The sequence below is a fragment of the Balaenoptera ricei genome, chromosome 13 (assembly GCF_028023285.1).
Source record: "Balaenoptera ricei isolate mBalRic1 chromosome 13, mBalRic1.hap2, whole genome shotgun sequence".
In the NCBI taxonomy this organism is placed as follows: Eukaryota; Metazoa; Chordata; class Mammalia; order Artiodactyla; family Balaenopteridae; genus Balaenoptera; species Balaenoptera ricei.
Genome location: NC_082651.1, coordinates 29,602,983 through 29,888,921, shown reverse-complemented (window position 1 = coordinate 29,888,921; position 285,939 = coordinate 29,602,983). Strand labels below are relative to the sequence as shown.

Below are 285,939 nucleotides of genomic sequence, written 5' to 3'. Positions count from 1 at the left end.
GGAATAGGGTGCCCACGCGAGGTCCTCGGTGTCTTGAAACCTTACTAACCTTAAAAGGAACACAGACCTAAAGCTAATGCTTCAAGGACTCTGCTCCAAGCTTCCACTTCGGCAGGCTATTCAAGGCTTTACCTTGAGGAAAGGACTCACGTCAAGTTTCCTTTTAGCTCTAGAGCATCTCAGGAGGAGCTCCTTCCCAGGCTATGAAAGCACCCTGTTGATGTAGAGAACACTCGTGCCCTTCCCAGAGCCCTGCCTACAGTGACTAGAGACCCGTCCTAAAACTGTTATTTAGGTAGTTTCAAGGCAGCATGAATTGAGCATTCAAAATGGGAAGGCAAGGCCTGTGCCATCAGGTCCCTGTTTCCAGCGAACACGCAGCCTACCTCTTGTGATTTCTACGAAGTAAATATACACTCTAGCTACACACTGGTCCCTTCCCTGAATAACGTTACGTTGGCACGGAGTTCTCCGTGTAGCCAACTGCCTCTCCCAAGGAACGCTCTAGGTACGCTATCGGGGCTTAGCTTCTTCTAACACCCTGCAGTGTAAGAGGAAAATCTGTGCTTTGGTTACAGCAAGAACGCAAGCCTACTTCCTCCTCTAAGTATGGGGTCTTAAGGTATGACTCTGTAGAAGGAATGCGAAGCAGTTTTGGTTTCTCAGTGCCGTTCAGCCTGGGGCAATGAGGCAGATTTGCATGACATGTAGGATGTAAGAGAAAAGATTTCCTGGAGCTCTTGGAGTGCTGAAGAAACCTAGGTCTCCCAAGGAAGAGTGCAGTGTGTTGCCCTACACTCAGCATACACAGAGTGACTGGGAAAGGTTTCCGGGCATGGATGTTTCCTAGCAGCCTAGTGGAGCCTGCCGATACTAGGTGTTCTTGCAGGGAATAGGGTGCTCACGCGAGGTCCTCGGTGTTCTGAAAGCTTACCAACCTTAAAAGAAAACAGACCTAAAGCTAATGCTTCAAGGACTCTGCTCCATGCTTCCGCTTCGGCAGGCTATTCAAGGCTTTACCCTGAGGTAAGGACTCACGTCAAGTTTCCTTTTAGCTCTAGAGCGTCTCAGGAGGAGCTACCACCCAGGCTATGAAAGCACCCTGTTGATGTAGAGAACACTCGTTCCATTCCCAGAGCCCTGCCTACAGTGACTAGAGACCCTTCCTAAAACTGTTTTTTAGGTAGTTTCAAGGCAGCATGAATGGAGCATTCAAAATGGGAAAGCAAGGCCTGTGCCATCAGGTCCCCGTTTCCAGCGAACACGCAGCCTACCTCCTTGTGATTTCTCCAAGTAAATATACACTCTAGCTACACACTGGTCCCTTCCCTGAATAACGTTTTCTTGGCACGGAGTTCTCCGTGTAGCCAACTGCCTCTCCCAAGGAACGCTCTAGGTACGCTATCGGGGCTTAGCTTCTTCTAAAACCCTGCAGTGTAAGAGGAAGAACTGTGCTGTGGTTAAGGCAGGAACGCAAGCCGGCTTTCTCCTGTAAGTATGGGGTCTTAAGGTATGACTCTGTACGAGGAATGCAAAGCAGTTTTGGTTTCTCAGTGCCGCTCAGCCTAGGGCTATGAGGCAGATTTGCAAGACATGTAGGACGTGAGAGAACAGATTTCCTGGAGCTCTTGGAGTGCTGAAGAAACTAGGTCTCCCAAGGAAGAGTGCAGTGTGTTGCCCTACACTCAGCATACACAGAGTGACTGGGAAAGGTTTCCGGGCCTGGATGTTTCCTAGCAGCCTAGTGGAGCCTGCCGATACTAGGTGTTCTTGCAGGGAATAGGGTGCCCACGCGAGGTCCTCGGTGTCTTGAAACCTTACTAACCTTAAAAGGAACACAGACCTAAAGCTAATGCTTCAAGGACTCTGCTCCAAGCTTCCACTTCGGCAGGCTATTCAAGGCTTTACCTTGAGGAAAGGACTCACGTCAAGTTTCCTTTTAGCCCTAGAGCATCTCAGGAGGAGCTCCTTCCCAGGCTATGAAAGCACCCTGTTGATGTAGAGAACACTCGTGCCCTTCCCAGAGCCCTGCCTACAGTGACTAGAGACCCGTCCTAAAACTGTTATTTAGGTAGTTTCAAGGCAGCATGAATTGAGCATTCAAAATGGGAAGGCAAGGCCTGTGCCATCAGGTCCCTGTTTCCAGCGAACACGCAGCCTACCTCTTGTGATTTCTACGAAGTAAATATACACTCTAGCTACACACTGGTCCCTTCCCTGAATAACGTTACGTTGGCACGGAGTTCTCCGTGTAGCCAACTGCCTCTCCCAAGGAACGCTCTAGGTACGCTATCGGGGCTTAGCTTCTTCTAACACCCTGCAGTGTAAGAGGAAAATCTGTGCTTTGGTTACAGCAAGAACGCAAGCCTACTTCCTCCTCTAAGTATGGGGTCTTAAGGTATGACTCTGTAGAAGGAATGCGAAGCAGTTTTGGTTTCTCAGTGCCGTTCAGCCTGGGGCAATGAGGCAGATTTGCATGACATGTAGGATGTAAGAGAAAAGATTTCCTGGAGCTCTTGGAGTGCTGAAGAAACCTAGGTCTCCCAAGGAAGAGTGCAGTGTGTTGCCCTACACTCAGCATACACAGAGTGACTGGGAAAGGTTTCCGGGCATGGATGTTTCCTAGCAGCCTAGTGGAGCCTGCCGATACTAGGTGTTCTTGCAGGGAATAGGGTGCTCACGCGAGGTCCTCGGTGTTCTGAAAGCTTACCAACCTTAAAAGAAAACAGACCTAAAGCTAATGCTTCAAGGACTCTGCTCCATGCTTCCGCTTCGGCAGGCTATTCAAGGCTTTACCCTGAGGTAAGGACTCACGTCAAGTTTCCTTTTAGCTCTAGAGCGTCTCAGGAGGAGCTACCACCCAGGCTATGAAAGCACCCTGTTGATGTAGAGAACACTCGTTCCATTCCCAGAGCCCTGCCTACAGTGACTAGAGACCCTTCCTAAAACTGTTTTTTAGGTAGTTTCAAGGCAGCATGAATGGAGCATTCAAAATGGGAAAGCAAGGCCTGTGCCATCAGGTCCCCGTTTCCAGCGAACACGCAGCCTACCTCCTTGTGATTTCTCCAAGTAAATATACACTCTAGCTACACACTGGTCCCTTCCCTGAATAACGTTTTCTTGGCACGGAGTTCTCCGTGTAGCCAACTGCCTCTCCCAAGGAACGCTCTAGGTACGCTATCGGGGCTTAGCTTCTTCTAAAACCCTGCAGTGTAAGAGGAAGAACTGTGCTGTGGTTAAGGCAGGAACGCAAGCCGGCTTTCTCCTGTAAGTATGGGGTCTTAAGGTATGACTCTGTACGAGGAATGCAAAGCAGTTTTGGTTTCTCAGTGCCGCTCAGCCTAGGGCTATGAGGCAGATTTGCAAGACATGTAGGACGTGAGAGAACAGATTTCCTGGAGCTCTTGGAGTGCTGAAGAAACTAGGTCTCCCAAGGAAGAGTGCAGTGTGTTGCCCTACACTCAGCATACACAGAGTGACTGGGAAAGGTTTCCGGGCCTGGATGTTTCCTAGCAGCCTAGTGGAGCCTGCCGATACTAGGTGTTCTTGCAGGGAATAGGGTGCCCACGCGAGGTCCTCGGTGTCTTGAAACCTTACTAACCTTAAAAGGAACACAGACCTAAAGCTAATGCTTCAAGGACTCTGCTCCAAGCTTCCACTTCGGCAGGCTATTCAAGGCTTTACCTTGAGTAAAGGACTCACGTCAAGTTTCCTTTTAGCTCTAGAGCATCTCAGGAGGAGCTCCTTCCCAGGCTATGAAAGCACCCTGTTGATGTAGAGAACACTCGTGCCCTTCCCAGAGCCCTGCCTACAGTGACTAGAGACCCGTCCTAAAACTGTTATTTAGGTAGTTTCAAGGCAGCATGAATTGAGCATTCAAAATGGGAAGGCAAGGCCTGTGCCATCAGGTCCCTGTTTCCAGCGAACACGCAGCCTACCTCTTGTGATTTCTACGAAGTAAATATACACTCTAGCTACACACTGGTCCCTTCCCTGAATAACGTTACGTTGGCACGGAGTTCTCCGTGTAGCCAACTGCCTCTCCCAAGGAACGCTCTAGGTACGCTATCGGGGCTTAGCTTCTTCTAACACCCTGCAGTGTAAGAGGAAAATCTGTGCTTTGGTTACAGCAAGAACGCAAGCCTACTTCCTCCTCTAAGTATGGGGTCTTAAGGTATGACTCTGTAGAAGGAATGCGAAGCAGTTTTGGTTTCTCAGTGCCGTTCAGCCTGGGGCAATGAGGCAGATTTGCATGACATGTAGGATGTAAGAGAAAAGATTTCCTGGAGCTCTTGGAGTGCTGAAGAAACCTAGGTCTCCCAAGGAAGAGTGCAGTGTGTTGCCCTACACTCAGCATACACAGAGTGACTGGGAAAGGTTTCCGGGCATGGATGTTTCCTAGCAGCCTAGTGGAGCCTGCCGATACTAGGTGTTCTTGCAGGGAATAGGGTGCTCACGCGAGGTCCTCGGTGTTCTGAAAGCTTACCAACCTTAAAAGAAAACAGACCTAAAGCTAATGCTTCAAGGACTCTGCTCCATGCTTCCGCTTCGGCAGGCTATTCAAGGCTTTACCCTGAGGTAAGGACTCACGTCAAGTTTCCTTTTAGCTCTAGAGCGTCTCAGGAGGAGCTACCACCCAGGCTATGAAAGCACCCTGTTGATGTAGAGAACACTCGTTCCATTCCCAGAGCCCTGCCTACAGTGACTAGAGACCCTTCCTAAAACTGTTTTTTAGGTAGTTTCAAGGCAGCATGAATGGAGCATTCAAAATGGGAAAGCAAGGCCTGTGCCATCAGGTCCCCGTTTCCAGCGAACACGCAGCCTACCTCCTTGTGATTTCTCCAAGTAAATATACACTCTAGCTACACACTGGTCCCTTCCCTGAATAACGTTTTCTTGGCACGGAGTTCTCCGTGTAGCCAACTGCCTCTCCCAAGGAACGCTCTAGGTACGCTATCGGGGCTTAGCTTCTTCTAAAACCCTGCAGTGTAAGAGGAAGAACTGTGCTGTGGTTAAGGCAGGAACGCAAGCCGGCTTTCTCCTGTAAGTATGGGGTCTTAAGGTATGACTCTGTACGAGGAATGCAAAGCAGTTTTGGTTTCTCAGTGCCGCTCAGCCTAGGGCTATGAGGCAGATTTGCAAGACATGTAGGACGTGAGAGAACAGATTTCCTGGAGCTCTTGGAGTGCTGAAGAAACTAGGTCTCCCAAGGAAGAGTGCAGTGTGTTGCCCTACACTCAGCATACACAGAGTGACTGGGAAAGGTTTCCGGGCCTGGATGTTTCCTAGCAGCCTAGTGGAGCCTGCCGATACTAGGTGTTCTTGCAGGGAATAGGGTGCCCACGCGAGGTCCTCGGTGTCTTGAAACCTTACTAACCTTAAAAGGAACACAGACCTAAAGCTAATGCTTCAAGGACTCTGCTCCAAGCTTCCACTTCGGCAGGCTATTCAAGGCTTTACCTTGAGGAAAGGACTCACGTCAAGTTTCCTTTTAGCCCTAGAGCATCTCAGGAGGAGCTCCTTCCCAGGCTATGAAAGCACCCTGTTGATTTAGAGAACACTCGTGCCCTTCCCAGAGCCCTGCCTACAGTGACTAGAGACCCGTCCTAAAACTGTTATTTAGGTAGTTTCAAGGCAGCATGAATTGAGCATTCAAAATGGGAAGGCAAGGCCTGTGCCATCAGGTCCCTGTTTCCAGCGAACACGCAGCCTACCTCTTGTGATTTCTACGAAGTAAATATACACTCTAGCTACACACTGGTCCCTTCCCTGAATAACGTTACGTTGGCACGGAGTTCTCCGTGTAGCCAACTGCCTCTCCCAAGGAACGCTCTAGGTACGCTATCGGGGCTTAGCTTCTTCTAACACCCTGCAGTGTAAGAGGAAAATCTGTGCTTTGGTTACAGCAAGAACGCAAGCCTACTTCCTCCTCTAAGTATGGGGTCTTAAGGTATGACTCTGTAGAAGGAATGCGAAGCAGTTTTGGTTTCTCAGTGCCGTTCAGCCTGGGGCAATGAGGCAGATTTGCATGACATGTAGGATGTAAGAGAAAAGATTTCCTGGAGCTCTTGGAGTGCTGAAGAAACCTAGGTCTCCCAAGGAAGAGTGCAGTGTGTTGCCCTACACTCAGCATACACAGAGTGACTGGGAAAGGTTTCCGGGCATGGATGTTTCCTAGCAGCCTAGTGGAGCCTGCCGATACTAGGTGTTCTTGCAGGGAATAGGGTGCTCACGCGAGGTCCTCGGTGTTCTGAAAGCTTACCAACCTTAAAAGAAAACAGACCTAAAGCTAATGCTTCAAGGACTCTGCTCCATGCTTCCGCTTCGGCAGGCTATTCAAGGCTTTACCCTGAGGTAAGGACTCACGTCAAGTTTCCTTTTAGCTCTAGAGCGTCTCAGGAGGAGCTACCACCCAGGCTATGAAAGCACCCTGTTGATGTAGAGAACACTCGTTCCATTCCCAGAGCCCTGCCTACAGTGACTAGAGACCCTTCCTAAAACTGTTTTTTAGGTAGTTTCAAGGCAGCATGAATGGAGCATTCAAAATGGGAAAGCAAGGCCTGTGCCATCAGGTCCCCGTTTCCAGCGAACACGCAGCCTACCTCCTTGTGATTTCTCCAAGTAAATATACACTCTAGCTACACACTGGTCCCTTCCCTGAATAACGTTTTCTTGGCACGGAGTTCTCCGTGTAGCCAACTGCCTCTCCCAAGGAACGCTCTAGGTACGCTATCGGGGCTTAGCTTCTTCTAAAACCCTGCAGTGTAAGAGGAAGAACTGTGCTGTGGTTAAGGCAGGAACGCAAGCCGGCTTTCTCCTGTAAGTATGGGGTCTTAAGGTATGACTCTGTACGAGGAATGCAAAGCAGTTTTGGTTTCTCAGTGCCGCTCAGCCTAGGGCTATGAGGCAGATTTGCAAGACATGTAGGACGTGAGAGAACAGATTTCCTGGAGCTCTTGGAGTGCTGAAGAAACTAGGTCTCCCAAGGAAGAGTGCAGTGTGTTGCCCTACACTCAGCATACACAGAGTGACTGGGAAAGGTTTCCGGGCCTGGATGTTTCCTAGCAGCCTAGTGGAGCCTGCCGATACTAGGTGTTCTTGCAGGGAATAGGGTGCCCACGCGAGGTCCTCGGTGTCTTGAAACCTTACTAACCTTAAAAGGAACACAGACCTAAAGCTAATGCTTCAAGGACTCTGCTCCAAGCTTCCACTTCGGCAGGCTATTCAAGGCTTTACCTTGAGGAAAGGACTCACGTCAAGTTTCCTTTTAGCCCTAGAGCATCTCAGGAGGAGCTCCTTCCCAGGCTATGAAAGCACCCTGTTGATGTAGAGAACACTCGTGCCCTTCCCAGAGCCCTGCCTACAGTGACTAGAGACCCGTCCTAAAACTGTTATTTAGGTAGTTTCAAGGCAGCATGAATTGAGCATTCAAAATGGGAAGGCAAGGCCTGTGCCATCAGGTCCCTGTTTCCAGCGAACACGCAGCCTACCTCTTGTGATTTCTACGAAGTAAATATACACTCTAGCTACACACTGGTCCCTTCCCTGAATAACGTTACGTTGGCACGGAGTTCTCCGTGTAGCCAACTGCCTCTCCCAAGGAACGCTCTAGGTACGCTATCGGGGCTTAGCTTCTTCTAACACCCTGCAGTGTAAGAGGAAAATCTGTGCTTTGGTTACAGCAAGAACGCAAGCCTACTTCCTCCTCTAAGTATGGGGTCTTAAGGTATGACTCTGTAGAAGGAATGCGAAGCAGTTTTGGTTTCTCAGTGCCGTTCAGCCTGGGGCAATGAGGCAGATTTGCATGACATGTAGGATGTAAGAGAAAAGATTTCCTGGAGCTCTTGGAGTGCTGAAGAAACCTAGGTCTCCCAAGGAAGAGTGCAGTGTGTTGCCCTACACTCAGCATACACAGAGTGACTGGGAAAGGTTTCCGGGCATGGATGTTTCCTAGCAGCCTAGTGGAGCCTGCCGATACTAGGTGTTCTTGCAGGGAATAGGGTGCTCACGCGAGGTCCTCGGTGTTCTGAAAGCTTACCAACCTTAAAAGAAAACAGACCTAAAGCTAATGCTTCAAGGACTCTGCTCCATGCTTCCGCTTCGGCAGGCTATTCAAGGCTTTACCCTGAGGTAAGGACTCACGTCAAGTTTCCTTTTAGCTCTAGAGCGTCTCAGGAGGAGCTACCACCCAGGCTATGAAAGCACCCTGTTGATGTAGAGAACACTCGTTCCATTCCCAGAGCCCTGCCTACAGTGACTAGAGACCCTTCCTAAAACTGTTTTTTAGGTAGTTTCAAGGCAGCATGAATGGAGCATTCAAAATGGGAAAGCAAGGCCTGTGCCATCAGGTCCCCGTTTCCAGCGAACACGCAGCCTACCTCCTTGTGATTTCTCCAAGTAAATATACACTCTAGCTACACACTGGTCCCTTCCCTGAATAACGTTTTCTTGGCACGGAGTTCTCCGTGTAGCCAACTGCCTCTCCCAAGGAACGCTCTAGGTACGCTATCGGGGCTTAGCTTCTTCTAAAACCCTGCAGTGTAAGAGGAAGAACTGTGCTTTGGTTTCAGCAGGAATGCAAGCCGACTTTCTCCTGTAAGTATGGGGCCTTAAGGTATCACTCTGTAGAAGGAATGCGAAGCAGTTGTGGTTTCTCAGTGCCGCTCAGCCTAGGGCTATGAGGCAGATTTGCAAGACATGTAGGACGTGAGAGAACAGATTTCCTGGAGCTCTTGGAGTGCTGAAGAAACCTAGGTCTCCCAAGGAAGAGTGCAGTGTGTTGCCGTACACTCAGCATACACAGAGTGACTGGGAAAGGTTTCCGGGCCTGGATGTTTCCTAGCAGCCTAGTGGAGCCTGCCGATACTAGGTGTTCTTGCAGGGAATAGGGTGCCCACGCGAGGTCCTCGGTGTCTTGAAACCTTACTAACCTTAAAAGGAACACAGACCTAAAGCTAATGCTTCAAGGACTCTGCTCCAAGCTTCCACTTCGGCAGGCTATTCAAGGCTTTACCTTGAGGAAAGGACTCACGTCAAGTTTCCTTTTAGCTCTAGAGCATCTCAGGAGGAGCTCCTTCCCAGGCTATGAAAGCACCCTGTTGATGTAGAGAACACTCGTGCCCTTCCCAGAGCCCTGCCTACAGTGACTAGAGACCCGTCCTAAAACTGTTATTTAGGTAGTTTCAAGGCAGCATGAATTGAGCATTCAAAATGGGAAGGCAAGGCCTGTGCCATCAGGTCCCTGTTTCCAGCGAACACGCAGCCTACCTCTTGTGATTTCTACGAAGTAAATATACACTCTAGCTACACACTGGTCCCTTCCCTGAATAACGTTACGTTGGCACGGAGTTCTCCGTGTAGCCAACTGCCTCTCCCAAGGAACGCTCTAGGTACGCTATCGGGGCTTAGCTTCTTCTAACACCCTGCAGTGTAAGAGGAAAATCTGTGCTTTGGTTACAGCAAGAACGCAAGCCTACTTCCTCCTCTAAGTATGGGGTCTTAAGGTATGACTCTGTAGAAGGAATGCGAAGCAGTTTTGGTTTCTCAGTGCCGTTCAGCCTGGGGCAATGAGGCAGATTTGCATGACATGTAGGATGTAAGAGAAAAGATTTCCTGGAGCTCTTGGAGTGCTGAAGAAACCTAGGTCTCCCAAGGAAGAGTGCAGTGTGTTGCCCTACACTCAGCATACACAGAGTGACTGGGAAAGGTTTCCGGGCATGGATGTTTCCTAGCAGCCTAGTGGAGCCTGCCGATACTAGGTGTTCTTGCAGGGAATAGGGTGCTCACGCGAGGTCCTCGGTGTTCTGAAAGCTTACCAACCTTAAAAGAAAACAGACCTAAAGCTAATGCTTCAAGGACTCTGCTCCATGCTTCCGCTTCGGCAGGCTATTCAAGGCTTTACCCTGAGGTAAGGACTCACGTCAAGTTTCCTTTTAGCTCTAGAGCGTCTCAGGAGGAGCTACCACCCAGGCTATGAAAGCACCCTGTTGATGTAGAGAACACTCGTTCCATTCCCAGAGCCCTGCCTACAGTGACTAGAGACCCTTCCTAAAACTGTTTTTTAGGTAGTTTCAAGGCAGCATGAATGGAGCATTCAAAATGGGAAAGCAAGGCCTGTGCCATCAGGTCCCCGTTTCCAGCGAACACGCAGCCTACCTCCTTGTGATTTCTCCAAGTAAATATACACTCTAGCTACACACTGGTCCCTTCCCTGAATAACGTTTTCTTGGCACGGAGTTCTCCGTGTAGCCAACTGCCTCTCCCAAGGAACGCTCTAGGTACGCTATCGGGGCTTAGCTTCTTCTAAAACCCTGCAGTGTAAGAGGAAGAACTGTGCTGTGGTTAAGGCAGGAACGCAAGCCGGCTTTCTCCTGTAAGTATGGGGTCTTAAGGTATGACTCTGTACGAGGAATGCAAAGCAGTTTTGGTTTCTCAGTGCCGCTCAGCCTAGGGCTATGAGGCAGATTTGCAAGACATGTAGGACGTGAGAGAACAGATTTCCTGGAGCTCTTGGAGTGCTGAAGAAACTAGGTCTCCCAAGGAAGAGTGCAGTGTGTTGCCCTACACTCAGCATACACAGAGTGACTGGGAAAGGTTTCCGGGCCTGGATGTTTCCTAGCAGCCTAGTGGAGCCTGCCGATACTAGGTGTTCTTGCAGGGAATAGGGTGCCCACGCGAGGTCCTCGGTGTCTTGAAACCTTACTAACCTTAAAAGGAACACAGACCTAAAGCTAATGCTTCAAGGACTCTGCTCCAAGCTTCCACTTCGGCAGGCTATTCAAGGCTTTACCTTGAGGAAAGGACTCACGTCAAGTTTCCTTTTAGCCCTAGAGCATCTCAGGAGGAGCTCCTTCCCAGGCTATGAAAGCACCCTGTTGATGTAGAGAACACTCGTGCCCTTCCCAGAGCCCTGCCTACAGTGACTAGAGACCCGTCCTAAAACTGTTATTTAGGTAGTTTCAAGGCAGCATGAATTGAGCATTCAAAATGGGAAGGCAAGGCCTGTGCCATCAGGTCCCTGTTTCCAGCGAACACGCAGCCTACCTCTTGTGATTTCTACGAAGTAAATATACACTCTAGCTACACACTGGTCCCTTCCCTGAATAACGTTACGTTGGCACGGAGTTCTCCGTGTAGCCAACTGCCTCTCCCAAGGAACGCTCTAGGTACGCTATCGGGGCTTAGCTTCTTCTAACACCCTGCAGTGTAAGAGGAAAATCTGTGCTTTGGTTACAGCAAGAACGCAAGCCTACTTCCTCCTCTAAGTATGGGGTCTTAAGGTATGACTCTGTAGAAGGAATGCGAAGCAGTTTTGGTTTCTCAGTGCCGTTCAGCCTGGGGCAATGAGGCAGATTTGCATGACATGTAGGATGTAAGAGAAAAGATTTCCTGGAGCTCTTGGAGTGCTGAAGAAACCTAGGTCTCCCAAGGAAGAGTGCAGTGTGTTGCCCTACACTCAGCATACACAGAGTGACTGGGAAAGGTTTCCGGGCATGGATGTTTCCTAGCAGCCTAGTGGAGCCTGCCGATACTAGGTGTTCTTGCAGGGAATAGGGTGCTCACGCGAGGTCCTCGGTGTTCTGAAAGCTTACCAACCTTAAAAGAAAACAGACCTAAAGCTAATGCTTCAAGGACTCTGCTCCATGCTTCCGCTTCGGCAGGCTATTCAAGGCTTTACCCTGAGGTAAGGACTCACGTCAAGTTTCCTTTTAGCTCTAGAGCGTCTCAGGAGGAGCTACCACCCAGGCTATGAAAGCACCCTGTTGATGTAGAGAACACTCGTTCCATTCCCAGAGCCCTGCCTACAGTGACTAGAGACCCTTCCTAAAACTGTTTTTTAGGTAGTTTCAAGGCAGCATGAATGGAGCATTCAAAATGGGAAAGCAAGGCCTGTGCCATCAGGTCCCCGTTTCCAGCGAACACGCAGCCTACCTCCTTGTGATTTCTCCAAGTAAATATACACTCTAGCTACACACTGGTCCCTTCCCTGAATAACGTTTTCTTGGCACGGAGTTCTCCGTGTAGCCAACTGCCTCTCCCAAGGAACGCTCTAGGTACGCTATCGGGGCTTAGCTTCTTCTAAAACCCTGCAGTGTAAGAGGAAGAACTGTGCTTTGGTTTCAGCAGGAATGCAAGCCGACTTTCTCCTGTAAGTATGGGGCCTTAAGGTATCACTCTGTAGAAGGAATGCGAAGCAGTTGTGGTTTCTCAGTGCCGCTCAGCCTAGGGCTATGAGGCAGATTTGCAAGACATGTAGGACGTGAGAGAACAGATTTCCTGGAGCTCTTGGAGTGCTGAAGAAACCTAGGTCTCCCAAGGAAGAGTGCAGTGTGTTGCCGTACACTCAGCATACACAGAGTGACTGGGAAAGGTTTCCGGGCCTGGATGTTTCCTAGCAGCCTAGTGGAGCCTGCCGATACTAGGTGTTCTTGCAGGGAATAGGGTGCCCACGCGAGGTCCTCGGTGTCTTGAAACCTTACTAACCTTAAAAGGAACACAGACCTAAAGCTAATGCTTCAAGGACTCTGCTCCAAGCTTCCACTTCGGCAGGCTATTCAAGGCTTTACCTTGAGGAAAGGACTCACGTCAAGTTTCCTTTTAGCTCTAGAGCATCTCAGGAGGAGCTCCTTCCCAGGCTATGAAAGCACCCTGTTGATGTAGAGAACACTCGTGCCCTTCCCAGAGCCCTGCCTACAGTGACTAGAGACCCGTCCTAAAACTGTTATTTAGGTAGTTTCAAGGCAGCATGAATTGAGCATTCAAAATGGGAAGGCAAGGCCTGTGCCATCAGGTCCCTGTTTCCAGCGAACACGCAGCCTACCTCTTGTGATTTCTACGAAGTAAATATACACTCTAGCTACACACTGGTCCCTTCCCTGAATAACGTTACGTTGGCACGGAGTTCTCCGTGTAGCCAACTGCCTCTCCCAAGGAACGCTCTAGGTACGCTATCGGGGCTTAGCTTCTTCTAACACCCTGCAGTGTAAGAGGAAAATCTGTGCTTTGGTTACAGCAAGAACGCAAGCCTACTTCCTCCTCTAAGTATGGGGTCTTAAGGTATGACTCTGTAGAAGGAATGCGAAGCAGTTTTGGTTTCTCAGTGCCGTTCAGCCTGGGGCAATGAGGCAGATTTGCATGACATGTAGGATGTAAGAGAAAAGATTTCCTGGAGCTCTTGGAGTGCTGAAGAAACCTAGGTCTCCCAAGGAAGAGTGCAGTGTGTTGCCCTACACTCAGCATACACAGAGTGACTGGGAAAGGTTTCCGGGCATGGATGTTTCCTAGCAGCCTAGTGGAGCCTGCCGATACTAGGTGTTCTTGCAGGGAATAGGGTGCTCACGCGAGGTCCTCGGTGTTCTGAAAGCTTACCAACCTTAAAAGAAAACAGACCTAAAGCTAATGCTTCAAGGACTCTGCTCCATGCTTCCGCTTCGGCAGGCTATTCAAGGCTTTACCCTGAGGTAAGGACTCACGTCAAGTTTCCTTTTAGCTCTAGAGCGTCTCAGGAGGAGCTACCACCCAGGCTATGAAAGCACCCTGTTGATGTAGAGAACACTCGTTCCATTCCCAGAGCCCTGCCTACAGTGACTAGAGACCCTTCCTAAAACTGTTTTTTAGGTAGTTTCAAGGCAGCATGAATGGAGCATTCAAAATGGGAAAGCAAGGCCTGTGCCATCAGGTCCCCGTTTCCAGCGAACACGCAGCCTACCTCCTTGTGATTTCTCCAAGTAAATATACACTCTAGCTACACACTGGTCCCTTCCCTGAATAACGTTTTCTTGGCACGGAGTTCTCCGTGTAGCCAACTGCCTCTCCCAAGGAACGCTCTAGGTACGCTATCGGGGCTTAGCTTCTTCTAAAACCCTGCAGTGTAAGAGGAAGAACTGTGCTTTGGTTTCAGCAGGAATGCAAGCCGACTTTCTCCTGTAAGTATGGGGCCTTAAGGTATCACTCTGTAGAAGGAATGCGAAGCAGTTGTGGTTTCTCAGTGCCGCTCAGCCTAGGGCTATGAGGCAGATTTGCAAGACATGTAGGACGTGAGAGAACAGATTTCCTGGAGCTCTTGGAGTGCTGAAGAAACCTAGGTCTCCCAAGGAAGAGTGCAGTGTGTTGCCGTACACTCAGCATACACAGAGTGACTGGGAAAGGTTTCCGGGCCTGGATGTTTCCTAGCAGCCTAGTGGAGCCTGCCGATACTAGGTGTTCTTGCAGGGAATAGGGTGCCCACGCGAGGTCCTCGGTGTCTTGAAACCTTACTAACCTTAAAAGGAACACAGACCTAAAGCTAATGCTTCAAGGACTCTGCTCCAAGCTTCCACTTCGGCAGGCTATTCAAGGCTTTACCTTGAGGAAAGGACTCACGTCAAGTTTCCTTTTAGCTCTAGAGCATCTCAGGAGGAGCTCCCTCCCAGGCTATGAAAGCACCCTGTTGATGTAGAGAACACTCGTGCCCTTCCCAGAGCCCTGCCTACAGTGACTAGAGACCCGTCCTAAAACTGTTATTTAGGTAGTTTCAAGGCAGCATGAATTGAGCATTCAAAATGGGAAGGCAAGGCCTGTGCCATCAGGTCCCTGTTTCCAGCGAACACGCAGCCTACCTCTTGTGATTTCTACGAAGTAAATATACACTCTAGCTACACACTGGTCCCTTCCCTGAATAACGTTACGTTGGCACGGAGTTCTCCGTGTAGCCAACTGCCTCTCCCAAGGAACGCTCTAGGTACGCTATCGGGGCTTAGCTTCTTCTAACACCCTGCAGTGTAAGAGGAAAATCTGTGCTTTGGTTACAGCAAGAACGCAAGCCTACTTCCTCCTCTAAGTATGGGGTCTTAAGGTATGACTCTGTAGAAGGAATGCGAAGCAGTTTTGGTTTCTCAGTGCCGTTCAGCCTGGGGCAATGAGGCAGATTTGCATGACATGTAGGATGTAAGAGAAAAGATTTCCTGGAGCTCTTGGAGTGCTGAAGAAACCTAGGTCTCCCAAGGAAGAGTGCAGTGTGTTGCCCTACACTCAGCATACACAGAGTGACTGGGAAAGGTTTCCGGGCATGGATGTTTCCTAGCAGCCTAGTGGAGCCTGCCGATACTAGGTGTTCTTGCAGGGAATAGGGTGCTCACGCGAGGTCCTCGGTGTTCTGAAAGCTTACCAACCTTAAAAGAAAACAGACCTAAAGCTAATGCTTCAAGGACTCTGCTCCATGCTTCCGCTTCGGCAGGCTATTCAAGGCTTTACCCTGAGGTAAGGACTCACGTCAAGTTTCCTTTTAGCTCTAGAGCGTCTCAGGAGGAGCTACCACCCAGGCTATGAAAGCACCCTGTTGATGTAGAGAACACTCGTTCCATTCCCAGAGCCCTGCCTACAGTGACTAGAGACCCTTCCTAAAACTGTTTTTTAGGTAGTTTCAAGGCAGCATGAATGGAGCATTCAAAATGGGAAAGCAAGGCCTGTGCCATCAGGTCCCCGTTTCCAGCGAACACGCAGCCTACCTCCTTGTGATTTCTCCAAGTAAATATACACTCTAGCTACACACTGGTCCCTTCCCTGAATAACGTTTTCTTGGCACGGAGTTCTCCGTGTAGCCAACTGCCTCTCCCAAGGAACGCTCTAGGTACGCTATCGGGGCTTAGCTTCTTCTAAAACCCTGCAGTGTAAGAGGAAGAACTGTGCTGTGGTTAAGGCAGGAACGCAAGCCGGCTTTCTCCTGTAAGTATGGGGTCTTAAGGTATGACTCTGTACGAGGAATGCAAAGCAGTTTTGGTTTCTCAGTGCCGCTCAGCCTAGGGCTATGAGGCAGATTTGCAAGACATGTAGGACGTGAGAGAACAGATTTCCTGGAGCTCTTGGAGTGCTGAAGAAACTAGGTCTCCCAAGGAAGAGTGCAGTGTGTTGCCCTACACTCAGCATACACAGAGTGACTGGGAAAGGTTTCCGGGCCTGGATGTTTCCTAGCAGCCTAGTGGAGCCTGCCGATACTAGGTGTTCTTGCAGGGAATAGGGTGCCCACGCGAGGTCCTCGGTGTCTTGAAACCTTACTAACCTTAAAAGGAACACAGACCTAAAGCTAATGCTTCAAGGACTCTGCTCCAAGCTTCCACTTCGGCAGGCTATTCAAGGCTTTACCTTGAGGAAAGGACTCACGTCAAGTTTCCTTTTAGCTCTAGAGCATCTCAGGAGGAGCTCCTTCCCAGGCTATGAAAGCACCCTGTTGATGTAGAGAACACTCGTGCCCTTCCCAGAGCCCTGCCTACAGTGACTAGAGACCCGTCCTAAAACTGTTATTTAGGTAGTTTCAAGGCAGCATGAATTGAGCATTCAAAATGGGAAGGCAAGGCCTGTGCCATCAGGTCCCTGTTTCCAGCGAACACGCAGCCTACCTCTTGTGATTTCTACGAAGTAAATATACACTCTAGCTACACACTGGTCCCTTCCCTGAATAACGTTACGTTGGCACGGAGTTCTCCGTGTAGCCAACTGCCTCTCCCAAGGAACGCTCTAGGTACGCTATCGGGGCTTAGCTTCTTCTAACACCCTGCAGTGTAAGAGGAAAATCTGTGCTTTGGTTACAGCAAGAACGCAAGCCTACTTCCTCCTCTAAGTATGGGGTCTTAAGGTATGACTCTGTAGAAGGAATGCGAAGCAGTTTTGGTTTCTCAGTGCCGTTCAGCCTGGGGCAATGAGGCAGATTTGCATGACATGTAGGATGTAAGAGAAAAGATTTCCTGGAGCTCTTGGAGTGCTGAAGAAACCTAGGTCTCCCAAGGAAGAGTGCAGTGTGTTGCCCTACACTCAGCATACACAGAGTGACTGGGAAAGGTTTCCGGGCATGGATGTTTCCTAGCAGCCTAGTGGAGCCTGCCGATACTAGGTGTTCTTGCAGGGAATAGGGTGCTCACGCGAGGTCCTCGGTGTTCTGAAAGCTTACCAACCTTAAAAGAAAACAGACCTAAAGCTAATGCTTCAAGGACTCTGCTCCATGCTTCCGCTTCGGCAGGCTATTCAAGGCTTTACCCTGAGGTAAGGACTCACGTCAAGTTTCCTTTTAGCTCTAGAGCGTCTCAGGAGGAGCTACCACCCAGGCTATGAAAGCACCCTGTTGATGTAGAGAACACTCGTTCCATTCCCAGAGCCCTGCCTACAGTGACTAGAGACCCTTCCTAAAACTGTTTTTTAGGTAGTTTCAAGGCAGCATGAATGGAGCATTCAAAATGGGAAAGCAAGGCCTGTGCCATCAGGTCCCCGTTTCCAGCGAACACGCAGCCTACCTCCTTGTGATTTCTCCAAGTAAATATACACTCTAGCTACACACTGGTCCCTTCCCTGAATAACGTTTTCTTGGCACGGAGTTCTCCGTGTAGCCAACTGCCTCTCCCAAGGAACGCTCTAGGTACGCTATCGGGGCTTAGCTTCTTCTAAAACCCTGCAGTGTAAGAGGAAGAACTGTGCTGTGGTTAAGGCAGGAACGCAAGCCGGCTTTCTCCTGTAAGTATGGGGTCTTAAGGTATGACTCTGTACGAGGAATGCAAAGCAGTTTTGGTTTCTCAGTGCCGCTCAGCCTAGGGCTATGAGGCAGATTTGCAAGACATGTAGGACGTGAGAGAACAGATTTCCTGGAGCTCTTGGAGTGCTGAAGAAACTAGGTCTCCCAAGGAAGAGTGCAGTGTGTTGCCCTACACTCAGCATACACAGAGTGACTGGGAAAGGTTTCCGGGCCTGGATGTTTCCTAGCAGCCTAGTGGAGCCTGCCGATACTAGGTGTTCTTGCAGGGAATAGGGTGCCCACGCGAGGTCCTCGGTGTCTTGAAACCTTACTAACCTTAAAAGGAACACAGACCTAAAGCTAATGCTTCAAGGACTCTGCTCCAAGCTTCCACTTCGGCAGGCTATTCAAGGCTTTACCTTGAGGAAAGGACTCACGTCAAGTTTCCTTTTAGCCCTAGAGCATCTCAGGAGGAGCTCCTTCCCAGGCTATGAAAGCACCCTGTTGATGTAGAGAACACTCGTGCCCTTCCCAGAGCCCTGCCTACAGTGACTAGAGACCCGTCCTAAAACTGTTATTTAGGTAGTTTCAAGGCAGCATGAATTGAGCATTCAAAATGGGAAGGCAAGGCCTGTGCCATCAGGTCCCTGTTTCCAGCGAACACGCAGCCTACCTCTTGTGATTTCTACGAAGTAAATATACACTCTAGCTACACACTGGTCCCTTCCCTGAATAACGTTACGTTGGCACGGAGTTCTCCGTGTAGCCAACTGCCTCTCCCAAGGAACGCTCTAGGTACGCTATCGGGGCTTAGCTTCTTCTAACACCCTGCAGTGTAAGAGGAAAATCTGTGCTTTGGTTACAGCAAGAACGCAAGCCTACTTCCTCCTCTAAGTATGGGGTCTTAAGGTATGACTCTGTAGAAGGAATGCGAAGCAGTTTTGGTTTCTCAGTGCCGTTCAGCCTGGGGCAATGAGGCAGATTTGCATGACATGTAGGATGTAAGAGAAAAGATTTCCTGGAGCTCTTGGAGTGCTGAAGAAACCTAGGTCTCCCAAGGAAGAGTGCAGTGTGTTGCCCTACACTCAGCATACACAGAGTGACTGGGAAAGGTTTCCGGGCATGGATGTTTCCTAGCAGCCTAGTGGAGCCTGCCGATACTAGGTGTTCTTGCAGGGAATAGGGTGCTCACGCGAGGTCCTCGGTGTTCTGAAAGCTTACCAACCTTAAAAGAAAACAGACCTAAAGCTAATGCTTCAAGGACTCTGCTCCATGCTTCCGCTTCGGCAGGCTATTCAAGGCTTTACCCTGAGGTAAGGACTCACGTCAAGTTTCCTTTTAGCTCTAGAGCGTCTCAGGAGGAGCTACCACCCAGGCTATGAAAGCACCCTGTTGATGTAGAGAACACTCGTTCCATTCCCAGAGCCCTGCCTACAGTGACTAGAGACCCTTCCTAAAACTGTTTTTTAGGTAGTTTCAAGGCAGCATGAATGGAGCATTCAAAATGGGAAAGCAAGGCCTGTGCCATCAGGTCCCCGTTTCCAGCGAACACGCAGCCTACCTCCTTGTGATTTCTCCAAGTAAATATACACTCTAGCTACACACTGGTCCCTTCCCTGAATAACGTTTTCTTGGCACGGAGTTCTCCGTGTAGCCAACTGCCTCTCCCAAGGAACGCTCTAGGTACGCTATCGGGGCTTAGCTTCTTCTAAAACCCTGCAGTGTAAGAGGAAGAACTGTGCTGTGGTTAAGGCAGGAACGCAAGCCGGCTTTCTCCTGTAAGTATGGGGTCTTAAGGTATGACTCTGTACGAGGAATGCAAAGCAGTTTTGGTTTCTCAGTGCCGCTCAGCCTAGGGCTATGAGGCAGATTTGCAAGACATGTAGGACGTGAGAGAACAGATTTCCTGGAGCTCTTGGAGTGCTGAAGAAACTAGGTCTCCCAAGGAAGAGTGCAGTGTGTTGCCCTACACTCAGCATACACAGAGTGACTGGGAAAGGTTTCCGGGCCTGGATGTTTCCTAGCAGCCTAGTGGAGCCTGCCGATACTAGGTGTTCTTGCAGGGAATAGGGTGCCCACGCGAGGTCCTCGGTGTCTTGAAACCTTACTAACCTTAAAAGGAACACAGACCTAAAGCTAATGCTTCAAGGACTCTGCTCCAAGCTTCCACTTCGGCAGGCTATTCAAGGCTTTACCTTGAGGAAAGGACTCACGTCAAGTTTCCTTTTAGCTCTAGAGCATCTCAGGAGGAGCTCCTTCCCAGGCTATGAAAGCACCCTGTTGATGTAGAGAACACTCGTGCCCTTCCCAGAGCCCTGCCTACAGTGACTAGAGACCCGTCCTAAAACTGTTATTTAGGTAGTTTCAAGGCAGCATGAATTGAGCATTCAAAATGGGAAGGCAAGGCCTGTGCCATCAGGTCCCTGTTTCCAGCGAACACGCAGCCTACCTCTTGTGATTTCTACGAAGTAAATATACACTCTAGCTACACACTGGTCCCTTCCCTGAATAACGTTACGTTGGCACGGAGTTCTCCGTGTAGCCAACTGCCTCTCCCAAGGAACGCTCTAGGTACGCTATCGGGGCTTAGCTTCTTCTAACACCCTGCAGTGTAAGAGGAAAATCTGTGCTTTGGTTACAGCAAGAACGCAAGCCTACTTCCTCCTCTAAGTATGGGGTCTTAAGGTATGACTCTGTAGAAGGAATGCGAAGCAGTTTTGGTTTCTCAGTGCCGTTCAGCCTGGGGCAATGAGGCAGATTTGCATGACATGTAGGATGTAAGAGAAAAGATTTCCTGGAGCTCTTGGAGTGCTGAAGAAACCTAGGTCTCCCAAGGAAGAGTGCAGTGTGTTGCCCTACACTCAGCATACACAGAGTGACTGGGAAAGGTTTCCGGGCATGGATGTTTCCTAGCAGCCTAGTGGAGCCTGCCGATACTAGGTGTTCTTGCAGGGAATAGGGTGCTCACGCGAGGTCCTCGGTGTTCTGAAAGCTTACCAACCTTAAAAGAAAACAGACCTAAAGCTAATGCTTCAAGGACTCTGCTCCATGCTTCCGCTTCGGCAGGCTATTCAAGGCTTTACCCTGAGGTAAGGACTCACGTCAAGTTTCCTTTTAGCTCTAGAGCGTCTCAGGAGGAGCTACCACCCAGGCTATGAAAGCACCCTGTTGATGTAGAGAACACTCGTTCCATTCCCAGAGCCCTGCCTACAGTGACTAGAGACCCTTCCTAAAACTGTTTTTTAGGTAGTTTCAAGGCAGCATGAATGGAGCATTCAAAATGGGAAAGCAAGGCCTGTGCCATCAGGTCCCCGTTTCCAGCGAACACGCAGCCTACCTCCTTGTGATTTCTCCAAGTAAATATACACTCTAGCTACACACTGGTCCCTTCCCTGAATAACGTTTTCTTGGCACGGAGTTCTCCGTGTAGCCAACTGCCTCTCCCAAGGAACGCTCTAGGTACGCTATCGGGGCTTAGCTTCTTCTAAAACCCTGCAGTGTAAGAGGAAGAACTGTGCTGTGGTTAAGGCAGGAACGCAAGCCGGCTTTCTCCTGTAAGTATGGGGTCTTAAGGTATGACTCTGTACGAGGAATGCAAAGCAGTTTTGGTTTCTCAGTGCCGCTCAGCCTAGGGCTATGAGGCAGATTTGCAAGACATGTAGGACGTGAGAGAACAGATTTCCTGGAGCTCTTGGAGTGCTGAAGAAACTAGGTCTCCCAAGGAAGAGTGCAGTGTGTTGCCCTACACTCAGCATACACAGAGTGACTGGGAAAGGTTTCCGGGCCTGGATGTTTCCTAGCAGCCTAGTGGAGCCTGCCGATACTAGGTGTTCTTGCAGGGAATAGGGTGCCCACGCGAGGTCCTCGGTGTCTTGAAACCTTACTAACCTTAAAAGGAACACAGACCTAAAGCTAATGCTTCAAGGACTCTGCTCCAAGCTTCCACTTCGGCAGGCTATTCAAGGCTTTACCTTGAGGAAAGGACTCACGTCAAGTTTCCTTTTAGCCCTAGAGCATCTCAGGAGGAGCTCCTTCCCAGGCTATGAAAGCACCCTGTTGATGTAGAGAACACTCGTGCCCTTCCCAGAGCCCTGCCTACAGTGACTAGAGATCCGTCCTAAAACTGTTATTTAGGTAGTTTCAACGCAGCATGAATTGAGCATTCAAAATGGGAAGGCAAGGCCTGTGCCATCAGGTCCCTGTTTCCAGCGAACACGCAGCCTACCTCTTGTGATTTCTACGAAGTAAATATACACTCTAGCTACACACTGGTCCCTTCCCTGAATAACGTTACGTTGGCACGGAGTTCTCCGTGTAGCCAACTGCCTCTCCCAAGGAACGCTCTAGGTACGCTATCGGGGCTTAGCTTCTTCTAAAACCCTGCAGTGTAAGAGGAAGAACTGTGCTTTGGTTACAGCAAGAACGCAAGCCGACTTTCTCCTGTAAGTATGGGGCCTTAAGGTATCACTCTGTAGAAGGAATGCGAAGCAGTTGTGGTTTCTCAGTGCCGCTCAGCCTAGGGCTATGAGGCAGATTTGCAAGACATGTAGGACGTAAGAGAACAGATTTCCTGGAGCTCTTGGAGTGCTGAAGAAACCTAGGTCTCCCAAGGAAGAGTGCAGTGTGTTGCCCTACACTCAGCATACACAGAGTGACTGGGAAAGGTTTCCGGGCATGGATGTTTCCTAGCAGCCTAGTGGAGCCTGCCGATACTAGGTGTTCTTGCAGGGAATAGGGTGCTCACGCGAGGTCCTCGGTGTTCTGAAAGCTTACCAACCTTAAAAGAAAACAGACCTAAAGCTAATGCTTCAAGGACTCTGCTCCATGCTTCCGCTTCGGCAGGCTATTCAAGGCTTTACCCTGAGGTAAGGACTCACGTCAAGTTTCCTTTTAGCTCTAGAGCGTCTCAGGAGGAGCTACCACCCAGGCTATGAAAGCACCCTGTTGATGTAGAGAACACTCGTTCCATTCCCAGAGCCCTGCCTACAGTGACTAGAGACCCTTCCTAAAACTGTTTTTTAGGTAGTTTCAAGGCAGCATGAATGGAGCATTCAAAATGGGAAAGCAAGGCCTGTGCCATCAGGTCCCCGTTTCCAGCGAACACGCAGCCTACCTCCTTGTGATTTCTCCAAGTAAATATACACTCTAGCTACACACTGGTCCCTTCCCTGAATAACGTTTTCTTGGCACGGAGTTCTCCGTGTAGCCAACTGCCTCTCCCAAGGAACGCTCTAGGTACGCTATCGGGGCTTAGCTTCTTCTAAAACCCTGCAGTGTAAGAGGAAGAACTGTGCTTTGGTTTCAGCAGGAACGCAAGCCGACTTTCTCCTGTAAGTATGGGGCCTTAAGGTATCACTCTGTAGAAGGAATGCGAAGCAGTTGTGGTTTCTCAGTGCCGCTCAGCCTAGGGCTATGAGGCAGATTTGCAAGACATGTAGGACGTGAGAGAACAGATTTCCTGGAGCTCTTGGAGTGCTGAAGAAACTAGGTCTCCCAAGGAAGAGTGCAGTGTGTTGCCCTACACTCAGCATACACAGAGTGACTGGGAAAGGTTTCCGGGCATGGATGTTTCCTAGCAGCCTAGTGGAGCCTGCCGATACTAGGTGTTCTTGCAGGGAATAGGGTGCCCACGCGAGGTCCTCGGTGTCTTGAAACCTTACTAACCTTAAAAGGAACACAGACCTAAAGCTAATGCTTCAAGGACTCTGCTCCAAGCTTCCACTTCGGCAGGCTATTCAAGGCTTTACCTTGAGGAAAGGACTCACGTCAAGTTTCCTTTTAGCTCTAGAGCATCTCAGGAGGAGCTCCTTCCCAGGCTATGAAAGCACCCTGTTGATGTAGAGAACACTCGTGCCCTTCCCAGAGCCCTGCCTACAGTGACTAGAGATCCGTCCTAAAACTGTTATTTAGGTAGTTTCAACGCAGCATGAATTGAGCATTCAAAATGGGAAGGCAAGGCCTGTGCCATCAAGTCCCTGTTTCCAGCGAACACGCAGCCTACCTCTTGTGATTTCTACGAAGTAAATATACACTCTAGCTACACACTGGTCCCTTCCCTGAATAACGTTACGTTGGCACGGAGTTCTCCGTGTAGCCAACTGCCTCTCCCAAGGAACGCTCTAGGTACGCTATCGGGGCTTAGCTTCTTCTAAAACCCTGCAGTGTAAGAGGAAGAACTGTGCTTTGGTTACAGCAGGAACGCAAGGCGACTTTCTCCTGTAAGTATGGGGCCTTAAGGTATCACTCTGTAGAAGGAATGCGAAGCAGTTGTGGTTTCTCAGTGCCGCTCAGCCTAGGGCTATGAGGCAGATTTGCAAGACATGTAGGACGTAAGAGAACAGATTTCCTGGAGCTCTTGGAGTGCTGAAGAAACTAGGTCTCCCAAGGAAGAGTGCAGTGTGTTGCCCTACACTCAGCATACACAGAGTGACTGGGAAAGGTTTCCGGGCATGGATGTTTCCTAGCAGCCTAGTGGAGCCTGCCGATACTAGGTGTTCTTGCAGGGAATAGGGTGCCCACGCGAGGTCCTCGGTGTCTTGAAACCTTACTAACCTTAAAAGGAACACAGACCTAAAGCTAATGCTTCAAGGACTCTGCTCCAAGCTTCCACTTCGGCAGGCTATTCAAGGCTTTACCTTGAGGAAAGGACTCACGTCAAGTTTCCTTTTAGCTCTAGAGCATCTCAGGAGGAGCTCCTTCCCAGGCTATGAAAGCACCCTGTTGATGTAGAGAACACTCGTGCCCTTCCCAGAGCCCTGCCTACAGTGACTAGAGACCCGTCCTAAAACTGTTATTTAGGTAGTTTCAAGGCAGCATGAATTGAGCATTCAAAATGGGAAGGCAAGGCCTGTGCCATCAGGTCCCTGTTTCCAGCGAACACGCAGCCTACCTCTTGTGATTTCTACGAAGTAAATATACACTCTAGCTACACACTGGTCCCTTCCCTGAATAACGTTACGTTGGCACGGAGTTCTCCGTGTAGCCAACTGCCTCTCCCAAGGAACGCTCTAGGTACGCTATCGGGGCTTAGCTTCTTCTAACACCCTGCAGTGTAAGAGGAAAATCTGTGCTTTGGTTACAGCAAGAACGCAAGCCTACTTCCTCCTCTAAGTATGGGGTCTTAAGGTATGACTCTGTAGAAGGAATGCGAAGCAGTTTTGGTTTCTCAGTGCCGTTCAGCCTGGGGCAATGAGGCAGATTTGCATGACATGTAGGATGTAAGAGAAAAGATTTCCTGGAGCTCTTGGAGTGCTGAAGAAACCTAGGTCTCCCAAGGAAGAGTGCAGTGTGTTGCCCTACACTCAGCATACACAGAGTGACTGGGAAAGGTTTCCGGGCATGGATGTTTCCTAGCAGCCTAGTGGAGCCTGCCGATACTAGGTGTTCTTGCAGGGAATAGGGTGCTCACGCGAGGTCCTCGGTGTTCTGAAAGCTTACCAACCTTAAAAGAAAACAGACCTAAAGCTAATGCTTCAAGGACTCTGCTCCATGCTTCCGCTTCGGCAGGCTATTCAAGGCTTTACCCTGAGGTAAGGACTCACGTCAAGTTTCCTTTTAGCTCTAGAGCGTCTCAGGAGGAGCTACCACCCAGGCTATGAAAGCACCCTGTTGATGTAGAGAACACTCGTTCCATTCCCAGAGCCCTGCCTACAGTGACTAGAGACCCTTCCTAAAACTGTTTTTTAGGTAGTTTCAAGGCAGCATGAATGGAGCATTCAAAATGGGAAAGCAAGGCCTGTGCCATCAGGTCCCCGTTTCCAGCGAACACGCAGCCTACCTCCTTGTGATTTCTCCAAGTAAATATACACTCTAGCTACACACTGGTCCCTTCCCTGAATAACGTTTTCTTGGCACGGAGTTCTCCGTGTAGCCAACTGCCTTTCCCAAGGAACGCTCTAGGTATGCTATCGGGGCTTAGCTTCTTCTAAAACCCTGCAGTGTAAGAGGAAGAACTGTGCTGTGGTTAAGGCAGGAACGCAAGCCGGCTTTCTCCTGTAAGTATGGGGTCTTAAGGTATGACTCTGTACGAGGAATGCAAAGCAGTTTTGGTTTCTCAGTGCCGCTCAGCCTAGGGCTATGAGGCAGATTTGCAAGACATGTAGGACGTGAGAGAACAGATTTCCTGGAGCTCTTGGAGTGCTGAAGAAACTAGGTCTCCCAAGGAAGAGTGCAGTGTGTTGCCCTACACTCAGCATACACAGAGTGACTGGGAAAGGTTTCCGGGCCTGGATGTTTCCTAGCAGCCTAGTGGAGCCTGCCGATACTAGGTGTTCTTGCAGGGAATAGGGTGCCCACGCGAGGTCCTCGGTGTCTTGAAACCTTACTAACCTTAAAAGGAACACAGACCTAAAGCTAATGCTTCAAGGACTCTGCTCCAAGCTTCCACTTCGGCAGGCTATTCAAGGCTTTACCTTGAGGAAAGGACTCACGTCAAGTTTCCTTTTAGCCCTAGAGCATCTCAGGAGGAGCTCCTTCCCAGGCTATGAAAGCACCCTGTTGATGTAGAGAACACTCGTGCCCTTCCCAGAGCCCTGCCTACAGTGACTAGAGATCCGTCCTAAAACTGTTATTTAGGTAGTTTCAACGCAGCATGAATTGAGCATTCAAAATGGGAAGGCAAGGCCTGTGCCATCAGGTCCCTGTTTCCAGCGAACACGCAGCCTACCTCTTGTGATTTCTACGAAGTAAATATACACTCTAGCTACACACTGGTCCCTTCCCTGAATAACGTTACGTTGGCACGGAGTTCTCCGTGTAGCCAACTGCCTCTCCCAAGGAACGCTCTAGGTACGCTATCGGGGCTTAGCTTCTTCTAAAACCCTGCAGTGTAAGAGGAAGAACTGTGCTTTGGTTACAGCAGGAACGCAAGCCGACTTTCTCCTGTAAGTATGGGGCCTTAAGGTATCACTCTGTAGAAGGAATGCGAAGCAGTTGTGGTTTCTCAGTGCCGCTCAGCCTAGGGCTATGAGGCAGATTTGCAAGACATGTAGGACGTAAGAGAACAGATTTCCTGGAGCTCTTGGAGTGCTGAAGAAACTAGGTCTCCCAAGGAAGAGTGCAGTGTGTTGCCCTACACTCAGCATACACAGAGTGACTGGGAAAGGTTTCCGGGCATGGATGTTTCCTAGCAGCCTAGTGGAGCCTGCCGATACTAGGTGTTCTTGCAGGGAATAGGGTGCCCACGCGAGGTCCTCGGTGTCTTGAAACCTTACTAACCTTAAAAGGAACACAGACCTAAAGCTAATGCTTCAAGGACTCTGCTCCAAGCTTCCACTTCGGCAGGCTATTCAAGGCTTTACCTTGAGGAAAGGACTCACGTCAAGTTTCCTTTTAGCTCTAGAGCATCTCAGGAGGAGCTCCTTCCCAGGCTATGAAAGCACCCTGTTGATGTAGAGAACACTCGTGCCCTTCCCAGAGCCCTGCCTACAGTGACTAGAGACCCGTCCTAAAACTGTTATTTAGGTAGTTTCAAGGCAGCATGAATTGAGCATTCAAAATGGGAAGGCAAGGCCTGTGCCATCAGGTCCCTGTTTCCAGCGAACACGCAGCCTACCTCTTGTGATTTCTACGAAGTAAATATACACTCTAGCTACACACTGGTCCCTTCCCTGAATAACGTTACGTTGGCACGGAGTTCTCCGTGTAGCCAACTGCCTCTCCCAAGGAACGCTCTAGGTACGCTATCGGGGCTTAGCTTCTTCTAACACCCTGCAGTGTAAGAGGAAAATCTGTGCTTTGGTTACAGCAAGAACGCAAGCCTACTTCCTCCTCTAAGTATGGGGTCTTAAGGTATGACTCTGTAGAAGGAATGCGAAGCAGTTGTGGTTTCTCAGTGCCGTTCAGCCTGGGGCAATGAGGCAGATTTGCATGACATGTAGGATGTAAGAGAAAAGATTTCCTGGAGCTCTTGGAGTGCTGAAGAAACCTAGGTCTCCCAAGGAAGAGTGCAGTGTGTTGCCCTACACTCAGCATACACAGAGTGACTGGGAAAGGTTTCCGGGCATGGATGTTTCCTAGCAGCCTAGTGGAGCCTGCCGATACTAGGTGTTCTTGCAGGGAATAGGGTGCTCACGCGAGGTCCTCGGTGTTCTGAAAGCTTACCAACCTTAAAAGAAAACAGACCTAAAGCTAATGCTTCAAGGACTCTGCTCCATGCTTCCGCTTCGGCAGGCTATTCAAGGCTTTACCCTGAGGTAAGGACTCACGTCAAGTTTCCTTTTAGCTCTAGAGCGTCTCAGGAGGAGCTACCACCCAGGCTATGAAAGCACCCTGTTGATGTAGAGAACACTCGTTCCATTCCCAGAGCCCTGCCTACAGTGACTAGAGACCCTTCCTAAAACTGTTTTTTAGGTAGTTTCAAGGCAGCATGAATGGAGCATTCAAAATGGGAAAGCAAGGCCTGTGCCATCAGGTCCCCGTTTCCAGCGAACACGCAGCCTACCTCCTTGTGATTTCTCCAAGTAAATATACACTCTAGCTACACACTGGTCCCTTCCCTGAATAACGTTTTCTTGGCACGGAGTTCTCCGTGTAGCCAACTGCCTTTCCCAAGGAACGCTCTAGGTATGCTATCGGGGCTTAGCTTCTTCTAAAACCCTGCAGTGTAAGAGGAAGAACTGTGCTGTGGTTAAGGCAGGAACGCAAGCCGGCTTTCTCCTGTAAGTATGGGGTCTTAAGGTATGACTCTGTACGAGGAATGCAAAGCAGTTTTGGTTTCTCAGTGCCGCTCAGCCTAGGGCTATGAGGCAGATTTGCAAGACATGTAGGACGTGAGAGAACAGATTTCCTGGAGCTCTTGGAGTGCTGAAGAAACTAGGTCTCCCAAGGAAGAGTGCAGTGTGTTGCCCTACACTCAGCATACACAGAGTGACTGGGAAAGGTTTCCGGGCCTGGATGTTTCCTAACAGCCTAGTGGAGCCTGCCGATACTAGGTGTTCTTGCAGGGAATAGGGTGCCCACGCGAGTTCCTCGGTGTCTTGAAACCTTACTAACCTTAAAAGGAACACAGACCTAAAGCTAATGCTTCAAGGACTCTGCTCCAAGCTTCCACTTCGGCAGGCTATTCAAGGCTTTACCTTGAGGAAAGGACTCACGTCAAGTTTCCTTTTAGCCCTAGAGCATCTCAGGAGGAGCTCCTTCCCAGGCTATGAAAGCACCCTGTTGATGTAGAGAACACTCGTGCCCTTCCCAGAGCCCTGCCTACAGTGACTAGAGATCCGTCCTAAAACTGTTATTTAGGTAGTTTCAACGCAGCATGAATTGAGCATTCAAAATGGGAAGGCAAGGCCTGTGCCATCAGGTCCCTGTTTCCAGCGAACACGCAGCCTACCTCTTGTGATTTCTACGAAGTAAATATACACTCTAGCTACACACTGGTCCCTTCCCTGAATAACGTTACGTTGGCACGGAGTTCTCCGTGTAGCCAACTGCCTCTCCCAAGGAACGCTCTAGGTACGCTATCGGGGCTTAGCTTCTTCTAAAACCCTGCAGTGTAAGAGGAAGAACTGTGCTTTGGTTACAGCAGGAACGCAAGCCGACTTTCTCCTGTAAGTATGGGGCCTTAAGGTATCACTCTGTAGAAGGAATGCGAAGCAGTTGTGGTTTCTCAGTGCCGCTCAGCCTAGGGCTATGAGGCAGATTTGCAAGACATGTAGGACGTAAGAGAACAGATTTCCTGGAGCTCTTGGAGTGCTGAAGAAACCTAGGTCTCCCAAGGAAGAGTGCAGTGTGTTGCCCTACACTCAGCATACACAGAGTGACTGGGAAAGGTTTCCGGGCATGGATGTTTCCTAGCAGCCTAGTGGAGCCTGCCGATACTAGGTGTTCTTGCAGGGAATAGGGTGCTCACGCGAGGTCCTCGGTGTTCTGAAAGCTTACCAACCTTAAAAGAAAACAGACCTAAAGCTAATGCTTCAAGGACTCTGCTCCATGCTTCCGCTTCGGCAGGCTATTCAAGGCTTTACCCTGAGGTAAGGACTCACGTCAAGTTTCCTTTTAGCTCTAGAGCGTCTCAGGAGGAGCTACCACCCAGGCTATGAAAGCACCCTGTTGATGTAGAGAACACTCGTTCCATTCCCAGAGCCCTGCCTACAGTGACTAGAGACCCTTCCTAAAACTGTTTTTTAGGTAGTTTCAAGGCAGCATGAATGGAGCATTCAAAATGGGAAAGCAAGGCCTGTGCCATCAGGTCCCCGTTTCCAGCGAACACGCAGCCTACCTCCTTGTGATTTCTCCAAGTAAATATACACTCTAGCTACACACTGGTCCCTTCCCTGAATAACGTTTTCTTGGCACGGAGTTCTCCGTGTAGCCAACTGCCTCTCCCAAGGAACGCTCTAGGTACGCTATCGGGGCTTAGCTTCTTCTAAAACCCTGCAGTGTAAGAGGAAGAACTGTGCTTTGGTTTCAGCAGGAACGCAAGCCGACTTTCTCCTGTAAGTATGGGGCCTTAAGGTATCACTCTGTAGAAGGAATGCGAAGCAGTTGTGGTTTCTCAGTGCCGCTCAGCCTAGGGCTATGAGGCAGATTTGCAAGACATGTAGGACGTGAGAGAACAGATTTCCTGGAGCTCTTGGAGTGCTGAAGAAACCTAGGTCTCCCAAGGAAGAGTGCAGTGTGTTGCCCTACACTCAGCATACACAGAGTGACTGGGAAAGGTTTCCGGGCCTGGATGTTTCCTAGCAGCCTAGTGGAGCCTGCCGATACTAGGTGTTCTTGCAGGGAATAGGGTGCCCACGCGAGGTCCTCGGTGTCTTGAAACCTTACTAACCTTAAAAGGAACACAGACCTAAAGCTAATGCTTCAAGGACTCTGCTCCAAGCTTCCACTTCGGCAGGCTATTCAAGGCTTTACCTTGAGGAAAGGACTCACGTCAAGTTTCCTTTTAGCTCTAGAGCATCTCAGGAGGAGCTCCTTCCCAGGCTATGAAAGCACCCTGTTGATGTAGAGAACACTCGTGCCCTTCCCAGAGCCCTGCCTACAGTGACTAGAGACCCGTCCTAAAACTGTTATTTAGGTAGTTTCAAGGCAGCATGAATTGAGCATTCAAAATGGGAAGGCAAGGCCTGTGCCATCAGGTCCCTGTTTCCAGCGAACACGCAGCCTACCTCTTGTGATTTCTACGAAGTAAATATACACTCTAGCTACACACTGGTCCCTTCCCTGAATAACGTTACGTTGGCACGGAGTTCTCCGTGTAGCCAACTGCCTCTCCCAAGGAACGCTCTAGGTACGCTATCGGGGCTTAGCTTCTTCTAACACCCTGCAGTGTAAGAGGAAAATCTGTGCTTTGGTTACAGCAAGAACGCAAGCCTACTTCCTCCTCTAAGTATGGGGTCTTAAGGTATGACTCTGTAGAAGGAATGCGAAGCAGTTTTGGTTTCTCAGTGCCGTTCAGCCTGGGGCAATGAGGCAGATTTGCATGACATGTAGGATGTAAGAGAAAAGATTTCCTGGAGCTCTTGGAGTGCTGAAGAAACCTAGGTCTCCCAAGGAAGAGTGCAGTGTGTTGCCCTACACTCAGCATACACAGAGTGACTGGGAAAGGTTTCCGGGCATGGATGTTTCCTAGCAGCCTAGTGGAGCCTGCCGATACTAGGTGTTCTTGCAGGGAATAGGGTGCTCACGCGAGGTCCTCGGTGTTCTGAAAGCTTACCAACCTTAAAAGAAAACAGACCTAAAGCTAATGCTTCAAGGACTCTGCTCCATGCTTCCGCTTCGGCAGGCTATTCAAGGCTTTACCCTGAGGTAAGGACTCACGTCAAGTTTCCTTTTAGCTCTAGAGCGTCTCAGGAGGAGCTACCACCCAGGCTATGAAAGCACCCTGTTGATGTAGAGAACACTCGTTCCATTCCCAGAGCCCTGCCTACAGTGACTAGAGACCCTTCCTAAAACTGTTTTTTAGGTAGTTTCAAGGCAGCATGAATGGAGCATTCAAAATGGGAAAGCAAGGCCTGTGCCATCAGGTCCCCGTTTCCAGCGAACACGCAGCCTACCTCCTTGTGATTTCTCCAAGTAAATATACACTCTAGCTACACACTGGTCCCTTCCCTGAATAACGTTTTCTTGGCACGGAGTTCTCCGTGTAGCCAACTGCCTCTCCCAAGGAACGCTCTAGGTACGCTATCGGGGCTTAGCTTCTTCTAAAACCCTGCAGTGTAAGAGGAAGAACTGTGCTGTGGTTAAGGCAGGAACGCAAGCCGGCTTTCTCCTGTAAGTATGGGGTCTTAAGGTATGACTCTGTACGAGGAATGCAAAGCAGTTTTGGTTTCTCAGTGCCGCTCAGCCTAGGGCTATGAGGCAGATTTGCAAGACATGTAGGACGTGAGAGAACAGATTTCCTGGAGCTCTTGGAGTGCTGAAGAAACTAGGTCTCCCAAGGAAGAGTGCAGTGTGTTGCCCTACACTCAGCATACACAGAGTGACTGGGAAAGGTTTCCGGGCCTGGATGTTTCCTAGCAGCCTAGTGGAGCCTGCCGATACTAGGTGTTCTTGCAGGGAATAGGGTGCCCACGCGAGGTCCTCGGTGTCTTGAAACCTTACTAACCTTAAAAGGAACACAGACCTAAAGCTAATGCTTCAAGGACTCTGCTCCAAGCTTCCACTTCGGCAGGCTATTCAAGGCTTTACCTTGAGGAAAGGACTCACGTCAAGTTTCCTTTTAGCCCTAGAGCATCTCAGGAGGAGCTCCTTCCCAGGCTATGAAAGCACCCTGTTGATGTAGAGAACACTCGTGCCCTTCCCAGAGCCCTGCCTACAGTGACTAGAGATCCGTCCTAAAACTGTTATTTAGGTAGTTTCAACGCAGCATGAATTGAGCATTCAAAATGGGAAGGCAAGGCCTGTGCCATCAGGTCCCTGTTTCCAGCGAACACGCAGCCTACCTCTTGTGATTTCTACGAAGTAAATATACACTCTAGCTACACACTGGTCCCTTCCCTGAATAACGTTACGTTGGCACGGAGTTCTCCGTGTAGCCAACTGCCTCTCCCAAGGAACGCTCTAGGTACGCTATCGGGGCTTAGCTTCTTCTAACACCCTGCAGTGTAAGAGGAAAATCTGTGCTTTGGTTACAGCAAGAACGCAAGCCTACTTCCTCCTCTAAGTATGGGGTCTTAAGGTATGACTCTGTAGAAGGAATGCGAAGCAGTTTTGGTTTCTCAGTGCCGTTCAGCCTGGGGCAATGAGGCAGATTTGCATGACATGTAGGATGTAAGAGAAAAGATTTCCTGGAGCTCTTGGAGTGCTGAAGAAACCTAGGTCTCCCAAGGAAGAGTGCAGTGTGTTGCCCTACACTCAGCATACACAGAGTGACTGGGAAAGGTTTCCGGGCATGGATGTTTCCTAGCAGCCTAGTGGAGCCTGCCGATACTAGGTGTTCTTGCAGGGAATAGGGTGCTCACGCGAGGTCCTCGGTGTTCTGAAAGCTTACCAACCTTAAAAGAAAACAGACCTAAAGCTAATGCTTCAAGGACTCTGCTCCATGCTTCCGCTTCGGCAGGCTATTCAAGGCTTTACCCTGAGGTAAGGACTCACGTCAAGTTTCCTTTTAGCTCTAGAGCGTCTCAGGAGGAGCTACCACCCAGGCTATGAAAGCACCCTGTTGATGTAGAGAACACTCGTTCCATTCCCAGAGCCCTGCCTACAGTGACTAGAGACCCTTCCTAAAACTGTTTTTTAGGTAGTTTCAAGGCAGCATGAATGGAGCATTCAAAATGGGAAAGCAAGGCCTGTGCCATCAGGTCCCCGTTTCCAGCGAACACGCAGCCTACCTCCTTGTGATTTCTCCAAGTAAATATACACTCTAGCTACACACTGGTCCCTTCCCTGAATAACGTTTTCTTGGCACGGAGTTCTCCGTGTAGCCAACTGCCTCTCCCAAGGAACGCTCTAGGTACGCTATCGGGGCTTAGCTTCTTCTAAAACCCTGCAGTGTAAGAGGAAGAACTGTGCTTTGGTTTCAGCAGGAACGCAAGCCGACTTTCTCCTGTAAGTATGGGGCCTTAAGGTATCACTCTGTAGAAGGAATGCGAAGCAGTTGTGGTTTCTCAGTGCCGCTCAGCCTAGGGCTATGAGGCAGATTTGCAAGACATGTAGGACGTGAGAGAACAGATTTCCTGGAGCTCTTGGAGTGCTGAAGAAACTAGGTCTCCCAAGGAAGAGTGCAGTGTGTTGCCCTACACTCAGCATACACAGAGTGACTGGGAAAGGTTTCCGGGCCTGGATGTTTCCTAGCAGCCTAGTGGAGCCTGCCGATACTAGGTGTTCTTGCAGGGAATAGGGTGCCCACGCGAGGTCCTCGGTGTCTTGAAACCTTACTAACCTTAAAAGGAACACAGACCTAAAGCTAATGCTTCAAGGACTCTGCTCCAAGCTTCCACTTCGGCAGGCTATTCAAGGCTTTACCTTGAGGAAAGGACTCACGTCAAGTTTCCTTTTAGCTCTAGAGCATCTCAGGAGGAGCTCCTTCCCAGGCTATGAAAGCACCCTGTTGATGTAGAGAACACTCGTGCCCTTCCCAGAGCCCTGCCTACAGTGACTAGAGACCCGTCCTAAAACTGTTATTTAGGTAGTTTCAAGGCAGCATGAATTGAGCATTCAAAATGGGAAGGCAAGGCCTGTGCCATCAGGTCCCTGTTTCCAGCGAACACGCAGCCTACCTCTTGTGATTTCTACGAAGTAAATATACACTCTAGCTACACACTGGTCCCTTCCCTGAATAACGTTACGTTGGCACGGAGTTCTCCGTGTAGCCAACTGCCTCTCCCAAGGAACGCTCTAGGTACGCTATCGGGGCTTAGCTTCTTCTAACACCCTGCAGTGTAAGAGGAAAATCTGTGCTTTGGTTACAGCAAGAACGCAAGCCTACTTCCTCCTCTAAGTATGGGGTCTTAAGGTATGACTCTGTAGAAGGAATGCGAAGCAGTTTTGGTTTCTCAGTGCCGTTCAGCCTGGGGCAATGAGGCAGATTTGCATGACATGTAGGATGTAAGAGAAAAGATTTCCTGGAGCTCTTGGAGTGCTGAAGAAACCTAGGTCTCCCAAGGAAGAGTGCAGTGTGTTGCCCTACACTCAGCATACACAGAGTGACTGGGAAAGGTTTCCGGGCATGGATGTTTCCTAGCAGCCTAGTGGAGCCTGCCGATACTAGGTGTTCTTGCAGGGAATAGGGTGCTCACGCGAGGTCCTCGGTGTTCTGAAAGCTTACCAACCTTAAAAGAAAACAGACCTAAAGCTAATGCTTCAAGGACTCTGCTCCATGCTTCCGCTTCGGCAGGCTATTCAAGGCTTTACCCTGAGGTAAGGACTCACGTCAAGTTTCCTTTTAGCTCTAGAGCGTCTCAGGAGGAGCTACCACCCAGGCTATGAAAGCACCCTGTTGATGTAGAGAACACTCGTTCCATTCCCAGAGCCCTGCCTACAGTGACTAGAGACCCTTCCTAAAACTGTTTTTTAGGTAGTTTCAAGGCAGCATGAATGGAGCATTCAAAATGGGAAAGCAAGGCCTGTGCCATCAGGTCCCCGTTTCCAGCGAACACGCAGCCTACCTCCTTGTGATTTCTCCAAGTAAATATACACTCTAGCTACACACTGGTCCCTTCCCTGAATAACGTTTTCTTGGCACGGAGTTCTCCGTGTAGCCAACTGCCTCTCCCAAGGAACGCTCTAGGTACGCTATCGGGGCTTAGCTTCTTCTAAAACCCTGCAGTGTAAGAGGAAGAACTGTGCTGTGGTTAAGGCAGGAACGCAAGCCGGCTTTCTCCTGTAAGTATGGGGTCTTAAGGTATGACTCTGTACGAGGAATGCAAAGCAGTTTTGGTTTCTCAGTGCCGCTCAGCCTAGGGCTATGAGGCAGATTTGCAAGACATGTAGGACGTGAGAGAACAGATTTCCTGGAGCTCTTGGAGTGCTGAAGAAACTAGGTCTCCCAAGGAAGAGTGCAGTGTGTTGCCCTACACTCAGCATACACAGAGTGACTGGGAAAGGTTTCCGGGCATGGATGTTTCCTAGCAGCCTAGTGGAGCCTGCCGATACTAGGTGTTCTTGCAGGGAATAGGGTGTCCACGCGAGGTCCTCGGTGTCTTGAAACCTTACTAACCTTAAAAGGAACACAGACCTAAAGCTAATGCTTCAAGGACTCTGCTCCAAGCTTCCACTTCGGCAGGCTATTCAAGGCTTTACCTTGAGGAAAGGACTCACGTCAAGTTTCCTTTTAGCCCTAGAGCATCTCAGGAGGAGCTCCTTCCCAGGCTATGAAAGCACCCTGTTGATGTAGAGAACACTCGTGCCCTTCCCAGAGCCCTGCCTACAGTGACTAGAGACCCGTCCTAAAACTGTTATTTAGGTAGTTTCAAGGCAGCATGAATTGAGCATTCAAAATGGGAAGGCAAGGCCTGTGCCATCAGGTCCCTGTTTCCAGCGAACACGCAGCCTACCTCTTGTGATTTCTACGAAGTAAATATACACTCTAGCTACACACTGGTCCCTTCCCTGAATAACGTTACGTTGGCACGGAGTTCTCCGTGTAGCCAACTGCCTCTCCCAAGGAACGCTCTAGGTACGCTATCGGGGCTTAGCTTCTTCTAACACCCTGCAGTGTAAGAGGAAAATCTGTGCTTTGGTTACAGCAAGAACGCAAGCCTACTTCCTCCTCTAAGTATGGGGTCTTAAGGTATGACTCTGTAGAAGGAATGCGAAGCAGTTTTGGTTTCTCAGTGCCGTTCAGCCTGGGGCAATGAGGCAGATTTGCATGACATGTAGGATGTAAGAGAAAAGATTTCCTGGAGCTCTTGGAGTGCTGAAGAAACCTAGGTCTCCCAAGGAAGAGTGCAGTGTGTTGCCCTACACTCAGCATACACAGAGTGACTGGGAAAGGTTTCCGGGCATGGATGTTTCCTAGCAGCCTAGTGGAGCCTGCCGATACTAGGTGTTCTTGCAGGGAATAGGGTGCTCACGCGAGGTCCTCGGTGTTCTGAAAGCTTACCAACCTTAAAAGAAAACAGACCTAAAGCTAATGCTTCAAGGACTCTGCTCCATGCTTCCGCTTCGGCAGGCTATTCAAGGCTTTACCCTGAGGTAAGGACTCACGTCAAGTTTCCTTTTAGCTCTAGAGCGTCTCAGGAGGAGCTACCACCCAGGCTATGAAAGCACCCTGTTGATGTAGAGAACACTCGTTCCATTCCCAGAGCCCTGCCTACAGTGACTAGAGACCCTTCCTAAAACTGTTTTTTAGGTAGTTTCAAGGCAGCATGAATGGAGCATTCAAAATGGGAAAGCAAGGCCTGTGCCATCAGGTCCCCGTTTCCAGCGAACACGCAGCCTACCTCCTTGTGATTTCTCCAAGTAAATATACACTCTAGCTACACACTGGTCCCTTCCCTGAATAACGTTTTCTTGGCACGGAGTTCTCCGTGTAGCCAACTGCCTTTCCCAAGGAACGCTCTAGGTATGCTATCGGGGCTTAGCTTCTTCTAAAACCCTGCAGTGTAAGAGGAAGAACTGTGCTGTGGTTAAGGCAGGAACGCAAGCCGGCTTTCTCCTGTAAGTATGGGGTCTTAAGGTATGACTCTGTACGAGGAATGCAAAGCAGTTTTGGTTTCTCAGTGACGCTCAGCCTAGGGCTATGAGGCAGATTTGCAAGACATGTAGGACGTGAGAGAACAGATTTCCTGGAGCTCTTGGAGTGCTGAAGAAACTAGGTCTCCCAAGGAAGAGTGCAGTGTGTTGCCCTACACTCAGCATACACAGAGTGACTGGGAAAGGTTTCCGGGCCTGGATGTTTCCTAGCAGCCTAGTGGAGCCTGCCGATACTAGGTGTTCTTGCAGGGAATAGGGTGCCCACGCGAGGTCCTCGGTGTCTTGAAACCTTACTAACCTTAAAAGGAACACAGACCTAAAGCTAATGCTTCAAGGACTCTGCTCCAAGCTTCCACTTCGGCAGGCTATTCAAGGCTTTACCTTGAGGAAAGGACTCACGTCAAGTTTCCTTTTAGCCCTAGAGCATCTCAGGAGGAGCTCCTTCCCAGGCTATGAAAGCACCCTGTTGATGTAGAGAACACTCGTGCCCTTCCCAGAGCCCTGCCTACAGTGACTAGAGATCCGTCCTAAAACTGTTATTTAGGTAGTTTCAACGCAGCATGAATTGAGCATTCAAAATGGGAAGGCAAGGCCTGTGCCATCAGGTCCCTGTTTCCAGCGAACACGCAGCCTACCTCTTGTGATTTCTACGAAGTAAATATACACTCTAGCTACACACTGGTCCCTTCCCTGAATAACGTTACGTTGGCACGGAGTTCTCCGTGTAGCCAACTGCCTCTCCCAAGGAACGCTCTAGGTACGCTATCGGGGCTTAGCTTCTTCTAAAACCCTGCAGTGTAAGAGGAAGAACTGTGCTTTGGTTACAGCAGGAACGCAAGCCGACTTTCTCCTGTAAGTATGGGGCCTTAAGGTATCACTCTGTAGAAGGAATGCGAAGCAGTTGTGGTTTCTCAGTGCCGCTCAGCCTAGGGCTATGAGGCAGATTTGCAAGACATGTAGGACGTAAGAGAACAGATTTCCTGGAGCTCTTGGAGTGCTGAAGAAACCTAGGTCTCCCAAGGAAGAGTGCAGTGTGTTGCCCTACACTCAGCATACACAGAGTGACTGGGAAAGGTTTCCGGGCATGGATGTTTCCTAGCAGCCTAGTGGAGCCTGCCGATACTAGGTGTTCTTGCAGGGAATAGGGTGCTCACGCGAGGTCCTCGGTGTTCTGAAAGCTTACCAACCTTAAAAGAAAACAGACCTAAAGCTAATGCTTCAAGGACTCTGCTCCATGCTTCCGCTTCGGCAGGCTATTCAAGGCTTTACCCTGAGGTAAGGACTCACGTCAAGTTTCCTTTTAGCTCTAGAGCGTCTCAGGAGGAGCTACCACCCAGGCTATGAAAGCACCCTGTTGATGTAGAGAACACTCGTTCCATTCCCAGAGCCCTGCCTACAGTGACTAGAGACCCTTCCTAAAACTGTTTTTTAGGTAGTTTCAAGGCAGCATGAATGGAGCATTCAAAATGGGAAAGCAAGGCCTGTGCCATCAGGTCCCCGTTTCCAGCGAACACGCAGCCTACCTCCTTGTGATTTCTCCAAGTAAATATACACTCTAGCTACACACTGGTCCCTTCCCTGAATAACGTTTTCTTGGCACGGAGTTCTCCGTGTAGCCAACTGCCTCTCCCAAGGAACGCTCTAGGTACGCTATCGGGGCTTAGCTTCTTCTAAAACCCTGCAGTGTAAGAGGAAGAACTGTGCTTTGGTTTCAGCAGGAACGCAAGCCGACTTTCTCCTGTAAGTATGGGGCCTTAAGGTATCACTCTGTAGAAGGAATGCGAAGCAGTTGTGGTTTCTCAGTGCCGCTCAGCCTAGGGCTATGAGGCAGATTTGCAAGACATGTAGGACGTGAGAGAACAGATTTCCTGGAGCTCTTGGAGTGCTGAAGAAACCTAGGTCTCCCAAGGAAGAGTGCAGTGTGTTGCCCTACACTCAGCATACACAGAGTGACTGGGAAAGGTTTCCGGGCCTGGATGTTTCCTAGCAGCCTAGTGGAGCCTGCCGATACTAGGTGTTCTTGCAGGGAATAGGGTGCTCACGCGAGGTCCTCGGTGTCTTGAAACCTTACTAACCTTAAAAGGAACACAGACCTAAAGCTAATGCTTCAAGGACTCTGCTCCAAGCTTCCACTTCGGCAGGCTATTCAAGGCTTTACCTTGAGGAAAGGACTCACGTCAAGTTTCCTTTTAGCTCTAGAGCATCTCAGGAGGAGCTCCTTCCCAGGCTATGAAAGCACCCTGTTGATGTAGAGAACACTCGTGCCCTTCCCAGAGCCCTGCCTACAGTGACTAGAGACCCGTCCTAAAACTGTTATTTAGGTAGTTTCAAGGCAGCATGAATTGAGCATTCAAAATGGGAAGGCAAGGCCTGTGCCATCAGGTCCCTGTTTCCAGCGAACACGCAGCCTACCTCTTGTGATTTCTACGAAGTAAATATACACTCTAGCTACACACTGGTCCCTTCCCTGAATAACGTTACGTTGGCACGGAGTTCTCCGTGTAGCCAACTGCCTCTCCCAAGGAACGCTCTAGGTACGCTATCGGGGCTTAGCTTCTTCTAACACCCTGCAGTGTAAGAGGAAAATCTGTGCTTTGGTTACAGCAAGAACGCAAGCCTACTTCCTCCTCTAAGTATGGGGTCTTAAGGTATGACTCTGTAGAAGGAATGCGAAGCAGTTTTGGTTTCTCAGTGCCGTTCAGCCTGGGGCAATGAGGCAGATTTGCATGACATGTAGGATGTAAGAGAAAAGATTTCCTGGAGCTCTTGGAGTGCTGAAGAAACCTAGGTCTCCCAAGGAAGAGTGCAGTGTGTTGCCCTACACTCAGCATACACAGAGTGACTGGGAAAGGTTTCCGGGCATGGATGTTTCCTAGCAGCCTAGTGGAGCCTGCCGATACTAGGTGTTCTTGCAGGGAATAGGGTGCTCACGCGAGGTCCTCGGTGTTCTGAAAGCTTACCAACCTTAAAAGAAAACAGACCTAAAGCTAATGCTTCAAGGACTCTGCTCCATGCTTCCGCTTCGGCAGGCTATTCAAGGCTTTACCTTGAGGAAAGGACTCACGTCAAGTTTCCTTTTAGCTCTAGAGCATCTCAGGAGGAGCTACCACCCAGGCTATGAAAGCACCCTGTTGATGTAGAGAACACTCGTTCCATTCCCAGAGCCCTGCCTACAGTGACTAGAGACCCTTCCTAAAACTGTTTTTTAGGTAGTTTCAAGGCAGCATGAATGGAGCATTCAAAATGGGAAAGCAAGGCCTGTGCCATCAGGTCCCCGTTTCCAGCGAACACGCAGCCTACCTCCTTGTGATTTCTCCAAGTAAATATACACTCTAGCTACACACTGGTCCCTTCCCTGAATAACGTTTTCTTGGCACGGAGTTCTCCGTGTAGCCAACTGCCTTTCCCAAGGAACGCTCTAGGTATGCTATCGGGGCTTAGCTTCTTCTAAAACCCTGCAGTGTAAGAGGAAGAACTGTGCTGTGGTTAAGGCAGGAACGCAAGCCGGCTTTCTCCTGTAAGTATGGGGTCTTAAGGTATGACTCTGTACGAGGAATGCAAAGCAGTTTTGGTTTCTCAGTGCCGCTCAGCCTAGGGCTATGAGGCAGATTTGCAAGACATGTAGGACGTGAGAGAACAGATTTCCTGGAGCTCTTGGAGTGCTGAAGAAACTAGGTCTCCCAAGGAAGAGTGCAGTGTGTTGCCCTACACTCAGCATACACAGAGTGACTGGGAAAGGTTTCCGGGCATGGATGTTTCCTAGCAGCCTAGTGGAGCCTGCCGATACTAGGTGTTCTTGCAGGGAATAGGGTGCCCACGCGAGGTCCTCGGTGTCTTGAAACCTTACTAACCTTAAAAGGAACACAGACCTAAAGCTAATGCTTCAAGGACTCTGCTCCAAGCTTCCACTTCGGCAGGCTATTCAAGGCTTTACCTTGAGGAAAGGACTCACGTCAAGTTTCCTTTTAGCCCTAGAGCATCTTAGGAGGAGCTCCTTCCCAGGCTATGAAAGCACCCTGTTGATGTAGAGAACACTCGTGCCCTTCCCAGAGCCCTGCCTACAGTGACTAGAGACCCGTCCTAAAACTGTTATTTAGGTAGTTTCAACGCAGCATGAATTGAGCATTCAAAATGGGAAGGCAAGGCCTGTGCCATCAGGTCCCTGTTTCCAGCGAACACGCAGTCTACCTCTTGTGATTTCTACGAAGTAAATATACACTCTAGCTACACACTGGTCCCTTCCCTGAATAACGTTACGTTGGCACGGAGTTCTCCGTGTAGCCAACTGCCTCTCCCAAGGAACGCTCTAGGTACGCTATCGGGGCTTAGCTTCTTCTAACACCCTGCAGTGTAAGAGGAAAATCTGTGCTTTGGTTACAGCAAGAACGCAAGCCTACTTCCTCCTCTAAGTATGGGGTCTTAAGGTATGACTCTGTAGAAGGAATGCGAAGCAGTTTTGGTTTCTCAGTGCCGTTCAGCCTGGGGCAATGAGGCAGATTTGCATGACATGTAGGATGTAAGAGAAAAGATTTCCTGGAGCTCTTGGAGTGCTGAAGAAACCTAGGTCTCCCAAGGAAGAGTGCAGTGTGTTGCCCTACACTCAGCATACACAGAGTGACTGGGAAAGGTTTCCGGGCATGGATGTTTCCTAGCAGCCTAGTGGAGCCTGCCGATACTAGGTGTTCTTGCAGGGAATAGGGTGCTCACGCGAGGTCCTCGGTGTTCTGAAAGCTTACCAACCTTAAAAGAAAACAGACCTAAAGCTAATGCTTCAAGGACTCTGCTCCATGCTTCCGCTTCGGCAGGCTATTCAAGGCTTTACCCTGAGGTAAGGACTCACGTCAAGTTTCCTTTTAGCTCTAGAGCGTCTCAGGAGGAGCTACCACCCAGGCTATGAAAGCACCCTGTTGATGTAGAGAACACTCGTTCCATTCCCAGAGCCCTGCCTACAGTGACTAGAGACCCTTCCTAAAACTGTTTTTTAGGTAGTTTCAAGGCAGCATGAATGGAGCATTCAAAATGGGAAAGCAAGGCCTGTGCCATCAGGTCCCCGTTTCCAGCGAACACGCAGCCTACCTCCTTGTGATTTCTCCAAGTAAATATACACTCTAGCTACACACTGGTCCCTTCCCTGAATAACGTTTTCTTGGCACGGAGTTCTCCGTGTAGCCAACTGCCTCTCCCAAGGAACGCTCTAGGTACGCTATCGGGGCTTAGCTTCTTCTAAAACCCTGCAGTGTAAGAGGAAGAACTGTGCTGTGGTTAAGGCAGGAACGCAAGCCGGCTTTCTCCTGTAAGTATGGGGTCTTAAGGTATGACTCTGTACGAGGAATGCAAAGCAGTTTTGGTTTCTCAGTGCCGCTCAGCCTAGGGCTATGAGGCACATTTGCAAGACATGTAGGACGTGAGAGAACAGATTTCCTGGAGCTCTTGGAGTGCTGAAGAAACCTAGGTCTCCCAAGGAAGAGTGCAGTGTGTTGCCCTACACTCAGCATACACAGAGTGACTGGGAAAGGTTTCCGGGCCTGGATGTTTCCTAGCAGCCTAGTGGAGCCTGCCGATACTAGGTGTTCTTGCAGGGAATAGGGTGCCCACGCGAGGTCCTCGGTGTCTTGAAACCTTACTAACCTTAAAAGGAACACAGACCTAAAGCTAATGCTTCAAGGACTCTGCTCCAAGCTTCCACTTCGGCAGGCTATTCAAGGCTTTACCTTGAGGAAAGGACTCACGTCAAGTTTCCTTTTAGCTCTAGAGCATCTCAGGAGGAGCTCCTTCCCAGGCTATGAAAGCACCCTGTTGATGTAGAGAACACTCGTGCCCTTCCCAGAGCCCTGCCTACAGTGACTAGAGACCCGTCCTAAAACTGTTATTTAGGTAGTTTCAAGGCAGCATGAATTGAGCATTCAAAATGGGAAGGCAAGGCCTGTGCCATCAGGTCCCTGTTTCCAGCGAACACGCAGCCTACCTCTTGTGATTTCTACGAAGTAAATATACACTCTAGCTACACACTGGTCCCTTCCCTGAATAACGTTACGTTGGCACGGAGTTCTCCGTGTAGCCAACTGCCTCTCCCAAGGAACGCTCTAGGTACGCTATCGGGGCTTAGCTTCTTCTAACACCCTGCAGTGTAAGAGGAAAATCTGTGCTTTGGTTACAGCAAGAACGCAAGCCTACTTCCTCCTCTAAGTATGGGGTCTTAAGGTATGACTCTGTAGAAGGAATGCGAAGCAGTTTTGGTTTCTCAGTGCCGTTCAGCCTGGGGCAATGAGGCAGATTTGCATGACATGTAGGATGTAAGAGAAAAGATTTCCTGGAGCTCTTGGAGTGCTGAAGAAACCTAGGTCTCCCAAGGAAGAGTGCAGTGTGTTGCCCTACACTCAGCATACACAGAGTGACTGGGAAAGGTTTCCGGGCATGGATGTTTCCTAGCAGCCTAGTGGAGCCTGCCGATACTAGGTGTTCTTGCAGGGAATAGGGTGCCCACGCGAGGTCCTCGGTGTCTTGAAACCTTACTAACCTTAAAAGGAACACAGACCTAAAGCTAATGCTTCAAGGACTCTGCTCCAAGCTTCCACTTCGGCAGGCTATTCAAGGCTTTACCTTGAGGAAAGGACTCACGTCAAGTTTCCTTTTAGCCCTAGAGCATCTTAGGAGGAGCTCCTTCCCAGGCTATGAAAGCACCCTGTTGATGTAGAGAACACTCGTGCCCTTCCCAGAGCCCTGCCTACAGTGACTAGAGATCCGTCCTAAAACTGTTATTTAGGTAGTTTCAACGCAGCATGAATTGAGCATTCAAAATGGGAAGGCAAGGCCTGTGCCATCAGGTCCCTGTTTCCAGCGAACACGCAGTCTACCTCTTGTGATTTCTACGAAGTAAATATACACTCTAGCTACACACTGGTCCCTTCCCTGAATAACGTTACGTTGGCACGGAGTTCTCCGTGTAGCCAACTGCCTCTCCCAAGGAACGCTCTAGGTACGCTATCGGGGCTTAGCTTCTTCTAAAACCCTGCAGTGTAAGAGGAAGAACTGTGCTTTGGTTACAGCAGGAACGCAAGCCGACTTTCTCCTGTAAGTATGGGGCCTTAAGGTATCACTCTGTAGAAGGAATGCGAAGCAGTTGTGGTTTCTCAGTGCCGCTCAGCCTAGGGCTATGAGGCAGATTTGCAAGACATGTAGGACGTAAGAGAACAGATTTCCTGGAGCTCTTGGAGTGCTGAAGAAACCTAGGTCTCCCAAGGAAGAGTGCAGTGTGTTGCCCTACACTCAGCATACACAGAGTGACTGGGAAAGGTTTCCGGGCATGGATGTTTCCTAGCAGCCTAGTGGAGCCTGCCGATACTAGGTGTTCTTGCAGGGAATAGGGTGCTCACGCGAGGTCCTCGGTGTTCTGAAAGCTTACCAACCTTAAAAGAAAACAGACCTAAAGCTAATGCTTCAAGGACTCTGCTCCATGCTTCCGCTTCGGCAGGCTATTCAAGGCTTTACCCTGAGGTAAGGACTCACGTCAAGTTTCCTTTTAGCTCTAGAGCGTCTCAGGAGGAGCTACCACCCAGGCTATGAAAGCACCCTGTTGATGTAGAGAACACTCGTTCCATTCCCAGAGCCCTGCCTACAGTGACTAGAGACCCTTCCTAAAACTGTTTTTTAGGTAGTTTCAAGGCAGCATGAATGGAGCATTCAAAATGGGAAAGCAAGGCCTGTGCCATCAGGTCCCCGTTTCCAGCGAACACGCAGCCTACCTCCTTGTGATTTCTCCAAGTAAATATACACTCTAGCTACACACTGGTCCCTTCCCTGAATAACGTTTTCTTGGCACGGAGTTCTCCGTGTAGCCAACTGCCTCTCCCAAGGAACGCTCTAGGTACGCTATCGGGGCTTAGCTTCTTCTAAAACCCTGCAGTGTAAGAGGAAGAACTGTGCTGTGGTTAAGGCAGGAACGCAAGCCGGCTTTCTCCTGTAAGTATGGGGTCTTAAGGTATGACTCTGTACGAGGAATGCAAAGCAGTTTTGGTTTCTCAGTGCCGCTCAGCCTAGGGCTATTAGGCAGATTTGCAAGACATGTAGGACGTGAGAGAACAGATTTCCTGGAGCTCTTGGAGTGCTGAAGAAACCTAGGTCTCCCAAGGAAGAGTGCAGTGTGTTGCCCTACACTCAGCATACACAGAGTGACTGGGAAAGGTTTCCGGGCCTGGATGTTTCCTAGCAGCCTAGTGGAGCCTGCCGATACTAGGTGTTCTTGCAGGGAATAGGGTGCCCACGCGAGGTCCTCGGTGTCTTGAAACCTTACTAACCTTAAAAGGAACACAGACCTAAAGCTAATGCTTCAAGGACTCTGCTCCAAGCTTCCACTTCGGCAGGCTATTCAAGGCTTTACCTTGAGGAAAGGACTCACGTCAAGTTTCCTTTTAGCTCTAGAGCATCTCAGGAGGAGCTCCTTCCCAGGCTATGAAAGCACCCTGTTGATGTAGAGAACACTCGTGCCCTTCCCAGAGCCCTGCCTACAGTGACTAGAGACCCGTCCTAAAACTGTTATTTAGGTAGTTTCAACGCAGCATGAATTGAGCATTCAAAATGGGAAGGCAAGGCCTGTGCCATCAGGTCCCTGTTTCCAGCGAACACGCAGCCTACCTCTTGTGATTTCTACGAAGTAAATATACACTCTAGCTACACACTGGTCCCTTCCCTGAATAACGTTACGTTGGCACGGAGTTCTCCGTGTAGCCAACTGCCTCTCCCAAGGAACGCTCTAGGTACGCTATCGGGGCTTAGCTTCTTCTAACACCCTGCAGTGTAAGAGGAAAATCTGTGCTTTGGTTACAGCAAGAACGCAAGCCTACTTCCTCCTCTAAGTATGGGGTCTTAAGGTATGACTCTGTAGAAGGAATGCGAAGCAGTTTTGGTTTCTCAGTGCCGTTCAGCCTGGGGCAATGAGGCAGATTTGCATGACATGTAGGATGTAAGAGAAAAGATTTCCTGGAGCTCTTGGAGTGCTGAAGAAACCTAGGTCTCCCAAGGAAGAGTGCAGTGTGTTGCCCTACACTCAGCATACACAGAGTGACTGGGAAAGGTTTCCGGGCATGGATGTTTCCTAGCAGCCTAGTGGAGCCTGCCGATACTAGGTGTTCTTGCAGGGAATAGGGTGCCCACGCGAGGTCCTCGGTGTCTTGAAACCTTACTAACCTTAAAAGGAACACAGACCTAAAGCTAATGCTTCAAGGACTCTGCTCCAAGCTTCCACTTCGGCAGGCTATTCAAGGCTTTACCTTGAGGAAAGGACTCACGTCAAGTTTCCTTTTAGCCCTAGAGCATCTTAGGAGGAGCTCCTTCCCAGGCTATGAAAGCACCCTGTTGATGTAGAGAACACTCGTGCCCTTCCCAGAGCCCTGCCTACAGTGACTAGAGATCCGTCCTAAAACTGTTATTTAGGTAGTTTCAACGCAGCATGAATTGAGCATTCAAAATGGGAAGGCAAGGCCTGTGCCATCAGGTCCCTGTTTCCAGCGAACACGCAGTCTACCTCTTGTGATTTCTACGAAGTAAATATACACTCTAGCTACACACTGGTCCCTTCCCTGAATAACGTTACGTTGGCACGGAGTTCTCCGTGTAGCCAACTGCCTCTCCCAAGGAACGCTCTAGGTACGCTATCGGGGCTTAGCTTCTTCTAAAACCCTGCAGTGTAAGAGGAAGAACTGTGCTTTGGTTACAGCAGGAACGCAAGCCGACTTTCTCCTGTAAGTATGGGGCCTTAAGGTATCACTCTGTAGAAGGAATGCGAAGCAGTTGTGGTTTCTCAGTGCCGCTCAGCCTAGGGCTATGAGGCAGATTTGCAAGACATGTAGGACGTAAGAGAACAGATTTCCTGGAGCTCTTGGAGTGCTGAAGAAACCTAGGTCTCCCAAGGAAGAGTGCAGTGTGTTGCCCTACACTCAGCATACACAGAGTGACTGGGAAAGGTTTCCGGGCATGGATGTTTCCTAGCAGCCTAGTGGAGCCTGCCGATACTAGGTGTTCTTGCAGGGAATAGGGTGCTCACGCGAGGTCCTCGGTGTTCTGAAAGCTTACCAACCTTAAAAGAAAACAGACCTAAAGCTAATGCTTCAAGGACTCTGCTCCATGCTTCCGCTTCGGCAGGCTATTCAAGGCTTTACCCTGAGGTAAGGACTCACGTCAAGTTTCCTTTTAGCTCTAGAGCGTCTCAGGAGGAGCTACCACCCAGGCTATGAAAGCACCCTGTTGATGTAGAGAACACTCGTTCCATTCCCAGAGCCCTGCCTACAGTGACTAGAGACCCTTCCTAAAACTGTTTTTTAGGTAGTTTCAAGGCAGCATGAATGGAGCATTCAAAATGGGAAAGCAAGGCCTGTGCCATCAGGTCCCCGTTTCCAGCGAACACGCAGCCTACCTCCTTGTGATTTCTCCAAGTAAATATACACTCTAGCTACACACTGGTCCCTTCCCTGAATAACGTTTTCTTGGCACGGAGTTCTCCGTGTAGCCAACTGCCTCTCCCAAGGAACGCTCTAGGTACGCTATCGGGGCTTAGCTTCTTCTAAAACCCTGCAGTGTAAGAGGAAGAACTGTGCTGTGGTTAAGGCAGGAACGCAAGCCGGCTTTCTCCTGTAAGTATGGGGTCTTAAGGTATGACTCTGTACGAGGAATGCAAAGCAGTTTTGGTTTCTCAGTGCCGCTCAGCCTAGGGCTATGAGGCAGATTTGCAAGACATGTAGGACGTGAGAGAACAGATTTCCTGGAGCTCTTGGAGTGCTGAAGAAACCTAGGTCTCCCAAGGAAGAGTGCAGTGTGTTGCCCTACACTCAGCATACACAGAGTGACTGGGAAAGGTTTCCGGGCCTGGATGTTTCCTAGCAGCCTAGTGGAGCCTGCCGATACTAGGTGTTCTTGCAGGGAATAGGGTGCCCACGCGAGGTCCTCGGTGTCTTGAAACCTTACTAACCTTAAAAGGAACACAGACCTAAAGCTAATGCTTCAAGGACTCTGCTCCAAGCTTCCACTTCGGCAGGCTATTCAAGGCTTTACCTTGAGGAAAGGACTCACGTCAAGTTTCCTTTTAGCTCTAGAGCATCTCAGGAGGAGCTCCTTCCCAGGCTATGAAAGCACCCTGTTGATGTAGAGAACACTCGTGCCCTTCCCAGAGCCCTGCCTACAGTGACTAGAGACCCGTCCTAAAACTGTTATTTAGGTAGTTTCAACGCAGCATGAATTGAGCATTCAAAATGGGAAGGCAAGGCCTGTGCCATCAGGTCCCTGTTTCCAGCGAACACGCAGCCTACCTCTTGTGATTTCTACGAAGTAAATATACACTCTAGCTACACACTGGTCCCTTCCCTGAATAACGTTACGTTGGCACGGAGTTCTCCGTGTAGCCAACTGCCTCTCCCAAGGAACGCTCTAGGTACGCTATCGGGGCTTAGCTTCTTCTAACACCCTGCAGTGTAAGAGGAAAATCTGTGCTTTGGTTACAGCAAGAACGCAAGCCTACTTCCTCCTCTAAGTATGGGGTCTTAAGGTATGACTCTGTAGAAGGAATGCGAAGCAGTTTTGGTTTCTCAGTGCCGTTCAGCCTGGGGCAATGAGGCAGATTTGCATGACATGTAGGATGTAAGAGAAAAGATTTCCTGGAGCTCTTGGAGTGCTGAAGAAACCTAGGTCTCCCAAGGAAGAGTGCAGTGTGTTGCCCTACACTCAGCATACACAGAGTGACTGGGAAAGGTTTCCGGGCATGGATGTTTCCTAGCAGCCTAGTGGAGCCTGCCGATACTAGGTGTTCTTGCAGGGAATAGGGTGCTCACGCGAGGTCCTCGGTGTTCTGAAAGCTTACCAACCTTAAAAGAAAACAGACCTAAAGCTAATGCTTCAAGGACTCTGCTCCATGCTTCCGCTTCGGCAGGCTATTCAAGGCTTTACCCTGAGGTAAGGACTCACGTCAAGTTTCCTTTTAGCTCTAGAGCGTCTCAGGAGGAGCTACCACCCAGGCTATGAAAGCACCCTGTTGATGTAGAGAACACTCGTTCCATTCCCAGAGCCCTGCCTACAGTGACTAGAGACCCTTCCTAAAACTGTTTTTTAGGTAGTTTCAAGGCAGCATGAATGGAGCATTCAAAATGGGAAAGCAAGGCCTGTGCCATCAGGTCCCCGTTTCCAGCGAACACGCAGCCTACCTCCTTGTGATTTCTCCAAGTAAATATACACTCTAGCTACACACTGGTCCCTTCCCTGAATAACGTTTTCTTGGCACGGAGTTCTCCGTGTAGCCAACTGCCTCTCCCAAGGAACGCTCTAGGTACGCTATCGGGGCTTAGCTTCTTCTAAAACCCTGCAGTGTAAGAGGAAGAACTGTGCTGTGGTTAAGGCAGGAACGCAAGCCGGCTTTCTCCTGTAAGTATGGGGTCTTAAGGTATGACTCTGTACGAGGAATGCAAAGCAGTTTTGGTTTCTCAGTGCCGCTCAGCCTAGGGCTATGAGGCACATTTGCAAGACATGTAGGACGTGAGAGAACAGATTTCCTGGAGCTCTTGGAGTGCTGAAGAAACCTAGGTCTCCCAAGGAAGAGTGCAGTGTGTTGCCCTACACTCAGCATACACAGAGTGACTGGGAAAGGTTTCCGGGCCTGGATGTTTCCTAGCAGCCTAGTGGAGCCTGCCGATACTAGGTGTTCTTGCAGGGAATAGGGTGCCCACGCGAGGTCCTCGGTGTCTTGAAACCTTACTAACCTTAAAAGGAACACAGACCTAAAGCTAATGCTTCAAGGACTCTGCTCCAAGCTTCCACTTCGGCAGGCTATTCAAGGCTTTACCTTGAGGAAAGGACTCACGTCAAGTTTCCTTTTAGCTCTAGAGCATCTCAGGAGGAGCTCCTTCCCAGGCTATGAAAGCACCCTGTTGATGTAGAGAACACTCGTGCCCTTCCCAGAGCCCTGCCTACAGTGACTAGAGACCCGTCCTAAAACTGTTATTTAGGTAGTTTCAAGGCAGCATGAATTGAGCATTCAAAATGGGAAGGCAAGGCCTGTGCCATCAGGTCCCTGTTTCCAGCGAACACGCAGCCTACCTCTTGTGATTTCTACGAAGTAAATATACACTCTAGCTACACACTGGTCCCTTCCCTGAATAACGTTACGTTGGCACGGAGTTCTCCGTGTAGCCAACTGCCTCTCCCAAGGAACGCTCTAGGTACGCTATCGGGGCTTAGCTTCTTCTAACACCCTGCAGTGTAAGAGGAAAATCTGTGCTTTGGTTACAGCAAGAACGCAAGCCTACTTCCTCCTCTAAGTATGGGGTCTTAAGGTATGACTCTGTAGAAGGAATGCGAAGCAGTTTTGGTTTCTCAGTGCCGTTCAGCCTGGGGCAATGAGGCAGATTTGCATGACATGTAGGATGTAAGAGAAAAGATTTCCTGGAGCTCTTGGAGTGCTGAAGAAACCTAGGTCTCCCAAGGAAGAGTGCAGTGTGTTGCCCTACACTCAGCATACACAGAGTGACTGGGAAAGGTTTCCGGGCATGGATGTTTCCTAGCAGCCTAGTGGAGCCTGCCGATACTAGGTGTTCTTGCAGGGAATAGGGTGCTCACGCGAGGTCCTCGGTGTTCTGAAAGCTTACCAACCTTAAAAGAAAACAGACCTAAAGCTAATGCTTCAAGGACTCTGCTCCATGCTTCCGCTTCGGCAGGCTATTCAAGGCTTTACCCTGAGGTAAGGACTCACGTCAAGTTTCCTTTTAGCTCTAGAGCGTCTCAGGAGGAGCTACCACCCAGGCTATGAAAGCACCCTGTTGATGTAGAGAACACTCGTTCCATTCCCAGAGCCCTGCCTACAGTGACTAGAGACCCTTCCTAAAACTGTTTTTTAGGTAGTTTCAAGGCAGCATGAATGGAGCATTCAAAATGGGAAAGCAAGGCCTGTGCCATCAGGTCCCCGTTTCCAGCGAACACGCAGCCTACCTCCTTGTGATTTCTCCAAGTAAATATACACTCTAGCTACACACTGGTCCCTTCCCTGAATAACGTTTTCTTGGCACGGAGTTCTCCGTGTAGCCAACTGCCTCTCCCAAGGAACGCTCTAGGTACGCTATCGGGGCTTAGCTTCTTCTAAAACCCTGCAGTGTAAGAGGAAGAACTGTGCTGTGGTTAAGGCAGGAACGCAAGCCGGCTTTCTCCTGTAAGTATGGGGTCTTAAGGTATGACTCTGTACGAGGAATGCAAAGCAGTTTTGGTTTCTCAGTGCCGCTCAGCCTAGGGCTATGAGGCAGATTTGCAAGACATGTAGGACGTGAGAGAACAGATTTCCTGGAGCTCTTGGAGTGCTGAAGAAACTAGGTCTCCCAAGGAAGAGTGCAGTGTGTTGCCCTACACTCAGCATACACAGAGTGACTGGGAAAGGTTTCCGGGCCTGGATGTTTCCTAGCAGCCTAGTGGAGCCTGCCGATACTAGGTGTTCTTGCAGGGAATAGGGTGTCCACGCGAGGTCCTCGGTGTCTTGAAACCTTACTAACCTTAAAAGGAACACAGACCTAAAGCTAATGCTTCAAGGACTCTGCTCCAAGCTTCCACTTCGGCAGGCTATTCAAGGCTTTACCTTGAGGAAAGGACTCACGTCAAGTTTCCTTTTAGCCCTAGAGCATCTCAGGAGGAGCTCCTTCCCAGGCTATGAAAGCACCCTGTTGATGTAGAGAACACTCGTGCCCTTCCCAGAGCCCTGCCTACAGTGACTAGAGACCCGTCCTAAAACTGTTATTTAGGTAGTTTCAAGGCAGCATGAATTGAGCATTCAAAATGGGAAGGCAAGGCCTGTGCCATCAGGTCCCTGTTTCCAGCGAACACGCAGCCTACCTCTTGTGATTTCTACGAAGTAAATATACACTCTAGCTACACACTGGTCCCTTCCCTGAATAACGTTACGTTGGCACGGAGTTCTCCGTGTAGCCAACTGCCTCTCCCAAGGAACGCTCTAGGTACGCTATCGGGGCTTAGCTTCTTCTAACACCCTGCAGTGTAAGAGGAAAATCTGTGCTTTGGTTACAGCAAGAACGCAAGCCTACTTCCTCCTCTAAGTATGGGGTCTTAAGGTATGACTCTGTAGAAGGAATGCGAAGCAGTTTTGGTTTCTCAGTGCCGTTCAGCCTGGGGCAATGAGGCAGATTTGCATGACATGTAGGATGTAAGAGAAAAGATTTCCTGGAGCTCTTGGAGTGCTGAAGAAACCTAGGTCTCCCAAGGAAGAGTGCAGTGTGTTGCCCTACACTCAGCATACACAGAGTGACTGGGAAAGGTTTCCGGGCATGGATGTTTCCTAGCAGCCTAGTGGAGCCTGCCGATACTAGGTGTTCTTGCAGGGAATAGGGTGCTCACGCGAGGTCCTCGGTGTTCTGAAAGCTTACCAACCTTAAAAGAAAACAGACCTAAAGCTAATGCTTCAAGGACTCTGCTCCATGCTTCCGCTTCGGCAGGCTATTCAAGGCTTTACCCTGAGGTAAGGACTCACGTCAAGTTTCCTTTTAGCTCTAGAGCGTCTCAGGAGGAGCTACCACCCAGGCTATGAAAGCACCCTGTTGATGTAGAGAACACTCGTTCCATTCCCAGAGCCCTGCCTACAGTGACTAGAGACCCTTCCTAAAACTGTTTTTTAGGTAGTTTCAAGGCAGCATGAATGGAGCATTCAAAATGGGAAAGCAAGGCCTGTGCCATCAGGTCCCCGTTTCCAGCGAACACGCAGCCTACCTCCTTGTGATTTCTCCAAGTAAATATACACTCTAGCTACACACTGGTCCCTTCCCTGAATAACGTTTTCTTGGCACGGAGTTCTCCGTGTAGCCAACTGCCTCTCCCAAGGAACGCTCTAGGTACGCTATCGGGGCTTAGCTTCTTCTAAAACCCTGCAGTGTAAGAGGAAGAACTGTGCTGTGGTTAAGGCAGGAACGCAAGCCGGCTTTCTCCTGTAAGTATGGGGTCTTAAGGTATGACTCTGTACGAGGAATGCAAAGCAGTTTTGGTTTCTCAGTGCCGCTCAGCCTAGGGCTATGAGGCACATTTGCAAGACATGTAGGACGTGAGAGAACAGATTTCCTGGAGCTCTTGGAGTGCTGAAGAAACCTAGGTCTCCCAAGGAAGAGTGCAGTGTGTTGCCCTACACTCAGCATACACAGAGTGACTGGGAAAGGTTTCCGGGCCTGGATGTTTCCTAGCAGCCTAGTGGAGCCTGCCGATACTAGGTGTTCTTGCAGGGAATAGGGTGCCCACGCGAGGTCCTCGGTGTCTTGAAACCTTACTAACCTTAAAAGGAACACAGACCTAAAGCTAATGCTTCAAGGACTCTGCTCCAAGCTTCCACTTCGGCAGGCTATTCAAGGCTTTACCTTGAGGAAAGGACTCACGTCAAGTTTCCTTTTAGCTCTAGAGCATCTCAGGAGGAGCTCCTTCCCAGGCTATGAAAGCACCCTGTTGATGTAGAGAACACTCGTGCCCTTCCCAGAGCCCTGCCTACAGTGACTAGAGACCCGTCCTAAAACTGTTATTTAGGTAGTTTCAAGGCAGCATGAATTGAGCATTCAAAATGGGAAGGCAAGGCCTGTGCCATCAGGTCCCTGTTTCCAGCGAACACGCAGCCTACCTCTTGTGATTTCTACGAAGTAAATATACACTCTAGCTACACACTGGTCCCTTCCCTGAATAACGTTACGTTGGCACGGAGTTCTCCGTGTAGCCAACTGCCTCTCCCAAGGAACGCTCTAGGTACGCTATCGGGGCTTAGCTTCTTCTAACACCCTGCAGTGTAAGAGGAAAATCTGTGCTTTGGTTACAGCAAGAACGCAAGCCTACTTCCTCCTCTAAGTATGGGGTCTTAAGGTATGACTCTGTAGAAGGAATGCGAAGCAGTTTTGGTTTCTCAGTGCCGTTCAGCCTGGGGCAATGAGGCAGATTTGCATGACATGTAGGATGTAAGAGAAAAGATTTCCTGGAGCTCTTGGAGTGCTGAAGAAACCTAGGTCTCCCAAGGAAGAGTGCAGTGTGTTGCCCTACACTCAGCATACACAGAGTGACTGGGAAAGGTTTCCGGGCATGGATGTTTCCTAGCAGCCTAGTGGAGCCTGCCGATACTAGGTGTTCTTGCAGGGAATAGGGTGCCCACGCGAGGTCCTCGGTGTCTTGAAACCTTACTAACCTTAAAAGGAACACAGACCTAAAGCTAATGCTTCAAGGACTCTGCTCCAAGCTTCCACTTCGGCAGGCTATTCAAGGCTTTACCTTGAGGAAAGGACTCACGTCAAGTTTCCTTTTAGCCCTAGAGCATCTTAGGAGGAGCTCCTTCCCAGGCTATGAAAGCACCCTGTTGATGTAGAGAACACTCGTGCCCTTCCCAGAGCCCTGCCTACAGTGACTAGAGATCCGTCCTAAAACTGTTATTTAGGTAGTTTCAACGCAGCATGAATTGAGCATTCAAAATGGGAAGGCAAGGCCTGTGCCATCAGGTCCCTGTTTCCAGCGAACACGCAGTCTACCTCTTGTGATTTCTACGAAGTAAATATACACTCTAGCTACACACTGGTCCCTTCCCTGAATAACGTTACGTTGGCACGGAGTTCTCCGTGTAGCCAACTGCCTCTCCCAAGGAACGCTCTAGGTACGCTATCGGGGCTTAGCTTCTTCTAAAACCCTGCAGTGTAAGAGGAAGAACTGTGCTTTGGTTACAGCAGGAACGCAAGCCGACTTTCTCCTGTAAGTATGGGGCCTTAAGGTATCACTCTGTAGAAGGAATGCGAAGCAGTTGTGGTTTCTCAGTGCCGCTCAGCCTAGGGCTATGAGGCAGATTTGCAAGACATGTAGGACGTAAGAGAACAGATTTCCTGGAGCTCTTGGAGTGCTGAAGAAACCTAGGTCTCCCAAGGAAGAGTGCAGTGTGTTGCCCTACACTCAGCATACACAGAGTGACTGGGAAAGGTTTCCGGGCATGGATGTTTCCTAGCAGCCTAGTGGAGCCTGCCGATACTAGGTGTTCTTGCAGGGAATAGGGTGCTCACGCGAGGTCCTCGGTGTTCTGAAAGCTTACCAACCTTAAAAGAAAACAGACCTAAAGCTAATGCTTCAAGGACTCTGCTCCATGCTTCCGCTTCGGCAGGCTATTCAAGGCTTTACCCTGAGGTAAGGACTCACGTCAAGTTTCCTTTTAGCTCTAGAGCGTCTCAGGAGGAGCTACCACCCAGGCTATGAAAGCACCCTGTTGATGTAGAGAACACTCGTTCCATTCCCAGAGCCCTGCCTACAGTGACTAGAGACCCTTCCTAAAACTGTTTTTTAGGTAGTTTCAAGGCAGCATGAATGGAGCATTCAAAATGGGAAAGCAAGGCCTGTGCCATCAGGTCCCCGTTTCCAGCGAACACGCAGCCTACCTCCTTGTGATTTCTCCAAGTAAATATACACTCTAGCTACACACTGGTCCCTTCCCTGAATAACGTTTTCTTGGCACGGAGTTCTCCGTGTAGCCAACTGCCTCTCCCAAGGAACGCTCTAGGTACGCTATCGGGGCTTAGCTTCTTCTAAAACCCTGCAGTGTAAGAGGAAGAACTGTGCTGTGGTTAAGGCAGGAACGCAAGCCGGCTTTCTCCTGTAAGTATGGGGTCTTAAGGTATGACTCTGTACGAGGAATGCAAAGCAGTTTTGGTTTCTCAGTGCCGCTCAGCCTAGGGCTATTAGGCAGATTTGCAAGACATGTAGGACGTGAGAGAACAGATTTCCTGGAGCTCTTGGAGTGCTGAAGAAACCTAGGTCTCCCAAGGAAGAGTGCAGTGTGTTGCCCTACACTCAGCATACACAGAGTGACTGGGAAAGGTTTCCGGGCCTGGATGTTTCCTAGCAGCCTAGTGGAGCCTGCCGATACTAGGTGTTCTTGCAGGGAATAGGGTGCCCACGCGAGGTCCTCGGTGTCTTGAAACCTTACTAACCTTAAAAGGAACACAGACCTAAAGCTAATGCTTCAAGGACTCTGCTCCAAGCTTCCACTTCGGCAGGCTATTCAAGGCTTTACCTTGAGGAAAGGACTCACGTCAAGTTTCCTTTTAGCTCTAGAGCATCTCAGGAGGAGCTCCTTCCCAGGCTATGAAAGCACCCTGTTGATGTAGAGAACACTCGTGCCCTTCCCAGAGCCCTGCCTACAGTGACTAGAGACCCGTCCTAAAACTGTTATTTAGGTAGTTTCAACGCAGCATGAATTGAGCATTCAAAATGGGAAGGCAAGGCCTGTGCCATCAGGTCCCTGTTTCCAGCGAACACGCAGCCTACCTCTTGTGATTTCTACGAAGTAAATATACACTCTAGCTACACACTGGTCCCTTCCCTGAATAACGTTACGTTGGCACGGAGTTCTCCGTGTAGCCAACTGCCTCTCCCAAGGAACGCTCTAGGTACGCTATCGGGGCTTAGCTTCTTCTAACACCCTGCAGTGTAAGAGGAAAATCTGTGCTTTGGTTACAGCAAGAACGCAAGCCTACTTCCTCCTCTAAGTATGGGGTCTTAAGGTATGACTCTGTAGAAGGAATGCGAAGCAGTTTTGGTTTCTCAGTGCCGTTCAGCCTGGGGCAATGAGGCAGATTTGCATGACATGTAGGATGTAAGAGAAAAGATTTCCTGGAGCTCTTGGAGTGCTGAAGAAACCTAGGTCTCCCAAGGAAGAGTGCAGTGTGTTGCCCTACACTCAGCATACACAGAGTGACTGGGAAAGGTTTCCGGGCATGGATGTTTCCTAGCAGCCTAGTGGAGCCTGCCGATACTAGGTGTTCTTGCAGGGAATAGGGTGCCCACGCGAGGTCCTCGGTGTCTTGAAACCTTACTAACCTTAAAAGGAACACAGACCTAAAGCTAATGCTTCAAGGACTCTGCTCCAAGCTTCCACTTCGGCAGGCTATTCAAGGCTTTACCTTGAGGAAAGGACTCACGTCAAGTTTCCTTTTAGCCCTAGAGCATCTTAGGAGGAGCTCCTTCCCAGGCTATGAAAGCACCCTGTTGATGTAGAGAACACTCGTGCCCTTCCCAGAGCCCTGCCTACAGTGACTAGAGATCCGTCCTAAAACTGTTATTTAGGTAGTTTCAACGCAGCATGAATTGAGCATTCAAAATGGGAAGGCAAGGCCTGTGCCATCAGGTCCCTGTTTCCAGCGAACACGCAGTCTACCTCTTGTGATTTCTACGAAGTAAATATACACTCTAGCTACACACTGGTCCCTTCCCTGAATAACGTTACGTTGGCACGGAGTTCTCCGTGTAGCCAACTGCCTCTCCCAAGGAACGCTCTAGGTACGCTATCGGGGCTTAGCTTCTTCTAAAACCCTGCAGTGTAAGAGGAAGAACTGTGCTTTGGTTACAGCAGGAACGCAAGCCGACTTTCTCCTGTAAGTATGGGGCCTTAAGGTATCACTCTGTAGAAGGAATGCGAAGCAGTTGTGGTTTCTCAGTGCCGCTCAGCCTAGGGCTATGAGGCAGATTTGCAAGACATGTAGGACGTAAGAGAACAGATTTCCTGGAGCTCTTGGAGTGCTGAAGAAACCTAGGTCTCCCAAGGAAGAGTGCAGTGTGTTGCCCTACACTCAGCATACACAGAGTGACTGGGAAAGGTTTCCGGGCATGGATGTTTCCTAGCAGCCTAGTGGAGCCTGCCGATACTAGGTGTTCTTGCAGGGAATAGGGTGCTCACGCGAGGTCCTCGGTGTTCTGAAAGCTTACCAACCTTAAAAGAAAACAGACCTAAAGCTAATGCTTCAAGGACTCTGCTCCATGCTTCCGCTTCGGCAGGCTATTCAAGGCTTTACCCTGAGGTAAGGACTCACGTCAAGTTTCCTTTTAGCTCTAGAGCGTCTCAGGAGGAGCTACCACCCAGGCTATGAAAGCACCCTGTTGATGTAGAGAACACTCGTTCCATTCCCAGAGCCCTGCCTACAGTGACTAGAGACCCTTCCTAAAACTGTTTTTTAGGTAGTTTCAAGGCAGCATGAATGGAGCATTCAAAATGGGAAAGCAAGGCCTGTGCCATCAGGTCCCCGTTTCCAGCGAACACGCAGCCTACCTCCTTGTGATTTCTCCAAGTAAATATACACTCTAGCTACACACTGGTCCCTTCCCTGAATAACGTTTTCTTGGCACGGAGTTCTCCGTGTAGCCAACTGCCTCTCCCAAGGAACGCTCTAGGTACGCTATCGGGGCTTAGCTTCTTCTAAAACCCTGCAGTGTAAGAGGAAGAACTGTGCTGTGGTTAAGGCAGGAACGCAAGCCGGCTTTCTCCTGTAAGTATGGGGTCTTAAGGTATGACTCTGTACGAGGAATGCAAAGCAGTTTTGGTTTCTCAGTGCCGCTCAGCCTAGGGCTATGAGGCACATTTGCAAGACATGTAGGACGTGAGAGAACAGATTTCCTGGAGCTCTTGGAGTGCTGAAGAAACCTAGGTCTCCCAAGGAAGAGTGCAGTGTGTTGCCCTACACTCAGCATACACAGAGTGACTGGGAAAGGTTTCCGGGCCTGGATGTTTCCTAGCAGCCTAGTGGAGCCTGCCGATACTAGGTGTTCTTGCAGGGAATAGGGTGCCCACGCGAGGTCCTCGGTGTCTTGAAACCTTACTAACCTTAAAAGGAACACAGACCTAAAGCTAATGCTTCAAGGACTCTGCTCCAAGCTTCCACTTCGGCAGGCTATTCAAGGCTTTACCTTGAGGAAAGGACTCACGTCAAGTTTCCTTTTAGCTCTAGAGCATCTCAGGAGGAGCTCCTTCCCAGGCTATGAAAGCACCCTGTTGATGTAGAGAACACTCGTGCCCTTCCCAGAGCCCTGCCTACAGTGACTAGAGACCCGTCCTAAAACTGTTATTTAGGTAGTTTCAACGCAGCATGAATTGAGCATTCAAAATGGGAAGGCAAGGCCTGTGCCATCAGGTCCCTGTTTCCAGCGAACACGCAGCCTACCTCTTGTGATTTCTACGAAGTAAATATACACTCTAGCTACACACTGGTCCCTTCCCTGAATAACGTTACGTTGGCACGGAGTTCTCCGTGTAGCCAACTGCCTCTCCCAAGGAACGCTCTAGGTACGCTATCGGGGCTTAGCTTCTTCTAACACCCTGCAGTGTAAGAGGAAAATCTGTGCTTTGGTTACAGCAAGAACGCAAGCCTACTTCCTCCTCTAAGTATGGGGTCTTAAGGTATGACTCTGTAGAAGGAATGCGAAGCAGTTTTGGTTTCTCAGTGCCGTTCAGCCTGGGGCAATGAGGCAGATTTGCATGACATGTAGGATGTAAGAGAAAAGATTTCCTGGAGCTCTTGGAGTGCTGAAGAAACCTAGGTCTCCCAAGGAAGAGTGCAGTGTGTTGCCCTACACTCAGCATACACAGAGTGACTGGGAAAGGTTTCCGGGCATGGATGTTTCCTAGCAGCCTAGTGGAGCCTGCCGATACTAGGTGTTCTTGCAGGGAATAGGGTGCTCACGCGAGGTCCTCGGTGTTCTGAAAGCTTACCAACCTTAAAAGAAAACAGACCTAAAGCTAATGCTTCAAGGACTCTGCTCCATGCTTCCGCTTCGGCAGGCTATTCAAGGCTTTACCCTGAGGTAAGGACTCACGTCAAGTTTCCTTTTAGCTCTAGAGCGTCTCAGGAGGAGCTACCACCCAGGCTATGAAAGCACCCTGTTGATGTAGAGAACACTCGTTCCATTCCCAGAGCCCTGCCTACAGTGACTAGAGACCCTTCCTAAAACTGTTTTTTAGGTAGTTTCAAGGCAGCATGAATGGAGCATTCAAAATGGGAAAGCAAGGCCTGTGCCATCAGGTCCCCGTTTCCAGCGAACACGCAGCCTACCTCCTTGTGATTTCTCCAAGTAAATATACACTCTAGCTACACACTGGTCCCTTCCCTGAATAACGTTTTCTTGGCACGGAGTTCTCCGTGTAGCCAACTGCCTCTCCCAAGGAACGCTCTAGGTACGCTATCGGGGCTTAGCTTCTTCTAAAACCCTGCAGTGTAAGAGGAAGAACTGTGCTGTGGTTAAGGCAGGAACGCAAGCCGGCTTTCTCCTGTAAGTATGGGGTCTTAAGGTATGACTCTGTACGAGGAATGCAAAGCAGTTTTGGTTTCTCAGTGCCGCTCAGCCTAGGGCTATGAGGCACATTTGCAAGACATGTAGGACGTGAGAGAACAGATTTCCTGGAGCTCTTGGAGTGCTGAAGAAACCTAGGTCTCCCAAGGAAGAGTGCAGTGTGTTGCCCTACACTCAGCATACACAGAGTGACTGGGAAAGGTTTCCGGGCCTGGATGTTTCCTAGCAGCCTAGTGGAGCCTGCCGATACTAGGTGTTCTTGCAGGGAATAGGGTGCCCACGCGAGGTCCTCGGTGTCTTGAAACCTTACTAACCTTAAAAGGAACACAGACCTAAAGCTAATGCTTCAAGGACTCTGCTCCAAGCTTCCACTTCGGCAGGCTATTCAAGGCTTTACCTTGAGGAAAGGACTCACGTCAAGTTTCCTTTTAGCTCTAGAGCATCTCAGGAGGAGCTCCTTCCCAGGCTATGAAAGCACCCTGTTGATGTAGAGAACACTCGTGCCCTTCCCAGAGCCCTGCCTACAGTGACTAGAGACCCGTCCTAAAACTGTTATTTAGGTAGTTTCAAGGCAGCATGAATTGAGCATTCAAAATGGGAAGGCAAGGCCTGTGCCATCAGGTCCCTGTTTCCAGCGAACACGCAGCCTACCTCTTGTGATTTCTACGAAGTAAATATACACTCTAGCTACACACTGGTCCCTTCCCTGAATAACGTTACGTTGGCACGGAGTTCTCCGTGTAGCCAACTGCCTCTCCCAAGGAACGCTCTAGGTACGCTATCGGGGCTTAGCTTCTTCTAACACCCTGCAGTGTAAGAGGAAAATCTGTGCTTTGGTTACAGCAAGAACGCAAGCCTACTTCCTCCTCTAAGTATGGGGTCTTAAGGTATGACTCTGTAGAAGGAATGCGAAGCAGTTTTGGTTTCTCAGTGCCGTTCAGCCTGGGGCAATGAGGCAGATTTGCATGACATGTAGGATGTAAGAGAAAAGATTTCCTGGAGCTCTTGGAGTGCTGAAGAAACCTAGGTCTCCCAAGGAAGAGTGCAGTGTGTTGCCCTACACTCAGCATACACAGAGTGACTGGGAAAGGTTTCCGGGCATGGATGTTTCCTAGCAGCCTAGTGGAGCCTGCCGATACTAGGTGTTCTTGCAGGGAATAGGGTGCTCACGCGAGGTCCTCGGTGTTCTGAAAGCTTACCAACCTTAAAAGAAAACAGACCTAAAGCTAATGCTTCAAGGACTCTGCTCCATGCTTCCGCTTCGGCAGGCTATTCAAGGCTTTACCCTGAGGTAAGGACTCACGTCAAGTTTCCTTTTAGCTCTAGAGCGTCTCAGGAGGAGCTACCACCCAGGCTATGAAAGCACCCTGTTGATGTAGAGAACACTCGTTCCATTCCCAGAGCCCTGCCTACAGTGACTAGAGACCCTTCCTAAAACTGTTTTTTAGGTAGTTTCAAGGCAGCATGAATGGAGCATTCAAAATGGGAAAGCAAGGCCTGTGCCATCAGGTCCCCGTTTCCAGCGAACACGCAGCCTACCTCCTTGTGATTTCTCCAAGTAAATATACACTCTAGCTACACACTGGTCCCTTCCCTGAATAACGTTTTCTTGGCACGGAGTTCTCCGTGTAGCCAACTGCCTCTCCCAAGGAACGCTCTAGGTACGCTATCGGGGCTTAGCTTCTTCTAAAACCCTGCAGTGTAAGAGGAAGAACTGTGCTGTGGTTAAGGCAGGAACGCAAGCCGGCTTTCTCCTGTAAGTATGGGGTCTTAAGGTATGACTCTGTACGAGGAATGCAAAGCAGTTTTGGTTTCTCAGTGCCGCTCAGCCTAGGGCTATGAGGCAGATTTGCAAGACATGTAGGACGTGAGAGAACAGATTTCCTGGAGCTCTTGGAGTGCTGAAGAAACTAGGTCTCCCAAGGAAGAGTGCAGTGTGTTGCCCTACACTCAGCATACACAGAGTGACTGGGAAAGGTTTCCGGGCCTGGATGTTTCCTAGCAGCCTAGTGGAGCCTGCCGATACTAGGTGTTCTTGCAGGGAATAGGGTGTCCACGCGAGGTCCTCGGTGTCTTGAAACCTTACTAACCTTAAAAGGAACACAGACCTAAAGCTAATGCTTCAAGGACTCTGCTCCAAGCTTCCACTTCGGCAGGCTATTCAAGGCTTTACCTTGAGGAAAGGACTCACGTCAAGTTTCCTTTTAGCCCTAGAGCATCTCAGGAGGAGCTCCTTCCCAGGCTATGAAAGCACCCTGTTGATGTAGAGAACACTCGTGCCCTTCCCAGAGCCCTGCCTACAGTGACTAGAGACCCGTCCTAAAACTGTTATTTAGGTAGTTTCAAGGCAGCATGAATTGAGCATTCAAAATGGGAAGGCAAGGCCTGTGCCATCAGGTCCCTGTTTCCAGCGAACACGCAGCCTACCTCTTGTGATTTCTACGAAGTAAATATACACTCTAGCTACACACTGGTCCCTTCCCTGAATAACGTTACGTTGGCACGGAGTTCTCCGTGTAGCCAACTGCCTCTCCCAAGGAACGCTCTAGGTACGCTATCGGGGCTTAGCTTCTTCTAACACCCTGCAGTGTAAGAGGAAAATCTGTGCTTTGGTTACAGCAAGAACGCAAGCCTACTTCCTCCTCTAAGTATGGGGTCTTAAGGTATGACTCTGTAGAAGGAATGCGAAGCAGTTTTGGTTTCTCAGTGCCGTTCAGCCTGGGGCAATGAGGCAGATTTGCATGACATGTAGGATGTAAGAGAAAAGATTTCCTGGAGCTCTTGGAGTGCTGAAGAAACCTAGGTCTCCCAAGGAAGAGTGCAGTGTGTTGCCCTACACTCAGCATACACAGAGTGACTGGGAAAGGTTTCCGGGCATGGATGTTTCCTAGCAGCCTAGTGGAGCCTGCCGATACTAGGTGTTCTTGCAGGGAATAGGGTGCTCACGCGAGGTCCTCGGTGTTCTGAAAGCTTACCAACCTTAAAAGAAAACAGACCTAAAGCTAATGCTTCAAGGACTCTGCTCCATGCTTCCGCTTCGGCAGGCTATTCAAGGCTTTACCCTGAGGTAAGGACTCACGTCAAGTTTCCTTTTAGCTCTAGAGCGTCTCAGGAGGAGCTACCACCCAGGCTATGAAAGCACCCTGTTGATGTAGAGAACACTCGTTCCATTCCCAGAGCCCTGCCTACAGTGACTAGAGACCCTTCCTAAAACTGTTTTTTAGGTAGTTTCAAGGCAGCATGAATGGAGCATTCAAAATGGGAAAGCAAGGCCTGTGCCATCAGGTCCCCGTTTCCAGCGAACACGCAGCCTACCTCCTTGTGATTTCTCCAAGTAAATATACACTCTAGCTACACACTGGTCCCTTCCCTGAATAACGTTTTCTTGGCACGGAGTTCTCCGTGTAGCCAACTGCCTCTCCCAAGGAACGCTCTAGGTACGCTATCGGGGCTTAGCTTCTTCTAAAACCCTGCAGTGTAAGAGGAAGAACTGTGCTGTGGTTAAGGCAGGAACGCAAGCCGGCTTTCTCCTGTAAGTATGGGGTCTTAAGGTATGACTCTGTACGAGGAATGCAAAGCAGTTTTGGTTTCTCAGTGCCGCTCAGCCTAGGGCTATGAGGCACATTTGCAAGACATGTAGGACGTGAGAGAACAGATTTCCTGGAGCTCTTGGAGTGCTGAAGAAACCTAGGTCTCCCAAGGAAGAGTGCAGTGTGTTGCCCTACACTCAGCATACACAGAGTGACTGGGAAAGGTTTCCGGGCCTGGATGTTTCCTAGCAGCCTAGTGGAGCCTGCCGATACTAGGTGTTCTTGCAGGGAATAGGGTGCCCACGCGAGGTCCTCGGTGTCTTGAAACCTTACTAACCTTAAAAGGAACACAGACCTAAAGCTAATGCTTCAAGGACTCTGCTCCAAGCTTCCACTTCGGCAGGCTATTCAAGGCTTTACCTTGAGGAAAGGACTCACGTCAAGTTTCCTTTTAGCTCTAGAGCATCTCAGGAGGAGCTCCTTCCCAGGCTATGAAAGCACCCTGTTGATGTAGAGAACACTCGTGCCCTTCCCAGAGCCCTGCCTACAGTGACTAGAGACCCGTCCTAAAACTGTTATTTAGGTAGTTTCAACGCAGCATGAATTGAGCATTCAAAATGGGAAGGCAAGGCCTGTGCCATCAGGTCCCTGTTTCCAGCGAACACGCAGCCTACCTCTTGTGATTTCTACGAAGTAAATATACACTCTAGCTACACACTGGTCCCTTCCCTGAATAACGTTACGTTGGCACGGAGTTCTCCGTGTAGCCAACTGCCTCTCCCAAGGAACGCTCTAGGTACGCTATCGGGGCTTAGCTTCTTCTAACACCCTGCAGTGTAAGAGGAAAATCTGTGCTTTGGTTACAGCAAGAACGCAAGCCTACTTCCTCCTCTAAGTATGGGGTCTTAAGGTATGACTCTGTAGAAGGAATGCGAAGCAGTTTTGGTTTCTCAGTGCCGTTCAGCCTGGGGCAATGAGGCAGATTTGCATGACATGTAGGATGTAAGAGAAAAGATTTCCTGGAGCTCTTGGAGTGCTGAAGAAACCTAGGTCTCCCAAGGAAGAGTGCAGTGTGTTGCCCTACACTCAGCATACACAGAGTGACTGGGAAAGGTTTCCGGGCATGGATGTTTCCTAGCAGCCTAGTGGAGCCTGCCGATACTAGGTGTTCTTGCAGGGAATAGGGTGCTCACGCGAGGTCCTCGGTGTTCTGAAAGCTTACCAACCTTAAAAGAAAACAGACCTAAAGCTAATGCTTCAAGGACTCTGCTCCATGCTTCCGCTTCGGCAGGCTATTCAAGGCTTTACCCTGAGGTAAGGACTCACGTCAAGTTTCCTTTTAGCTCTAGAGCGTCTCAGGAGGAGCTACCACCCAGGCTATGAAAGCACCCTGTTGATGTAGAGAACACTCGTTCCATTCCCAGAGCCCTGCCTACAGTGACTAGAGACCCTTCCTAAAACTGTTTTTTAGGTAGTTTCAAGGCAGCATGAATGGAGCATTCAAAATGGGAAAGCAAGGCCTGTGCCATCAGGTCCCCGTTTCCAGCGAACACGCAGCCTACCTCCTTGTGATTTCTCCAAGTAAATATACACTCTAGCTACACACTGGTCCCTTCCCTGAATAACGTTTTCTTGGCACGGAGTTCTCCGTGTAGCCAACTGCCTCTCCCAAGGAACGCTCTAGGTACGCTATCGGGGCTTAGCTTCTTCTAAAACCCTGCAGTGTAAGAGGAAGAACTGTGCTGTGGTTAAGGCAGGAACGCAAGCCGGCTTTCTCCTGTAAGTATGGGGTCTTAAGGTATGACTCTGTACGAGGAATGCAAAGCAGTTTTGGTTTCTCAGTGCCGCTCAGCCTAGGGCTATGAGGCAGATTTGCAAGACATGTAGGACGTGAGAGAACAGATTTCCTGGAGCTCTTGGAGTGCTGAAGAAACTAGGTCTCCCAAGGAAGAGTGCAGTGTGTTGCCCTACACTCAGCATACACAGAGTGACTGGGAAAGGTTTCCGGGCCTGGATGTTTCCTAGCAGCCTAGTGGAGCCTGCCGATACTAGGTGTTCTTGCAGGGAATAGGGTGCCCACGCGAGGTCCTCGGTGTCTTGAAACCTTACTAACCTTAAAAGGAACACAGACCTAAAGCTAATGCTTCAAGGACTCTGCTCCAAGCTTCCACTTCGGCAGGCTATTCAAGGCTTTACCTTGAGGAAAGGACTCACGTCAAGTTTCCTTTTAGCCCTAGAGCATCTCAGGAGGAGCTCCTTCCCAGGCTATGAAAGCACCCTGTTGATGTAGAGAACACTCGTGCCCTTCCCAGAGCCCTGCCTACAGTGACTAGAGATCCGTCCTAAAACTGTTATTTAGGTAGTTTCAACGCAGCATGAATTGAGCATTCAAAATGGGAAGGCAAGGCCTGTGCCATCAGGTCCCTGTTTCCAGCGAACACGCAGCCTACCTCTTGTGATTTCTACGAAGTAAATATACACTCTAGCTACACACTGGTCCCTTCCCTGAATAACGTTACGTTGGCACGGAGTTCTCCGTGTAGCCAACTGCCTCTCCCAAGGAACGCTCTAGGTACGCTATCGGGGCTTAGCTTCTTCTAACACCCTGCAGTGTAAGAGGAAAATCTGTGCTTTGGTTACAGCAAGAACGCAAGCCTACTTCCTCCTCTAAGTATGGGGTCTTAAGGTATGACTCTGTAGAAGGAATGCGAAGCAGTTTTGGTTTCTCAGTGCCGTTCAGCCTGGGGCAATGAGGCAGATTTGCATGACATGTAGGATGTAAGAGAAAAGATTTCCTGGAGCTCTTGGAGTGCTGAAGAAACCTAGGTCTCCCAAGGAAGAGTGCAGTGTGTTGCCCTACACTCAGCATACACAGAGTGACTGGGAAAGGTTTCCGGGCATGGATGTTTCCTAGCAGCCTAGTGGAGCCTGCCGATACTAGGTGTTCTTGCAGGGAATAGGGTGCTCACGCGAGGTCCTCGGTGTTCTGAAAGCTTACCAACCTTAAAAGAAAACAGACCTAAAGCTAATGCTTCAAGGACTCTGCTCCATGCTTCCGCTTCGGCAGGCTATTCAAGGCTTTACCCTGAGGTAAGGACTCACGTCAAGTTTCCTTTTAGCTCTAGAGCGTCTCAGGAGGAGCTACCACCCAGGCTATGAAAGCACCCTGTTGATGTAGAGAACACTCGTTCCATTCCCAGAGCCCTGCCTACAGTGACTAGAGACCCTTCCTAAAACTGTTTTTTAGGTAGTTTCAAGGCAGCATGAATGGAGCATTCAAAATGGGAAAGCAAGGCCTGTGCCATCAGGTCCCCGTTTCCAGCGAACACGCAGCCTACCTCCTTGTGATTTCTCCAAGTAAATATACACTCTAGCTACACACTGGTCCCTTCCCTGAATAACGTTTTCTTGGCACGGAGTTCTCCGTGTAGCCAACTGCCTCTCCCAAGGAACGCTCTAGGTACGCTATCGGGGCTTAGCTTCTTCTAAAACCCTGCAGTGTAAGAGGAAGAACTGTGCTTTGGTTTCAGCAGGAACGCAAGCCGACTTTCTCCTGTAAGTATGGGGCCTTAAGGTATCACTCTGTAGAAGGAATGCGAAGCAGTTGTGGTTTCTCAGTGCCGCTCAGCCTAGGGCTATGAGGCAGATTTGCAAGACATGTAGGACGTGAGAGAACAGATTTCCTGGAGCTCTTGGAGTGCTGAAGAAACTAGGTCTCCCAAGGAAGAGTGCAGTGTGTTGCCCTACACTCAGCATACACAGAGTGACTGGGAAAGGTTTCCGGGCCTGGATGTTTCCTAGCAGCCTAGTGGAGCCTGCCGATACTAGGTGTTCTTGCAGGGAATAGGGTGCCCACGCGAGGTCCTCGGTGTCTTGAAACCTTACTAACCTTAAAAGGAACACAGACCTAAAGCTAATGCTTCAAGGACTCTGCTCCAAGCTTCCACTTCGGCAGGCTATTCAAGGCTTTACCTTGAGGAAAGGACTCACGTCAAGTTTCCTTTTAGCTCTAGAGCATCTCAGGAGGAGCTCCTTCCCAGGCTATGAAAGCACCCTGTTGATGTAGAGAACACTCGTGCCCTTCCCAGAGCCCTGCCTACAGTGACTAGAGACCCGTCCTAAAACTGTTATTTAGGTAGTTTCAAGGCAGCATGAATTGAGCATTCAAAATGGGAAGGCAAGGCCTGTGCCATCAGGTCCCTGTTTCCAGCGAACACGCAGCCTACCTCTTGTGATTTCTACGAAGTAAATATACACTCTAGCTACACACTGGTCCCTTCCCTGAATAACGTTACGTTGGCACGGAGTTCTCCGTGTAGCCAACTGCCTCTCCCAAGGAACGCTCTAGGTACGCTATCGGGGCTTAGCTTCTTCTAACACCCTGCAGTGTAAGAGGAAAATCTGTGCTTTGGTTACAGCAAGAACGCAAGCCTACTTCCTCCTCTAAGTATGGGGTCTTAAGGTATGACTCTGTAGAAGGAATGCGAAGCAGTTTTGGTTTCTCAGTGCCGTTCAGCCTGGGGCAATGAGGCAGATTTGCATGACATGTAGGATGTAAGAGAAAAGATTTCCTGGAGCTCTTGGAGTGCTGAAGAAACCTAGGTCTCCCAAGGAAGAGTGCAGTGTGTTGCCCTACACTCAGCATACACAGAGTGACTGGGAAAGGTTTCCGGGCATGGATGTTTCCTAGCAGCCTAGTGGAGCCTGCCGATACTAGGTGTTCTTGCAGGGAATAGGGTGCTCACGCGAGGTCCTCGGTGTTCTGAAAGCTTACCAACCTTAAAAGAAAACAGACCTAAAGCTAATGCTTCAAGGACTCTGCTCCATGCTTCCGCTTCGGCAGGCTATTCAAGGCTTTACCCTGAGGTAAGGACTCACGTCAAGTTTCCTTTTAGCTCTAGAGCGTCTCAGGAGGAGCTACCACCCAGGCTATGAAAGCACCCTGTTGATGTAGAGAACACTCGTTCCATTCCCAGAGCCCTGCCTACAGTGACTAGAGACCCTTCCTAAAACTGTTTTTTAGGTAGTTTCAAGGCAGCATGAATGGAGCATTCAAAATGGGAAAGCAAGGCCTGTGCCATCAGGTCCCCGTTTCCAGCGAACACGCAGCCTACCTCCTTGTGATTTCTCCAAGTAAATATACACTCTAGCTACACACTGGTCCCTTCCCTGAATAACGTTTTCTTGGCACGGAGTTCTCCGTGTAGCCAACTGCCTCTCCCAAGGAACGCTCTAGGTACGCTATCGGGGCTTAGCTTCTTCTAAAACCCTGCAGTGTAAGAGGAAGAACTGTGCTGTGGTTAAGGCAGGAACGCAAGCCGGCTTTCTCCTGTAAGTATGGGGTCTTAAGGTATGACTCTGTACGAGGAATGCAAAGCAGTTTTGGTTTCTCAGTGCCGCTCAGCCTAGGGCTATGAGGCAGATTTGCAAGACATGTAGGACGTGAGAGAACAGATTTCCTGGAGCTCTTGGAGTGCTGAAGAAACTAGGTCTCCCAAGGAAGAGTGCAGTGTGTTGCCCTACACTCAGCATACACAGAGTGACTGGGAAAGGTTTCCGGGCCTGGATGTTTCCTAGCAGCCTAGTGGAGCCTGCCGATACTAGGTGTTCTTGCAGGGAATAGGGTGCCCACGCGAGGTCCTCGGTGTCTTGAAACCTTACTAACCTTAAAAGGAACACAGACCTAAAGCTAATGCTTCAAGGACTCTGCTCCAAGCTTCCACTTCGGCAGGCTATTCAAGGCTTTACCTTGAGGAAAGGACTCACGTCAAGTTTCCTTTTAGCCCTAGAGCATCTCAGGAGGAGCTCCTTCCCAGGCTATGAAAGCACCCTGTTGATGTAGAGAACACTCGTGCCCTTCCCAGAGCCCTGCCTACAGTGACTAGAGATCCGTCCTAAAACTGTTATTTAGGTAGTTTCAACGCAGCATGAATTGAGCATTCAAAATGGGAAGGCAAGGCCTGTGCCATCAGGTCCCTGTTTCCAGCGAACACGCAGCCTACCTCTTGTGATTTCTACGAAGTAAATATACACTCTAGCTACACACTGGTCCCTTCCCTGAATAACGTTACGTTGGCACGGAGTTCTCCGTGTAGCCAACTGCCTCTCCCAAGGAACGCTCTAGGTACGCTATCGGGGCTTAGCTTCTTCTAACACCCTGCAGTGTAAGAGGAAAATCTGTGCTTTGGTTACAGCAAGAACGCAAGCCTACTTCCTCCTCTAAGTATGGGGTCTTAAGGTATGACTCTGTAGAAGGAATGCGAAGCAGTTTTGGTTTCTCAGTGCCGTTCAGCCTGGGGCAATGAGGCAGATTTGCATGACATGTAGGATGTAAGAGAAAAGATTTCCTGGAGCTCTTGGAGTGCTGAAGAAACCTAGGTCTCCCAAGGAAGAGTGCAGTGTGTTGCCCTACACTCAGCATACACAGAGTGACTGGGAAAGGTTTCCGGGCATGGATGTTTCCTAGCAGCCTAGTGGAGCCTGCCGATACTAGGTGTTCTTGCAGGGAATAGGGTGCTCACGCGAGGTCCTCGGTGTTCTGAAAGCTTACCAACCTTAAAAGAAAACAGACCTAAAGCTAATGCTTCAAGGACTCTGCTCCATGCTTCCGCTTCGGCAGGCTATTCAAGGCTTTACCCTGAGGTAAGGACTCACGTCAAGTTTCCTTTTAGCTCTAGAGCGTCTCAGGAGGAGCTACCACCCAGGCTATGAAAGCACCCTGTTGATGTAGAGAACACTCGTTCCATTCCCAGAGCCCTGCCTACAGTGACTAGAGACCCTTCCTAAAACTGTTTTTTAGGTAGTTTCAAGGCAGCATGAATGGAGCATTCAAAATGGGAAAGCAAGGCCTGTGCCATCAGGTCCCCGTTTCCAGCGAACACGCAGCCTACCTCCTTGTGATTTCTCCAAGTAAATATACACTCTAGCTACACACTGGTCCCTTCCCTGAATAACGTTTTCTTGGCACGGAGTTCTCCGTGTAGCCAACTGCCTCTCCCAAGGAACGCTCTAGGTACGCTATCGGGGCTTAGCTTCTTCTAAAACCCTGCAGTGTAAGAGGAAGAACTGTGCTTTGGTTTCAGCAGGAACGCAAGCCGACTTTCTCCTGTAAGTATGGGGCCTTAAGGTATCACTCTGTAGAAGGAATGCGAAGCAGTTGTGGTTTCTCAGTGCCGCTCAGCCTAGGGCTATGAGGCAGATTTGCAAGACATGTAGGACGTGAGAGAACAGATTTCCTGGAGCTCTTGGAGTGCTGAAGAAACTAGGTCTCCCAAGGAAGAGTGCAGTGTGTTGCCCTACACTCAGCATACACAGAGTGACTGGGAAAGGTTTCCGGGCCTGGATGTTTCCTAGCAGCCTAGTGGAGCCTGCCGATACTAGGTGTTCTTGCAGGGAATAGGGTGCCCACGCGAGGTCCTCGGTGTCTTGAAACCTTACTAACCTTAAAAGGAACACAGACCTAAAGCTAATGCTTCAAGGACTCTGCTCCAAGCTTCCACTTCGGCAGGCTATTCAAGGCTTTACCTTGAGGAAAGGACTCACGTCAAGTTTCCTTTTAGCTCTAGAGCATCTCAGGAGGAGCTCCTTCCCAGGCTATGAAAGCACCCTGTTGATGTAGAGAACACTCGTGCCCTTCCCAGAGCCCTGCCTACAGTGACTAGAGACCCGTCCTAAAACTGTTATTTAGGTAGTTTCAAGGCAGCATGAATTGAGCATTCAAAATGGGAAGGCAAGGCCTGTGCCATCAGGTCCCTGTTTCCAGCGAACACGCAGCCTACCTCTTGTGATTTCTACGAAGTAAATATACACTCTAGCTACACACTGGTCCCTTCCCTGAATAACGTTACGTTGGCACGGAGTTCTCCGTGTAGCCAACTGCCTCTCCCAAGGAACGCTCTAGGTACGCTATCGGGGCTTAGCTTCTTCTAACACCCTGCAGTGTAAGAGGAAAATCTGTGCTTTGGTTACAGCAAGAACGCAAGCCTACTTCCTCCTCTAAGTATGGGGTCTTAAGGTATGACTCTGTAGAAGGAATGCGAAGCAGTTTTGGTTTCTCAGTGCCGTTCAGCCTGGGGCAATGAGGCAGATTTGCATGACATGTAGGATGTAAGAGAAAAGATTTCCTGGAGCTCTTGGAGTGCTGAAGAAACCTAGGTCTCCCAAGGAAGAGTGCAGTGTGTTGCCCTACACTCAGCATACACAGAGTGACTGGGAAAGGTTTCCGGGCATGGATGTTTCCTAGCAGCCTAGTGGAGCCTGCCGATACTAGGTGTTCTTGCAGGGAATAGGGTGCTCACGCGAGGTCCTCGGTGTTCTGAAAGCTTACCAACCTTAAAAGAAAACAGACCTAAAGCTAATGCTTCAAGGACTCTGCTCCATGCTTCCGCTTCGGCAGGCTATTCAAGGCTTTACCCTGAGGTAAGGACTCACGTCAAGTTTCCTTTTAGCTCTAGAGCGTCTCAGGAGGAGCTACCACCCAGGCTATGAAAGCACCCTGTTGATGTAGAGAACACTCGTTCCATTCCCAGAGCCCTGCCTACAGTGACTAGAGACCCTTCCTAAAACTGTTTTTTAGGTAGTTTCAAGGCAGCATGAATGGAGCATTCAAAATGGGAAAGCAAGGCCTGTGCCATCAGGTCCCCGTTTCCAGCGAACACGCAGCCTACCTCCTTGTGATTTCTCCAAGTAAATATACACTCTAGCTACACACTGGTCCCTTCCCTGAATAACGTTTTCTTGGCACGGAGTTCTCCGTGTAGCCAACTGCCTCTCCCAAGGAACGCTCTAGGTACGCTATCGGGGCTTAGCTTCTTCTAAAACCCTGCAGTGTAAGAGGAAGAACTGTGCTGTGGTTAAGGCAGGAACGCAAGCCGGCTTTCTCCTGTAAGTATGGGGTCTTAAGGTATGACTCTGTACGAGGAATGCAAAGCAGTTTTGGTTTCTCAGTGCCGCTCAGCCTAGGGCTATGAGGCAGATTTGCAAGACATGTAGGACGTGAGAGAACAGATTTCCTGGAGCTCTTGGAGTGCTGAAGAAACTAGGTCTCCCAAGGAAGAGTGCAGTGTGTTGCCCTACACTCAGCATACACAGAGTGACTGGGAAAGGTTTCCGGGCATGGATGTTTCCTAGCAGCCTAGTGGAGCCTGCCGATACTAGGTGTTCTTGCAGGGAATAGGGTGTCCACGCGAGGTCCTCGGTGTCTTGAAACCTTACTAACCTTAAAAGGAACACAGACCTAAAGCTAATGCTTCAAGGACTCTGCTCCAAGCTTCCACTTCGGCAGGCTATTCAAGGCTTTACCTTGAGGAAAGGACTCACGTCAAGTTTCCTTTTAGCCCTAGAGCATCTCAGGAGGAGCTCCTTCCCAGGCTATGAAAGCACCCTGTTGATGTAGAGAACACTCGTGCCCTTCCCAGAGCCCTGCCTACAGTGACTAGAGACCCGTCCTAAAACTGTTATTTAGGTAGTTTCAAGGCAGCATGAATTGAGCATTCAAAATGGGAAGGCAAGGCCTGTGCCATCAGGTCCCTGTTTCCAGCGAACACGCAGCCTACCTCTTGTGATTTCTACGAAGTAAATATACACTCTAGCTACACACTGGTCCCTTCCCTGAATAACGTTACGTTGGCACGGAGTTCTCCGTGTAGCCAACTGCCTCTCCCAAGGAACGCTCTAGGTACGCTATCGGGGCTTAGCTTCTTCTAACACCCTGCAGTGTAAGAGGAAAATCTGTGCTTTGGTTACAGCAAGAACGCAAGCCTACTTCCTCCTCTAAGTATGGGGTCTTAAGGTATGACTCTGTAGAAGGAATGCGAAGCAGTTTTGGTTTCTCAGTGCCGTTCAGCCTGGGGCAATGAGGCAGATTTGCATGACATGTAGGATGTAAGAGAAAAGATTTCCTGGAGCTCTTGGAGTGCTGAAGAAACCTAGGTCTCCCAAGGAAGAGTGCAGTGTGTTGCCCTACACTCAGCATACACAGAGTGACTGGGAAAGGTTTCCGGGCATGGATGTTTCCTAGCAGCCTAGTGGAGCCTGCCGATACTAGGTGTTCTTGCAGGGAATAGGGTGCTCACGCGAGGTCCTCGGTGTTCTGAAAGCTTACCAACCTTAAAAGAAAACAGACCTAAAGCTAATGCTTCAAGGACTCTGCTCCATGCTTCCGCTTCGGCAGGCTATTCAAGGCTTTACCCTGAGGTAAGGACTCACGTCAAGTTTCCTTTTAGCTCTAGAGCGTCTCAGGAGGAGCTACCACCCAGGCTATGAAAGCACCCTGTTGATGTAGAGAACACTCGTTCCATTCCCAGAGCCCTGCCTACAGTGACTAGAGACCCTTCCTAAAACTGTTTTTTAGGTAGTTTCAAGGCAGCATGAATGGAGCATTCAAAATGGGAAAGCAAGGCCTGTGCCATCAGGTCCCCGTTTCCAGCGAACACGCAGCCTACCTCCTTGTGATTTCTCCAAGTAAATATACACTCTAGCTACACACTGGTCCCTTCCCTGAATAACGTTTTCTTGGCACGGAGTTCTCCGTGTAGCCAACTGCCTTTCCCAAGGAACGCTCTAGGTATGCTATCGGGGCTTAGCTTCTTCTAAAACCCTGCAGTGTAAGAGGAAGAACTGTGCTGTGGTTAAGGCAGGAACGCAAGCCGGCTTTCTCCTGTAAGTACGGGGTCTTAAGGTATGACTCTGTACGAGGAATGCAAAGCAGTTTTGGTTTCTCAGTGCCGCTCAGCCTAGGGCTATGAGGCAGATTTGCAAGACATGTAGGACGTGAGAGAACAGATTTCCTGGAGCTCTTGGAGTGCTGAAGAAACTAGGTCTCCCAAGGAAGAGTGCAGTGTGTTGCCCTACACTCAGCATACACAGAGTGACTGGGAAAGGTTTCCGGGCCTGGATGTTTCCTAGCAGCCTAGTGGAGCCTGCCGATACTAGGTGTTCTTGCAGGGAATAGGGTGCCCACGCGAGGTCCTCGGTGTCTTGAAACCTTACTAACCTTAAAAGGAACACAGACCTAAAGCTAATGCTTCAAGGACTCTGCTCCAAGCTTCCACTTCGGCAGGCTATTCAAGGCTTTACCTTGAGGAAAGGACTCACGTCAAGTTTCCTTTTAGCCCTAGAGCATCTCAGGAGGAGCTCCTTCCCAGGCTATGAAAGCACCCTGTTGATGTAGAGAACACTCGTGCCCTTCCCAGAGCCCTGCCTACAGTGACTAGAGATCCGTCCTAAAACTGTTATTTAGGTAGTTTCAAGGCAGCATGAATTGAGCATTCAAAATGGGAAGGCAAGGCCTGTGCCATCAGGTCCCTGTTTCCAGCGAACACGCAGCCTACCTCTTGTGATTTCTACGAAGTAAATATACACTCTAGCTACACACTGGTCCCTTCCCTGAATAACGTTACGTTGGCACGGAGTTCTCCGTGTAGCCAACTGCCTCTCCCAAGGAACGCTCTAGGTACGCTATCGGGGCTTAGCTTCTTCTAAAACCCTGCAGTGTAAGAGGAAGAACTGTGCTTTGGTTACAGCAGGAACGCAAGCCGACTTTCTCCTGTAAGTATGGGGCCTTAAGGTATCACTCTGTAGAAGGAATGCGAAGCAGTTGTGGTTTCTCAGTGCCGCTCAGCCTAGGGCTATGAGGCAGATTTGCAAGACATGTAGGACGTAAGAGAACAGATTTCCTGGAGCTCTTGGAGTGCTGAAGAAACTAGGTCTCCCAAGGAAGAGTGCAGTGTGTTGCCCTACACTCAGCATACACAGAGTGACTGGGAAAGGTTTCCGGGCATGGATGTTTCCTAGCAGCCTAGTGGAGCCTGCCGATACTAGGTGTTCTTGCAGGGAATAGGGTGCCCACGCGAGGTCCTCGGTGTCTTGAAACCTTACTAACCTTAAAAGGAACACAGACCTAAAGCTAATGCTTCAAGGACTCTGCTCCAAGCTTCCACTTCGGCAGGCTATTCAAGGCTTTACCTTGAGGAAAGGACTCACGTCAAGTTTCCTTTTAGCTCTAGAGCATCTCAGGAGGAGCTCCTTCCCAGGCTATGAAAGCACCCTGTTGATGTAGAGAACACTCGTGCCCTTCCCAGAGCCCTGCCTACAGTGACTAGAGACCCGTCCTAAAACTGTTATTTAGGTAGTTTCAAGGCAGCATGAATTGAGCATTCAAAATGGGAAGGCAAGGCCTGTGCCATCAGGTCCCTGTTTCCAGCGAACACGCAGCCTACCTCTTGTGATTTCTACGAAGTAAATATACACTCTAGCTACACACTGGTCCCTTCCCTGAATAACGTTACGTTGGCACGGAGTTCTCCGTGTAGCCAACTGCCTCTCCCAAGGAACGCTCTAGGTACGCTATCGGGGCTTAGCTTCTTCTAACACCCTGCAGTGTAAGAGGAAAATCTGTGCTTTGGTTACAGCAAGAACGCAAGCCTACTTCCTCCTCTAAGTATGGGGTCTTAAGGTATGACTCTGTAGAAGGAATGCGAAGCAGTTTTGGTTTCTCAGTGCCGTTCAGCCTGGGGCAATGAGGCAGATTTGCATGACATGTAGGATGTAAGAGAAAAGATTTCCTGGAGCTCTTGGAGTGCTGAAGAAACCTAGGTCTCCCAAGGAAGAGTGCAGTGTGTTGCCCTACACTCAGCATACACAGAGTGACTGGGAAAGGTTTCCGGGCATGGATGTTTCCTAGCAGCCTAGTGGAGCCTGCCGATACTAGGTGTTCTTGCAGGGAATAGGGTGCTCACGCGAGGTCCTCGGTGTTCTGAAAGCTTACCAACCTTAAAAGAAAACAGACCTAAAGCTAATGCTTCAAGGACTCTGCTCCATGCTTCCGCTTCGGCAGGCTATTCAAGGCTTTACCCTGAGGTAAGGACTCACGTCAAGTTTCCTTTTAGCTCTAGAGCGTCTCAGGAGGAGCTACCACCCAGGCTATGAAAGCACCCTGTTGATGTAGAGAACACTCGTTCCATTCCCAGAGCCCTGCCTACAGTGACTAGAGACCCTTCCTAAAACTGTTTTTTAGGTAGTTTCAAGGCAGCATGAATGGAGCATTCAAAATGGGAAAGCAAGGCCTGTGCCATCAGGTCCCCGTTTCCAGCGAACACGCAGCCTACCTCCTTGTGATTTCTCCAAGTAAATATACACTCTAGCTACACACTGGTCCCTTCCCTGAATAACGTTTTCTTGGCACGGAGTTCTCCGTGTAGCCAACTGCCTCTCCCAAGGAACGCTCTAGGTACGCTATCGGGGCTTAGCTTCTTCTAAAACCCTGCAGTGTAAGAGGAAGAACTGTGCTTTGGTTTCAGCAGGAACGCAAGCCGACTTTCTCCTGTAAGTATGGGGCCTTAAGGTATCACTCTGTAGAAGGAATGCGAAGCAGTTGTGGTTTCTCAGTGCCGCTCAGCCTAGGGCTATGAGGCAGATTTGCAAGACATGTAGGACGTGAGAGAACAGATTTCCTGGAGCTCTTGGAGTGCTGAAGAAACTAGGTCTCCCAAGGAAGAGTGCAGTGTGTTGCCCTACACTCAGCATACACAGAGTGACTGGGAAAGGTTTCCGGGCCTGGATGTTTCCTAGCAGCCTAGTGGAGCCTGCCGATACTAGGTGTTCTTGCAGGGAATAGGGTGCCCACGCGAGGTCCTCGGTGTCTTGAAACCTTACTAACCTTAAAAGGAACACAGACCTAAAGCTAATGCTTCAAGGACTCTGCTCCAAGCTTCCACTTCGGCAGGCTATTCAAGGCTTTACCTTGAGGAAAGGACTCACGTCAAGTTTCCTTTTAGCTCTAGAGCATCTCAGGAGGAGCTCCTTCCCAGGCTATGAAAGCACCCTGTTGATGTAGAGAACACTCGTGCCCTTCCCAGAGCCCTGCCTACAGTGACTAGAGACCCGTCCTAAAACTGTTATTTAGGTAGTTTCAAGGCAGCATGAATTGAGCATTCAAAATGGGAAGGCAAGGCCTGTGCCATCAGGTCCCTGTTTCCAGCGAACACGCAGCCTACCTCTTGTGATTTCTACGAAGTAAATATACACTCTAGCTACACACTGGTCCCTTCCCTGAATAACGTTACGTTGGCACGGAGTTCTCCGTGTAGCCAACTGCCTCTCCCAAGGAACGCTCTAGGTACGCTATCGGGGCTTAGCTTCTTCTAACACCCTGCAGTGTAAGAGGAAAATCTGTGCTTTGGTTACAGCAAGAACGCAAGCCTACTTCCTCCTCTAAGTATGGGGTCTTAAGGTATGACTCTGTAGAAGGAATGCGAAGCAGTTTTGGTTTCTCAGTGCCGTTCAGCCTGGGGCAATGAGGCAGATTTGCATGACATGTAGGATGTAAGAGAAAAGATTTCCTGGAGCTCTTGGAGTGCTGAAGAAACCTAGGTCTCCCAAGGAAGAGTGCAGTGTGTTGCCCTACACTCAGCATACACAGAGTGACTGGGAAAGGTTTCCGGGCATGGATGTTTCCTAGCAGCCTAGTGGAGCCTGCCGATACTAGGTGTTCTTGCAGGGAATAGGGTGCTCACGCGAGGTCCTCGGTGTTCTGAAAGCTTACCAACCTTAAAAGAAAACAGACCTAAAGCTAATGCTTCAAGGACTCTGCTCCATGCTTCCGCTTCGGCAGGCTATTCAAGGCTTTACCCTGAGGTAAGGACTCACGTCAAGTTTCCTTTTAGCTCTAGAGCGTCTCAGGAGGAGCTACCACCCAGGCTATGAAAGCACCCTGTTGATGTAGAGAACACTCGTTCCATTCCCAGAGCCCTGCCTACAGTGACTAGAGACCCTTCCTAAAACTGTTTTTTAGGTAGTTTCAAGGCAGCATGAATGGAGCATTCAAAATGGGAAAGCAAGGCCTGTGCCATCAGGTCCCCGTTTCCAGCGAACACGCAGCCTACCTCCTTGTGATTTCTCCAAGTAAATATACACTCTAGCTACACACTGGTCCCTTCCCTGAATAACGTTTTCTTGGCACGGAGTTCTCCGTGTAGCCAACTGCCTCTCCCAAGGAACGCTCTAGGTACGCTATCGGGGCTTAGCTTCTTCTAAAACCCTGCAGTGTAAGAGGAAGAACTGTGCTGTGGTTAAGGCAGGAACGCAAGCCGGCTTTCTCCTGTAAGTATGGGGTCTTAAGGTATGACTCTGTACGAGGAATGCAAAGCAGTTTTGGTTTCTCAGTGCCGCTCAGCCTAGGGCTATGAGGCAGATTTGCAAGACATGTAGGACGTGAGAGAACAGATTTCCTGGAGCTCTTGGAGTGCTGAAGAAACTAGGTCTCCCAAGGAAGAGTGCAGTGTGTTGCCCTACACTCAGCATACACAGAGTGACTGGGAAAGGTTTCCGGGCATGGATGTTTCCTAGCAGCCTAGTGGAGCCTGCCGATACTAGGTGTTCTTGCAGGGAATAGGGTGTCCACGCGAGGTCCTCGGTGTCTTGAAACCTTACTAACCTTAAAAGGAACACAGACCTAAAGCTAATGCTTCAAGGACTCTGCTCCAAGCTTCCACTTCGGCAGGCTATTCAAGGCTTTACCTTGAGGAAAGGACTCACGTCAAGTTTCCTTTTAGCCCTAGAGCATCTCAGGAGGAGCTCCTTCCCAGGCTATGAAAGCACCCTGTTGATGTAGAGAACACTCGTGCCCTTCCCAGAGCCCTGCCTACAGTGACTAGAGACCCGTCCTAAAACTGTTATTTAGGTAGTTTCAAGGCAGCATGAATTGAGCATTCAAAATGGGAAGGCAAGGCCTGTGCCATCAGGTCCCTGTTTCCAGCGAACACGCAGCCTACCTCTTGTGATTTCTACGAAGTAAATATACACTCTAGCTACACACTGGTCCCTTCCCTGAATAACGTTACGTTGGCACGGAGTTCTCCGTGTAGCCAACTGCCTCTCCCAAGGAACGCTCTAGGTACGCTATCGGGGCTTAGCTTCTTCTAACACCCTGCAGTGTAAGAGGAAAATCTGTGCTTTGGTTACAGCAAGAACGCAAGCCTACTTCCTCCTCTAAGTATGGGGTCTTAAGGTATGACTCTGTAGAAGGAATGCGAAGCAGTTTTGGTTTCTCAGTGCCGTTCAGCCTGGGGCAATGAGGCAGATTTGCATGACATGTAGGATGTAAGAGAAAAGATTTCCTGGAGCTCTTGGAGTGCTGAAGAAACCTAGGTCTCCCAAGGAAGAGTGCAGTGTGTTGCCCTACACTCAGCATACACAGAGTGACTGGGAAAGGTTTCCGGGCATGGATGTTTCCTAGCAGCCTAGTGGAGCCTGCCGATACTAGGTGTTCTTGCAGGGAATAGGGTGCTCACGCGAGGTCCTCGGTGTTCTGAAAGCTTACCAACCTTAAAAGAAAACAGACCTAAAGCTAATGCTTCAAGGACTCTGCTCCATGCTTCCGCTTCGGCAGGCTATTCAAGGCTTTACCCTGAGGTAAGGACTCACGTCAAGTTTCCTTTTAGCTCTAGAGCGTCTCAGGAGGAGCTACCACCCAGGCTATGAAAGCACCCTGTTGATGTAGAGAACACTCGTTCCATTCCCAGAGCCCTGCCTACAGTGACTAGAGACCCTTCCTAAAACTGTTTTTTAGGTAGTTTCAAGGCAGCATGAATGGAGCATTCAAAATGGGAAAGCAAGGCCTGTGCCATCAGGTCCCCGTTTCCAGCGAACACGCAGCCTACCTCCTTGTGATTTCTCCAAGTAAATATACACTCTAGCTACACACTGGTCCCTTCCCTGAATAACGTTTTCTTGGCACGGAGTTCTCCGTGTAGCCAACTGCCTTTCCCAAGGAACGCTCTAGGTATGCTATCGGGGCTTAGCTTCTTCTAAAACCCTGCAGTGTAAGAGGAAGAACTGTGCTGTGGTTAAGGCAGGAACGCAAGCCGGCTTTCTCCTGTAAGTACGGGGTCTTAAGGTATGACTCTGTACGAGGAATGCAAAGCAGTTTTGGTTTCTCAGTGCCGCTCAGCCTAGGGCTATGAGGCAGATTTGCAAGACATGTAGGACGTGAGAGAACAGATTTCCTGGAGCTCTTGGAGTGCTGAAGAAACTAGGTCTCCCAAGGAAGAGTGCAGTGTGTTGCCCTACACTCAGCATACACAGAGTGACTGGGAAAGGTTTCCGGGCCTGGATGTTTCCTAGCAGCCTAGTGGAGCCTGCCGATACTAGGTGTTCTTGCAGGGAATAGGGTGCCCACGCGAGGTCCTCGGTGTCTTGAAACCTTACTAACCTTAAAAGGAACACAGACCTAAAGCTAATGCTTCAAGGACTCTGCTCCAAGCTTCCACTTCGGCAGGCTATTCAAGGCTTTACCTTGAGGAAAGGACTCACGTCAAGTTTCCTTTTAGCCCTAGAGCATCTCAGGAGGAGCTCCTTCCCAGGCTATGAAAGCACCCTGTTGATGTAGAGAACACTCGTGCCCTTCCCAGAGCCCTGCCTACAGTGACTAGAGATCCGTCCTAAAACTGTTATTTAGGTAGTTTCAAGGCAGCATGAATTGAGCATTCAAAATGGGAAGGCAAGGCCTGTGCCATCAGGTCCCTGTTTCCAGCGAACACGCAGCCTACCTCTTGTGATTTCTACGAAGTAAATATACACTCTAGCTACACACTGGTCCCTTCCCTGAATAACGTTACGTTGGCACGGAGTTCTCCGTGTAGCCAACTGCCTCTCCCAAGGAACGCTCTAGGTACGCTATCGGGGCTTAGCTTCTTCTAAAACCCTGCAGTGTAAGAGGAAGAACTGTGCTTTGGTTACAGCAGGAACGCAAGCCGACTTTCTCCTGTAAGTATGGGGCCTTAAGGTATCACTCTGTAGAAGGAATGCGAAGCAGTTGTGGTTTCTCAGTGCCGCTCAGCCTAGGGCTATGAGGCAGATTTGCAAGACATGTAGGACGTAAGAGAACAGATTTCCTGGAGCTCTTGGAGTGCTGAAGAAACTAGGTCTCCCAAGGAAGAGTGCAGTGTGTTGCCCTACACTCAGCATACACAGAGTGACTGGGAAAGGTTTCCGGGCATGGATGTTTCCTAGCAGCCTAGTGGAGCCTGCCGATACTAGGTGTTCTTGCAGGGAATAGGGTGCCCACGCGAGGTCCTCGGTGTCTTGAAACCTTACTAACCTTAAAAGGAACACAGACCTAAAGCTAATGCTTCAAGGACTCTGCTCCAAGCTTCCACTTCGGCAGGCTATTCAAGGCTTTACCTTGAGGAAAGGACTCACGTCAAGTTTCCTTTTAGCTCTAGAGCATCTCAGGAGGAGCTCCTTCCCAGGCTATGAAAGCACCCTGTTGATGTAGAGAACACTCGTGCCCTTCCCAGAGCCCTGCCTACAGTGACTAGAGACCCGTCCTAAAACTGTTATTTAGGTAGTTTCAAGGCAGCATGAATTGAGCATTCAAAATGGGAAGGCAAGGCCTGTGCCATCAGGTCCCTGTTTCCAGCGAACACGCAGCCTACCTCTTGTGATTTCTACGAAGTAAATATACACTCTAGCTACACACTGGTCCCTTCCCTGAATAACGTTACGTTGGCACGGAGTTCTCCGTGTAGCCAACTGCCTCTCCCAAGGAACGCTCTAGGTACGCTATCGGGGCTTAGCTTCTTCTAACACCCTGCAGTGTAAGAGGAAAATCTGTGCTTTGGTTACAGCAAGAACGCAAGCCTACTTCCTCCTCTAAGTATGGGGTCTTAAGGTATGACTCTGTAGAAGGAATGCGAAGCAGTTTTGGTTTCTCAGTGCCGTTCAGCCTGGGGCAATGAGGCAGATTTGCATGACATGTAGGATGTAAGAGAAAAGATTTCCTGGAGCTCTTGGAGTGCTGAAGAAACCTAGGTCTCCCAAGGAAGAGTGCAGTGTGTTGCCCTACACTCAGCATACACAGAGTGACTGGGAAAGGTTTCCGGGCATGGATGTTTCCTAGCAGCCTAGTGGAGCCTGCCGATACTAGGTGTTCTTGCAGGGAATAGGGTGCTCACGCGAGGTCCTCGGTGTTCTGAAAGCTTACCAACCTTAAAAGAAAACAGACCTAAAGCTAATGCTTCAAGGACTCTGCTCCATGCTTCCGCTTCGGCAGGCTATTCAAGGCTTTACCCTGAGGTAAGGACTCACGTCAAGTTTCCTTTTAGCTCTAGAGCGTCTCAGGAGGAGCTACCACCCAGGCTATGAAAGCACCCTGTTGATGTAGAGAACACTCGTTCCATTCCCAGAGCCCTGCCTACAGTGACTAGAGACCCTTCCTAAAACTGTTTTTTAGGTAGTTTCAAGGCAGCATGAATGGAGCATTCAAAATGGGAAAGCAAGGCCTGTGCCATCAGGTCCCCGTTTCCAGCGAACACGCAGCCTACCTCCTTGTGATTTCTCCAAGTAAATATACACTCTAGCTACACACTGGTCCCTTCCCTGAATAACGTTTTCTTGGCACGGAGTTCTCCGTGTAGCCAACTGCCTTTCCCAAGGAACGCTCTAGGTATGCTATCGGGGCTTAGCTTCTTCTAAAACCCTGCAGTGTAAGAGGAAGAACTGTGCTGTGGTTAAGGCAGGAACGCAAGCCGGCTTTCTCCTGTAAGTATGGGGTCTTAAGGTATGACTCTGTACGAGGAATGCAAAGCAGTTTTGGTTTCTCAGTGCCGCTCAGCCTAGGGCTATGAGGCAGATTTGCAAGACATGTAGGACGTGAGAGAACAGATTTCCTGGAGCTCTTGGAGTGCTGAAGAAACTAGGTCTCCCAAGGAAGAGTGCAGTGTGTTGCCCTACACTCAGCATACACAGAGTGACTGGGAAAGGTTTCCGGGCATGGATGTTTCCTAGCAGCCTAGTGGAGCCTGCCGATACTAGGTGTTCTTGCAGGGAATAGGGTGTCCACGCGAGGTCCTCGGTGTCTTGAAACCTTACTAACCTTAAAAGGAACACAGACCTAAAGCTAATGCTTCAAGGACTCTGCTCCAAGCTTCCACTTCGGCAGGCTATTCAAGGCTTTACCTTGAGGAAAGGACTCACGTCAAGTTTCCTTTTAGCCCTAGAGCATCTCAGGAGGAGCTCCTTCCCAGGCTATGAAAGCACCCTGTTGATGTAGAGAACACTCGTGCCCTTCCCAGAGCCCTGCCTACAGTGACTAGAGACCCGTCCTAAAACTGTTATTTAGGTAGTTTCAAGGCAGCATGAATTGAGCATTCAAAATGGGAAGGCAAGGCCTGTGCCATCAGGTCCCTGTTTCCAGCGAACACGCAGCCTACCTCTTGTGATTTCTACGAAGTAAATATACACTCTAGCTACACACTGGTCCCTTCCCTGAATAACGTTACGTTGGCACGGAGTTCTCCGTGTAGCCAACTGCCTCTCCCAAGGAACGCTCTAGGTACGCTATCGGGGCTTAGCTTCTTCTAACACCCTGCAGTGTAAGAGGAAAATCTGTGCTTTGGTTACAGCAAGAACGCAAGCCTACTTCCTCCTCTAAGTATGGGGTCTTAAGGTATGACTCTGTAGAAGGAATGCGAAGCAGTTTTGGTTTCTCAGTGCCGTTCAGCCTGGGGCAATGAGGCAGATTTGCATGACATGTAGGATGTAAGAGAAAAGATTTCCTGGAGCTCTTGGAGTGCTGAAGAAACCTAGGTCTCCCAAGGAAGAGTGCAGTGTGTTGCCCTACACTCAGCATACACAGAGTGACTGGGAAAGGTTTCCGGGCATGGATGTTTCCTAGCAGCCTAGTGGAGCCTGCCGATACTAGGTGTTCTTGCAGGGAATAGGGTGCTCACGCGAGGTCCTCGGTGTTCTGAAAGCTTACCAACCTTAAAAGAAAACAGACCTAAAGCTAATGCTTCAAGGACTCTGCTCCATGCTTCCGCTTCGGCAGGCTATTCAAGGCTTTACCCTGAGGTAAGGACTCACGTCAAGTTTCCTTTTAGCTCTAGAGCGTCTCAGGAGGAGCTACCACCCAGGCTATGAAAGCACCCTGTTGATGTAGAGAACACTCGTTCCATTCCCAGAGCCCTGCCTACAGTGACTAGAGACCCTTCCTAAAACTGTTTTTTAGGTAGTTTCAAGGCAGCATGAATGGAGCATTCAAAATGGGAAAGCAAGGCCTGTGCCATCAGGTCCCCGTTTCCAGCGAACACGCAGCCTACCTCCTTGTGATTTCTCCAAGTAAATATACACTCTAGCTACACACTGGTCCCTTCCCTGAATAACGTTTTCTTGGCACGGAGTTCTCCGTGTAGCCAACTGCCTTTCCCAAGGAACGCTCTAGGTATGCTATCGGGGCTTAGCTTCTTCTAAAACCCTGCAGTGTAAGAGGAAGAACTGTGCTGTGGTTAAGGCAGGAACGCAAGCCGGCTTTCTCCTGTAAGTACGGGGTCTTAAGGTATGACTCTGTACGAGGAATGCAAAGCAGTTTTGGTTTCTCAGTGCCGCTCAGCCTAGGGCTATGAGGCAGATTTGCAAGACATGTAGGACGTGAGAGAACAGATTTCCTGGAGCTCTTGGAGTGCTGAAGAAACTAGGTCTCCCAAGGAAGAGTGCAGTGTGTTGCCCTACACTCAGCATACACAGAGTGACTGGGAAAGGTTTCCGGGCCTGGATGTTTCCTAGCAGCCTAGTGGAGCCTGCCGATACTAGGTGTTCTTGCAGGGAATAGGGTGCCCACGCGAGGTCCTCGGTGTCTTGAAACCTTACTAACCTTAAAAGGAACACAGACCTAAAGCTAATGCTTCAAGGACTCTGCTCCAAGCTTCCACTTCGGCAGGCTATTCAAGGCTTTACCTTGAGGAAAGGACTCACGTCAAGTTTCCTTTTAGCCCTAGAGCATCTCAGGAGGAGCTCCTTCCCAGGCTATGAAAGCACCCTGTTGATGTAGAGAACACTCGTGCCCTTCCCAGAGCCCTGCCTACAGTGACTAGAGATCCGTCCTAAAACTGTTATTTAGGTAGTTTCAAGGCAGCATGAATTGAGCATTCAAAATGGGAAGGCAAGGCCTGTGCCATCAGGTCCCTGTTTCCAGCGAACACGCAGCCTACCTCTTGTGATTTCTACGAAGTAAATATACACTCTAGCTACACACTGGTCCCTTCCCTGAATAACGTTACGTTGGCACGGAGTTCTCCGTGTAGCCAACTGCCTCTCCCAAGGAACGCTCTAGGTACGCTATCGGGGCTTAGCTTCTTCTAAAACCCTGCAGTGTAAGAGGAAGAACTGTGCTTTGGTTACAGCAGGAACGCAAGCCGACTTTCTCCTGTAAGTATGGGGCCTTAAGGTATCACTCTGTAGAAGGAATGCGAAGCAGTTGTGGTTTCTCAGTGCCGCTCAGCCTAGGGCTATGAGGCAGATTTGCAAGACATGTAGGACGTAAGAGAACAGATTTCCTGGAGCTCTTGGAGTGCTGAAGAAACTAGGTCTCCCAAGGAAGAGTGCAGTGTGTTGCCCTACACTCAGCATACACAGAGTGACTGGGAAAGGTTTCCGGGCATGGATGTTTCCTAGCAGCCTAGTGGAGCCTGCCGATACTAGGTGTTCTTGCAGGGAATAGGGTGCCCACGCGAGGTCCTCGGTGTCTTGAAACCTTACTAACCTTAAAAGGAACACAGACCTAAAGCTAATGCTTCAAGGACTCTGCTCCAAGCTTCCACTTCGGCAGGCTATTCAAGGCTTTACCTTGAGGAAAGGACTCACGTCAAGTTTCCTTTTAGCTCTAGAGCATCTCAGGAGGAGCTCCTTCCCAGGCTATGAAAGCACCCTGTTGATGTAGAGAACACTCGTGCCCTTCCCAGAGCCCTGCCTACAGTGACTAGAGACCCGTCCTAAAACTGTTATTTAGGTAGTTTCAAGGCAGCATGAATTGAGCATTCAAAATGGGAAGGCAAGGCCTGTGCCATCAGGTCCCTGTTTCCAGCGAACACGCAGCCTACCTCTTGTGATTTCTACGAAGTAAATATACACTCTAGCTACACACTGGTCCCTTCCCTGAATAACGTTACGTTGGCACGGAGTTCTCCGTGTAGCCAACTGCCTCTCCCAAGGAACGCTCTAGGTACGCTATCGGGGCTTAGCTTCTTCTAACACCCTGCAGTGTAAGAGGAAAATCTGTGCTTTGGTTACAGCAAGAACGCAAGCCTACTTCCTCCTCTAAGTATGGGGTCTTAAGGTATGACTCTGTAGAAGGAATGCGAAGCAGTTTTGGTTTCTCAGTGCCGTTCAGCCTGGGGCAATGAGGCAGATTTGCATGACATGTAGGATGTAAGAGAAAAGATTTCCTGGAGCTCTTGGAGTGCTGAAGAAACCTAGGTCTCCCAAGGAAGAGTGCAGTGTGTTGCCCTACACTCAGCATACACAGAGTGACTGGGAAAGGTTTCCGGGCATGGATGTTTCCTAGCAGCCTAGTGGAGCCTGCCGATACTAGGTGTTCTTGCAGGGAATAGGGTGCTCACGCGAGGTCCTCGGTGTTCTGAAAGCTTACCAACCTTAAAAGAAAACAGACCTAAAGCTAATGCTTCAAGGACTCTGCTCCATGCTTCCGCTTCGGCAGGCTATTCAAGGCTTTACCCTGAGGTAAGGACTCACGTCAAGTTTCCTTTTAGCTCTAGAGCGTCTCAGGAGGAGCTACCACCCAGGCTATGAAAGCACCCTGTTGATGTAGAGAACACTCGTTCCATTCCCAGAGCCCTGCCTACAGTGACTAGAGACCCTTCCTAAAACTGTTTTTTAGGTAGTTTCAAGGCAGCATGAATGGAGCATTCAAAATGGGAAAGCAAGGCCTGTGCCATCAGGTCCCCGTTTCCAGCGAACACGCAGCCTACCTCCTTGTGATTTCTCCAAGTAAATATACACTCTAGCTACACACTGGTCCCTTCCCTGAATAACGTTTTCTTGGCACGGAGTTCTCCGTGTAGCCAACTGCCTTTCCCAAGGAACGCTCTAGGTATGCTATCGGGGCTTAGCTTCTTCTAAAACCCTGCAGTGTAAGAGGAAGAACTGTGCTGTGGTTAAGGCAGGAACGCAAGCCGGCTTTCTCCTGTAAGTATGGGGTCTTAAGGTATGACTCTGTACGAGGAATGCAAAGCAGTTTTGGTTTCTCAGTGCCGCTCAGCCTAGGGCTATGAGGCAGATTTGCAAGACATGTAGGACGTGAGAGAACAGATTTCCTGGAGCTCTTGGAGTGCTGAAGAAACTAGGTCTCCCAAGGAAGAGTGCAGTGTGTTGCCCTACACTCAGCATACACAGAGTGACTGGGAAAGGTTTCCGGGCATGGATGTTTCCTAGCAGCCTAGTGGAGCCTGCCGATACTAGGTGTTCTTGCAGGGAATAGGGTGCCCACGCGAGGTCCTCGGTGTCTTGAAACCTTACTAACCTTAAAAGGAACACAGACCTAAAGCTAATGCTTCAAGGACTCTGCTCCAAGCTTCCACTTCGGCAGGCTATTCAAGGCTTTACCTTGAGGAAAGGACTCACGTCAAGTTTCCTTTTAGCCCTAGAGCATCTTAGGAGGAGCTCCTTCCCAGGCTATGAAAGCACCCTGTTGATGTAGAGAACACTCGTGCCCTTCCCAGAGCCCTGCCTACAGTGACTAGAGATCCGTCCTAAAACTGTTATTTAGGTAGTTTCAACGCAGCATGAATTGAGCATTCAAAATGGGAAGGCAAGGCCTGTGCCATCAGGTCCCTGTTTCCAGCGAACACGCAGTCTACCTCTTGTGATTTCTACGAAGTAAATATACACTCTAGCTACACACTGGTCCCTTCCCTGAATAACGTTACGTTGGCACGGAGTTCTCCGTGTAGCCAACTGCCTCTCCCAAGGAACGCTCTAGGTACGCTATCGGGGCTTAGCTTCTTCTAAAACCCTGCAGTGTAAGAGGAAGAACTGTGCTTTGGTTACAGCAGGAACGCAAGCCGACTTTCTCCTGTAAGTATGGGGCCTTAAGGTATCACTCTGTAGAAGGAATGCGAAGCAGTTGTGGTTTCTCAGTGCCGCTCAGCCTAGGGCTATGAGGCAGATTTGCAAGACATGTAGGACGTAAGAGAACAGATTTCCTGGAGCTCTTGGAGTGCTGAAGAAACCTAGGTCTCCCAAGGAAGAGTGCAGTGTGTTGCCCTACACTCAGCATACACAGAGTGACTGGGAAAGGTTTCCGGGCATGGATGTTTCCTAGCAGCCTAGTGGAGCCTGCCGATACTAGGTGTTCTTGCAGGGAATAGGGTGCTCACGCGAGGTCCTCGGTGTTCTGAAAGCTTACCAACCTTAAAAGAAAACAGACCTAAAGCTAATGCTTCAAGGACTCTGCTCCATGCTTCCGCTTCGGCAGGCTATTCAAGGCTTTACCCTGAGGTAAGGACTCACGTCAAGTTTCCTTTTAGCTCTAGAGCGTCTCAGGAGGAGCTACCACCCAGGCTATGAAAGCACCCTGTTGATGTAGAGAACACTCGTTCCATTCCCAGAGCCCTGCCTACAGTGACTAGAGACCCTTCCTAAAACTGTTTTTTAGGTAGTTTCAAGGCAGCATGAATGGAGCATTCAAAATGGGAAAGCAAGGCCTGTGCCATCAGGTCCCCGTTTCCAGCGAACACGCAGCCTACCTCCTTGTGATTTCTCCAAGTAAATATACACTCTAGCTACACACTGGTCCCTTCCCTGAATAACGTTTTCTTGGCACGGAGTTCTCCGTGTAGCCAACTGCCTCTCCCAAGGAACGCTCTAGGTACGCTATCGGGGCTTAGCTTCTTCTAAAACCCTGCAGTGTAAGAGGAAGAACTGTGCTGTGGTTAAGGCAGGAACGCAAGCCGGCTTTCTCCTGTAAGTATGGGGTCTTAAGGTATGACTCTGTACGAGGAATGCAAAGCAGTTTTGGTTTCTCAGTGACGCTCAGCCTAGGGCTATGAGGCAGATTTGCAAGACATGTAGGACGTGAGAGAACAGATTTCCTGGAGCTCTTGGAGTGCTGAAGAAACCTAGGTCTCCCAAGGAAGAGTGCAGTGTGTTGCCCTACACTCAGCATACACAGAGTGACTGGGAAAGGTTTCCGGGCCTGGATGTTTCCTAGCAGCCTAGTGGAGCCTGCCGATACTAGGTGTTCTTGCAGGGAATAGGGTGCCCACGCGAGGTCCTCGGTGTCTTGAAACCTTACTAACCTTAAAAGGAACACAGACCTAAAGCTAATGCTTCAAGGACTCTGCTCCAAGCTTCCACTTCGGCAGGCTATTCAAGGCTTTACCTTGAGGAAAGGACTCACGTCAAGTTTCCTTTTAGCTCTAGAGCATCTCAGGAGGAGCTCCTTCCCAGGCTATGAAAGCACCCTGTTGATGTAGAGAACACTCGTGCCCTTCCCAGAGCCCTGCCTACAGTGACTAGAGACCCGTCCTAAAACTGTTATTTAGGTAGTTTCAACGCAGCATGAATTGAGCATTCAAAATGGGAAGGCAAGGCCTGTGCCATCAGGTCCCTGTTTCCAGCGAACACGCAGCCTACCTCTTGTGATTTCTACGAAGTAAATATACACTCTAGCTACACACTGGTCCCTTCCCTGAATAACGTTACGTTGGCACGGAGTTCTCCGTGTAGCCAACTGCCTCTCCCAAGGAACGCTCTAGGTACGCTATCGGGGCTTAGCTTCTTCTAACACCCTGCAGTGTAAGAGGAAAATCTGTGCTTTGGTTACAGCAAGAACGCAAGCCTACTTCCTCCTCTAAGTATGGGGTCTTAAGGTATGACTCTGTAGAAGGAATGCGAAGCAGTTTTGGTTTCTCAGTGCCGTTCAGCCTGGGGCAATGAGGCAGATTTGCATGACATGTAGGATGTAAGAGAAAAGATTTCCTGGAGCTCTTGGAGTGCTGAAGAAACCTAGGTCTCCCAAGGAAGAGTGCAGTGTGTTGCCCTACACTCAGCATACACAGAGTGACTGGGAAAGGTTTCCGGGCATGGATGTTTCCTAGCAGCCTAGTGGAGCCTGCCGATACTAGGTGTTCTTGCAGGGAATAGGGTGCTCACGCGAGGTCCTCGGTGTTCTGAAAGCTTACCAACCTTAAAAGAAAACAGACCTAAAGCTAATGCTTCAAGGACTCTGCTCCATGCTTCCGCTTCGGCAGGCTATTCAAGGCTTTACCCTGAGGTAAGGACTCACGTCAAGTTTCCTTTTAGCTCTAGAGCGTCTCAGGAGGAGCTACCACCCAGGCTATGAAAGCACCCTGTTGATGTAGAGAACACTCGTTCCATTCCCAGAGCCCTGCCTACAGTGACTAGAGACCCTTCCTAAAACTGTTTTTTAGGTAGTTTCAAGGCAGCATGAATGGAGCATTCAAAATGGGAAAGCAAGGCCTGTGCCATCAGGTCCCCGTTTCCAGCGAACACGCAGCCTACCTCCTTGTGATTTCTCCAAGTAAATATACACTCTAGCTACACACTGGTCCCTTCCCTGAATAACGTTTTCTTGGCACGGAGTTCTCCGTGTAGCCAACTGCCTCTCCCAAGGAACGCTCTAGGTACGCTATCGGGGCTTAGCTTCTTCTAAAACCCTGCAGTGTAAGAGGAAGAACTGTGCTGTGGTTAAGGCAGGAACGCAAGCCGGCTTTCTCCTGTAAGTATGGGGTCTTAAGGTATGACTCTGTACGAGGAATGCAAAGCAGTTTTGGTTTCTCAGTGCCGCTCAGCCTAGGGCTATGAGGCACATTTGCAAGACATGTAGGACGTGAGAGAACAGATTTCCTGGAGCTCTTGGAGTGCTGAAGAAACCTAGGTCTCCCAAGGAAGAGTGCAGTGTGTTGCCCTACACTCAGCATACACAGAGTGACTGGGAAAGGTTTCCGGGCCTGGATGTTTCCTAGCAGCCTAGTGGAGCCTGCCGATACTAGGTGTTCTTGCAGGGAATAGGGTGCCCACGCGAGGTCCTCGGTGTCTTGAAACCTTACTAACCTTAAAAGGAACACAGACCTAAAGCTAATGCTTCAAGGACTCTGCTCCAAGCTTCCACTTCGGCAGGCTATTCAAGGCTTTACCTTGAGGAAAGGACTCACGTCAAGTTTCCTTTTAGCTCTAGAGCATCTCAGGAGGAGCTCCTTCCCAGGCTATGAAAGCACCCTGTTGATGTAGAGAACACTCGTGCCCTTCCCAGAGCCCTGCCTACAGTGACTAGAGACCCGTCCTAAAACTGTTATTTAGGTAGTTTCAAGGCAGCATGAATTGAGCATTCAAAATGGGAAGGCAAGGCCTGTGCCATCAGGTCCCTGTTTCCAGCGAACACGCAGCCTACCTCTTGTGATTTCTACGAAGTAAATATACACTCTAGCTACACACTGGTCCCTTCCCTGAATAACGTTACGTTGGCACGGAGTTCTCCGTGTAGCCAACTGCCTCTCCCAAGGAACGCTCTAGGTACGCTATCGGGGCTTAGCTTCTTCTAACACCCTGCAGTGTAAGAGGAAAATCTGTGCTTTGGTTACAGCAAGAACGCAAGCCTACTTCCTCCTCTAAGTATGGGGTCTTAAGGTATGACTCTGTAGAAGGAATGCGAAGCAGTTTTGGTTTCTCAGTGCCGTTCAGCCTGGGGCAATGAGGCAGATTTGCATGACATGTAGGATGTAAGAGAAAAGATTTCCTGGAGCTCTTGGAGTGCTGAAGAAACCTAGGTCTCCCAAGGAAGAGTGCAGTGTGTTGCCCTACACTCAGCATACACAGAGTGACTGGGAAAGGTTTCCGGGCATGGATGTTTCCTAGCAGCCTAGTGGAGCCTGCCGATACTAGGTGTTCTTGCAGGGAATAGGGTGCCCACGCGAGGTCCTCGGTGTCTTGAAACCTTACTAACCTTAAAAGGAACACAGACCTAAAGCTAATGCTTCAAGGACTCTGCTCCAAGCTTCCACTTCGGCAGGCTATTCAAGGCTTTACCTTGAGGAAAGGACTCACGTCAAGTTTCCTTTTAGCCCTAGAGCATCTTAGGAGGAGCTCCTTCCCAGGCTATGAAAGCACCCTGTTGATGTAGAGAACACTCGTGCCCTTCCCAGAGCCCTGCCTACAGTGACTAGAGATCCGTCCTAAAACTGTTATTTAGGTAGTTTCAACGCAGCATGAATTGAGCATTCAAAATGGGAAGGCAAGGCCTGTGCCATCAGGTCCCTGTTTCCAGCGAACACGCAGTCTACCTCTTGTGATTTCTACGAAGTAAATATACACTCTAGCTACACACTGGTCCCTTCCCTGAATAACGTTACGTTGGCACGGAGTTCTCCGTGTAGCCAACTGCCTCTCCCAAGGAACGCTCTAGGTACGCTATCGGGGCTTAGCTTCTTCTAAAACCCTGCAGTGTAAGAGGAAGAACTGTGCTTTGGTTACAGCAGGAACGCAAGCCGACTTTCTCCTGTAAGTATGGGGCCTTAAGGTATCACTCTGTAGAAGGAATGCGAAGCAGTTGTGGTTTCTCAGTGCCGCTCAGCCTAGGGCTATGAGGCAGATTTGCAAGACATGTAGGACGTAAGAGAACAGATTTCCTGGAGCTCTTGGAGTGCTGAAGAAACCTAGGTCTCCCAAGGAAGAGTGCAGTGTGTTGCCCTACACTCAGCATACACAGAGTGACTGGGAAAGGTTTCCGGGCATGGATGTTTCCTAGCAGCCTAGTGGAGCCTGCCGATACTAGGTGTTCTTGCAGGGAATAGGGTGCTCACGCGAGGTCCTCGGTGTTCTGAAAGCTTACCAACCTTAAAAGAAAACAGACCTAAAGCTAATGCTTCAAGGACTCTGCTCCATGCTTCCGCTTCGGCAGGCTATTCAAGGCTTTACCCTGAGGTAAGGACTCACGTCAAGTTTCCTTTTAGCTCTAGAGCGTCTCAGGAGGAGCTACCACCCAGGCTATGAAAGCACCCTGTTGATGTAGAGAACACTCGTTCCATTCCCAGAGCCCTGCCTACAGTGACTAGAGACCCTTCCTAAAACTGTTTTTTAGGTAGTTTCAAGGCAGCATGAATGGAGCATTCAAAATGGGAAAGCAAGGCCTGTGCCATCAGGTCCCCGTTTCCAGCGAACACGCAGCCTACCTCCTTGTGATTTCTCCAAGTAAATATACACTCTAGCTACACACTGGTCCCTTCCCTGAATAACGTTTTCTTGGCACGGAGTTCTCCGTGTAGCCAACTGCCTCTCCCAAGGAACGCTCTAGGTACGCTATCGGGGCTTAGCTTCTTCTAAAACCCTGCAGTGTAAGAGGAAGAACTGTGCTGTGGTTAAGGCAGGAACGCAAGCCGGCTTTCTCCTGTAAGTATGGGGTCTTAAGGTATGACTCTGTACGAGGAATGCAAAGCAGTTTTGGTTTCTCAGTGACGCTCAGCCTAGGGCTATGAGGCAGATTTGCAAGACATGTAGGACGTGAGAGAACAGATTTCCTGGAGCTCTTGGAGTGCTGAAGAAACCTAGGTCTCCCAAGGAAGAGTGCAGTGTGTTGCCCTACACTCAGCATACACAGAGTGACTGGGAAAGGTTTCCGGGCCTGGATGTTTCCTAGCAGCCTAGTGGAGCCTGCCGATACTAGGTGTTCTTGCAGGGAATAGGGTGCCCACGCGAGGTCCTCGGTGTCTTGAAACCTTACTAACCTTAAAAGGAACACAGACCTAAAGCTAATGCTTCAAGGACTCTGCTCCAAGCTTCCACTTCGGCAGGCTATTCAAGGCTTTACCTTGAGGAAAGGACTCACGTCAAGTTTCCTTTTAGCTCTAGAGCATCTCAGGAGGAGCTCCTTCCCAGGCTATGAAAGCACCCTGTTGATGTAGAGAACACTCGTGCCCTTCCCAGAGCCCTGCCTACAGTGACTAGAGACCCGTCCTAAAACTGTTATTTAGGTAGTTTCAACGCAGCATGAATTGAGCATTCAAAATGGGAAGGCAAGGCCTGTGCCATCAGGTCCCTGTTTCCAGCGAACACGCAGCCTACCTCTTGTGATTTCTACGAAGTAAATATACACTCTAGCTACACACTGGTCCCTTCCCTGAATAACGTTACGTTGGCACGGAGTTCTCCGTGTAGCCAACTGCCTCTCCCAAGGAACGCTCTAGGTACGCTATCGGGGCTTAGCTTCTTCTAACACCCTGCAGTGTAAGAGGAAAATCTGTGCTTTGGTTACAGCAAGAACGCAAGCCTACTTCCTCCTCTAAGTATGGGGTCTTAAGGTATGACTCTGTAGAAGGAATGCGAAGCAGTTTTGGTTTCTCAGTGCCGTTCAGCCTGGGGCAATGAGGCAGATTTGCATGACATGTAGGATGTAAGAGAAAAGATTTCCTGGAGCTCTTGGAGTGCTGAAGAAACCTAGGTCTCCCAAGGAAGAGTGCAGTGTGTTGCCCTACACTCAGCATACACAGAGTGACTGGGAAAGGTTTCCGGGCATGGATGTTTCCTAGCAGCCTAGTGGAGCCTGCCGATACTAGGTGTTCTTGCAGGGAATAGGGTGCCCACGCGAGGTCCTCGGTGTCTTGAAACCTTACTAACCTTAAAAGGAACACAGACCTAAAGCTAATGCTTCAAGGACTCTGCTCCAAGCTTCCACTTCGGCAGGCTATTCAAGGCTTTACCTTGAGGAAAGGACTCACGTCAAGTTTCCTTTTAGCCCTAGAGCATCTTAGGAGGAGCTCCTTCCCAGGCTATGAAAGCACCCTGTTGATGTAGAGAACACTCGTGCCCTTCCCAGAGCCCTGCCTACAGTGACTAGAGATCCGTCCTAAAACTGTTATTTAGGTAGTTTCAACGCAGCATGAATTGAGCATTCAAAATGGGAAGGCAAGGCCTGTGCCATCAGGTCCCTGTTTCCAGCGAACACGCAGTCTACCTCTTGTGATTTCTACGAAGTAAATATACACTCTAGCTACACACTGGTCCCTTCCCTGAATAACGTTACGTTGGCACGGAGTTCTCCGTGTAGCCAACTGCCTCTCCCAAGGAACGCTCTAGGTACGCTATCGGGGCTTAGCTTCTTCTAAAACCCTGCAGTGTAAGAGGAAGAACTGTGCTTTGGTTACAGCAGGAACGCAAGCCGACTTTCTCCTGTAAGTATGGGGCCTTAAGGTATCACTCTGTAGAAGGAATGCGAAGCAGTTGTGGTTTCTCAGTGCCGCTCAGCCTAGGGCTATGAGGCAGATTTGCAAGACATGTAGGACGTAAGAGAACAGATTTCCTGGAGCTCTTGGAGTGCTGAAGAAACCTAGGTCTCCCAAGGAAGAGTGCAGTGTGTTGCCCTACACTCAGCATACACAGAGTGACTGGGAAAGGTTTCCGGGCATGGATGTTTCCTAGCAGCCTAGTGGAGCCTGCCGATACTAGGTGTTCTTGCAGGGAATAGGGTGCTCACGCGAGGTCCTCGGTGTTCTGAAAGCTTACCAACCTTAAAAGAAAACAGACCTAAAGCTAATGCTTCAAGGACTCTGCTCCATGCTTCCGCTTCGGCAGGCTATTCAAGGCTTTACCCTGAGGTAAGGACTCACGTCAAGTTTCCTTTTAGCTCTAGAGCGTCTCAGGAGGAGCTACCACCCAGGCTATGAAAGCACCCTGTTGATGTAGAGAACACTCGTTCCATTCCCAGAGCCCTGCCTACAGTGACTAGAGACCCTTCCTAAAACTGTTTTTTAGGTAGTTTCAAGGCAGCATGAATGGAGCATTCAAAATGGGAAAGCAAGGCCTGTGCCATCAGGTCCCCGTTTCCAGCGAACACGCAGCCTACCTCCTTGTGATTTCTCCAAGTAAATATACACTCTAGCTACACACTGGTCCCTTCCCTGAATAACGTTTTCTTGGCACGGAGTTCTCCGTGTAGCCAACTGCCTCTCCCAAGGAACGCTCTAGGTACGCTATCGGGGCTTAGCTTCTTCTAAAACCCTGCAGTGTAAGAGGAAGAACTGTGCTGTGGTTAAGGCAGGAACGCAAGCCGGCTTTCTCCTGTAAGTATGGGGTCTTAAGGTATGACTCTGTACGAGGAATGCAAAGCAGTTTTGGTTTCTCAGTGACGCTCAGCCTAGGGCTATGAGGCAGATTTGCAAGACATGTAGGACGTGAGAGAACAGATTTCCTGGAGCTCTTGGAGTGCTGAAGAAACCTAGGTCTCCCAAGGAAGAGTGCAGTGTGTTGCCCTACACTCAGCATACACAGAGTGACTGGGAAAGGTTTCCGGGCCTGGATGTTTCCTAGCAGCCTAGTGGAGCCTGCCGATACTAGGTGTTCTTGCAGGGAATAGGGTGCCCACGCGAGGTCCTCGGTGTCTTGAAACCTTACTAACCTTAAAAGGAACACAGACCTAAAGCTAATGCTTCAAGGACTCTGCTCCAAGCTTCCACTTCGGCAGGCTATTCAAGGCTTTACCTTGAGGAAAGGACTCACGTCAAGTTTCCTTTTAGCTCTAGAGCATCTCAGGAGGAGCTCCTTCCCAGGCTATGAAAGCACCCTGTTGATGTAGAGAACACTCGTGCCCTTCCCAGAGCCCTGCCTACAGTGACTAGAGACCCGTCCTAAAACTGTTATTTAGGTAGTTTCAACGCAGCATGAATTGAGCATTCAAAATGGGAAGGCAAGGCCTGTGCCATCAGGTCCCTGTTTCCAGCGAACACGCAGCCTACCTCTTGTGATTTCTACGAAGTAAATATACACTCTAGCTACACACTGGTCCCTTCCCTGAATAACGTTACGTTGGCACGGAGTTCTCCGTGTAGCCAACTGCCTCTCCCAAGGAACGCTCTAGGTACGCTATCGGGGCTTAGCTTCTTCTAACACCCTGCAGTGTAAGAGGAAAATCTGTGCTTTGGTTACAGCAAGAACGCAAGCCTACTTCCTCCTCTAAGTATGGGGTCTTAAGGTATGACTCTGTAGAAGGAATGCGAAGCAGTTTTGGTTTCTCAGTGCCGTTCAGCCTGGGGCAATGAGGCAGATTTGCATGACATGTAGGATGTAAGAGAAAAGATTTCCTGGAGCTCTTGGAGTGCTGAAGAAACCTAGGTCTCCCAAGGAAGAGTGCAGTGTGTTGCCCTACACTCAGCATACACAGAGTGACTGGGAAAGGTTTCCGGGCATGGATGTTTCCTAGCAGCCTAGTGGAGCCTGCCGATACTAGGTGTTCTTGCAGGGAATAGGGTGCTCACGCGAGGTCCTCGGTGTTCTGAAAGCTTACCAACCTTAAAAGAAAACAGACCTAAAGCTAATGCTTCAAGGACTCTGCTCCATGCTTCCGCTTCGGCAGGCTATTCAAGGCTTTACCCTGAGGTAAGGACTCACGTCAAGTTTCCTTTTAGCTCTAGAGCGTCTCAGGAGGAGCTACCACCCAGGCTATGAAAGCACCCTGTTGATGTAGAGAACACTCGTTCCATTCCCAGAGCCCTGCCTACAGTGACTAGAGACCCTTCCTAAAACTGTTTTTTAGGTAGTTTCAAGGCAGCATGAATGGAGCATTCAAAATGGGAAAGCAAGGCCTGTGCCATCAGGTCCCCGTTTCCAGCGAACACGCAGCCTACCTCCTTGTGATTTCTCCAAGTAAATATACACTCTAGCTACACACTGGTCCCTTCCCTGAATAACGTTTTCTTGGCACGGAGTTCTCCGTGTAGCCAACTGCCTCTCCCAAGGAACGCTCTAGGTACGCTATCGGGGCTTAGCTTCTTCTAAAACCCTGCAGTGTAAGAGGAAGAACTGTGCTGTGGTTAAGGCAGGAACGCAAGCCGGCTTTCTCCTGTAAGTATGGGGTCTTAAGGTATGACTCTGTACGAGGAATGCAAAGCAGTTTTGGTTTCTCAGTGCCGCTCAGCCTAGGGCTATGAGGCACATTTGCAAGACATGTAGGACGTGAGAGAACAGATTTCCTGGAGCTCTTGGAGTGCTGAAGAAACCTAGGTCTCCCAAGGAAGAGTGCAGTGTGTTGCCCTACACTCAGCATACACAGAGTGACTGGGAAAGGTTTCCGGGCCTGGATGTTTCCTAGCAGCCTAGTGGAGCCTGCCGATACTAGGTGTTCTTGCAGGGAATAGGGTGCCCACGCGAGGTCCTCGGTGTCTTGAAACCTTACTAACCTTAAAAGGAACACAGACCTAAAGCTAATGCTTCAAGGACTCTGCTCCAAGCTTCCACTTCGGCAGGCTATTCAAGGCTTTACCTTGAGGAAAGGACTCACGTCAAGTTTCCTTTTAGCTCTAGAGCATCTCAGGAGGAGCTCCTTCCCAGGCTATGAAAGCACCCTGTTGATGTAGAGAACACTCGTGCCCTTCCCAGAGCCCTGCCTACAGTGACTAGAGACCCGTCCTAAAACTGTTATTTAGGTAGTTTCAAGGCAGCATGAATTGAGCATTCAAAATGGGAAGGCAAGGCCTGTGCCATCAGGTCCCTGTTTCCAGCGAACACGCAGCCTACCTCTTGTGATTTCTACGAAGTAAATATACACTCTAGCTACACACTGGTCCCTTCCCTGAATAACGTTACGTTGGCACGGAGTTCTCCGTGTAGCCAACTGCCTCTCCCAAGGAACGCTCTAGGTACGCTATCGGGGCTTAGCTTCTTCTAACACCCTGCAGTGTAAGAGGAAAATCTGTGCTTTGGTTACAGCAAGAACGCAAGCCTACTTCCTCCTCTAAGTATGGGGTCTTAAGGTATGACTCTGTAGAAGGAATGCGAAGCAGTTTTGGTTTCTCAGTGCCGTTCAGCCTGGGGCAATGAGGCAGATTTGCATGACATGTAGGATGTAAGAGAAAAGATTTCCTGGAGCTCTTGGAGTGCTGAAGAAACCTAGGTCTCCCAAGGAAGAGTGCAGTGTGTTGCCCTACACTCAGCATACACAGAGTGACTGGGAAAGGTTTCCGGGCATGGATGTTTCCTAGCAGCCTAGTGGAGCCTGCCGATACTAGGTGTTCTTGCAGGGAATAGGGTGCTCACGCGAGGTCCTCGGTGTTCTGAAAGCTTACCAACCTTAAAAGAAAACAGACCTAAAGCTAATGCTTCAAGGACTCTGCTCCATGCTTCCGCTTCGGCAGGCTATTCAAGGCTTTACCCTGAGGTAAGGACTCACGTCAAGTTTCCTTTTAGCTCTAGAGCGTCTCAGGAGGAGCTACCACCCAGGCTATGAAAGCACCCTGTTGATGTAGAGAACACTCGTTCCATTCCCAGAGCCCTGCCTACAGTGACTAGAGACCCTTCCTAAAACTGTTTTTTAGGTAGTTTCAAGGCAGCATGAATGGAGCATTCAAAATGGGAAAGCAAGGCCTGTGCCATCAGGTCCCCGTTTCCAGCGAACACGCAGCCTACCTCCTTGTGATTTCTCCAAGTAAATATACACTCTAGCTACACACTGGTCCCTTCCCTGAATAACGTTTTCTTGGCACGGAGTTCTCCGTGTAGCCAACTGCCTCTCCCAAGGAACGCTCTAGGTACGCTATCGGGGCTTAGCTTCTTCTAAAACCCTGCAGTGTAAGAGGAAGAACTGTGCTGTGGTTAAGGCAGGAACGCAAGCCGGCTTTCTCCTGTAAGTATGGGGTCTTAAGGTATGACTCTGTACGAGGAATGCAAAGCAGTTTTGGTTTCTCAGTGCCGCTCAGCCTAGGGCTATGAGGCAGATTTGCAAGACATGTAGGACGTGAGAGAACAGATTTCCTGGAGCTCTTGGAGTGCTGAAGAAACTAGGTCTCCCAAGGAAGAGTGCAGTGTGTTGCCCTACACTCAGCATACACAGAGTGACTGGGAAAGGTTTCCGGGCCTGGATGTTTCCTAGCAGCCTAGTGGAGCCTGCCGATACTAGGTGTTCTTGCAGGGAATAGGGTGCCCACGCGAGGTCCTCGGTGTCTTGAAACCTTACTAACCTTAAAAGGAACACAGACCTAAAGCTAATGCTTCAAGGACTCTGCTCCAAGCTTCCACTTCGGCAGGCTATTCAAGGCTTTACCTTGAGGAAAGGACTCACGTCAAGTTTCCTTTTAGCTCTAGAGCATCTCAGGAGGAGCTCCTTCCCAGGCTATGAAAGCACCCTGTTGATGTAGAGAACACTCGTGCCCTTCCCAGAGCCCTGCCTACAGTGACTAGAGACCCGTCCTAAAACTGTTATTTAGGTAGTTTCAACGCAGCATGAATTGAGCATTCAAAATGGGAAGGCAAGGCCTGTGCCATCAGGTCCCTGTTTCCAGCGAACACGCAGCCTACCTCTTGTGATTTCTACGAAGTAAATATACACTCTAGCTACACACTGGTCCCTTCCCTGAATAACGTTACGTTGGCACGGAGTTCTCCGTGTAGCCAACTGCCTCTCCCAAGGAACGCTCTAGGTACGCTATCGGGGCTTAGCTTCTTCTAACACCCTGCAGTGTAAGAGGAAAATCTGTGCTTTGGTTACAGCAAGAACGCAAGCCTACTTCCTCCTCTAAGTATGGGGTCTTAAGGTATGACTCTGTAGAAGGAATGCGAAGCAGTTTTGGTTTCTCAGTGCCGTTCAGCCTGGGGCAATGAGGCAGATTTGCATGACATGTAGGATGTAAGAGAAAAGATTTCCTGGAGCTCTTGGAGTGCTGAAGAAACCTAGGTCTCCCAAGGAAGAGTGCAGTGTGTTGCCCTACACTCAGCATACACAGAGTGACTGGGAAAGGTTTCCGGGCATGGATGTTTCCTAGCAGCCTAGTGGAGCCTGCCGATACTAGGTGTTCTTGCAGGGAATAGGGTGCCCACGCGAGGTCCTCGGTGTCTTGAAACCTTACTAACCTTAAAAGGAACACAGACCTAAAGCTAATGCTTCAAGGACTCTGCTCCAAGCTTCCACTTCGGCAGGCTATTCAAGGCTTTACCTTGAGGAAAGGACTCACGTCAAGTTTCCTTTTAGCCCTAGAGCATCTTAGGAGGAGCTCCTTCCCAGGCTATGAAAGCACCCTGTTGATGTAGAGAACACTCGTGCCCTTCCCAGAGCCCTGCCTACAGTGACTAGAGATCCGTCCTAAAACTGTTATTTAGGTAGTTTCAACGCAGCATGAATTGAGCATTCAAAATGGGAAGGCAAGGCCTGTGCCATCAGGTCCCTGTTTCCAGCGAACACGCAGTCTACCTCTTGTGATTTCTACGAAGTAAATATACACTCTAGCTACACACTGGTCCCTTCCCTGAATAACGTTACGTTGGCACGGAGTTCTCCGTGTAGCCAACTGCCTCTCCCAAGGAACGCTCTAGGTACGCTATCGGGGCTTAGCTTCTTCTAAAACCCTGCAGTGTAAGAGGAAGAACTGTGCTTTGGTTACAGCAGGAACGCAAGCCGACTTTCTCCTGTAAGTATGGGGCCTTAAGGTATCACTCTGTAGAAGGAATGCGAAGCAGTTGTGGTTTCTCAGTGCCGCTCAGCCTAGGGCTATGAGGCAGATTTGCAAGACATGTAGGACGTAAGAGAACAGATTTCCTGGAGCTCTTGGAGTGCTGAAGAAACCTAGGTCTCCCAAGGAAGAGTGCAGTGTGTTGCCCTACACTCAGCATACACAGAGTGACTGGGAAAGGTTTCCGGGCATGGATGTTTCCTAGCAGCCTAGTGGAGCCTGCCGATACTAGGTGTTCTTGCAGGGAATAGGGTGCTCACGCGAGGTCCTCGGTGTTCTGAAAGCTTACCAACCTTAAAAGAAAACAGACCTAAAGCTAATGCTTCAAGGACTCTGCTCCATGCTTCCGCTTCGGCAGGCTATTCAAGGCTTTACCCTGAGGTAAGGACTCACGTCAAGTTTCCTTTTAGCTCTAGAGCGTCTCAGGAGGAGCTACCACCCAGGCTATGAAAGCACCCTGTTGATGTAGAGAACACTCGTTCCATTCCCAGAGCCCTGCCTACAGTGACTAGAGACCCTTCCTAAAACTGTTTTTTAGGTAGTTTCAAGGCAGCATGAATGGAGCATTCAAAATGGGAAAGCAAGGCCTGTGCCATCAGGTCCCCGTTTCCAGCGAACACGCAGCCTACCTCCTTGTGATTTCTCCAAGTAAATATACACTCTAGCTACACACTGGTCCCTTCCCTGAATAACGTTTTCTTGGCACGGAGTTCTCCGTGTAGCCAACTGCCTCTCCCAAGGAACGCTCTAGGTACGCTATCGGGGCTTAGCTTCTTCTAAAACCCTGCAGTGTAAGAGGAAGAACTGTGCTGTGGTTAAGGCAGGAACGCAAGCCGGCTTTCTCCTGTAAGTATGGGGTCTTAAGGTATGACTCTGTACGAGGAATGCAAAGCAGTTTTGGTTTCTCAGTGACGCTCAGCCTAGGGCTATGAGGCAGATTTGCAAGACATGTAGGACGTGAGAGAACAGATTTCCTGGAGCTCTTGGAGTGCTGAAGAAACCTAGGTCTCCCAAGGAAGAGTGCAGTGTGTTGCCCTACACTCAGCATACACAGAGTGACTGGGAAAGGTTTCCGGGCCTGGATGTTTCCTAGCAGCCTAGTGGAGCCTGCCGATACTAGGTGTTCTTGCAGGGAATAGGGTGCCCACGCGAGGTCCTCGGTGTCTTGAAACCTTACTAACCTTAAAAGGAACACAGACCTAAAGCTAATGCTTCAAGGACTCTGCTCCAAGCTTCCACTTCGGCAGGCTATTCAAGGCTTTACCTTGAGGAAAGGACTCACGTCAAGTTTCCTTTTAGCTCTAGAGCATCTCAGGAGGAGCTCCTTCCCAGGCTATGAAAGCACCCTGTTGATGTAGAGAACACTCGTGCCCTTCCCAGAGCCCTGCCTACAGTGACTAGAGACCCGTCCTAAAACTGTTATTTAGGTAGTTTCAACGCAGCATGAATTGAGCATTCAAAATGGGAAGGCAAGGCCTGTGCCATCAGGTCCCTGTTTCCAGCGAACACGCAGCCTACCTCTTGTGATTTCTACGAAGTAAATATACACTCTAGCTACACACTGGTCCCTTCCCTGAATAACGTTACGTTGGCACGGAGTTCTCCGTGTAGCCAACTGCCTCTCCCAAGGAACGCTCTAGGTACGCTATCGGGGCTTAGCTTCTTCTAACACCCTGCAGTGTAAGAGGAAAATCTGTGCTTTGGTTACAGCAAGAACGCAAGCCTACTTCCTCCTCTAAGTATGGGGTCTTAAGGTATGACTCTGTAGAAGGAATGCGAAGCAGTTTTGGTTTCTCAGTGCCGTTCAGCCTGGGGCAATGAGGCAGATTTGCATGACATGTAGGATGTAAGAGAAAAGATTTCCTGGAGCTCTTGGAGTGCTGAAGAAACCTAGGTCTCCCAAGGAAGAGTGCAGTGTGTTGCCCTACACTCAGCATACACAGAGTGACTGGGAAAGGTTTCCGGGCATGGATGTTTCCTAGCAGCCTAGTGGAGCCTGCCGATACTAGGTGTTCTTGCAGGGAATAGGGTGCTCACGCGAGGTCCTCGGTGTTCTGAAAGCTTACCAACCTTAAAAGAAAACAGACCTAAAGCTAATGCTTCAAGGACTCTGCTCCATGCTTCCGCTTCGGCAGGCTATTCAAGGCTTTACCCTGAGGTAAGGACTCACGTCAAGTTTCCTTTTAGCTCTAGAGCGTCTCAGGAGGAGCTACCACCCAGGCTATGAAAGCACCCTGTTGATGTAGAGAACACTCGTTCCATTCCCAGAGCCCTGCCTACAGTGACTAGAGACCCTTCCTAAAACTGTTTTTTAGGTAGTTTCAAGGCAGCATGAATGGAGCATTCAAAATGGGAAAGCAAGGCCTGTGCCATCAGGTCCCCGTTTCCAGCGAACACGCAGCCTACCTCCTTGTGATTTCTCCAAGTAAATATACACTCTAGCTACACACTGGTCCCTTCCCTGAATAACGTTTTCTTGGCACGGAGTTCTCCGTGTAGCCAACTGCCTCTCCCAAGGAACGCTCTAGGTACGCTATCGGGGCTTAGCTTCTTCTAAAACCCTGCAGTGTAAGAGGAAGAACTGTGCTGTGGTTAAGGCAGGAACGCAAGCCGGCTTTCTCCTGTAAGTATGGGGTCTTAAGGTATGACTCTGTACGAGGAATGCAAAGCAGTTTTGGTTTCTCAGTGCCGCTCAGCCTAGGGCTATGAGGCACATTTGCAAGACATGTAGGACGTGAGAGAACAGATTTCCTGGAGCTCTTGGAGTGCTGAAGAAACCTAGGTCTCCCAAGGAAGAGTGCAGTGTGTTGCCCTACACTCAGCATACACAGAGTGACTGGGAAAGGTTTCCGGGCCTGGATGTTTCCTAGCAGCCTAGTGGAGCCTGCCGATACTAGGTGTTCTTGCAGGGAATAGGGTGCCCACGCGAGGTCCTCGGTGTCTTGAAACCTTACTAACCTTAAAAGGAACACAGACCTAAAGCTAATGCTTCAAGGACTCTGCTCCAAGCTTCCACTTCGGCAGGCTATTCAAGGCTTTACCTTGAGGAAAGGACTCACGTCAAGTTTCCTTTTAGCTCTAGAGCATCTCAGGAGGAGCTCCTTCCCAGGCTATGAAAGCACCCTGTTGATGTAGAGAACACTCGTGCCCTTCCCAGAGCCCTGCCTACAGTGACTAGAGACCCGTCCTAAAACTGTTATTTAGGTAGTTTCAAGGCAGCATGAATTGAGCATTCAAAATGGGAAGGCAAGGCCTGTGCCATCAGGTCCCTGTTTCCAGCGAACACGCAGCCTACCTCTTGTGATTTCTACGAAGTAAATATACACTCTAGCTACACACTGGTCCCTTCCCTGAATAACGTTACGTTGGCACGGAGTTCTCCGTGTAGCCAACTGCCTCTCCCAAGGAACGCTCTAGGTACGCTATCGGGGCTTAGCTTCTTCTAACACCCTGCAGTGTAAGAGGAAAATCTGTGCTTTGGTTACAGCAAGAACGCAAGCCTACTTCCTCCTCTAAGTATGGGGTCTTAAGGTATGACTCTGTAGAAGGAATGCGAAGCAGTTTTGGTTTCTCAGTGCCGTTCAGCCTGGGGCAATGAGGCAGATTTGCATGACATGTAGGATGTAAGAGAAAAGATTTCCTGGAGCTCTTGGAGTGCTGAAGAAACCTAGGTCTCCCAAGGAAGAGTGCAGTGTGTTGCCCTACACTCAGCATACACAGAGTGACTGGGAAAGGTTTCCGGGCATGGATGTTTCCTAGCAGCCTAGTGGAGCCTGCCGATACTAGGTGTTCTTGCAGGGAATAGGGTGCTCACGCGAGGTCCTCGGTGTTCTGAAAGCTTACCAACCTTAAAAGAAAACAGACCTAAAGCTAATGCTTCAAGGACTCTGCTCCATGCTTCCGCTTCGGCAGGCTATTCAAGGCTTTACCCTGAGGTAAGGACTCACGTCAAGTTTCCTTTTAGCTCTAGAGCGTCTCAGGAGGAGCTACCACCCAGGCTATGAAAGCACCCTGTTGATGTAGAGAACACTCGTTCCATTCCCAGAGCCCTGCCTACAGTGACTAGAGACCCTTCCTAAAACTGTTTTTTAGGTAGTTTCAAGGCAGCATGAATGGAGCATTCAAAATGGGAAAGCAAGGCCTGTGCCATCAGGTCCCCGTTTCCAGCGAACACGCAGCCTACCTCCTTGTGATTTCTCCAAGTAAATATACACTCTAGCTACACACTGGTCCCTTCCCTGAATAACGTTTTCTTGGCACGGAGTTCTCCGTGTAGCCAACTGCCTCTCCCAAGGAACGCTCTAGGTACGCTATCGGGGCTTAGCTTCTTCTAAAACCCTGCAGTGTAAGAGGAAGAACTGTGCTGTGGTTAAGGCAGGAACGCAAGCCGGCTTTCTCCTGTAAGTATGGGGTCTTAAGGTATGACTCTGTACGAGGAATGCAAAGCAGTTTTGGTTTCTCAGTGCCGCTCAGCCTAGGGCTATGAGGCAGATTTGCAAGACATGTAGGACGTGAGAGAACAGATTTCCTGGAGCTCTTGGAGTGCTGAAGAAACTAGGTCTCCCAAGGAAGAGTGCAGTGTGTTGCCCTACACTCAGCATACACAGAGTGACTGGGAAAGGTTTCCGGGCCTGGATGTTTCCTAGCAGCCTAGTGGAGCCTGCCGATACTAGGTGTTCTTGCAGGGAATAGGGTGTCCACGCGAGGTCCTCGGTGTCTTGAAACCTTACTAACCTTAAAAGGAACACAGACCTAAAGCTAATGCTTCAAGGACTCTGCTCCAAGCTTCCACTTCGGCAGGCTATTCAAGGCTTTACCTTGAGGAAAGGACTCACGTCAAGTTTCCTTTTAGCCCTAGAGCATCTCAGGAGGAGCTCCTTCCCAGGCTATGAAAGCACCCTGTTGATGTAGAGAACACTCGTGCCCTTCCCAGAGCCCTGCCTACAGTGACTAGAGACCCGTCCTAAAACTGTTATTTAGGTAGTTTCAAGGCAGCATGAATTGAGCATTCAAAATGGGAAGGCAAGGCCTGTGCCATCAGGTCCCTGTTTCCAGCGAACACGCAGCCTACCTCTTGTGATTTCTACGAAGTAAATATACACTCTAGCTACACACTGGTCCCTTCCCTGAATAACGTTACGTTGGCACGGAGTTCTCCGTGTAGCCAACTGCCTCTCCCAAGGAACGCTCTAGGTACGCTATCGGGGCTTAGCTTCTTCTAACACCCTGCAGTGTAAGAGGAAAATCTGTGCTTTGGTTACAGCAAGAACGCAAGCCTACTTCCTCCTCTAAGTATGGGGTCTTAAGGTATGACTCTGTAGAAGGAATGCGAAGCAGTTTTGGTTTCTCAGTGCCGTTCAGCCTGGGGCAATGAGGCAGATTTGCATGACATGTAGGATGTAAGAGAAAAGATTTCCTGGAGCTCTTGGAGTGCTGAAGAAACCTAGGTCTCCCAAGGAAGAGTGCAGTGTGTTGCCCTACACTCAGCATACACAGAGTGACTGGGAAAGGTTTCCGGGCATGGATGTTTCCTAGCAGCCTAGTGGAGCCTGCCGATACTAGGTGTTCTTGCAGGGAATAGGGTGCTCACGCGAGGTCCTCGGTGTTCTGAAAGCTTACCAACCTTAAAAGAAAACAGACCTAAAGCTAATGCTTCAAGGACTCTGCTCCATGCTTCCGCTTCGGCAGGCTATTCAAGGCTTTACCCTGAGGTAAGGACTCACGTCAAGTTTCCTTTTAGCTCTAGAGCGTCTCAGGAGGAGCTACCACCCAGGCTATGAAAGCACCCTGTTGATGTAGAGAACACTCGTTCCATTCCCAGAGCCCTGCCTACAGTGACTAGAGACCCTTCCTAAAACTGTTTTTTAGGTAGTTTCAAGGCAGCATGAATGGAGCATTCAAAATGGGAAAGCAAGGCCTGTGCCATCAGGTCCCCGTTTCCAGCGAACACGCAGCCTACCTCCTTGTGATTTCTCCAAGTAAATATACACTCTAGCTACACACTGGTCCCTTCCCTGAATAACGTTTTCTTGGCACGGAGTTCTCCGTGTAGCCAACTGCCTCTCCCAAGGAACGCTCTAGGTACGCTATCGGGGCTTAGCTTCTTCTAAAACCCTGCAGTGTAAGAGGAAGAACTGTGCTGTGGTTAAGGCAGGAACGCAAGCCGGCTTTCTCCTGTAAGTATGGGGTCTTAAGGTATGACTCTGTACGAGGAATGCAAAGCAGTTTTGGTTTCTCAGTGCCGCTCAGCCTAGGGCTATGAGGCACATTTGCAAGACATGTAGGACGTGAGAGAACAGATTTCCTGGAGCTCTTGGAGTGCTGAAGAAACCTAGGTCTCCCAAGGAAGAGTGCAGTGTGTTGCCCTACACTCAGCATACACAGAGTGACTGGGAAAGGTTTCCGGGCCTGGATGTTTCCTAGCAGCCTAGTGGAGCCTGCCGATACTAGGTGTTCTTGCAGGGAATAGGGTGCCCACGCGAGGTCCTCGGTGTCTTGAAACCTTACTAACCTTAAAAGGAACACAGACCTAAAGCTAATGCTTCAAGGACTCTGCTCCAAGCTTCCACTTCGGCAGGCTATTCAAGGCTTTACCTTGAGGAAAGGACTCACGTCAAGTTTCCTTTTAGCTCTAGAGCATCTCAGGAGGAGCTCCTTCCCAGGCTATGAAAGCACCCTGTTGATGTAGAGAACACTCGTGCCCTTCCCAGAGCCCTGCCTACAGTGACTAGAGACCCGTCCTAAAACTGTTATTTAGGTAGTTTCAACGCAGCATGAATTGAGCATTCAAAATGGGAAGACAAGGCCTGTGCCATCAGGTCCCTGTTTCCAGCGAACACGCAGCCTACCTCTTGTGATTTCTACGAAGTAAATATACACTCTAGCTACACACTGGTCCCTTCCCTGAATAACGTTACGTTGGCACGGAGTTCTCCGTGTAGCCAACTGCCTCTCCCAAGGAACGCTCTAGGTACGCTATCGGGGCTTAGCTTCTTCTAACACCCTGCAGTGTAAGAGGAAAATCTGTGCTTTGGTTACAGCAAGAACGCAAGCCTACTTCCTCCTCTAAGTATGGGGTCTTAAGGTATGACTCTGTAGAAGGAATGCGAAGCAGTTTTGGTTTCTCAGTGCCGTTCAGCCTGGGGCAATGAGGCAGATTTGCATGACATGTAGGATGTAAGAGAAAAGATTTCCTGGAGCTCTTGGAGTGCTGAAGAAACCTAGGTCTCCCAAGGAAGAGTGCAGTGTGTTGCCCTACACTCAGCATACACAGAGTGACTGGGAAAGGTTTCCGGGCATGGATGTTTCCTAGCAGCCTAGTGGAGCCTGCCGATACTAGGTGTTCTTGCAGGGAATAGGGTGCTCACGCGAGGTCCTCGGTGTTCTGAAAGCTTACCAACCTTAAAAGAAAACAGACCTAAAGCTAATGCTTCAAGGACTCTGCTCCATGCTTCCGCTTCGGCAGGCTATTCAAGGCTTTACCCTGAGGTAAGGACTCACGTCAAGTTTCCTTTTAGCTCTAGAGCGTCTCAGGAGGAGCTACCACCCAGGCTATGAAAGCACCCTGTTGATGTAGAGAACACTCGTTCCATTCCCAGAGCCCTGCCTACAGTGACTAGAGACCCTTCCTAAAACTGTTTTTTAGGTAGTTTCAAGGCAGCATGAATGGAGCATTCAAAATGGGAAAGCAAGGCCTGTGCCATCAGGTCCCCGTTTCCAGCGAACACGCAGCCTACCTCCTTGTGATTTCTCCAAGTAAATATACACTCTAGCTACACACTGGTCCCTTCCCTGAATAACGTTTTCTTGGCACGGAGTTCTCCGTGTAGCCAACTGCCTCTCCCAAGGAACGCTCTAGGTACGCTATCGGGGCTTAGCTTCTTCTAAAACCCTGCAGTGTAAGAGGAAGAACTGTGCTGTGGTTAAGGCAGGAACGCAAGCCGGCTTTCTCCTGTAAGTATGGGGTCTTAAGGTATGACTCTGTACGAGGAATGCAAAGCAGTTTTGGTTTCTCAGTGCCGCTCAGCCTAGGGCTATGAGGCACATTTGCAAGACATGTAGGACGTGAGAGAACAGATTTCCTGGAGCTCTTGGAGTGCTGAAGAAACCTAGGTCTCCCAAGGAAGAGTGCAGTGTGTTGCCCTACACTCAGCATACACAGAGTGACTGGGAAAGGTTTCCGGGCCTGGATGTTTCCTAGCAGCCTAGTGGAGCCTGCCGATACTAGGTGTTCTTGCAGGGAATAGGGTGCCCACGCGAGGTCCTCGGTGTCTTGAAACCTTACTAACCTTAAAAGGAACACAGACCTAAAGCTAATGCTTCAAGGACTCTGCTCCAAGCTTCCACTTCGGCAGGCTATTCAAGGCTTTACCTTGAGGAAAGGACTCACGTCAAGTTTCCTTTTAGCTCTAGAGCATCTCAGGAGGAGCTCCTTCCCAGGCTATGAAAGCACCCTGTTGATGTAGAGAACACTCGTGCCCTTCCCAGAGCCCTGCCTACAGTGACTAGAGACCCGTCCTAAAACTGTTATTTAGGTAGTTTCAAGGCAGCATGAATTGAGCATTCAAAATGGGAAGGCAAGGCCTGTGCCATCAGGTCCCTGTTTCCAGCGAACACGCAGCCTACCTCTTGTGATTTCTACGAAGTAAATATACACTCTAGCTACACACTGGTCCCTTCCCTGAATAACGTTACGTTGGCACGGAGTTCTCCGTGTAGCCAACTGCCTCTCCCAAGGAACGCTCTAGGTACGCTATCGGGGCTTAGCTTCTTCTAACACCCTGCAGTGTAAGAGGAAAATCTGTGCTTTGGTTACAGCAAGAACGCAAGCCTACTTCCTCCTCTAAGTATGGGGTCTTAAGGTATGACTCTGTAGAAGGAATGCGAAGCAGTTTTGGTTTCTCAGTGCCGTTCAGCCTGGGGCAATGAGGCAGATTTGCATGACATGTAGGATGTAAGAGAAAAGATTTCCTGGAGCTCTTGGAGTGCTGAAGAAACCTAGGTCTCCCAAGGAAGAGTGCAGTGTGTTGCCCTACACTCAGCATACACAGAGTGACTGGGAAAGGTTTCCGGGCATGGATGTTTCCTAGCAGCCTAGTGGAGCCTGCCGATACTAGGTGTTCTTGCAGGGAATAGGGTGCTCACGCGAGGTCCTCGGTGTTCTGAAAGCTTACCAACCTTAAAAGAAAACAGACCTAAAGCTAATGCTTCAAGGACTCTGCTCCATGCTTCCGCTTCGGCAGGCTATTCAAGGCTTTACCCTGAGGTAAGGACTCACGTCAAGTTTCCTTTTAGCTCTAGAGCGTCTCAGGAGGAGCTACCACCCAGGCTATGAAAGCACCCTGTTGATGTAGAGAACACTCGTTCCATTCCCAGAGCCCTGCCTACAGTGACTAGAGACCCTTCCTAAAACTGTTTTTTAGGTAGTTTCAAGGCAGCATGAATGGAGCATTCAAAATGGGAAAGCAAGGCCTGTGCCATCAGGTCCCCGTTTCCAGCGAACACGCAGCCTACCTCCTTGTGATTTCTCCAAGTAAATATACACTCTAGCTACACACTGGTCCCTTCCCTGAATAACGTTTTCTTGGCACGGAGTTCTCCGTGTAGCCAACTGCCTCTCCCAAGGAACGCTCTAGGTACGCTATCGGGGCTTAGCTTCTTCTAAAACCCTGCAGTGTAAGAGGAAGAACTGTGCTGTGGTTAAGGCAGGAACGCAAGCCGGCTTTCTCCTGTAAGTATGGGGTCTTAAGGTATGACTCTGTACGAGGAATGCAAAGCAGTTTTGGTTTCTCAGTGCCGCTCAGCCTAGGGCTATGAGGCACATTTGCAAGACATGTAGGACGTGAGAGAACAGATTTCCTGGAGCTCTTGGAGTGCTGAAGAAACTAGGTCTCCCAAGGAAGAGTGCAGTGTGTTGCCCTACACTCAGCATACACAGAGTGACTGGGAAAGGTTTCCGGGCCTGGATGTTTCCTAGCAGCCTAGTGGAGCCTGCCGATACTAGGTGTTCTTGCAGGGAATAGGGTGTCCACGCGAGGTCCTCGGTGTCTTGAAACCTTACTAACCTTAAAAGGAACACAGACCTAAAGCTAATGCTTCAAGGACTCTGCTCCAAGCTTCCACTTCGGCAGGCTATTCAAGGCTTTACCTTGAGGAAAGGACTCACGTCAAGTTTCCTTTTAGCCCTAGAGCATCTCAGGAGGAGCTCCTTCCCAGGCTATGAAAGCACCCTGTTGATGTAGAGAACACTCGTGCCCTTCCCAGAGCCCTGCCTACAGTGACTAGAGACCCGTCCTAAAACTGTTATTTAGGTAGTTTCAAGGCAGCATGAATTGAGCATTCAAAATGGGAAGGCAAGGCCTGTGCCATCAGGTCCCTGTTTCCAGCGAACACGCAGCCTACCTCTTGTGATTTCTACGAAGTAAATATACACTCTAGCTACACACTGGTCCCTTCCCTGAATAACGTTACGTTGGCACGGAGTTCTCCGTGTAGCCAACTGCCTCTCCCAAGGAACGCTCTAGGTACGCTATCGGGGCTTAGCTTCTTCTAACACCCTGCAGTGTAAGAGGAAAATCTGTGCTTTGGTTACAGCAAGAACGCAAGCCTACTTCCTCCTCTAAGTATGGGGTCTTAAGGTATGACTCTGTAGAAGGAATGCGAAGCAGTTTTGGTTTCTCAGTGCCGTTCAGCCTGGGGCAATGAGGCAGATTTGCATGACATGTAGGATGTAAGAGAAAAGATTTCCTGGAGCTCTTGGAGTGCTGAAGAAACCTAGGTCTCCCAAGGAAGAGTGCAGTGTGTTGCCCTACACTCAGCATACACAGAGTGACTGGGAAAGGTTTCCGGGCATGGATGTTTCCTAGCAGCCTAGTGGAGCCTGCCGATACTAGGTGTTCTTGCAGGGAATAGGGTGCTCACGCGAGGTCCTCGGTGTTCTGAAAGCTTACCAACCTTAAAAGAAAACAGACCTAAAGCTAATGCTTCAAGGACTCTGCTCCATGCTTCCGCTTCGGCAGGCTATTCAAGGCTTTACCCTGAGGTAAGGACTCACGTCAAGTTTCCTTTTAGCTCTAGAGCGTCTCAGGAGGAGCTACCACCCAGGCTATGAAAGCACCCTGTTGATGTAGAGAACACTCGTTCCATTCCCAGAGCCCTGCCTACAGTGACTAGAGACCCTTCCTAAAACTGTTTTTTAGGTAGTTTCAAGGCAGCATGAATGGAGCATTCAAAATGGGAAAGCAAGGCCTGTGCCATCAGGTCCCCGTTTCCAGCGAACACGCAGCCTACCTCCTTGTGATTTCTCCAAGTAAATATACACTCTAGCTACACACTGGTCCCTTCCCTGAATAACGTTTTCTTGGCACGGAGTTCTCCGTGTAGCCAACTGCCTCTCCCAAGGAACGCTCTAGGTACGCTATCGGGGCTTAGCTTCTTCTAAAACCCTGCAGTGTAAGAGGAAGAACTGTGCTGTGGTTAAGGCAGGAACGCAAGCCGGCTTTCTCCTGTAAGTATGGGGTCTTAAGGTATGACTCTGTACGAGGAATGCAAAGCAGTTTTGGTTTCTCAGTGACGCTCAGCCTAGGGCTATGAGGCAGATTTGCAAGACATGTAGGACGTGAGAGAACAGATTTCCTGGAGCTCTTGGAGTGCTGAAGAAACCTAGGTCTCCCAAGGAAGAGTGCAGTGTGTTGCCCTACACTCAGCATACACAGAGTGACTGGGAAAGGTTTCCGGGCCTGGATGTTTCCTAGCAGCCTAGTGGAGCCTGCCGATACTAGGTGTTCTTGCAGGGAATAGGGTGCCCACGCGAGGTCCTCGGTGTCTTGAAACCTTACTAACCTTAAAAGGAACACAGACCTAAAGCTAATGCTTCAAGGACTCTGCTCCAAGCTTCCACTTCGGCAGGCTATTCAAGGCTTTACCTTGAGGAAAGGACTCACGTCAAGTTTCCTTTTAGCTCTAGAGCATCTCAGGAGGAGCTCCTTCCCAGGCTATGAAAGCACCCTGTTGATGTAGAGAACACTCGTGCCCTTCCCAGAGCCCTGCCTACAGTGACTAGAGACCCGTCCTAAAACTGTTATTTAGGTAGTTTCAAGGCAGCATGAATTGAGCATTCAAAATGGGAAGGCAAGGCCTGTGCCATCAGGTCCCTGTTTCCAGCGAACACGCAGCCTACCTCTTGTGATTTCTACGAAGTAAATATACACTCTAGCTACACACTGGTCCCTTCCCTGAATAACGTTACGTTGGCACGGAGTTCTCCGTGTAGCCAACTGCCTCTCCCAAGGAACGCTCTAGGTACGCTATCGGGGCTTAGCTTCTTCTAACACCCTGCAGTGTAAGAGGAAAATCTGTGCTTTGGTTACAGCAAGAACGCAAGCCTACTTCCTCCTCTAAGTATGGGGTCTTAAGGTATGACTCTGTAGAAGGAATGCGAAGCAGTTTTGGTTTCTCAGTGCCGTTCAGCCTGGGGCAATGAGGCAGATTTGCATGACATGTAGGATGTAAGAGAAAAGATTTCCTGGAGCTCTTGGAGTGCTGAAGAAACCTAGGTCTCCCAAGGAAGAGTGCAGTGTGTTGCCCTACACTCAGCATACACAGAGTGACTGGGAAAGGTTTCCGGGCATGGATGTTTCCTAGCAGCCTAGTGGAGCCTGCCGATACTAGGTGTTCTTGCAGGGAATAGGGTGCTCACGCGAGGTCCTCGGTGTTCTGAAAGCTTACCAACCTTAAAAGAAAACAGACCTAAAGCTAATGCTTCAAGGACTCTGCTCCATGCTTCCGCTTCGGCAGGCTATTCAAGGCTTTACCCTGAGGTAAGGACTCACGTCAAGTTTCCTTTTAGCTCTAGAGCGTCTCAGGAGGAGCTACCACCCAGGCTATGAAAGCACCCTGTTGATGTAGAGAACACTCGTTCCATTCCCAGAGCCCTGCCTACAGTGACTAGAGACCCTTCCTAAAACTGTTTTTTAGGTAGTTTCAAGGCAGCATGAATGGAGCATTCAAAATGGGAAAGCAAGGCCTGTGCCATCAGGTCCCCGTTTCCAGCGAACACGCAGCCTACCTCCTTGTGATTTCTCCAAGTAAATATACACTCTAGCTACACACTGGTCCCTTCCCTGAATAACGTTTTCTTGGCACGGAGTTCTCCGTGTAGCCAACTGCCTCTCCCAAGGAACGCTCTAGGTACGCTATCGGGGCTTAGCTTCTTCTAAAACCCTGCAGTGTAAGAGGAAGAACTGTGCTGTGGTTAAGGCAGGAACGCAAGCCGGCTTTCTCCTGTAAGTATGGGGTCTTAAGGTATGACTCTGTACGAGGAATGCAAAGCAGTTTTGGTTTCTCAGTGCCGCTCAGCCTAGGGCTATGAGGCACATTTGCAAGACATGTAGGACGTGAGAGAACAGATTTCCTGGAGCTCTTGGAGTGCTGAAGAAACTAGGTCTCCCAAGGAAGAGTGCAGTGTGTTGCCCTACACTCAGCATACACAGAGTGACTGGGAAAGGTTTCCGGGCCTGGATGTTTCCTAGCAGCCTAGTGGAGCCTGCCGATACTAGGTGTTCTTGCAGGGAATAGGGTGTCCACGCGAGGTCCTCGGTGTCTTGAAACCTTACTAACCTTAAAAGGAACACAGACCTAAAGCTAATGCTTCAAGGACTCTGCTCCAAGCTTCCACTTCGGCAGGCTATTCAAGGCTTTACCTTGAGGAAAGGACTCACGTCAAGTTTCCTTTTAGCCCTAGAGCATCTCAGGAGGAGCTCCTTCCCAGGCTATGAAAGCACCCTGTTGATGTAGAGAACACTCGTGCCCTTCCCAGAGCCCTGCCTACAGTGACTAGAGACCCGTCCTAAAACTGTTATTTAGGTAGTTTCAAGGCAGCATGAATTGAGCATTCAAAATGGGAAGGCAAGGCCTGTGCCATCAGGTCCCTGTTTCCAGCGAACACGCAGCCTACCTCTTGTGATTTCTACGAAGTAAATATACACTCTAGCTACACACTGGTCCCTTCCCTGAATAACGTTACGTTGGCACGGAGTTCTCCGTGTAGCCAACTGCCTCTCCCAAGGAACGCTCTAGGTACGCTATCGGGGCTTAGCTTCTTCTAACACCCTGCAGTGTAAGAGGAAAATCTGTGCTTTGGTTACAGCAAGAACGCAAGCCTACTTCCTCCTCTAAGTATGGGGTCTTAAGGTATGACTCTGTAGAAGGAATGCGAAGCAGTTTTGGTTTCTCAGTGCCGTTCAGCCTGGGGCAATGAGGCAGATTTGCATGACATGTAGGATGTAAGAGAAAAGATTTCCTGGAGCTCTTGGAGTGCTGAAGAAACCTAGGTCTCCCAAGGAAGAGTGCAGTGTGTTGCCCTACACTCAGCATACACAGAGTGACTGGGAAAGGTTTCCGGGCATGGATGTTTCCTAGCAGCCTAGTGGAGCCTGCCGATACTAGGTGTTCTTGCAGGGAATAGGGTGCTCACGCGAGGTCCTCGGTGTTCTGAAAGCTTACCAACCTTAAAAGAAAACAGACCTAAAGCTAATGCTTCAAGGACTCTGCTCCATGCTTCCGCTTCGGCAGGCTATTCAAGGCTTTACCCTGAGGTAAGGACTCACGTCAAGTTTCCTTTTAGCTCTAGAGCGTCTCAGGAGGAGCTACCACCCAGGCTATGAAAGCACCCTGTTGATGTAGAGAACACTCGTTCCATTCCCAGAGCCCTGCCTACAGTGACTAGAGACCCTTCCTAAAACTGTTTTTTAGGTAGTTTCAAGGCAGCATGAATGGAGCATTCAAAATGGGAAAGCAAGGCCTGTGCCATCAGGTCCCCGTTTCCAGCGAACACGCAGCCTACCTCCTTGTGATTTCTCCAAGTAAATATACACTCTAGCTACACACTGGTCCCTTCCCTGAATAACGTTTTCTTGGCACGGAGTTCTCCGTGTAGCCAACTGCCTCTCCCAAGGAACGCTCTAGGTACGCTATCGGGGCTTAGCTTCTTCTAAAACCCTGCAGTGTAAGAGGAAGAACTGTGCTGTGGTTAAGGCAGGAACGCAAGCCGGCTTTCTCCTGTAAGTATGGGGTCTTAAGGTATGACTCTGTACGAGGAATGCAAAGCAGTTTTGGTTTCTCAGTGCCGCTCAGCCTAGGGCTATGAGGCACATTTGCAAGACATGTAGGACGTGAGAGAACAGATTTCCTGGAGCTCTTGGAGTGCTGAAGAAACCTAGGTCTCCCAAGGAAGAGTGCAGTGTGTTGCCCTACACTCAGCATACACAGAGTGACTGGGAAAGGTTTCCGGGCCTGGATGTTTCCTAGCAGCCTAGTGGAGCCTGCCGATACTAGGTGTTCTTGCAGGGAATAGGGTGCCCACGCGAGGTCCTCGGTGTCTTGAAACCTTACTAACCTTAAAAGGAACACAGACCTAAAGCTAATGCTTCAAGGACTCTGCTCCAAGCTTCCACTTCGGCAGGCTATTCAAGGCTTTACCTTGAGGAAAGGACTCACGTCAAGTTTCCTTTTAGCCCTAGAGCATCTCAGGAGGAGCTCCTTCCCAGGCTATGAAAGCACCCTGTTGATGTAGAGAACACTCGTGCCCTTCCCAGAGCCCTGCCTACAGTGACTAGAGACCCGTCCTAAAACTGTTATTTAGGTAGTTTCAAGGCAGCATGAATTGAGCATTCAAAATGGGAAGGCAAGGCCTGTGCCATCAGGTCCCTGTTTCCAGCGAACACGCAGCCTACCTCTTGTGATTTCTACGAAGTAAATATACACTCTAGCTACACACTGGTCCCTTCCCTGAATAACGTTACGTTGGCACGGAGTTCTCCGTGTAGCCAACTGCCTCTCCCAAGGAACGCTCTAGGTACGCTATCGGGGCTTAGCTTCTTCTAACACCCTGCAGTGTAAGAGGAAAATCTGTGCTTTGGTTACAGCAAGAACGCAAGCCTACTTCCTCCTCTAAGTATGGGGTCTTAAGGTATGACTCTGTAGAAGGAATGCGAAGCAGTTTTGGTTTCTCAGTGCCGTTCAGCCTGGGGCAATGAGGCAGATTTGCATGACATGTAGGATGTAAGAGAAAAGATTTCCTGGAGCTCTTGGAGTGCTGAAGAAACCTAGGTCTCCCAAGGAAGAGTGCAGTGTGTTGCCCTACACTCAGCATACACAGAGTGACTGGGAAAGGTTTCCGGGCATGGATGTTTCCTAGCAGCCTAGTGGAGCCTGCCGATACTAGGTGTTCTTGCAGGGAATAGGGTGCTCACGCGAGGTCCTCGGTGTTCTGAAAGCTTACCAACCTTAAAAGAAAACAGACCTAAAGCTAATGCTTCAAGGACTCTGCTCCATGCTTCCGCTTCGGCAGGCTATTCAAGGCTTTACCCTGAGGTAAGGACTCACGTCAAGTTTCCTTTTAGCTCTAGAGCGTCTCAGGAGGAGCTACCACCCAGGCTATGAAAGCACCCTGTTGATGTAGAGAACACTCGTTCCATTCCCAGAGCCCTGCCTACAGTGACTAGAGACCCTTCCTAAAACTGTTTTTTAGGTAGTTTCAAGGCAGCATGAATGGAGCATTCAAAATGGGAAAGCAAGGCCTGTGCCATCAGGTCCCCGTTTCCAGCGAACACGCAGCCTACCTCCTTGTGATTTCTCCAAGTAAATATACACTCTAGCTACACACTGGTCCCTTCCCTGAATAACGTTTTCTTGGCACGGAGTTCTCCGTGTAGCCAACTGCCTCTCCCAAGGAACGCTCTAGGTACGCTATCGGGGCTTAGCTTCTTCTAAAACCCTGCAGTGTAAGAGGAAGAACTGTGCTGTGGTTAAGGCAGGAACGCAAGCCGGCTTTCTCCTGTAAGTATGGGGTCTTAAGGTATGACTCTGTACGAGGAATGCAAAGCAGTTTTGGTTTCTCAGTGCCGCTCAGCCTAGGGCTATGAGGCACATTTGCAAGACATGTAGGACGTGAGAGAACAGATTTCCTGGAGCTCTTGGAGTGCTGAAGAAACCTAGGTCTCCCAAGGAAGAGTGCAGTGTGTTGCCCTACACTCAGCATACACAGAGTGACTGGGAAAGGTTTCCGGGCCTGGATGTTTCCTAGCAGCCTAGTGGAGCCTGCCGATACTAGGTGTTCTTGCAGGGAATAGGGTGCCCACGCGAGGTCCTCGGTGTCTTGAAACCTTACTAACCTTAAAAGGAACACAGATCTAAAGCTAATGCTTCAAGGACTCTGCTCCAAGCTTCCACTTCGGCAGGCTATTCAAGGCTTTACCTTGAGGAAAGGACTCACGTCAAGTTTCCTTTTAGCTCTAGAGCATCTCAGGAGGAGCTCCTTCCCAGGCTATGAAAGCACCCTGTTGATGTAGAGAACACTCGTGCCCTTCCCAGAGCCCTGCCTACAGTGACTAGAGACCCGTCCTAAAACTGTTATTTAGGTAGTTTCAACGCAGCATGAATTGAGCATTCAAAATGGGAAGACAAGGCCTGTGCCATCAGGTCCCTGTTTCCAGCGAACACGCAGCCTACCTCTTGTGATTTCTACGAAGTAAATATACACTCTAGCTACACACTGGTCCCTTCCCTGAATAACGTTACGTTGGCACGGAGTTCTCCGTGTAGCCAACTGCCTCTCCCAAGGAACGCTCTAGGTACGCTATCGGGGCTTAGCTTCTTCTAACACCCTGCAGTGTAAGAGGAAAATCTGTGCTTTGGTTACAGCAAGAACGCAAGCCTACTTCCTCCTCTAAGTATGGGGTCTTAAGGTATGACTCTGTAGAAGGAATGCGAAGCAGTTTTGGTTTCTCAGTGCCGTTCAGCCTGGGGCAATGAGGCAGATTTGCATGACATGTAGGATGTAAGAGAAAAGATTTCCTGGAGCTCTTGGAGTGCTGAAGAAACCTAGGTCTCCCAAGGAAGAGTGCAGTGTGTTGCCCTACACTCAGCATACACAGAGTGACTGGGAAAGGTTTCCGGGCATGGATGTTTCTTAGCAGCCTAGTGGAGCCTGCCGATACTAGGTGTTTTTGCAGGGAATAGGGTGCTCACGCGAGGTCCTCGGTGTTCTGAAAGCTTACCAACCTTAAAAGAAAACAGACCTAAAGCTAATGCTTCAAGGACTCTGCTCCATGCTTCCGCTTCGGCAGGCTATTCAAGGCTTTACCCTGAGGTAAGGACTCACGTCAAGTTTCCTTTTAGCTCTAGAGCGTCTCAGGAGGAGCTACCACCCAGGCTATGAAAGCACCCTGTTGATGTAGAGAACACTCGTTCCATTCCCAGAGCCCTGCCTACAGTGACTAGAGACCCTTCCTAAAACTGTTTTTTAGGTAGTTTCAAGGCAGCATGAATGGAGCATTCAAAATGGGAAAGCAAGGCCTGTGCCATCAGGTCCCCGTTTCCAGCGAACACGCAGCCTACCTCCTTGTGATTTCTCCAAGTAAATATACACTCTAGCTACACACTGGTCCCTTCCCTGAATAACGTTTTCTTGGCACGGAGTTCTCCGTGTAGCCAACTGCCTTTCCCAAGGAACGCTCTAGGTACGCTATCGGGGCTTAGCTTCTTCTAAAACCCTGCAGTGTAAGAGGAAGAACTGTGCTTTGGTTTCAGCAGGAACGCAAGCCGACTTTCTCCTGTAAGTATGGGGCCTTAAGGTATCACTCTGTAGAAGGAATGCGAAGCAGTTGTGGTTTCTCAGTGCCGCTCAGCCTAGGGCTATGAGGCAGATTTGCAAGACATGTAGGACGTGAGAGAACAGATTTCCTGGAGCTCTTGGAGTGCTGAAGAAACCTAGGTCTCCCAAGGAAGAGTGCAGTGTGTTGCCCTACACTCAGCATACACAGAGTGACTGGGAAAGGTTTCCGGGCCTGGATGTTTCCTAGCAGCCTAGTGGAGCCTGCCGATACTAGGTGTTCTTGCAGGGAATAGGGTGCCCACGCGAGGTCCTCGGTGTCTTGAAACCTTACTAACCTTAAAAGGAACACAGACCTAAAGCTAATGCTTCAAGGACTCTGCTCCAAGCTTCCACTTCGGCAGGCTATTCAAGGCTTTACCTTGAGGAAAGGACTCACGTCAAGTTTCCTTTTAGCCCTAGAGCATCTCAGGAGGAGCTCCTTCCCAGGCTATGAAAGCACCCTGTTGATGTAGAGAACACTCGTGCCCTTCCCAGAGCCCTGCCTACAGTGACTAGAGACCCGTCCTAAAACTGTTATTTAGGTAGTTTCAAGGCAGCATGAATTGAGCATTCAAAATGGGAAGGCAAGGCCTGTGCCATCAGGTCCCTGTTTCCAGCGAACACGCAGCCTACCTCTTGTGATTTCTACGAAGTAAATATACACTCTAGCTACACACTGGTCCCTTCCCTGAATAACGTTACGTTGGCACGGAGTTCTCCGTGTAGCCAACTGCCTCTCCCAAGGAACGCTCTAGGTACGCTATCGGGGCTTAGCTTCTTCTAACACCCTGCAGTGTAAGAGGAAAATCTGTGCTTTGGTTACAGCAAGAACGCAAGCCTACTTCCTCCTCTAAGTATGGGGTCTTAAGGTATGACTCTGTAGAAGGAATGCGAAGCAGTTTTGGTTTCTCAGTGCCGTTCAGCCTGGGGCAATGAGGCAGATTTGCATGACATGTAGGATGTAAGAGAAAAGATTTCCTGGAGCTCTTGGAGTGCTGAAGAAACCCAGGTCTCCCAAGGAAGAGTGCAGTGTGTTGCCCTACACTCAGCATACACAGAGTGACTGGGAAAGGTTTCCGGGCATGGATGTTTCCTAGCAGCCTAGTGGAGCCTGCCGATACTAGGTGTTCTTGCAGGGAATAGGGTGCTCACGCGAGGTCCTCGGTGTTCTGAAAGCTTACCAACCTTAAAAGAAAACAGACCTAAAGCTAATGCTTCAAGGACTCTGCTCCATGCTTCCGCTTCGGCAGGCTATTCAAGGCTTTACCCTGAGGTAAGGACTCACGTCAAGTTTCCTTTTAGCTCTAGAGCGTCTCAGGAGGAGCTACCACCCAGGCTATGAAAGCACCCTGTTGATGTAGAGAACACTCGTTCCATTCCCAGAGCCCTGCCTACAGTGACTAGAGACCCTTCCTAAAACTGTTTTTTAGGTAGTTTCAAGGCAGCATGAATGGAGCATTCAAAATGGGAAAGCAAGGCCTGTGCCATCAGGTCCCCGTTTCCAGCGAACACGCAGCCTACCTCCTTGTGATTTCTCCAAGTAAATATACACTCTAGCTACACACTGGTCCCTTCCCTGAATAACGTTTTCTTGGCACGGAGTTCTCCGTGTAGCCAACTGCCTCTCCCAAGGAACGCTCTAGGTACGCTATCGGGGCTTAGCTTCTTCTAAAACCCTGCAGTGTAAGAGGAAGAACTGTGCTGTGGTTAAGGCAGGAACGCAAGCCGGCTTTCTCCTGTAAGTATGGGGTCTTAAGGTATGACTCTGTACGAGGAATGCAAAGCAGTTTTGGTTTCTCAGTGCCGCTCAGCCTAGGGCTATGAGGCACATTTGCAAGACATGTAGGACGTGAGAGAACAGATTTCCTGGAGCTCTTGGAGTGCTGAAGAAACTAGGTCTCCCAAGGAAGAGTGCAGTGTGTTGCCCTACACTCAGCATACACAGAGTGACTGGGAAAGGTTTCCGGGCCTGGATGTTTCCTAGCAGCCTAGTGGAGCCTGCCGATACTAGGTGTTCTTGCAGGGAATAGGGTGTCCACGCGAGGTCCTCGGTGTCTTGAAACCTTACTAACCTTAAAAGGAACACAGACCTAAAGCTAATGCTTCAAGGACTCTGCTCCAAGCTTCCACTTCGGCAGGCTATTCAAGGCTTTACCTTGAGGAAAGGACTCACGTCAAGTTTCCTTTTAGCCCTAGAGCATCTCAGGAGGAGCTCCTTCCCAGGCTATGAAAGCACCCTGTTGATGTAGAGAACACTCGTGCCCTTCCCAGAGCCCTGCCTACAGTGACTAGAGACCCGTCCTAAAACTGTTATTTAGGTAGTTTCAAGGCAGCATGAATTGAGCATTCAAAATGGGAAGGCAAGGCCTGTGCCATCAGGTCCCTGTTTCCAGCGAACACGCAGCCTACCTCTTGTGATTTCTACGAAGTAAATATACACTCTAGCTACACACTGGTCCCTTCCCTGAATAACGTTACGTTGGCACGGAGTTCTCCGTGTAGCCAACTGCCTCTCCCAAGGAACGCTCTAGGTACGCTATCGGGGCTTAGCTTCTTCTAACACCCTGCAGTGTAAGAGGAAAATCTGTGCTTTGGTTACAGCAAGAACGCAAGCCTACTTCCTCCTCTAAGTATGGGGTCTTAAGGTATGACTCTGTAGAAGGAATGCGAAGCAGTTTTGGTTTCTCAGTGCCGTTCAGCCTGGGGCAATGAGGCAGATTTGCATGACATGTAGGATGTAAGAGAAAAGATTTCCTGGAGCTCTTGGAGTGCTGAAGAAACCTAGGTCTCCCAAGGAAGAGTGCAGTGTGTTGCCCTACACTCAGCATACACAGAGTGACTGGGAAAGGTTTCCGGGCATGGATGTTTCCTAGCAGCCTAGTGGAGCCTGCCGATACTAGGTGTTCTTGCAGGGAATAGGGTGCTCACGCGAGGTCCTCGGTGTTCTGAAAGCTTACCAACCTTAAAAGAAAACAGACCTAAAGCTAATGCTTCAAGGACTCTGCTCCATGCTTCCGCTTCGGCAGGCTATTCAAGGCTTTACCCTGAGGTAAGGACTCACGTCAAGTTTCCTTTTAGCTCTAGAGCGTCTCAGGAGGAGCTACCACCCAGGCTATGAAAGCACCCTGTTGATGTAGAGAACACTCGTTCCATTCCCAGAGCCCTGCCTACAGTGACTAGAGACCCTTCCTAAAACTGTTTTTTAGGTAGTTTCAAGGCAGCATGAATGGAGCATTCAAAATGGGAAAGCAAGGCCTGTGCCATCAGGTCCCCGTTTCCAGCGAACACGCAGCCTACCTCCTTGTGATTTCTCCAAGTAAATATACACTCTAGCTACACACTGGTCCCTTCCCTGAATAACGTTTTCTTGGCACGGAGTTCTCCGTGTAGCCAACTGCCTCTCCCAAGGAACGCTCTAGGTACGCTATCGGGGCTTAGCTTCTTCTAAAACCCTGCAGTGTAAGAGGAAGAACTGTGCTGTGGTTAAGGCAGGAACGCAAGCCGGCTTTCTCCTGTAAGTATGGGGTCTTAAGGTATGACTCTGTACGAGGAATGCAAAGCAGTTTTGGTTTCTCAGTGCCGCTCAGCCTAGGGCTATGAGGCAGATTTGCAAGACATGTAGGACGTGAGAGAACAGATTTCCTGGAGCTCTTGGAGTGCTGAAGAAACTAGGTCTCCCAAGGAAGAGTGCAGTGTGTTGCCCTACACTCAGCATACACAGAGTGACTGGGAAAGGTTTCCGGGCCTGGATGTTTCCTAGCAGCCTAGTGGAGCCTGCCGATACTAGGTGTTCTTGCAGGGAATAGGGTGTCCACGCGAGGTCCTCGGTGTCTTGAAACCTTACTAACCTTAAAAGGAACACAGACCTAAAGCTAATGCTTCAAGGACTCTGCTCCAAGCTTCCACTTCGGCAGGCTATTCAAGGCTTTACCTTGAGGAAAGGACTCACGTCAAGTTTCCTTTTAGCCCTAGAGCATCTCAGGAGGAGCTCCTTCCCAGGCTATGAAAGCACCCTGTTGATGTAGAGAACACTCGTGCCCTTCCCAGAGCCCTGCCTACAGTGACTAGAGACCCGTCCTAAAACTGTTATTTAGGTAGTTTCAAGGCAGCATGAATTGAGCATTCAAAATGGGAAGGCAAGGCCTGTGCCATCAGGTCCCTGTTTCCAGCGAACACGCAGCCTACCTCTTGTGATTTCTACGAAGTAAATATACACTCTAGCTACACACTGGTCCCTTCCCTGAATAACGTTACGTTGGCACGGAGTTCTCCGTGTAGCCAACTGCCTCTCCCAAGGAACGCTCTAGGTACGCTATCGGGGCTTAGCTTCTTCTAACACCCTGCAGTGTAAGAGGAAAATCTGTGCTTTGGTTACAGCAAGAACGCAAGCCTACTTCCTCCTCTAAGTATGGGGTCTTAAGGTATGACTCTGTAGAAGGAATGCGAAGCAGTTTTGGTTTCTCAGTGCCGTTCAGCCTGGGGCAATGAGGCAGATTTGCATGACATGTAGGATGTAAGAGAAAAGATTTCCTGGAGCTCTTGGAGTGCTGAAGAAACCTAGGTCTCCCAAGGAAGAGTGCAGTGTGTTGCCCTACACTCAGCATACACAGAGTGACTGGGAAAGGTTTCCGGGCATGGATGTTTCCTAGCAGCCTAGTGGAGCCTGCCGATACTAGGTGTTCTTGCAGGGAATAGGGTGCTCACGCGAGGTCCTCGGTGTTCTGAAAGCTTACCAACCTTAAAAGAAAACAGACCTAAAGCTAATGCTTCAAGGACTCTGCTCCATGCTTCCGCTTCGGCAGGCTATTCAAGGCTTTACCCTGAGGTAAGGACTCACGTCAAGTTTCCTTTTAGCTCTAGAGCGTCTCAGGAGGAGCTACCACCCAGGCTATGAAAGCACCCTGTTGATGTAGAGAACACTCGTTCCATTCCCAGAGCCCTGCCTACAGTGACTAGAGACCCTTCCTAAAACTGTTTTTTAGGTAGTTTCAAGGCAGCATGAATGGAGCATTCAAAATGGGAAAGCAAGGCCTGTGCCATCAGGTCCCCGTTTCCAGCGAACACGCAGCCTACCTCCTTGTGATTTCTCCAAGTAAATATACACTCTAGCTACACACTGGTCCCTTCCCTGAATAACGTTTTCTTGGCACGGAGTTCTCCGTGTAGCCAACTGCCTCTCCCAAGGAACGCTCTAGGTACGCTATCGGGGCTTAGCTTCTTCTAAAACCCTGCAGTGTAAGAGGAAGAACTGTGCTGTGGTTAAGGCAGGAACGCAAGCCGGCTTTCTCCTGTAAGTATGGGGTCTTAAGGTATGACTCTGTACGAGGAATGCAAAGCAGTTTTGGTTTCTCAGTGCCGCTCAGCCTAGGGCTATGAGGCACATTTGCAAGACATGTAGGACGTGAGAGAACAGATTTCCTGGAGCTCTTGGAGTGCTGAAGAAACTAGGTCTCCCAAGGAAGAGTGCAGTGTGTTGCCCTACACTCAGCATACACAGAGTGACTGGGAAAGGTTTCCGGGCCTGGATGTTTCCTAGCAGCCTAGTGGAGCCTGCCGATACTAGGTGTTCTTGCAGGGAATAGGGTGTCCACGCGAGGTCCTCGGTGTCTTGAAACCTTACTAACCTTAAAAGGAACACAGACCTAAAGCTAATGCTTCAAGGACTCTGCTCCAAGCTTCCACTTCGGCAGGCTATTCAAGGCTTTACCTTGAGGAAAGGACTCACGTCAAGTTTCCTTTTAGCCCTAGAGCATCTCAGGAGGAGCTCCTTCCCAGGCTATGAAAGCACCCTGTTGATGTAGAGAACACTCGTGCCCTTCCCAGAGCCCTGCCTACAGTGACTAGAGACCCGTCCTAAAACTGTTATTTAGGTAGTTTCAAGGCAGCATGAATTGAGCATTCAAAATGGGAAGGCAAGGCCTGTGCCATCAGGTCCCTGTTTCCAGCGAACACGCAGCCTACCTCTTGTGATTTCTACGAAGTAAATATACACTCTAGCTACACACTGGTCCCTTCCCTGAATAACGTTACGTTGGCACGGAGTTCTCCGTGTAGCCAACTGCCTCTCCCAAGGAACGCTCTAGGTACGCTATCGGGGCTTAGCTTCTTCTAACACCCTGCAGTGTAAGAGGAAAATCTGTGCTTTGGTTACAGCAAGAACGCAAGCCTACTTCCTCCTCTAAGTATGGGGTCTTAAGGTATGACTCTGTAGAAGGAATGCGAAGCAGTTTTGGTTTCTCAGTGCCGTTCAGCCTGGGGCAATGAGGCAGATTTGCATGACATGTAGGATGTAAGAGAAAAGATTTCCTGGAGCTCTTGGAGTGCTGAAGAAACCTAGGTCTCCCAAGGAAGAGTGCAGTGTGTTGCCCTACACTCAGCATACACAGAGTGACTGGGAAAGGTTTCCGGGCATGGATGTTTCCTAGCAGCCTAGTGGAGCCTGCCGATACTAGGTGTTCTTGCAGGGAATAGGGTGCCCACGCGAGGTCCTCGGTGTCTTGAAACCTTACTAACCTTAAAAGGAACACAGACCTAAAGCTAATGCTTCAAGGACTCTGCTCCAAGCTTCCACTTCGGCAGGCTATTCAAGGCTTTACCTTGAGGAAAGGACTCACGTCAAGTTTCCTTTTAGCCCTAGAGCATCTTAGGAGGAGCTCCTTCCCAGGCTATGAAAGCACCCTGTTGATGTAGAGAACACTCGTGCCCTTCCCAGAGCCCTGCCTACAGTGACTAGAGATCCGTCCTAAAACTGTTATTTAGGTAGTTTCAACGCAGCATGAATTGAGCATTCAAAATGGGAAGGCAAGGCCTGTGCCATCAGGTCCCTGTTTCCAGCGAACACGCAGTCTACCTCTTGTGATTTCTACGAAGTAAATATACACTCTAGCTACACACTGGTCCCTTCCCTGAATAACGTTACGTTGGCACGGAGTTCTCCGTGTAGCCAACTGCCTCTCCCAAGGAACGCTCTAGGTACGCTATCGGGGCTTAGCTTCTTCTAAAACCCTGCAGTGTAAGAGGAAGAACTGTGCTTTGGTTACAGCAGGAACGCAAGCCGACTTTCTCCTGTAAGTATGGGGCCTTAAGGTATCACTCTGTAGAAGGAATGCGAAGCAGTTGTGGTTTCTCAGTGCCGCTCAGCCTAGGGCTATGAGGCAGATTTGCAAGACATGTAGGACGTAAGAGAACAGATTTCCTGGAGCTCTTGGAGTGCTGAAGAAACCTAGGTCTCCCAAGGAAGAGTGCAGTGTGTTGCCCTACACTCAGCATACACAGAGTGACTGGGAAAGGTTTCCGGGCATGGATGTTTCCTAGCAGCCTAGTGGAGCCTGCCGATACTAGGTGTTCTTGCAGGGAATAGGGTGCTCACGCGAGGTCCTCGGTGTTCTGAAAGCTTACCAACCTTAAAAGAAAACAGACCTAAAGCTAATGCTTCAAGGACTCTGCTCCATGCTTCCGCTTCGGCAGGCTATTCAAGGCTTTACCCTGAGGTAAGGACTCACGTCAAGTTTCCTTTTAGCTCTAGAGCGTCTCAGGAGGAGCTACCACCCAGGCTATGAAAGCACCCTGTTGATGTAGAGAACACTCGTTCCATTCCCAGAGCCCTGCCTACAGTGACTAGAGACCCTTCCTAAAACTGTTTTTTAGGTAGTTTCAAGGCAGCATGAATGGAGCATTCAAAATGGGAAAGCAAGGCCTGTGCCATCAGGTCCCCGTTTCCAGCGAACACGCAGCCTACCTCCTTGTGATTTCTCCAAGTAAATATACACTCTAGCTACACACTGGTCCCTTCCCTGAATAACGTTTTCTTGGCACGGAGTTCTCCGTGTAGCCAACTGCCTCTCCCAAGGAACGCTCTAGGTACGCTATCGGGGCTTAGCTTCTTCTAAAACCCTGCAGTGTAAGAGGAAGAACTGTGCTGTGGTTAAGGCAGGAACGCAAGCCGGCTTTCTCCTGTAAGTATGGGGTCTTAAGGTATGACTCTGTACGAGGAATGCAAAGCAGTTTTGGTTTCTCAGTGCCGCTCAGCCTAGGGCTATGAGGCACATTTGCAAGACATGTAGGACGTGAGAGAACAGATTTCCTGGAGCTCTTGGAGTGCTGAAGAAACTAGGTCTCCCAAGGAAGAGTGCAGTGTGTTGCCCTACACTCAGCATACACAGAGTGACTGGGAAAGGTTTCCGGGCATGGATGTTTCCTAGCAGCCTAGTGGAGCCTGCCGATACTAGGTGTTCTTGCAGGGAATAGGGTGTCCACGCGAGGTCCTCGGTGTCTTGAAACCTTACTAACCTTAAAAGGAACACAGACCTAAAGCTAATGCTTCAAGGACTCTGCTCCAAGCTTCCACTTCGGCAGGCTATTCAAGGCTTTACCTTGAGGAAAGGACTCACGTCAAGTTTCCTTTTAGCCCTAGAGCATCTCAGGAGGAGCTCCTTCCCAGGCTATGAAAGCACCCTGTTGATGTAGAGAACACTCGTGCCCTTCCCAGAGCCCTGCCTACAGTGACTAGAGACCCGTCCTAAAACTGTTATTTAGGTAGTTTCAAGGCAGCATGAATTGAGCATTCAAAATGGGAAGGCAAGGCCTGTGCCATCAGGTCCCTGTTTCCAGCGAACACGCAGCCTACCTCTTGTGATTTCTACGAAGTAAATATACACTCTAGCTACACACTGGTCCCTTCCCTGAATAACGTTACGTTGGCACGGAGTTCTCCGTGTAGCCAACTGCCTCTCCCAAGGAACGCTCTAGGTACGCTATCGGGGCTTAGCTTCTTCTAACACCCTGCAGTGTAAGAGGAAAATCTGTGCTTTGGTTACAGCAAGAACGCAAGCCTACTTCCTCCTCTAAGTATGGGGTCTTAAGGTATGACTCTGTAGAAGGAATGCGAAGCAGTTTTGGTTTCTCAGTGCCGTTCAGCCTGGGGCAATGAGGCAGATTTGCATGACATGTAGGATGTAAGAGAAAAGATTTCCTGGAGCTCTTGGAGTGCTGAAGAAACCTAGGTCTCCCAAGGAAGAGTGCAGTGTGTTGCCCTACACTCAGCATACACAGAGTGACTGGGAAAGGTTTCCGGGCATGGATGTTTCCTAGCAGCCTAGTGGAGCCTGCCGATACTAGGTGTTCTTGCAGGGAATAGGGTGCTCACGCGAGGTCCTCGGTGTTCTGAAAGCTTACCAACCTTAAAAGAAAACAGACCTAAAGCTAATGCTTCAAGGACTCTGCTCCATGCTTCCGCTTCGGCAGGCTATTCAAGGCTTTACCCTGAGGTAAGGACTCACGTCAAGTTTCCTTTTAGCTCTAGAGCGTCTCAGGAGGAGCTACCACCCAGGCTATGAAAGCACCCTGTTGATGTAGAGAACACTCGTTCCATTCCCAGAGCCCTGCCTACAGTGACTAGAGACCCTTCCTAAAACTGTTTTTTAGGTAGTTTCAAGGCAGCATGAATGGAGCATTCAAAATGGGAAAGCAAGGCCTGTGCCATCAGGTCCCCGTTTCCAGCGAACACGCAGCCTACCTCCTTGTGATTTCTCCAAGTAAATATACACTCTAGCTACACACTGGTCCCTTCCCTGAATAACGTTTTCTTGGCACGGAGTTCTCCGTGTAGCCAACTGCCTCTCCCAAGGAACGCTCTAGGTACGCTATCGGGGCTTAGCTTCTTCTAAAACCCTGCAGTGTAAGAGGAAGAACTGTGCTGTGGTTAAGGCAGGAACGCAAGCCGGCTTTCTCCTGTAAGTATGGGGTCTTAAGGTATGACTCTGTACGAGGAATGCAAAGCAGTTTTGGTTTCTCAGTGCCGCTCAGCCTAGGGCTATGAGGCAGATTTGCAAGACATGTAGGACGTGAGAGAACAGATTTCCTGGAGCTCTTGGAGTGCTGAAGAAACTAGGTCTCCCAAGGAAGAGTGCAGTGTGTTGCCCTACACTCAGCATACACAGAGTGACTGGGAAAGGTTTCCGGGCCTGGATGTTTCCTAGCAGCCTAGTGGAGCCTGCCGATACTAGGTGTTCTTGCAGGGAATAGGGTGTCCACGCGAGGTCCTCGGTGTCTTGAAACCTTACTAACCTTAAAAGGAACACAGACCTAAAGCTAATGCTTCAAGGACTCTGCTCCAAGCTTCCACTTCGGCAGGCTATTCAAGGCTTTACCTTGAGGAAAGGACTCACGTCAAGTTTCCTTTTAGCCCTAGAGCATCTCAGGAGGAGCTCCTTCCCAGGCTATGAAAGCACCCTGTTGATGTAGAGAACACTCGTGCCCTTCCCAGAGCCCTGCCTACAGTGACTAGAGACCCGTCCTAAAACTGTTATTTAGGTAGTTTCAAGGCAGCATGAATTGAGCATTCAAAATGGGAAGGCAAGGCCTGTGCCATCAGGTCCCTGTTTCCAGCGAACACGCAGCCTACCTCTTGTGATTTCTACGAAGTAAATATACACTCTAGCTACACACTGGTCCCTTCCCTGAATAACGTTACGTTGGCACGGAGTTCTCCGTGTAGCCAACTGCCTCTCCCAAGGAACGCTCTAGGTACGCTATCGGGGCTTAGCTTCTTCTAACACCCTGCAGTGTAAGAGGAAAATCTGTGCTTTGGTTACAGCAAGAACGCAAGCCTACTTCCTCCTCTAAGTATGGGGTCTTAAGGTATGACTCTGTAGAAGGAATGCGAAGCAGTTTTGGTTTCTCAGTGCCGTTCAGCCTGGGGCAATGAGGCAGATTTGCATGACATGTAGGATGTAAGAGAAAAGATTTCCTGGAGCTCTTGGAGTGCTGAAGAAACCTAGGTCTCCCAAGGAAGAGTGCAGTGTGTTGCCCTACACTCAGCATACACAGAGTGACTGGGAAAGGTTTCCGGGCATGGATGTTTCCTAGCAGCCTAGTGGAGCCTGCCGATACTAGGTGTTCTTGCAGGGAATAGGGTGCTCACGCGAGGTCCTCGGTGTTCTGAAAGCTTACCAACCTTAAAAGAAAACAGACCTAAAGCTAATGCTTCAAGGACTCTGCTCCATGCTTCCGCTTCGGCAGGCTATTCAAGGCTTTACCCTGAGGTAAGGACTCACGTCAAGTTTCCTTTTAGCTCTAGAGCGTCTCAGGAGGAGCTACCACCCAGGCTATGAAAGCACCCTGTTGATGTAGAGAACACTCGTTCCATTCCCAGAGCCCTGCCTACAGTGACTAGAGACCCTTCCTAAAACTGTTTTTTAGGTAGTTTCAAGGCAGCATGAATGGAGCATTCAAAATGGGAAAGCAAGGCCTGTGCCATCAGGTCCCCGTTTCCAGCGAACACGCAGCCTACCTCCTTGTGATTTCTCCAAGTAAATATACACTCTAGCTACACACTGGTCCCTTCCCTGAATAACGTTTTCTTGGCACGGAGTTCTCCGTGTAGCCAACTGCCTCTCCCAAGGAACGCTCTAGGTACGCTATCGGGGCTTAGCTTCTTCTAAAACCCTGCAGTGTAAGAGGAAGAACTGTGCTGTGGTTAAGGCAGGAACGCAAGCCGGCTTTCTCCTGTAAGTATGGGGTCTTAAGGTATGACTCTGTACGAGGAATGCAAAGCAGTTTTGGTTTCTCAGTGCCGCTCAGCCTAGGGCTATGAGGCACATTTGCAAGACATGTAGGACGTGAGAGAACAGATTTCCTGGAGCTCTTGGAGTGCTGAAGAAACTAGGTCTCCCAAGGAAGAGTGCAGTGTGTTGCCCTACACTCAGCATACACAGAGTGACTGGGAAAGGTTTCCGGGCCTGGATGTTTCCTAGCAGCCTAGTGGAGCCTGCCGATACTAGGTGTTCTTGCAGGGAATAGGGTGTCCACGCGAGGTCCTCGGTGTCTTGAAACCTTACTAACCTTAAAAGGAACACAGACCTAAAGCTAATGCTTCAAGGACTCTGCTCCAAGCTTCCACTTCGGCAGGCTATTCAAGGCTTTACCTTGAGGAAAGGACTCACGTCAAGTTTCCTTTTAGCCCTAGAGCATCTCAGGAGGAGCTCCTTCCCAGGCTATGAAAGCACCCTGTTGATGTAGAGAACACTCGTGCCCTTCCCAGAGCCCTGCCTACAGTGACTAGAGACCCGTCCTAAAACTGTTATTTAGGTAGTTTCAAGGCAGCATGAATTGAGCATTCAAAATGGGAAGGCAAGGCCTGTGCCATCAGGTCCCTGTTTCCAGCGAACACGCAGCCTACCTCTTGTGATTTCTACGAAGTAAATATACACTCTAGCTACACACTGGTCCCTTCCCTGAATAACGTTACGTTGGCACGGAGTTCTCCGTGTAGCCAACTGCCTCTCCCAAGGAACGCTCTAGGTACGCTATCGGGGCTTAGCTTCTTCTAACACCCTGCAGTGTAAGAGGAAAATCTGTGCTTTGGTTACAGCAAGAACGCAAGCCTACTTCCTCCTCTAAGTATGGGGTCTTAAGGTATGACTCTGTAGAAGGAATGCGAAGCAGTTTTGGTTTCTCAGTGCCGTTCAGCCTGGGGCAATGAGGCAGATTTGCATGACATGTAGGATGTAAGAGAAAAGATTTCCTGGAGCTCTTGGAGTGCTGAAGAAACCTAGGTCTCCCAAGGAAGAGTGCAGTGTGTTGCCCTACACTCAGCATACACAGAGTGACTGGGAAAGGTTTCCGGGCATGGATGTTTCCTAGCAGCCTAGTGGAGCCTGCCGATACTAGGTGTTCTTGCAGGGAATAGGGTGCCCACGCGAGGTCCTCGGTGTCTTGAAACCTTACTAACCTTAAAAGGAACACAGACCTAAAGCTAATGCTTCAAGGACTCTGCTCCAAGCTTCCACTTCGGCAGGCTATTCAAGGCTTTACCTTGAGGAAAGGACTCACGTCAAGTTTCCTTTTAGCCCTAGAGCATCTTAGGAGGAGCTCCTTCCCAGGCTATGAAAGCACCCTGTTGATGTAGAGAACACTCGTGCCCTTCCCAGAGCCCTGCCTACAGTGACTAGAGATCCGTCCTAAAACTGTTATTTAGGTAGTTTCAACGCAGCATGAATTGAGCATTCAAAATGGGAAGGCAAGGCCTGTGCCATCAGGTCCCTGTTTCCAGCGAACACGCAGTCTACCTCTTGTGATTTCTACGAAGTAAATATACACTCTAGCTACACACTGGTCCCTTCCCTGAATAACGTTACGTTGGCACGGAGTTCTCCGTGTAGCCAACTGCCTCTCCCAAGGAACGCTCTAGGTACGCTATCGGGGCTTAGCTTCTTCTAAAACCCTGCAGTGTAAGAGGAAGAACTGTGCTTTGGTTACAGCAGGAACGCAAGCCGACTTTCTCCTGTAAGTATGGGGCCTTAAGGTATCACTCTGTAGAAGGAATGCGAAGCAGTTGTGGTTTCTCAGTGCCGCTCAGCCTAGGGCTATGAGGCAGATTTGCAAGACATGTAGGACGTAAGAGAACAGATTTCCTGGAGCTCTTGGAGTGCTGAAGAAACCTAGGTCTCCCAAGGAAGAGTGCAGTGTGTTGCCCTACACTCAGCATACACAGAGTGACTGGGAAAGGTTTCCGGGCATGGATGTTTCCTAGCAGCCTAGTGGAGCCTGCCGATACTAGGTGTTCTTGCAGGGAATAGGGTGCTCACGCGAGGTCCTCGGTGTTCTGAAAGCTTACCAACCTTAAAAGAAAACAGACCTAAAGCTAATGCTTCAAGGACTCTGCTCCATGCTTCCGCTTCGGCAGGCTATTCAAGGCTTTACCCTGAGGTAAGGACTCACGTCAAGTTTCCTTTTAGCTCTAGAGCGTCTCAGGAGGAGCTACCACCCAGGCTATGAAAGCACCCTGTTGATGTAGAGAACACTCGTTCCATTCCCAGAGCCCTGCCTACAGTGACTAGAGACCCTTCCTAAAACTGTTTTTTAGGTAGTTTCAAGGCAGCATGAATGGAGCATTCAAAATGGGAAAGCAAGGCCTGTGCCATCAGGTCCCCGTTTCCAGCGAACACGCAGCCTACCTCCTTGTGATTTCTCCAAGTAAATATACACTCTAGCTACACACTGGTCCCTTCCCTGAATAACGTTTTCTTGGCACGGAGTTCTCCGTGTAGCCAACTGCCTCTCCCAAGGAACGCTCTAGGTACGCTATCGGGGCTTAGCTTCTTCTAAAACCCTGCAGTGTAAGAGGAAGAACTGTGCTGTGGTTAAGGCAGGAACGCAAGCCGGCTTTCTCCTGTAAGTATGGGGTCTTAAGGTATGACTCTGTACGAGGAATGCAAAGCAGTTTTGGTTTCTCAGTGCCGCTCAGCCTAGGGCTATGAGGCACATTTGCAAGACATGTAGGACGTGAGAGAACAGATTTCCTGGAGCTCTTGGAGTGCTGAAGAAACTAGGTCTCCCAAGGAAGAGTGCAGTGTGTTGCCCTACACTCAGCATACACAGAGTGACTGGGAAAGGTTTCCGGGCATGGATGTTTCCTAGCAGCCTAGTGGAGCCTGCCGATACTAGGTGTTCTTGCAGGGAATAGGGTGTCCACGCGAGGTCCTCGGTGTCTTGAAACCTTACTAACCTTAAAAGGAACACAGACCTAAAGCTAATGCTTCAAGGACTCTGCTCCAAGCTTCCACTTCGGCAGGCTATTCAAGGCTTTACCTTGAGGAAAGGACTCACGTCAAGTTTCCTTTTAGCCCTAGAGCATCTCAGGAGGAGCTCCTTCCCAGGCTATGAAAGCACCCTGTTGATGTAGAGAACACTCGTGCCCTTCCCAGAGCCCTGCCTACAGTGACTAGAGACCCGTCCTAAAACTGTTATTTAGGTAGTTTCAAGGCAGCATGAATTGAGCATTCAAAATGGGAAGGCAAGGCCTGTGCCATCAGGTCCCTGTTTCCAGCGAACACGCAGCCTACCTCTTGTGATTTCTACGAAGTAAATATACACTCTAGCTACACACTGGTCCCTTCCCTGAATAACGTTACGTTGGCACGGAGTTCTCCGTGTAGCCAACTGCCTCTCCCAAGGAACGCTCTAGGTACGCTATCGGGGCTTAGCTTCTTCTAACACCCTGCAGTGTAAGAGGAAAATCTGTGCTTTGGTTACAGCAAGAACGCAAGCCTACTTCCTCCTCTAAGTATGGGGTCTTAAGGTATGACTCTGTAGAAGGAATGCGAAGCAGTTTTGGTTTCTCAGTGCCGTTCAGCCTGGGGCAATGAGGCAGATTTGCATGACATGTAGGATGTAAGAGAAAAGATTTCCTGGAGCTCTTGGAGTGCTGAAGAAACCTAGGTCTCCCAAGGAAGAGTGCAGTGTGTTGCCCTACACTCAGCATACACAGAGTGACTGGGAAAGGTTTCCGGGCATGGATGTTTCCTAGCAGCCTAGTGGAGCCTGCCGATACTAGGTGTTCTTGCAGGGAATAGGGTGCTCACGCGAGGTCCTCGGTGTTCTGAAAGCTTACCAACCTTAAAAGAAAACAGACCTAAAGCTAATGCTTCAAGGACTCTGCTCCATGCTTCCGCTTCGGCAGGCTATTCAAGGCTTTACCCTGAGGTAAGGACTCACGTCAAGTTTCCTTTTAGCTCTAGAGCGTCTCAGGAGGAGCTACCACCCAGGCTATGAAAGCACCCTGTTGATGTAGAGAACACTCGTTCCATTCCCAGAGCCCTGCCTACAGTGACTAGAGACCCTTCCTAAAACTGTTTTTTAGGTAGTTTCAAGGCAGCATGAATGGAGCATTCAAAATGGGAAAGCAAGGCCTGTGCCATCAGGTCCCCGTTTCCAGCGAACACGCAGCCTACCTCCTTGTGATTTCTCCAAGTAAATATACACTCTAGCTACACACTGGTCCCTTCCCTGAATAACGTTTTCTTGGCACGGAGTTCTCCGTGTAGCCAACTGCCTCTCCCAAGGAACGCTCTAGGTACGCTATCGGGGCTTAGCTTCTTCTAAAACCCTGCAGTGTAAGAGGAAGAACTGTGCTGTGGTTAAGGCAGGAACGCAAGCCGGCTTTCTCCTGTAAGTATGGGGTCTTAAGGTATGACTCTGTACGAGGAATGCAAAGCAGTTTTGGTTTCTCAGTGCCGCTCAGCCTAGGGCTATGAGGCACATTTGCAAGACATGTAGGACGTGAGAGAACAGATTTCCTGGAGCTCTTGGAGTGCTGAAGAAACCTAGGTCTCCCAAGGAAGAGTGCAGTGTGTTGCCCTACACTCAGCATACACAGAGTGACTGGGAAAGGTTTCCGGGCCTGGATGTTTCCTAGCAGCCTAGTGGAGCCTGCCGATACTAGGTGTTCTTGCAGGGAATAGGGTGCCCACGCGAGGTCCTCGGTGTCTTGAAACCTTACTAACCTTAAAAGGAACACAGACCTAAAGCTAATGCTTCAAGGACTCTGCTCCAAGCTTCCACTTCGGCAGGCTATTCAAGGCTTTACCTTGAGGAAAGGACTCACGTCAAGTTTCCTTTTAGCCCTAGAGCATCTCAGGAGGAGCTCCTTCCCAGGCTATGAAAGCACCCTGTTGATGTAGAGAACACTCGTGCCCTTCCCAGAGCCCTGCCTACAGTGACTAGAGACCCGTCCTAAAACTGTTATTTAGGTAGTTTCAAGGCAGCATGAATTGAGCATTCAAAATGGGAAGGCAAGGCCTGTGCCATCAGGTCCCTGTTTCCAGCGAACACGCAGCCTACCTCTTGTGATTTCTACGAAGTAAATATACACTCTAGCTACACACTGGTCCCTTCCCTGAATAACGTTACGTTGGCACGGAGTTCTCCGTGTAGCCAACTGCCTCTCCCAAGGAACGCTCTAGGTACGCTATCGGGGCTTAGCTTCTTCTAACACCCTGCAGTGTAAGAGGAAAATCTGTGCTTTGGTTACAGCAAGAACGCAAGCCTACTTCCTCCTCTAAGTATGGGGTCTTAAGGTATGACTCTGTAGAAGGAATGCGAAGCAGTTTTGGTTTCTCAGTGCCGTTCAGCCTGGGGCAATGAGGCAGATTTGCATGACATGTAGGATGTAAGAGAAAAGATTTCCTGGAGCTCTTGGAGTGCTGAAGAAACCTAGGTCTCCCAAGGAAGAGTGCAGTGTGTTGCCCTACACTCAGCATACACAGAGTGACTGGGAAAGGTTTCCGGGCATGGATGTTTCCTAGCAGCCTAGTGGAGCCTGCCGATACTAGGTGTTCTTGCAGGGAATAGGGTGCTCACGCGAGGTCCTCGGTGTTCTGAAAGCTTACCAACCTTAAAAGAAAACAGACCTAAAGCTAATGCTTCAAGGACTCTGCTCCATGCTTCCGCTTCGGCAGGCTATTCAAGGCTTTACCCTGAGGTAAGGACTCACGTCAAGTTTCCTTTTAGCTCTAGAGCGTCTCAGGAGGAGCTACCACCCAGGCTATGAAAGCACCCTGTTGATGTAGAGAACACTCGTTCCATTCCCAGAGCCCTGCCTACAGTGACTAGAGACCCTTCCTAAAACTGTTTTTTAGGTAGTTTCAAGGCAGCATGAATGGAGCATTCAAAATGGGAAAGCAAGGCCTGTGCCATCAGGTCCCCGTTTCCAGCGAACACGCAGCCTACCTCCTTGTGATTTCTCCAAGTAAATATACACTCTAGCTACACACTGGTCCCTTCCCTGAATAACGTTTTCTTGGCACGGAGTTCTCCGTGTAGCCAACTGCCTCTCCCAAGGAACGCTCTAGGTACGCTATCGGGGCTTAGCTTCTTCTAAAACCCTGCAGTGTAAGAGGAAGAACTGTGCTGTGGTTAAGGCAGGAACGCAAGCCGGCTTTCTCCTGTAAGTATGGGGTCTTAAGGTATGACTCTGTACGAGGAATGCAAAGCAGTTTTGGTTTCTCAGTGCCGCTCAGCCTAGGGCTATGAGGCACATTTGCAAGACATGTAGGACGTGAGAGAACAGATTTCCTGGAGCTCTTGGAGTGCTGAAGAAACCTAGGTCTCCCAAGGAAGAGTGCAGTGTGTTGCCCTACACTCAGCATACACAGAGTGACTGGGAAAGGTTTCCGGGCCTGGATGTTTCCTAGCAGCCTAGTGGAGCCTGCCGATACTAGGTGTTCTTGCAGGGAATAGGGTGCCCACGCGAGGTCCTCGGTGTCTTGAAACCTTACTAACCTTAAAAGGAACACAGACCTAAAGCTAATGCTTCAAGGACTCTGCTCCAAGCTTCCACTTCGGCAGGCTATTCAAGGCTTTACCTTGAGGAAAGGACTCACGTCAAGTTTCCTTTTAGCTCTAGAGCATCTCAGGAGGAGCTCCTTCCCAGGCTATGAAAGCACCCTGTTGATGTAGAGAACACTCGTGCCCTTCCCAGAGCCCTGCCTACAGTGACTAGAGACCCGTCCTAAAACTGTTATTTAGGTAGTTTCAACGCAGCATGAATTGAGCATTCAAAATGGGAAGGCAAGGCCTGTGCCATCAGGTCCCTGTTTCCAGCGAACACGCAGCCTACCTCTTGTGATTTCTACGAAGTAAATATACACTCTAGCTACACACTGGTCCCTTCCCTGAATAACGTTACGTTGGCACGGAGTTCTCCGTGTAGCCAACTGCCTCTCCCAAGGAACGCTCTAGGTACGCTATCGGGGCTTAGCTTCTTCTAAAACCCTGCAGTGTAAGAGGAAGAACTGTGCTGTGGTTAAGGCAGGAACGCAAGCCGGCTTTCTCCTGTAAGTATGGGGTCTTAAGGTATGACTCTGTACGAGGAATGCAAAGCAGTTTTGGTTTCTCAGTGCCGCTCAGCCTAGGGCTATGAGGCAGATTTGCAAGACATGTAGGACGTGAGAGAACAGATTTCCTGGAGCTCTTGGAGTGCTGAAGAAACTAGGTCTCCCAAGGAAGAGTGCAGTGTGTTGCCCTACACTCAGCATACACAGAGTGACTGGGAAAGGTTTCCGGGCCTGGATGTTTCCTAGCAGCCTAGTGGAGCCTGCCGATACTAGGTGTTCTTGCAGGGAATAGGGTGTCCACGCGAGGTCCTCGGTGTCTTGAAACCTTACTAACCTTAAAAGGAACACAGACCTAAAGCTAATGCTTCAAGGACTCTGCTCCAAGCTTCCACTTCGGCAGGCTATTCAAGGCTTTACCTTGAGGAAAGGACTCACGTCAAGTTTCCTTTTAGCCCTAGAGCATCTCAGGAGGAGCTCCTTCCCAGGCTATGAAAGCACCCTGTTGATGTAGAGAACACTCGTGCCCTTCCCAGAGCCCTGCCTACAGTGACTAGAGACCCGTCCTAAAACTGTTATTTAGGTAGTTTCAAGGCAGCATGAATTGAGCATTCAAAATGGGAAGGCAAGGCCTGTGCCATCAGGTCCCTGTTTCCAGCGAACACGCAGCCTACCTCTTGTGATTTCTACGAAGTAAATATACACTCTAGCTACACACTGGTCCCTTCCCTGAATAACGTTACGTTGGCACGGAGTTCTCCGTGTAGCCAACTGCCTCTCCCAAGGAACGCTCTAGGTACGCTATCGGGGCTTAGCTTCTTCTAACACCCTGCAGTGTAAGAGGAAAATCTGTGCTTTGGTTACAGCAAGAACGCAAGCCTACTTCCTCCTCTAAGTATGGGGTCTTAAGGTATGACTCTGTAGAAGGAATGCGAAGCAGTTTTGGTTTCTCAGTGCCGTTCAGCCTGGGGCAATGAGGCAGATTTGCATGACATGTAGGATGTAAGAGAAAAGATTTCCTGGAGCTCTTGGAGTGCTGAAGAAACCTAGGTCTCCCAAGGAAGAGTGCAGTGTGTTGCCCTACACTCAGCATACACAGAGTGACTGGGAAAGGTTTCCGGGCATGGATGTTTCCTAGCAGCCTAGTGGAGCCTGCCGATACTAGGTGTTCTTGCAGGGAATAGGGTGCTCACGCGAGGTCCTCGGTGTTCTGAAAGCTTACCAACCTTAAAAGAAAACAGACCTAAAGCTAATGCTTCAAGGACTCTGCTCCATGCTTCCGCTTCGGCAGGCTATTCAAGGCTTTACCCTGAGGTAAGGACTCACGTCAAGTTTCCTTTTAGCTCTAGAGCGTCTCAGGAGGAGCTACCACCCAGGCTATGAAAGCACCCTGTTGATGTAGAGAACACTCGTTCCATTCCCAGAGCCCTGCCTACAGTGACTAGAGACCCTTCCTAAAACTGTTTTTTAGGTAGTTTCAAGGCAGCATGAATGGAGCATTCAAAATGGGAAAGCAAGGCCTGTGCCATCAGGTCCCCGTTTCCAGCGAACACGCAGCCTACCTCCTTGTGATTTCTCCAAGTAAATATACACTCTAGCTACACACTGGTCCCTTCCCTGAATAACGTTTTCTTGGCACGGAGTTCTCCGTGTAGCCAACTGCCTCTCCCAAGGAACGCTCTAGGTACGCTATCGGGGCTTAGCTTCTTCTAAAACCCTGCAGTGTAAGAGGAAGAACTGTGCTGTGGTTAAGGCAGGAACGCAAGCCGGCTTTCTCCTGTAAGTATGGGGTCTTAAGGTATGACTCTGTACGAGGAATGCAAAGCAGTTTTGGTTTCTCAGTGCCGCTCAGCCTAGGGCTATGAGGCAGATTTGCAAGACATGTAGGACGTGAGAGAACAGATTTCCTGGAGCTCTTGGAGTGCTGAAGAAACTAGGTCTCCCAAGGAAGAGTGCAGTGTGTTGCCCTACACTCAGCATACACAGAGTGACTGGGAAAGGTTTCCGGGCCTGGATGTTTCCTAGCAGCCTAGTGGAGCCTGCCGATACTAGGTGTTCTTGCAGGGAATAGGGTGTCCACGCGAGGTCCTCGGTGTCTTGAAACCTTACTAACCTTAAAAGGAACACAGACCTAAAGCTAATGCTTCAAGGACTCTGCTCCAAGCTTCCACTTCGGCAGGCTATTCAAGGCTTTACCTTGAGGAAAGGACTCACGTCAAGTTTCCTTTTAGCCCTAGAGCATCTCAGGAGGAGCTCCTTCCCAGGCTATGAAAGCACCCTGTTGATGTAGAGAACACTCGTGCCCTTCCCAGAGCCCTGCCTACAGTGACTAGAGACCCGTCCTAAAACTGTTATTTAGGTAGTTTCAAGGCAGCATGAATTGAGCATTCAAAATGGGAAAGCAAGGCCTGTGCCATCAGGTCCCTGTTTCCAGCGAACACGCAGCCTACCTCTTGTGATTTCTACGAAGTAAATATACACTCTAGCTACACACTGGTCCCTTCCCTGAATAACGTTACGTTGGCACGGAGTTCTCCGTGTAGCCAACTGCCTCTCCCAAGGAACGCTCTAGGTACGCTATCGGGGCTTAGCTTCTTCTAACACCCTGCAGTGTAAGAGGAAAATCTGTGCTTTGGTTACAGCAAGAACGCAAGCCTACTTCCTCCTCTAAGTATGGGGTCTTAAGGTATGACTCTGTAGAAGGAATGCGAAGCAGTTTTGGTTTCTCAGTGCCGTTCAGCCTGGGGCAATGAGGCAGATTTGCATGACATGTAGGATGTAAGAGAAAAGATTTCCTGGAGCTCTTGGAGTGCTGAAGAAACCTAGGTCTCCCAAGGAAGAGTGCAGTGTGTTGCCCTACACTCAGCATACACAGAGTGACTGGGAAAGGTTTCCGGGCATGGATGTTTCCTAGCAGCCTAGTGGAGCCTGCCGATACTAGGTGTTCTTGCAGGGAATAGGGTGCTCACGCGAGGTCCTCGGTGTTCTGAAAGCTTACCAACCTTAAAAGAAAACAGACCTAAAGCTAATGCTTCAAGGACTCTGCTCCATGCTTCCGCTTCGGCAGGCTATTCAAGGCTTTACCCTGAGGTAAGGACTCACGTCAAGTTTCCTTTTAGCTCTAGAGCGTCTCAGGAGGAGCTACCACCCAGGCTATGAAAGCACCCTGTTGATGTAGAGAACACTCGTTCCATTCCCAGAGCCCTGCCTACAGTGACTAGAGACCCTTCCTAAAACTGTTTTTTAGGTAGTTTCAAGGCAGCATGAATGGAGCATTCAAAATGGGAAAGCAAGGCCTGTGCCATCAGGTCCCCGTTTCCAGCGAACACGCAGCCTACCTCCTTGTGATTTCTCCAAGTAAATATACACTCTAGCTACACACTGGTCCCTTCCCTGAATAACGTTTTCTTGGCACGGAGTTCTCCGTGTAGCCAACTGCCTCTCCCAAGGAACGCTCTAGGTACGCTATCGGGGCTTAGCTTCTTCTAAAACCCTGCAGTGTAAGAGGAAGAACTGTGCTGTGGTTAAGGCAGGAACGCAAGCCGGCTTTCTCCTGTAAGTATGGGGTCTTAAGGTATGACTCTGTACGAGGAATGCAAAGCAGTTTTGGTTTCTCAGTGCCGCTCAGCCTAGGGCTATGAGGCAGATTTGCAAGACATGTAGGACGTGAGAGAACAGATTTCCTGGAGCTCTTGGAGTGCTGAAGAAACCTAGGTCTCCCAAGGAAGAGTGCAGTGTGTTGCCCTACACTCAGCATACACAGAGTGACTGGGAAAGGTTTCCGGGCCTGGATGTTTCCTAGCAGCCTAGTGGAGCCTGCCGATACTAGGTGTTCTTGCAGGGAATAGGGTGCCCACGCGAGGTCCTCGGTGTCTTGAAACCTTACTAACCTTAAAAGGAACACAGACCTAAAGCTAATGCTTCAAGGACTCTGCTCCAAGCTTCCACTTCGGCAGGCTATTCAAGGCTTTACCTTGAGGAAAGGACTCACGTCAAGTTTCCTTTTAGCTCTAGAGCATCTCAGGAGGAGCTCCTTCCCAGGCTATGAAAGCACCCTGTTGATGTAGAGAACACTCGTGCCCTTCCCAGAGCCCTGCCTACAGTGACTAGAGACCCGTCCTAAAACTGTTATTTAGGTAGTTTCAACGCAGCATGAATTGAGCATTCAAAATGGGAAGGCAAGGCCTGTGCCATCAGGTCCCTGTTTCCAGCGAACACGCAGCCTACCTCTTGTGATTTCTACGAAGTAAATATACACTCTAGCTACACACTGGTCCCTTCCCTGAATAACGTTACGTTGGCACGGAGTTCTCCGTGTAGCCAACTGCCTCTCCCAAGGAACGCTCTAGGTACGCTATCGGGGCTTAGCTTCTTCTAACACCCTGCAGTGTAAGAGGAAAATCTGTGCTTTGGTTACAGCAAGAAAGCAAGCCTACTTCCTCCTCTAAGTATGGGGTCTTAAGGTATGACTCTGTAGAAGGAATGCGAAGCAGTTTTGGTTTCTCAGTGCCGTTCAGCCTGGGGCAATGAGGCAGATTTGCATGACATGTAGGATGTAAGAGAAAAGATTTCCTGGAGCTCTTGGAGTGCTGAAGAAACCTAGGTCTCCCAAGGAAGAGTGCAGTGTGTTGCCCTACACTCAGCATACACAGAGTGACTGGGAAAGGTTTCCGGGCATGGATGTTTCCTAGCAGCCTAGTGGAGCCTGCCGATACTAGGTGTTCTTGCAGGGAATAGGGTGCCCACGCGAGGTCCTCGGTGTCTTGAAACCTTACTAACCTTAAAAGGAACACAGACCTAAAGCTAATGCTTCAAGGACTCTGCTCCAAGCTTCCACTTCGGCAGGCTATTCAAGGCTTTACCTTGAGGAAAGGACTCACGTCAAGTTTCCTTTTAGCCCTAGAGCATCTTAGGAGGAGCTCCTTCCCAGGCTATGAAAGCACCCTGTTGATGTAGAGAACACTCGTGCCCTTCCCAGAGCCCTGCCTACAGTGACTAGAGATCCGTCCTAAAACTGTTATTTAGGTAGTTTCAACGCAGCATGAATTGAGCATTCAAAATGGGAAGGCAAGGCCTGTGCCATCAGGTCCCTGTTTCCAGCGAACACGCAGTCTACCTCTTGTGATTTCTACGAAGTAAATATACACTCTAGCTACACACTGGTCCCTTCCCTGAATAACGTTACGTTGGCACGGAGTTCTCCGTGTAGCCAACTGCCTCTCCCAAGGAACGCTCTAGGTACGCTATCGGGGCTTAGCTTCTTCTAAAACCCTGCAGTGTAAGAGGAAGAACTGTGCTTTGGTTACAGCAGGAACGCAAGCCGACTTTCTCCTGTAAGTATGGGGCCTTAAGGTATCACTCTGTAGAAGGAATGCGAAGCAGTTGTGGTTTCTCAGTGCCGCTCAGCCTAGGGCTATGAGGCAGATTTGCAAGACATGTAGGACGTAAGAGAACAGATTTCCTGGAGCTCTTGGAGTGCTGAAGAAACCTAGGTCTCCCAAGGAAGAGTGCAGTGTGTTGCCCTACACTCAGCATACACAGAGTGACTGGGAAAGGTTTCCGGGCATGGATGTTTCCTAGCAGCCTAGTGGAGCCTGCCGATACTAGGTGTTCTTGCAGGGAATAGGGTGCTCACGCGAGGTCCTCGGTGTTCTGAAAGCTTACCAACCTTAAAAGAAAACAGACCTAAAGCTAATGCTTCAAGGACTCTGCTCCATGCTTCCGCTTCGGCAGGCTATTCAAGGCTTTACCCTGAGGTAAGGACTCACGTCAAGTTTCCTTTTAGCTCTAGAGCGTCTCAGGAGGAGCTACCACCCAGGCTATGAAAGCACCCTGTTGATGTAGAGAACACTCGTTCCATTCCCAGAGCCCTGCCTACAGTGACTAGAGACCCTTCCTAAAACTGTTTTTTAGGTAGTTTCAAGGCAGCATGAATGGAGCATTCAAAATGGGAAAGCAAGGCCTGTGCCATCAGGTCCCCGTTTCCAGCGAACACGCAGCCTACCTCCTTGTGATTTCTCCAAGTAAATATACACTCTAGCTACACACTGGTCCCTTCCCTGAATAACGTTTTCTTGGCACGGAGTTCTCCGTGTAGCCAACTGCCTCTCCCAAGGAACGCTCTAGGTACGCTATCGGGGCTTAGCTTCTTCTAAAACCCTGCAGTGTAAGAGGAAGAACTGTGCTGTGGTTAAGGCAGGAACGCAAGCCGGCTTTCTCCTGTAAGTATGGGGTCTTAAGGTATGACTCTGTACGAGGAATGCAAAGCAGTTTTGGTTTCTCAGTGCCGCTCAGCCTAGGGCTATGAGGCAGATTTGCAAGACATGTAGGACGTGAGAGAACAGATTTCCTGGAGCTCTTGGAGTGCTGAAGAAACCTAGGTCTCCCAAGGAAGAGTGCAGTGTGTTGCCCTACACTCAGCATACACAGAGTGACTGGGAAAGGTTTCCGGGCCTGGATGTTTCCTAGCAGCCTAGTGGAGCCTGCCGATACTAGGTGTTCTTGCAGGGAATAGGGTGCCCACGCGAGGTCCTCGGTGTCTTGAAACCTTACTAACCTTAAAAGGAACACAGACCTAAAGCTAATGCTTCAAGGACTCTGCTCCAAGCTTCCACTTCGGCAGGCTATTCAAGGCTTTACCTTGAGGAAAGGACTCACGTCAAGTTTCCTTTTAGCTCTAGAGCATCTCAGGAGGAGCTCCTTCCCAGGCTATGAAAGCACCCTGTTGATGTAGAGAACACTCGTGCCCTTCCCAGAGCCCTGCCTACAGTGACTAGAGACCCGTCCTAAAACTGTTATTTAGGTAGTTTCAACGCAGCATGAATTGAGCATTCAAAATGGGAAGGCAAGGCCTGTGCCATCAGGTCCCTGTTTCCAGCGAACACGCAGCCTACCTCTTGTGATTTCTACGAAGTAAATATACACTCTAGCTACACACTGGTCCCTTCCCTGAATAACGTTACGTTGGCACGGAGTTCTCCGTGTAGCCAACTGCCTCTCCCAAGGAACGCTCTAGGTACGCTATCGGGGCTTAGCTTCTTCTAACACCCTGCAGTGTAAGAGGAAAATCTGTGCTTTGGTTACAGCAAGAACGCAAGCCTACTTCCTCCTCTAAGTATGGGGTCTTAAGGTATGACTCTGTAGAAGGAATGCGAAGCAGTTTTGGTTTCTCAGTGCCGTTCAGCCTGGGGCAATGAGGCAGATTTGCATGACATGTAGGATGTAAGAGAAAAGATTTCCTGGAGCTCTTGGAGTGCTGAAGAAACCTAGGTCTCCCAAGGAAGAGTGCAGTGTGTTGCCCTACACTCAGCATACACAGAGTGACTGGGAAAGGTTTCCGGGCATGGATGTTTCCTAGCAGCCTAGTGGAGCCTGCCGATACTAGGTGTTCTTGCAGGGAATAGGGTGCCCACGCGAGGTCCTCGGTGTCTTGAAACCTTACTAACCTTAAAAGGAACACAGACCTAAAGCTAATGCTTCAAGGACTCTGCTCCAAGCTTCCACTTCGGCAGGCTATTCAAGGCTTTACCTTGAGGAAAGGACTCACGTCAAGTTTCCTTTTAGCCCTAGAGCATCTTAGGAGGAGCTCCTTCCCAGGCTATGAAAGCACCCTGTTGATGTAGAGAACACTCGTGCCCTTCCCAGAGCCCTGCCTACAGTGACTAGAGATCCGTCCTAAAACTGTTATTTAGGTAGTTTCAACGCAGCATGAATTGAGCATTCAAAATGGGAAGGCAAGGCCTGTGCCATCAGGTCCCTGTTTCCAGCGAACACGCAGTCTACCTCTTGTGATTTCTACGAAGTAAATATACACTCTAGCTACACACTGGTCCCTTCCCTGAATAACGTTACGTTGGCACGGAGTTCTCCGTGTAGCCAACTGCCTCTCCCAAGGAACGCTCTAGGTACGCTATCGGGGCTTAGCTTCTTCTAAAACCCTGCAGTGTAAGAGGAAGAACTGTGCTTTGGTTACAGCAGGAACGCAAGCCGACTTTCTCCTGTAAGTATGGGGCCTTAAGGTATCACTCTGTAGAAGGAATGCGAAGCAGTTGTGGTTTCTCAGTGCCGCTCAGCCTAGGGCTATGAGGCAGATTTGCAAGACATGTAGGACGTAAGAGAACAGATTTCCTGGAGCTCTTGGAGTGCTGAAGAAACCTAGGTCTCCCAAGGAAGAGTGCAGTGTGTTGCCCTACACTCAGCATACACAGAGTGACTGGGAAAGGTTTCCGGGCATGGATGTTTCCTAGCAGCCTAGTGGAGCCTGCCGATACTAGGTGTTCTTGCAGGGAATAGGGTGCTCACGCGAGGTCCTCGGTGTTCTGAAAGCTTACCAACCTTAAAAGAAAACAGACCTAAAGCTAATGCTTCAAGGACTCTGCTCCATGCTTCCGCTTCGGCAGGCTATTCAAGGCTTTACCCTGAGGTAAGGACTCACGTCAAGTTTCCTTTTAGCTCTAGAGCGTCTCAGGAGGAGCTACCACCCAGGCTATGAAAGCACCCTGTTGATGTAGAGAACACTCGTTCCATTCCCAGAGCCCTGCCTACAGTGACTAGAGACCCTTCCTAAAACTGTTTTTTAGGTAGTTTCAAGGCAGCATGAATGGAGCATTCAAAATGGGAAAGCAAGGCCTGTGCCATCAGGTCCCCGTTTCCAGCGAACACGCAGCCTACCTCCTTGTGATTTCTCCAAGTAAATATACACTCTAGCTACACACTGGTCCCTTCCCTGAATAACGTTTTCTTGGCACGGAGTTCTCCGTGTAGCCAACTGCCTCTCCCAAGGAACGCTCTAGGTACGCTATCGGGGCTTAGCTTCTTCTAAAACCCTGCAGTGTAAGAGGAAGAACTGTGCTGTGGTTAAGGCAGGAACGCAAGCCGGCTTTCTCCTGTAAGTATGGGGTCTTAAGGTATGACTCTGTACGAGGAATGCAAAGCAGTTTTGGTTTCTCAGTGCCGCTCAGCCTAGGGCTATGAGGCACATTTGCAAGACATGTAGGACGTGAGAGAACAGATTTCCTGGAGCTCTTGGAGTGCTGAAGAAACCTAGGTCTCCCAAGGAAGAGTGCAGTGTGTTGCCCTACACTCAGCATACACAGAGTGACTGGGAAAGGTTTCCGGGCCTGGATGTTTCCTAGCAGCCTAGTGGAGCCTGCCGATACTAGGTGTTCTTGCAGGGAATAGGGTGCCCACGCGAGGTCCTCGGTGTCTTGAAACCTTACTAACCTTAAAAGGAACACAGACCTAAAGCTAATGCTTCAAGGACTCTGCTCCAAGCTTCCACTTCGGCAGGCTATTCAAGGCTTTACCTTGAGGAAAGGACTCACGTCAAGTTTCCTTTTAGCTCTAGAGCATCTCAGGAGGAGCTCCTTCCCAGGCTATGAAAGCACCCTGTTGATGTAGAGAACACTCGTGCCCTTCCCAGAGCCCTGCCTACAGTGACTAGAGACCCGTCCTAAAACTGTTATTTAGGTAGTTTCAACGCAGCATGAATTGAGCATTCAAAATGGGAAGGCAAGGCCTGTGCCATCAGGTCCCTGTTTCCAGCGAACACGCAGCCTACCTCTTGTGATTTCTACGAAGTAAATATACACTCTAGCTACACACTGGTCCCTTCCCTGAATAACGTTACGTTGGCACGGAGTTCTCCGTGTAGCCAACTGCCTCTCCCAAGGAACGCTCTAGGTACGCTATCGGGGCTTAGCTTCTTCTAACACCCTGCAGTGTAAGAGGAAAATCTGTGCTTTGGTTACAGCAAGAACGCAAGCCTACTTCCTCCTCTAAGTATGGGGTCTTAAGGTATGACTCTGTAGAAGGAATGCGAAGCAGTTTTGGTTTCTCAGTGCCGTTCAGCCTGGGGCAATGAGGCAGATTTGCATGACATGTAGGATGTAAGAGAAAAGATTTCCTGGAGCTCTTGGAGTGCTGAAGAAACCTAGGTCTCCCAAGGAAGAGTGCAGTGTGTTGCCCTACACTCAGCATACACAGAGTGACTGGGAAAGGTTTCCGGGCATGGATGTTTCCTAGCAGCCTAGTGGAGCCTGCCGATACTAGGTGTTCTTGCAGGGAATAGGGTGCTCACGCGAGGTCCTCGGTGTTCTGAAAGCTTACCAACCTTAAAAGAAAACAGACCTAAAGCTAATGCTTCAAGGACTCTGCTCCATGCTTCCGCTTCGGCAGGCTATTCAAGGCTTTACCCTGAGGTAAGGACTCACGTCAAGTTTCCTTTTAGCTCTAGAGCGTCTCAGGAGGAGCTACCACCCAGGCTATGAAAGCACCCTGTTGATGTAGAGAACACTCGTTCCATTCCCAGAGCCCTGCCTACAGTGACTAGAGACCCTTCCTAAAACTGTTTTTTAGGTAGTTTCAAGGCAGCATGAATGGAGCATTCAAAATGGGAAAGCAAGGCCTGTGCCATCAGGTCCCCGTTTCCAGCGAACACGCAGCCTACCTCCTTGTGATTTCTCCAAGTAAATATACACTCTAGCTACACACTGGTCCCTTCCCTGAATAACGTTTTCTTGGCACGGAGTTCTCCGTGTAGCCAACTGCCTCTCCCAAGGAACGCTCTAGGTACGCTATCGGGGCTTAGCTTCTTCTAAAACCCTGCAGTGTAAGAGGAAGAACTGTGCTGTGGTTAAGGCAGGAACGCAAGCCGGCTTTCTCCTGTAAGTATGGGGTCTTAAGGTATGACTCTGTACGAGGAATGCAAAGCAGTTTTGGTTTCTCAGTGCCGCTCAGCCTAGGGCTATGAGGCAGATTTGCAAGACATGTAGGACGTGAGAGAACAGATTTCCTGGAGCTCTTGGAGTGCTGAAGAAACTAGGTCTCCCAAGGAAGAGTGCAGTGTGTTGCCCTACACTCAGCATACACAGAGTGACTGGGAAAGGTTTCCGGGCCTGGATGTTTCCTAGCAGCCTAGTGGAGCCTGCCGATACTAGGTGTTCTTGCAGGGAATAGGGTGTCCACGCGAGGTCCTCGGTGTCTTGAAACCTTACTAACCTTAAAAGGAACACAGACCTAAAGCTAATGCTTCAAGGACTCTGCTCCAAGCTTCCACTTCGGCAGGCTATTCAAGGCTTTACCTTGAGGAAAGGACTCACGTCAAGTTTCCTTTTAGCCCTAGAGCATCTCAGGAGGAGCTCCTTCCCAGGCTATGAAAGCACCCTGTTGATGTAGAGAACACTCGTGCCCTTCCCAGAGCCCTGCCTACAGTGACTAGAGACCCGTCCTAAAACTGTTATTTAGGTAGTTTCAACGCAGCATGAATTGAGCATTCAAAATGGGAAGGCAAGGCCTGTGCCATCAGGTCCCTGTTTCCAGCGAACACGCAGCCTACCTCTTGTGATTTCTACGAAGTAAATATACACTCTAGCTACACACTGGTCCCTTCCCTGAATAACGTTACGTTGGCACGGAGTTCTCCGTGTAGCCAACTGCCTCTCCCAAGGAACGCTCTAGGTACGCTATCGGGGCTTAGCTTCTTCTAACACCCTGCAGTGTAAGAGGAAAATCTGTGCTTTGGTTACAGCAAGAACGCAAGCCTACTTCCTCCTCTAAGTATGGGGTCTTAAGGTATGACTCTGTAGAAGGAATGCGAAGCAGTTTTGGTTTCTCAGTGCCGTTCAGCCTGGGGCAATGAGGCAGATTTGCATGACATGTAGGATGTAAGAGAAAAGATTTCCTGGAGCTCTTGGAGTGCTGAAGAAACCTAGGTCTCCCAAGGAAGAGTGCAGTGTGTTGCCCTACACTCAGCATACACAGAGTGACTGGGAAAGGTTTCCGGGCATGGATGTTTCCTAGCAGCCTAGTGGAGCCTGCCGATACTAGGTGTTCTTGCAGGGAATAGGGTGCTCACGCGAGGTCCTCGGTGTTCTGAAAGCTTACCAACCTTAAAAGAAAACAGACCTAAAGCTAATGCTTCAAGGACTCTGCTCCATGCTTCCGCTTCGGCAGGCTATTCAAGGCTTTACCCTGAGGTAAGGACTCACGTCAAGTTTCCTTTTAGCTCTAGAGCGTCTCAGGAGGAGCTACCACCCAGGCTATGAAAGCACCCTGTTGATGTAGAGAACACTCGTTCCATTCCCAGAGCCCTGCCTACAGTGACTAGAGACCCTTCCTAAAACTGTTTTTTAGGTAGTTTCAAGGCAGCATGAATGGAGCATTCAAAATGGGAAAGCAAGGCCTGTGCCATCAGGTCCCCGTTTCCAGCGAACACGCAGCCTACCTCCTTGTGATTTCTCCAAGTAAATATACACTCTAGCTACACACTGGTCCCTTCCCTGAATAACGTTTTCTTGGCACGGAGTTCTCCGTGTAGCCAACTGCCTCTCCCAAGGAACGCTCTAGGTACGCTATCGGGGCTTAGCTTCTTCTAAAACCCTGCAGTGTAAGAGGAAGAACTGTGCTGTGGTTAAGGCAGGAACGCAAGCCGGCTTTCTCCTGTAAGTATGGGGTCTTAAGGTATGACTCTGTATGAGGAATGCAAAGCAGTTTTGGTTTCTCAGTGCCGCTCAGCCTAGGGCTATGAGGCACATTTGCAAGACATGTAGGACGTGAGAGAACAGATTTCCTGGAGCTCTTGGAGTGCTGAAGAAACCTAGGTCTCCCAAGGAAGAGTGCAGTGTGTTGCCCTACACTCAGCATACACAGAGTGACTGGGAAAGGTTTCCGGGCCTGGATGTTTCCTAGCAGCCTAGTGGAGCCTGCCGATACTAGGTGTTCTTGCAGGGAATAGGGTGCCCACGCGAGGTCCTCGGTGTCTTGAAACCTTACTAACCTTAAAAGGAACACAGACCTAAAGCTAATGCTTCAAGGACTCTGCTCCAAGCTTCCACTTCGGCAGGCTATTCAAGGCTTTACCTTGAGGAAAGGACTCACGTCAAGTTTCCTTTTAGCCCTAGAGCATCTCAGGAGGAGCTCCTTCCCAGGCTATGAAAGCACCCTGTTGATGTAGAGAACACTCGTGCCCTTCCCAGAGCCCTGCCTACAGTGACTAGAGACCCGTCCTAAAACTGTTATTTAGGTAGTTTCAAGGCAGCATGAATTGAGCATTCAAAATGGGAAGGCAAGGCCTGTGCCATCAGGTCCCTGTTTCCAGCGAACACGCAGCCTACCTCTTGTGATTTCTACGAAGTAAATATACACTCTAGCTACACACTGGTCCCTTCCCTGAATAACGTTACGTTGGCACGGAGTTCTCCGTGTAGCCAACTGCCTCTCCCAAGGAACGCTCTAGGTACGCTATCGGGGCTTAGCTTCTTCTAACACCCTGCAGTGTAAGAGGAAAATCTGTGCTTTGGTTACAGCAAGAACGCAAGCCTACTTCCTCCTCTAAGTATGGGGTCTTAAGGTATGACTCTGTAGAAGGAATGCGAAGCAGTTTTGGTTTCTCAGTGCCGTTCAGCCTGGGGCAATGAGGCAGATTTGCATGACATGTAGGATGTAAGAGAAAAGATTTCCTGGAGCTCTTGGAGTGCTGAAGAAACCTAGGTCTCCCAAGGAAGAGTGCAGTGTGTTGCCCTACACTCAGCATACACAGAGTGACTGGGAAAGGTTTCCGGGCATGGATGTTTCCTAGCAGCCTAGTGGAGCCTGCCGATACTAGGTGTTCTTGCAGGGAATAGGGTGCTCACGCGAGGTCCTCGGTGTTCTGAAAGCTTACCAACCTTAAAAGAAAACAGACCTAAAGCTAATGCTTCAAGGACTCTGCTCCATGCTTCCGCTTCGGCAGGCTATTCAAGGCTTTACCCTGAGGTAAGGACTCACGTCAAGTTTCCTTTTAGCTCTAGAGCGTCTCAGGAGGAGCTACCACCCAGGCTATGAAAGCACCCTGTTGATGTAGAGAACACTCGTTCCATTCCCAGAGCCCTGCCTACAGTGACTAGAGACCCTTCCTAAAACTGTTTTTTAGGTAGTTTCAAGGCAGCATGAATGGAGCATTCAAAATGGGAAAGCAAGGCCTGTGCCATCAGGTCCCCGTTTCCAGCGAACACGCAGCCTACCTCCTTGTGATTTCTCCAAGTAAATATACACTCTAGCTACACACTGGTCCCTTCCCTGAATAACGTTTTCTTGGCACGGAGTTCTCCGTGTAGCCAACTGCCTCTCCCAAGGAACGCTCTAGGTACGCTATCGGGGCTTAGCTTCTTCTAAAACCCTGCAGTGTAAGAGGAAGAACTGTGCTGTGGTTAAGGCAGGAACGCAAGCCGGCTTTCTCCTGTAAGTATGGGGTCTTAAGGTATGACTCTGTACGAGGAATGCAAAGCAGTTTTGGTTTCTCAGTGCCGCTCAGCCTAGGGCTATGAGGCAGATTTGCAAGACATGTAGGACGTGAGAGAACAGATTTCCTGGAGCTCTTGGAGTGCTGAAGAAACTAGGTCTCCCAAGGAAGAGTGCAGTGTGTTGCCCTACACTCAGCATACACAGAGTGACTGGGAAAGGTTTCCGGGCCTGGATGTTTCCTAGCAGCCTAGTGGAGCCTGCCGATACTAGGTGTTCTTGCAGGGAATAGGGTGTCCACGCGAGGTCCTCGGTGTCTTGAAACCTTACTAACCTTAAAAGGAACACAGACCTAAAGCTAATGCTTCAAGGACTCTGCTCCAAGCTTCCACTTCGGCAGGCTATTCAAGGCTTTACCTTGAGGAAAGGACTCACGTCAAGTTTCCTTTTAGCCCTAGAGCATCTCAGGAGGAGCTCCTTCCCAGGCTATGAAAGCACCCTGTTGATGTAGAGAACACTCGTGCCCTTCCCAGAGCCCTGCCTACAGTGACTAGAGACCCGTCCTAAAACTGTTATTTAGGTAGTTTCAAGGCAGCATGAATTGAGCATTCAAAATGGGAAGGCAAGGCCTGTGCCATCAGGTCCCTGTTTCCAGCGAACACGCAGCCTACCTCTTGTGATTTCTACGAAGTAAATATACACTCTAGCTACACACTGGTCCCTTCCCTGAATAACGTTACGTTGGCACGGAGTTCTCCGTGTAGCCAACTGCCTCTCCCAAGGAACGCTCTAGGTACGCTATCGGGGCTTAGCTTCTTCTAACACCCTGCAGTGTAAGAGGAAAATCTGTGCTTTGGTTACAGCAAGAACGCAAGCCTACTTCCTCCTCTAAGTATGGGGTCTTAAGGTATGACTCTGTAGAAGGAATGCGAAGCAGTTTTGGTTTCTCAGTGCCGTTCAGCCTGGGGCAATGAGGCAGATTTGCATGACATGTAGGATGTAAGAGAAAAGATTTCCTGGAGCTCTTGGAGTGCTGAAGAAACCTAGGTCTCCCAAGGAAGAGTGCAGTGTGTTGCCCTACACTCAGCATACACAGAGTGACTGGGAAAGGTTTCCGGGCATGGATGTTTCCTAGCAGCCTAGTGGAGCCTGCCGATACTAGGTGTTCTTGCAGGGAATAGGGTGCTCACGCGAGGTCCTCGGTGTTCTGAAAGCTTACCAACCTTAAAAGAAAACAGACCTAAAGCTAATGCTTCAAGGACTCTGCTCCATGCTTCCGCTTCGGCAGGCTATTCAAGGCTTTACCCTGAGGTAAGGACTCACGTCAAGTTTCCTTTTAGCTCTAGAGCGTCTCAGGAGGAGCTACCACCCAGGCTATGAAAGCACCCTGTTGATGTAGAGAACACTCGTTCCATTCCCAGAGCCCTGCCTACAGTGACTAGAGACCCTTCCTAAAACTGTTTTTTAGGTAGTTTCAAGGCAGCATGAATGGAGCATTCAAAATGGGAAAGCAAGGCCTGTGCCATCAGGTCCCCGTTTCCAGCGAACACGCAGCCTACCTCCTTGTGATTTCTCCAAGTAAATATACACTCTAGCTACACACTGGTCCCTTCCCTGAATAACGTTTTCTTGGCACGGAGTTCTCCGTGTAGCCAACTGCCTCTCCCAAGGAACGCTCTAGGTACGCTATCGGGGCTTAGCTTCTTCTAAAACCCTGCAGTGTAAGAGGAAGAACTGTGCTGTGGTTAAGGCAGGAACGCAAGCCGGCTTTCTCCTGTAAGTATGGGGTCTTAAGGTATGACTCTGTACGAGGAATGCAAAGCAGTTTTGGTTTCTCAGTGCCGCTCAGCCTAGGGCTATGAGGCACATTTGCAAGACATGTAGGACGTGAGAGAACAGATTTCCTGGAGCTCTTGGAGTGCTGAAGAAACCTAGGTCTCCCAAGGAAGAGTGCAGTGTGTTGCCCTACACTCAGCATACACAGAGTGACTGGGAAAGGTTTCCGGGCCTGGATGTTTCCTAGCAGCCTAGTGGAGCCTGCCGATACTAGGTGTTCTTGCAGGGAATAGGGTGCCCACGCGAGGTCCTCGGTGTCTTGAAACCTTACTAACCTTAAAAGGAACACAGACCTAAAGCTAATGCTTCAAGGACTCTGCTCCAAGCTTCCACTTCGGCAGGCTATTCAAGGCTTTACCTTGAGGAAAGGACTCACGTCAAGTTTCCTTTTAGCTCTAGAGCATCTCAGGAGGAGCTCCTTCCCAGGCTATGAAAGCACCCTGTTGATGTAGAGAACACTCGTGCCCTTCCCAGAGCCCTGCCTACAGTGACTAGAGACCCGTCCTAAAACTGTTATTTAGGTAGTTTCAACGCAGCATGAATTGAGCATTCAAAATGGGAAGACAAGGCCTGTGCCATCAGGTCCCTGTTTCCAGCGAACACGCAGCCTACCTCTTGTGATTTCTACGAAGTAAATATACACTCTAGCTACACACTGGTCCCTTCCCTGAATAACGTTACGTTGGCACGGAGTTCTCCGTGTAGCCAACTGCCTCTCCCAAGGAACGCTCTAGGTACGCTATCGGGGCTTAGCTTCTTCTAACACCCTGCAGTGTAAGAGGAAAATCTGTGCTTTGGTTACAGCAAGAACGCAAGCCTACTTCCTCCTCTAAGTATGGGGTCTTAAGGTATGACTCTGTAGAAGGAATGCGAAGCAGTTTTGGTTTCTCAGTGCCGTTCAGCCTGGGGCAATGAGGCAGATTTGCATGACATGTAGGATGTAAGAGAAAAGATTTCCTGGAGCTCTTGGAGTGCTGAAGAAACCTAGGTCTCCCAAGGAAGAGTGCAGTGTGTTGCCCTACACTCAGCATACACAGAGTGACTGGGAAAGGTTTCCGGGCATGGATGTTTCCTAGCAGCCTAGTGGAGCCTGCCGATACTAGGTGTTCTTGCAGGGAATAGGGTGCTCACGCGAGGTCCTCGGTGTTCTGAAAGCTTACCAACCTTAAAAGAAAACAGACCTAAAGCTAATGCTTCAAGGACTCTGCTCCATGCTTCCGCTTCGGCAGGCTATTCAAGGCTTTACCCTGAGGTAAGGACTCACGTCAAGTTTCCTTTTAGCTCTAGAGCGTCTCAGGAGGAGCTACCACCCAGGCTATGAAAGCACCCTGTTGATGTAGAGAACACTCGTTCCATTCCCAGAGCCCTGCCTACAGTGACTAGAGACCCTTCCTAAAACTGTTTTTTAGGTAGTTTCAAGGCAGCATGAATGGAGCATTCAAAATGGGAAAGCAAGGCCTGTGCCATCAGGTCCCCGTTTCCAGCGAACACGCAGCCTACCTCCTTGTGATTTCTCCAAGTAAATATACACTCTAGCTACACACTGGTCCCTTCCCTGAATAACGTTTTCTTGGCACGGAGTTCTCCGTGTAGCCAACTGCCTTTCCCAAGGAACGCTCTAGGTACGCTATCGGGGCTTAGCTTCTTCTAAAACCCTGCAGTGTAAGAGGAAGAACTGTGCTTTGGTTTCAGCAGGAACGCAAGCCGACTTTCTCCTGTAAGTATGGGGCCTTAAGGTATCACTCTGTAGAAGGAATGCGAAGCAGTTGTGGTTTCTCAGTGCCGCTCAGCCTAGGGCTATGAGGCAGATTTGCAAGACATGTAGGACGTGAGAGAACAGATTTCCTGGAGCTCTTGGAGTGCTGAAGAAACCTAGGTCTCCCAAGGAAGAGTGCAGTGTGTTGCCCTACACTCAGCATACACAGAGTGACTGGGAAAGGTTTCCGGGCCTGGATGTTTCCTAGCAGCCTAGTGGAGCCTGCCGATACTAGGTGTTCTTGCAGGGAATAGGGTGCCCACGCGAGGTCCTCGGTGTCTTGAAACCTTACTAACCTTAAAAGGAACACAGACCTAAAGCTAATGCTTCAAGGACTCTGCTCCAAGCTTCCACTTCGGCAGGCTATTCAAGGCTTTACCTTGAGGAAAGGACTCACGTCAAGTTTCCTTTTAGCCCTAGAGCATCTCAGGAGGAGCTCCTTCCCAGGCTATGAAAGCACCCTGTTGATGTAGAGAACACTCGTGCCCTTCCCAGAGCCCTGCCTACAGTGACTAGAGACCCGTCCTAAAACTGTTATTTAGGTAGTTTCAAGGCAGCATGAATTGAGCATTCAAAATGGGAAGGCAAGGCCTGTGCCATCAGGTCCCTGTTTCCAGCGAACACGCAGCCTACCTCTTGTGATTTCTACGAAGTAAATATACACTCTAGCTACACACTGGTCCCTTCCCTGAATAACGTTACGTTGGCACGGAGTTCTCCGTGTAGCCAACTGCCTCTCCCAAGGAACGCTCTAGGTACGCTATCGGGGCTTAGCTTCTTCTAACACCCTGCAGTGTAAGAGGAAAATCTGTGCTTTGGTTACAGCAAGAACGCAAGCCTACTTCCTCCTCTAAGTATGGGGTCTTAAGGTATGACTCTGTAGAAGGAATGCGAAGCAGTTTTGGTTTCTCAGTGCCGTTCAGCCTGGGGCAATGAGGCAGATTTGCATGACATGTAGGATGTAAGAGAAAAGATTTCCTGGAGCTCTTGGAGTGCTGAAGAAACCTAGGTCTCCCAAGGAAGAGTGCAGTGTGTTGCCCTACACTCAGCATACACAGAGTGACTGGGAAAGGTTTCCGGGCATGGATGTTTCCTAGCAGCCTAGTGGAGCCTGCCGATACTAGGTGTTCTTGCAGGGAATAGGGTGCTCACGCGAGGTCCTCGGTGTTCTGAAAGCTTACCAACCTTAAAAGAAAACAGACCTAAAGCTAATGCTTCAAGGACTCTGCTCCATGCTTCCGCTTCGGCAGCCTATTCAAGGCTTTACCCTGAGGTAAGGACTCACGTCAAGTTTCCTTTTAGCTCTAGAGCGTCTCAGGAGGAGCTACCACCCAGGCTATGAAAGCACCCTGTTGATGTAGAGAACACTCGTTCCATTCCCAGAGCCCTGCCTACAGTGACTAGAGACCCTTCCTAAAACTGTTTTTTAGGTAGTTTCAAGGCAGCATGAATGGAGCATTCAAAATGGGAAAGCAAGGCCTGTGCCATCAGGTCCCCGTTTCCAGCGAACACGCAGCCTACCTCCTTGTGATTTCTCCAAGTAAATATACACTCTAGCTACACACTGGTCCCTTCCCTGAATAACGTTTTCTTGGCACGGAGTTCTCCGTGTAGCCAACTGCCTCTCCCAAGGAACGCTCTAGGTACGCTATCGGGGCTTAGCTTCTTCTAAAACCCTGCAGTGTAAGAGGAAGAACTGTGCTGTGGTTAAGGCAGGAACGCAAGCCGGCTTTCTCCTGTAAGTATGGGGTCTTAAGGTATGACTCTGTACGAGGAATGCAAAGCAGTTTTGGTTTCTCAGTGCCGCTCAGCCTAGGGCTATGAGGCACATTTGCAAGACATGTAGGACGTGAGAGAACAGATTTCCTGGAGCTCTTGGAGTGCTGAAGAAACTAGGTCTCCCAAGGAAGAGTGCAGTGTGTTGCCCTACACTCAGCATACACAGAGTGACTGGGAAAGGTTTCCGGGCCTGGATGTTTCCTAGCAGCCTAGTGGAGCCTGCCGATACTAGGTGTTCTTGCAGGGAATAGGGTGTCCACGCGAGGTCCTCGGTGTCTTGAAACCTTACTAACCTTAAAAGGAACACAGACCTAAAGCTAATGCTTCAAGGACTCTGCTCCAAGCTTCCACTTCGGCAGGCTATTCAAGGCTTTACCTTGAGGAAAGGACTCACGTCAAGTTTCCTTTTAGCCCTAGAGCATCTCAGGAGGAGCTCCTTCCCAGGCTATGAAAGCACCCTGTTGATGTAGAGAACACTCGTGCCCTTCCCAGAGCCCTGCCTACAGTGACTAGAGACCCGTCCTAAAACTGTTATTTAGGTAGTTTCAAGGCAGCATGAATTGAGCATTCAAAATGGGAAGGCAAGGCCTGTGCCATCAGGTCCCTGTTTCCAGCGAACACGCAGCCTACCTCTTGTGATTTCTACGAAGTAAATATACACTCTAGCTACACACTGGTCCCTTCCCTGAATAACGTTACGTTGGCACGGAGTTCTCCGTGTAGCCAACTGCCTCTCCCAAGGAACGCTCTAGGTACGCTATCGGGGCTTAGCTTCTTCTAACACCCTGCAGTGTAAGAGGAAAATCTGTGCTTTGGTTACAGCAAGAACGCAAGCCTACTTCCTCCTCTAAGTATGGGGTCTTAAGGTATGACTCTGTAGAAGGAATGCGAAGCAGTTTTGGTTTCTCAGTGCCGTTCAGCCTGGGGCAATGAGGCAGATTTGCATGACATGTAGGATGTAAGAGAAAAGATTTCCTGGAGCTCTTGGAGTGCTGAAGAAACCTAGGTCTCCCAAGGAAGAGTGCAGTGTGTTGCCCTACACTCAGCATACACAGAGTGACTGGGAAAGGTTTCCGGGCATGGATGTTTCCTAGCAGCCTAGTGGAGCCTGCCGATACTAGGTGTTCTTGCAGGGAATAGGGTGCTCACGCGAGGTCCTCGGTGTTCTGAAAGCTTACCAACCTTAAAAGAAAACAGACCTAAAGCTAATGCTTCAAGGACTCTGCTCCATGCTTCCGCTTCGGCAGGCTATTCAAGGCTTTACCCTGAGGTAAGGACTCACGTCAAGTTTCCTTTTAGCTCTAGAGCGTCTCAGGAGGAGCTACCACCCAGGCTATGAAAGCACCCTGTTGATGTAGAGAACACTCGTTCCATTCCCAGAGCCCTGCCTACAGTGACTAGAGACCCTTCCTAAAACTGTTTTTTAGGTAGTTTCAAGGCAGCATGAATGGAGCATTCAAAATGGGAAAGCAAGGCCTGTGCCATCAGGTCCCCGTTTCCAGCGAACACGCAGCCTACCTCCTTGTGATTTCTCCAAGTAAATATACACTCTAGCTACACACTGGTCCCTTCCCTGAATAACGTTTTCTTGGCACGGAGTTCTCCGTGTAGCCAACTGCCTCTCCCAAGGAACGCTCTAGGTACGCTATCGGGGCTTAGCTTCTTCTAAAACCCTGCAGTGTAAGAGGAAGAACTGTGCTGTGGTTAAGGCAGGAACGCAAGCCGGCTTTCTCCTGTAAGTATGGGGTCTTAAGGTATGACTCTGTACGAGGAATGCAAAGCAGTTTTGGTTTCTCAGTGCCGCTCAGCCTAGGGCTATGAGGCAGATTTGCAAGACATGTAGGACGTGAGAGAACAGATTTCCTGGAGCTCTTGGAGTGCTGAAGAAACTAGGTCTCCCAAGGAAGAGTGCAGTGTGTTGCCCTACACTCAGCATACACAGAGTGACTGGGAAAGGTTTCCGGGCCTGGATGTTTCCTAGCAGCCTAGTGGAGCCTGCCGATACTAGGTGTTCTTGCAGGGAATAGGGTGTCCACGCGAGGTCCTCGGTGTCTTGAAACCTTACTAACCTTAAAAGGAACACAGACCTAAAGCTAATGCTTCAAGGACTCTGCTCCAAGCTTCCACTTCGGCAGGCTATTCAAGGCTTTACCTTGAGGAAAGGACTCACGTCAAGTTTCCTTTTAGCCCTAGAGCATCTCAGGAGGAGCTCCTTCCCAGGCTATGAAAGCACCCTGTTGATGTAGAGAACACTCGTGCCCTTCCCAGAGCCCTGCCTACAGTGACTAGAGACCCGTCCTAAAACTGTTATTTAGGTAGTTTCAAGGCAGCATGAATTGAGCATTCAAAATGGGAAGGCAAGGCCTGTGCCATCAGGTCCCTGTTTCCAGCGAACACGCAGCCTACCTCTTGTGATTTCTACGAAGTAAATATACACTCTAGCTACACACTGGTCCCTTCCCTGAATAACGTTACGTTGGCACGGAGTTCTCCGTGTAGCCAACTGCCTCTCCCAAGGAACGCTCTAGGTACGCTATCGGGGCTTAGCTTCTTCTAACACCCTGCAGTGTAAGAGGAAAATCTGTGCTTTGGTTACAGCAAGAACGCAAGCCTACTTCCTCCTCTAAGTATGGGGTCTTAAGGTATGACTCTGTAGAAGGAATGCGAAGCAGTTTTGGTTTCTCAGTGCCGTTCAGCCTGGGGCAATGAGGCAGATTTGCATGACATGTAGGATGTAAGAGAAAAGATTTCCTGGAGCTCTTGGAGTGCTGAAGAAACCTAGGTCTCCCAAGGAAGAGTGCAGTGTGTTGCCCTACACTCAGCATACACAGAGTGACTGGGAAAGGTTTCCGGGCATGGATGTTTCCTAGCAGCCTAGTGGAGCCTGCCGATACTAGGTGTTCTTGCAGGGAATAGGGTGCTCACGCGAGGTCCTCGGTGTTCTGAAAGCTTACCAACCTTAAAAGAAAACAGACCTAAAGCTAATGCTTCAAGGACTCTGCTCCATGCTTCCGCTTCGGCAGGCTATTCAAGGCTTTACCCTGAGGTAAGGACTCACGTCAAGTTTCCTTTTAGCTCTAGAGCGTCTCAGGAGGAGCTACCACCCAGGCTATGAAAGCACCCTGTTGATGTAGAGAACACTCGTTCCATTCCCAGAGCCCTGCCTACAGTGACTAGAGACCCTTCCTAAAACTGTTTTTTAGGTAGTTTCAAGGCAGCATGAATGGAGCATTCAAAATGGGAAAGCAAGGCCTGTGCCATCAGGTCCCCGTTTCCAGCGAACACGCAGCCTACCTCCTTGTGATTTCTCCAAGTAAATATACACTCTAGCTACACACTGGTCCCTTCCCTGAATAACGTTTTCTTGGCACGGAGTTCTCCGTGTAGCCAACTGCCTCTCCCAAGGAACGCTCTAGGTACGCTATCGGGGCTTAGCTTCTTCTAAAACCCTGCAGTGTAAGAGGAAGAACTGTGCTGTGGTTAAGGCAGGAACGCAAGCCGGCTTTCTCCTGTAAGTATGGGGTCTTAAGGTATGACTCTGTACGAGGAATGCAAAGCAGTTTTGGTTTCTCAGTGCCGCTCAGCCTAGGGCTATGAGGCACATTTGCAAGACATGTAGGACGTGAGAGAACAGATTTCCTGGAGCTCTTGGAGTGCTGAAGAAACCTAGGTCTCCCAAGGAAGAGTGCAGTGTGTTGCCCTACACTCAGCATACACAGAGTGACTGGGAAAGGTTTCCGGGCCTGGATGTTTCCTAGCAGCCTAGTGGAGCCTGCCGATACTAGGTGTTCTTGCAGGGAATAGGGTGCCCACGCGAGGTCCTCGGTGTCTTGAAACCTTACTAACCTTAAAAGGAACACAGACCTAAAGCTAATGCTTCAAGGACTCTGCTCCAAGCTTCCACTTCGGCAGGCTATTCAAGGCTTTACCTTGAGGAAAGGACTCACGTCAAGTTTCCTTTTAGCTCTAGAGCATCTCAGGAGGAGCTCCTTCCCAGGCTATGAAAGCACCCTGTTGATGTAGAGAACACTCGTGCCCTTCCCAGAGCCCTGCCTACAGTGACTAGAGACCCGTCCTAAAACTGTTATTTAGGTAGTTTCAAGGCAGTTTGAATTGAGCATTCAAAATGGGAAGACAAGGCCTGTGCCATCAGGTCCCTGTTTCCAGCGAACACGCAGCCTACCTCTTGTGATTTCTACGAAGTAAATATACACTCTAGCTACACACTGGTCCCTTCCCTGAATAACGTTACGTTGGCACGGAGTTCTCCGTGTAGCCAACTGCCTCTCCCAAGGAACGCTCTAGGTACGCTATCGGGGCTTAGCTTCTTCTAACACCCTGCAGTGTAAGAGGAAAATCTGTGCTTTGGTTACAGCAAGAACGCAAGCCTACTTCCTCCTCTAAGTATGGGGTCTTAAGGTATGACTCTGTAGAAGGAATGCGAAGCAGTTTTGGTTTCTCAGTGCCGTTCAGCCTGGGGCAATGAGGCAGATTTGCATGACATGTAGGATGTAAGAGAAAAGATTTCCTGGAGCTCTTGGAGTGCTGAAGAAACCTAGGTCTCCCAAGGAAGAGTGCAGTGTGTTGCCCTACACTCAGCATACACAGAGTGACTGGGAAAGGTTTCCGGGCCTGGATGTTTCCTAGCAGCCTAGTGGAGCCTGCCGATACTAGGTGTTCTTGCAGGGAATAGGGTGCTCACGCGAGGTCCTCGGTGTTCTGAAAGCTTACCAACCTTAAAAGAAAACAGACCTAAAGCTAATGCTTCAAGGACTCTGCTCCATGCTTCCGCTTCGGCAGGCTATTCAAGGCTTTACCCTGAGGTAAGGACTCACGTCAAGTTTCCTTTTAGCTCTAGAGCGTCTCAGGAGGAGCTACCACCCAGGCTATGAAAGCACCCTGTTGATGTAGAGAACACTCGTTCCATTCCCAGAGCCCTGCCTACAGTGACTAGAGACCCTTCCTAAAACTGTTTTTTAGGTAGTTTCAAGGCAGCATGAATGGAGCATTCAAAATGGGAAAGCAAGGCCTGTGCCATCAGGTCCCCGTTTCCAGCGAACACGCAGCCTACCTCCTTGTGATTTCTCCAAGTAAATATACACTCTAGCTACACACTGGTCCCTTCCCTGAATAACGTTTTCTTGGCACGGAGTTCTCCGTGTAGCCAACTGCCTTTCCCAAGGAACGCTCTAGGTACGCTATCGGGGCTTAGCTTCTTCTAAAACCCTGCAGTGTAAGAGGAAGAACTGTGCTTTGGTTTCAGCAGGAACGCAAGCCGACTTTCTCCTGTAAGTATGGGGCCTTAAGGTATCACTCTGTAGAAGGAATGCGAAGCAGTTGTGGTTTCTCAGTGCCGCTCAGCCTAGGGCTATGAGGCAGATTTGCAAGACATGTAGGACGTGAGAGAACAGATTTCCTGGAGCTCTTGGAGTGCTGAAGAAACCTAGGTCTCCCAAGGAAGAGTGCAGTGTGTTGCCCTACACTCAGCATACACAGAGTGACTGGGAAAGGTTTCCGGGCCTGGATGTTTCCTAGCAGCCTAGTGGAGCCTGCCGATACTAGGTGTTCTTGCAGGGAATAGGGTGCCCACGCGAGGTCCTCGGTGTCTTGAAACCTTACTAACCTTAAAAGGAACACAGACCTAAAGCTAATGCTTCAAGGACTCTGCTCCAAGCTTCCACTTCGGCAGGCTATTCAAGGCTTTACCTTGAGGAAAGGACTCACGTCAAGTTTCCTTTTAGCCCTAGAGCATCTCAGGAGGAGCTCCTTCCCAGGCTATGAAAGCACCCTGTTGATGTAGAGAACACTCGTGCCCTTCCCAGAGCCCTGCCTACAGTGACTAGAGACCCGTCCTAAAACTGTTATTTAGGTAGTTTCAAGGCAGCATGAATTGAGCATTCAAAATGGGAAGGCAAGGCCTGTGCCATCAGGTCCCTGTTTCCAGCGAACACGCAGCCTACCTCTTGTGATTTCTACGAAGTAAATATACACTCTAGCTACACACTGGTCCCTTCCCTGAATAACGTTACGTTGGCACGGAGTTCTCCGTGTAGCCAACTGCCTCTCCCAAGGAACGCTCTAGGTACGCTATCGGGGCTTAGCTTCTTCTAACACCCTGCAGTGTAAGAGGAAAATCTGTGCTTTGGTTACAGCAAGAACGCAAGCCTACTTCCTCCTCTAAGTATGGGGTCTTAAGGTATGACTCTGTAGAAGGAATGCGAAGCAGTTTTGGTTTCTCAGTGCCGTTCAGCCTGGGGCAATGAGGCAGATTTGCATGACATGTAGGATGTAAGAGAAAAGATTTCCTGGAGCTCTTGGAGTGCTGAAGAAACCTAGGTCTCCCAAGGAAGAGTGCAGTGTGTTGCCCTACACTCAGCATACACAGAGTGACTGGGAAAGGTTTCCGGGCATGGATGTTTCCTAGCAGCCTAGTGGAGCCTGCCGATACTAGGTGTTCTTGCAGGGAATAGGGTGCTCACGCGAGGTCCTCGGTGTTCTGAAAGCTTACCAACCTTAAAAGAAAACAGACCTAAAGCTAATGCTTCAAGGACTCTGCTCCATGCTTCCGCTTCGGCAGGCTATTCAAGGCTTTACCCTGAGGTAAGGACTCACGTCAAGTTTCCTTTTAGCTCTAGAGCGTCTCAGGAGGAGCTACCACCCAGGCTATGAAAGCACCCTGTTGATGTAGAGAACACTCGTTCCATTCCCAGAGCCCTGCCTACAGTGACTAGAGACCCTTCCTAAAACTGTTTTTTAGGTAGTTTCAAGGCAGCATGAATGGAGCATTCAAAATGGGAAAGCAAGGCCTGTGCCATCAGGTCCCCGTTTCCAGCGAACACGCAGCCTACCTCCTTGTGATTTCTCCAAGTAAATATACACTCTAGCTACACACTGGTCCCTTCCCTGAATAACGTTTTCTTGGCACGGAGTTCTCCGTGTAGCCAACTGCCTCTCCCAAGGAACGCTCTAGGTACGCTATCGGGGCTTAGCTTCTTCTAAAACCCTGCAGTGTAAGAGGAAGAACTGTGCTGTGGTTAAGGCAGGAACGCAAGCCGGCTTTCTCCTGTAAGTATGGGGTCTTAAGGTATGACTCTGTACGAGGAATGCAAAGCAGTTTTGGTTTCTCAGTGCCGCTCAGCCTAGGGCTATGAGGCACATTTGCAAGACATGTAGGACGTGAGAGAACAGATTTCCTGGAGCTCTTGGAGTGCTGAAGAAACCTAGGTCTCCCAAGGAAGAGTGCAGTGTGTTGCCCTACACTCAGCATACACAGAGTGACTGGGAAAGGTTTCCGGGCCTGGATGTTTCCTAGCAGCCTAGTGGAGCCTGCCGATACTAGGTGTTCTTGCAGGGAATAGGGTGCCCACGCGAGGTCCTCGGTGTCTTGAAACCTTACTAACCTTAAAAGGAACACAGACCTAAAGCTAATGCTTCAAGGACTCTGCTCCAAGCTTCCACTTCGGCAGGCTATTCAAGGCTTTACCTTGAGGAAAGGACTCACGTCAAGTTTCCTTTTAGCTCTAGAGCATCTCAGGAGGAGCTCCTTCCCAGGCTATGAAAGCACCCTGTTGATGTAGAGAACACTCGTGCCCTTCCCAGAGCCCTGCCTACAGTGACTAGAGACCCGTCCTAAAACTGTTATTTAGGTAGTTTCAACGCAGCATGAATTGAGCATTCAAAATGGGAAGACAAGGCCTGTGCCATCAGGTCCCTGTTTCCAGCGAACACGCAGCCTACCTCTTGTGATTTCTACGAAGTAAATATACACTCTAGCTACACACTGGTCCCTTCCCTGAATAACGTTACGTTGGCACGGAGTTCTCCGTGTAGCCAACTGCCTCTCCCAAGGAACGCTCTAGGTACGCTATCGGGGCTTAGCTTCTTCTAACACCCTGCAGTGTAAGAGGAAAATCTGTGCTTTGGTTACAGCAAGAACGCAAGCCTACTTCCTCCTCTAAGTATGGGGTCTTAAGGTATGACTCTGTAGAAGGAATGCGAAGCAGTTTTGGTTTCTCAGTGCCGTTCAGCCTGGGGCAATGAGGCAGATTTGCATGACATGTAGGATGTAAGAGAAAAGATTTCCTGGAGCTCTTGGAGTGCTGAAGAAACCTAGGTCTCCCAAGGAAGAGTGCAGTGTGTTGCCCTACACTCAGCATACACAGAGTGACTGGGAAAGGTTTCCGGGCATGGATGTTTCCTAGCAGCCTAGTGGAGCCTGCCGATACTAGGTGTTCTTGCAGGGAATAGGGTGCTCACGCGAGGTCCTCGGTGTTCTGAAAGCTTACCAACCTTAAAAGAAAACAGACCTAAAGCTAATGCTTCAAGGACTCTGCTCCATGCTTCCGCTTCGGCAGGCTATTCAAGGCTTTACCCTGAGGTAAGGACTCACGTCAAGTTTCCTTTTAGCTCTAGAGCGTCTCAGGAGGAGCTACCACCCAGGCTATGAAAGCACCCTGTTGATGTAGAGAACACTCGTTCCATTCCCAGAGCCCTGCCTACAGTGACTAGAGACCCTTCCTAAAACTGTTTTTTAGGTAGTTTCAAGGCAGCATGAATGGAGCATTCAAAATGGGAAAGCAAGGCCTGTGCCATCAGGTCCCCGTTTCCAGCGAACACGCAGCCTACCTCCTTGTGATTTCTCCAAGTAAATATACACTCTAGCTACACACTGGTCCCTTCCCTGAATAACGTTTTCTTGGCACGGAGTTCTCCGTGTAGCCAACTGCCTTTCCCAAGGAACGCTCTAGGTACGCTATCGGGGCTTAGCTTCTTCTAAAACCCTGCAGTGTAAGAGGAAGAACTGTGCTTTGGTTTCAGCAGGAACGCAAGCCGACTTTCTCCTGTAAGTATGGGGCCTTAAGGTATCACTCTGTAGAAGGAATGCGAAGCAGTTGTGGTTTCTCAGTGCCGCTCAGCCTAGGGCTATGAGGCAGATTTGCAAGACATGTAGGACGTGAGAGAACAGATTTCCTGGAGCTCTTGGAGTGCTGAAGAAACCTAGGTCTCCCAAGGAAGAGTGCAGTGTGTTGCCCTACACTCAGCATACACAGAGTGACTGGGAAAGGTTTCCGGGCCTGGATGTTTCCTAGCAGCCTAGTGGAGCCTGCCGATACTAGGTGTTCTTGCAGGGAATAGGGTGCCCACGCGAGGTCCTCGGTGTCTTGAAACCTTACTAACCTTAAAAGGAACACAGACCTAAAGCTAATGCTTCAAGGACTCTGCTCCAAGCTTCCACTTCGGCAGGCTATTCAAGGCTTTACCTTGAGGAAAGGACTCACGTCAAGTTTCCTTTTAGCCCTAGAGCATCTCAGGAGGAGCTCCTTCCCAGGCTATGAAAGCACCCTGTTGATGTAGAGAACACTCGTGCCCTTCCCAGAGCCCTGCCTACAGTGACTAGAGACCCGTCCTAAAACTGTTATTTAGGTAGTTTCAAGGCAGCATGAATTGAGCATTCAAAATGGGAAGGCAAGGCCTGTGCCATCAGGTCCCTGTTTCCAGCGAACACGCAGCCTACCTCTTGTGATTTCTACGAAGTAAATATACACTCTAGCTACACACTGGTCCCTTCCCTGAATAACGTTACGTTGGCACGGAGTTCTCCGTGTAGCCAACTGCCTCTCCCAAGGAACGCTCTAGGTACGCTATCGGGGCTTAGCTTCTTCTAACACCCTGCAGTGTAAGAGGAAAATCTGTGCTTTGGTTACAGCAAGAACGCAAGCCTACTTCCTCCTCTAAGTATGGGGTCTTAAGGTATGACTCTGTAGAAGGAATGCGAAGCAGTTTTGGTTTCTCAGTGCCGTTCAGCCTGGGGCAATGAGGCAGATTTGCATGACATGTAGGATGTAAGAGAAAAGATTTCCTGGAGCTCTTGGAGTGCTGAAGAAACCTAGGTCTCCCAAGGAAGAGTGCAGTGTGTTGCCCTACACTCAGCATACACAGAGTGACTGGGAAAGGTTTCCGGGCATGGATGTTTCCTAGCAGCCTAGTGGAGCCTGCCGATACTAGGTGTTCTTGCAGGGAATAGGGTGCTCACGCGAGGTCCTCGGTGTTCTGAAAGCTTACCAACCTTAAAAGAAAACAGACCTAAAGCTAATGCTTCAAGGACTCTGCTCCATGCTTCCGCTTCGGCAGGCTATTCAAGGCTTTACCCTGAGGTAAGGACTCACGTCAAGTTTCCTTTTAGCTCTAGAGCGTCTCAGGAGGAGCTACCACCCAGGCTATGAAAGCACCCTGTTGATGTAGAGAACACTCGTTCCATTCCCAGAGCCCTGCCTACAGTGACTAGAGACCCTTCCTAAAACTGTTTTTTAGGTAGTTTCAAGGCAGCATGAATGGAGCATTCAAAATGGGAAAGCAAGGCCTGTGCCATCAGGTCCCCGTTTCCAGCGAACACGCAGCCTACCTCCTTGTGATTTCTCCAAGTAAATATACACTCTAGCTACACACTGGTCCCTTCCCTGAATAACGTTTTCTTGGCACGGAGTTCTCCGTGTAGCCAACTGCCTCTCCCAAGGAACGCTCTAGGTACGCTATCGGGGCTTAGCTTCTTCTAAAACCCTGCAGTGTAAGAGGAAGAACTGTGCTGTGGTTAAGGCAGGAACGCAAGCCGGCTTTCTCCTGTAAGTATGGGGTCTTAAGGTATGACTCTGTACGAGGAATGCAAAGCAGTTTTGGTTTCTCAGTGCCGCTCAGCCTAGGGCTATGAGGCACATTTGCAAGACATGTAGGACGTGAGAGAACAGATTTCCTGGAGCTCTTGGAGTGCTGAAGAAACTAGGTCTCCCAAGGAAGAGTGCAGTGTGTTGCCCTACACTCAGCATACACAGAGTGACTGGGAAAGGTTTCCGGGCCTGGATGTTTCCTAGCAGCCTAGTGGAGCCTGCCGATACTAGGTGTTCTTGCAGGGAATAGGGTGTCCACGCGAGGTCCTCGGTGTCTTGAAACCTTACTAACCTTAAAAGGAACACAGACCTAAAGCTAATGCTTCAAGGACTCTGCTCCAAGCTTCCACTTCGGCAGGCTATTCAAGGCTTTACCTTGAGGAAAGGACTCACGTCAAGTTTCCTTTTAGCCCTAGAGCATCTCAGGAGGAGCTCCTTCCCAGGCTATGAAAGCACCCTGTTGATGTAGAGAACACTCGTGCCCTTCCCAGAGCCCTGCCTACAGTGACTAGAGACCCGTCCTAAAACTGTTATTTAGGTAGTTTCAAGGCAGCATGAATTGAGCATTCAAAATGGGAAGGCAAGGCCTGTGCCATCAGGTCCCTGTTTCCAGCGAACACGCAGCCTACCTCTTGTGATTTCTACGAAGTAAATATACACTCTAGCTACACACTGGTCCCTTCCCTGAATAACGTTACGTTGGCACGGAGTTCTCCGTGTAGCCAACTGCCTCTCCCAAGGAACGCTCTAGGTACGCTATCGGGGCTTAGCTTCTTCTAACACCCTGCAGTGTAAGAGGAAAATCTGTGCTTTGGTTACAGCAAGAACGCAAGCCTACTTCCTCCTCTAAGTATGGGGTCTTAAGGTATGACTCTGTAGAAGGAATGCGAAGCAGTTTTGGTTTCTCAGTGCCGTTCAGCCTGGGGCAATGAGGCAGATTTGCATGACATGTAGGATGTAAGAGAAAAGATTTCCTGGAGCTCTTGGAGTGCTGAAGAAACCTAGGTCTCCCAAGGAAGAGTGCAGTGTGTTGCCCTACACTCAGCATACACAGAGTGACTGGGAAAGGTTTCCGGGCATGGATGTTTCCTAGCAGCCTAGTGGAGCCTGCCGATACTAGGTGTTCTTGCAGGGAATAGGGTGCTCACGCGAGGTCCTCGGTGTTCTGAAAGCTTACCAACCTTAAAAGAAAACAGACCTAAAGCTAATGCTTCAAGGACTCTGCTCCATGCTTCCGCTTCGGCAGGCTATTCAAGGCTTTACCCTGAGGTAAGGACTCACGTCAAGTTTCCTTTTAGCTCTAGAGCGTCTCAGGAGGAGCTACCACCCAGGCTATGAAAGCACCCTGTTGATGTAGAGAACACTCGTTCCATTCCCAGAGCCCTGCCTACAGTGACTAGAGACCCTTCCTAAAACTGTTTTTTAGGTAGTTTCAAGGCAGCATGAATGGAGCATTCAAAATGGGAAAGCAAGGCCTGTGCCATCAGGTCCCCGTTTCCAGCGAACACGCAGCCTACCTCCTTGTGATTTCTCCAAGTAAATATACACTCTAGCTACACACTGGTCCCTTCCCTGAATAACGTTTTCTTGGCACGGAGTTCTCCGTGTAGCCAACTGCCTCTCCCAAGGAACGCTCTAGGTACGCTATCGGGGCTTAGCTTCTTCTAAAACCCTGCAGTGTAAGAGGAAGAACTGTGCTGTGGTTAAGGCAGGAACGCAAGCCGGCTTTCTCCTGTAAGTATGGGGTCTTAAGGTATGACTCTGTACGAGGAATGCAAAGCAGTTTTGGTTTCTCAGTGCCGCTCAGCCTAGGGCTATGAGGCACATTTGCAAGACATGTAGGACGTGAGAGAACAGATTTCCTGGAGCTCTTGGAGTGCTGAAGAAACCTAGGTCTCCCAAGGAAGAGTGCAGTGTGTTGCCCTACACTCAGCATACACAGAGTGACTGGGAAAGGTTTCCGGGCCTGGATGTTTCCTAGCAGCCTAGTGGAGCCTGCCGATACTAGGTGTTCTTGCAGGGAATAGGGTGCCCACGCGAGGTCCTCGGTGTCTTGAAACCTTACTAACCTTAAAAGGAACACAGACCTAAAGCTAATGCTTCAAGGACTCTGCTCCAAGCTTCCACTTCGGCAGGCTATTCAAGGCTTTACCTTGAGGAAAGGACTCACGTCAAGTTTCCTTTTAGCTCTAGAGCATCTCAGGAGGAGCTCCTTCCCAGGCTATGAAAGCACCCTGTTGATGTAGAGAACACTCGTGCCCTTCCCAGAGCCCTGCCTACAGTGACTAGAGACCCGTCCTAAAACTGTTATTTAGGTAGTTTCAACGCAGCATGAATTGAGCATTCAAAATGGGAAGACAAGGCCTGTGCCATCAGGTCCCTGTTTCCAGCGAACACGCAGCCTACCTCTTGTGATTTCTACGAAGTAAATATACACTCTAGCTACACACTGGTCCCTTCCCTGAATAACGTTACGTTGGCACGGAGTTCTCCGTGTAGCCAACTGCCTCTCCCAAGGAACGCTCTAGGTACGCTATCGGGGCTTAGCTTCTTCTAACACCCTGCAGTGTAAGAGGAAAATCTGTGCTTTGGTTACAGCAAGAACGCAAGCCTACTTCCTCCTCTAAGTATGGGGTCTTAAGGTATGACTCTGTAGAAGGAATGCGAAGCAGTTTTGGTTTCTCAGTGCCGTTCAGCCTGGGGCAATGAGGCAGATTTGCATGACATGTAGGATGTAAGAGAAAAGATTTCCTGGAGCTCTTGGAGTGCTGAAGAAACCTAGGTCTCCCAAGGAAGAGTGCAGTGTGTTGCCCTACACTCAGCATACACAGAGTGACTGGGAAAGGTTTCCGGGCATGGATGTTTCCTAGCAGCCTAGTGGAGCCTGCCGATACTAGGTGTTCTTGCAGGGAATAGGGTGCTCACGCGAGGTCCTCGGTGTTCTGAAAGCTTACCAACCTTAAAAGAAAACAGACCTAAAGCTAATGCTTCAAGGACTCTGCTCCATGCTTCCGCTTCGGCAGGCTATTCAAGGCTTTACCCTGAGGTAAGGACTCACGTCAAGTTTCCTTTTAGCTCTAGAGCGTCTCAGGAGGAGCTACCACCCAGGCTATGAAAGCACCCTGTTGATGTAGAGAACACTCGTTCCATTCCCAGAGCCCTGCCTACAGTGACTAGAGACCCTTCCTAAAACTGTTTTTTAGGTAGTTTCAAGGCAGCATGAATGGAGCATTCAAAATGGGAAAGCAAGGCCTGTGCCATCAGGTCCCCGTTTCCAGCGAACACGCAGCCTACCTCCTTGTGATTTCTCCAAGTAAATATACACTCTAGCTACACACTGGTCCCTTCCCTGAATAACGTTTTCTTGGCACGGAGTTCTCCGTGTAGCCAACTGCCTTTCCCAAGGAACGCTCTAGGTACGCTATCGGGGCTTAGCTTCTTCTAAAACCCTGCAGTGTAAGAGGAAGAACTGTGCTTTGGTTTCAGCAGGAACGCAAGCCGACTTTCTCCTGTAAGTATGGGGCCTTAAGGTATCACTCTGTAGAAGGAATGCGAAGCAGTTGTGGTTTCTCAGTGCCGCTCAGCCTAGGGCTATGAGGCAGATTTGCAAGACATGTAGGACGTGAGAGAACAGATTTCCTGGAGCTCTTGGAGTGCTGAAGAAACCTAGGTCTCCCAAGGAAGAGTGCAGTGTGTTGCCCTACACTCAGCATACACAGAGTGACTGGGAAAGGTTTCCGGGCCTGGATGTTTCCTAGCAGCCTAGTGGAGCCTGCCGATACTAGGTGTTCTTGCAGGGAATAGGGTGCCCACGCGAGGTCCTCGGTGTCTTGAAACCTTACTAACCTTAAAAGGAACACAGACCTAAAGCTAATGCTTCAAGGACTCTGCTCCAAGCTTCCACTTCGGCAGGCTATTCAAGGCTTTACCTTGAGGAAAGGACTCACGTCAAGTTTCCTTTTAGCCCTAGAGCATCTCAGGAGGAGCTCCTTCCCAGGCTATGAAAGCACCCTGTTGATGTAGAGAACACTCGTGCCCTTCCCAGAGCCCTGCCTACAGTGACTAGAGACCCGTCCTAAAACTGTTATTTAGGTAGTTTCAAGGCAGCATGAATTGAGCATTCAAAATGGGAAGGCAAGGCCTGTGCCATCAGGTCCCTGTTTCCAGCGAACACGCAGCCTACCTCTTGTGATTTCTACGAAGTAAATATACACTCTAGCTACACACTGGTCCCTTCCCTGAATAACGTTACGTTGGCACGGAGTTCTCCGTGTAGCCAACTGCCTCTCCCAAGGAACGCTCTAGGTACGCTATCGGGGCTTAGCTTCTTCTAACACCCTGCAGTGTAAGAGGAAAATCTGTGCTTTGGTTACAGCAAGAACGCAAGCCTACTTCCTCCTCTAAGTATGGGGTCTTAAGGTATGACTCTGTAGAAGGAATGCGAAGCAGTTTTGGTTTCTCAGTGCCGTTCAGCCTGGGGCAATGAGGCAGATTTGCATGACATGTAGGATGTAAGAGAAAAGATTTCCTGGAGCTCTTGGAGTGCTGAAGAAACCTAGGTCTCCCAAGGAAGAGTGCAGTGTGTTGCCCTACACTCAGCATACACAGAGTGACTGGGAAAGGTTTCCGGGCATGGATGTTTCCTAGCAGCCTAGTGGAGCCTGCCGATACTAGGTGTTCTTGCAGGGAATAGGGTGCTCACGCGAGGTCCTCGGTGTTCTGAAAGCTTACCAACCTTAAAAGAAAACAGACCTAAAGCTAATGCTTCAAGGACTCTGCTCCATGCTTCCGCTTCGGCAGGCTATTCAAGGCTTTACCCTGAGGTAAGGACTCACGTCAAGTTTCCTTTTAGCTCTAGAGCGTCTCAGGAGGAGCTACCACCCAGGCTATGAAAGCACCCTGTTGATGTAGAGAACACTCGTTCCATTCCCAGAGCCCTGCCTACAGTGACTAGAGACCCTTCCTAAAACTGTTTTTTAGGTAGTTTCAAGGCAGCATGAATGGAGCATTCAAAATGGGAAAGCAAGGCCTGTGCCATCAGGTCCCCGTTTCCAGCGAACACGCAGCCTACCTCCTTGTGATTTCTCCAAGTAAATATACACTCTAGCTACACACTGGTCCCTTCCCTGAATAACGTTTTCTTGGCACGGAGTTCTCCGTGTAGCCAACTGCCTCTCCCAAGGAACGCTCTAGGTACGCTATCGGGGCTTAGCTTCTTCTAAAACCCTGCAGTGTAAGAGGAAGAACTGTGCTGTGGTTAAGGCAGGAACGCAAGCCGGCTTTCTCCTGTAAGTATGGGGTCTTAAGGTATGACTCTGTACGAGGAATGCAAAGCAGTTTTGGTTTCTCAGTGCCGCTCAGCCTAGGGCTATGAGGCACATTTGCAAGACATGTAGGACGTGAGAGAACAGATTTCCTGGAGCTCTTGGAGTGCTGAAGAAACTAGGTCTCCCAAGGAAGAGTGCAGTGTGTTGCCCTACACTCAGCATACACAGAGTGACTGGGAAAGGTTTCCGGGCCTGGATGTTTCCTAGCAGCCTAGTGGAGCCTGCCGATACTAGGTGTTCTTGCAGGGAATAGGGTGTCCACGCGAGGTCCTCGGTGTCTTGAAACCTTACTAACCTTAAAAGGAACACAGACCTAAAGCTAATGCTTCAAGGACTCTGCTCCAAGCTTCCACTTCGGCAGGCTATTCAAGGCTTTACCTTGAGGAAAGGACTCACGTCAAGTTTCCTTTTAGCCCTAGAGCATCTCAGGAGGAGCTCCTTCCCAGGCTATGAAAGCACCCTGTTGATGTAGAGAACACTCGTGCCCTTCCCAGAGCCCTGCCTACAGTGACTAGAGACCCGTCCTAAAACTGTTATTTAGGTAGTTTCAAGGCAGCATGAATTGAGCATTCAAAATGGGAAGGCAAGGCCTGTGCCATCAGGTCCCTGTTTCCAGCGAACACGCAGCCTACCTCTTGTGATTTCTACGAAGTAAATATACACTCTAGCTACACACTGGTCCCTTCCCTGAATAACGTTACGTTGGCACGGAGTTCTCCGTGTAGCCAACTGCCTCTCCCAAGGAACGCTCTAGGTACGCTATCGGGGCTTAGCTTCTTCTAACACCCTGCAGTGTAAGAGGAAAATCTGTGCTTTGGTTACAGCAAGAACGCAAGCCTACTTCCTCCTCTAAGTATGGGGTCTTAAGGTATGACTCTGTAGAAGGAATGCGAAGCAGTTTTGGTTTCTCAGTGCCGTTCAGCCTGGGGCAATGAGGCAGATTTGCATGACATGTAGGATGTAAGAGAAAAGATTTCCTGGAGCTCTTGGAGTGCTGAAGAAACCTAGGTCTCCCAAGGAAGAGTGCAGTGTGTTGCCCTACACTCAGCATACACAGAGTGACTGGGAAAGGTTTCCGGGCATGGATGTTTCCTAGCAGCCTAGTGGAGCCTGCCGATACTAGGTGTTCTTGCAGGGAATAGGGTGCTCACGCGAGGTCCTCGGTGTTCTGAAAGCTTACCAACCTTAAAAGAAAACAGACCTAAAGCTAATGCTTCAAGGACTCTGCTCCATGCTTCCGCTTCGGCAGGCTATTCAAGGCTTTACCCTGAGGTAAGGACTCACGTCAAGTTTCCTTTTAGCTCTAGAGCGTCTCAGGAGGAGCTACCACCCAGGCTATGAAAGCACCCTGTTGATGTAGAGAACACTCGTTCCATTCCCAGAGCCCTGCCTACAGTGACTAGAGACCCTTCCTAAAACTGTTTTTTAGGTAGTTTCAAGGCAGCATGAATGGAGCATTCAAAATGGGAAAGCAAGGCCTGTGCCATCAGGTCCCCGTTTCCAGCGAACACGCAGCCTACCTCCTTGTGATTTCTCCAAGTAAATATACACTCTAGCTACACACTGGTCCCTTCCCTGAATAACGTTTTCTTGGCACGGAGTTCTCCGTGTAGCCAACTGCCTCTCCCAAGGAACGCTCTAGGTACGCTATCGGGGCTTAGCTTCTTCTAAAACCCTGCAGTGTAAGAGGAAGAACTGTGCTGTGGTTAAGGCAGGAACGCAAGCCGGCTTTCTCCTGTAAGTATGGGGTCTTAAGGTATGACTCTGTACGAGGAATGCAAAGCAGTTTTGGTTTCTCAGTGCTGCTCAGCCTAGGGCTATGAGGAACATTTGCAAGACATGTAGGACGTGAGAGAACAGATTTCCTGGAGCTCTTGGAGTGCTGAAGAAACTAGGTCTCCCAAGGAAGAGTGCAGTGTGTTGCCCTACACTCAGCATACACAGAGTGACTGGGAAAGGTTTCCGGGCATGGATGTTTCTTAGCAGCCTAGTGGAGCCTGCCGATACTAGGTGTTTTTGCAGGGAATAGGGTGCTCACGCGAGGTCCTCGGTGTTCTGAAAGCTTACCAACCTTAAAAGAAAACAGACCTAAAGCTAATGCTTCAAGGACTCTGCTCCATGCTTCCGCTTCGGCAGGCTATTCAAGGCTTTACCCTGAGGTAAGGACTCACGTCAAGTTTCCTTTTAGCTCTAGAGCGTCTCAGGAGGAGCTACCACCCAGGCTATGAAAGCACCCTGTTGATGTAGAGAACACTCGTTCCATTCCCAGAGCCCTGCCTACAGTGACTAGAGACCCTTCCTAAAACTGTTTTTTAGGTAGTTTCAAGGCAGCATGAATGGAGCATTCAAAATGGGAAAGCAAGGCCTGTGCCATCAGGTCCCCGTTTCCAGCGAACACGCAGCCTACCTCCTTGTGATTTCTCCAAGTAAATATACACTCTAGCTACACACTGGTCCCTTCCCTGAATAACGTTTTCTTGGCACGGAGTTCTCCGTGTAGCCAACTGCCTTTCCCAAGGAACGCTCTAGGTACGCTATCGGGGCTTAGCTTCTTCTAAAACCCTGCAGTGTAAGAGGAAGAACTGTGCTTTGGTTTCAGCAGGAACGCAAGCCGACTTTCTCCTGTAAGTATGGGGCCTTAAGGTATCACTCTGTAGAAGGAATGCGAAGCAGTTGTGGTTTCTCAGTGCCGCTCAGCCTAGGGCTATGAGGCAGATTTGCAAGACATGTAGGACGTGAGAGAACAGATTTCCTGGAGCTCTTGGAGTGCTGAAGAAACCTAGGTCTCCCAAGGAAGAGTGCAGTGTGTTGCCCTACACTCAGCATACACAGAGTGACTGGGAAAGGTTTCCGGGCCTGGATGTTTCCTAGCAGCCTAGTGGAGCCTGCCGATACTAGGTGTTCTTGCAGGGAATAGGGTGCCCACGCGAGGTCCTCGGTGTCTTGAAACCTTACTAACCTTAAAAGGAACACAGACCTAAAGCTAATGCTTCAAGGACTCTGCTCCAAGCTTCCACTTCGGCAGGCTATTCAAGGCTTTACCTTGAGGAAAGGACTCACGTCAAGTTTCCTTTTAGCCCTAGAGCATCTCAGGAGGAGCTCCTTCCCAGGCTATGAAAGCACCCTGTTGATGTAGAGAACACTCGTGCCCTTCCCAGAGCCCTGCCTACAGTGACTAGAGACCCGTCCTAAAACTGTTATTTAGGTAGTTTCAAGGCAGCATGAATTGAGCATTCAAAATGGGAAGGCAAGGCCTGTGCCATCAGGTCCCTGTTTCCAGCGAACACGCAGCCTACCTCTTGTGATTTCTACGAAGTAAATATACACTCTAGCTACACACTGGTCCCTTCCCTGAATAACGTTACGTTGGCACGGAGTTCTCCGTGTAGCCAACTGCCTCTCCCAAGGAACGCTCTAGGTACGCTATCGGGGCTTAGCTTCTTCTAACACCCTGCAGTGTAAGAGGAAAATCTGTGCTTTGGTTACAGCAAGAACGCAAGCCTACTTCCTCCTCTAAGTATGGGGTCTTAAGGTATGACTCTGTAGAAGGAATGCGAAGCAGTTTTGGTTTCTCAGTGCCGTTCAGCCTGGGGCAATGAGGCAGATTTGCATGACATGTAGGATGTAAGAGAAAAGATTTCCTGGAGCTCTTGGAGTGCTGAAGAAACCTAGGTCTCCCAAGGAAGAGTGCAGTGTGTTGCCCTACACTCAGCATACACAGAGTGACTGGGAAAGGTTTCCGGGCATGGATGTTTCCTAGCAGCCTAGTGGAGCCTGCCGATACTAGGTGTTCTTGCAGGGAATAGGGTGCTCACGCGAGGTCCTCGGTGTTCTGAAAGCTTACCAACCTTAAAAGAAAACAGACCTAAAGCTAATGCTTCAAGGACTCTGCTCCATGCTTCCGCTTCGGCAGGCTATTCAAGGCTTTACCCTGAGGTAAGGACTCACGTCAAGTTTCCTTTTAGCTCTAGAGCGTCTCAGGAGGAGCTACCACCCAGGCTATGAAAGCACCCTGTTGATGTAGAGAACACTCGTTCCATTCCCAGAGCCCTGCCTACAGTGACTAGAGACCCTTCCTAAAACTGTTTTTTAGGTAGTTTCAAGGCAGCATGAATGGAGCATTCAAAATGGGAAAGCAAGGCCTGTGCCATCAGGTCCCCGTTTCCAGCGAACACGCAGCCTACCTCCTTGTGATTTCTCCAAGTAAATATACACTCTAGCTACACACTGGTCCCTTCCCTGAATAACGTTTTCTTGGCACGGAGTTCTCCGTGTAGCCAACTGCCTCTCCCAAGGAACGCTCTAGGTACGCTATCGGGGCTTAGCTTCTTCTAAAACCCTGCAGTGTAAGAGGAAGAACTGTGCTGTGGTTAAGGCAGGAACGCAAGCCGGCTTTCTCCTGTAAGTATGGGGTCTTAAGGTATGACTCTGTACGAGGAATGCAAAGCAGTTTTGGTTTCTCAGTGCCGCTCAGCCTAGGGCTATTAGGCAGATTTGCAAGACATGTAGGACGTGAGAGAACAGATTTCCTGGAGCTCTTGGAGTGCTGAAGAAACCTAGGTCTCCCAAGGAAGAGTGCAGTGTGTTGCCCTACACTCAGCATACACAGAGTGACTGGGAAAGGTTTCCGGGCCTGGATGTTTCCTAGCAGCCTAGTGGAGCCTGCCGATACTAGGTGTTCTTGCAGGGAATAGGGTGCCCACGCGAGGTCCTCGGTGTCTTGAAACCTTACTAACCTTAAAAGGAACACAGACCTAAAGCTAATGCTTCAAGGACTCTGCTCCAAGCTTCCACTTCGGCAGGCTATTCAAGGCTTTACCTTGAGGAAAGGACTCACGTCAAGTTTCCTTTTAGCCCTAGAGCATCTCAGGAGGAGCTCCTTCCCAGGCTATGAAAGCACCCTGTTGATGTAGAGAACACTCGTGCCCTTCCCAGAGCCCTGCCTACAGTGACTAGAGACCCGTCCTAAAACTGTTATTTAGGTAGTTTCAAGGCAGCATGAATTGAGCATTCAAAATGGGAAGGCAAGGCCTGTGCCATCAGGTCCCTGTTTCCAGCGAACACGCAGCCTACCTCTTGTGATTTCTACGAAGTAAATATACACTCTAGCTACACACTGGTCCCTTCCCTGAATAACGTTACGTTGGCACGGAGTTCTCCGTGTAGCCAACTGCCTCTCCCAAGGAACGCTCTAGGTACGCTATCGGGGCTTAGCTTCTTCTAACACCCTGCAGTGTAAGAGGAAAATCTGTGCTTTGGTTACAGCAAGAACGCAAGCCTACTTCCTCCTCTAAGTATGGGGTCTTAAGGTATGACTCTGTAGAAGGAATGCGAAGCAGTTTTGGTTTCTCAGTGCCGTTCAGCCTGGGGCAATGAGGCAGATTTGCATGACATGTAGGATGTAAGAGAAAAGATTTCCTGGAGCTCTTGGAGTGCTGAAGAAACCTAGGTCTCCCAAGGAAGAGTGCAGTGTGTTGCCCTACACTCAGCATACACAGAGTGACTGGGAAAGGTTTCCGGGCATGGATGTTTCCTAGCAGCCTAGTGGAGCCTGCCGATACTAGGTGTTCTTGCAGGGAATAGGGTGCTCACGCGAGGTCCTCGGTGTTCTGAAAGCTTACCAACCTTAAAAGAAAACAGACCTAAAGCTAATGCTTCAAGGACTCTGCTCCATGCTTCCGCTTCGGCAGGCTATTCAAGGCTTTACCCTGAGGTAAGGACTCACGTCAAGTTTCCTTTTAGCTCTAGAGCGTCTCAGGAGGAGCTACCACCCAGGCTATGAAAGCACCCTGTTGATGTAGAGAACACTCGTTCCATTCCCAGAGCCCTGCCTACAGTGACTAGAGACCCTTCCTAAAACTGTTTTTTAGGTAGTTTCAAGGCAGCATGAATGGAGCATTCAAAATGGGAAAGCAAGGCCTGTGCCATCAGGTCCCCGTTTCCAGCGAACACGCAGCCTACCTCCTTGTGATTTCTCCAAGTAAATATACACTCTAGCTACACACTGGTCCCTTCCCTGAATAACGTTTTCTTGGCACGGAGTTCTCCGTGTAGCCAACTGCCTCTCCCAAGGAACGCTCTAGGTACGCTATCGGGGCTTAGCTTCTTCTAAAACCCTGCAGTGTAAGAGGAAGAACTGTGCTGTGGTTAAGGCAGGAACGCAAGCCGGCTTTCTCCTGTAAGTATGGGGTCTTAAGGTATGACTCTGTACGAGGAATGCAAAGCAGTTTTGGTTTCTCAGTGCCGCTCAGCCTAGGGCTATGAGGCACATTTGCAAGACATGTAGGACGTGAGAGAACAGATTTCCTGGAGCTCTTGGAGTGCTGAAGAAACCTAGGTCTCCCAAGGAAGAGTGCAGTGTGTTGCCCTACACTCAGCATACACAGAGTGACTGGGAAAGGTTTCCGGGCCTGGATGTTTCCTAGCAGCCTAGTGGAGCCTGCCGATACTAGGTGTTCTTGCAGGGAATAGGGTGCCCACGCGAGGTCCTCGGTGTCTTGAAACCTTACTAACCTTAAAAGGAACACAGACCTAAAGCTAATGCTTCAAGGACTCTGCTCCAAGCTTCCACTTCGGCAGGCTATTCAAGGCTTTACCTTGAGGAAAGGACTCACGTCAAGTTTCCTTTTAGCTCTAGAGCATCTCAGGAGGAGCTCCTTCCCAGGCTATGAAAGCACCCTGTTGATGTAGAGAACACTCGTGCCCTTCCCAGAGCCCTGCCTACAGTGACTAGAGACCCGTCCTAAAACTGTTATTTAGGTAGTTTCAACGCAGCATGAATTGAGCATTCAAAATGGGAAGACAAGGCCTGTGCCATCAGGTCCCTGTTTCCAGCGAACACGCAGCCTACCTCTTGTGATTTCTACGAAGTAAATATACACTCTAGCTACACACTGGTCCCTTCCCTGAATAACGTTACGTTGGCACGGAGTTCTCCGTGTAGCCAACTGCCTCTCCCAAGGAACGCTCTAGGTACGCTATCGGGGCTTAGCTTCTTCTAACACCCTGCAGTGTAAGAGGAAAATCTGTGCTTTGGTTACAGCAAGAACGCAAGCCTACTTCCTCCTCTAAGTATGGGGTCTTAAGGTATGACTCTGTAGAAGGAATGCGAAGCAGTTTTGGTTTCTCAGTGCCGTTCAGCCTGGGGCAATGAGGCAGATTTGCATGACATGTAGGATGTAAGAGAAAAGATTTCCTGGAGCTCTTGGAGTGCTGAAGAAACCTAGGTCTCCCAAGGAAGAGTGCAGTGTGTTGCCCTACACTCAGCATACACAGAGTGACTGGGAAAGGTTTCCGGGCATGGATGTTTCCTAGCAGCCTAGTGGAGCCTGCCGATACTAGGTGTTCTTGCAGGGAATAGGGTGCTCACGCGAGGTCCTCGGTGTTCTGAAAGCTTACCAACCTTAAAAGAAAACAGACCTAAAGCTAATGCTTCAAGGACTCTGCTCCATGCTTCCGCTTCGGCAGGCTATTCAAGGCTTTACCCTGAGGTAAGGACTCACGTCAAGTTTCCTTTTAGCTCTAGAGCGTCTCAGGAGGAGCTACCACCCAGGCTATGAAAGCACCCTGTTGATGTAGAGAACACTCGTTCCATTCCCAGAGCCCTGCCTACAGTGACTAGAGACCCTTCCTAAAACTGTTTTTTAGGTAGTTTCAAGGCAGCATGAATGGAGCATTCAAAATGGGAAAGCAAGGCCTGTGCCATCAGGTCCCCGTTTCCAGCGAACACGCAGCCTACCTCCTTGTGATTTCTCCAAGTAAATATACACTCTAGCTACACACTGGTCCCTTCCCTGAATAACGTTTTCTTGGCACGGAGTTCTCCGTGTAGCCAACTGCCTTTCCCAAGGAACGCTCTAGGTACGCTATCGGGGCTTAGCTTCTTCTAAAACCCTGCAGTGTAAGAGGAAGAACTGTGCTTTGGTTTCAGCAGGAACGCAAGCCGACTTTCTCCTGTAAGTATGGGGCCTTAAGGTATCACTCTGTAGAAGGAATGCGAAGCAGTTGTGGTTTCTCAGTGCCGCTCAGCCTAGGGCTATGAGGCAGATTTGCAAGACATGTAGGACGTGAGAGAACAGATTTCCTGGAGCTCTTGGAGTGCTGAAGAAACCTAGGTCTCCCAAGGAAGAGTGCAGTGTGTTGCCCTACACTCAGCATACACAGAGTGACTGGGAAAGGTTTCCGGGCCTGGATGTTTCCTAGCAGCCTAGTGGAGCCTGCCGATACTAGGTGTTCTTGCAGGGAATAGGGTGCCCACGCGAGGTCCTCGGTGTCTTGAAACCTTACTAACCTTAAAAGGAACACAGACCTAAAGCTAATGCTTCAAGGACTCTGCTCCAAGCTTCCACTTCGGCAGGCTATTCAAGGCTTTACCTTGAGGAAAGGACTCACGTCAAGTTTCCTTTTAGCCCTAGAGCATCTCAGGAGGAGCTCCTTCCCAGGCTATGAAAGCACCCTGTTGATGTAGAGAACACTCGTGCCCTTCCCAGAGCCCTGCCTACAGTGACTAGAGACCCGTCCTAAAACTGTTATTTAGGTAGTTTCAAGGCAGCATGAATTGAGCATTCAAAATGGGAAGGCAAGGCCTGTGCCATCAGGTCCCTGTTTCCAGCGAACACGCAGCCTACCTCTTGTGATTTCTACGAAGTAAATATACACTCTAGCTACACACTGGTCCCTTCCCTGAATAACGTTACGTTGGCACGGAGTTCTCCGTGTAGCCAACTGCCTCTCCCAAGGAACGCTCTAGGTACGCTATCGGGGCTTAGCTTCTTCTAACACCCTGCAGTGTAAGAGGAAAATCTGTGCTTTGGTTACAGCAAGAACGCAAGCCTACTTCCTCCTCTAAGTATGGGGTCTTAAGGTATGACTCTGTAGAAGGAATGCGAAGCAGTTTTGGTTTCTCAGTGCCGTTCAGCCTGGGGCAATGAGGCAGATTTGCATGACATGTAGGATGTAAGAGAAAAGATTTCCTGGAGCTCTTGGAGTGCTGAAGAAACCTAGGTCTCCCAAGGAAGAGTGCAGTGTGTTGCCCTACACTCAGCATACACAGAGTGACTGGGAAAGGTTTCCGGGCATGGATGTTTCCTAGCAGCCTAGTGGAGCCTGCCGATACTAGGTGTTCTTGCAGGGAATAGGGTGCTCACGCGAGGTCCTCGGTGTTCTGAAAGCTTACCAACCTTAAAAGAAAACAGACCTAAAGCTAATGCTTCAAGGACTCTGCTCCATGCTTCCGCTTCGGCAGGCTATTCAAGGCTTTACCCTGAGGTAAGGACTCACGTCAAGTTTCCTTTTAGCTCTAGAGCGTCTCAGGAGGAGCTACCACCCAGGCTATGAAAGCACCCTGTTGATGTAGAGAACACTCGTTCCATTCCCAGAGCCCTGCCTACAGTGACTAGAGACCCTTCCTAAAACTGTTTTTTAGGTAGTTTCAAGGCAGCATGAATGGAGCATTCAAAATGGGAAAGCAAGGCCTGTGCCATCAGGTCCCCGTTTCCAGCGAACACGCAGCCTACCTCCTTGTGATTTCTCCAAGTAAATATACACTCTAGCTACACACTGGTCCCTTCCCTGAATAACGTTTTCTTGGCACGGAGTTCTCCGTGTAGCCAACTGCCTCTCCCAAGGAACGCTCTAGGTACGCTATCGGGGCTTAGCTTCTTCTAAAACCCTGCAGTGTAAGAGGAAGAACTGTGCTGTGGTTAAGGCAGGAACGCAAGCCGGCTTTCTCCTGTAAGTATGGGGTCTTAAGGTATGACTCTGTACGAGGAATGCAAAGCAGTTTTGGTTTCTCAGTGCCGCTCAGCCTAGGGCTATGAGGCACATTTGCAAGACATGTAGGACGTGAGAGAACAGATTTCCTGGAGCTCTTGGAGTGCTGAAGAAACTAGGTCTCCCAAGGAAGAGTGCAGTGTGTTGCCCTACACTCAGCATACACAGAGTGACTGGGAAAGGTTTCCGGGCCTGGATGTTTCCTAGCAGCCTAGTGGAGCCTGCCGATACTAGGTGTTCTTGCAGGGAATAGGGTGTCCACGCGAGGTCCTCGGTGTCTTGAAACCTTACTAACCTTAAAAGGAACACAGACCTAAAGCTAATGCTTCAAGGACTCTGCTCCAAGCTTCCACTTCGGCAGGCTATTCAAGGCTTTACCTTGAGGAAAGGACTCACGTCAAGTTTCCTTTTAGCCCTAGAGCATCTCAGGAGGAGCTCCTTCCCAGGCTATGAAAGCACCCTGTTGATGTAGAGAACACTCGTGCCCTTCCCAGAGCCCTGCCTACAGTGACTAGAGACCCGTCCTAAAACTGTTATTTAGGTAGTTTCAAGGCAGCATGAATTGAGCATTCAAAATGGGAAGGCAAGGCCTGTGCCATCAGGTCCCTGTTTCCAGCGAACACGCAGCCTACCTCTTGTGATTTCTACGAAGTAAATATACACTCTAGCTACACACTGGTCCCTTCCCTGAATAACGTTACGTTGGCACGGAGTTCTCCGTGTAGCCAACTGCCTCTCCCAAGGAACGCTCTAGGTACGCTATCGGGGCTTAGCTTCTTCTAACACCCTGCAGTGTAAGAGGAAAATCTGTGCTTTGGTTACAGCAAGAACGCAAGCCTACTTCCTCCTCTAAGTATGGGGTCTTAAGGTATGACTCTGTAGAAGGAATGCGAAGCAGTTTTGGTTTCTCAGTGCCGTTCAGCCTGGGGCAATGAGGCAGATTTGCATGACATGTAGGATGTAAGAGAAAAGATTTCCTGGAGCTCTTGGAGTGCTGAAGAAACCTAGGTCTCCCAAGGAAGAGTGCAGTGTGTTGCCCTACACTCAGCATACACAGAGTGACTGGGAAAGGTTTCCGGGCATGGATGTTTCCTAGCAGCCTAGTGGAGCCTGCCGATACTAGGTGTTCTTGCAGGGAATAGGGTGCTCACGCGAGGTCCTCGGTGTTCTGAAAGCTTACCAACCTTAAAAGAAAACAGACCTAAAGCTAATGCTTCAAGGACTCTGCTCCATGCTTCCGCTTCGGCAGGCTATTCAAGGCTTTACCCTGAGGTAAGGACTCACGTCAAGTTTCCTTTTAGCTCTAGAGCGTCTCAGGAGGAGCTACCACCCAGGCTATGAAAGCACCCTGTTGATGTAGAGAACACTCGTTCCATTCCCAGAGCCCTGCCTACAGTGACTAGAGACCCTTCCTAAAACTGTTTTTTAGGTAGTTTCAAGGCAGCATGAATGGAGCATTCAAAATGGGAAAGCAAGGCCTGTGCCATCAGGTCCCCGTTTCCAGCGAACACGCAGCCTACCTCCTTGTGATTTCTCCAAGTAAATATACACTCTAGCTACACACTGGTCCCTTCCCTGAATAACGTTTTCTTGGCACGGAGTTCTCCGTGTAGCCAACTGCCTCTCCCAAGGAACGCTCTAGGTACGCTATCGGGGCTTAGCTTCTTCTAAAACCCTGCAGTGTAAGAGGAAGAACTGTGCTGTGGTTAAGGCAGGAACGCAAGCCGGCTTTCTCCTGTAAGTATGGGGTCTTAAGGTATGACTCTGTACGAGGAATGCAAAGCAGTTTTGGTTTCTCAGTGCTGCTCAGCCTAGGGCTATGAGGAACATTTGCAAGACATGTAGGACGTGAGAGAACAGATTTCCTGGAGCTCTTGGAGTGCTGAAGAAACTAGGTCTCCCAAGGAAGAGTGCAGTGTGTTGCCCTACACTCAGCATACACAGAGTGACTGGGAAAGGTTTCCGGGCATGGATGTTTCTTAGCAGCCTAGTGGAGCCTGCCGATACTAGGTGTTTTTGCAGGGAATAGGGTGCTCACGCGAGGTCCTCGGTGTTCTGAAAGCTTACCAACCTTAAAAGAAAACAGACCTAAAGCTAATGCTTCAAGGACTCTGCTCCATGCTTCCGCTTCGGCAGGCTATTCAAGGCTTTACCCTGAGGTAAGGACTCACGTCAAGTTTCCTTTTAGCTCTAGAGCGTCTCAGGAGGAGCTACCACCCAGGCTATGAAAGCACCCTGTTGATGTAGAGAACACTCGTTCCATTCCCAGAGCCCTGCCTACAGTGACTAGAGACCCTTCCTAAAACTGTTTTTTAGGTAGTTTCAAGGCAGCATGAATGGAGCATTCAAAATGGGAAAGCAAGGCCTGTGCCATCAGGTCCCCGTTTCCAGCGAACACGCAGCCTACCTCCTTGTGATTTCTCCAAGTAAATATACACTCTAGCTACACACTGGTCCCTTCCCTGAATAACGTTTTCTTGGCACGGAGTTCTCCGTGTAGCCAACTGCCTTTCCCAAGGAACGCTCTAGGTACGCTATCGGGGCTTAGCTTCTTCTAAAACCCTGCAGTGTAAGAGGAAGAACTGTGCTTTGGTTTCAGCAGGAACGCAAGCCGACTTTCTCCTGTAAGTATGGGGCCTTAAGGTATCACTCTGTAGAAGGAATGCGAAGCAGTTGTGGTTTCTCAGTGCCGCTCAGCCTAGGGCTATGAGGCAGATTTGCAAGACATGTAGGACGTGAGAGAACAGATTTCCTGGAGCTCTTGGAGTGCTGAAGAAACCTAGGTCTCCCAAGGAAGAGTGCAGTGTGTTGCCCTACACTCAGCATACACAGAGTGACTGGGAAAGGTTTCCGGGCCTGGATGTTTCCTAGCAGCCTAGTGGAGCCTGCCGATACTAGGTGTTCTTGCAGGGAATAGGGTGCCCACGCGAGGTCCTCGGTGTCTTGAAACCTTACTAACCTTAAAAGGAACACAGACCTAAAGCTAATGCTTCAAGGACTCTGCTCCAAGCTTCCACTTCGGCAGGCTATTCAAGGCTTTACCTTGAGGAAAGGACTCACGTCAAGTTTCCTTTTAGCCCTAGAGCATCTCAGGAGGAGCTCCTTCCCAGGCTATGAAAGCACCCTGTTGATGTAGAGAACACTCGTGCCCTTCCCAGAGCCCTGCCTACAGTGACTAGAGACCCGTCCTAAAACTGTTATTTAGGTAGTTTCAAGGCAGCATGAATTGAGCATTCAAAATGGGAAGGCAAGGCCTGTGCCATCAGGTCCCTGTTTCCAGCGAACACGCAGCCTACCTCTTGTGATTTCTACGAAGTAAATATACACTCTAGCTACACACTGGTCCCTTCCCTGAATAACGTTACGTTGGCACGGAGTTCTCCGTGTAGCCAACTGCCTCTCCCAAGGAACGCTCTAGGTACGCTATCGGGGCTTAGCTTCTTCTAACACCCTGCAGTGTAAGAGGAAAATCTGTGCTTTGGTTACAGCAAGAACGCAAGCCTACTTCCTCCTCTAAGTATGGGGTCTTAAGGTATGACTCTGTAGAAGGAATGCGAAGCAGTTTTGGTTTCTCAGTGCCGTTCAGCCTGGGGCAATGAGGCAGATTTGCATGACATGTAGGATGTAAGAGAAAAGATTTCCTGGAGCTCTTGGAGTGCTGAAGAAACCTAGGTCTCCCAAGGAAGAGTGCAGTGTGTTGCCCTACACTCAGCATACACAGAGTGACTGGGAAAGGTTTCCGGGCATGGATGTTTCCTAGCAGCCTAGTGGAGCCTGCCGATACTAGGTGTTCTTGCAGGGAATAGGGTGCTCACGCGAGGTCCTCGGTGTTCTGAAAGCTTACCAACCTTAAAAGAAAACAGACCTAAAGCTAATGCTTCAAGGACTCTGCTCCATGCTTCCGCTTCGGCAGGCTATTCAAGGCTTTACCCTGAGGTAAGGACTCACGTCAAGTTTCCTTTTAGCTCTAGAGCGTCTCAGGAGGAGCTACCACCCAGGCTATGAAAGCACCCTGTTGATGTAGAGAACACTCGTTCCATTCCCAGAGCCCTGCCTACAGTGACTAGAGACCCTTCCTAAAACTGTTTTTTAGGTAGTTTCAAGGCAGCATGAATGGAGCATTCAAAATGGGAAAGCAAGGCCTGTGCCATCAGGTCCCCGTTTCCAGCGAACACGCAGCCTACCTCCTTGTGATTTCTCCAAGTAAATATACACTCTAGCTACACACTGGTCCCTTCCCTGAATAACGTTTTCTTGGCACGGAGTTCTCCGTGTAGCCAACTGCCTCTCCCAAGGAACGCTCTAGGTACGCTATCGGGGCTTAGCTTCTTCTAAAACCCTGCAGTGTAAGAGGAAGAACTGTGCTTTGGTTTCAGCAGGAACGCAAGCCGACTTTCTCCTGTAAGTATGGGGCCTTAAGGTATCACTCTGTAGAAGGAATGCGAAGCAGTTGTGGTTTCTCAGTGCCGCTCAGCCTAGGGCTATGAGGCAGATTTGCAAGACATGTAGGACGTGAGAGAACAGATTTCCTGGAGCTCTTGGAGTGCTGAAGAAACTAGGTCTCCCAAGGAAGAGTGCAGTGTGTTGCCCTACACTCAGCATACACAGAGTGACTGGGAAAGGTTTCCGGGCCTGGATGTTTCCTAGCAGCCTAGTGGAGCCTGCCGATACTAGGTGTTCTTGCAGGGAATAGGGTGTCCACGCGAGGTCCTCGGTGTCTTGAAACCTTACTAACCTTAAAAGGAACACAGACCTAAAGCTAATGCTTCAAGGACTCTGCTCCAAGCTTCCACTTCGGCAGGCTATTCAAGGCTTTACCTTGAGGAAAGGACTCACGTCAAGTTTCCTTTTAGCCCTAGAGCATCTCAGGAGGAGCTCCTTCCCAGGCTATGAAAGCACCCTGTTGATGTAGAGAACACTCGTGCCCTTCCCAGAGCCCTGCCTACAGTGACTAGAGACCCGTCCTAAAACTGTTATTTAGGTAGTTTCAAGGCAGCATGAATTGAGCATTCAAAATGGGAAGGCAAGGCCTGTGCCATCAGGTCCCTGTTTCCAGCGAACACGCAGCCTACCTCTTGTGATTTCTACGAAGTAAATATACACTCTAGCTACACACTGGTCCCTTCCCTGAATAACGTTACGTTGGCACGGAGTTCTCCGTGTAGCCAACTGCCTCTCCCAAGGAACGCTCTAGGTACGCTATCGGGGCTTAGCTTCTTCTAACACCCTGCAGTGTAAGAGGAAAATCTGTGCTTTGGTTACAGCAAGAACGCAAGCCTACTTCCTCCTCTAAGTATGGGGTCTTAAGGTATGACTCTGTAGAAGGAATGCGAAGCAGTTTTGGTTTCTCAGTGCCGTTCAGCCTGGGGCAATGAGGCAGATTTGCATGACATGTAGGATGTAAGAGAAAAGATTTCCTGGAGCTCTTGGAGTGCTGAAGAAACCTAGGTCTCCCAAGGAAGAGTGCAGTGTGTTGCCCTACACTCAGCATACACAGAGTGACTGGGAAAGGTTTCCGGGCATGGATGTTTCCTAGCAGCCTAGTGGAGCCTGCCGATACTAGGTGTTCTTGCAGGGAATAGGGTGCTCACGCGAGGTCCTCGGTGTTCTGAAAGCTTACCAACCTTAAAAGAAAACAGACCTAAAGCTAATGCTTCAAGGACTCTGCTCCATGCTTCCGCTTCGGCAGGCTATTCAAGGCTTTACCCTGAGGTAAGGACTCACGTCAAGTTTCCTTTTAGCTCTAGAGCGTCTCAGGAGGAGCTACCACCCAGGCTATGAAAGCACCCTGTTGATGTAGAGAACACTCGTTCCATTCCCAGAGCCCTGCCTACAGTGACTAGAGACCCTTCCTAAAACTGTTTTTTAGGTAGTTTCAAGGCAGCATGAATGGAGCATTCAAAATGGGAAAGCAAGGCCTGTGCCATCAGGTCCCCGTTTCCAGCGAACACGCAGCCTACCTCCTTGTGATTTCTCCAAGTAAATATACACTCTAGCTACACACTGGTCCCTTCCCTGAATAACGTTTTCTTGGCACGGAGTTCTCCGTGTAGCCAACTGCCTCTCCCAAGGAACGCTCTAGGTACGCTATCGGGGCTTAGCTTCTTCTAAAACCCTGCAGTGTAAGAGGAAGAACTGTGCTGTGGTTAAGGCAGGAACGCAAGCCGGCTTTCTCCTGTAAGTATGGGGTCTTAAGGTATGACTCTGTACGAGGAATGCAAAGCAGTTTTGGTTTCTCAGTGCCGCTCAGCCTAGGGCTATGAGGCAGATTTGCAAGACATGTAGGACGTGAGAGAACAGATTTCCTGGAGCTCTTGGAGTGCTGAAGAAACTAGGTCTCCCAAGGAAGAGTGCAGTGTGTTGCCCTACACTCAGCATACACAGAGTGACTGGGAAAGGTTTCCGGGCCTGGATGTTTCCTAGCAGCCTAGTGGAGCCTGCCGATACTAGGTGTTCTTGCAGGGAATAGGGTGCCCACGCGAGGTCCTCGGTGTCTTGAAACCTTACTAACCTTAAAAGGAACACAGACCTAAAGCTAATGCTTCAAGGACTCTGCTCCAAGCTTCCACTTCGGCAGGCTATTCAAGGCTTTACCTTGAGGAAAGGACTCACGTCAAGTTTCCTTTTAGCCCTAGAGCATCTCAGGAGGAGCTCCTTCCCAGGCTATGAAAGCACCCTGTTGATGTAGAGAACACTCGTGCCCTTCCCAGAGCCCTGCCTACAGTGACTAGAGACCCGTCCTAAAACTGTTATTTAGGTAGTTTCAAGGCAGCATGAATTGAGCATTCAAAATGGGAAGGCAAGGCCTGTGCCATCAGGTCCCTGTTTCCAGCGAACACGCAGCCTACCTCTTGTGATTTCTACGAAGTAAATATACACTCTAGCTACACACTGGTCCCTTCCCTGAATAACGTTACGTTGGCACGGAGTTCTCCGTGTAGCCAACTGCCTCTCCCAAGGAACGCTCTAGGTACGCTATCGGGGCTTAGCTTCTTCTAACACCCTGCAGTGTAAGAGGAAAATCTGTGCTTTGGTTACAGCAAGAACGCAAGCCTACTTCCTCCTCTAAGTATGGGGTCTTAAGGTATGACTCTGTAGAAGGAATGCGAAGCAGTTTTGGTTTCTCAGTGCCGTTCAGCCTGGGGCAATGAGGCAGATTTGCATGACATGTAGGATGTAAGAGAAAAGATTTCCTGGAGCTCTTGGAGTGCTGAAGAAACCTAGGTCTCCCAAGGAAGAGTGCAGTGTGTTGCCCTACACTCAGCATACACAGAGTGACTGGGAAAGGTTTCCGGGCATGGATGTTTCCTAGCAGCCTAGTGGAGCCTGCCGATACTAGGTGTTCTTGCAGGGAATAGGGTGCTCACGCGAGGTCCTCGGTGTTCTGAAAGCTTACCAACCTTAAAAGAAAACAGACCTAAAGCTAATGCTTCAAGGACTCTGCTCCATGCTTCCGCTTCGGCAGGCTATTCAAGGCTTTACCCTGAGGTAAGGACTCACGTCAAGTTTCCTTTTAGCTCTAGAGCGTCTCAGGAGGAGCTACCACCCAGGCTATGAAAGCACCCTGTTGATGTAGAGAACACTCGTTCCATTCCCAGAGCCCTGCCTACAGTGACTAGAGACCCTTCCTAAAACTGTTTTTTAGGTAGTTTCAAGGCAGCATGAATGGAGCATTCAAAATGGGAAAGCAAGGCCTGTGCCATCAGGTCCCCGTTTCCAGCGAACACGCAGCCTACCTCCTTGTGATTTCTCCAAGTAAATATACACTCTAGCTACACACTGGTCCCTTCCCTGAATAACGTTTTCTTGGCACGGAGTTCTCCGTGTAGCCAACTGCCTCTCCCAAGGAACGCTCTAGGTACGCTATCGGGGCTTAGCTTCTTCTAAAACCCTGCAGTGTAAGAGGAAGAACTGTGCTGTGGTTAAGGCAGGAACGCAAGCCGGCTTTCTCCTGTAAGTATGGGGTCTTAAGGTATGACTCTGTACGAGGAATGCAAAGCAGTTTTGGTTTCTCAGTGCTGCTCAGCCTAGGGCTATGAGGAACATTTGCAAGACATGTAGGACGTGAGAGAACAGATTTCCTGGAGCTCTTGGAGTGCTGAAGAAACTAGGTCTCCCAAGGAAGAGTGCAGTGTGTTGCCCTACACTCAGCATACACAGAGTGACTGGGAAAGGTTTCCGGGCATGGATGTTTCTTAGCAGCCTAGTGGAGCCTGCCGATACTAGGTGTTTTTGCAGGGAATAGGGTGCTCACGCGAGGTCCTCGGTGTTCTGAAAGCTTACCAACCTTAAAAGAAAACAGACCTAAAGCTAATGCTTCAAGGACTCTGCTCCATGCTTCCGCTTCGGCAGGCTATTCAAGGCTTTACCCTGAGGTAAGGACTCACGTCAAGTTTCCTTTTAGCTCTAGAGCGTCTCAGGAGGAGCTACCACCCAGGCTATGAAAGCACCCTGTTGATGTAGAGAACACTCGTTCCATTCCCAGAGCCCTGCCTACAGTGACTAGAGACCCTTCCTAAAACTGTTTTTTAGGTAGTTTCAAGGCAGCATGAATGGAGCATTCAAAATGGGAAAGCAAGGCCTGTGCCATCAGGTCCCCGTTTCCAGCGAACACGCAGCCTACCTCCTTGTGATTTCTCCAAGTAAATATACACTCTAGCTACACACTGGTCCCTTCCCTGAATAACGTTTTCTTGGCACGGAGTTCTCCGTGTAGCCAACTGCCTTTCCCAAGGAACGCTCTAGGTACGCTATCGGGGCTTAGCTTCTTCTAAAACCCTGCAGTGTAAGAGGAAGAACTGTGCTTTGGTTTCAGCAGGAACGCAAGCCGACTTTCTCCTGTAAGTATGGGGCCTTAAGGTATCACTCTGTAGAAGGAATGCGAAGCAGTTGTGGTTTCTCAGTGCCGCTCAGCCTAGGGCTATGAGGCAGATTTGCAAGACATGTAGGACGTGAGAGAACAGATTTCCTGGAGCTCTTGGAGTGCTGAAGAAACCTAGGTCTCCCAAGGAAGAGTGCAGTGTGTTGCCCTACACTCAGCATACACAGAGTGACTGGGAAAGGTTTCCGGGCCTGGATGTTTCCTAGCAGCCTAGTGGAGCCTGCCGATACTAGGTGTTCTTGCAGGGAATAGGGTGCCCACGCGAGGTCCTCGGTGTCTTGAAACCTTACTAACCTTAAAAGGAACACAGACCTAAAGCTAATGCTTCAAGGACTCTGCTCCAAGCTTCCACTTCGGCAGGCTATTCAAGGCTTTACCTTGAGGAAAGGACTCACGTCAAGTTTCCTTTTAGCCCTAGAGCATCTCAGGAGGAGCTCCTTCCCAGGCTATGAAAGCACCCTGTTGATGTAGAGAACACTCGTGCCCTTCCCAGAGCCCTGCCTACAGTGACTAGAGACCCGTCCTAAAACTGTTATTTAGGTAGTTTCAAGGCAGCATGAATTGAGCATTCAAAATGGGAAGGCAAGGCCTGTGCCATCAGGTCCCTGTTTCCAGCGAACACGCAGCCTACCTCTTGTGATTTCTACGAAGTAAATATACACTCTAGCTACACACTGGTCCCTTCCCTGAATAACGTTACGTTGGCACGGAGTTCTCCGTGTAGCCAACTGCCTCTCCCAAGGAACGCTCTAGGTACGCTATCGGGGCTTAGCTTCTTCTAACACCCTGCAGTGTAAGAGGAAAATCTGTGCTTTGGTTACAGCAAGAACGCAAGCCTACTTCCTCCTCTAAGTATGGGGTCTTAAGGTATGACTCTGTAGAAGGAATGCGAAGCAGTTTTGGTTTCTCAGTGCCGTTCAGCCTGGGGCAATGAGGCAGATTTGCATGACATGTAGGATGTAAGAGAAAAGATTTCCTGGAGCTCTTGGAGTGCTGAAGAAACCTAGGTCTCCCAAGGAAGAGTGCAGTGTGTTGCCCTACACTCAGCATACACAGAGTGACTGGGAAAGGTTTCCGGGCATGGATGTTTCCTAGCAGCCTAGTGGAGCCTGCCGATACTAGGTGTTCTTGCAGGGAATAGGGTGCTCACGCGAGGTCCTCGGTGTTCTGAAAGCTTACCAACCTTAAAAGAAAACAGACCTAAAGCTAATGCTTCAAGGACTCTGCTCCATGCTTCCGCTTCGGCAGGCTATTCAAGGCTTTACCCTGAGGTAAGGACTCACGTCAAGTTTCCTTTTAGCTCTAGAGCGTCTCAGGAGGAGCTACCACCCAGGCTATGAAAGCACCCTGTTGATGTAGAGAACACTCGTTCCATTCCCAGAGCCCTGCCTACAGTGACTAGAGACCCTTCCTAAAACTGTTTTTTAGGTAGTTTCAAGGCAGCATGAATGGAGCATTCAAAATGGGAAAGCAAGGCCTGTGCCATCAGGTCCCCGTTTCCAGCGAACACGCAGCCTACCTCCTTGTGATTTCTCCAAGTAAATATACACTCTAGCTACACACTGGTCCCTTCCCTGAATAACGTTTTCTTGGCACGGAGTTCTCCGTGTAGCCAACTGCCTCTCCCAAGGAACGCTCTAGGTACGCTATCGGGGCTTAGCTTCTTCTAAAACCCTGCAGTGTAAGAGGAAGAACTGTGCTTTGGTTTCAGCAGGAACGCAAGCCGACTTTCTCCTGTAAGTATGGGGCCTTAAGGTATCACTCTGTAGAAGGAATGCGAAGCAGTTGTGGTTTCTCAGTGCCGCTCAGCCTAGGGCTATGAGGCAGATTTGCAAGACATGTAGGACGTGAGAGAACAGATTTCCTGGAGCTCTTGGAGTGCTGAAGAAACTAGGTCTCCCAAGGAAGAGTGCAGTGTGTTGCCCTACACTCAGCATACACAGAGTGACTGGGAAAGGTTTCCGGGCCTGGATGTTTCCTAGCAGCCTAGTGGAGCCTGCCGATACTAGGTGTTCTTGCAGGGAATAGGGTGTCCACGCGAGGTCCTCGGTGTCTTGAAACCTTACTAACCTTAAAAGGAACACAGACCTAAAGCTAATGCTTCAAGGACTCTGCTCCAAGCTTCCACTTCGGCAGGCTATTCAAGGCTTTACCTTGAGGAAAGGACTCACGTCAAGTTTCCTTTTAGCCCTAGAGCATCTCAGGAGGAGCTCCTTCCCAGGCTATGAAAGCACCCTGTTGATGTAGAGAACACTCGTGCCCTTCCCAGAGCCCTGCCTACAGTGACTAGAGACCCGTCCTAAAACTGTTATTTAGGTAGTTTCAAGGCAGCATGAATTGAGCATTCAAAATGGGAAGGCAAGGCCTGTGCCATCAGGTCCCTGTTTCCAGCGAACACGCAGCCTACCTCTTGTGATTTCTACGAAGTAAATATACACTCTAGCTACACACTGGTCCCTTCCCTGAATAACGTTACGTTGGCACGGAGTTCTCCGTGTAGCCAACTGCCTCTCCCAAGGAACGCTCTAGGTACGCTATCGGGGCTTAGCTTCTTCTAACACCCTGCAGTGTAAGAGGAAAATCTGTGCTTTGGTTACAGCAAGAACGCAAGCCTACTTCCTCCTCTAAGTATGGGGTCTTAAGGTATGACTCTGTAGAAGGAATGCGAAGCAGTTTTGGTTTCTCAGTGCCGTTCAGCCTGGGGCAATGAGGCAGATTTGCATGACATGTAGGATGTAAGAGAAAAGATTTCCTGGAGCTCTTGGAGTGCTGAAGAAACCTAGGTCTCCCAAGGAAGAGTGCAGTGTGTTGCCCTACACTCAGCATACACAGAGTGACTGGGAAAGGTTTCCGGGCATGGATGTTTCCTAGCAGCCTAGTGGAGCCTGCCGATACTAGGTGTTCTTGCAGGGAATAGGGTGCTCACGCGAGGTCCTCGGTGTTCTGAAAGCTTACCAACCTTAAAAGAAAACAGACCTAAAGCTAATGCTTCAAGGACTCTGCTCCATGCTTCCGCTTCGGCAGGCTATTCAAGGCTTTACCCTGAGGTAAGGACTCACGTCAAGTTTCCTTTTAGCTCTAGAGCGTCTCAGGAGGAGCTACCACCCAGGCTATGAAAGCACCCTGTTGATGTAGAGAACACTCGTTCCATTCCCAGAGCCCTGCCTACAGTGACTAGAGACCCTTCCTAAAACTGTTTTTTAGGTAGTTTCAAGGCAGCATGAATGGAGCATTCAAAATGGGAAAGCAAGGCCTGTGCCATCAGGTCCCCGTTTCCAGCGAACACGCAGCCTACCTCCTTGTGATTTCTCCAAGTAAATATACACTCTAGCTACACACTGGTCCCTTCCCTGAATAACGTTTTCTTGGCACGGAGTTCTCCGTGTAGCCAACTGCCTTTCCCAAGGAACGCTCTAGGTATGCTATCGGGGCTTAGCTTCTTCTAAAACCCTGCAGTGTAAGAGGAAGAACTGTGCTGTGGTTAAGGCAGGAACGCAAGCCGGCTTTCTCCTGTAAGTACGGGGTCTTAAGGTATGACTCTGTACGAGGAATGCAAAGCAGTTTTGGTTTCTCAGTGCCGCTCAGCCTAGGGCTATGAGGCAGATTTGCAAGACATGTAGGACGTGAGAGAACAGATTTCCTGGAGCTCTTGGAGTGCTGAAGAAACTAGGTCTCCCAAGGAAGAGTGCAGTGTGTTGCCCTACACTCAGCATACACAGAGTGACTGGGAAAGGTTTCCGGGCCTGGATGTTTCCTAGCAGCCTAGTGGAGCCTGCCGATACTAGGTGTTCTTGCAGGGAATAGGGTGCCCACGCGAGGTCCTCGGTGTCTTGAAACCTTACTAACCTTAAAAGGAACACAGACCTAAAGCTAATGCTTCAAGGACTCTGCTCCAAGCTTCCACTTCGGCAGGCTATTCAAGGCTTTACCTTGAGGAAAGGACTCACGTCAAGTTTCCTTTTAGCCCTAGAGCATCTCAGGAGGAGCTCCTTCCCAGGCTATGAAAGCACCCTGTTGATGTAGAGAACACTCGTGCCCTTCCCAGAGCCCTGCCTACAGTGACTAGAGACCCGTCCTAAAACTGTTATTTAGGTAGTTTCAAGGCAGCATGAATTGAGCATTCAAAATGGGAAGGCAAGGCCTGTGCCATCAGGTCCCTGTTTCCAGCGAACACGCAGCCTACCTCTTGTGATTTCTACGAAGTAAATATACACTCTAGCTACACACTGGTCCCTTCCCTGAATAACGTTACGTTGGCACGGAGTTCTCCGTGTAGCCAACTGCCTCTCCCAAGGAACGCTCTAGGTACGCTATCGGGGCTTAGCTTCTTCTAACACCCTGCAGTGTAAGAGGAAAATCTGTGCTTTGGTTACAGCAAGAACGCAAGCCTACTTCCTCCTCTAAGTATGGGGTCTTAAGGTATGACTCTGTAGAAGGAATGCGAAGCAGTTTTGGTTTCTCAGTGCCGTTCAGCCTGGGGCAATGAGGCAGATTTGCATGACATGTAGGATGTAAGAGAAAAGATTTCCTGGAGCTCTTGGAGTGCTGAAGAAACCTAGGTCTCCCAAGGAAGAGTGCAGTGTGTTGCCCTACACTCAGCATACACAGAGTGACTGGGAAAGGTTTCCGGGCATGGATGTTTCCTAGCAGCCTAGTGGAGCCTGCCGATACTAGGTGTTCTTGCAGGGAATAGGGTGCTCACGCGAGGTCCTCGGTGTTCTGAAAGCTTACCAACCTTAAAAGAAAACAGACCTAAAGCTAATGCTTCAAGGACTCTGCTCCATGCTTCCGCTTCGGCAGGCTATTCAAGGCTTTACCCTGAGGTAAGGACTCACGTCAAGTTTCCTTTTAGCTCTAGAGCGTCTCAGGAGGAGCTACCACCCAGGCTATGAAAGCACCCTGTTGATGTAGAGAACACTCGTTCCATTCCCAGAGCCCTGCCTACAGTGACTAGAGACCCTTCCTAAAACTGTTTTTTAGGTAGTTTCAAGGCAGCATGAATGGAGCATTCAAAATGGGAAAGCAAGGCCTGTGCCATCAGGTCCCCGTTTCCAGCGAACACGCAGCCTACCTCCTTGTGATTTCTCCAAGTAAATATACACTCTAGCTACACACTGGTCCCTTCCCTGAATAACGTTTTCTTGGCACGGAGTTCTCCGTGTAGCCAACTGCCTCTCCCAAGGAACGCTCTAGGTACGCTATCGGGGCTTAGCTTCTTCTAAAACCCTGCAGTGTAAGAGGAAGAACTGTGCTGTGGTTAAGGCAGGAACGCAAGCCGGCTTTCTCCTGTAAGTATGGGGTCTTAAGGTATGACTCTGTACGAGGAATGCAAAGCAGTTTTGGTTTCTCAGTGCCGCTCAGCCTAGGGCTATGAGGCACATTTGCAAGACATGTAGGACGTGAGAGAACAGATTTCCTGGAGCTCTTGGAGTGCTGAAGAAACTAGGTCTCCCAAGGAAGAGTGCAGTGTGTTGCCCTACACTCAGCATACACAGAGTGACTGGGAAAGGTTTCCGGGCCTGGATGTTTCCTAGCAGCCTAGTGGAGCCTGCCGATACTAGGTGTTCTTGCAGGGAATAGGGTGTCCACGCGAGGTCCTCGGTGTCTTGAAACCTTACTAACCTTAAAAGGAACACAGACCTAAAGCTAATGCTTCAAGGACTCTGCTCCAAGCTTCCACTTCGGCAGGCTATTCAAGGCTTTACCTTGAGGAAAGGACTCACGTCAAGTTTCCTTTTAGCCCTAGAGCATCTCAGGAGGAGCTCCTTCCCAGGCTATGAAAGCACCCTGTTGATGTAGAGAACACTCGTGCCCTTCCCAGAGCCCTGCCTACAGTGACTAGAGACCCGTCCTAAAACTGTTATTTAGGTAGTTTCAAGGCAGCATGAATTGAGCATTCAAAATGGGAAGGCAAGGCCTGTGCCATCAGGTCCCTGTTTCCAGCGAACACGCAGCCTACCTCTTGTGATTTCTACGAAGTAAATATACACTCTAGCTACACACTGGTCCCTTCCCTGAATAACGTTACGTTGGCACGGAGTTCTCCGTGTAGCCAACTGCCTCTCCCAAGGAACGCTCTAGGTACGCTATCGGGGCTTAGCTTCTTCTAACACCCTGCAGTGTAAGAGGAAAATCTGTGCTTTGGTTACAGCAAGAACGCAAGCCTACTTCCTCCTCTAAGTATGGGGTCTTAAGGTATGACTCTGTAGAAGGAATGCGAAGCAGTTTTGGTTTCTCAGTGCCGTTCAGCCTGGGGCAATGAGGCAGATTTGCATGACATGTAGGATGTAAGAGAAAAGATTTCCTGGAGCTCTTGGAGTGCTGAAGAAACCTAGGTCTCCCAAGGAAGAGTGCAGTGTGTTGCCCTACACTCAGCATACACAGAGTGACTGGGAAAGGTTTCCGGGCATGGATGTTTCCTAGCAGCCTAGTGGAGCCTGCCGATACTAGGTGTTCTTGCAGGGAATAGGGTGCTCACGCGAGGTCCTCGGTGTTCTGAAAGCTTACCAACCTTAAAAGAAAACAGACCTAAAGCTAATGCTTCAAGGACTCTGCTCCATGCTTCCGCTTCGGCAGGCTATTCAAGGCTTTACCCTGAGGTAAGGACTCACGTCAAGTTTCCTTTTAGCTCTAGAGCGTCTCAGGAGGAGCTACCACCCAGGCTATGAAAGCACCCTGTTGATGTAGAGAACACTCGTTCCATTCCCAGAGCCCTGCCTACAGTGACTAGAGACCCTTCCTAAAACTGTTTTTTAGGTAGTTTCAAGGCAGCATGAATGGAGCATTCAAAATGGGAAAGCAAGGCCTGTGCCATCAGGTCCCCGTTTCCAGCGAACACGCAGCCTACCTCCTTGTGATTTCTCCAAGTAAATATACACTCTAGCTACACACTGGTCCCTTCCCTGAATAACGTTTTCTTGGCACGGAGTTCTCCGTGTAGCCAACTGCCTCTCCCAAGGAACGCTCTAGGTACGCTATCGGGGCTTAGCTTCTTCTAAAACCCTGCAGTGTAAGAGGAAGAACTGTGCTGTGGTTAAGGCAGGAACGCAAGCCGGCTTTCTCCTGTAAGTATGGGGTCTTAAGGTATGACTCTGTACGAGGAATGCAAAGCAGTTTTGGTTTCTCAGTGCTGCTCAGCCTAGGGCTATGAGGAACATTTGCAAGACATGTAGGACGTGAGAGAACAGATTTCCTGGAGCTCTTGGAGTGCTGAAGAAACTAGGTCTCCCAAGGAAGAGTGCAGTGTGTTGCCCTACACTCAGCATACACAGAGTGACTGGGAAAGGTTTCCGGGCATGGATGTTTCTTAGCAGCCTAGTGGAGCCTGCCGATACTAGGTGTTTTTGCAGGGAATAGGGTGCTCACGCGAGGTCCTCGGTGTTCTGAAAGCTTACCAACCTTAAAAGAAAACAGACCTAAAGCTAATGCTTCAAGGACTCTGCTCCATGCTTCCGCTTCGGCAGGCTATTCAAGGCTTTACCCTGAGGTAAGGACTCACGTCAAGTTTCCTTTTAGCTCTAGAGCGTCTCAGGAGGAGCTACCACCCAGGCTATGAAAGCACCCTGTTGATGTAGAGAACACTCGTTCCATTCCCAGAGCCCTGCCTACAGTGACTAGAGACCCTTCCTAAAACTGTTTTTTAGGTAGTTTCAAGGCAGCATGAATGGAGCATTCAAAATGGGAAAGCAAGGCCTGTGCCATCAGGTCCCCGTTTCCAGCGAACACGCAGCCTACCTCCTTGTGATTTCTCCAAGTAAATATACACTCTAGCTACACACTGGTCCCTTCCCTGAATAACGTTTTCTTGGCACGGAGTTCTCCGTGTAGCCAACTGCCTTTCCCAAGGAACGCTCTAGGTACGCTATCGGGGCTTAGCTTCTTCTAAAACCCTGCAGTGTAAGAGGAAGAACTGTGCTTTGGTTTCAGCAGGAACGCAAGCCGACTTTCTCCTGTAAGTATGGGGCCTTAAGGTATCACTCTGTAGAAGGAATGCGAAGCAGTTGTGGTTTCTCAGTGCCGCTCAGCCTAGGGCTATGAGGCAGATTTGCAAGACATGTAGGACGTGAGAGAACAGATTTCCTGGAGCTCTTGGAGTGCTGAAGAAACCTAGGTCTCCCAAGGAAGAGTGCAGTGTGTTGCCCTACACTCAGCATACACAGAGTGACTGGGAAAGGTTTCCGGGCCTGGATGTTTCCTAGCAGCCTAGTGGAGCCTGCCGATACTAGGTGTTCTTGCAGGGAATAGGGTGCCCACGCGAGGTCCTCGGTGTCTTGAAACCTTACTAACCTTAAAAGGAACACAGACCTAAAGCTAATGCTTCAAGGACTCTGCTCCAAGCTTCCACTTCGGCAGGCTATTCAAGGCTTTACCTTGAGGAAAGGACTCACGTCAAGTTTCCTTTTAGCCCTAGAGCATCTCAGGAGGAGCTCCTTCCCAGGCTATGAAAGCACCCTGTTGATGTAGAGAACACTCGTGCCCTTCCCAGAGCCCTGCCTACAGTGACTAGAGACCCGTCCTAAAACTGTTATTTAGGTAGTTTCAAGGCAGCATGAATTGAGCATTCAAAATGGGAAGGCAAGGCCTGTGCCATCAGGTCCCTGTTTCCAGCGAACACGCAGCCTACCTCTTGTGATTTCTACGAAGTAAATATACACTCTAGCTACACACTGGTCCCTTCCCTGAATAACGTTACGTTGGCACGGAGTTCTCCGTGTAGCCAACTGCCTCTCCCAAGGAACGCTCTAGGTACGCTATCGGGGCTTAGCTTCTTCTAACACCCTGCAGTGTAAGAGGAAAATCTGTGCTTTGGTTACAGCAAGAACGCAAGCCTACTTCCTCCTCTAAGTATGGGGTCTTAAGGTATGACTCTGTAGAAGGAATGCGAAGCAGTTTTGGTTTCTCAGTGCCGTTCAGCCTGGGGCAATGAGGCAGATTTGCATGACATGTAGGATGTAAGAGAAAAGATTTCCTGGAGCTCTTGGAGTGCTGAAGAAACCTAGGTCTCCCAAGGAAGAGTGCAGTGTGTTGCCCTACACTCAGCATACACAGAGTGACTGGGAAAGGTTTCCGGGCATGGATGTTTCCTAGCAGCCTAGTGGAGCCTGCCGATACTAGGTGTTCTTGCAGGGAATAGGGTGCTCACGCGAGGTCCTCGGTGTTCTGAAAGCTTACCAACCTTAAAAGAAAACAGACCTAAAGCTAATGCTTCAAGGACTCTGCTCCATGCTTCCGCTTCGGCAGGCTATTCAAGGCTTTACCCTGAGGTAAGGACTCACGTCAAGTTTCCTTTTAGCTCTAGAGCGTCTCAGGAGGAGCTACCACCCAGGCTATGAAAGCACCCTGTTGATGTAGAGAACACTCGTTCCATTCCCAGAGCCCTGCCTACAGTGACTAGAGACCCTTCCTAAAACTGTTTTTTAGGTAGTTTCAAGGCAGCATGAATGGAGCATTCAAAATGGGAAAGCAAGGCCTGTGCCATCAGGTCCCCGTTTCCAGCGAACACGCAGCCTACCTCCTTGTGATTTCTCCAAGTAAATATACACTCTAGCTACACACTGGTCCCTTCCCTGAATAACGTTTTCTTGGCACGGAGTTCTCCGTGTAGCCAACTGCCTCTCCCAAGGAACGCTCTAGGTACGCTATCGGGGCTTAGCTTCTTCTAAAACCCTGCAGTGTAAGAGGAAGAACTGTGCTGTGGTTAAGGCAGGAACGCAAGCCGGCTTTCTCCTGTAAGTATGGGGTCTTAAGGTATGACTCTGTACGAGGAATGCAAAGCAGTTTTGGTTTCTCAGTGCCGCTCAGCCTAGGGCTATGAGGCACATTTGCAAGACATGTAGGACGTGAGAGAACAGATTTCCTGGAGCTCTTGGAGTGCTGAAGAAACCTAGGTCTCCCAAGGAAGAGTGCAGTGTGTTGCCCTACACTCAGCATACACAGAGTGACTGGGAAAGGTTTCCGGGCCTGGATGTTTCCTAGCAGCCTAGTGGAGCCTGCCGATACTAGGTGTTCTTGCAGGGAATAGGGTGCCCACGCGAGGTCCTCGGTGTCTTGAAACCTTACTAACCTTAAAAGGAACACAGACCTAAAGCTAATGCTTCAAGGACTCTGCTCCAAGCTTCCACTTCGGCAGGCTATTCAAGGCTTTACCTTGAGGAAAGGACTCACGTCAAGTTTCCTTTTAGCTCTAGAGCATCTCAGGAGGAGCTCCTTCCCAGGCTATGAAAGCACCCTGTTGATGTAGAGAACACTCGTGCCCTTCCCAGAGCCCTGCCTACAGTGACTAGAGACCCGTCCTAAAACTGTTATTTAGGTAGTTTCAACGCAGCATGAATTGAGCATTCAAAATGGGAAGACAAGGCCTGTGCCATCAGGTCCCTGTTTCCAGCGAACACGCAGCCTACCTCTTGTGATTTCTACGAAGTAAATATACACTCTAGCTACACACTGGTCCCTTCCCTGAATAACGTTACGTTGGCACGGAGTTCTCCGTGTAGCCAACTGCCTCTCCCAAGGAACGCTCTAGGTACGCTATCGGGGCTTAGCTTCTTCTAACACCCTGCAGTGTAAGAGGAAAATCTGTGCTTTGGTTACAGCAAGAACGCAAGCCTACTTCCTCCTCTAAGTATGGGGTCTTAAGGTATGACTCTGTAGAAGGAATGCGAAGCAGTTTTGGTTTCTCAGTGCCGTTCAGCCTGGGGCAATGAGGCAGATTTGCATGACATGTAGGATGTAAGAGAAAAGATTTCCTGGAGCTCTTGGAGTGCTGAAGAAACCTAGGTCTCCCAAGGAAGAGTGCAGTGTGTTGCCCTACACTCAGCATACACAGAGTGACTGGGAAAGGTTTCCGGGCATGGATGTTTCCTAGCAGCCTAGTGGAGCCTGCCGATACTAGGTGTTCTTGCAGGGAATAGGGTGCTCACGCGAGGTCCTCGGTGTTCTGAAAGCTTACCAACCTTAAAAGAAAACAGACCTAAAGCTAATGCTTCAAGGACTCTGCTCCATGCTTCCGCTTCGGCAGGCTATTCAAGGCTTTACCCTGAGGTAAGGACTCACGTCAAGTTTCCTTTTAGCTCTAGAGCGTCTCAGGAGGAGCTACCACCCAGGCTATGAAAGCACCCTGTTGATGTAGAGAACACTCGTTCCATTCCCAGAGCCCTGCCTACAGTGACTAGAGACCCTTCCTAAAACTGTTTTTTAGGTAGTTTCAAGGCAGCATGAATGGAGCATTCAAAATGGGAAAGCAAGGCCTGTGCCATCAGGTCCCCGTTTCCAGCGAACACGCAGCCTACCTCCTTGTGATTTCTCCAAGTAAATATACACTCTAGCTACACACTGGTCCCTTCCCTGAATAACGTTTTCTTGGCACGGAGTTCTCCGTGTAGCCAACTGCCTTTCCCAAGGAACGCTCTAGGTATGCTATCGGGGCTTAGCTTCTTCTAAAACCCTGCAGTGTAAGAGGAAGAACTGTGCTGTGGTTAAGGCAGGAACGCAAGCCGGCTTTCTCCTGTAAGTACGGGGTCTTAAGGTATGACTCTGTACGAGGAATGCAAAGCAGTTTTGGTTTCTCAGTGCCGCTCAGCCTAGGGCTATGAGGCAGATTTGCAAGACATGTAGGACGTGAGAGAACAGATTTCCTGGAGCTCTTGGAGTGCTGAAGAAACTAGGTCTCCCAAGGAAGAGTGCAGTGTGTTGCCCTACACTCAGCATACACAGAGTGACTGGGAAAGGTTTCCGGGCCTGGATGTTTCCTAGCAGCCTAGTGGAGCCTGCCGATACTAGGTGTTCTTGCAGGGAATAGGGTGCCCACGCGAGGTCCTCGGTGTCTTGAAACCTTACTAACCTTAAAAGGAACACAGACCTAAAGCTAATGCTTCAAGGACTCTGCTCCAAGCTTCCACTTCGGCAGGCTATTCAAGGCTTTACCTTGAGGAAAGGACTCACGTCAAGTTTCCTTTTAGCCCTAGAGCATCTCAGGAGGAGCTCCTTCCCAGGCTATGAAAGCACCCTGTTGATGTAGAGAACACTCGTGCCCTTCCCAGAGCCCTGCCTACAGTGACTAGAGACCCGTCCTAAAACTGTTATTTAGGTAGTTTCAAGGCAGCATGAATTGAGCATTCAAAATGGGAAGGCAAGGCCTGTGCCATCAGGTCCCTGTTTCCAGCGAACACGCAGCCTACCTCTTGTGATTTCTACGAAGTAAATATACACTCTAGCTACACACTGGTCCCTTCCCTGAATAACGTTACGTTGGCACGGAGTTCTCCGTGTAGCCAACTGCCTCTCCCAAGGAACGCTCTAGGTACGCTATCGGGGCTTAGCTTCTTCTAACACCCTGCAGTGTAAGAGGAAAATCTGTGCTTTGGTTACAGCAAGAACGCAAGCCTACTTCCTCCTCTAAGTATGGGGTCTTAAGGTATGACTCTGTAGAAGGAATGCGAAGCAGTTTTGGTTTCTCAGTGCCGTTCAGCCTGGGGCAATGAGGCAGATTTGCATGACATGTAGGATGTAAGAGAAAAGATTTCCTGGAGCTCTTGGAGTGCTGAAGAAACCTAGGTCTCCCAAGGAAGAGTGCAGTGTGTTGCCCTACACTCAGCATACACAGAGTGACTGGGAAAGGTTTCCGGGCATGGATGTTTCCTAGCAGCCTAGTGGAGCCTGCCGATACTAGGTGTTCTTGCAGGGAATAGGGTGCTCACGCGAGGTCCTCGGTGTTCTGAAAGCTTACCAACCTTAAAAGAAAACAGACCTAAAGCTAATGCTTCAAGGACTCTGCTCCATGCTTCCGCTTCGGCAGGCTATTCAAGGCTTTACCCTGAGGTAAGGACTCACGTCAAGTTTCCTTTTAGCTCTAGAGCGTCTCAGGAGGAGCTACCACCCAGGCTATGAAAGCACCCTGTTGATGTAGAGAACACTCGTTCCATTCCCAGAGCCCTGCCTACAGTGACTAGAGACCCTTCCTAAAACTGTTTTTTAGGTAGTTTCAAGGCAGCATGAATGGAGCATTCAAAATGGGAAAGCAAGGCCTGTGCCATCAGGTCCCCGTTTCCAGCGAACACGCAGCCTACCTCCTTGTGATTTCTCCAAGTAAATATACACTCTAGCTACACACTGGTCCCTTCCCTGAATAACGTTTTCTTGGCACGGAGTTCTCCGTGTAGCCAACTGCCTCTCCCAAGGAACGCTCTAGGTACGCTATCGGGGCTTAGCTTCTTCTAAAACCCTGCAGTGTAAGAGGAAGAACTGTGCTGTGGTTAAGGCAGGAACGCAAGCCGGCTTTCTCCTGTAAGTATGGGGTCTTAAGGTATGACTCTGTACGAGGAATGCAAAGCAGTTTTGGTTTCTCAGTGCCGCTCAGCCTAGGGCTATGAGGCACATTTGCAAGACATGTAGGACGTGAGAGAACAGATTTCCTGGAGCTCTTGGAGTGCTGAAGAAACCTAGGTCTCCCAAGGAAGAGTGCAGTGTGTTGCCCTACACTCAGCATACACAGAGTGACTGGGAAAGGTTTCCGGGCCTGGATGTTTCCTAGCAGCCTAGTGGAGCCTGCCGATACTAGGTGTTCTTGCAGGGAATAGGGTGCCCACGCGAGGTCCTCGGTGTCTTGAAACCTTACTAACCTTAAAAGGAACACAGACCTAAAGCTAATGCTTCAAGGACTCTGCTCCAAGCTTCCACTTCGGCAGGCTATTCAAGGCTTTACCTTGAGGAAAGGACTCACGTCAAGTTTCCTTTTAGCTCTAGAGCATCTCAGGAGGAGCTCCTTCCCAGGCTATGAAAGCACCCTGTTGATGTAGAGAACACTCGTGCCCTTCCCAGAGCCCTGCCTACAGTGACTAGAGACCCGTCCTAAAACTGTTATTTAGGTAGTTTCAACGCAGCATGAATTGAGCATTCAAAATGGGAAGACAAGGCCTGTGCCATCAGGTCCCTGTTTCCAGCGAACACGCAGCCTACCTCTTGTGATTTCTACGAAGTAAATATACACTCTAGCTACACACTGGTCCCTTCCCTGAATAACGTTACGTTGGCACGGAGTTCTCCGTGTAGCCAACTGCCTCTCCCAAGGAACGCTCTAGGTACGCTATCGGGGCTTAGCTTCTTCTAACACCCTGCAGTGTAAGAGGAAAATCTGTGCTTTGGTTACAGCAAGAACGCAAGCCTACTTCCTCCTCTAAGTATGGGGTCTTAAGGTATGACTCTGTAGAAGGAATGCGAAGCAGTTTTGGTTTCTCAGTGCCGTTCAGCCTGGGGCAATGAGGCAGATTTGCATGACATGTAGGATGTAAGAGAAAAGATTTCCTGGAGCTCTTGGAGTGCTGAAGAAACCTAGGTCTCCCAAGGAAGAGTGCAGTGTGTTGCCCTACACTCAGCATACACAGAGTGACTGGGAAAGGTTTCCGGGCATGGATGTTTCCTAGCAGCCTAGTGGAGCCTGCCGATACTAGGTGTTCTTGCAGGGAATAGGGTGCTCACGCGAGGTCCTCGGTGTTCTGAAAGCTTACCAACCTTAAAAGAAAACAGACCTAAAGCTAATGCTTCAAGGACTCTGCTCCATGCTTCCGCTTCGGCAGGCTATTCAAGGCTTTACCCTGAGGTAAGGACTCACGTCAAGTTTCCTTTTAGCTCTAGAGCGTCTCAGGAGGAGCTACCACCCAGGCTATGAAAGCACCCTGTTGATGTAGAGAACACTCGTTCCATTCCCAGAGCCCTGCCTACAGTGACTAGAGACCCTTCCTAAAACTGTTTTTTAGGTAGTTTCAAGGCAGCATGAATGGAGCATTCAAAATGGGAAAGCAAGGCCTGTGCCATCAGGTCCCCGTTTCCAGCGAACACGCAGCCTACCTCCTTGTGATTTCTCCAAGTAAATATACACTCTAGCTACACACTGGTCCCTTCCCTGAATAACGTTTTCTTGGCACGGAGTTCTCCGTGTAGCCAACTGCCTCTCCCAAGGAACGCTCTAGGTACGCTATCGGGGCTTAGCTTCTTCTAAAACCCTGCAGTGTAAGAGGAAGAACTGTGCTGTGGTTAAGGCAGGAACGCAAGCCGGCTTTCTCCTGTAAGTATGGGGTCTTAAGGTATGACTCTGTACGAGGAATGCAAAGCAGTTTTGGTTTCTCAGTGCCGCTCAGCCTAGGGCTATGAGGCACATTTGCAAGACATGTAGGACGTGAGAGAACAGATTTCCTGGAGCTCTTGGAGTGCTGAAGAAACTAGGTCTCCCAAGGAAGAGTGCAGTGTGTTGCCCTACACTCAGCATACACAGAGTGACTGGGAAAGGTTTCCGGGCCTGGATGTTTCCTAGCAGCCTAGTGGAGCCTGCCGATACTAGGTGTTCTTGCAGGGAATAGGGTGTCCACGCGAGGTCCTCGGTGTCTTGAAACCTTACTAACCTTAAAAGGAACACAGACCTAAAGCTAATGCTTCAAGGACTCTGCTCCAAGCTTCCACTTCGGCAGGCTATTCAAGGCTTTACCTTGAGGAAAGGACTCACGTCAAGTTTCCTTTTAGCCCTAGAGCATCTCAGGAGGAGCTCCTTCCCAGGCTATGAAAGCACCCTGTTGATGTAGAGAACACTCGTGCCCTTCCCAGAGCCCTGCCTACAGTGACTAGAGACCCGTCCTAAAACTGTTATTTAGGTAGTTTCAAGGCAGCATGAATTGAGCATTCAAAATGGGAAGGCAAGGCCTGTGCCATCAGGTCCCTGTTTCCAGCGAACACGCAGCCTACCTCTTGTGATTTCTACGAAGTAAATATACACTCTAGCTACACACTGGTCCCTTCCCTGAATAACGTTACGTTGGCACGGAGTTCTCCGTGTAGCCAACTGCCTCTCCCAAGGAACGCTCTAGGTACGCTATCGGGGCTTAGCTTCTTCTAACACCCTGCAGTGTAAGAGGAAAATCTGTGCTTTGGTTACAGCAAGAACGCAAGCCTACTTCCTCCTCTAAGTATGGGGTCTTAAGGTATGACTCTGTAGAAGGAATGCGAAGCAGTTTTGGTTTCTCAGTGCCGTTCAGCCTGGGGCAATGAGGCAGATTTGCATGACATGTAGGATGTAAGAGAAAAGATTTCCTGGAGCTCTTGGAGTGCTGAAGAAACCTAGGTCTCCCAAGGAAGAGTGCAGTGTGTTGCCCTACACTCAGCATACACAGAGTGACTGGGAAAGGTTTCCGGGCATGGATGTTTCCTAGCAGCCTAGTGGAGCCTGCCGATACTAGGTGTTCTTGCAGGGAATAGGGTGCTCACGCGAGGTCCTCGGTGTTCTGAAAGCTTACCAACCTTAAAAGAAAACAGACCTAAAGCTAATGCTTCAAGGACTCTGCTCCATGCTTCCGCTTCGGCAGGCTATTCAAGGCTTTACCCTGAGGTAAGGACTCACGTCAAGTTTCCTTTTAGCTCTAGAGCGTCTCAGGAGGAGCTACCACCCAGGCTATGAAAGCACCCTGTTGATGTAGAGAACACTCGTTCCATTCCCAGAGCCCTGCCTACAGTGACTAGAGACCCTTCCTAAAACTGTTTTTTAGGTAGTTTCAAGGCAGCATGAATGGAGCATTCAAAATGGGAAAGCAAGGCCTGTGCCATCAGGTCCCCGTTTCCAGCGAACACGCAGCCTACCTCCTTGTGATTTCTCCAAGTAAATATACACTCTAGCTACACACTGGTCCCTTCCCTGAATAACGTTTTCTTGGCACGGAGTTCTCCGTGTAGCCAACTGCCTCTCCCAAGGAACGCTCTAGGTACGCTATCGGGGCTTAGCTTCTTCTAAAACCCTGCAGTGTAAGAGGAAGAACTGTGCTGTGGTTAAGGCAGGAACGCAAGCCGGCTTTCTCCTGTAAGTATGGGGTCTTAAGGTATGACTCTGTACGAGGAATGCAAAGCAGTTTTGGTTTCTCAGTGCCGCTCAGCCTAGGGCTATGAGGCACATTTGCAAGACATGTAGGACGTGAGAGAACAGATTTCCTGGAGCTCTTGGAGTGCTGAAGAAACTAGGTCTCCCAAGGAAGAGTGCAGTGTGTTGCCCTACACTCAGCATACACAGAGTGACTGGGAAAGGTTTCCGGGCATGGATGTTTCTTAGCAGCCTAGTGGAGCCTGCCGATACTAGGTGTTTTTGCAGGGAATAGGGTGCTCACGCGAGGTCCTCGGTGTTCTGAAAGCTTACCAACCTTAAAAGAAAACAGACCTAAAGCTAATGCTTCAAGGACTCTGCTCCATGCTTCCGCTTCGGCAGGCTATTCAAGGCTTTACCCTGAGGTAAGGACTCACGTCAAGTTTCCTTTTAGCTCTAGAGCGTCTCAGGAGGAGCTACCACCCAGGCTATGAAAGCACCCTGTTGATGTAGAGAACACTCGTTCCATTCCCAGAGCCCTGCCTACAGTGACTAGAGACCCTTCCTAAAACTGTTTTTTAGGTAGTTTCAAGGCAGCATGAATGGAGCATTCAAAATGGGAAAGCAAGGCCTGTGCCATCAGGTCCCCGTTTCCAGCGAACACGCAGCCTACCTCCTTGTGATTTCTCCAAGTAAATATACACTCTAGCTACACACTGGTCCCTTCCCTGAATAACGTTTTCTTGGCACGGAGTTCTCCGTGTAGCCAACTGCCTTTCCCAAGGAACGCTCTAGGTACGCTATCGGGGCTTAGCTTCTTCTAAAACCCTGCAGTGTAAGAGGAAGAACTGTGCTTTGGTTTCAGCAGGAACGCAAGCCGACTTTCTCCTGTAAGTATGGGGCCTTAAGGTATCACTCTGTAGAAGGAATGCGAAGCAGTTGTGGTTTCTCAGTGCCGCTCAGCCTAGGGCTATGAGGCAGATTTGCAAGACATGTAGGACGTGAGAGAACAGATTTCCTGGAGCTCTTGGAGTGCTGAAGAAACCTAGGTCTCCCAAGGAAGAGTGCAGTGTGTTGCCCTACACTCAGCATACACAGAGTGACTGGGAAAGGTTTCCGGGCCTGGATGTTTCCTAGCAGCCTAGTGGAGCCTGCCGATACTAGGTGTTCTTGCAGGGAATAGGGTGCCCACGCGAGGTCCTCGGTGTCTTGAAACCTTACTAACCTTAAAAGGAACACAGACCTAAAGCTAATGCTTCAAGGACTCTGCTCCAAGCTTCCACTTCGGCAGGCTATTCAAGGCTTTACCTTGAGGAAAGGACTCACGTCAAGTTTCCTTTTAGCCCTAGAGCATCTCAGGAGGAGCTCCTTCCCAGGCTATGAAAGCACCCTGTTGATGTAGAGAACACTCGTGCCCTTCCCAGAGCCCTGCCTACAGTGACTAGAGACCCGTCCTAAAACTGTTATTTAGGTAGTTTCAAGGCAGCATGAATTGAGCATTCAAAATGGGAAGGCAAGGCCTGTGCCATCAGGTCCCTGTTTCCAGCGAACACGCAGCCTACCTCTTGTGATTTCTACGAAGTAAATATACACTCTAGCTACACACTGGTCCCTTCCCTGAATAACGTTACGTTGGCACGGAGTTCTCCGTGTAGCCAACTGCCTCTCCCAAGGAACGCTCTAGGTACGCTATCGGGGCTTAGCTTCTTCTAACACCCTGCAGTGTAAGAGGAAAATCTGTGCTTTGGTTACAGCAAGAACGCAAGCCTACTTCCTCCTCTAAGTATGGGGTCTTAAGGTATGACTCTGTAGAAGGAATGCGAAGCAGTTTTGGTTTCTCAGTGCCGTTCAGCCTGGGGCAATGAGGCAGATTTGCATGACATGTAGGATGTAAGAGAAAAGATTTCCTGGAGCTCTTGGAGTGCTGAAGAAACCTAGGTCTCCCAAGGAAGAGTGCAGTGTGTTGCCCTACACTCAGCATACACAGAGTGACTGGGAAAGGTTTCCGGGCATGGATGTTTCCTAGCAGCCTAGTGGAGCCTGCCGATACTAGGTGTTCTTGCAGGGAATAGGGTGCTCACGCGAGGTCCTCGGTGTTCTGAAAGCTTACCAACCTTAAAAGAAAACAGACCTAAAGCTAATGCTTCAAGGACTCTGCTCCATGCTTCCGCTTCGGCAGGCTATTCAAGGCTTTACCCTGAGGTAAGGACTCACGTCAAGTTTCCTTTTAGCTCTAGAGCGTCTCAGGAGGAGCTACCACCCAGGCTATGAAAGCACCCTGTTGATGTAGAGAACACTCGTTCCATTCCCAGAGCCCTGCCTACAGTGACTAGAGACCCTTCCTAAAACTGTTTTTTAGGTAGTTTCAAGGCAGCATGAATGGAGCATTCAAAATGGGAAAGCAAGGCCTGTGCCATCAGGTCCCCGTTTCCAGCGAACACGCAGCCTACCTCCTTGTGATTTCTCCAAGTAAATATACACTCTAGCTACACACTGGTCCCTTCCCTGAATAACGTTTTCTTGGCACGGAGTTCTCCGTGTAGCCAACTGCCTCTCCCAAGGAACGCTCTAGGTACGCTATCGGGGCTTAGCTTCTTCTAAAACCCTGCAGTGTAAGAGGAAGAACTGTGCTGTGGTTAAGGCAGGAACGCAAGCCGGCTTTCTCCTGTAAGTATGGGGTCTTAAGGTATGACTCTGTACGAGGAATGCAAAGCAGTTTTGGTTTCTCAGTGCCGCTCAGCCTAGGGCTATGAGGCAGATTTGCAAGACATGTAGGACGTGAGAGAACAGATTTCCTGGAGCTCTTGGAGTGCTGAAGAAACTAGGTCTCCCAAGGAAGAGTGCAGTGTGTTGCCCTACACTCAGCATACACAGAGTGACTGGGAAAGGTTTCCGGGCCTGGATGTTTCCTAGCAGCCTAGTGGAGCCTGCCGATACTAGGTGTTCTTGCAGGGAATAGGGTGCCCACGCGAGGTCCTCGGTGTCTTGAAACCTTACTAACCTTAAAAGGAACACAGACCTAAAGCTAATGCTTCAAGGACTCTGCTCCAAGCTTCCACTTCGGCAGGCTATTCAAGGCTTTACCTTGAGGAAAGGACTCACGTCAAGTTTCCTTTTAGCCCTAGAGCATCTCAGGAGGAGCTCCTTCCCAGGCTATGAAAGCACCCTGTTGATGTAGAGAACACTCGTGCCCTTCCCAGAGCCCTGCCTACAGTGACTAGAGACCCGTCCTAAAACTGTTATTTAGGTAGTTTCAAGGCAGCATGAATTGAGCATTCAAAATGGGAAGGCAAGGCCTGTGCCATCAGGTCCCTGTTTCCAGCGAACACGCAGCCTACCTCTTGTGATTTCTACGAAGTAAATATACACTCTAGCTACACACTGGTCCCTTCCCTGAATAACGTTACGTTGGCACGGAGTTCTCCGTGTAGCCAACTGCCTCTCCCAAGGAACGCTCTAGGTACGCTATCGGGGCTTAGCTTCTTCTAAAACCCTGCAGTGTAAGAGGAAGAACTGTGCTTTGGTTACAGCAGGAACGCAAGCCGACTTTCTCCTGTAAGTATGGGGCCTTAAGGTATCACTCTGTAGAAGGAATGCGAAGCAGTTGTGGTTTCTCAGTGCCGCTCAGCCTAGGGCTATGAGGCAGATTTGCAAGACATGTAGGACGTAAGAGAACAGATTTCCTGGAGCTCTTGGAGTGCTGAAGAAACCTAGGTCTCCCAAGGAAGAGTGCAGTGTGTTGCCCTACACTCAGCATACACAGAGTGACTGGGAAAGGTTTCCGGGCATGGATGTTTCCTAGCAGCCTAGTGGAGCCTGCCGATACTAGGTGTTCTTGCAGGGAATAGGGTGCTCACGCGAGGTCCTCGGTGTTCTGAAAGCTTACCAACCTTAAAAGAAAACAGACCTAAAGCTAATGCTTCAAGGACTCTGCTCCATGCTTCCGCTTCGGCAGCCTATTCAAGGCTTTACCCTGAGGTAAGGACTCACGTCAAGTTTCCTTTTAGCTCTAGAGCGTCTCAGGAGGAGCTACCACCCAGGCTATGAAAGCACCCTGTTGATGTAGAGAACACTCGTTCCATTCCCAGAGCCCTGCCTACAGTGACTAGAGACCCTTCCTAAAACTGTTTTTTAGGTAGTTTCAAGGCAGCATGAATGGAGCATTCAAAATGGGAAAGCAAGGCCTGTGCCATCAGGTCCCCGTTTCCAGCGAACACGCAGCCTACCTCCTTGTGATTTCTCCAAGTAAATATACACTCTAGCTACACACTGGTCCCTTCCCTGAATAACGTTTTCTTGGCACGGAGTTCTCCGTGTAGCCAACTGCCTCTCCCAAGGAACGCTCTAGGTACGCTATCGGGGCTTAGCTTCTTCTAAAACCCTGCAGTGTAAGAGGAAAAACTGTGCTGTGGTTAAGGCAGGAACGCAAGCCGACTTTCTCCTCTAAGTATGGATTCTTAAGGTATGACTCTGTAGAAGGAAGGCGAAACAGTTTTGGTTTCTAAGTGCCGCTCAGCCTACGGCAATGAGGCAAATTTTCATGACATGTAGGATGTAAGAGAACAGATTTCCTGGAGCTCTTGGAGTGCTGAAGAAACTTAGGTCTCTGAAATACACTCTGCCCGTTGGCAGCAAATACCAGAGAGCTAGGAGACAGAGCTGGTTGCAGACCTTTCCTCTTCCAGCCTTTGGTTGCAATTGTTTGGCCCATAATTTGCTAGCTCTAGTTCCTTGGGCCACACAGGTATCCTGCCATCTCCAGCTCTTGTTATATGTGAGAGACATTCTGAACACTGTCCCTTTTTCTTTGCACAGAAGTATATACAGTGTGGCAGTTACTGTAATCTCCTCCGCCTTGCAAACAGCCACTCTAGAATCTTGGACCTCTAGGACTCTCTGTCTTGCATGCTTGGGGGCAAGGCCAAGCAAAATGAAGAGGAGAATAATTAGAGAAAGAGGAGGACGTTGGTGGAGAATTGGGAGCAGGTAAGGTGAAAGGGCACAGGAGAAAAGAGATGCGTGTAGATTTTTTGGTTTCTGTGGGAAACAGGTTGACACACTTGGGCCTCATTTTGTATTAACAGAACAGAGAGTTAAAGATCTAAGTAGCTAGGTAGTGCAGCAACTGCCATGAAGTCTGTACACAGAAGAGAACAGTCTCACATCTAGTTTTCATTTTGTTTTATGTCATAGTACCTTATTTATAGCATTCACTGGTGTGTTTGTAGAATACAGATGTTTTCAAATGCTCTGGTTTTGTCTACATGGTTATCTCCTTGTCCTGTTTGTAAGGAATCCAACATTGTAAGACATATTGCATGTTTTTCTCTTGACGATTGTTGACCTTGAAGCGTCATGAACTAACTTGAGCTGTTGGATTTTGTGGAGAATCTTTCAAAAGGGTCTGTGAAAAAGGCACTGTGGTGAGTCGCATTATGCACCCGAGCGTAAGGAGCAGATATCTGCCACCAGCCCAGCTTGGCCTGGATTGCCTCTGTTTTAGTTCCCCTGGTTAGTGCTTTTCTCCCTAACCACTCTTGTGACTGTGATAATGTGAGTAAGGGCGGAGTTGCTAATGATCTATGTGTGAGGTAAGCTGGTTTGAGGGAGGAAATCTATGGACCTAGTCATTTTCCTTGGTGGTAAGCTTTCAGGGGTGCAGAGATTGATCTTCCTGGGGCCTTTTCTGGTCCCAGGAAGATATCACATAGATGGGACCTCCCAAGACACACATTGAATCTTTAGGCCTGTTTTTCCTATTATGAGGTACGAGTTTCTTCACTGATGGGGATGATGCTTATCTGAGAAGAAATTGTGAAAGGTGGTGTAGTGTAGAGGTGTGGCTTCAGCTTTTAAGTTTTCCTCCAGGTTTTTCCCCTAAGCTTCCTACTTCGGACGGCCTACTTACATGATACTAGTAGGTGATGTCCGGCTAACAACTTCCTAAATATACCTGCAAGCCAGATCAGTGTCTCTTTTCTCTGTATTCCCATGGAAATCAAGGGTCCCGCCGAATTTTCCATCGAAACAGTTGATTTGTGTTGTCTCTAGGAATTCTAAAGGGCGTACCGTTGCTTCCTAACCAGTGTCATTTGGGAGATCCACCTCTGTACGTTCAAATGATTAATTTTGAGACTTTGCTCATGTGTGCAGTAAACCCTTGAATTCCCTAAGACCTTCCTTTCCTCCATCTCCTACCCCATTAAGCCCGCTTCAGTTCATCTCCTGAATTTCTTTGGAATCTGTCAGCTCTTCCTCAACATCCTAATACTGAACTTGCCTGTCTGTTGCGATTAGGTCCTAACTAGTGTCCATATATCTTGTTTCCTTCCAATCCACTCTTCACACAAGAAACCTTCAAAGCAAGTTGGAACGTTGCTCATAAACATCGCTCACAAACATTGTTTTGAGAATAGAAAACACACTGTTGGCCTTTAAGACTCTGCGTGGTCTAGAATCCTCTCTGCTTCTCTAGCCCCATCTTGTGCCACTTTTGCCCTCACTTTCTATGCTTCAGATACACTGAATTAACCTTAGTTCTCACTCATCTGACAGAAGTCAGTTCAGATACTATTTTTCACTGTGATTCCTAGCATTAAGGAATTTGATTATCAGGTTTTGTATGAGGACTATTTCATCAGGGGTACAGAAGTTCTGGCCATCTCTGGTTTTGGATATCCCTTATTTGTTGAGACCTTTGCGTTGTTTGGTTGCCTTTTGTCTGTTTTCCAGATGGGAAAACAGGAACAAGGGAAGTATAGGTTATTACTAGGTGGGGTTGAACAAGTGGAGCAGCAAACTGCAAAGCAGAAAGAAGAGGGACGTACTATAGAGGGATATGACTTCCATTCTCAAGGCGCCTGCATCCTGTGCAGGGAGACAGCCTAACATAAAATGTGCCTAACAACAAATATATTGACTTCTTACTAAAAATCTCCAGTTCATAGAACCGAGGGGTTTGTACCTTCTCCTTTAAAAGTGATAGTCCTGGGACTTCCCCGGTGGTCCCGTGGTGAAGACTCTGCGCTTCCAATGCAGCAGGCGTGGGTTCAATCCCTGGTTGGGGAGCTAAGATCCCACATGCTGCGCAGCCAAAGAAATTTTTTTCGAACGTTATACTCCTGTATTATTGGCTTTAGTGGTTTCGATTTTGTTTTACTGTTAAGAAGATTTCAGTTTATTTACCGGGAACAAACAACACATAATGTAAAAATAGTTTCCCAGAAACGATTTCCATCATTCTCTTCTTCCCTTTCTCCCGCAGACTGGTGTTTCACCTTGACAAGTTCTCTGTCATTCCATAGGAAAGCTGTCTGGCTTGGAGGTTGCAATCCCAGGGAATTTTTCATCAGCGGGGAAGTCTCCATCACTACAGAGGAATCAAGGGAGAAGTCAGTCCCTGGTAAGTGAGATGCTCCCCCTAAACACCAACACAGCAGTCGTGTACCTTTCAAGGGGTTCAGGGGCAAGATGGGCAAAGGCATTTCTACTAACTCTTCTTAAGGATCACGGACAGTGCCCTATGCTACGAGGTAAGCGGTGACTGTTGTAGTTCTTACTGGTGATCCTTTCCTGTCACTGATTCTCGGCTTTCTTTGTATTTCATAGGACTGTTGTCAGTCCAATACAAAATGAGTCTTATTTTTAAAAACCTGAAATGTTTTACAGAGCCTAGCATTCTCATATAGGGTCCTTTCCATTCTCCCCACTTTCCCGAGAGGCCAAGAACACTTCACACCATGAACTAGGAGAGGGGGTAGAGCCCTTTCTGATGAAATACATCAACAAAGACAGAGCCTTAGCCTGCTTGCTCTCTGGACAGGATCTCGGACCACAAGGTCTTCAATCCTGGTATAAATGAAGGAAGTGAGGACAGTTCAACTGGCACTCTCATAACAAGAGTTCTGAAACACCTTCCAAAGAGACTATAGCAGTAGATGAGGGAAGGGAGTGCTACAGTGTGGCAGTACAGGGGGGAACGATCGGCTACAGCAGTGAAAACTGTGGTACCGATTGGTGTGCTCTCGGGGTTCTTGTACATGTAGCATAGATGACCTCTACAGTGGCCCTCCCACCTTCCCACCTGCATTAGGTGTTCTTTTTTTTTGTAATTTATGTTTATGTATTTATTTACTGTTTGAACTTATTTATTCTACGTATTTATTTTTTTGGCCGCACTGGGTCTCTCATTGCTGTGCACGGGCTTCCTCTAGTTGGCGGCTAGCGGGGGCTACTCTTGGTTGCGGTGTGCGGGCATCTCATCGCGGTGGCTTCTCTTGTTGCGGAGCATGGGCTGTAGGCACGTGGGCTTCGGTAGTTGAGGCTCACGGGCTCTAGAATGCAGGCTCCGTCGTTGTGGCACATGCGCTTAGTTGCTGCACGGCATGTGGGATCTTCGCAGACCAGGGCTCGAACCCGTGTCCCCTGCATTGGCAGGCGCCACCAGGGAAGCCCTAGGTGTTCTCATATAGAGTCTAAAAACAGAGAGCACTGAGAGAAGGTAGTGGTTATTAAAGGCTCAGGATCTAAATTCTACCTGTCTCTACACCCCTTCCCAGCTGTCGATTTGACCCCATTTTTGAATGCCGACCTCTTTGTTCAACTTTTCTCTGCCGTCTGTATACTCACCTTGAAAACTTGTTTCTGTGATGCGTTGAGCAGACACAGGGTGGCAGATTGCAGAGGTGGAAGCTGGTGGTCGGATATTTGTGGGCTGAATCTCCTTCAGTCCCGTTCCCATTTCTGGTTGCCCAGAGGCCCTACTTCCTGTGTGTGACGCAGAGCCGTAGGATTGCAGGCAGGAGCCAAGTTCTCCATACAGTAAAGACCCCAGTGTGCCTTGGTTATAGTAATATACCTGGCTTCCTTCCTGGCAGGGAAGTGACAGGCGGCTATGCCCCTGATTTGTTCGTGGGCCTCCTGATCCAGCAGTTCCCTTGGCTCTGCCCCTGTCGTCAGCTGCCCCTAGGATAACTCTGAGCCCTAGCCACTTCTCTGGTAGATTTCCCTATTCCCCCACTACAGTCACACCTGAATAAGGCAACTCAGACCTTTCAGAGATGTGTCCTGAACCTCTTGTTTTCTGAAATACCTATCTGGTGGTTGTGAGACTTAAGGCCAGCGTCCCCGAGAGACTTTTTCTATTTCTCCTAGTAAACCTAGACTCCTCTTCTGTCACCTTCAACTCTACTCCAATTGTGTTCTTTCAACCCAGACCTCTGACCCTGCTTTTTACTTCTGCCATTTCATCCTCACTCCTGCTTCCTTTCCTAAATCCATACGTCTCTTTTGGCCTTCCTAGCCCTGGGCCAAGTTCCTTCCTCTTTGCTCAGTTTTTACCCCTTTCCTTCATTCTCCCATCCAACTTTCAGTCCTTCCTTTCTCACGCCCCAGTTAGCAGCATCTGAAAATTCGAAAGGTTTGTTACTCGTCTATTAATTGTATTCCATTTACTTATTCAGTTCTATACCTGTCTTACCTGTGTATGGAAGAACAGCTGGTAGCCAAGGTGGCACCAAGAATCCTAGCAGCTCTCACTTGACGTATCCGTAGTAGTCGGCAATTTCCATTTCGTTTTCCCTCTCGGTGAAAAATTGCAGCTTGCCCGAAGAGGTGTATCTGGCAGCATTCTCCCGTTGTTGTTGAGCCCGCCTCTTCATGGCCTCTCGCTCTGGCCTCTGCTCTTGTTCGATGGGCTTTGACATGACTGGCTCAGGCACGTTGGGTTCCCTCCATGGAACTCGTTGCTTGCTGAAGTCTTGGAGTAGAAATTGGGTTTGGAGCTTGGGTGGGGCCTGGCGCTTATTCACAGCAGGGGGAACAGGCTCCCGCTGGAGAGGAGCGCCAGATGAAGTTTTGGAGGGTGCAGGCCTAGGAGCAGCAGACTGAGGGACACGAGGCTGGGTGTGGTTGGTCCAAGCCGGTTGGGTTGGGTTGGTCACAGTTGGCTGAGCTGGTTTGGCGGGGCCTGGCAAAGAGGCAGGAGCTGGCTGGGATGAATTGACTGCAGCAGGTTGAGCTGAGTCAGTAGAACCAGGCTGGGCACGGTAAGCCCCAGCAGGCCGATGTGAGGCCAGAGACTGGGGCCTCCGAGGAGCGGGTCGAGCTTGAGGCTTGTCCCAGGCAGAAAAAGGCAGAGGTATCAACTTGACCTTCCCAGGAGGAGGCCGCTCATACTGGGCTGGAGATGGACACTCTGTTTCAGCACTGCTGTCTGGTTTCTGGGCTTGGACTTGCGTTTTCTCAGGACCCTTCCCCTCACGTGGGGTATGCCGCCATGGCTGGATAGCTGGGGGTGGCTGGGGGTCTTTGGGGTTGCTTGACTTTCCCAAGAGCCGACAGGAAGAGAGCCCAGTTTTCGTCTCATTCTTCTTCCCCAGCGCATGAAGAACCTTCACAGACTCCAGCATGCGCACGCCAAGGGAGGTTCGAGGCTTTTGAAAGCTCTGTTGGAGAAGCTCAGTTTGGTGTTCCTTTCGCTTCGTGTGGGGGATTGCTGGCTTCTCTTCTGCCTTGACTTTGTTCCCTGACTGCTTGTTCTCTTCAGCCTTGTTTCTCCCTCTGGTCCTTTTGGTCTTTTCCTGCCCGTGGCTCTTAGTTTTGCTGATCTTTCTGGATGCAGCTTTCTGAGGTTTGCCTTGAGAGTGCTTGGCCGTGTTCACAGGAGCCCTGTCACTGACTGCAGCGTGGCAGATAACCACTTCTCCCCCTAACAGGCACTCTGGATTCTTTGGCTGGATTTTGGCCTTGGGAGCGCCACTGATAGGCTCAGAGGCTTTCTGTTTGTTCTTCCTGGGTTGATCAGAGGGAACCTTTATGACACTTGGCTTTTCCTGCACCTGATTCACCTTAATGGCTCTGGTGTCTTTAGCTTTGATCACGTTGGGACCTTGGGATTGATCAAGATCTTTCAAAGGATTAAAGAGCTGGGGAAGGTGAATATCCTCCGCCAGTGTAGTAATGTCTGCAAGACCACTGCTAGGTTCAATCCCATTTTCAAGTGTCCCTAGGTCCTGACGACTCCGGCTGTTCTCTCCCAGATCAGCATTTTCAGAACCAGGCTGCTCCTCTTGGCTGAGGGGATCGGTGCAGGCCAGCGGCTGGTGAATATCAGGGATTCCTAAAGGGAGTAGTGGAGGATCTTGGTTTTCTTTTGGGATGTGTAAGGCATCCAGAATCTTTGAAAGCTTGGTTTTAATATCATCCACGTTCTTACTCTCTATTTGTCCCTGGCTTGGAGCTGGAGGCAGGGCCAGGAGACGCCTGGCACTCTGGACTGGAGCTGTCACTGAAATGTCCCCAAGTTCAGATGGTGGGTTACTCTCAAGTATGTGGCTGTTTCTGCTACTGCAGGACTTGGGGAGTTCTTGACTTTGTGTCACACAAAACGTCTGGCTTGGAGGTTGCAATCCCAGGGAATTTTTCATCACCAGGGGGGAGGTCTCCATCCCTACAAAGGGATCAAGGGAGAAGTCAGTCCCTGGTAAGTGAGATGCTCCCCCTAAACACCAACACAGCAGTCGTGTACCTTTCAAGGGGTTCACGGACAAGATGGGCAAGGCATTTCTACTAACTCTTCTTAAGGATCATGGACAGTGCCCTATGCTACGAGGTAAGCGGTGACTGTTGTAATTCTTACTGGTGAGCCTTTCCTGTCACTGATTCTCGGCTCGCTTTGTATTTCATAGGACTGTTATAAGTCCAATACAAAATGAGTCTTATTTTTAAAAACCTGAAATGTTTTACAGAGCCTAGCATTCTCATATAGGGTCCTTTCCATTCTCCCCACTTTCCCGAGAGGCCAAGAACACGTCACACCATGAACTAGGAGAGGGGGTAGAGCCCTTTCTGATGAAATACATCAACAAAGACAGAGTCTTAGCCTGCTTGCTCTCTGGACAGGATCTCGGACCACAAGGTCTTCAATCCTGGTATAAATGAAGGAAGTGAGGACAGTTCAACTGGCACTCTCATAACAAGAGTTCTGAAACACCTTCCAAAGAGACTATAGCAGTAGATGAGGGAAGGGAGTGCTACAGTGTGGCAGTACAGGGGGAACGATCGGCTACAGCAGTGAAAAGTGTGGTACCGATTGGTGTGCTCTCGGGGTTCTTGTACATGTAGCATAGATGACCTCTACAGTGGCCCTCCCACCTTCCCACCTGCATTAGGTGTTCTTCTTTTTGTAATTTATGTTTATGTATTTATTTACTGTTTGAACTTATTTATTCTGCGTATTTATTTTTTTGGCTGCACTGGGTCTCTCATTGCTGTGCACGGGCTTTCTCTAGTTGGCGGCTAGCGGGGGCTACTCTTGCTTGCGGTGTGCGGGCTTCTCATCGCGGTGGCTTCTCTTGTTGCGGAGCATGGGCTGTAGGCACGTGGGCTTCGGTAGTTGAGGCTCACGGGCTCTAGAATGCAGGCTCCGTCGTTGTGGCACATGCGCTTAGTTGCTGCACGGCATGTGGGATCTTCGCAGACCAGGGCTCGAACCCGTGTCCCCCGCATTGCATTGGCAGGCGGATTCTTAACCACGGCGCCACCAGGGAAGCCCTAGGTGTTCTCATATAGAGTCTAAAAACAGAGGGCACTGAGCGAAGGTAGTGGTTATTAAAGGCTCAGGATCTAAATTCTACCTGCCTCTACACCCCTTCCCAGCTGTCGATTTGACCCCATTTTTGAATGCCGACCTCATTCTTCAACTTTCTCTGGCGTTTGTTATACTCACCTTGAAAACTTGTTTCTGTGATGCGTTGAGCAGACACAGGGTGGCAGACTGCAGAGGTGGAAGCTGGTGGTCGGATATTTGTGGGCTGAATCTCCTTCAGTCCCATTCCCATTTCTGGTTGCCCAGAGGCCCGACTTCCTGTGTATGACGCCGAGCCGTAGGATTGCGGGCAGGAGCCAAGTTCTCCATACAGTAAAGACCCCAGTGTGCCTTGGTTATAGTAATATACCTGGCTTCCTTCCTGGCAGGGAAGTGACAGGCGGCTCTGCCCCTGATTTGGAATCTGAGATGGTGTTCCCTGAGCAAGGCTGGCAGAAAGCGATGGATGTAGAGGGACCATGTTCTTGGCGTCTGAAGTTTTATCATACTGGGCTGCCAGAAACATGGAGGAGGCAGCTGTGTGGCGGTCAGTGAGTGCCAGAGTAAAGTCTCCGAGTGAAGAAGAATTCTTTTCAGTGCTTGCTGTGATGTCCCACTCAAGAACACCTGGATAGGAAGCAGCTGAAGTGGAGATCTGGCTGTGGTCCGTAACTCCAGATAACATAGTCGTGCTAGAATGTTGGTAAAGGTAGGCACTACCCATGAGTGTCTGGAAAGGGGTACCAGTAGCCGATGCCGAACTGACGGCAGGGGCAGAGACTCTGGAGAAGTTGCAGACACTTCGTGTTAGGGAAGTTGCATTGCTCACCACAGGAGGAGAATGCTGCAGAGAATTTAGAGTTCCACGTAGAGATGGATGTTGGAAATTTTCTGTAAGAACAAGAGGGTCATGAAAAACTCAGGGAGGTTGAGAAATTCTCACTACATTTGAGGAACGGCATCATCTGAAGGTTCTTGCTATCAGGACACCTCTACTATCACTACTTCCTGAGAAACCCAAAATCAGACAGTTAATGATGGCTGTAAGGACTGAGCAGTTTTCCACTCTTCTCTATTAACTGCCTGTGCTCCCAATCTTGGGCACAGACGGGCAGAAGAGCCAAGTGGTGTGGTTCAGAGATTGTTCTCTAGGCTGGAAGCAACCTTCTCCCTGCCCTGTCTTTCCCTTCAGCCTGCACTCGTATTGACTTCTATGCTATTTCCTAGACTGGAAGCATTTTAGAACTAGGAGGCCCTTAGAGAACTTCGATGTTCTCAGTCTCATTTCGTGAGTAAGGAAACTGAGGCTCAGAGAGGTCGGGTTGACTTGTTCAAGTTCTCTCATTATGTTAGTATCATTACCAGGTTTCAGAACCTAGGTATCCTGACTTCCTTGCCAGGACTCCACTCTGAGCATGATACTGCCAGAAAGCAGGAGAAATAGAACTTATAATATAGGCATTTTTTTTGTCCATTAGAAAACAGTACGGCTATTACCATTGTCGTCTTCAGTGTCTCCCTTTGCTTGTGCAGTTCCCACGCTATTACCTAGAGGTGACGTACAGCTCAGTCCAACTGGTGAATTGAAAGAGTCATTTTTGCCCTCTTCAAGCCTGGTTTCTCATCCTACCTCAAAATGATTACCCGAAAGTGGATTTCTTAAGTGCTTTTGGAAAGAGAAAAGTTATCTGATTACTTCAGATTACTCACCTATAAAGTGGTTATAACACCACCACCAATAATAATAGCAGTAATAATTAATAGATGAATAAGCTGATCTATTGCGTATGATTTATATGGAGGAAGATACAATAAGTTCTAGAAAGACAAAGAAAAATCATGACAAGCATATTACGTTAACGAAAAAGAAATCCATAGATATTAATGAAAACTGGGGTATGTGGCAAGTATCGAAGCCTAATGAATTTACTAACAAATGGCATTCTGTACCATCCATGCAATATTATGAAAGTGAATTTTGCCCACTCTATTTTAGTGAATACTATTAACCAGAAAACACGATGGAGGTGATAGAGGTGAATGAATTCCTAGCCAATGCATACAGACAGAGAAGGTATGTCAGTAAAAAATGCATAACAAGCAACAGAATGCAATAAATGTGCATGTATAGGTAGCCACAACACATATAGACAAGTATTTCAATGAAAACCGGTACGAAGCAGACAGCAAAATAATAAGTGTAAAAGAGTTTCATTATTGTGCTCCTTCATATTTTTACCCAGCAAGTAAGAGGTATTAAGCCTAGGAGAAATATATATTTCAATGAATATAGCTTATATAATAAGCAGAAAGGAAGCTTAAAATGTATCAGGAAGGTTTTTGGATTTATCCTAGAACTTAGATTAGAATCATCTTCAGCATCCAAGAAGATGGCATCCCAAAACCTCAAAAAACCATCATGCCTAGAATCCAATTAAAAAAGATTTTCAAATGTAAGAAAATCCACAGGACTCCACAATATGGTTTTCGATAAACGTGGATGTTTGTTTGTTTTGTTTCTTTGGCCGCGCCGCGTGGCCCTGGCCGTGAAAGCACCGAGTCCTAAGCACTGGACCGCCAGGGAATTCCCTAAGTGGGGGGAATTAGAGATGTGGGGCTTGACTTTTTCTTCTTCTTCTTCTTCGGTAGCTAAGATCTACAAGCGAACGATGGCTGTTGATCAATGTGCTCTCTGTGTTAGGAAGGAAATAACTGTAAAAATGAAAAGCAGCCTTGCCTTAGAACCTACATATCACACAAAGGAAAATAGTCCTTCTGATTCAATTTAGAAGATATCACTTAAAATGTTGAATTGGTAAAATGTCTACCTAGTTTAAAAATTAGAAAGAATAAAACACTGAAAAGCAGCCCCCTAGATAACCACTGTGGTTGCTTGTTTATAGGAGGCATCATTTCTAAAACGTATTTCTAAGATGTTTATATTCAAAACTGTCAAGTGCCAACTGTATTCAGAGAGGCAATAAAAGAAAGAAAACGGAGTATGACTTTTCTGATAAGCTGCCTTTCCTGGTGATCCCCTGTTCTGGCCTTACTTTCCTTCTTAGTCTGTTAATGTAAGGGTTTGCTACCATCAACTTGGTTTTGCCCTGCTCTGAGCAGGTTTCCCTCTGTGCTGTTTCTGCTTTAATTGAAAATCTTTGGTTCCCATCAGCATTCCATTGCAAACTCCGTTTTTCTTGAGAGCTCCTCTATGCTTTCCCTCTTCATTCTTACATTTTCTCCCATCTCTTGGTGCCTGTCGGCCTGTGCTAATGAAAACCATCCTAAACTTCCTTACGCTCGACTCTGTGCCTCCCTGTAGAGCCCAGTACTCTCCATCCTCTCTCCCTATTCTCTCTTTTCAACTAGTCGAAATCCTAGTGGAGGGAGACCATTAGAGATGAAACATCTTGGTATATATTGCTAGTTTTCTATGTCCCCTGGCTTTTCTATGTTTCTGTTGAAACACTCTTGAGAAGTGTCTGATTTCGTTTTCTACATGGGTACCCTTTAAGGCTCAATACTGGAAAAGAAGGGGATCAGAGTGATCAACCCAACGTGGTATCCTCACGTAACAGTTAAGGAAAGCAACAGGCTTTGTGAGACAGCCAGTGATTTGTCCAAAGTCACACAGATAGTAAACGTCAAAGTCAAAACTGAAATTAGGTCTCCAGACTTGTAGTTCAATACTTTCCCTCATTATTCCATGCTATTTTGAATCTCCTACTCAATTTAGGGGCAAAAGAAATCGAACGCAAAACTTTCCAAAGTTTCTTTTCTTACCTGACATGGTCAGAGAAGAGGAAGCATCCACTGCAGGTATAAGGGATGAGGAGACAACACTAGAGGGTGTCTGAGTGGCTGCAGCTGAACGGCGCACGTGTCCAGTACAGAGGTCACTGGTTACTGGTCCAAACAGCTCCACGGAAACCCCAAGACTCTACCAAGTGGTAGTAGGTTTGGTAGGAGAGTGATGTCACAAAGCAGGCAGTTGAAAGGTATGAGAGAGCCAATAGGGAGGTCCGATCCCCAACAGGAAGGCGGGCTTGGGTGAAGAGAGTGTAGGAGAGCTAAAACAACACCTGAGTTTCTGAGCTCTGGGGAGGAAATCCTAGAAGACAGATTTACCTCCCCCAGGCTCTTCCATTAGGGAAATCATTGCAACATTTCTTACAGACGTTCATTAATACACTGAACTAAGAGTTACTTATATTCTACAGAGTATTCTATTTTATGTATCATATACTTAGAGCTATATAGATCTTATTTAATTAATAATCCTTAGGAAGGAAAGAGCCATCTAGTTTGAACTATTACAGTTGTTCTGAAATCATATGTGTCTAATGAGTGAACTGATAGCAGCTTTTAAGGAGCCAAAGTAGGGATTAAGAAGCTCTTTTTGTAACTTGGTTCAAGAGTAGGGTGAAGTTTGTTGAGTGTACCTTGTAGAGAATGTTGTGGTCCAAGGCTCTTCTCTTTTAGTTTCTTCTCCTTGACTCCTACCTTCCTTGGGCTGGGCTAGGCTGGGGGCCAGGTTGGACTTGCGACTTAACATTTCTCTTCCGCTTTCTCTCTTTTTTTTTTTTTTTTTTTCTTCCATTATGGGCATTGCTTCGAGGACAAGCCTTGCTCTTGCATTGGACGTTACTTCCTGTCAACTTCCAGCAGCAGGAGTCTTCTTTTCAGTGCTTGATGCTTCACGAAATAGACTCTGCCCGTTGGCAGCAAATACCAGAGAGCTAGGAGACAGAGCTGGTTGCAGACCTTTCCTCTTCCAGCCTTTGGTTGCAATTGTTTGGCCCATAATTTGCTAGCTCTAGTTCCTTGGGCCACACAGGTATCCTGCCATCTCCAGCTCTTGTTATATGTGAGAGACATTCTGAACACTGTCCCTTTTTCTTTGCACAGAAGTATATACAGTGTGGCAGTTACTGTAATCTCCTCCGCCTTGCAAACAGCCACTCTAGAATCTTGGACCTCTAGGACTCTCTGTCTTGCATGCTTGGGGGCAAGGCCAAGCAAAATGAAGAGGAGAATAATTAGAGAAAGAGGAGGACGTTGGTGGAGAATTGGGAGCAGGTAAGGTGAAAGGGCACAGGAGAAAAGAGATGCATGTAGACTTTTTGGTTTCTGTGGGAAACAGGTTGACAGACTTGGGCCTCATTTTGTATTAACAGAACAGAGAGTTAAAGATCTAAGTAGCTAGATAGTGCAGCAACTGCCATGAAGTCTGTACACTGAAGAGAACAGTCTCACATCTAGTTTTCATTTTGTTTTATGTCATAGTACCTTATTTATAGCATTCACTGGTGTGTTTGTAGAATACAGATGTTTTCAAATGCTCTGGTTTTGTCTACATGGTTATCTCCTTGTCCTGTTTGTAAGGAATCCAACATTGTAAGACATATTGCATGTTTTTCTCTTGACGACTGTTGACCTTGAAGCGTCATGAACTAACTTGAGCTGTTGGATTCTGTGGAGAAACGTTCAAAAGGGTCTGTGAAAAAGGCACTGTGGTGAGTCGCATTATGCACCCGAGCGTAAGGAGCAGATATCTGCCACCAGCCCAGCTTGGCCTGGATTGCCTCTGTTTTAGTTCCCCTGGTTAGTGCTTTTCTCCCTAACCACTCTTGTGACTGTGATAATGTGAGTAAGGGCGGAGTTGCTAATGATCTATGTGTGAGGTAAGCTGGTTTGAGGGAGGAAATCTATGGACCTAGTCATTTTCCTTGGTGGTAAGCTTTCAGGGGTGCAGAGATTGATCTTCCTGGGGCCTTTTCTGGTCCCAGGAAGATATCGCATAGATGGGACCTCCCAAGACACACATTGAATCTTTAGGCCTGTTTTTCCTATTATGAGGTACGAGTTTCTTCACTGATGGGGATGATGCTTATCTGAGAAGAAATTGTGAAAGGTGGTGTAGTGTAGAGGTGTGGCTTCAGCTTTTAAGTTTTCCTCCAGGTTTTTCCCCTAAGCTTCCTACTTCGGACGGCCTACTTACATGATACTAGTAGGTGATGTCCGGCTAACAACTTCCTAAATATACCTGCAAGCCAGATCAGTGTCTCTTTTCTCTGTATTCCCATGGAAATCAAGAGTCCCGCCGAATTTTCCATCGAAACAGTTGATTTGTGTTGTCTCTAGGAATTCTAAAGGGCGTACCGTTGCTTCCTAACCGGTGTCATTTGGGAGATCCGCCTCTGTACGTTCAAATGATTAATTTTGAGACTTTGCTCATGTGTGCAGTAAACCCTTGAATTCCCTAAGACCTTCCTTTCCTCCATCTCCTACCCCATTAAGCCCGCTTCAGTTCATCTCCTGAATTTCTTTGGAATCTGTCAGCCAGCTCTTCCTCAACTTCCTAATACTGAACTTGCCTGTCTGTTGCGATTAGGTCCTAACTAGTGTCCATATATCTTGTTTCCTTCCAATCCACTCTTCACACAAGAAACCTTCAAAGCAAGTTGGAACGTTGCTCATAAACATCGCTCACAAACATTGTTTTGAGAATAGAAAACACACTGTTGGCCTTTAAGACTCTGCGTGGTCTAGAATCCTCTCTGCTTCTCTAGCCCCATCTTGTGCCACTTTTGCCCTCACTTTCTATGCTTCAGATACACTGAATTAACCTTAGTTCTCACTCATCTGACAGAAGTCAGTTCAGATACTATTTTTCACTGTGATTCCTAGCATTAAGGAATTTGATTATCAGGTTTTGTATGAGGACTATTTCATCAGGGGTACAGAAGTTCTGGCCATCTCTGGTTTTGGATATCCCTTATTTGTTGAGACCTTTGCGTTGTTTGGTTGCCTTTTGTCTGTTTTCCAGATGGGAAAACAGGAACAAGGGAAGTATAGGTTATTACTAGGTGGGGTTGAACAAGTGGAGCAGCAAACTGCAAAGCAGAAAGAAGAGGGACGTACTATAGAGGGATATGACTTCCATTCTCAAGGCGCCTGCATCCTGTGCAGGGAGACAGCCTAACATAAAATGTGCCTAACAACAAATATATTGACTTCTTACTAAAAATCTCCAGTTCATAGAACCGAGGGGTTTGTACCTTCTCCTTTAAAAGTGATAGTCCTAGGACTGCCCCGGTGGTCCCGTGGTGAAGACTCTGCGCTTGCAATGCAGCAGGCGTGGGTTCAATCCCTGGTTGGGGAGCTAAGATCCCACATGCTGCGCAGCCAAAGAAATTTTTTTCGAACGTTATACTCCTGTATTATTGGCTTTAGTGGTTTCGATTTTGTTTTACTGTTAAGAAGATTTCAGTTTATTTACCGGGAACAAACAACACATAATGTAAAAATAGTTTCCCAGAAACGATTTCCATCATTCTCTTCTTCCCTTTCTCCCGCAGACTGGTGTTTCACCTTGACAAGTTCTCTGTCATTCCATAGGAAAGCTGTCTGGCTTGGAGGTTGCAATCCCAGGGAATTTTTCATCAGCGGGGAAGTCTCCATCACTACAGAGGAATCAAGGGAGAAGTCAGTCCCTGGTAAGTGAGATGCTCCCCCTAAACACCAACACAGCAGTCGTGTACCTTTCAAGGGGTTCAGGGGCAAGATGGGCAAGGCATTTCTACTAACTCTTCTTAAGGATCACGGACAGTGCCCTATGCTACGAGGTAAGCGGTGACTGTTGTAGTTCTTACTGGTGATCCTTTCCTGTCACTGATTCTCGGCTTTCTTTGTATTTCATAGGACTGTTGTCAGTCCAATACAAAATGAGTCTTATTTTTAAAAACCTGAAATGTTTTACAGAGCCTAGCATTCTCATATAGGGTCCTTTCCATTCTCCCCACTTTCCCGAGAGGCCAAGAACACGTCACACTATGAACTAGGAGAGGGGGTAGAGCCCTTTCTGATGAAATACATCAACAAAGACAGAGTCTTAGCCTGCTTGCTCTCTGGACAGGATCTCGGACCACAAGGTCTTCAATCCTGGTATAAATGAAGGAAGTGAGGACAGTTCAACTGGCACTCTCATAACAAGAGTTCTGAAACACCTTCCAAAGAGACTATAGCAGTAGATGAGGGAAGGGAGTGCTACAGTGTGGCAATACAGGGGGAATGATCGGCTACAGCAGTGAAAAGTGTGGTACCGATTGGTGTGCTCTCGGGGTTCTTGTACATGTAGCATAGATGACCTCTACAGTGGCCCTCCCACCTTCCCACCTGCATTAGGTGTTCTTTTTTTTTGTAATTTATGTTTATGTATTTATTTACTGTTTGAACTTATTTATTCTACGTATTTATTTTTTTGGCTGCACTGGGTCTCTCATTGCTGTGCACGGGCTTTCTCTAGTTGGCGGCTAGCGGGGGCTACTCTTGGTTGTGGTGTGCGGGCTTCTCCTCGCGGTGGCGTCTCTTGTTGCGGAGCATGCGCTCTAGGCGCGTGGGCTTCGGTAGTTGCGGCTCACGGGCTCTAGGATGCAGGGTCAGTCGTTGTGGCACATGGGCTTAGTTGCTCCACGGCATGTGGGATCTTCCCAGACCAGGGCTCGAACCCGTGTCCCCCGCATTGCATTGGCAGGCGGATTCTTAACCACGGCGCCACCAGGGAAGCCCTAGGTGTTCTTATATAGAGTCTAAAAATAGAGAGCACTGAGAGAAGGTAGTGGTTATTAAAGGCTCAGGATCTAAATTCTACCTGTCTCTACACCCTTTCCCAGCTGTCGATTTGACCCCATTTTTGAATGCCGACCTCATTCTTCAACTTTCTCTGGCGTTTGTTATACTCACCTTGAAAACTTGTTTCTGTGATGCGTTGAGCAGACACAGGGTGGCAGATTGCAGAGGTGGAAGCTGGTGGTCGGATATTTGTGGGCTGAATCTCCTTCAGTCCCATTCCCATTTCTGGTTGCACAGGGGCCCTACTTCCTGTGTATGACGCCGAGCCGTAGGATTGCGGGCAGGAGCCAAGTTCTCCATACAGTAAAGACCCCAGTGTGCCTTGGTTATAGTAATATACCTGGCTTCCTTCCTGGTAGGGAAGTGACAGGCGGCTCTGCCCCTGATTTGGAATCAGAGATGGTGTTCCCTGTGCAAGGCTGGCAGAAAGCGATGGATGTAGAGGGACCATGTTCTTGGCGTCTGAAGTTTTATCATACTGGGCTGCCAGAGACATGGAGGAAGCCGCTGTGTGGCGGTCAGTGAGTGCCAGAGTAAAGTCTCCGAGTGAAGAAGAATTCTTTTCAGTGCTTGCTGTGATGTCCCACTCAAGAACACCTGGATAGGAAGCAGCTGAAGTGGAGATCTGGCTGTGGTCCGTAACTCCATATAACATAGTCGTGCTAGAATGTTGGTAAAGGTAGGCACTACCCATGAGTGTCTGGAAAGAGGTACCAGTAGCCGATGCCGAACTGACGGCAGGAGCAGGCACTCTGGAGAAGTTGCAGACGCCTCGTGTTAGGGAAGTTGCATTGCTACAACAGATTTTTAAGCAACAGAGCAATCCAGCCAAGTTTATATTTTAGAGAGAGAACATCTTCCATGTGGAGGATCAGTTGAAATAGAAGAGATTGTTAGAATTGTAGGGCGGTAGTATTCCAGGCAGGAGATGACGAATGCCAGACAACACCTAGTCACAGACATAGCTTTTGCAGAGATCAGCTACATGTTGTTGTTTTTAATTTACTCTCTCATATAATTTTTTTTAAGTCCTGGACCACAAAATACTGTGGCATCGTTGGAAAAATCTGAGACTCGATTCTAGTCTTTTTTCTGTTTGCCTGCTCTGCAGCTTGGGCTTACGTTCTCAAGCCTTACTTTTTCATTGTGAAATAAGAACGGTGCTAGTTAACCCGAGAACTCCCCAGGCACATAGACCCGTGGCGTGTGAGGAGCAGTGAAGGAGAGAAGGAATGGAAGTGCTTTGGGGACCCCAAGAGCCCTTCAGAAACCATTTGTTCTTTTTAATATTGAGCATTAAAAGTGAAGGCATTCCATTTGTTTCACTCAAAAACAAATTCTGTTCTTCTGATAGCCTGTTTTTTTTTTCCACTCCCTTTTCCTATAGTCAGATCAGTTCCTGATGGGCATTCTCCAGTCCACACTATTGCATCTGATTGGAGGCTATGCAAAATTTCCCAGAGACAATGAATTTTGACTGTATAGTAGTTAATTCTTTATAGTACGTTCCTGCAAAAACACTCTTTTCTTCAGAGTTTTTCCTTTTCAGGATAGTGGTAGTGTTGTGGTAACTAATAAAGGCTACTCTTCAGAAAATTGTATAACTCGTTTTTAGTGTATCTACTTCGCTTACTTAATTCCATATTCCCTGTTTTCTAGACAGACTTCTTGGTGTCCACTGTACCCATGGTTTCAACAGGACTGGCTACCTCATGTGCAGGTGAGTTGCCAACCCCAAGAGGCAGAGCATGTTTAAATTGTTCTGTTTACAATAGTAATGTAAGCTAATGTAAGCTGAATGCAAAAAATGCAGTCAGAGAAGTGTATGAAGTGGAAGGCAATTTTGCCCCCTACTCAGATGTTACCACCAGTAATAATTTAGCACATATTTTTTCAGACGTAAAAAATGCAGATATAAGCATATACAATGGTCCCTTGGTATCTGCAGGGGGATTGGTTTTAGGACTCCCCATGGATCCGAAAATCCTCGGATGCTCAAGTCCCGTATGTAAAATGGTGTAGTACAGTCGGGCTTCCATATCTGCAGGTTATGGAACCGTTGGATATACAGAACTGACTGTACCTGTGATTTAATGGTATAGTGTTTTAGACATTCTGGTTTATAATTTAATATATGGAGGACATCTTCGTCTGACAATATTTGGAGACCTCATTCTTATTTATTTATTATTCTTTTTTTTCCTCCAAATTTGCTTTATGTAGTTGGATATAAATAAATGAGCACAAACTTAAGCAAGATACATGTAACAATTTAATAGAACCTGATACTCTTAATTCTTTCAGTGTTTCTCCAACTCATCATGGGGCTCGTAAGAAAAGTAACCAACATGGATACTACTACAGTTGAATGTCAAATCTTTAAGTGCTTAGGACATACTAAATCCTTGTATAATGCACTTATGAGGAACCCTTCAAGAGACTTGTGTTTTGTATGTAGCAAAAAGTGTTAAGAGTCAAATATTCAACTCAGTATAAAATAATAAGAAACACTTCTGATTTGTTAGGTTGAGATTGCTTCTCCTTTTACTAATGAATGATTGTTTTAGCTGTAAGATCACTGAGCTGAACAAATATGTCACCTTGGAGTACATAAGGAAAAATAAACACATGCTAAATGGGTAAAACATTACAACTACATCTTTACTAGACCATCTCTACTAACGCTTCAGAAGCTTAGAGATTTAGAGTGTTCTTACGTTAATTGCAAGAAAAATAGAAAGAGAGAAATTCCTTCTTTTTTGAGATCACAGCTGTGAAGTCGTGATTATACAAATTCTTCATTTGTGTGCAAAACATGAAACACATTTCTCTTAATTCTCCCTGCTTAGAATTGTCAGTCAACTAGCAGGACTTTCCTTCCAAGAAACAAGAGACTGAGATGTGTTTTATATAACTTCAATAACCTCAGCACTACAGTAAGAAGACATGCAGTATCCTTTTGCTGTGCTTCAAGACAACAGGGAAGGAGGTCACAGGAAAGAAGAAATCAAAATGGTTACAACTGAGAAACTTTTCTCAGTGTAACCATGGTGCCACTTTCATTTTTACATAAGCATGGTGGCATAATTCAAGCTCAATACATCAGAATTCTTAATATTTAAAATTTACCTTGACTTTTAATTATCACCATGTTAACAACCAAAATAATTTGACGAAACTCATAAGAAAGGGTAATGTTAAACCCCACTTTACTAGAGTTAGTTTCTGGACACATTAGCTCATTTTTTTTATAGAAGAGGGACAGTGAATCTCAGTTGGCTTACAAGCTAGGAGATCACTTTGAATTCTGCATTTCTTAACTGCAAACAGATATAGCACTTGTAACAGGTTATAACTGGTTTTCAGCTGGTTTTCAAGCACAGAGCCAGCCCCAACAGTAATAGTACACTATTGAAAAAGACCTAAGGCAATGAATTCCATTTCCAGTGGAAAGAAAGAATCGTATGGTCTTGGACAAACAATTCTGATGGTTTACTTAACAGTCACTTAGTAGTTCTTCCTTGCTCATAGAACTTTATGACTTTTTTGAGGAGTGAAGCATTCAGCTTGAGTGGATAAATCCTTGTTAGGCTAAGACAATCATTATCATATCCCTCTTTGCCATGAATTGTCTTATGAATGGTCATATCAGTCTGTTTTGGCAAATGAGTAATTAAGGGAAGGCTGTTATTGTGCTTATGAGAATGATATTTTTCTCTGAGAAAAGATAAATAGGCATTAGGAAAATGACCATTTGGGCTCTTTTTCTGCTTCCTCCTTGTTTTGTGAGAATATGATATTTGGTTTTACAGCAGCCATCTTGTGACCCTGAGATGATCATATGCCAATAATGACAAATGGTAGATTAGAAAGAACCAGCAAAGACAGAAAACAGCAACATCAATAGTAACAACAATCACAGCAAAAGAACAATGGGACCTTAACTTGTGGAGTTCCTATAAAGTAAAAAATATAAGTGCTCTATGTTTATTCTAAAACAAAAAAAGAACTATGCAAACCAGCTTAAAACTCCTTTTTTTGTGCCAGTGTTCTAAAATGTGGCTTTTCATAAAACCTTGACCCAAATGCCAGCAACTTCAGAAAAGAATTTGGGTAGGGGGAAGAAGAAAGTTATCTCACTTAGGAAAAACAACCACTATCTTTATCCTAATCTTTGGCACACAGTTGAAACATATATAGCTGCTGTAACACTTTACACAATTCCTATGTACTGGAGGAATAACAAGATCTAAATAACAATTATATTTTTCAACACTGGGTGAAGGCTTTACATAAAAATACCATCCTCCTTTTTCCCCCTAAATTTCTAAAATATCACGTGCTTTTCCCCAACATCTGCAGCCGTTCAGGAATTTTTAGGAAACTTTCATGCATGATCTTAATTCCTAATCCCTGGCTCTTTGGGCTCAACCACAAAAGATCAAAACCACCAAAAATGATGGTTCACTTGAAGTCAGGTGAGAGACACTGGCTCAGTTAGTCTCGTAGGACAAAAGCAGTGCTGCATCAACTGTCTCCATGCAGGAGGGGCACGTGAAGGATCTCATCAGCCAGTCATCTGTACAGCCCAGGTGATCTGCATACACAGCAGAAATCAAATTGGGTTCTCATAAACAAAGTGCATCATACAGATCACACACTCCCCGATCTTTTTTTTAAATATTTGTTTTATTTTATTTATTCATTTATTTGGTTGCGCCGGGTCTTAATTGCAGTCGGTGGGCTCCTTAGTTGTGGCATGCAAACTCTTAGTTGCGGCATGCATGTGGGATCTAGTTCCCTGACCGGGGAACGAACCCGGGCCCCCTGCGTTGGGAGTGTGGAGTCTTTAGCCGCTGCACCACCAGGGAAGTCCCCCGGATCCTTTTTTCTGATCCATTTCTTCCAGGGTCATAAACTCCTTCAGGCTGATGCTGTATGAGGCCTATTCTTTGAGCTATCCTAATTTGCTCCTCTCAGCTGAGGTGCTAGGCGAGTCTGACTAGGTGTTGGATGAGAGACCAAAACTGGAACTTGATCCAGATATGGCAGCAGCAGCTCCTGATCCAGCTCCGTCCCCTTGCCAAAGCTAGCCCAGTCGGATTGAGACTTGTGAGGCAGGGAGATGTCATCCGAAGTGGGGGACTTAAGGCAGTTCCCCATCTTCCGGGGCTTGAGTGTGTGATCTGTGTGCTGTTTTGACAGTCTCCCAACCTCATTCTTTTTTTTTTTTTTTTTTTTAATTAGTTTATTTATTTATTTATTTTTGAATTTAAAAAATTTATTTATTTTTTATACAGCAGGTTCTTATTAGTTATCTATTTTATACATATTAGTGTATATATGTCAATCCCAATCTCCCAATTCATCTCACCACCACCGACCCCCGCCCTGCCCCGCTTTCCCCCCTTGATGTCCATACGTTTGTTCTCTACATCTGTGTCTCTATTTCTGCCTTGCAAACCGGTTCTTCTGTACCACTTTTCTAGATTCCACATATATGCATTAATATATAATATTTGTTTTTCTCTTTCTGACTTACTTCACTCTGTATGACAGTCTCGAGGTCCATCCACGTCTCTACAAATGACCCAAGTTCGTTCTTTTTTATCGCTGAGTAATATTCCATTGTATATGCGTACCACATCTTCTTTGTCCGTGCACCTGTCGATGGGCGTTTAGGTTGCTTCCGTGACCTAGCTATTGTGAATAGTGCTGCAGTGAACATTGGGGTGCATATGTCTTTTTGAATTATGGTTTTCTCTGGGTATATGCCCAGTAGTGGGGTTACTGGGTCATATGGTAATTCTATTTTTAGTTTTTAAGGAACCTGCATACTGTTCTCCATAGTGGCTGTATCAGTTTACATTCCCACCAGCAGTGCAAGAGGGTTCCCTTTCCTCACATCCTCTCCAGCATTTGCTGTTTGTAGATTTTCTGATGATGCCCATTCTAAGCGGTGTGAGGTGATACCTCATTGTAGTTTTGATTTGCATTTCTTTAATAATTAGTGATGTTGAGCAGCTTTTCGTGTGCTTCTTGGCCATCTGTATGTCTTCTTTGGAGAAATGTCTATTTAGGTCTTCTGCCCATTTTTTGATTGGGTTGTTTGTGTTTTTAATAGTGAGCTGCATGACCTATTGATATATTTTGGAGATTAATCCTTTGTTGATCGGTTTATTTTTTTTTTAAGGCTGCATTGTTCCTTTGCTTACTGATGAACATGTACAAGTCAGAAGTTTTTGATATTATAAAACATCAAAGTAATGAACATTCCTGTGTGAACATCTTTGAATATATATGCTTTGTCTCAGTTAACTTCACTCAGAATGGGACTTCTGCATCAAGGAGTTTATGCCCTTATGCTTTTTGTGGGTGTTGCTACACTGTACCAATGTATGGTTGTTCATGCAGGAAATATGTATTGAGCATCTGTTATGTTTAAGCACTGTGCTGGGTGCTAGCAAAAAGACTTGAGAAATTTTGTGAGTGAGGAGACTTGACCTGCCTGCCCTTTGTGAATTCTAGCAGTCCAGAGAGGGAATAGCTATTCAAGAATCACACTCTGCATGTAGAATTACAACTCTGACAGGTGCCAAGGAGAGGGACATGGTACCATGAGAGCATATTTTAGGGAGGATTTGATCTCATCATGGAGATTAGAGAAGGTTTAGGGATGTTTCAGCTGATATCTGAAGGATGAATAGGTATTAACCAGATAGGGACGTTGGGGAGAGATTTCTGAGCATAAGGAATAGCAAAAGACCCTCTAAGAGGAAAGCATATGCTGTGTTGGAGGAACTGGCCAGGAAGGTGGGGCCGTTGGGGGAGCATGTCATTATAATGGAGCTGCAAGTGTGGGTAGGAGCTCGATCGTGCAGGCTTATGTTTAAGGTTTCAGACTTGAAGAGTAATAGAAAACCATTGAACTATTTTTGTTGAAGGTGAGTGTGTGGAACATACCCAATTGCATTTTCAACCTATCGTTTTGCTACCGAGTGGAGAATACACTGCAGGGAGAAAGAGTGGAAGCGAGGAAGCAAGTTAGGAGACTTGTGTAGAAATTGGGCATAATGGTGGCTTGGACCAGGGTATGGTGGTCATTTTGGTGGAAAGATGTGGACAGATTCTAGAGGTATGTAGGCAGTATCATTGTCAGCACTGGTGGTGGGTTGAGGATGAGGGTGAGGGAGAAATAGCTGTCAGTGATGGTGATTCCTAAGTTTCTGGCTCCTATGGTTGGTTAGATAGGGTTTTTTAGATATGATGTTAATATTTGTCCTAATTTGTCTTTTGTTATTTGTTGGTTCTTGATGAATACTCTTGTCATATTAAGTCTCCTGTTTTTAGTGTACAAAGCATTTTGACCGAAACTGACCGTTGTATGTTATCAGATAACTTTTTAACATCTGCCAGTTTGGTCCTGTATTTTATTCTCTTTCATTTATTGATTAAATTGTTGTATTAATGTAAATAACTATATTAATAGATTTTCTAAAGTTGCGTTATCCTTGCATCCTTGGTCCTTGGAATAAAGCCTGTTTTTTTTTTTTTGTTTGTTTGTTTTTTTGGCTGTGTTGGGTCTTTGTTTCTATGCGAGCGCTTTCCCTAGTTGCGGCAAGCGGGGGCCACTGTTCATCGCGGTGGGCGGGCCTCTCACTATCGCGGCCTCTCTTGTTGCAGAGCACGGGCTCCAGACGCGCAGGCTCAGTAGTTGTGGCTCACGGACCCAGTCGCTCCGGGGCATGTGCGATCTTCCCAGACCAGAGCTCGAATCCGTGTCCCGTGCATTGGCAGGCAGATTCTCAACACTGCGCCACCAGGGAAACTCCGGAATAAAGCCTTTTTGTAGTCATGGTATATATCATGCTTTAATAATTATTGATTAGATATGCTGATATTTTCTTAGGATTTTTCTATCTGTATTTGTAAAGCACAATTGGACCTTTTTTTGCAAAAACTTGATTTTCTTTCCTTTTTATTTACAAATGACTCGAATTTTGTTGTTTTGTAGATATTTGATTGATGTAGAAGGCATGTGGCCAGATGATGCAATTGAATGTAAGTATAAGGGTTGTCACTACTTTTCCCTTGTTATAAAATTTGAAGGGAGAAATGTAAGGGAATTTCTCAAATTTTGGAAAAATAGAAAAGTCTGTAATTCATTTGTTCTGACATACGATAACCTTTTACCAAAAGTTTATAAAGGGATGTATCTGGAAATAGCAAGATATAATAGCCTGAATAATTAGTCAGTGGATTTCAGCATTTTTTTTTCTTTTTTAAATTTATTTAATTAATTAATTTACTTTTGATATTATATCCACTGCCCCACCAAGGAAGTCCCTTTTTCTTCCTTCCTTCTTTCCTTCCTCCCTTCCTTCCTTCCTTCCTTTAAAGCTCCAAGTCATTTAAAATACATGACTTCTTACTAAAAATCTCCAGTTCATAGAACCAAGGGGTTTATAACTTCTCCTTTAAAAGTGATATTCCTGGGACTTCCCTGGTGGTCCAGTGGTGAAGACTCTGCGCTTCCAATGCAGCAGGCGTGGGTTCAACCCCTGGTTGGGGAGCTAAGATCCCACATGCTGCGCAGCCAAAGAAATTTTTTTCGAACGTTATACTCCTGTATTATTGACTTTAGTGGTTTAGATTTTTTTTTTAATGTTTAGAAGATTTCAGTTTCTTTACCAGGAACAAACAAAACGTAATGTAAAACTAGTTTTGCAGAAACGATTTCCATCATTCTCTTCTTCCCTTTCTCCTGCAGACTGGTGTTTTATCTTTACAAGTTCTCCGTCATTCCATAAGAAAGCTGCTCGTCTTCTGGTTTCATAAGAGATGGTGAACAGTGGTAAAATATCCAGTTGACCGAAATTTCTAGAGTACACTTCAGGGAGCGAATGATGGGGTGGAATGTTGGGGCAGAGTGAGAGATACAGATTCTGGTGAGACTGAGAGTCATGCACAAAAATTACTGGGCTGTGGTGAAGGGAGAACAAAACTAAATCAGGTTCCTGCTGGTGGACAGGAAGCCAAGATGAAGAAGAATGGTGCGTAGCTGGGCAGTGTAATTAGGCCCCTAAGTGCTGTGTCTTCTGATAGTAATTATGAACAGAAACCAAATAATAGTTACTAATAACATGGAGGTGACCAATCCTTGAGAGCTGAGGCAGAGAGAAGGAAAGATGGCATTATGCCTTGTCTCTGGTTCCTTGAGTTTCCCAGGCTGGTTTGTGACCAATCTTGGGTGAAATCATAACTAAGTCATTTCTGCTAAGGTGATCAGCTTTCGTGGGGTCCTTTCTCTGCACTCTGTCCAATGGTAAAGCCCACTGGTTTATGCCTCCTGGAAAACAGTTATTCCAAAGCAGTATAAGTGAAGCATTGATGAAACAGCCATGAAGAACATGTTTCCACATGGCCTCGCACCACCTTTTCAAAGTGCTGTAAAACTTTTTTCATCCAAAAATCAGTAACAGAAAAGGATTGGGATCAAATCCCGTACAGAGGTAGTGTAAGAAAAAAGAGAATAAGGAGCAGAATAGCATGTCTTCAGACAATAAAATCAAGTTGGAAAAGACAGGTCCACAAAACAGATCAAAACTGTAACCTATTATTTCAAAGTGGGCTAAAAGATGTTAGGAAAAACAATGCGAAAGATGAAAGAACATGGATCGAGGAGGGAATGGGAAGTTATTGTTTAGTGGCTATAGAGTCTCTGTTTGGGATGGTGGAAAAGTTCTGGAAATGGTAAATGCTGATAAATGCCACCTATGGGTGTTTGGTTTTAGTTGATCTTCTTCCATGAAAGGGTTTGGAGAGATTCAGAAGCTATGCTGCTGCCTCCATCTTTCTGATGTCCTGCTCAATCTTTTGACATAATTATTTTGAATTTGCACAGTGGTGATGGTTGCACAGCATTGTGAATGTATTTAATGTCACTGAATTGTATACTTGAAAATGGTTGAAATAATAAATTTTGTTTTATGTATATTTTACCATAATAAAAAAAAGATGAAAGAACAGCATAAACCAGAATTAGGTAAGATGATAGAACTCAAGACAGAATTCAAAACAAAAGAAAAAAGTTTCAGAAATGAGGACTAAATTTAAAATAATACAAGAGTGGGGACTTCCCTGGTTGTCCAATGGTTAAGAATCCACCTTGCAGTGCAGGGGATGCAGGTTCGGTCCCTGGTTGGGGAACTGAGATCCCACATGCTGCAGGGCAACTAAGCCCACACGCCGCAACTACTGAGCCCACGTGCTCTGGAGCCCACGCGCCACAACTGGAGAGCCCACGAGCCGCAAGGAAGAGCCCACGCACTGCAACAAAGAGCCCACGTGCTGCAACTAATACCCGACACCTCCAAAAATAAATAAGTTAATTAATTAAATAAATTAAATAAAATAATACGAGTGAATGAACATAATGGATAATGCCTTAAGAGAAACAAACAAGAAGAGGAAAAAAATTTTTTAAATCAAAAAGAAGATAAAAAGAATTTTAGAGAAATGGCAAACATAACAGATAGGCAAAAAAGAGTCAGGACAGCTCTGAAAAGAGAAATATAAATACGTATAAGGGGCTTTCCTGGTGGTGCAGTGGTTAAAAATCCTCCTGCCAATGCAGGGGATATGGGTTCGATCCCTGGCCCAGGAAGATCCCACATGCCATGGAGAAGCTAAGCCCGTGAGACACAACTACTGAGCCTGTGTGCCACAACTACTGAAGCCCACGCGCCTAGAGCCCGTGCTCGGCAACACGAGGAGCCACCGCAATGAGAAGCCCGCTTGCCGCAACTAGAGAAAGCCTGCGCACAGCAACAAAGACCCAAAGCAGCCAAAAATAAATAAATAAATACATTAAAATATATATATATATATATATATATATATATATATATATATATATATATACGTATAAGAATCTGTTATACCATAAAAGTGACATTTCAAATCAGTGGGACAGATTAGTCAATAAGTTGTGATACATAAATGTTGGGGTATAAATATTTCTCTGGAAGGATCCACAGCACGGCCAAAGCAGATGTCTCTGAGGAGGGAAATGTGTGGCTGGGGAACGTGGGGAAAAGGGTCACTTTTCATTGAATACCCTTGTGTACCTTTTCTAGTGTTCTGTCATGTGAATCTATTACCTCTGAAGTTTGCCTGAGTTCAAACCCCAGTTCCCCCAATTGCTAGCTCTTAATCTAGGGCAAACTCTTCACACTCTCCAAGCCTCTTAATCTGTGAAGTAAGGTCAGTAACTCAGCCTGGTGCTGCCTGGCACAGAATAAACTCTCAAAAAATGGACATTATTAGTGAAAAAAACCCAAATGCCCATCAGTGGATGAATGGATTTTTTAAATGTGGTGGATATGTGAAATATTATACAGCCATAAAAAGGAATGAAGTACTAACACATGCTACAACATGGACGAACTTGAAAACATTATGCTAAGTGAAAGAAGCCAGAGACAGCGGTCACATTTGTATTATTTCATGAAATGTCCAGAAAAGGCAAAACCATAGCAACAGAAAGCAAATTAATGGTTGCCAGGGCTGAAGGAAGAGGGGATGAAGAGTGCCTGCTCATGCTTAAGGGGGCTTCTTTTTGGGGTGATGAAAACGTGATGGGTTAGATGCCGGTGATGGTTGCATAGGCTTGTGGATGTACTAAATGACACTGAATTTGCAGTTTCAGAAGGTGAGTTTTATGGCATGTGAATGACATCTCAAAAAAATAATTTTGAAAATGAAAATTGCCCATTTTCCCATAGTCACTATCCACTGTCTCCATCTCTCCCTTCTCCCCACTGCATTCCTTTTCACGCCCAGCCCTGCCGCTCTCTCCCATCGTCACTCCCTCGAGCTGCCCCACGAGGCCTCCCAGGGAGCCTCTGAACCCCTGGGCGCCTGCGTCCTGTGGCTGTTGGAGCTGCTGCCCAGTGCGCGTGCCCCCACCACTCTCACCCATGAGAGTGGACGCTTCCGTCGGATTTTTTCTCATGCGTTTCAGTTGATGGTGATGTTTACAAAAGGCGGCACGTGCCCTGCTCAATGGAGGAAGCCCCTCAAGTTAATATTTAGGCGCGTGCAGAAGTTTGATCTCGTCCACCAGTAACCTCAGGATGCTGTGCTCTGAAAGCCAGGTTGGCCGCCTACGGGCATCTGCAAATACAGAGGACTTCAGAGGCATTTGGGCCTCAAATTGAGTCCTTGTACCTCCACATGGGATGTGACCTCAGCCCTTTGCTGCACCTCTGTAAGTGAAGTGGCACAGGAATACCGGCCTTGCCTGTCTTTGCCAAGGTTAACTGAAGAGCGCATTCGCTCCCCTCATGCTTAGGTGTTGAGTACATCGTGATTTACATACCAGGCCCTATTCGTGGGCCTCCTGATGCAGCAGTTCCCTTGGCTCTGCCCCTGTCGTCAGCTGCCCCTAGGATAACTCTGAGCCCTAGCCACTTCTCTGGTAGATTTCCCTATTCCCCCACTATAGTCACACCTGAATAAGGCAACTCAAACCTTTCAGAGATGTGTCCTGAACCTCTTGTTTTCTGAAATACCTATCTGGTGGTTGTGAGACTTAAGGCCAGCGTCCCCGAGAGACTTTTTCTATTTCTCCTAGTAAACCTAGACTCCTCTTCTGTCACCTTCAACTCTACTCCAATTGTGTTCTTTCAACCCAGACCTCTGACCCTGCTTTTTATTTCTTTCATTTCATCCTCACTCCTGCTTCCTTTCCTAAATCCATACATCTCTTTTGGCCTTCCTAGCCCTGGGCCAAGTTCCTTCCTCTTTGCTCAGTTTTTACCCCTTTCCTTCATTCTCCCATCCAACTTTCAGTCCTTCCTTTCTCACGCCCCAGTTAGCAGCATCTCAAAATTCTTAAGGTTTATTACTCATCTATTAATTGTATTCCATTTACTTATTCAGTTCTATACCTATCTTACCTATGTATGGAAGAACAGCTGGTAGCCAAGGTGGCACCAAGAATCCTAGCAGCTCTCACTTGACGTATCCGTAGTAGACAGCAATTTCCATTTCTTTTTCCCTCTCAGTGAAAAATTGCAGCTTCCCCGAAGAGGTGTATCTGGCAGCATTCTCCCGTTGTTGTTGAGCCCGCCTCTTCATGGCCTCTCGCTCTGGCCTCTGCTCTTGTTCGATGGGCTTTGAAATGACTGGCTCAGGCACATTGGGTTCCCTCCATGGAACTCGTTGCTTGCTGAAGTCTTGGCATAGAAGTTGGGTTTGGAGCTTGGATGGGGACTGGCGCTTAGTCACAGCAGGGGGAACAGGCTCCCGCTGGAGAGAAGCGCCAGATGAAGTTTTGTAGGGTGCAGGCCTAAGAGCAGCAGACTGAGGGGACACGAGGCTGGGTATGGTTGGTCCAAGCCGGTTGGGTTGGGTTGGTCACAGTTGGCTGAGCTGGTTTGGCGGGACCTGGCAGAGAGGCAGGAACTGGCTGGGATGAATTGACTGCAGCAGGTTGCGCTGAGTCAGTAGAACCAGGCTGGGCACGGTAAGCCCCAGCAGGCCGATGTGAGGCCAGAGACTGTGGCCTCCGAGGAGCGGGTCGAGCTTGAGGCTTGTCCCAGGCAGAAAAAGGCAGAGGTATCAACTTGACCTTCCCAGGAGGAGGCCGCTCATACTGGGATGAGGATAGACACTCTGTTTCAGCACTGCTGACTGGTTTCTGGGCTTCGACTTGAGTTTTCTCAGCACTCTTACCCTCATGTGGGGTATGCCGCCATGGCTGGATGGCTGGGGGTCTTTGGGGTTGCTTGAATTTCCCAAGACCCGACAGGAAGAGAGCCCAGTTTTCTTATCATCCTTCTTCCCCAGCGCATGAAGAACCTTCACAGACTCCAGCATGCACATGCCTAGGGAGGGTCGAGGCTTTTTAAAGCTCAGTTTGGTGTTTTTTTCGCTTCGTCTCGGGAATTGTTGGCTTCTCTTCTGCCTTGACTTTGTTCCCTGACTGCTTGTTCTCTTCAGCCTTGTTTCTTCCTCTGGTCCTTTTGGTCTTTTCCTGCCCGTGGCTCTTAGTTTTGCTGATCTTTCTGGATGCAGCTTTCTGAGGTTTGCCTTGAGAGTGCTTGGCCGTGTTCACAGGAGCCCTGTCACTGACTGCAGCGTGGCAGGTAACCACTTCTCCCCCTAACAGGCACTCTGGATTCTTTGGCTGGATTTTGGCCTTGGGAGCGCCACTGATAGGCTCAGAGGCTTTCTGTTTGTTCTTCCTGGGTTGATCAGAGGGAACCTTTATGACACTTGGCTTTTCCTGCACCTGATTCACCTTAAAGGCTCTGGCATCTTTGGCTTTGATCCCGTTGGGACCTTGGGATTGATCAAGATCTTTCAAAGAACTAAAGAGCTGGGGAAGGTGAATATCCTCCGCCAGTGTAGTAATGTCTGCAAAACCACTGCTGGATTCGATCCCATTTTCGAGTGTCCCTAGGTCCTCACGACTCAGGCTGTTCTTTCCCAGATCAGCATTTTCAGAACCAGGCTGCTCCTCTTGGCTGAGGGGATCGGTGCAGGCCAGCGGCTGGTGAATATCAGGGATTCCTAAAGGGAGTAGTGGAGGATCTTGGTTTTCTTTTGGGATGTGTTAGGCATCCAGAATCTTTGAAAGCTTGGTTTTAATATCATCCACGTTCTTACTCTCTATTTGTCCCTGGCTTGGAGCTGGAGGCAGGGCCAGGAGACGCCTGGCACTCTGGACTGGAGCTGTCACTGAAATGTCCCCATGTTCAGATGCTGGGTTACTCTCAAATATGTGACTGTTTCTGCTACTGCAGGACTTGGGGAGTTCTTGAGTTTGTGTCACACAAAATGTCTGGCTTGGAGGTTGCAATCCCAGGGAATTTTTCATCACCAGGGATGTCTCCGTCACCACAAAGGAATCAAGGTAAAAGTCCAGTCCCTGGTAAGTGAGATGCTCCCGCTAAACTCCAACACAGCAATCATGTACCGTTCAAGGTACATGATTGCTGTGTTGGTGTTTAGGGGCAGGATGGGCGAGGCATTTCTAGTAACTCTTCTTAAGGATCATGGACAATGCCCTGTGCTACGAGATAAGCGGTGACTGTTGTAGTTCTTACTGGTGATCATTTCATGTCACTGATTCTTGGCTTTCTTTGTATTTCATAGGATTGTTATAAGTCCAATACAAAATGAGTCTTATTTTTAAAAAACTAAAGTGTTTTACAAAGCCTAGCATTCTCATGTAGAGTCTTTCCAATTCTCCCCACTTTCCTGAGAGGCTAAGAACACTTCACACCATGAACTAGGAGAGGGGGTAGAGCCCTTTCTGATGAAATACATCAACAAAGACAGAGTCTTAGCCTGCTTGCTCTCTGGACAGGATCTCGGACCACAAGGTCTTCAATCCTGGTATAAATGAAGGAAGTGAGGACAGTTCAACTGGCACTCTCATAACAAGAGTTCTGAAACACCTTCCAAAGAGACTGTAGCAGTAGATCAGGGAAGGGAATGCTACAGTGTGGTAGTACAGGGGGAATGATCGGCTACAGCAGTGAAAAATGTGGTACCTATTGGTGTGCTCTCGGGGTTCTTGTACATGTAGCATAGATGACCTTTACAGTGTCCCTCCCACCTTCCCACCTGCATTAGGTGTTCTGTTTTTTTTTTTTTTAATTTGTTTATTTATTTTTTGAACTTATTTATTTTATGTATTAATTTTTTTGGCTGCTCTGGGTCTTCATTGCTGTGCACGGGCTTTCTCTAGTTGCGGCTAGCGGGGGCTACTCTTGGTTGCGGTGTGCGGGTTTCTCATTGCAGTGGCTTCTCTTGTTGCGGAGTATGGGCTCTAGGCACATGGGCTTCAGTAGTTTTGGCTCCCGGGCTCTAGAATGCAGGCTCAGTAGCTGTGGCACATGCGCTTAGTCGCTCCACTGCATCTGGGATCTTCCCTGACCAGGCCTCGAACCCGTGTCCCCTGCCTTGGCAGGCGGATTCTTAACCACGGCGCCACCAGGGAAGCCCTAGGTGTTCTCATATAGAGTCTAAAAACAGAGAGCACTGAGCGAAGGTAGTGCTTATTAAAGGCTCAGGATCTAAATTCTACCTGTCTGTACACCACTTCCCAGCTGTAGATTTGACCCCATTTCTGAATGCTGACCTCATTCTTCAACTTTCTTGCTGTTTGTGGGGCTTGCACTTTGGCATTTTCTTAAAAGCTAAACATAAACTTACCATATGACCCAGCAATTCCAGTCCTGCGTATATATGCAAAAGAAATGAAAACCTATGTCCACAGAAAAACTTTTACAAAAATGTTCATAGCAGCATGATTCACGTTATCCGGAAAAAAAAAAAAAATGAAACAATCCAAATGTCCAACAACTGGCAACTGGATAAACAAAATGTGGTAGAGCCATACAATGGAATACTAACCAGCAATAAAAAGGAGTACTGGTACACACTATAACAAGGATGAATCTTGAAAACATCATGCTAAGAAGCTAGATGCAAAGACTAGATATTATATAATTCTATTTACATGAAATGTGCAGAAAAGGAAAAAGGCAGATTGGAGGTTGTCTGGGGCTGGGAATGTGGATTGATTGCAAACAGGTATAAGGGACTTTTCTGGGTAACAGAAGTGTTCTAAAACTGGATTGTGGTGATGATTGCACAGCTCTGTAAATTTACTAAAAATAATTGAATTGTATACTTAAAATGGATGTATTTTATGGTATGTAAATTAAACTTCTATAAAGTGTTTTAAAAATCTCTGTAAAGATATGCCAGAACAAGTCACACTGAGTAGCTCTGGAAAGGAAAGATGGGTGCCTGGGAAACGGGAGAGGGAAGACACTGTATCAAATACTCCTTTCTATATTTTTAATTTTGTACCATGTATTGTCAGTTTAAGAAATGAGAATAAACAAAACAAAAACTTACAAGGAAGAGTGTGGCAATAAAGGTTTAATGGCTTTGGTGAGTTCAATAGGAGTAAAACATATGTTAGGCCATAGAAATGTTCTAGCTTACAGAAAGGAAGATGATAAATCCTCTGTCACCATCTGAAGCACAACATGCTTAGTTCAAAGGGACATGCTTAAAAACAGGATGTCAACAAATAGACCCAGAAGCTGTCAACTTAGGAAAGGGGAGTAGAAAGGATGACCTGTGAGAAACGGTTCAAAGAGTGAAGACCTGAGGGAAAATACTTCAGGGAAGGAAGTGGGGACCTGAGAGGTAGAAGATTAGGTCTCTTTTGTGCCTTCAGAGAGCAGAACTGGAAGCAGAGCCAGGAAATCTAGTACAGGCAGATTTTGGATCTTTTTAAGTTTTAAAACCTTTGCCAGCTGGAGCCTTAGACAAATGGAACAAGTTGCCAATGAGCAGCAAGTGAGTGGTGGAGCTGTTGAAGCAGAGGCTGGAGCACCCTGTGGAGCAGAGGCAGCGGAAGTGTTGACGGTCCCTTCCGAGAACGAGTCTGAGAACCTCTGGCACTTCCAGAGGACATGGTATGCACTGCTGGGTGTAAAGCACACACGTTTACATCTGATTAAATGAGGGAGGAGCCTTGGTGTGTGTGTTTCTGCTTCTAGTTTCAATCTTTCTGATTAAGTTCATTCCTGCCTATAAAACGGTAAACATTTAAAAATAGAAAATAGTCTAAAAATAAATTCTTTCTCAACAAAATGTATCTAGTTAGCCCTCTAGGATGGTGAAAATCAAAAGGACAGACGCCAACAAGTGTTTTCAAGGATGTGGAGAAATGGGAACCTTCATACATTGCTGCTAGGAATGCAAAATGGTAACAATACTTTGCATAACAGTCTGGTAGTTCCCCAAATGGTTAAATATAGAGTTAACTGTATTATCCAGAGTATATCCATTCATCGGCATATGCCCAAAAGAAATGTAAAATACGTCCACACAAAAACTTGTACATGGATGTTCACAGCAGCTTTGTTAATAGTAGCCAAGCAGTGGAAGAAATGCAAATGTCCAGTAACTGATGAATAGATAAGTGAAATATGTGCATTCATACAGTGGAATATGATTTGGCCATAAAAAGGAATGAATACATGCTACAGTGTAGATGAACTCTGAAAATATTAAGTGAAAGAAGCCAGTCACAAAAGATCACATGTTGTATGATTCCATTTACATGAAATGTCCAGAATAATGAAATCTATAGAGACAGAAAGCAGATTAGTAACCACAGCCGGGGCAGGGGCTGGGACAGGGGTGGGAGATTGGGAGAAATGAGTGACTGCTAATGTACATAGGGTGCTTATGGTAGGTGTTGAAAATGTCTTAAAATTAAACTGGGGTGATGGTTGCACAGCTCGGTGAATACACTGAAACACACTTAACTGTACGCTTTAAATAGGTGACTTTTATGGTATGTTAAGGATCTCAAGAAAGCTATAACAATGTGTTTATTCATGTACGCAAACTAAAATACATGTCGATTATGAAGCCTTATTTGGAGAAAAAAGCTTCTCGGGCTCTCTGTTCTTACATCTTCTGTTACTGAATCAGGGGTACAAGAACAATGGAAGGTGACCAACAGCGTCATTTCCATTTAACAGTGGACAGTCCCAACAAAAATGTGGGCGCTGGGTATTGTACGTTTGGTGCAGTGCTACACACACTACGGCTAGCACTAAGTGCAAACCGTCAGAACCGTGCCGTCACGCTAATTTGACTTCCACAGATTCAATCAATAACCACAATTCACAGGTCTGCACTGTGTGTGACAATTTGTGCTGAGGACCCACCATGGGATAGAACATAGAACTGTTGCTGAATTCATTTACAGATGCTGTCGGTAAACCACAACAATCCACTTTCCTTAGTCCGTGGGAGAGTCTCAGGCATTTCCTCTAATGATCTCATCATCCCTTAGCGCCTGGATGTGAATCAACCCACTCTGTTCTCTGCAACTGGGCTTACGCATAAAGATTGAAGTGACTACAAGTCAACTCACATTATCAGCTACCATGATTTAAGCTTTCTGTTGCAGAGAGTCTTGAAAGGAGATACACACTGGCTGGCTTCTTCTGTTATAATTTCTATTATTGTGAGAGTAAACTCACCTGTTAATGCCTTATTACAACTGGGGAAAAAGTAACTGCCACCATCTCAGAGATGTTTCAGGCTTTTTGTAGTACTTTTTAGTTTAATTAAAATCTAGGTGAAATTCATTCCCGTGTTCATTGATCAGACAAACCATCATAGAGACCCAGGGGGGGGAAAAGAAAAGCTTTTCAATTAAATAATGACTTTTTAGGTGGAAACTGAACTTAGGAAAACATCTCTAATATAGGAAAAAGGCTGTATTTTCTTACATCACCTTATACAGCTATTCTTCATGTATGAAGATTGTTATTGCTGACCTTCTGCCGGCAAGGTGCCTGCTGAAAGATGCTTTTCTTTCAGAAAAATGGGTTTATGCTCATTTATTTATAACCACTAAAGTTTAGGACCAGAGATACACATTGATAAGACAGAGTCAAAATTAGAAATACAGTCGATGGCACCAAAAGACAGTCTTTTCTTGTGAAAAGTTTTTAGATATGCACCGTTCAAACTGGCAACTGGCGTTTCAGTACGAAAACGTACTAGCTCGTCTGCCCCCAAAATAACATTTTGACGTAGATTTAATTCTGAAAGGCAAGATTAGAACTTCTAAAAGCAGGAACTAAGGTGATAACTGTCTAGTAGTCACCATCAGAAAATCAGAACTGGTCAATTACTTCTGCAAGTATGGTAGATGATAACTCTAATATATCCTCCCCCTCAAATCAAAAATGCATTGCGCCTGCAGAATGGTCCTCAGAAAATTTCTTTTCATACATGAATGAGTAAAGATTGCAGAGACATAACGAATCTGAATAATGCCAAAATTCCAAGTATGGCCATGAGACTGTAGAGTTAAAATGTAATGGAAGTACTTGTCATTAGAACCGAGGTCAAGAAACTAACAGGATGGTAAGGTTCCCAGATAGTGGCTGGGTTTGGGATAGAAAAGAAAGAAAATCAAGAGCTAAAGTCCTCAATTAATATACAGGAAAAACTGGAAGGTTAGCAAATGATCATTAAAATCTTGTAGAGGGTGGTAGAGCTAGATGACTTAAGTCCCAAAGGATTTTCTATCAGGTTTGAAAAATTATGGTCTGGAAGTGACCCTCTCACTCTCTTTGCTTCTCTGCATTCTCTGAAATCTTTCCTCTTAGCTTTAGTATTTGTGAGGATTATGATCACCTTTTTTACATGGATGGCTCTAAAATCTTTATTCCACTCATGACATACTCATGAGGTCATACGTAGCTATGTTTTTAGATAGTTTCACTTGGATGTTTTGATCTAACTTCAACTTTAATCAATAAAACTCCTTCATATTTCAGTCAGAATTAGTTTCCTCTTCCAATCTCTCCATTTTGATAAGGTGTTTGCATAGTATTTTAGTTGCTTTGGGTAGAAATTTCAAAAGAACCACGGCTATTAATTACCAAGTCCAAGTGATGAGAGTCCAGCTTAGTTTCTTCTCATAAATTAATTGATGAATATCACTTTCTTATTTAAAAATCTCTGCTGACAATTAGCTAAACATTTGGCAATAAAATTATATCTAGACACACAAAATAAATTCCATGTGGATTAAGTGTTTAAATGCATTGCCCTCCACCCTAAATAAGTATTAAAAAAAAAAAAAAAAGGAGAATACTTTTTTATAATCTTGTGGTTGGGGACATCTTTCTTAGCATAGAAAAAAGAAATAAAGAAGTTGAGTACACAACAATGCTATTACACTATTAATACAATATCAATAATGCTCAAGAATTAATAAGAAAAATTCTTCAGAGAAAAATGGGCAAAGGATATAAGCAGCTAATTCTCAAAACAAGAAATGTAAAGAGCAATCTCTGAAACCTAATATTTAAAAAATGCAATTTAAAGCAATGAGTTTTTTCACACATTAGATTAGCAAATATTAAAAAGACTGATACTACCCATAGTTGGCAAAGGAATGAAGAAACACATCCTCTCATACTTTTGGTGGGCACATATATTTGTACAAAATTCCCGGAGGGCACATAGTTAGAGGTGGGGAGGTCTACAGATTACTGACAGTCTTTTAAATTTCTATTATTAATGATCTACTTAGGATTTAAAACTTCTTGGTCAACTCTGTTAATTTATATTTTCTTAGAAAATCACCCATCTAATTTCGGTTTTAAAATATATCAGCCTAGGGCTTCCCTGGTGGCGCAGTGGTTGAGAATCTGCCTGCCAATGCAGGGGACACGGGTTCGAGCCCTGGTCTGGGAGGATCCCACATGCCGCGGAGCAACTAGGCCCGTGAGCCACAACTACTGAGCCTGCGCGTCTGGAGCCTGTGCCCCGCAACAAGAGAGGCCGCGACAGTGAAAACCCCGCGCACCGCGATGAAGAGTGGCCCCCGCTTGCCACAACTAGAGAAAGCCCTCGCGTAGAAACGAAGACCCAACACAGCCAAAAAAATAAAATAAATAAATAAATAAAATCCAGCCATTCATATTAAAAAAAAAAAAAAGGAAAAAAAAATATATATATCAGCTTAAAGTTGCATACAGTAATCTTTTTAAAAAAAACACTTCTTTGACTGTGGTTATACCCTTCCATACTATTAGTGTTGATCCTTTTCTCATGGTCAGAATAACCAGAGATTTGGTCTATTTTTTTTTTGAAAGAACCAGATCTTGGTTATATCGATCAATTCTGGGGACTGATTTATAGAATGCTTATTTCAATTGTTTCCTAGTTGAGTTTGTTGAACTAAAATATCATTGAAGGCTATACATTTTCCTCTCAATATAGATTTAGTCACATCCCGTAAGTTTTGGATATGTGCTTTTACTGTCATTAATGAAAAAAATTCTATAATCTCAATTTTTAGTTCTCCTGTAGCCCAAAAGCTTAGACTGTTTTAAAATGTTTATTTAAGGAAAAAGTTATAGTTGTTAAATTCCAACCTTATTGTACTGTGGTTAGAGAATATAAGCTTAGTTAGAAATGTTCTACTTTGCGGATTTATCAACATTTTGCCTAAATGTACAGTTAATTTTTGTAAATATTCCGTGGGCATTTGGAACAACTGTGGCTGCTGTGTTTTGGGAATAAAGTTTTCTATAGATACTTTAAATCAAACTTCTTAATATTGCTATTAAAATCTTCCATATCTTTTATCTGTTATATGTCAAAATCTGATAAAAACAATGAAAATATCCCATTCTTGTACTTTTGTCACGTTGTGTATTGTAATTATGTCTGGATGAACATATGAATGCACTCTGGTTGAAAGCACAGCAGTAATTTTGGAAGTCTCTGAAAGACTCTTTCTTCCCTTGGAAATTACAGAGTGGAGATAGGGTAGATTCTCAAGACAAGTAACATTTAATTAGAAATGACCCCAAAACGCTACCTTTCCATGGTATAGAAACTTGTATTTCTAATCCGGAAAAACTATAAATTATTGGCAGAAAGGTGGAAGTATAGGAATTTTCATGCATTGCAGGTAGGAATATAGACTGGAAATTAATTTGGTACTAATGTAGAAAATTAAGTATACATATAGCTTATGATCCAAGATTTCCACTTCTGGGTCTGTGCAACAAAGGTAGTCTCACAAGGTCCATAAGGCAATATGGACAAGGATGTGCACTGCTGGTGTTTTGCCTTGTTGGGAATTGACGGCGACCTGGGTGTCCATTACAGGGCAAGTGCATAGGTAGATTGGTAGATGCACTCCATGGAGTACTATGCAGTGATCAGAAACCTGAATTAGACGTATGTATAGCAATGTGATGAATCTTAAAAATACAAGCTTAGTGAAAATAACAAAAGTAATGACATACCTTTTATATACATTGAAAATACATGACAACACAGAATACATATTTTGTAAGAACTCTTGTAAGCCAAAAGATATTTACATAACAAGGCCAGTTCCGACGGGAGGACAGGAATGAGGATGGGATATGGGAATGAAATTTTAAAAAGAGAGGCCATGAACCTAGGAGTATACTTAACTCAACTCTTGGCAGCTGAAGTTAAAAAAATTTTTTTAACTTTATCTTGGCATAGAAACTGCGTACTAATTCTATGCTTTCGCTCTGCTTCTAGAAGGATTTGTTATGACTAGATTGGAGGTTCAAACAGGTACTTTAGGCAGAAACTAGAACACAATGAAAAGCTTGAGAATTCTCTCTTCCAGCTCATAACTAACGTTTTATGTTTGATCAGTCTGGCTGAGGTCACTTTTTAATTAATGTCACAAAGAAATTTTTATGGTTTCATAGTAGAAAAGATGTGCTTCTTGTTTAAAAAAAAACATGAAAATTTTTTTTTAAAAAAAGTATAATCCCATAATCTTAAAATAATCTGCTAATATTTAATTTTGATCCAGTCATATAAATACATGTAAATATTATATCTTGCTTTTTACCTCTTAGCATATAATGAAATGTATCCTTGGGTTCCAAGATACTGCTTTGGACTGTTGTTTCTCTCCATATATGTGTGATTGTGAAGAGTGATACGAAATTAGCCTGTTTTATAAAAATGTAAGAAACACTGGTAAACATTTAATTAAATATTACTAAAGCTCTCATTTTATTCTCTCATGGAGGTCTCTTTGTTTGGTAGTTAGTTTGTGTTGTTCATTTGCCCCACTGCTGAAAACGTGGGCAACTGGAAATAATGAGAGGTCAAAAATACAGAGAAATTATTCATCTTCAGCTTTTTCTCTGTAAACAAAAACTGTTAAATATGGCTTCTTTTGTACTGACAGTAGTAAACTATCCCTTTTCTTTGATCCCAGTATACACCCAGACATTGAGAGAAAAAGATGGGAAAGGGAGGGGGAAAGAAAGAAAAAACAAGAAGGAGAGAGAGAAAGAGCACAGAGACAAACACAGCAAGGACATGAGAGAAGGAGAGGAGAAAAGGAGTAAGCAGAAGAACAAGAGAGCTACACAGCAGAGACAGTGAGACAAGAGACAGCATGGGGTGGGGTGGAGGAGAGCACAAGTGCACAGAATGCGGGTGCACAGAGGCAGAGAGAAAGAACACAGAAGCAGACAGGGTGCAAAGACACTGTAATAAGAGAAAAGCATGAACTATAGAGCCTGGGGACAGCCTGCATAGACACAGCAGAGAGAGGCACAGAAAGAATGAGTCAAAGAAAGAGTAGGTGTAATCAAAGGAAGAAGGGAAGAACAAGCAGGCAGTTGCACTTATTCCCTTATATTCACTCTTAACCCCTCAAATGTACATGTCCTGGGTACACATGTTCAGGGGAAAAAAGCATTAGCATATCTAAGGAAACCTGGGTTAAAGATAAGATAGGGCAGTTCCAAAAAGAAGAAATACGGTCGATCAACACACAAAAGAAACTAAAAACTCCATGTGATTAAAGAAACGTGGATCAGGATAGATACCATATTTCTGGCCTATGTGGCAAGTATTAACAAGGATGCTGTTGGCAGGTATTGACCAAAATATTATTGCACATTACTGGTGAACAAATAATTGAATCAACATTTCAGAAGGACAATTTAGTAGTGTGGCTTAAACATTTTTAATGTGCCTACTTGGTAACCCAGAAATTCCATGTTTAGAAATGTTTCTCAAGGAAATTGAAAAATTCAGAAAGATGTAACAAGACTACCCATCGAAGTGCAGATTATGATAAAGAAAAATTCCAAAAAAACTTAAATATCTGTCATTAGGAACTAACTAAATATTATATTTATACAATGGAACCCATAAAGCTATTAACAATGACTACATAAATCTTTATTTACTGCATAGAAAGATGTCTATGATATACTAAGTGCAGAGCTTCAAAACAATATACATAGTATGATTTCATTTTTTTGGACTGTTGTTTCTCTCCATATATGAACATGATTTTGAAGACTGGTATGAAATCGGCCTGTTTTATAAAAGTGTAAGAAACACTGGTAAACATTTAATTAAACATTAATAAAGCTCTCATTTTATGCTCTCGTGGAGTTCTTCATTTGATATTTAGCTTCATTAGATTGCAGACCTAATAAAATAGATCCAAGATAGGCAGTAGGTATGTGAATCATAAAATATAAACCTGGAAGCTTATCTGTAATGTTAATCACGACTATTTCAGGATGGTGAGAATTATGGGTGATTTCCAAGGTCTTTATATTTTATATATTATCTAAACTCTTTATATTTAGTTACCTTTTTACTTTTATACTCAAAAGTAATAAAATATCTTTTTTGACCAAAGTATTTAGTAATAAAGAGAAGAGAGAGATGTAAAGTGGTAGAAGCATCAACCACAGGCAAGCCCTCCACTCCCCAGTCTATGATAAGGAGAGACATAAGCATGGTTCTAGCTGAGAGGAAGGAGCCTACAGAAAAGGAAGAAATGGAATATAAAAGAGAGAGCGAAAACAAAACTGAGAAAACAGATAATGGATTTTAGAAAATATGACAGCACAGAGACCTTAATGAACCTTTTCTTTCATAACTGAAAGACACAAACAAAAAACATCAAAAAGTAAAAAAATAGGGCTTCTCTGGTGGCACAGCGGTTGAGAATCCGCCTGCCAAGGCAGGGGACATGGGTTCGAGCCCTGGTCAGGGAAGATCCCACATGCCGTGGAGCAACTAAGCCCGTGTGCCACAGCTACTGAGCCCATGTGCCACAACTACTGAAGCCCACATGCCTAGAGTCCGTGCTCCACAACAAGAGAAGCCACCACAATGAGAAGCCTGCGCACCACAACGAAGAGTAACCCCCACTCGCCACAACCAGAGAAAGCCCGTGCACAAAGCCCCAAACGCAGCCAAAATAACTAACTACATAAATAAACAAATTTATTAAAAAAGTAAAAAAATATTCAGAATCTAGGGAACAGACTCAACTCACACCACAAAATCCCAGAAATAATATCTAAAGAAACAACTGGGAATAAATATAAGGAGCCACCACAAAGCTCTTCCTACACAAAGGACTATACAGCAGAAGGGTAAAAGGTGAGTCAACAATTCAAAATATCCCACTGGTATCTCAGAAAAGGGACTGAGGTAATAAGTGGCCCAGGAGAAAGATAAATGTCCCAATTGGAGACACGTTCCCTGTGAAAAAATAGCTCCTTATGTCCTTGCCAGAATGGTTTACTGTATGCCTACTCTGGCCAGGAAGAAGTCAGAAAAAGGGATGGGAAATAACCTTTTAAGTCTAAATGTCTTAGTTTTATTACTAAGATTTGCTAGAAAAAAATAAGGCCTCAGCCATATCACTGCCCACACGACAATGCTATGAAAGCAGCTGCCAGGTGACTTTACAGTAGTGTAATAGCAAAACCCCAAGGGCATGTCCTATAGAACAAGATACTTTCCTCACCTCCACACTTGATAAGGTGGCCATCAATTTATGAGTTTCAAAACAATGGCAGAGAAAAATGTCACCTACTGTAGCTGTCCAGAGTCCTAGAATCAATTACTATCTTTCTGCCTTTCCCAAACTCTGAGGGGCAAAAGAAATACAAGCCATACACAATGAGCCTTCAAGTTCATGTCCTAGGAAGGGGACTCAAGCAGTATCTTGTAAATAGGTAATAAGGTCATCAAATGTGATCAAATAAATGGTTGTGATCAAATAAATGGCTTCCACAGAACTGTTTTGAGACAAAGGTCATCTGAAAACAAAAGAGAAGGATTTATGAAAATATTCTATAGCATTAAAGTGGAAGAAAGGGGGCTTCTCTGGTGGCGCAGTGGTTAAGAATCTGCCTACCAATTCAGGGGACACGGGTTCGAGCCCTGGTCTGGGAAGGTCCCATATGCCGTGGAGCAAGAAAGCCAGGGTGCCAGAATTACTGAGCCTGTGCTCTAGAGCCTGCGAGCCACAACTACTGAGCTCACGCGCCACAACTACTGAAGCCTGTGTGCCTAGAGCCCGTGCGCCACAACAAGAGGAGCCACGGCAATGAGAAGCTCCCGCACCACAATGAAGAGTAGCCCTCGCTCACCACAACTAGAGAAAGCCTGGGCGCAGCAATGAAGGCCCAATGCAGCCAAAAATAAATAAATAAAATAAATAAATTTATAAAGAAACAAGTGGAAGAAAGGAAGGAAAAAAAGAAGGGAAAGAGAAAGAATTTATTTTGCCAGAAGGTTTACCCATTTTAGTCAATAAAGAATTTGTACTCTCACTCTAGAGAAAATTTAAAAAGAACATGGACTTAATGAAATGGATCCAAGATAAGCTAGGACAATACAGGGAGACTAAAAGGTAGTTGACAAATTAACACACTTCATCCAAAAATGAATGAATGTCTGCCATGTGTTGGAAAACCAAGGACAGGTACCAAAGGAAAAAAACTGACAGAAATGAAGGGAGACATAGACAATTCAATAGTAATAGCTGGAGACTGCAATAGTACACTTTCAAAATGGATAGAAAAACTCAACAGACCAATAAGGAAATAGAAGGCTTGAACAACACTATAATCCAACTAGACCTAAAGACATATACATAATACTCCAACCAACAGAAGCAGAATACACATTCTTCTGAGGGAACATAATAATGTTCTCCAGGAGAGACCATGTGCTAGGCCATAAAACAAGTCACAATATATTTACAAACTATACAAAGTATGTTTTCTGACCACAATGGAATGAAACTAGAAATCAATAAGGAAATTTGGGAAATTCAAAAATATAGAGAAATTAAATGACACACTCTTAACTATCAATGTTCAAAGAAGAAATCACAAGGGCAATTAGAAAATACTCTGAGATGAATGAAAACGAAAGCAAAACATCCCAAAACCTTTGGGATGCAGTGAAGGCAGAGCTTACAGATATTTGTATCTGTAAATGTCCATATTAAAAGAAGAAAGATTTCGAAACTATAACCTCACCTTCAACCTTAAGAAACCAGAAAAAGAAGACCAAATAAAACCCAAAGCAGGCAAAATGAAGGAAATTATATAGATTAGAATGAAAATAAATGAATCAGAGAATCAAAAAAAGAGAAAAATCAAAGAAATCAAAAGTTGGTTCTTGGAAAAGGTCAACAAAAATGGACAAATCTTTAGCTAGAATTCACCAAAAGCAAAAAGGGGAAAACTCAAATCATTTACATTAAGAATGAACCAGGGGATGTTACTACCAATCACACAGAAATTAAAAAGGATCATAAGGGAATATTATGAACAATCACATGTCAACAAATTAGGTAACCCAGATGAAATAGACAAATTCCTAGAAAAACAACCTAGCAAAACTGACTCAAGCAAAAATAGAAAATCTGAACAAACCTATAATAAGGACAGAGGCTGAGTCAGTAATCAGAAAACACCCCCCAAAGAAAAGCCCAGGCCCAAACTGGTGAATTCTAAAAAACATTTAAAGTAGAATTAACAACAACCATTCACAAACTCAAAAAACAACATCATCATCAAAACAAAATGAGAAGAAGGATTACTTCCCAATTCTTTCTATAAGGAGATTATTACCCTGATAAAAAAGGCAAAGATACAGTAAAACTACAGACCAATACCCCTTATGAATATAGAAGGAAAATCCTCAACAAAATACTAGCAAACTGAATCCAGCAACACAGAAGAGGGATTATACATTAAAACCAAGAGGAATTTATCCCAGGAAGGCAAAGTTGGTTCAATATATGATTATCAATCAACGTAACACACCATCTTCATAAAGAAAACATAGGATCATTTCATTATACGTAGAAAAAGCATATGGCAAAACCCAAAACCCTTCCATAATAAAAACACTCAACAAAACAGGAATAGAAGTTCCTCAACCTGATAAACGGCATTTATAAAAAAAACTCACAGCTAACATCATGCTTAATGACCAGAAAGATTTCTCCTTAAAATCAGGAACAAGACAAGGATACTCATTCTTAACACTTCTATTCAACACAGTACTGGAGGTTCTAGCAAGGGCAACTAGGCAAGAAAAAGAGATAAATGACATGATATCGGAAAGAAGAAGGAAAACTATCTCTCTTTGCAAATGACACAATATTTTATATAGAAAACACTAAGGAACACACAAACACAAATTACTCAAACTTATAAGCAAGTTCAGCAAAGTTGCAGGAACCAAAATACATACAAAAACCAGTAATATTCCTGTACCACAAGGAAAATTCCCAAAATGAACTTAAGAAACCAATACTAGTTACACTGGTATCAAAAAGAATGAAATACTCAGGGATACTTTTTTTTTTTTAAACATCTTTATTGAAGTATAATTGCCTTACAATGGTGTGTTAGCTTCTGCTTTATAACAAAGTGAATCAGTTATACATATACAATATGTTCCCATTTCTCTTCCCTCTTGCATCTCCCTCCCTCCCACCCTCCCCATCCCACCCCTCTAGGTGGTCACAAAGCACCGAGCTGATCTCCCTGTGCTATGCGGCTGCTTCCCACTAGTTATCTATTTTACATTTGGTAGTGTATATATGTCCATGACACTCTCTTACCCTGTCACATCTCACCCCACCCCCTCCCCATATCCTCAAGTCCATTCTCTAGTAGGTCTGTGTCTTTATTCCCGTCTTGCCACTAGGTTCTTCGTGGCCTTTTTTTTTTTTTTCCCTTAGATTCCGTATATATGTGTTAGCATACTGTATTTGTTTTTCTCTTTCTGACTTACTTCACTCTGTATGACAGACTCTAACTCCATCCACCTCATTACAAATATCTCCATTTCATTTCTTTTTATGGCTGAGTAATATTCCATTGTATATATGTGCCACATCTTCTTTATCCATTCATCTGTCGATGGACATTTAGGTTGCTTCCATGTCCTGGCTATTGTAAATAGAGCTGCAATGAACATTTTGGTACATGACTCTTTTTGACCTATGGTTTTCTCAGGGTATATGCCCAGGAGTGGGATTGCTGGGTCGTATGGTAGTTCTATTTGTAGTTTTTTAAGGAACCTCCATACTGTTCTCCGTAGTGGCTGTATCAATTTACATTCCCACCAACAGTGCAAGAGTGTTCCCTTTCCTCCACACCCTCTCCAGCATTTATTGTTTCTAGATTTTTTGATGATGGCCATTCTGACCGGTGTGAGATGATATCTCATTGTAGTTTTGATTTGCATTTCTCTAATGATTAATGATGTTGAGCATTCTTTCATGTGTCTGTAGGCCATCTGTATATCTTCTTTGGAGAAATGTCTATTTAGGTCTTCTGCCCATTTTTGGATTGGGTTGTTTGTTTTTTTGTTATTGAGCTGCATGAGCTGCTTGTAAATCTTGGAGATTAATCCTTTGTCAGTTGCTTCATTTGCAAATATTTTCTCCCATTCTGAGGGTTGTCTTTTGGTCTTGTTTATGGTTTCCTTTGCTGTGCAAAAGCTTTTAAGTTTCATTAGGTCCCATTTGTTTATTTGTGTTCTTATTTCCATTTCTCTGGGAGCTGGGTCAAAAAGAATCTTGCTGTGATGTATGTCATAGAGTGTTCTGCCTATGTTTTCCTCTAAGAGTTTGATAGTGTCTGCCCTTACACTTAGGTCTTTAATCCATTTTGAGTTTATTTTTGTGCATGGTGTCAGGGAGTGTTCTAATTTCATACTTTTACATGTACCTGTCCAATTTTCCCAGCACCACTTATTGAAGAGGCTGTCTTTTCTCCACTGTATATGCTTGCCTCCTTTATCAAAGATAAGGTGACCATATGTGTGTGGGTTTATCTCTGGGCTTTCTATCCTGTTCCATTGATCTATATTTCTGTTTTTGTGCCAGTACCAAACTGTCTTGATTACTGTAGCTTTGTAATATAGTCTGAAGGCAGGGAGCCCGATTCCTCCAGCTCCATTTTTCGTTCTCAAGATTGCTTTGGCTATTCGGGGTCTTTTGTGTCTCCATAGAAATTGTGAAATTTTTGGTTCTAGTTCTGTGAAAAATGCCAGTGGTAGTTTGATAGGGATTGCATTGAATCTGTAGATTTCTTTGGGTAGTAGAGTCATTTTCACAATGTTGATTCTTCCAATCCAGGAACATGGTATATCTCTCCATCTATTTGTATCATCTTTAATTTCTTTCATCAGTGTCTTATAATTTTCTGCATACAGGTCTTTTGTCTCCTTAGGTAGGTTTATTCCTAGATATTTTATTCTTTTTGCTGCAATGGTAAACGGGAGTGTTTTCTTAATTTCACTTTCAGATTTTTTGTCATTAGTGTATAGAAATGCAAGAGATTTCTGTGCATTAATTTTGTATCCTGCTACTTTACCAAATTCATTGATTAGCTCTAGGAGTTTTCTGGTAGCATCTTTAGGATTCTCTATGTATAGTATCATGTCATCTGCAAATAGTGACAGCTTTACTTCTTCTTTTCTGATTTGGATTCCTTTTATTTCTTTGTCTTCTCTGATTGCTGTGGCTAACACTTCCAAAACTATGTTGAATAATAGTGGTGAGAGTGGGCAACCTTGTCTTGTTCCTGATCTTAGTGGAAATGGTTTCAGTTTTTCACCATTGAGGACAATGTTGGCTGTGGGTTTGTCATATATGGCCTTTATTATGTTGAGGAAGGTTCCCTCTATGCCTACTTTCTGCAGGGCTTTTATCATAAATGGGTGTTGAATTTTGTCGAAAGCTTTCTCTGCATCTATTGAGATGATCATATGGTTTTTCTCCTTCAGTTTGTTAATATGGTGTATCACATTGATTGATTTGCGTATGTTGAAGAATCCTTGCATTCCTGGGATAAACCCCACTTGATCATGGTGTATGATCCTTTTAATGTGCTGTTGGATTCTGTTTGCTAGTATTTTGTTGAGGATTTTTGCATCTATGTTCATCAGTGATATTGGCCTGTAGTTTTCTTTCTTTGTGACATCTTTGTCTGGTTTTGGTATCAGGGTGATGGTGGCCTCGTAGAATGAGTTGGGGAGTGTTCCTCCCTCTGCAATATTTTGGAAGAGTTTGAGAAGGATAGGTGTTAGCTCTTCTCTAAATGTTTGATAGAATTCGCCTGTGAAGCCGTCTGGTCCTGGGCTTTTGTTTGTTGGAAGGTTTTTAATCACAGTTTCAATTTCAGTGCTTGTGATTGGTCTGTTCATATTTTCTATTTCTTCCTGGTTCAGTCTCGGCAGTTTGTGCATTTCTAAGAATCTGTCCATTTCTTCCAGGTTGTCCATTTTATTGGCATAGAGTTGCGTGTAGTAATCTCTCATGATCGTTTGTATCTCTGCAGTGTCAGTGGTTACTTCTCCTTTTTCATTTCTAATTCTATTGATTTGAGTCTTCTCCCTTTTTCTCTTGATGAGTCTGGCTAATGGTTTATCAATTTTGTTTATCTTCTCAAAGAACCAGCTTTTAGTTTCATTGATTTTTGCTATTGTTTCCTTCATTTCTTTTTCATTTATTTCTGACCTAATCTTTATGATTTCTTTCCTTCTGCTGGCTTTGGGGTTTTTTTGTTCTTCTTTCTCTAATTGCTTTAGGTGCAAGGTTAGGTTGTTTATTCGAGATGTTTCCTGTTTCTTGAGGTAGGCTTGTATTGCTATAAACTTCCCTCTTAGCACTGCTTTTGCTGCGTCCCATAGGTTTTGGGTCGTCGTATCTCCATTGTCATTTGTTTCTAGGTATTTTTTGATTTCCCCTTTGATTTCTTCAGTGATCACTTCGTTATTAAGTAGTGTATTGTGTAGCCTCCATGTGTTTGTATTATTTACAGATCTTTTCCTGTAATTGATATCTAGTCTCATAGCGTTGTGGTCGGAAAAGATACTTGATACGATTTCAATTTTCTTAAATTTACCAAGGCTTGATTTGTGACCCAAGATATGATCTATCCTGGAGAATGTTCCATGAGCACTTGAGAAAAATGTGTATTCTGTTGTTTTTGGGTGGAATGTCCTATAAATATCAATTAAGTCCATCTTGTTTAATGTATCATTTAAAGCTTGTGTTTCCTTATTTATTTTCATTTTGGATGATCTGTCCATTGGTGAAAGTGGGGTGTTAAAGTCCCCTACTATGATTGTGTTGCTGTCGATTTCCCCTTTTATGGCTGTTAGTATTTGCCTTCTGTATTGAGGTGCTCCTATGTTGGGTGCATAAATATTTACAATTGTTATACCTTCCTCTTGGATCGATCCCTTGATCATTATATAGTGTCCTTCTTTGTCTCTTGTAATAGTCTTTATTTTAAAGTCTATTTTGTCTGATATGAGAATTGCTACTCCAGCTTTCTTTTGATTTCCATTTGCATGGAATATCTTTTTCCATCCCCTCACTTTCAGTCTGTATGTGTCTCTAGGTCTGAAGTGGGTCTCTTGTAGACAGCATATATATGGGTCTTGTTTTTGTATCCATTCAGCCAGCCTGTGTCTTTTGGTGGGAGCATTTAATCCATTTACATTCAAGGTAATTATCGATATGTATGTTCCTAGTCCCATTTTCGTAACTGTTTTGGGTTTGTTATTGTAGGTGTTATCCTTCTCTTGTGTTTCTTGCCTAGAGAAGTTCCTTTAGCATTTGTTGTAAAGCTGGTTTGGTGGTGCTGAACTCTCTCAGCTTTTGCTTGTCTGTAAAGGTTTTCATTTCTCCATCACATCTGAATGAGATCCCTGCTGGGTAGAGTAATCTTGGTTGTAGGTTTTTCTCCTTCATCACTTTAAGTATATCCTGCCACTCCCTTCTGGCTTGCAGAGTTTCTGCTGAAAGATCAGATGTTAACCTTATGGGGATTCCCTTGTGTGTTATTTGTTGTTTTTCCCTTGCTGCTTTTAATATGTTTTCCTTATATTTAATTTTTGACAGTTTGATTAATATGTGTCTTGGCGTGTTTCTCCTTGGGTTTATCCTGTATGGGACTCTCTGTGCTTCCAGGACTTGATTAACTATTTCCTTTCCCATATTAGGGAAGTTTTCAACTATAATCTCTTCAAATATTTTCTCAGTCCCTTTCTTTTTCTCTTCTTCTTCTGGGACCCCTATAATTCGAATGTTGGTGCGTTTAATGTTGTCCCAGAGATCTCTGAGACTTTCCTCAGTTCTTTTCATTCTTTTTTCTTTATCCTGCTCTGCAGTAGTTATTTCCACCATTTTATCTTCCAGGTCACTTATCCGTTCTTCTGCCTCAGTTATTCTGCTATTGATCCCATCTAGAGTATTTTTAATTTCATTTATTGTGTTTTTCATCGTTGCTTGGTTCCTCTTTAGTTCTTCTACGTCCTTGTTAAATGTTTCTTGCATTTTGTCTATACTATTTCCCAGATTTTGGATCATCCTTACTATCATTATTCTGAATTCTTTTTCAGGTAGACTACCTATTTCCTCTTCATTTGTTAAGTCTGGTGTGTTTTGACCCTGCTCCTTCATCTGCTGTGTGTTTTTCTGTCGTCTCATTTTGCTTATCTTACTGTGTTTGGGGTCTCCTTTTCACAGGCTGCAGGTTCGTAGTTCCCGTTGTTTTTGGTATCTGTCCCCAGTGGCTAAGGTTGGTTCAGTGGGTTGTGTAGGCTTCCTGGTGGGGGGGACTAGTGCCTGAGTTCTGGTGGATGAGGCTGGATCTTGTCTTTCTGGTGGGCACGTCCACGTCTGGTGGTGTATTTTGGGGTGTCTGAGGCCTTATTATGATTTTAGGCAGCCTCTCTGCTAATGGATGGGGCTGTGTTCCTGTCTTGCTAGTTGTTTGGCATAGGGTGTTCAGCACTGTAGCTTGCTGGTCATTGAGTGATGCTGGGTCTTGATGTTGAGATGGAGATCTCTGAGAGATTTTTGCCGTTTGGTATTACGTGGAGCTGGGAGGTCTCTTGTGGACCAGTGTCCTGAAGTTGGCTCTCCCACCTCAGAGGTACAGCCCTGATGCCTGGCTGGAGCACCAAGAGCCTTTCGTCCACACGGCTCAGAGTAAAAGGGAGAAAAAATAGAAAGAAAGAAAGAAAGAAAGAGGCTATAATATAGTGAAGTAAAAGAAAGCTATTATAAAGCAAAGCTATACAGACAAAATCTCACCCAGAAGCATATACATATACACTCACAAAAAAAGGAAAAGGGGAAAAATTAATATATCCTGCTCCCTAAGTCCACCTCCTGAATTTGGGATGATTCGTTGTCTATTCAGGTATTCAACAGATGCAGGCACATCAAGTTGTTTGTGGAGTTTTAATCCGCTGCTTCTGAGGCTGCTGGGAGAGATTTCCCCTTCTCTTCTCTGTTCGCACAGCTCCTGGGGATCAGCTTTGGATTTGGACCCGCCTCTGCGTGTAGGTCGCCTGAGGGCGTCTGTTCCCCGCCCAGACAGGACGGGGTTAAAGGAGCAGCTGCTTCGGGGGCTCTGGCTCACCCAGGCCGCGGGGAGGGAGGGGTACAGAGGAGGCGGGGCGAGCCTGCGGCGGCAGAGGCCGGCATGACGTGGCACCAGCCTGAGGCGCACCGTGCGTTCTCCCGGGGAAGTTGTCCCTGGATCACGGGACCCTGGCAGTGGTGGGCTGCACAGGCTCCTGGGAGGGGCGGTGTGGAGAGTGACCTGTGCTCGCACACAGGATTTTTGGAGGTGGCAGCAGCAGCCCCAGCATCTCACGCCCGTCTCTGGGGTCCGCGCTGATAGCCGCGGCTCACGCCAATCTCTGGAGTTCGTTTAGGCGGCGCTCTGAATTCCCTCTCCTTGCGCGCCGCGAAACAAATAGGCAAGAAAAAGTCTCTTGCCTCTTCGGCAGCTGCAGACTTTTTCCCGGTCTCCCTCCCAGCCAGCTGTGGTGCGCTAACCCCTTCAGGCTGTGTTCACGCCGCCAACCCCAGTCCTCTCCCTGCGATCCGACCGAAGCCCGAGCCTCAACTCCCAGCCCCGCCCGCCCCGGCGGGTGAGCCGACAAGCCTCTCGGGCTGCTGAGTGCTGGTCGGCACTGATCCTCCGTGCGGGAATCTCTCCGCTTTGCCCTCTGCACCCCTGTGGCTGCGCTCTCCTCCGTGGCTCCGAAGCTTCCCCCCTCTGCCACCCGCAGTCTCTGCCCGCGAAGGGGCTTCCTAGTGCGTGGAAATCTTTCCTCCTTCACAGCTCCCTCCCACTGGTGCAGGTGCCGTCCCTATTCTTTTGTCTCTGTTATTTCTTTTTTCTTTTGCCCTACCCAAGTACGGGGGGAGTTTCTTGCCTTTTGGGAGGTCTGACGTTTTCTGCCAGCATTCAGTGGGTGTTCTGTAGGAGCAGTTCCACGTGTAGATGTATTTCTACTGTATCTGTGGGAAGGAAGGTGATCTCCGCGTCTTACTCTTCCGCCATCTTCTCTTCTCCCCCCTCAGGGATACTTTTAACAACAGAAGTGCCAAACTACAAAGAAGTGGAACCCACAAACATCGTTGAAGAAATTAAAGATGACCTAAATAAATGGAAAAACACCCCAGTTCATGGATTAGAAGATTTAATATCGTTATGACAGCAGTACTCCCTAAATTTTTCTACAGTTTCAATGCAATCCCTACCCAAGATTCAAGTTGTCTTTTTTTTTTTCTTTTTGGCAGAAATTATTGACAAGCTGATCTGAATATTCCTATGACCTAAGAATAGATAAAACAATCTTGAAAAAGAAAAAACAAAGTTGGAGGAGTCACACTAATTAGACAGTGTGGTAGTGGCATAAAGAGTGACATATAGATCAATAAAATAGGGTTTATAGTCTAGAATAAACCCTTACATTTATAATCAATCGCTTTTTTTTTCATTTTTTAAGTTTATTTTTATTTTTCTGATTTTTTTTTTTTCTTATGATCAATTGATTTTTGCCAAGGGTGCCCAGACAATTCAATGGAAGAAAGAATAGTCTTTGCAACAAATGGTACTACGACACTGGCTATCCACAGGCAAAAGAATAAAACTGTACTACCTCAATGCCACATACAAAAGTTAACTAAAAAATGATCATAGAACTAAAAGTAAGAACTACAATTATAAAACTTTTAGAAGAAAATAAAGAGTAAATATTTTGTAACCTTGGGTTAGACAATAGTTTTAGATATGACATGAAAAGCACAAGTGACAAAAGAAGAAACAGACAAATTGTACTTTGTCAAAATTAAAACTTTTGTACCACAAGTAAAGTCATCAAGAAAGTGAAAAGGATGGCACAGAATGAAAGAACATGTTTGCAAAACATATCCTAATAAGGGACTTGTATTCAGAATAGACAAAGAAACAGAACTCAGTAATAAAATGACAAATAAGCCAATTTTAAAATGGGCAAAGGATTGGAATAGACATTTCTCTAAAGGTAAACAAATGGCCAATAAGCATATGAAAAGATGCTCAACATCTTAGTCATTAGCGAAATGCAAATTAAAATCATTAAAAAGTGAGATACCTCTTCACACCCATTAAGATAGTTATTATCAAAAGACAGACAACAAGTGTTGATGAGGATGTAGACAAACTGAAATATGATCCAGGTGGGAATATAAAATGGTGCAGCCACTTTGGAAAACACTTTGGCAGTTACTCAGAAGCTTAAACAGAGTTACCATATGATCCAGCAATTCTACGCCTAGGTATATACGTAAGAAAATTGAAGGAACATGTCCACACAAAAACCTGTGCATTAATGTTTACAGCAGCATTTTTCATAATGGCCAAAAAAGCAGAAACAATCCACATGTCCAACAACTCATGAATAAACATGTTGTATATGTATTTGAAATACTGTTTGTTACTGTTCATAACAAACAACAAGTACTGATTCCTGCTACAAAATGGATGAACCTTGAAAATATTAAGTAAAAGAAGCCAGACACAAAAGGCCACATATTGCATGATTTGCTTATAGAAAATGTGCCCAATGGGCAAATCCATAGATACAGAAAGTAGATTAATGGTTGAAGGCTAGGAAATGACTGTGAAGGGGCACAGGGTTTCTTTTTGGTATGACAAAAAGTTCTGGAATTAGTGGTGACAGTTGTATAACCTCCTCTGAATATATTAAAAACCACTGAATTGTATACTTTACAAGAATGAATTGTAAGGTATGTAAATTTTATTTTTAAAAAATCAATAGAGATTGACCAACGCTGAGACATACCCTGGGAAAGTAAGAAAACTTAAATTTTAAAAACCCAACAACAATCCAGGATCCAATAGGGAAAAAATATTAGGGTTGCCTCTGGCACAGAAATATTAATTGTATGTGCCCAGAAAGGGGGAGCAAATCTGACTGAGTTTTGAATTAAAGATTATTATTCAAAAGTTTTATACCCAAACAAGTTGTTATTCCTATACAAAGGTTACAGAATGATAATCTCAAATTTATAAGAACTGAAGAGATGCTCACTCCTGAACAACTGTTGAAAAATCTAGCTAAATAATAAAATTATTTAAATTAATAAACTCACAAACAGTTACACTGAAAAGACTGATGATATTGACCCCCTTTAAAAAACACATAAAATGGTGATTTTGCTTATAACATGGAAGAAAAATGCTATACTTCTTAAAAATAAAGCTAATCAATACAGTAGTAATACTACCATAATGAACTGAGACAACATTCACAAAATTAACGAATATTGTTATGTTGGGGGAAGTGTGTGTAGGTGGAGAGTGGGGAGAAGTAGGGCAAGTGCAACCAGTTTCTTAATTTTTTATATAATGGAGTCAATAGATACTATTTCATATCTGAGTGGTACATTGAGACAGTGGCTTAAGCATATTTGTTAATTACATGGCTGCTAAGTTAGCAAAAAAAAACAACTCAAAGAAAATCATATAGCAATAAAAAAAATGGAAAACAATAAGAAATCATTAAAAATGATAAGAAACCCTGAAGAACCAAAACAACTTTGAAAGAGAACAACAAAGTTGGAGGATTCACACTTCCTGATTTCAAAACAGTAATACAATAACACTGTGGTACTGGCATAAAGATAAATAGATCAATGGACTAGAATAGAGAGCCCAGAAATAAACCTTTGTGCCACATGGTCAAATGATCTCTGACCCTTGACAAGGGGCCAAGACCATTCAACAGGAAAAGAGCAGTCTCCTTAACAAATGGTGCTGGGAAAACTGGATATGCACATGCTCTTAAAAAGAATGAAATGGGGAAAAAAAAAAAAGAATGAAGTTGGAGCCTTATCTTACATCGTATACAAAAATTACCTCAAAATGGATTAAAGACCTAAAACCATAACATTCTTGGAAGAACACACAGGGGAAAAGCTTCATGGCATTGGACTTGGTAATGACTTCTTAGATATGACACCAAAAGCACAGGCAGCAAAAGTAAAACTCGACAATTGGGACTACATCAATATTAAAAATTTCTGGGCATCAAAGGACACAATCAACAAAGGTGAGAAGGCAACCCACTGACTGGGAGAAAAATTTATAAATCATATATCTGATAAGAGGTTAATACTCAGAATATGTAAAGAACTACTACAACTCAATGACCAAAAAATAACGCGATTCAAGAATGGGCAAAGTACTTGAATAGACATTTCTCCAAAGATGATATACAAATGGCCAAGAAGTATATAAAAAGATGCTCAATATAATCATGAAAGAAATGCAAGTCAAAAACATATCACTTCATACACACTAGGATGCCACTATAAAAAAAAAAAACAGAAAATAACAAGTGTTGACAAAGATGTGGAAAAAGTGGAACCATTGTGTGCTGTTGGTGGGACTGTAAAATGGGCAGCTGCTGTGGAAAACAGTAGGGTGGTTCCTCAAATAATTAAAAATAGAACTACCATATAATCCAGCCATTCCACTTCTGGATATGTAACCCCCAAAATTGAAAGTAGGATCTTGAATGGATATTTGTACACTCATGTTCATAGCAGCATTATTCACAATGGTCTAAAGGTGGAAGCAACACAAGTATCTATTAACGGATGGATGAATGAATGAACAAACAAAATGTGGTATATACATACAACGCAGTATCATTCAGTCTTAAAAAAAAGACAATCCTGTCAGATAGTACAACACTGATGATCCTTGAGGACATTATGCTAAGTGAAGTAAACTTGTTACTTAAGGACAAATACTGTATTCCAATTACGTGAGGTACCTAGAGTAGTCAAATTCTTAGAATGGTGGTTGCCAGGGGCTTGAGCATAAGGTGGAATGGGGAGTTGCTATTTGAGTCAATGTAGAAATTCAGTTTTGCAAGATGAAAAGAGTTCTAGAGATGGGTGACGGTGATGTCTGCACAACAATATGAATGTATTTAATACCATTAAACTACACCATGCACAAAAACAAATTCAAAATGGATTAAAGACTTAAATGTAAGAACTGAAACCACAACCAAAAAAAGAGACAAAACTTCTTGAAGAAAACACAGGCAAGCTCTTTGACACTGATCTTAATAATTTTTTTTTGCATATGTCTCCTCAGGCAAGGGAAACAAAACCAAAAATAAACAAATGGGACTACATCAAACTAAAGAGCTTTTCCACAGTGAAGGGAACTATCATCTACTGAATGGGAGAAGATATCTGCAAGCAATCTATCTGATAAGGGGTTAATACCCAGAATATACAAAGAACTCATACAACTCAACATCAAAAACCCAAACAACCTGATTTTTAAAAATGGGCAAAGGATCTGAATAGACATTTTTGCAAAGAAGACATACAGATGGCCAAGAGGCACATGAAAAGATGCTCAACATCATTAATCATCAGGGAAATGAAAATCAAAACCACAATGAAATATCACCTCCCACTTGTCAGAATGGCTATTAGCAAAATACAACAAGTACTGGCAAGGATGAAGAGAAAAGGGAACACTCGTGCACTGTTGGTGGGAATGTAAATTGGTGCAGCCACTATGGAAGACAGTTTGGAGGCTCCTCACAAAATTAAAAACAGAACTATCACATGATCCAACAATTAACATATGGGTATTTTTCTGAAGAAAACAAAAACACTCATTCGAAAAGGTATATACACCCCTATGGTCACTGCAGCATTATTTACAATAGCCAAGATATGGAAGCAACCTAAATGCCCATGGATAAAGAAAATGTGGTGTATATATTTATGAAATGGAATATTGCTCAGCCATAAAAAGAATGAAATCTTGCCATTTGCAACAACATGGATGGACCTAGAGGGTATTATGCTAAGTGAAATCTAAAAACCAAAACAAACAAACATAACAAAACAGAAAGAGAGTTATAGATAGAAAACAAACAGGTGGTTGTCAGAGGGGAGGTGGTGAAGGGAGGAAAGAAATAAGTGAGGGAGATTAAGAAGTCCAAACTTCCATTTGTAAAACAAATGAGTCTCGGGTATTAAGTGTACAGTGTGGGGAATACAGTCAATAACTATGTAATATCTTTGCATAGTGGCATATCGTAACTAGACTTACCGTGGTGTTTGAAATGTATAGAAATATCAAATCACTATTTTGTGCACAGGAACTAACAGAATGTTGTAGATTAATTATACTTCAGAAACAAGATAACAAACTCATAGAAAGAGATCAGATTTGTGGTTAACAGAGGCAACGGGTGGGGGGAGGGAGTGGGAATTGGTTGAGGGCAGTCAAACTTCCAGTTATAAGGTAAACAACTCTTAAGGATGTAATGTACAACATGATAAATAAAACTAACACTGCTGTATATTATAGATGAAAGTGGTTAAGAGAGTAAATCCTAAGAGTTCTCATCACAAGGAAAATTTTTTTTTCTATGTCTTTAATTTGGTATCTGTATGAGATGATAGATGTTCACTAAACTTACTGTGATAATCATTTCATGATGTATGTAAGTCAAATCATTATGCTGTACTCAAACAAACAGTGCTGTATGTCAATTAAATCGATAAAACTGGAAGAAAAATAAATAAACTAGAATTACAAAGAAAAAATGGTTAAGATGATAAATTTTGTTATGCATATATTACCACAATTAAAAATAATAAAGAAAAAGAAAGAAAACACGAGAATCAAATACTTAGGAATGAATTTAGACAAGAAGGTATAACACTTGTACATTGGCAACTACAAGACCTTACTGGAAGAAATTAAAGACCTAAATAAATTGAAAAACATCCTGTGTTCATCGGCTGGAAGACAATGTTGTTAAGATGGCAATAAACCCCAAAGCAAGCTACATATTAAATGCAATTAACATAAGATTCCCAACAACCTTTTCAGCAGAAATGAAAAAAAGCTGATCCTAAAATTCATATGGAGACACAAGGGCCCTGATTGGCCAAAACAGTCTTTAAAAAGAACAAAGTTGGAAGACTCATACTTCTCAATTTTAAAACTTACAACAAAGCTCCAGTAACCAGATCAGTGCAGTAATGGCATACAGATCGGCATATAGATCAATGGAACAGAACTGAGAGCCTAGAAATAAACCCTCACATCTATGGTCAACTGATTTTTGACAAGGGTGCCAAGACCATTCAATGGAGAAAGAACAGTCTCAACAGCTGATTTTGGGACAATTCCATGTGGAAAGAATGTTTGACCCCTACCTCATACCATATAAATAAATTAACTCAATATACATCCAAGATGCAAATGAAAGAACTAAAAGTATAAAATTCTTGAAAGAAAATATACGGACAAATCTTCATGACTTTGGATTTGGCAATGGTTTCTTAAATATGACACCAAAAGCACAGGCAACAAAAGAAAAAATAGGTACACTGGGGCTTCACTGAAAGTAAACTGCTGTGCTTCACAAAACAGTAGTAAGTGAGTGAAAACACAACCCAGAGAGTGGAAGCAAATATTTGCAAATTACACATCTGATAAGATTCCACAATCCAGAATATATAAAGAACTCTTACAACTCAAAAACAAAAAGGCCAAACAACTTAATTAAAAAGTGGGCAGGGACTTCCCTGGTGGCTCAGTGGTTAAGAATCCACCTGACAACGCAGGGTTCATGCCCTGGTCCAGGAAGATCCCACATGCCACGGAGCAACTAAGCCCAGGCGCCACACTACTGAGCCTGCACTCTAGAGCCCACGAGCCACAAGTACTGAGCCAGCAAGCCACAACTACTGAAGCCCACGCACCTAGGGCCCGTGCTTTGCAACGAGAGACGCCACCGCAATGAGAAGCCCACACGCCACAACGAAGAGTAGCCCCCGCTCGCCACAACTAGAGAAAGCCTATGCACAGCAACGAAGACCAAATGCAGCCAAAAATTAATTAATTAATTAATTAATTAATTTTTTTAAATGGCCAACAAGCACATAAAAAGGTACTTAACATCATTAGTCATTATGCAAAGGGAAAGGCAAAACAAACCACAATCAAAATGACAATGAGTGTGAGATACCACTTTGTACCTACTGGGATGGCAAAAAAAAAAAAAAAAAGTAAACAAAGAGTGTTGGTGAATGTGGAGAAATTGGAACCCTTAGAAATTGCTGCTGGGAATGTAAAATGGTGTGGCCACTGTGAAAAACAGTTTGATGGTTCCTAAATAAGCTTAAAATAAAACTACCAAATGACCCAGCATTTTCAACTCTTACATGTATACCCAAAAGAACTGTATGTAGCTGTTCAAATAAAAACTTGTACACAAATGTTCATATCAGGTCTATTCACAATAGCCAAAAGGTAGAAACAACCTAAATGTTCATGAATGGATGAACACATAGACAAAATGTGTCTAAACATATAATGAAATATTATTCAGCCATAAAAAGCAATGAAGTACTGACAGATGCTGGGACATGGATAAATCTCAGAAAGATTATTCTAGAGTCAAAGAAGACTGACACAAAGGCCACATATGATATGATTCCAATTAAATGAAATAACCAGAATAGGCAAGGTCACAGAGGCAAAAAGTAGATTAGTGATTGACAGGGGCTGGTAGGAAGGGGGAATAGAGAGTAACTGCTTAATGGGTATGAGGTTTCCACTAGGGTGATGAAAAAGCTCTGGAACTAGATAGTGGTGATAGTTGTAAGACACTGTGAATATACTCAGCGCCACTGAACTGCATACTTTAAAATGATAAAACTGTAAACTTTGTTACGTATATGTATTTTAGTACACACACCAAAAACCCCTCTATCTGCATCTTTTCCCCCTACCTCCTCTATGGAACAAAAAGCCTCAATCTGTGTCTGTCCCAATTTTTGGCTTACTTTAAAAAAGAGTCTTATTGTACTATTTATATGTGTAATTACTGTCATTTAATACCTACCAAAAACTCAATTGAGAAATAATATTTATGGTTAAATGTCTGAATGTTTTGTGCCTTCTTTCAGCTAAACTAGTGGTCTCCAAATTGTTTTGATCATGGGGTCCCACTGATAAAATATTTTTGAGTACAAACTACTAAAGTAGATACTTATTTATAAATTATATATTATTGCTGTACTCATGCCCTGTAAAACATATACAAAAATATAAATTTTAAAAGGTTCATACTCCAATGAACCATTTTGCAAGTATCCCTATTTGGAGAGCACCTCTCCAAATCAATTTTATCTTGGGTTAAAGTAATGGTCTGCATTTACTGACCCCTTGAAATCTGCCTTTATGGAATTCCCTAAACTAAGGCCCTATTAGCCTTACATGATTGTTGTTACTGAGAATGTACTGTAAGGACGCCGTTGAGGATTTTGTTACACCACAACGCCTTCTTTATGAGGACAGACGAGAGAAATTTAAGAAGTCTCAGTACCAGAAATATCTGTAATGCTTTTGAAAATTTCGCTTGCTTTTATATTCGAGTTATGTAAGTGATCACAAAATTCTAGCAACACTAATTGCTAGAAAACATAAAGCAAAATTTGTGGCTCATTTTTAGCAACCACATCCACAAGGTATCAACTTGCCTTCCCGTCACTCTTAATTCTTCATGTATTTATTTTTCAAATCATGTTGTAGCTCACCCCTCCCTGGCTTCAGTCTAATTTTCCATCATTCCAATTCTTCATTTACTTAAAAAACAATCATATCATATTACTTATATATGTATGTGTCTGTGTGTGTGTGTGTGTGCGCGCTTAAAAGCACCTCAAAATTTCTTAAAAGACAGGAAGGAATGAATAAACAAAAACCAACAGGCAAAAAAAACCAGGCAATATTGTTCAGAATGGAGGTCATTCTAAACTTGAAGCTCCCCTGTACCAAAGGTATAGACTTTGCAGATTTTGAAGCATTTAGCAGCAAAGCCTTTCATCCAAAGGGTAATTCGTAAATGAGTGTTGATGAAAAGCATGACGACTCAAACAGCACTGTACTACACTTTCTCACTCTTTTCCAGCTGGTAAGAAATGTTATAGTGAGGAAAGGGCAATTGGCTATTTTTCACCTGTGTGCAAAGCTTAACTAAAAAGTCCATGAAAAATGCAGTCACATTGCCAGATGGAATTTGTAGCCATGTACCTGGATGTGTTTCCTTCTGGTGTGCTCTGAAGTAATTTGGGGGTAACCTGTATTCAATGGTTTCTTGTTTTTCTCGCTCCGCTTCTCAAGGTATCTCCTCTGATGGTCGGTGATGCTGCTGTCTAGTTTAATTCGCCTGGGTGACAAACAAACTCTTTCATGGCCAAAAGCATGGCTCAGTCAGTCGGGCAGTATCAATGGTGGAAATAGAGCTGCCCCTCTCATGCAGAGTCACTTCCTTATCTGTTTGGGTCAATATATCTGATTCCACAGAAGTGGTGGTGGAAAGGATGTTGGCGGCAGTATCTGTGAGCAGCTCACTCTCCTCTGAGTGTCTAGAATCTGAAGAAGTGTTATTTCTATAATGAAAACCTGGCTGTTTTCTCAGAATATATTTATCAAATTTAATCTGTTCAATTGTAATCTGATTGGCCCTCCCAGCTTGATGAGTAGAAAGAACCTTGTTTTTTTTTTAAGATCGCCTGTGTTTTTACGGCATTTCTCCAGGCTTTTATACCGTTTGTTTTTCTGAAGCTTGTTGTTCTGCTGTTGCTGTCTACCACTCCATTCCTTAACATCTTGTTCCCCCTTGCTATCATCCTGTGTACTTTCTGAGGGCTGGAGAGAATGTGTGATGGGACGCTGAAGAAGTTTAGCCAAACGATCAAGTCGCTCCACCAAGGAAAGTTCCTTCTTGGCACTGAACTCAGGAGGTTTCTGTTGCCTCTGTCGCTCCTGATACCTGTTCCAGAGTTCATTTAAACTCACAGTGTGCTGAGTTGTTAACTCTGGGGTGGCCTTATGATCCCTTTTTAGGTCATTAACTTGTTTGTCATATTTTGGAAAATCTCTAGCCTGACTTTTAGTAGTATGCTGTACTTCTTTGTTTTCCAAGCTTACATTGATACTGAGGCTCTCTATTCTGGTATAATCTGACTTTGTCTTTGCCACATTTTGATAAGAGGAAGGAAGACAAGTGTGTTCTCTTTGTTTGTCTGGATGATGCTGAAAGGAATCTTTCCAAGAATGCCTCATGAAAACTCTTCTTCCTAAGGATTCATGGCAAAAATCTTGATCACTTGGTAGGTGCACTGGATGATGAAAGTAAAACTTAGCTGACCTGAAGACAGAATGGGTGGTATTTTCAAATTCTGAATGACATCTGGACTCTGAAAAGGTGAAAAAAAAAAAAAAAAAAAAAGATTTTGAAGGACTTTCAAAATATTTGCATTCCCTTTAGAAATAGTATTCACATTTAATTCTTTAGATACAAAACAAAGACTGAAGGAAAGAATGGTCTATATAAAGATTCAGAAAATTCACTGCCTGGACAAAGGATTCATGCCTTGTGCCTAGTGGCTAGATTGGCATGGTAATAGTTTAAGAGACTCAGGATCAAAAGACCCAGATTCTGGGCTGGATTCTGCCACAGACTGGCTGTATGACCTTGAGGAGGGCATTTAGGTTCTTGGGATTGTAACAGCAGCTGCTATGTATTACTGCTTGCTATGTGTGGGCTATTATGATATATGCTCTATATCTGTTTTTTCCCCTCTTATCAAACTGAGAGAGAGGTATTATTAATCTCATTTTCAGCTAAGAAACCTGAGACTTTATTTTTATCATCAGTAATTAAATGGATGGAATTTTTAAAACTCCAACTCTTTGTATGTTTTAGAGCCTTGAAAAATTCTTTTTTCTGAACCATCTTCACACCCCCTCCATTTTTTTTATTGTGGTAAAATACACCTACTATAATTTACCATCTTCCATCTTCACATTTTGACAGTCATTCTATATCAAAATAGGCATTTTAAGATGTAGAACATCTTAACAACTATAAACCATAATTGCAAACGTTAATTCAGTTTCCATACACATTTTTAGAGTTCGAAGTCATGGAAGAAACAGACATACATATGAAACACAGTATCACTTGTAACTATGGGATCCATTTTACCTTCTCTATAGATTATTGGTAATCAGAATTTTCACAAAATACTCTGGGAATCCCTAAGACAATTTCCCGAAAATATAGTGGGATACATGGAGTCTGCTTTTATATCTAAAGGATAAAAAGACTCTCAAACCTCCCAATGAACAAAAGTCCAGGACCAGGTGGCTTCACTGCTGAATTCTACCGAACACTTAAGGAAGGATTAATATGAAAGATTCTCAAACTCTTCCAATAAGCAGAACAGGAGAGAACACTTCCAAACTTATTTTATAAGGCCCACATTACCCTGTTATCCAGACGTTACCTAGATACCCAGTGTAGATACACTACAAAAAAATTACAAGCCAATATCCCTGATGAACATAGATGCAAAAAGAAACCAAACAAAACATTAGCACACCAAATTCAATAATATATTAAAAGGATTATACACTATGATCAAGTGGGATTTATTCCAGGAATGCAAGGATGATTCAACATCTTACAAATCAATCAATGTGGTACATGACACTAACCAAATAAAGGACAAAAATCATATAGTCAATAGATGTAGAAAAAGCATTTGAGAAAACTCAAAATCCATTCATGATAAAAACTCTCAACAAAGTAGGTATACAGGAAACATAGCTCACGACCATTTCTGACAAGACCATAGCTAACATACTCAATGGTGAAAAATGGAAAGCATTTCCTCTAAGATCAGGAACAAGACAAGGATATCCACCGGCATCACGTTTATTGAACACAGTATTGGAAGTTCTAGCCAGAGCAATTAGGCAAGAAAAAGAAACAAAAGGCACCCAAATCAGAAGAGAAGCAAAATTGTCACTATGTGAAAATGACATGGTTTTAGATATAGAAAACCCTAAAGACGCCACCAAAAAAACTGTTACAACTAAAACATTCAGTAAAGTTGCAGTATACAAAATTATTTAACAGACAAAGATCTGTTGCATTTCTATACATTAATAATAAACTGCCAGAAAAACAAATTAAAACAATCCTGTTCATAATTGCATCAAAAGAATAAAATACCTAGGAATAAATTTAACCAAGGAGGTGAAAGACCTGTATACTGAAAACATTGATGAAAAAAGCTGAAAAAGACATGAACAAATGGGAAAATATTCTGTGTTCACAGATTGGAAGAATTAATATTGTTAAAATGTCCATACTACTCAAAACAATCTACAGATTCAATGCAATCCCTATCAAAATTCCAATGGCATTTTTCACAAAAATTGAACAATCCTAAAATTTGTATGTAACCACAAAAGACTCCAAATAGCCAAAGCAATCTTTAAAAAGTAGAAGAAAACTGTAGGCATCACACTTCCTGATTTCAAACTATATTACAAAGCTACAGTAATCAAAATGGTATAGTACTGACATAAAAACAGACATGTAGATCAATGGAAAAGAATAGAGAGACCAGAAATAAACTCACACATATAAGGTCAATTACCTTATGACAAAGCAGCCAAGAATATACAATGGGGAAAGGATAGTCTCTTCAATAAATGGTACTGGGAAAACTCGATAGCCACATGCAAAAGAATGAAACTGAAGCGTTATCTTACACCATACACAAAAATCAATTCTAAATGGATTGAAGATTTAAATGTAAGGTCTGAAACCATAAAATTCCTAGAAGAAAACATAGGCAGTAAGAGCTTTGACACTGGTGTTAGCAATAATTTTTTGAATTTGACGCCCAAAGCAAAGACAACAAAAGCGAAAGTAAATAGTAGGAGTACATCCAACTGAAAGGCTTCTGCACAGCAAAAGAAACCATCAGACTACTGAATGGAAGAAGATATTTGCAAATGACATATCTGACAAGGGGTTAACATCCAAAATAGACAAAGAATTCAACTCAAATAAAAACAAACAAACAAACAACCCAATTAAAAAACGAGGGCACAGGATCTTAATAGACATTTTTGTGAAGAAGACATACGAATGGCTAACAAATACAGGAAAAGATGCTCAGCACCAATAATCATCAGGGAAATGTAAACCAAAACCACAATGAGATATCACCTCACACCTGTTAGAATGGCTATCATCAAAAAGACAAGAAATAACAAGCATTAGTGAGGTTATGGAGCTAAAGGTTCCTTTTTCTGTGCACTGTTAGTGAGAATGTAATTGGTGTTGCCACTATGGAAATCAGTATGGAGGTTACCCAAAGAGTTAAAATGCAACTACCATACGATCCAGCAGTTCTGCTTCTGGGTCTACACACAAAACAATTGAAAGCTTGGTCTTGGAGAGATATTCGTAGATCTGTGCTCACTGCAGCATTATTTAAAATAGCCAAGACATGGAAACCACCTAAGTGTCCACTGATGGATGAATAGATAAGGAAAGTGTGGTATGGGGGGGGTGGGAGGAATTGGGAGATTGGGACTGACATATATACACTATTGATACTATGTATAAAATAGATAACTGATGAGAACCTACTGTATATAGCACAGGGAACTCTACTCAATGCTCTGTGGTGACCTAAATGGGAAGGAAATCCAAAAAAGAGGGGATATATATATATATATATATATATATATATATATATATATAGCTGGTTCACTTTGCTGTACAGTAGAAACTAACACAACACTGTAAAGCAACTATACTCCAATAAAAATTAAAACAAAACAAAAAAAAAAGAAAATGTGGTATAGAGGAAAGTGGGCAAGATGGCAGAGTAAAAAGACCTTGAGCTCACCTCCTCTCACAAGCACACCAAAATCACAACTATCCGCAGAGCAACCAATAAAAAAAAACGCACACACACAAAACACTGGAACCCACCAGAAAAGATCTCCTACACCAAAAGACATAAAGAAGGAATGGCAACAAAACCGGTAATAGGGGGAGACTCACAATATAATCAAATTCCATAACCCCTATGTAGGCAACGAAAACTGGAGAGTAAATATATTCCAGAGGTTCTCCCAGGTTGGGGGTCTGGCATTGTTGAGATGAGCCCACAGAGCATTTGGCTTTGAAGGCCAGAAAGGCTTAATTGCAGGAGCCCCACAGGACTGGGGAAAATAGAGATATCACCCTTAAAGGGTGCACATGAAATCTCATATACCCTGGGACACAGGGCCAAAGAAGTAATTTGATAGGAGCCTGGGCCAGACCTACCTGCTCGTCTTGGAGAGTCTCCTGGAGCGGCAGGGGTTGGGGGAGGGTGGCTGCGGCTCACCCTGGGGACATAGACACTGGTGGCAGACATATTGGGGAACACTGTTGGTGGATGACATATTGGCTCATTAGCTCCAAAACCTGGCCCCACCCAACAGCCTGCAGGCAACAGTGCTGGGACGCCTCAGGCCAAAGAACTAACTGGGTCAGGACACAGCTCCACCCATTAGCAGACAGGCTGCCTAAAGACAAAAAAGCTCACAGCTGCCTTTGGACTAGCCCCTAGACATGGCCCAGCCCACCAGAGGGCCAAGACCCAGCACCACCCACCAGTAGACAGGCACAGGACTCTCCCACCAGGAAGCCAGGCCAAGCTTCTAGACCAGTCTCATTCACCAGGATGCAGGCACCAAAAGCAAGAAAACTATGATTCCTCAATGCAGGCCAGAGCCTACCCTGGGACCAGCTGGGCCTTGGACTGGCCCACTAGCAGGCCAAGGAAACCTTCAGGACACTCCAGACCCTGTACCCAACTGTGTCAGGAACCGACACCACCCCCTCAACAATCTGAAATGAGCTCTGGGATCCCAGGACCCTGCAGCTGGACTCCAGGGACCAGCTCTGCCTGCCAGTAGACCAGCACTAACCCCATGATCTGGCTTCAACTACCAGTGGGTAGGCAACAACCCTAGGGTCTTCAGGACCCTGACTCCACCCACCAGTGAGCCAGCATTAGCCCCGGGGCCCCTAGCATTCTGCAACCAGCCACGTTGTGACCAGGCCCTGCTAAACAGCAGCCAGCAGCATCCACACAAGGCAGGACCTGGCAACCAACCAGACTAGGGGCCTACCAGACTACCCACATAGTTAGCCCACCACAACAGAAGGCCCAAGTAGCCCTCTTAGGGTGAACCCCTAGAGCACACAGCTTGGGTAACGAGAGGGGAGTGTGCTGCTGAAATGCACAGGACGCCTCCTACAGAGGGCCACTTCTCCAAGGTTGACAGATGTAACTTACCTACTACATACATAAAAATACAAATAGCAACTTATTGACAAAATGAGATGGCAGAGCAATATGTTTCAGATGAAGGAACAAGATAAAATCCCAGAAGAAGAACTAAGTGAAGTGGAAATAGGCAATCTACCCAAGAAATAGTTCAGAGTAATGATCATACAGATGATCAAAGAACTCAGGAGGAGAATGGATGCACAGAACGAGAAGTTATAAGTTTTAAGAAAAGAGTTAGAAAATATAAAGAACAACCAGAGATGAAGAATACAATAACTGAAATGAAAAATACAGTGCAAGGAATCAAAGTAGACTAAAGGATTCAGAAGAATGGATCAGTGAGCTGGAAGACAGAGTAGTGGAAATCACTGCCACTGAACAGAAAAAAGATTTAAAAAAGAAAAGAAATGAGAACGGTTTAAAAGATCTCTGAGACAACATCAAGAGCACTAATATTCGCACCACAGGGGTCCCAGAAGAAGAGAGAAAGAGCCCGGGAACATATTTGAAAGAAAGAGCTCAGGAAAATATTTGAAGAGATAATAGCTGAAAACCTCCCTAACCTGGGAAAGGAAATAGTCATCCAAGTCCAAGAAGCGCAGAAAATCCCATACAGGATAACCCAAAGAGGAACACACCAAGACACGCTGTAATCAAAATGTCAAGAATTAAAGATACAGAGAATACTAAAAGCAGCAAGGGGAAAGCAGCAAATAACATACAAAGGAACTCCCATAAGACTATCAGTTGACTTTTCAGCAGGCACTCTGCAGGTCGGAAGGGACTGGCATGATATATTTAAAGTGATGAAAGGGAAGAACCTACATCCAAGAATACTCTACTCAGCAAGGCTCTTGTTCAGATTTGACAGAGAAATCAAAAGCTGTACAGACAAGCAAAGGCTAAAAGAATTCAGCACCACTAAACCAGCTTTACAACAAATGTTAAAGGAACTTCTCCAGGTGCAAAAGAAAGGGCCACAACTAGATATAAGAAAACTATGGAACAAAAAAGCTCACCAGTAAACATACAGTAAAGGTAGGAAATCATTCGCAAACAAAGCTAGCAGGAAGATTAAAAGACGGAAGTAGTAAAATCATCTGTATCCACGATAAGCAGTTAAGGGATACACAAAACAATTTGATGTAAAACATGACATAAAAAACAGTAATCATGAGGGGAGGAGAGTACACATGGAGGGTAATTGCAAATGCATTTGAAATTAAGACATCAGCAATTTAGAAGAATCACCATATGTATACAGAGACTGCTATACAATAACCTCAAGGTAACCACAAGCCAAAAATCTGTAACAGATACACACATACACAAAAAAGGAATCTAAACATAACACTGAAGATAGTCATCAAATCACAAGAGAAGAGAACAAAAGAAGGGGGAAAAAAAGACCTACAGAAACAAATCCAAAACAATTAACAAAATGACAGTACGAACATACATATCGATAATTACCTTAAACGTAAACAGACTGAATGCTCCAACCAAAAGACACAAACTGGCTGAATGGATACAAAAACAAGACCCGTGTATTTGCTGCCTACAAGAGACTCACTACAGATCTAGAGACACATACAGACTAAAAGTGAGGGGATGGAAAAGGTAGTCCACACAAATGAAAATCGAAAGAAAGCCAGAGTACCAATATTTATATTAGATGAAATCAACTTTAAAATAAAAACTGTCACAGGAGACAAAGAAGGACACTACAGAATGATCAAGGGATCAATCCAAGAAGAAGATATAACAACTGTAAATATATATGCACCCAACATAGGAGCACCTGAATACAGAAGGCAAAATATTAATAGACATAAAAGGAGAAATCAACAGCAGCACAATAATAGTAAGGACTTTAACACCTGACTTACATCAATGGACAGATCATCCAGAGAGAAAATCAACAGGGAAACACAGGCCTTAAATAACACATTAGACCAAAGGGACTTAACTGATATTTATAGAGCATTCCACCCAAAAGCAGCAGAATGCACATTCTTTTCAAGTGCACATGTAACATTCTCCAGGATAGATCACATGTTAGGCCACAAAACAAGCCTTGGTAAATTTAAGAAAACTGAAATCATATCAAGCTTCTTTTCCAACCACAACTCTATGGAACTAGAAATCACCTACAAGAAAAAAAACCTGCAAAAACCACAAACACGTGGAGGCTAAACAATATGCTACTAAACAACCGATGGATCACTGAAGAAATCAAAGAGGAAATCAAAAACTACCTAGAGACAAATGAAAACGAAAGCACGATGATCCAAGACTTATGGGACGCAGACAAAGCAGTTCTAAGAGGGAAGTTTATAGTAATACAGGCTTACCTCAGGAAACAAGAAAAATCTCAAATTAACAACCTAAACTTACATCTAAAGCAAGTAGAGAAAGAAGAATAAATAAAAACCAAAGTTAGTAGAAGGAAAGAAATCATAAATATCAGAGCAGAAATAAATGAAATAGAGACTAAAAAAAACAATAGGAAAGATCAATGAAACTAAAAGCTGGCTCTTTGAAAATATAAACAAAATTGATAAAACTTTAGGAAGACTCATCAAGAAAAAAAGGGAGAGGGCCCCAATCAATAAAATCAGAAATGAAAAAGGAGAAGTTACAACCGACACCACAGAAATACAAAGGATCATAAGAGACTACTATGAGCAACTACATGCCAATATAACGGACAACCTAGAAGGAACTGATGAATTCTTAGAAAGGTACAACCTCCCAAGACTGAATCAGGAAGACACAGAAAATATGAACAGACCAATTACCAGAACTGAAATTGAATCAGCAATTTAAAAATTCCCAACAAAGAAAAGTCCAGGACCAAATGGCTTCACAGGTGAATTCTACCAAACATTGAGAAGAGTTAACACCCATCCTTCTGAAACCCTTCCAAAAGTTTGCAGAGGAAAGAAAACTTCTGAACTCA

The 285,939-nt window shown here is 47.5% G+C and overlaps 1 pseudogene; it reads right to left on the bottom strand.

Annotated features, from left to right (window-relative positions):
- Positions 1 to 235,938: 235,938 nt before the first annotated feature.
- LOC132376717 (RING finger protein 11-like) lies at positions 235,939 to 236,647 on the bottom strand (annotated as a pseudogene).
- Positions 236,648 to 285,939: the final 49,292 nt, after the last annotated feature.